Source organism: Spermophilus citellus, assembly GCF_964194105.1.
Source record: "Spermophilus citellus genome assembly, chromosome: 8".
Lineage (NCBI taxonomy): Eukaryota > Metazoa > Chordata > Mammalia > Rodentia > Sciuridae > Spermophilus > Spermophilus citellus.
Window position 1 is genome coordinate 70,711,901 of NC_138189.1, and position 288,358 is coordinate 71,000,258.

At 37.1% G+C, this 288,358-nt stretch overlaps 6 protein-coding genes and 1 pseudogene across 12 annotated transcripts; 2 read left to right on the top strand and 5 right to left on the bottom strand.

Annotated features, from left to right (window-relative positions):
- Positions 1 to 13,490: 13,490 nt before the first annotated feature.
- On the bottom strand, positions 13,491 to 27,537 carry LOC308655041 (17-beta-hydroxysteroid dehydrogenase 13; the record flags this gene model as incomplete). Of its 2 annotated transcripts, XM_081304815.1 has the most annotated exons (7): positions 13,491 to 13,581; positions 18,739 to 18,855; positions 19,721 to 19,858; positions 21,554 to 21,660; positions 23,778 to 23,909; positions 24,880 to 24,987; positions 27,328 to 27,537. In XM_081304815.1, the coding sequence occupies 7 exons, from the start codon at positions 27,535 to 27,537 to the stop codon at positions 13,491 to 13,493; spliced, it is 903 nt and encodes a 300-aa protein (XP_081160941.1). The 2 variants fall into 2 exon arrangements, with proteins under 2 accessions (XP_081160941.1, XP_081160942.1); XM_081304816.1 differs by lacking the exon at positions 24,880 to 24,987.
- Positions 27,538 to 34,817: 7,280 nt separating this feature from the next.
- HSD17B11 (hydroxysteroid 17-beta dehydrogenase 11) lies at positions 34,818 to 70,541 on the bottom strand. Its single transcript, XM_081304268.1, has 7 exons — positions 70,174 to 70,541; positions 67,765 to 67,872; positions 62,692 to 62,823; positions 61,344 to 61,450; positions 57,166 to 57,303; positions 45,572 to 45,688; positions 34,818 to 35,305 (listed from the first exon to the last, which is right to left on the bottom strand). Exons 1-7 carry the CDS (start codon positions 70,381 to 70,383, stop codon positions 35,215 to 35,217), a joined length of 903 nt encoding a protein of 300 aa, XP_081160394.1. The 5' UTR covers positions 70,384 to 70,541; the 3' UTR covers positions 34,818 to 35,214.
- A 35,202-nt stretch (positions 70,542 to 105,743) lies between these two features.
- NUDT9 (nudix hydrolase 9) lies at positions 105,744 to 139,958 on the top strand. Of its 2 annotated transcripts, none has more exons than XM_081303396.1 (8): positions 105,744 to 106,132; positions 113,899 to 114,138; positions 117,377 to 117,472; positions 126,938 to 127,024; positions 133,114 to 133,225; positions 134,682 to 134,828; positions 136,121 to 136,205; positions 139,232 to 139,958. In XM_081303396.1, exons 1-8 carry the CDS (start codon positions 106,026 to 106,028, stop codon positions 139,408 to 139,410), a joined length of 1,053 nt encoding a protein of 350 aa, XP_081159522.1. In that variant the 5' UTR covers positions 105,744 to 106,025; the 3' UTR covers positions 139,411 to 139,958. The 2 variants fall into 2 exon arrangements, with proteins under 2 accessions (XP_081159522.1, XP_081159523.1); XM_081303397.1 differs by lacking the exon at positions 139,232 to 139,958 and adding an exon at positions 138,566 to 139,191.
- A 3,135-nt stretch (positions 139,959 to 143,093) lies between these two features.
- Positions 143,094 to 151,937, bottom strand: SCPPPQ1 (secretory calcium-binding phosphoprotein proline-glutamine rich 1). 2 transcript variants are annotated; one of them, XM_081303399.1, is made up of 6 exons: positions 150,601 to 151,937; positions 150,124 to 150,194; positions 147,549 to 147,581; positions 147,385 to 147,462; positions 143,790 to 143,816; positions 143,094 to 143,148 (listed from the first exon to the last, which is right to left on the bottom strand). In XM_081303399.1, the coding sequence occupies exons 2-6, from the start codon at positions 150,178 to 150,180 to the stop codon at positions 143,116 to 143,118; spliced, it is 228 nt and encodes a 75-aa protein (XP_081159525.1). In that variant the 5' UTR covers positions 150,181 to 150,194; positions 150,601 to 151,937; the 3' UTR covers positions 143,094 to 143,115. The 2 variants fall into 2 exon arrangements, with proteins under 2 accessions (XP_081159525.1, XP_081159524.1); XM_081303398.1 differs by having other exon boundaries at positions 150,124 to 151,937.
- A 762-nt stretch (positions 151,938 to 152,699) lies between these two features.
- Positions 152,700 to 189,707, bottom strand: SPARCL1 (SPARC like 1). Of its 3 annotated transcripts, none has more exons than XM_081304124.1 (12): positions 189,289 to 189,707; positions 171,099 to 171,207; positions 169,366 to 169,429; positions 166,101 to 166,247; positions 164,736 to 165,719; positions 163,169 to 163,241; positions 162,345 to 162,463; positions 161,736 to 161,856; positions 160,357 to 160,493; positions 157,661 to 157,809; positions 156,776 to 156,924; positions 152,700 to 153,158 (listed from the first exon to the last, which is right to left on the bottom strand). In XM_081304124.1, the coding sequence occupies exons 3-12, from the start codon at positions 169,417 to 169,419 to the stop codon at positions 153,130 to 153,132; spliced, it is 1,962 nt and encodes a 653-aa protein (XP_081160250.1). In that variant the 5' UTR covers positions 169,420 to 169,429; positions 171,099 to 171,207; positions 189,289 to 189,707; the 3' UTR covers positions 152,700 to 153,129. The 3 variants fall into 3 exon arrangements, with proteins under 3 accessions (XP_081160250.1, XP_081160249.1, XP_081160248.1); XM_081304123.1 differs by lacking the exon at positions 171,099 to 171,207 and adding an exon at positions 178,142 to 178,255; XM_081304122.1 differs by lacking the exon at positions 171,099 to 171,207.
- A 67,563-nt stretch (positions 189,708 to 257,270) lies between these two features.
- LOC308654690 (high mobility group protein B3-like) lies at positions 257,271 to 257,898 on the bottom strand (annotated as a pseudogene). Its single transcript has one exon. The product of its transcript is annotated as a high mobility group protein B3-like (transcript).
- Positions 257,899 to 262,300: 4,402 nt separating this feature from the next.
- DSPP (dentin sialophosphoprotein) lies at positions 262,301 to 267,382 on the top strand (the record flags this gene model as incomplete). Its single annotated transcript, XM_081304543.1, is given in 6 exon segments — positions 262,301 to 262,351; positions 263,601 to 263,687; positions 263,836 to 264,801; positions 265,217 to 265,825; positions 265,828 to 265,829; positions 266,257 to 267,382. Coding segments are annotated over 6 exon segments (2,841 nt in total).
- Between the last annotated feature and the right edge of the window lie 20,976 nt (positions 267,383 to 288,358).

Below are 288,358 nucleotides of genomic sequence, written 5' to 3' on the forward strand. Positions count from 1 at the left end.
TGAGACTATGAGCTCAAATAAACTTTTCCCCCTCTAAGTTTTTCCTCTTGGGTATTTGATCACAGCATGAAAAGCTGACCAACACAACCATTAATAAGCACACAGTATTTTTAACCCAAAATGAAAGTAGCTTTTCTCTTATGAAAGTATTCTAGTTTAAATATTAACTTTCAAAATGAAATATATATATATATATATATATATATATATATATATATATATATATATATTTTAAAGATACCTACCACCACCACCACTACCATTACCACTACCCCCATCCCCAGAAAAATTAAAAAATTCTGGAACTACCTTGTCAGCAAAATGAAATTAAAAATCAGCTTGAATTCTACTATGTACTAGAAACCTTTTAGTATATGTTCTTCCAGATTTTTTAATATTTGTATTAGTGCATTATATTTATACATAATAGTTGGTTTCATTTTGACATGATCAAATATGTATGATGTTTAATTTGTTCTATTTCAGTCCCCAATACCCCCTCTTTTCTTCTCCTCCTCCCTCTCACTATTCCTCTTTCTCTATTGTAATGGTCTTCCTTTTATTATTTATTTATTTTGGATTGGTGCTTTATAGATAAACATAAAGGTGTGGTTCACTGTGATATTATTTATACATGTGCATAGCATAATTTTGTCAAATCCATTTTGTATTTCCTTCTCTTTCCTATCCCTCCGCTCTCTCCTCTGTCTCCTCCTATCCCACTAATCTTTCCTGTATTGTTATATCTATCCTCCCCCACTATATCCCCCTTACTTTGCTCTATCTTTGCCTATGAGAGAAAGTATTCAACCCTTGATTTTCTTAATATGGCTTATTTCATTTTAGGGTGATATTTTCCACTCCCATCCATTTACCGGGAAATGCCATAATTTTATTCTTTTTTTAATTTATTTTTTATTTTTTAGTTCTCGGTGGACACAACATCCTTGTTGGTATGTGGTGCTGAGGATCGAACCCGGGCCGCACGCATGCCAGGTGAGCGCGCTACCGCTTGAGCCACATCCCCAGCCCCATAATTTTATTCTTTATGGCTAAGTAAACTCCATTGTGTGTGTGTGTATATATATATATATATATATATATATATATATATATATATATATATATATATATGGCATTTTCTTAATCCATTCATCTATTGAAGAGCACCTGGGCTGATTCCATAACTTGGCTATTGTGAATTATGCTGTTATAAATATTGATGTGTCTGTATCACTATGGCATGCTGATTTTAATTCTTTTTGGATGCATGCCAGAGAGTAAGATAGCTAGGTCATACGGTAGTTGCATTCCTGGTTTTATTGTTGTTGTTTGTCTTTGTTTTGTCATACCATACACATTTTAATTTTAACCCTTTATCTTTTTAAACTCTATATTTCTTCAGAGTTAGAGCTTCAAGTGAATATATTTGACTTAACCATTTCTAGTTTTTTGTTTTTTCTTTGAGGAATCTCCATACTGCTTTTCAGAGTGGTTGTACTAATTTGAAGCCCCACCAACAATGTATGAGTGTACTTTTCCCCCCACATCCTTGCCAGCATTTAATATTATTTATATTCTTGAAAACTGTCATTCCGATAAGTGAGATGGAATCTCAATTTAGTTTTGATTTGCATTTCCCTGATTTCTAGGGAAGTTGAACATTTTTTGTTGGTTATTTGTATTTCTTCTTTTGAAGAATGTCTGCCTAGTTATTTTGCCCATTAATTAATTGGGTTATTTGGTTTGGTTTGTTGTTTGTTTATTTGGTTTTTTTTTGGTGTTAATCTTTTTACATTATTTATATTTTCTGGATATTAATCCTTTATCAGAGGAGTATCTGGTAAAGATTTTCTCCCATTCCATAGGCTTCACACTTTTAATAATTTCTTTTGCTGTTTAGAAGCTTTTTAATCTGATGTTATCCCACTTGTTGAAGCTTGGTTTTATTTCTTGAGTTTTAGCAGTCTTGTTAAGGAAGTTTGTACCTGCACCAATATGTTGGAGTGTGGAGCTGATGTTTTTCCTTCTGGCAGTTGCAAAGTTTCAGGTCTATTTCCTAAGTCTTTAATCCACTTTGATTTGATTTTTGTGCAGGATGAAGGATAGAAATATAATTTCATTTTATTTTTATTTTTAAAATTTCATTATTTTTAAATTTCATTTTTCTACATATGAGGTATGTAGTTTTCCCAGCACCATTAGTTTAAAGGACTATCTTTTTTCTAACATATATATATATATATATATATATTTTTTTTTTTTTTAAGAGAGAGTGAGAGAGGTGAGAGAGAGAGAGAGAGAGAGAGAGAGAGAGAGAGAGAGAGAGAGAATTTTTTTTTAATATTTATTTTTTAGTTCTCGGCGGACACAACATCTTTGTTGGTATGTGGTGCTGAGGATCGAACCCAGGCCGCACGCATGCCAGGCGAGCGCGCTACCTCTTGAGCCACATCCCCAGCCCCTCTAACATATATTTTTGGCACCTTTGTCAAGTATCAAATAACTGTAACTATGTGGGTTTGTCTCTGTGTCTTCTATTCTATTCCATTGTTCTTTATGTTCATTTTGATGCCAAAACCATACTATTTTTATTACTATGGCTCTGTAGTACAATTTGAGTTTAGGTATTGTGATACTTCTTGCATTACTCTTCTTGCTCAGGATTGTTTTAGATATTCTGGGTCTCTTATTCTTCCAAAGAATTTTAGGACTGTTTTTATAGTTCTGTGAATAATATCATCGGTATTTTGATAGGGATTTCACTGAATTGTGTAAAACTTTTAGTAGTATGGCCATTTTCAGAATACTATTTCTGCCTCCCCAAGAAATGGGAGGTCTTCCCATCTTGCTGTGTTGTCTTCAATTTCTTTCATCAATGTTCTATAATGTAAATTGTAAAGATCTCTCACCTCCTTAGTTAAATTAATTCCCAAGTGCTTTATTTTATTGATCTTATTGTAAATGATATAGGTTTTCTGATTTCTTTCTCAGAAAACTCACTATCAAAGTATAGAAAAGCTGTTGATTTTTGAATGTTGATCTATGGATAATGATCTTGTATCCCGCTACTCTGCTGAACTTATTTATGAGCTCTAGAAGTCTTCTGGTGGAGATTTTTGAGTTTTCTAGATATACGATCATGTCATCAGCAAACAGAGATAATTTAACTTTTTCTTTTCCTCCTTGTATCCCTTTAATTTCCTTCTCTTGCCTGATTGCTCTGGCTAGAGTTTCAAGAAGTATACTGAACAGAGGTGGCGAGAGTGAGTATCCTTGTCTTGTTCCTGATTTTTAAAGTAAATGCTTTCAGTTTTTTGTATCATATTGGCTTTGGGTTTTTCATATATAAACTTTATAATATGTTATAACCTTTAAAATATAAAACATGAATGGGTGCTGAATTTTATCAAAAGCCCTTTCTGCATCTATTGAGATGATCATATGATTTCTTGTCTTTAGTTCTATTTATGTGGTGAATTACATTTATTGACTTGCATATGTTGAACTAACCTTGTATCCCTGGGATTAGACCCACTTGGTTATGGTGCACTTTCTTCTTGGTGTGTTTTTTAAATGCAATTTGCTAATATTTTATTAAGGATTTTTGCATTTTTTTTGTACCAGAGATGGAATTCAGGAAGCACTCAACCACAGAGCCATATCCCCAGCCCTATTTTGCATTTTATTTAGAGACAGGTCTTCATTGAGTTGCTTAGGGCCTCACTAAGTTGCTGAGACTGGCTTTGAACTTGTGATTCTCCTGCCTTAGCCTCCTGAGCCATTGGGATTACAGATATGCACCACCACTCCTGGCCTGCATCTTTGCTCATCAGAGATATTGGTCTGTAATTTTCTTTCCTTGATTTGTCTTTCCAGACAGTTATAGGTGAAATTCTTTTTGTGACCAACTGAGCTATATTCCCGGCCCTTCCAGACATTTTAAAATGAACTATATTTTTAAAATGCCAACTTGTTACTGTCATAAAAACAACCTATATTTACAACTTTTGGAAAATGAATCCTTGTTTATCAATTTGTGCATTTATTCAAAACAAATGCATAAATTATCAATTACACATTATGTATGTAAAATTATTATAATTTATATATATTACATATATATTTTTCTACAATACTTTCATCAGCATTTGAAGTTTACTATTTTTATCAGTTTTCTGCTATAATACAGAATTCCACAGATTGGATAATTTATAAAGAAAAGACATTTATTTATATCTCGAAGTTCTGGAAGATGAGGAGTCCAATGTCAAGAGGACAGCATCTAGCTAGGGCCTTCCTGCGGTGCCATCCCACAGAAGGAGGAAGGACAAGCGAATTCTTGAGAAAGGGAGAGAATGGGGTCAATCTTAACTTTTTATTGGGAGGCAACTCCCATAATAATTAACCCTCTCTGAAGATAAGTTATTCAAGATTAAACTACCTTTAAAAAGTTCCCTTCTTAGTATGGTCATGATAGCAATTAAATTTCATCATGAGATTTGAAGGGAACATTGAAACCATGGCAGATGCTGTGACTTAAATGGGTTGAGAACCACTACTTTAGGTTACATATTCTACTTGAACAATTCTCTGTAATCAACCAGTTCTTCATTAAGGAAAAACTTGAAGGAGTTTTATTATTATTGTAATTCAATTTGAAATTTATAATGCATATCTTTATAGGAAAACAGATTTTATTTGTTTTCCTATCAAAAGTATCCTCTTTCCAATCAAATAAAGTGTGGTTAAAATTTTTATTAACATTGGTGTATATTTTATATAAACTTGGTTTTGTATTTTTTAAGTAACTAAAGTTTTATTATTTTTTTTACTTGTTTGATTTTAGTGATTACCTTAATACTTTCATAAAATATTCCTTTAGGTGGTATTGAGTAAAATAAGCTGAATTAAAAACCATCTTTTTCTGGAATCACTTTCAAGCATTAAATTTCAGATTAAAATGTTTTTTAATAAACATAATGTAATTTCGCTAATAGAATAATTTATTAGTACATGGGATTTTAATAATGACACATGATGATTTATTTGCAATTATTACATAATAATTAATAATTCTTTCATTTATTTAATCATTTATTCATCATATAAGAGATGGCAAAACAGGCAATGAAATTTTTATTAGTAACTGAGGCTTTGCATTGTTATGGTTTTAATGTGAGGCGCCTCCCGAAAGCCCTTGGATGAGACAATGCAAGAAGATTCAGAGGATCTGAGAGCCTTAACTCAATCAGTGAATTCATCCTCTGATGGAATAAATTGAGTGGTAACTGAAGGTGGATAGGTTGTGGCTGCAGGAGATGGGTCATTGGGGGTGTGCTTTTAGTATATATTTTCTATCTGATAAGTGGAGTCTCTTTCTCTGCCTCCTGATCATCATGTGAATTTCTTCCCTCCACCACACTCCTCCGCCATGATGTTCAGCCTCACCTTGAGCCCCCAGGAATGAAGTCAACCTTTGAAACCATGAGCCCTCAAATAAACTTTTTCTCCTCTACAATTGTTCTGGTCAGGTCTTTTAGTCACAGCAGCAGGAAAGCTGACTTTTTCCTTAGAAGGATAATAAACAAGCACTAATGTTAAAATGCCAATAGGCTAAGAGTCTTTGGAAAGAATTGTTTTTCCAAAGCTAATAAAGTCTAAAACCTCAAAGCATAATAACTTAAGTGGCCTACTTTGACCATTTCTCTATGTCTTAGTTCATTTTCTGTTGTTATAACAAAATGCCTTGTGGTAAAGGAAAAAGGCTTGGTGAGCTTACAGTTTTGGACATTCAAGAGCATGGCATCACCCTTGATAAGCTCTGGTGACATTCTATGGCAGATAGTGTCACATGGTGGAAGTGTGTATAAAAAGAGATCACATGGTAAAGCTAGAAGCCAGAGGGATTCAGAGGTCAGGTTGGTCATTTTATAACAACTCACTCTTGAGAGAACTAACTGGGGTCCCACAAGGACTACATTAATCCCTGCAGAGGGCAGTGTCCCTAAGGACCTAAACCTTGCACTGGGCTCCACCTCTTAACGGTTCTACTACCTCTCAGCATTGGTTCACTGAGGACCAATGTTAGGGTCTGTAAACAAGTCAAGATGGCGCCTGGCATTTTGCAGAGGGAGTGGTTTGTGAAGTAACGCCAGAGAGCCATTAAGTGTGGAGATTCCTTATTGGTTGACTGCTGTATCGAGTTTATGTTAATTAAGATAAGCTGTGTGGAATGTATATACAGCTTCTGTCCTGCAATAAACGGCTCCCACTCCTGCTGTATCAATGTACACAAGTTGTTCGTCACCCCCCCCCCCCCGCCCCCCGTTATTTTGCTGCAGCCGGACTGCGGCAGACCAAGCTTCTAGTATGTGAGACTTTGAAGGATACACACAAGCCATATTCAAAGTCATAACATTCTGTAATCTATTCCAAAATCCATTACTCTGATTCATTACTTTAAAATCAACTGTCATCACCAGAAGGAAAGGAACCAGAGAGCATCAGCAACCAGGACTTAAAAACAAGTGACTCTCAAAGTTAACATTTCAAATGAAAAGGTTTAAGGTTTTATTTTATTCCCAGTAAAAGTATACCTTCAAGCCCTCAAGAGAGGAAAAGGAAGAAAAGTCAAAACCAATAAACCTAGCAGTGCTGAGACCTCTACCTCAACAAGGGCCAAGATGGTCTGGCAGTGGCCTTTCTCAGATCTTGTCTCTGAGGGGTGGCAGAGAAACAAATGGCACTCGGAATATGCTTCTTGGTTTCTCTGTTCACTCTCTACCTGTTCTTTCCTGAATGAAAAGAAAAGTGTTGGCTTTAGATAATTTTTCAGAGTTATCTGAGATAAGTTAAAAACAAAATCAAAGAGAAATATATTTCAAGTCACCCAGAATCTTGTCTTTTAGATTTCATCTATAGGATCAGTCAATAATATGTTATAACATTTTCCTACTAAAAAAATAAGAATATCTGGAAATATTAATATTTCCCTAAGCAACTTAAATACACATAAAAACATTTTTCCCATAGGAAAAGGGCACAACTATGTCATATATTTTATGTTTACAAAATAAAAACATGATTTTATATCTTAAATATTTATTCATTCTAAAAAAAGAGAGTGAAAGTTACATGGTGTTAGTTCAATCAGGAAAATATATTTCACCATTATGACATCCTTTATCAATGTTTATTACTGTGCAGAAAAATATCATGCATTGAGTGACTTAAAGCAGCCACATTATGGTTTCATAATTCCATGGATTAAATATAAGCACTGCATGGCTGAACTCCCACTCAGAATTACACAACAGAAATCAAGGTGTCAGCCAGGGCTATGATCTTATCTGGTTTCCTAATCTTCTTTCAAGCTCCCCGCCAATTGGCAGGATTAATTTCCTTGCAATTGTAGGACTGACCTCCTGTTTCCCTGTTAGCTGTGGGTGGAGGACTGTTTTCAAGTCTTTGAGATCACCTCTTGCCATATGCCATCTATAAAATGAATGAATGTTGCTTTCTTCCAAGCCACTAGAACATGTCTCTATGACTTCTCCTGGGAAAAGAGAAAAGTTTTCAGACTGAGAAAAATTCTTTGCTTTAAAAAATTTCAGACAGCCATATGTGGTGATGCAACCCTGTAATCCCAGCACCTCCAGAGGATGAAGCAGGAGGATAACAAGTTCGAGGCTCTAAGCAACTTAGGAAGATCTTGTTTCAAGATAAAAAATAAAAAGGGCTGGGGATGTAGCTCAGTAATAACTTTGGGTTCAGTCTTCAGTACTGCAAACAACAACAAACTCGTGATTTGATTAGGATCATAAAGATAATCTCCTTTTCTTGAAGCAAATTGTGTAACACGACTTAACCTCATCAGGGTAAAATCTATCATATTTATAATCACAGGGATTATGCAGGGCATGTACAATAGGGAAGGGAATCTTGGACGCTATCTTGGAATTCTGCTGCTCACATGTTCTTTTACTATAATGATTACTAGAGGAACAGCAGTTTCTAAGGAGTAGGTTAAAAAAAAAAAGAAAAAAAGAAAAGAAAGACAGTCCTAAAGAAGAGATGGTCCCAATGAAGATGAAAAGAAGTCAGGGTAAAAAAAAAACTTTTTATTGTTGTGTGATGAGACAGAAGTCTTGACTATAGTGATTCCATTTTGTTTAGTGACTCCATTTTGTGAAACAACCACGCCAACTAGAAAGGTCATGACTGGGGCAAGTTGTTTTTCCTTTTGTTGTGGATACCCTCAAGAACATGGAACTATCTAACTGGGCTTTGTTTCTGTAACTGGGGTAACTGGGCTTATTTTGATTGGCTAACCCTCCCACTTCTGTTAACTTGCTTGCTTGCATTAGCTAAACCCCCTAACATCTCTTTTGTGGGTTTTTTTTTTTTTTTTTGGCTTAAATATGAAGCCAAATTGAACGGGGTACATCACTCTGACTATCTCACTTTTAGAGAGTAGAGTTTCCACTGCTGGCCAGCAATAAAGGCTTAATTGGAATGGCAATGTGTGGTCCGAGAGTTATTTGAGGGTCTTGGTTTGATCCTCAGCACCACATAAATAAAATAAAGGTGGGCTGGGGTTGTGCCTCAGCCTAGGTCATGCAAAGCCCTGGGTTTGAACATCAGCATCACATAAAATAAGTAAATAAAATAAAGGTATTGTGTCCACCTAGAACTAAAAATATTTGAAAAAAACGAAAAAGACAAGGAAGATCAGTTGAGTAGACAAGGAGGAATAAAGGGAAGGGAGGTGGGATAGAATAGAGAAAGATGGTAATGTAACCTTCCTATGTGCTAGGAGCCACAAGCAAATATACGATGCATGGCACCTTTGGTTGTAAAGTGACGCCAGCTAGCCACTGAGATGATTATGTTAAGATTTACATTCATATGGAAATTGGACTCCCGCTGTTCACCTTGGCCTGCTACCGGACTCACGTTACCAGACTCTTGGAGAGTTCCCATTGGTTGGGGAAGGATAGTAGGAGGAAATTCCGGGGGAGGTCCGGGGACCCCGGGGGTTCCGAGAGACGCGCGGTTCCGGTGGAGGCCCGCGTGGGAGGACCGGGTTTGGCTTGCCAGCGCCTACAGAGTATTGGCGGCTTTTTCAAAATAAAGTTTTGTTCCTGCTTGAGTGGCTCGTGATTCTGTGCCCAGCCAAGACTGCGGCACCTATGTACCTATATGAATAAACCAGAATGAATCTCACAATCACATACATTCCCAAGATACTAATTTAAAAAATAGATTCTAAGTTAAAAAAAGAAAGGGGAGTTTGAAAAGAGAAAGGGTGTAATAGAAGAGAGGTGGAAGATAAAATGCACCAAATAATTGGACAAAGTATTGAATAGTGAGTACAGAGCCATCAAAGGGTAAGAGATCTTGGGAAACAAAAAGGAAAAAAAATCCAAGTTATTGAAATTAGATGTGGTAACAAGCAATTTAGATTTTGAGTTGTTTGAGAATATTTAAGTCTTAAATATTTCCAAGTTGGCCTCATATTGAAAAATCACAAAATCTCTTGAGATAATAGAGTCCAATAGCTAAATAATTTTGCGTTTTATAGGTGTTTTGGTGTGAATTTATGAATATCATCTAACTGTATATGGATTGTGAAAATAATTTGAATGGGAAATGGTTATATATTAGGCAAGTCAGAATGTGTTTTCTCATAATTTGTGATTTCTGTTACTATAAAAGATTGCCATCAAGTTCATGCCATTTAAGTTTCCTATAATCTCAAACTTGTTTTAAGCAGCTGGTAAGAATTGATCATATATAATATATCCAATCAAAGAAGAGGGTTTCAGCAAAACACCTGGCATATGTGAAGAAGTGAATTGAAAAAGAAATCATAGTTTATCTAACAACCTTTAGATATAAGAGGAACAAAAAACAGAGAAGTCTGAGAGAACCCTTAGGGCAGGGTTAGAATTCCCATCTTGTGGTTTCTCACATAGTTTGTGAAGATATGAACACAAATGTAATTGGATTTGATGCAGTTATCACATATTTAGAACAGCTTTTGGTCACACGATGCTGCATTAAATTCAAAACTAATGTCACAAAAAAGCAATGCCTCTCAAGCTTTAGTGCACATTATGTAGGGATCTTTTGAAAATGAGGATTCTGACTTAAAAATCTGGGGTGAGTCCCAAGAATTTGCATTTCCAGCACACTTTCTGTGATGGCTACAAGGGCAGAGGGCAGTCCTAGGATGAGTCTTCTGGGCTTCCCTCCTTGTGAAAGTGGAGAACTTTAATGTTAGATGTTAATATCATCTTTGGAAACATTATCATATATGTAATATAAGATGTAGAGGCTAACTCAACATTGTCTCTTCAGTCCTGTATTCACCTGGGTTCCTTTAAGCTCTGCGTAAATCTGGAGGTGCTCGGCAATATCACTATTAGACCTGGCAAGTGGGAACCTTGTCCTAGTCCTGCAGCTCAGAGAGCCTTGTTCTTTGGAGTGACCTTTTTGAAAGTTTTAAATCCTCTTTTGGTGGCACTTCTGTTTCTCCCCTTTGGGGTACTCTCTCTCCTCCTGCATATATGGATTACAAGATATCCTGGAAAGCTCTGGGACTTGTATCTATGGGGCCCTGTTTCCTGGCTATGCTCCAGGAGGGTCACCCAGAGAGCAGATTGATATTTCTTTTGCAGGATCATGTGAGATTGGGCTTCCAGAACGATGCTGGCATATTTATTTTGAGTGATGTTCACTTACATCAGACATAGTTCTAATTCAGGCCTTTGAGTGCTTATTATCCGTGTTCTGAACATGGTTTTATCCCTGATATGTAACATCCAAGGGCTGCAGGGATGGGATCAAATATCCTTGCCATTAACTTGCCAGTAATTTGCCACTGTCACTCAGGACAGTCACCCCATCTCCTCTATGTCATGGGTCAGGGAGTCTTTTGGTGGGACACTGTATCTAATTCTTGTGAGGGATCTCTAGATTATTGCTTCTCCATACCAATAGATCATTTTGATTGATGTAGTGATGCTATGTTCTCCATGACTGGTGTTAAGCTCTCCCAGAGGAGGGTCAGACATTCCTTGTATAAAGGGAACTGCTGATTTTGTTCTCCTGGGACAAAACAATTCTCTCCTGCTGGAAGTGATGAATGGGAAGCAGGGTGCAGTCAACATGAAATGTATCAATTCTGGGAATGCAGTGTTTAAGGCTGAAAGAGTTCAAGACAAGTCATAGTTGGAAGATGTGTGGTTCTTTTATGCTGTAACATTCTATATAATAAATTGAATCTATCTAGAATTCAAATTTATCATTTGTGTTTTCCTGTATAGCCTGGATCAATCTTGAGTTCATGGTTATTACCAAAGAAATGCAATACTCATCTGTCACAGTGGATGATACAATGCGCAAAGTAATGGTGAAATACTAAATAAATAGTAATACAATATTGTTTTAGTCAGCTTTTTCACTGCTGCAACTGAAAGAATCAATCAGAACAATTGTACAGGAAGAAAAGTTTATTAGAGGGCTCACGGTTTCAGAGGTCTTAGTCCATGGACAGCAGAATGTATTCCTTGGGGCTCCTGGTGAGGCAGGACATTATGGAGGAAGAGTGTGGCAGAGGAAAGCAGCTCACATGGTGATCAGAAAGCAGAGAGAGGTCTCTATTTGCCAGATACGAATATATACCCCAAAGCCACGCTTCCAATTCCCACCTCCTCTAGCCACACCCTACGGCTTCAGTTACCACTGTCAGGCTTGATCTTTCTTGCATTGCCTCACATGTGAGCTTTTGGGGAACACCTCTCATCCAAACCATAACAGACATTTCAGAGGGTAGAAAATTCATATTATTCCAATATAAACATGTTACAAAGAGCCATAGTATTATAAGTAATAACAGTATTGTTACCCTCTCTTTGTGGTGAAAGGTATGAAGTTGACAAGGAATGGCTTATTTGATAATAAAGGAAATAAAGAAATAACTCCTGGACCAAACAAGAAGAGATGATACCTGGGTATCAAGAAGGATTTTACTGGGCTGGGGCTGGGGCTCAGGAGTAGCGCACTTGCCTGGCATGTGTGAGGCACTGGGTTTGATTCTGAGCACCACATATAAATAAATAAAGGTCTATCAGCAACTAAAAAAATATTTTAAAAAAGAAGGATTTTACATGCTCTGACTGGACAATAAACCAATAGCCCATTATTCCAAATCTTCAGTAAACCACAATACCACTTGCACATGAACTATGAATTTTATGATACATCTTTATTTAAGTAGTTTATATAGACAAGATCATTTTAAAAAGTATTTGCCTATAGATCTGCACTCTAGTGGCAGTCCTGGGACTGGTGGGAGTGAGGAGATGGAGATTATCATAGTAAAACATTTAGAAACTCAGCTGGAATTTATAGGAAAGAAGTCTACATTCACAATATTCAAGAAAAAATGGGCAAAAATAGTTCATTTGTGCTTCCAGGCATTTCTGTGAGCTTTATTTAGAAAGGATTAAAACCAAAAGTGGAATTAAAACAGAAAATTTTGGGCCAAGGGCATACCTCAGTGGTAGAGCTCTAGCTTAGCATACACAAGGCCCTGGGTTCAATCACCAGCACTAAAAAGTAAATAAAAATAAAACAAAAACAAAAACAGAAAATCAAAACCAAAAACAACCCCCAAAATAGGAAGTTTTATTTTTTGTGGGGATTTATTTGGGTATATTATGATGTTAATATGTGTATAACTGAATATTTTTTAATTGGCTGGTGTGTTTAGTGGTTGCTCAATAATGTACAACAAAAACCAAATATGTACAAGAACTTCCATCAAGTAAAAGACTAAGGTGTTGAGATTTCACAATTGCAAATCTGTGTAAATATTTAGCTCACCAAGTTAGATAAACAATATAGCTCATTATTTACTCCCAGGCTGTGAGAAAAACTGAACATTAAAGACATATTATTAGTAAAATAAATTCTTTTGTAATTCATATAATCAAAGAAATGAGACAAAATTTTCATTGTTTACAAAGTGCCAACTCAAAGCAATATTAAAATCCTTCATCAAAATAGAAATCATTACAAATAATTTTTGGAAGGCAACCTGGCAGTATTTTATGAAATTTTAATGGTTTACCCTATTGTTTACTTATGTAGTAATTTAGTTTATAAAATATTTGCACAGCACTGCAAATATCTATGTAAAAACATACTTACTGTCTTTTTCCTTGGTTGCCTAATGAACACTGTCTTAATCCTTTCCTGCTGCTGTAACAAAATACCACAGACAGGGTTATTTGTAAACAGTAGAAATTTATTTCTCACAGTTCTCTAGTTTTGAGACATAGAAAGGCAATTAGTTTTGCTGCTAGTGCCAAATCAATGTTTTTAATATAAACATCACTGGAAAATGTGAAAGAACGCTTTGAAGCATTGACTCTGTGCTTAGATTCACATCATAAATGTGCATACATCTTTGTCATACATCATTTCATTCTGGTTTTGTGACCAACCACTGCTTCAAATTGTATATTCTGTATGCGACTTAAAGCTGCCAAGGCACGTTCAGGAAGAAACCTATATTAAAAAAAAAAAGAAAAGAAAGAAAAGAAAAAATTTAGTTTAAAAATCTCTGACTCCAAAGTCATTTGTTTGTTGTTAGTTAAAATGGTCTGACCATTGAGTTATCTAGCTTGTATTTAATTTTCTTCTCTTCCTTAGTGCCCCTCTCTTTTGTGTGTCTTTTAGCATTAGTAGTCCATATTGCAGGCAAACATAAAGAAAACACCGAACATAAAAAACACTCTTCTCACCCTCTCATCTTACCTAAAATTGTATGAGACCTTATATCTTTAATGATCTAAAACTGAAGGTCTGAACTCACTGCTGAAATTGTTGCTTAATCTTGATGTCAAGACCATATAGAGAGACAGCACAAGAACACACTCCATCCATTTCTCCACCTCTCCTTAAGTAGAAACTATATAAGTAATACTCTATAAAAAGATAAACTAAAGAACTTAAAAAACATCCAGTGCCTTAGGAATTTATTGTTTAGTGGGGAGGCTAATATAGCAAACTTGAAACAATCAATGAAAAATATCAGCCACATACAATTAAGGACTGGAACCACGAGGAGGGTTACATGGGCTGGAATGTCAGAAAAAGCTTCGAAAGACAATTGTATATTCAAGGATGGGAAAAATTTCGATAGACTAAAGAAAGAAGAGAGTATGACTGAATGGAAAGAGACAGAAATAACGTGTTCTGCAAAGAAAGTCATACTGATATTTTGGTATTGTTCTCTGATTAAAGAACCTTGGGATGGGATCAAAGGGACAAGGGAGGTGAGGGTGGGAGAAGGACAAGGAGAAGAAAAGAGCTGGAGCAGGCCTTTCAACTACTCATGAAAAGAAACCTTCATATTAGTAGTTGTATCTGCTCACAAAAATGTGTCTCTCTGAAGAGGAAGTAAGCGTAAAGAAGACTAACAAGATGGCCCTGTTACTAAAATAAACAAATTCATAATTATAGTTGGAGATTTCAAGGGTCTTCTCTCATTTATTTATTTATTTGGTAGACACTAGTTAGTTTGTTCTTTATTCACATTGAAGAGTTATGGGTTACTTTTCAACAAAATAACTGTTCAGGGCAGGGAAACCCAGTGGCTTTTATGTACAGGTCCATCCCTGGGGACCATACTTTCTGAGGGGCCTCATCTAGCCCCTTTCTGGGTCTCTGGAAACCTACTATAAAGAAGCAGGAAACAAAAGCCAGTTTGACTTTGGCACTTGCTTTCACCCCAAGGGAAAGTGGCAGCTGGTGGTATCCGAGTCTCTCCCTAGTGGTTGTGGGTTCTCTCAATTATTGGGAGATCAAGTAGACAAAAAAAAAAAAAAAAAAAAAAAAAAATCAGTAGCCTATAGAAACTGAATAACTCTATCAACCACTTTGACCTAATTGACATTTGTAGAACCCTCATTGAGAGCAGAATACTTATTCTTTTCAGGTGTACTTGGAACACTTTCCAAGATATACCAGTGTACATTCATCTATACTATATATTAATCTCTGGTATGAAACATATCAGAGATATGGAACATATCTCAACAAATTTAGAATATTTGGCTAATACAATAGAATTAAATTAGAAATGAACAGCAGAAAAATATATAGAAAGTTTTCCCAAATATTTAGAGACTAAAAAAACATTTCTAAAGAGTCCATAATATAAATTAGAAAATATTTTGAACAGAATGTAAATAAAAACAAAAAGTATCAAATTTTGAGGGACAGAACAAAAGCACTACATTTGGGGAAATTAATAGCAATAAATGATTTAAAAAATGATATATATGCACAATAGAATACTATTCAGTTTCACAAAAGAAGGAAATGTGTAACATGCAACAACATGGATGAATCCTGAGAACCTTGTTCTAAGACATAAACCAATCACAGAAATGCAACTACTGCATAGTTCCACTATATGAGGTATCTAAAATTGTCAAATTCAGAGATCCAAACAGTACAATGGTGGTTTCTAGGTACTGATGGATAGAGAAATGGGGAGTTAATAATAATAGAATTTTAGCCAAACAAGATATTTGAAAAACTAGGTGGGTGTGGTGGTGCACACCTGTAATCCCAGCAAATGGGAAGGCTAAGATAGGATCACAAGTTTGAGACCAAATTCAGTACTTTAGGGAGATTCTCAGCAATGTAGTAAGACTCTGTATCAAATCTCAAAAACAAAGAAAGAAAGAAAGGAAGGATGAAATAAATAAAAAGAAAAAGACTGGGGATATAGCTCAGTGGTAAAACACCCCTGGATTCAATCCCTAGTATAAAAAAAATAGCATAAGCTCTAGAGATCTGAAGTGCAACATTGTATCTATAATCAATACCAGTGTAATGTACATTTATAAATCTATTTAGCACTGGTTGTCAGAGTGAGGGAGTCACTATTGTGCCAATTCTTCCCACTTAGGGGGGGCCCACTCTGGGTGATTGTACTAGTATTATCCAAAAATGTAGCTTTTGAGTTTGCTCCAGTTGTTGATAAATTGAGTCTTACTGAAGAGGACTAAAATCCTGATGTAGGTATTCAGTGTCTTAGCACAGTATCTTTTCATCTAGAGGTAGCTTGAAGCGAAGGGCTGAAGGCCAGGAATCCTGAGAAGTGGGAAAAGCCTTCTAGCGTGGGTGATGAGGCCTGATTTCAACTTGAATTTCACTTTTTCCCCTCATCAGGTCTGAGCCTGGGACCACTTATGTGACCTTTCTGAGCCCCAATTTCTGAGCCTGTAAGAGGAATAATAATTATTTTGCCCTGAAGGATTATTGTGAAGTTTATATTAGATAATATGTCCTATTCACAGGTGTTTGGCACACACAGAAAGAACTGACTTTTCCTAGATGGTTTAGGGTTCATCTTCCCCAAAAATCAATTGTCTGAATCTAACTGACCTTTCTTATGAGATATTAATAATTAAATGGTGTGATTTTATCATCATTATGACACATCAGAGAAATATTAACCAATTAAAGTAATATGGCTTTCATCATCTCATTTGAGTGGGTAGACTCATAGTTTTCCTCTATTGCTTATAACACTGATATTGTCACATTTACACTTTTTAAAAACCATGGCTTATGTTTTATATTTTTATGTATTTTGTTTTATGTATTGTATTTTAAAATATAAATATCATTAATATAAAATTTTCTTTTTCCTTTGAATTCCAGTCCTAGAGAAATATTTCTAGTTTTAATATTTCTATTAAAAGGTCACTCCATCCCCCCAAAATAAAAAAAAAAACAAACTAACAGTTTAGATATAGATTTCATGTTGTGTTCCTAGCACAATAAAATAAAAAGGATAAAGTATCAAGTCTTTACTTCCTTCACATTAAGAAATTAGAAAAGAGAAAATTAAATGAAAAGTAAGTAGAAGCAAATTATATATATATTAAAGGAGAAATTAATTAGAACGTAAAAAATGGGAAAAATTAATTAAACCAATCACAAGTTTTTTGAAGAGATCAACAAAGTGGACTTCTAACTAGATTATGAGAAGAGAAGAAACAGAAATTATAGGTACCAGGAATAAGAAATTCTAAAGAGTTAAAGGACAATAAAGTAATATAATATACACATTTATGTCAGTATTCTCGACAACTTAGATGAAATGGAAAAAAATTCCATGAAGGACACATTACCAAGAATAAATAAGTAGCTCCCAAATCCCTATGGTATTAAAGAAATTAGAATTGTAATTACAAACTATTCCCTCTATGAAAATTATAGGCCCAGTACCTTTGCTGGTGAATTCTACCAAATGTTTACAGAGGAAATAATACCAATACCACAAAAACTATTCCAGAAAATAGAGATGGGAATGCTCTCCAGTTCACTCTATGAGGTCAGTATTACCCTGGTATAAAATCAAACACAGTACAAGATAGAATTGGTTTATCTTTTAGAATGAATCAATGTAAATCATAATATTAAACTAAAATGGCAGAAAAATCATTTGACAAAATTTTTGTCAAAGTAGTAAAAGAAGGGAAATCCCTCAATCTGAAACCAGGGCATCTGTGATGAAAAATAATTTATAGCTAACATCATACACAATAGTGAAAGGCTGAATATTTCCTCTTAAAATCAGGAAGAACACTTAGATGCATGCTGTCTCTAGTTCTATTCAACACTGAATAGAACTGGAGATTCTAGTCAGTATAACAAGGCAAGAGGGGCTGGGGTAATGGCTCAGTAGTAGTGCTCGCCTTGCACGTGCAAGGCCCTGGGTTTGATCCCCAGTCCCACATATAAATAAATAAAATAAAGTTATAAAAAAAAGGCAAGAAAAAGAAATAAAATCATGTAAAGGGAGAAATAAAAATTTCTTTTTCAATGATTGTGTAAAAAATATGATAGAATCTACAAAAGATCAGTGAGTTTAACAAGTTAGTTTAGCAAGGTTATAGAGTACAAGAATGAAATGCAAAAATAAAATATGTGCTAGCAACAAACAATGGAGAAAGAAAAAAATTTAAACATGCCATTTGCAATAGCATTAAAACCATGCAATACTTGGGATAAATCTGAGGAAAGATGTGTAAAACCTGAAACTGCAAAATTCTGCCTAAGGATTTTTAAAAAATACTTATTTTTTAGTTTTAGGTGGACATAATATCTTTATTTTACATTTATGTGGTGCTGAGGATCGAACCCAGTGCCTCATGCATGCTAAGTGAGCGCTCTACTACTGAGCCACAACCCCAGCCCCCTGTCTAAGGATTTGAAGAAAACAAAACAAAACAAGAAAGATAGATTGTGTTCTTGGATTGGATGAATCAATAGTGTTATTATGTCATTTCTCCTCCAGTTAGTCTATAGTTGAAGATCAATGCAATCTCCAACAACATCTCAGCAGATTTTTAAAACATAGAGCTTTTATTAACTACTTCACTATATTATGTGCTTTTAAAACTGTCCTTCCTTCTGTTTGAATAGTCTTTAGCAAAGATTGGCCAGAGATGGTAGAGAAAAGGAATCATTTTCTATTTTTGAAATGAGTGAGAAAAAAAGAGGGAAAACTTAAATGTTCATACCAGGAGTGGAGAGTCTCCATAACAACTTTTACAACTGAAAGACTGTCAATAGTATAGTCCTATGGACAAAGAGTACAAATAGTCCATTTGTGTTTTAGGTGTTCTGTGCTGTACTTACTTTTCCAGTATTAGAGAAATACCAATATATGATGGAACAAAAATCATTTTCTTATTAGTAAGTATTCCATCTATCAGACTTCTTGCAACTTCATCTGTCTCTAATACAGGCCATAATCTGTGATTAAAAAGAAAAAGTTTATTTTCATTTTTAAAAAGGTTTATTTATTTAAGTGCTAGGGATTGAGTCCAAGGCCTCACGAGTGGCTAAGCAAGTGCTTTACCACTGAGCTAAACCTCAGGCCCCTAGTTTCAATGTTTTTCATTAATGAAGATAGACAAATTAATAGATCTTTTCACCAAAATTAGAATTAGGTTTTAAAATGTTCCAGGTTCTACCACACAAATGTCACTTCCCTCTTTCCCACACATCTCATGTTGATATTTTGTTAATACAATCTTATATTTTTTCATATCTAGTAGGTGTATTTCTTAGCTCACACAGTAAAAATACCAAAATGACAGAGAAGTCTTAGATGGTAAGGAATAGTGGAGCCAGAGAACAAAGAAGAATATGTTAGTTAGTTCTATGGCCACTGCTGTGGACAGTATAAAACTGGCACATAGCCTTACCTTTCCATACTGTATTTGTGGAGGATGACCCACTATTGGGAAAGGGGATATGAGGTATAATTCAATGTGGAGGTGTGGTTTCCAGGAGAGAAGTCTTTCTCCATTACCTTAAGTGTGCCTCCCACTCCTCCCCACTCCTGCTCTCTCTTGGCACCCAGGTGTGTATTGACCTTTTTTCTGGACACAAATAAATACCAGTTGCCTAATTAATTGGAATCTGATCACGCCTGCTAGTCCCTAATTTGTTTTACCCCCCTTTATTTAACTTCAAAGCAAAACTTAAAGGTAATAAAACAATATTTAAAAGGAACCTCCCATTTTCTTAATTACCCAACTTAAAAAGTTTCTCAGATAGTTTTCATATCAATTTCTCATGCCATATTCCCATCCTAACTTGATTTTGACTTTACCTTGTGCTTGGGTTTTTGGTGAACCCAGTATCCACAAAAACTGGGCAGAGACATGAGGTTTTGATACCAGTTTTCCCCAAGGTTTCAAGTTCTGCTGTCAGAGCCCTGTGAAAGCCAACAGCCGCAAATTTGCTGGAACTGTAAGAGAATTACCAACCACATCAGCTAAAAGAGAGCAAGACAGTCAGCTATCTGTAAGAAAGCAGAATCATTTGATTTGAGAACAAGAAATCAAATCCCCCAAATCATCTCCTTGTGATTTTTCTGAGAGGATGAACGGTCATTAAGTTTCATTTACATTTTCATATATGATTAAACAGAATTCTGAATGTACCAAGTTGCCTTTTTCTTTTTTGTTGCTGGGGATTGAACCCAAAGCCTTGCTCAATTTACGTGTGTGCTCTATCCCTGGTCCCTGTGCCCAGTTTCTTAACTAGCAACCATAATAAAAGAACAATTATAACTTTATTGGCTGGCCTGATGCTCACTTTTCCACCCTACATATAGCATTTTTCCATTCAATCTTCAAAATGTTTTCTAATCAGTTATTATTTTTTTATTTAGGAAAAATACCAATCATGAAAAACATATTTAGAAATACTGCAAAACTAATATCTGTTTCAAACTTCTGTAGGACTTCAAATATTTTTCTGCTTTTGATGACTGACCTGATAGTTTCCTTCTTGACACTGGTGCCACTTTGTCATCTTAGCACATGTCTTTATCTTTTTTTTTTCTTTTTCTGATTTTTAAAATGAAGATATTAAAATACAGGTTGTCTTAAAGATTCAATAAAGTACCTTTTGTATAATCACTTTATCTATGTAGATTTATTTAAGTATTAATTATATAAATGCTTTTGACCAAGGTGACACATAAAAACAATAATGTTAGATAGTGGTTGTTTTCTCCAAGGAGAATGAAAGAAAAACTATTATTACATCGAGTTTCTACATTTCTAAATATTAAAACAACAGAAATATTTAATCTGTGAAATTCTTATTTGCATTTTAAGATGATAAAGGAAGATTGGAACAGCCACATGTGTGTATAATAGCAATCTACCCTATGTTGAAATTTAACTGTATCTGTGACTGCATTCAGTGTCAGAGAGAATTTCGTTCTTGACTCATTTAACCTTGAATGTGTATATATAAAGTATATAATAGATCAACTAACTGACAACCCACACACCTATCCATTGATATTCATGTGTTGGTAGAGATTTTTCTGAGGTTAATGTAAAGCTGAAGTAAGAAAGGGAGATACCATTACATAGTATACAAGGAAAGATATTTTGCAAACAGTATATGCTGAAGGCCTCCTACTTCCTTTTTTTTATGTCCTTAATAGAGCCTGGGGGTGTGGTGTTTGCATTGTTTTTACTCAGGTGGAGGCCTCTCTACCACATGTGAGCACACACACATGCACAAATGAACTTTCACTATTCAAACACCCACTGGAAAATGTTTTGATGCAGAATCCACTGTGGTTGGCTTATCTTGGACAGACATGCCATGCCATAGATTTGCATTCGTTTTAACTTCTGTATATTTTGTTTCTTATGCTATGTGTTTCTGATTTCTTCTATCAATATCTCTTTATTCCAGGAAGTTATGGAAATATACTTGGTATTTCTGCTTTCTTACATTACTCTATAGAGGAATTTTCAAAGATATTTAAAATAAAATTACAATCATTAAAAAAAATTATTCTAACTTACTTTTCAAATTCTACAACTCCAAATTACTGTGCTGTGAGCATTGAAATTCAAAGACTAATAATCACTCAAAAGTACAGAAATACATAGCACTGCTGGCAAGTAATACTTACCAATATGGGATAAGATAGGGAATTACTCCATGGCCGCACACTGAAGCCACTGTGACAATGTGGCCGTAATTTCTCTTTATCATTGAAGGAAGAAGTGCTTTTATGATCTTAATGTCAATGTACAAAGAAGAGAAACAATGACAGAGGCATTAGGTTTCTAAAACAGGTCATCTTATTTTTGTTAAGACATAAGGGCAGACTGGGGATGTGGCTCAGGGGTAGAGTGCATACCCAGCATGTGTGAGGCCCTGGATTCCATGCCCAGACCACAAAAGAGGTTTTTGAGAGAACTTTCCAATGAAATAAAATAATTGCAACATTTTATTACAACTTCTACAAATTGAGAAAAATGAAAAAGATAAGCATGTATTGGTTTTTAGCTGGCATTAAACACTGTACCTTGTCTATGATCTGCTAGGAACACATCTCAATATTCCCCTTTCTTCTCTTCAGAATACATATATGCATGTGTGTGTGTGTGTGTGTGTGTGAAACACACACACACACACAAACACACTAGCTCCTTTTTGGATATGTCATCTAAACAATGTTATTATTATTATCATTATTTTTCCAGTGGAGATAGAACTCAAGGCCTCATGAATGGTAGGTAAGCAGTGTGCCATTGACTTATACCTCCAGCCTCTTGATTAAGGGAGAAATTCAGTCTCCAGAATCGAAAGAAATCCCTATGGTAATCTGGTATTTTGTAATTTTGATTGGGGATTCATCATTCTAATTACAAGAGTTGAAATCTTTTGTACCTGTCAAACAGTTGAGAAGAATGAACTAAGAGTCATATGGAGACCCAAACTATTATAAGGTATGAGTAGATTCAGCATCTTCCTATTTGTAATATTATAGAGATTATATATAGTAATATATATATATATATATATATACATATATATATATATACTACAATATACTAAATCTGTAATACATATATATAGTATTATACGTCCATGTTATAGGAAACAAAAAGCCTTTCTTTTTCCCTCCAAACCTTACTGTTTTGTGAAAAATATCAATAATATTTTATAATCCTACCCCATAGACCCTATGCAAATTTATTAGGCTAAAACTACCAAACCAAGCCACTTAGAAATTGTGGACCCATAGAAAGTATGAGGAGGTAATGAATGCTTATTGCTGCTCAAACTTCTGAGTTTTGTTATGCAGCTATAGATAGCTAATGTATGGGTCTCTGGGTAGTTTTGTGGGCATGATCATCAATTCATATTGGCATGTGTGAGGGGCTGGGAAAGGTAAAGGGAGGCATCTCTTTGCTGTCTTCAAGAATCCAGATTTGCCCCAGGTTCTACACTAATAGTAGGCCTGGAAGATTGATTCATATAAATGCTTTCTACAAAGGCAGTTGAAATTTATATTTTAGTTTCCCACAAACCTAACGAATTATAAGAGGTTTCTTGAGCTTCTTTCTCTCCTTCCCATTCTTTCTTTTTTTTCTTTCCTTTCTTTCCTTCTTTTTGTCTGGGGATTTAACCCAGGGCCTTGACACATTCTAGACAAGTGCTATGACATTGAGCTGCATATCCACCCCCTTTGAAAACACATTTTATTTTATTTTTCTTGTTGGAAAACACATCTTATTTTGAAACAGGATCTCACTAGGTAGTGCAGGCTGGCCTTGAACTTTTGATTCTCTTGCCTAAGCTTCCTGAATAGCAGGGATTATAGGCATGTACCACCTCACCCAGCAAGCTGTATTTCTAAATTTTAGCTTTCCATGGGTCTGGAACTTATCTCAGAGTCCTACCTAGAAGTGTCCAAAACTGCTGTATTCATTTAAGTACTTTCTTTGATGTCTTTTTAGTTATAAAATTTCATGAAAGGAGGTCACAAATGAATGTACATTGTGTATATTTTCTCTAGAGGATCGAAAAGACATCTACTGATGACTGACCCTCAACAAAGCTCCACAAATATTTGATGAGGACCTGGTACTTGCCAACTGTGTATTCAATACTGGTGGATAAGACAGATCAAGTGGCTTATATTCTGGTGTGTTGTGCCCACTTGAACTCTAACCTTCCGTCAGAGACTGTGGCTCTTCCCAAGCAAACTTGATAATTCCTGGTTTAAGAAAAAGATTTGGTGTGTTTCCCATACCCAGGTGTGTGAACTCAATTATGAACTCCATGTGTCTTCAATGAAAGCATACAGATGTGCACAGATCAGAAATATTTCTGATTATACTCACCCAAAAATGTCCCAGGATGTTGACTTCAAATGTTTTGGTAATTTCCTCATCCTTGGTACTAAGAAGATCCGCTGGATATATTGCTCCAGCATTATTCACCACGATGGTTACATCACCCACTTCTTTCTTTATCTTTTACAATGGAAAGGACACATCAGTTGAGTTATACAAACTCAAAAGTTTTGGGGCCAATATCATCCATATTTTTTATTCTACTAAGTGATGTCTCAGAGTTTAGGCATGAAAAAGCTTCTAGTTCAAATAATAGATGCAAAGGCAAAACTTTCATAAATGTGGGTTAAAATTCTTTTAAACATCTAAATTTTAGTACCAATACATAATGGGATTTTGAAATCTTATCAATAAGGTAAATTTAATATTTGTGTTGATAAATTGATATATAAGTTCTGATTACATATTTTTCAAGTGCTGATTGAGTTATCACAGTTCCACCACCTACAACTACATGATCTTTGTCTGGATTAACCTCCTTGAGCCTTAATTAGCTTATCTACAAAATGAGATTAATAGAACCACTGAACTAAACTAACTTAAAGAATACAGTAGTTTATGAAGTGTTAGGTTCATTGTGTGTACTTGATATTTGTTCTTTTAAAATTTGTTATAACTTCTTTTTTTTTTTTCAAGCTGGGGATTGAACTCAAGGCTCTACCACTGAGCTGCAACTCCAGTCCTAGAATTATTATAATTATTACATTTTCCTTACTAGAGTAAATGATAACTAAAATTTTAAAATCTTACAAAGGAAATATTAAAGGAAGAAAAATTACTGCAAAAATACCAGGACTGAAAACTAGCAAGTAATCCATTTTTCTTACTGATAAACCTTTTGTCAGTTACTCTGTGCCACTGCTCAAACTTCTGATCAGAATGAAATCGAACCACAATATGAAACCATCATAATGAGCAGAGTTGAGTGGCTTCTCTAGAACAAAAAAAGTGTACATATCCTTCTTTTGTCACATTACTTCATTTGGCAGTAAAGTCTAATTTAAATCAGTCATGAAGTACCTTTTTATTTTGCATGTCAGGGGCCATCGATAACAAAATGTGTGACCTGAAGTCACAGGAGCTGTCTCACCTGATTCACGGAGCTGTAAATCTCCTCTCGGCTACTGCAGTCGACCACAAATGCATGCACCGTGGCCCCTAATTTTTGACATTCAGTTGCAGTTTCCTCAACACCATGCTGTAATTGGGGGAAAAATATTCAGGAAAGAGTGGAAGAAAAAAGCACTGGACAAGAAAATTTTAAAAAATATTAAAATTCACATCCAGAGTACCTCCTTATTTTTAAGAAACCTCTTGAGAGAGATTGTTTGCTTGCATTTCTGAAAAATTAGAATTCTCCTCAAGATTTAACATCTGCTGACTTTTATAGAGACGGTTATATGTTTTTAAAAATTATACTTTTCCCCTCACAATGTATAAACTATTCTCTGTGGTAAAGAGGTGAGGACATGTCAAAGTCCTTTCCTCCATTATTTGGGTTCATCCCTGAGGGAATGGTGGCTGGTTTTCCTTTACCAGCACTGCCTCCCCTGCATTCCCTGTATTTCATGATTTGGGGTAAACCCTGGAGCAGCAGCCTGAAATCCCAAAGAACAGTCTTTAAAGAGCCCAGGAATATTGTAGCAAAGCCAGTGTCCTTTCAATTAGCCTTTTGAGGGGCTGCAGAAGAGTAAAAGGGGGATGGGTCAGGAGAGTCACTGACTTCAGCTTCAGCAGGTAGCTTGCTCACTGCCAGAGTGCATGGAGGACTATGTAATTCTCCATTCTGTCTCTAGATTCAAGGTCATAAGCAGCATTAGTAACCAGAGCTTTCATCCGATACTTTGATGAAGAAAAAATTCTTGAGTTATATCATTGAGCTAGAGCACTGCAAGATGTGGTGCCTTGTCTTTTTATAAATGAAATGCATGCTTCATTTGCAGTTTCAGTGTGCATTGTGAGCTCCTCTTTTCACTGTGTTCCTAAAGCAGCAGTTTCGATGGAACAAGGGCCAAACTTGCCTCTCGGAAGGCAAAAGAAACCAGCTATGACAAAAACCCAGTTGGTCCTTGACTAAAGGAAAACTGAATTACACCGATAGCCTTAGAGCAAGTCATTTAATATTTTAATATTTAACCATAAAATTCAAGGATTTGCAGAGAATTTTACAAGGTTGGGTTACCCATCGTTCAGGCAGAACCTTAAGTCCTTTTTAAATAACTTCTTTCTAATTTTATGTTTGCCTTGTCACTGGAAATGTTAAAATTGAAAAAAAAAGTAATAAATATAGTCCTCTCTCCAAAAAGACATATCTGGAAAGAGATCCAAAGGTTAAATTTTCATGGATTTATGAAATAAATGCCTGAGAAAAGCAGACAACAATTTTGTCAATTTGTAAATTCTTGTCCTAATCTAGAAAGTTTATTGGAATTTCTTCAATGATCAAATTCATGCCAAGTCATTTTCATATGCCAAATTGTTTTCATCTAATATACAAATGCTCCTATCTGTTAAGTAAGGAAATACCAACTTTTTCTTGAAAGTTATTCTTCACTATCCAGAAAGAACCAGAGAAGAATTAGTTCCTAAAGTTCAGGAGATATTTTCAAAGTCCCTAGGAAAATAGGTGTCAACTAGACATGATGGCAAGGAACATGAGAGTAATAATTTAATGGCAATTTAAATCTCATTGTAATTGGTGGAAGATCTGGTTTTCAAAAAAATTTTGCAAGTTTTCCAATCTTAAAATATTTTTGGTACATATATTCATGATTTTATGAGAATTTATGAGTTTAGGGAAAACCATATACAACCTCAGTTATTTCAGATTTTGGGGAGGTAGTTAAGATAGCATTTACAAACAAGAGTACAAGAGAAATATGAATGTCCAAGAGAAAGCTTGACTCCCTGCACTTAGATTTTATTTAACATAACTAATGCTAACCATGTGCTAGGCATTATTCTAGGCACTTAAAATACATACTTAATGCTCTTGTCCAGGAGTTGGCAACATTTTTCCTCAACGGGCCTAAGAGTGAATATTTTAAGAGTGTGTGTGTGAGACAGGAGGCACTAAGGGTTTCAGTAGCATGTTCTTCTTTGTTTCTTTGGGTTTTGTTTTGATAACCCTTTAGAAGTGTTAATATTATTCTTAGCCTAGGCTGTCACAGGATAGATTTGGCCCTTAGCAATAATTTGCTATGGTTCTTGATACCCCTAAGGTATTATCCCCATTTCAGATATAAGAAGGCTGAGGCAGAGAGAACTTGTGACTTGGCTAATTTAAGCAGCTTGGAATGATCCTGGCTCTATGTTTTTTTGTTATACTGTGCATAATGACCTTACTTTCAAAAAAATCATTGCTCGGGTCTTAATTATGTTCCCTTCATATAATCAACCTGATGCAAATGTATAATAAACTCCAGAAAATTTAACCAACTCTCATAAGAGAAATATGAAGATAAGCAGATGCTAAATCAAGAAATAAAATATGAGTCCTACTTTGTGAGTTTAAAAGATTTGGCATTACATCCATTACCTTATTAATATCCCAAAGAACCAGTCTGCTTTTCCGCTTTGCAAATTCATAGGCAGTCAGCCTGCCTATTCCATGCCCAGCTCCGGTAATGAGAACAATCTCCCCAGCCACAGATTTTCTCCTTCGGGGAAGGAAAAACTTCACCAGTGACTCCAAGTAGGAGTAGATGATGGTGACCAGAAGCAGGAGGATATCCAAGACAATGTTCATGGCTCAGCTCTACCCTCTTCCTCTGGCTATCTTTGTGTAGTCCTCAGAAGGAGATGGCCTCTGCACAGAGCACCAGTGAAGACCTGTGTGCCCAGGTGTTGACAGCAAAGCTAGATGAGGAAGGCTTTTGTGTTCTGATGAGTCAGAGCCACCTCTTGAGTTTTTGCAGTGATGCCTGTTGCTAGCAAAAGCTTAGCACAGATCAAGGGAAAATGCTCTTTGGTCATGTTTGTCTTAGAGCTGTTGTGTACCATGTTTCAACATGAAATTTAACCTCTAGAAGTAATTTTAGAGGTGAAAGATAATATCCTGGTATCTCTCTGTAAATTGAGTGTGTGTGTGTGTGTGTGTGTGTGTTTATTTATTTTTTCAGAAGAGAAAATGAGAAAGTAAGATCATTATCTTAGAAATTAAAACATGGGTCAGTGAAATGTAGTGGTTTGATGTTATTCACAAAATTTCAGCATTAATACTATATTTCAGCTAGCTAATCATCTTATATATGATTTTCATTTCTCAGAAAAACTTCTGAGGTTGAGGGAGATTTTAGGTTATGTAAGACAATCAGTTCCCTTTATGATGATATTTGAAAGATCATTTGACCAGGTGTTAGAAGTCTTGACATCTTGGGCTGGGGATGTGGCTCAAGCGGTAGCGCGCTCGCCTGGCATGCGTGCGGCCCGGGTTCGATCCTCAGCACCACATACCAACAAAGATGTTGTGTCCGCCGAGAACTAAAAAATAAATATTAAAAATTCTCTCTCTCTCTCCTCTCTCACTCTCTCTTTAAAAAAAAAAAAAAGAAGTCTTGACATCTGACATCTGTCTTAGTTCAGGTAACTTTAACAAATTACATAAACTTATGTTGGCTTATAAGCAGTAAAAATTTATTTCTCACTGTTTTGGAGGCTCTGAAGTCCAAGATTGAGGAAATGTTAGGTGCCAGAAGAGTCTATGTCTAGTGAGGACTGGCTTTCTGGTTTATAGACTGCTTTCTTTTCACTATGATCTCACAAGGCAGAAAGAGGAAAGGAACTCTCTATGTTCACTTTCTAAGGGCCTCATCCCACTGGCCAAGTCCTCATGATCTAATCACCTGCAAAAGGCCCTATTCATAATACCATCACATGGGGGTTATGCTTTCAACATATGAATTTGAGGGGAACACATTCAGTCTTTAGCAACTTCCTAGCCTAGTGAAAGAACTCTTGTGCATCAATAGATGAATGGTATGAGATATATATATATATATATACACACACACACACACACACACCATATATGTACATATATATGTATATATATACGGTATGCACAATGGAATATTATTCAGCTTTTAAAATGATAAAGGACTTTTTCTTTTCTGGAGGCTAAGACAACAGATTGGCTCCTGGACAAGTTAGCAAGCCCCTGTCTCAAAAAATTTCTAGAGATGATGTAGCTGAGTAGATTGAACTTCTAGGTTCAATCTTGGATCTAATTCCCAGTAATGAGAGAAAAAAAAGGAAGGAAAAACACATGCTACAACATGAAGGAAGCTCAAAGACAATATGCCAAGTCACATAAGCTAGACACAAAATTACAAACATGGTATGATTTCACTTATAAAAAGCGTCTAGAGTAATCAAGTATATAGAGATAGAAAGCAGAATGGTGGTGGCTAAGGGATGCAAGTAGGGAGCATGGGGTGTTACAGTTTCAGTTTGGGATGATGGAAGTTCTGAAGGTGGGTGGTGGCAATGGTTGTACAGCAACAGGGATGCATTTCATGCCATTGAACTGTGCGTTTAGAAATGGTTAGAATGGTACACTTTGTGTTGTGTATGTGTGACTTTAAGTAATCCCTTTTATTTTTTCTCTGTTTTAGTTTCCTTTTCTGGAAAATATAGATAAAGCTCGCTTTACCCAATACAGACCTTTTCCCCACATCACAATGTCAACCTTCCTTTACACAAGGCAGTTATAAGGATCAAAGAGAGAGCATACATATGAAATAGCTTTACAAGTAGCTTGCTAAGTTGCCCAGGCTGGCCTTGGGCACTTGGGCACTTGTAAGTGTCATTCTCTTACAATCCTCTTGTCTTAGCCTCCAGAGTAGAAAGATTCGTTCATTTTAAAAGTTGAATAATATTCCACTATTTATGTACTGTACCATTCATCTATTGATGGACAGGAGTTCTTTCCACTCTTTGGGATGGTTACAGAAATGAAATAATAGTAATCGTGTTACTATTACTATTGAGCTCATGTGTTAGTGCAAGAAGGTTTAGAGGAGAAATATTAACCCAATCAGTGCTTTAATTCCCTGATAGGGATTAACTGAGTGGTAACTGAGGTGGTAGGGTATGGCTGGAGGAAGTGGGAATTGAGGCATGGCTTTGGGTATATTTTTATCTGGCAAGTGGACTCTCTTTGCTTCCAGATCACCATGTGAGCTGCTTCCCTCTGCAGCACTCTTCTGCCACGATGTTCTGCATCATCTTGAACCCCAAGAAATGGAGCCAGACATCTTTGGATAGAGACCTCTGAAACTGTGAACCCTCAAATAAACTTTTCCTCCTCTACAGTTGTTCTGTTGGGTCTTTTAGTCACAGCAGCAAAAAAGCTGACTAAAACACATAGTAATGGGCTGAATTTATTAAGCACATACCATATGCCAGAGACTATGAATATTTAATCCTCACAATATATAATTGAGGTGGAAACCATTAAAATCTGTGTTGTATAGATGAGGAACTGATATTAGGGCAAATAAGTAACTTGTTGACAGTTATATGACTGGTAAGAAGTGGAATGAAAATTTAAGCCCAGAAAGTCTGATTCTGAAGCCCCAACTTGTAACTTAACAATGTTTCTGAATTAGCACTGCTTTTGTACTACAGGGTACATGAGTGCATATCTGAGAGATTTTTTTGATTGCCACAAATCAATCATGCTACTGTCATCTAGTGGGTAGAGGCCAGGGATGCTGCAACATCTTACAATGCATGGGACAGTCCTGTGCATTGTTTTGTTTTGTGTTTTTGTGGGGTTGGGGATTGAACCCAGGGTCTCATGCATGCTATGCAAGTGCTGTACTGTTGAGCCACATCTTTAGCCCCGTCCTGTGCATTAAAACAGAGAATTATCCAGCCCCAAATTTCAGTAGTGGTGAGTCTGAGACCCTCTGACCTATGCTATACCATTTTGCATCGGAGAGAGTATAATTGGTTAAGTTTGAAACTCGAGTATGTGTACACACAGACACACACACAGATATGTGTATATATGTATATATAAGTGCTTGACTATTCGGCATGCAGTTTTGCAGTGTTATTTATATAAACTCTTAAATATTAACATGGGTAGGTTAGATTAATTCTCCTGCTGGGCTGCAATGCAGAAATCTGTTTTCAGTTTGAATGTCTCTAAAGGCAACAGTCAGTTTGCTCAGAGGGAGCTAGACTAGAGGACAACACCATCTAAATCCGTATGCTACTGATATATATCTGAAAAGCTGTTTAAAAATTTATAGAGTCTAGATTATTTTGTTTCTGGGGTATTTGTGTTATCCAAGAAATAAGAAACACCAAGAAAGTGAAAAACAATATTTTTCTCAAATAGTTTGGATGCTTAAAACTTTTTGTCCATGAGATTACCTAATGAAACTTGGGAGGCTGAGGCAGAGGGATCATTAGTTCAAAGCCAATCTCAGCAACCTACTGATACCCTGTCTAAAAATAAAAAGGGCTGGAGATGTGACTCAGGGCAAAGCAATCCTGGGTTTAATCCCCAGTACCACAAAGGTGGGAAGAGAGAGATATTACCTGGTGAACTACCATTTTTGTTTTCTGTTCCTCAAATATATAGGTTCCTATATACTTCCTTCAATAATGCTAGGAATATACAATCTACTCCCTGTTCCCTGCCCTCCCTACCTAATTTTTGGAGACATTTTGTTTGTATGTCTTTATGACACCATTATCTTCATTTTAACATATTTTAATAATAAAAATGTTTAGTTTACTTTAATCATGTTTTTAGGTCAGTTGTTTTCTTCTGATATCAGTGAAGGTAACTTGAATTTGTCATTAATTTTCTTCATATCACATTTTAGGATGTTATTCTCATCTATAGTATTTAGAATTTTATTAAACTCAAATACTTTCTGAACTCTGCCTTTTCCTTTTCCCATTGAAATGTCTGTTGGTGGTACAGGTGGAGATATTTTAGGAACTTAGCTATGCGTCTGGAGTTCAGAGGGAGGATCTAGGCTGGAAAAAGAAATGTGGGGATGGTGACTGATATGTGTATGTGTGTGGTGGGGATTTTGGTGAGGTAGGGATAACTCCAGGCTTTTGGCTTGGGCACTTGTAAGTGTCATTCTCTATTAGGTAACACAGATGAGGTACAGGAGATGTTAAACTTCGCATATGTTGAGTTGAAGACATTTACTTAACTGGAACTGGAGATGATATAGATTATGTAGTCTAATTTAATTCTTTTATGGATGAGGAAATGGAAGTTCAGGAACAGCTAGCTTACGTGAGATTTCCCAGGGCATGTTCTGCAGTTTGAGGCCACCTGAAATTGTAGGGAAGACTATGTAAGTAAAAAAAACCTCTAGGTCACTGAATCTGGGCTGGACTTAGTCATCCTAGATATCAAAACAACAACAAAAAAAAAAACCCACAACTTTTTGTAGTCATATTGGTGCTCAAGCCAAGTGAAAATTCCTGCCTACTTTGGGGAAGAATTTAGTGTCCAGAGTAGGTTAACACTCTCCCAATATTGACCTATATTTATTTTGATTTCAGGAAACTTTAGACTGTGACGATAATAGGAATAGGCTAGGCTGGGCCTTTTTCAGGTGGAATAATTGGGCATCTGCATTGTAGCATTTATTGCATCTTAAAATGGTTGAATAGTTTGTTACCGTTGTAGATTCCTACTTGTGATTTTAAAATATTGTTTGAATTCCAAGGAAAGTTTGGGTACATGGAAGTAGGGTAAATGGAAGGGTGCTTAGAACAATAATTCAACTCTCTGAGAATCCCAGTGAGGCTCTATGATAGGTCAGCAAGTCTGTGATCTATCCGGAGTTTGATTTCTAATTAGCTACAGAATTTTAGGTAGATTGTTTCAACTTCTCTGGGATATAATTATCCATAAAATGAGGATAAGGGGGTCTACCACACAGAATTGTCAAAGGAAGTACATTTGGTTCTTGATCATTGTTTCCCTTCTTCATAATAACATTGAACCATTTAGCCAGCAGCCAAGTTGGTGTTGAAGATGTACTAAGGGTCAGTTTTAGATTTTCCACTATTTTAATCTCAGTTCCCAATAAAAAGACTACTTTCTGTCAAGTGAGAATGGTGGCCTGGAGTTGGGAGTGGGTGGTGGGAAAGCCTGGGAATGTTCTCAAAGGAAGAAGAAAGAAGCCAGTAAGTGTAGCAGTCCTGTGGTAGGGTTCCAGAATGATGTCAAGGATTCAAAGGAAGGTCTTGGGGTTTGTCCGAGGGATGCTGGGTTTCTGACTGCAGGCAGAAGTCTGTACCTCCCAAAAGGGAGCTGTGACTGTCAAAGGAGTCTTTCTCAATTTAACTAATGACAACATAAGCCTCTTTGGGTGTGACCCTTAGAAGTACTGATGACTCAGATGGATTTTCTCATCTAACTATTGAGAGGTAGATTTCAAGTTAGGCTTAACTTCATTCAAATAACATTTAAATGTTTTCAGACTTTGAGCCTCAGGAGTAATTGCTTAATGTTGGTAAATTAGAACACGCTTTTAAAAAATGCAGAGAACAAAATCAAGAACCTCCATCAACAAATCTGTTTCTTTCCTGCAGAGTGGGGCTCCAGACTCAAAGGCTCCTTTTCTGGGTTTCTACATCCACTGCCACATCCACAGCTAGTTCAAGTCCTTCTAACAATCCTACTGCACAGGATTGCCATGGGGTTAAATGGCAAACTGTGCCTGGCATATGGTTAACATTCAATAAATGGGATAGATTACCATTCTGTCATATAATATCCAAAGAAGAATGCTTATTTCTCATCATGGTTAATGTTAAAGTTCATCCAAGTAATTTCTGATGAGTGTTTTAGGAGCCAAGACATATTTACTGGGAAAAGGGGAATGCTATCAGTATACTTTGGTGAATGCTAAATGATCTTACTGAAGTTACCTAAAGGCTTTCTCTTAGCTTACTTCATTGGCAGGCAAGCTGACACAGGTATTAACTTAAGAAATCTATTTCTAAGTGAGTTAGAAGCTTACTGTAGTTACTGTATAAGGTAATTTATGGAAAAGAGGGAGAAACATAAGGTGGAACAATGCCTTCTGAGAAATCTTGTAGAATCCATAGCACAACTTGCCTTAAACAGATTACCATGATTCTCATAATTTGCATTGACACTGATGAGATGACTTGTCCAATAAGTGAAGCTTTTAGCATTTGACATATTATATAAACATTATTAATATGGATAAAAATCTATTACCTTGACATTTCTGAGCTTAAAATTTGCTCATTTGCTACATTCCACGGGGATCAGTGGTTCTTTCATGTTTTCTGAATATAACCGTCTGATATAAAGATCAACAATAGGGGCTGGGGACGTGGCTCAAGCGGTAGCGCGCTTGCCTGGCATGCTTGCGGCCCGGGTTCGATCCTCAGTACCACATACCAACAAAGATGTTGTGTCCGCCGAGAACTAAAAAATAAATATTAAAAATTCTCTCTCTCTCCCCTCTCTCTCCTCTCTCACTCTCTCTTTAAAAAAATAAAGATCAACAATATTTATTTCATGTACATGTGACCAAGGCAGTCAGAAAATATTTTTCTTTAGTAGTACCCCAACAATCATACTTATTTTTTCCATTTAAAGGTCTAAACTCACAGTCTGAACTCATTGAGCTTCATACTTAAGAAATTTCTAGACACTTTAAAAAGAGACCTTTTATCATGATTGATTTTCCTTTAATTTGAAGGTTAAACTATGTGGTGTTTAAGACAAAAAGATGGAAACAACAAAAGTTGATATTTGGCCCAATTTATTATTGTTGCATTTATAAGTACATTCTCCCAATTCTCTGCCTTAAATCCCGGTGATGCTTTTAAATTTGTAACACGTATCCATCTCTAGTTTCTTTATGCTGAAATGTTTGACTTCAAAATGTGAAGCATCTCTCAGGAAATAGTGGTAACATGTAGAATGAAACACTTGAAAGATGACAAAATTCACTGTGAAATGCTACTAGACATGTAACCCTTCATTATATCTGGAGTTCGAAATTTATGACTTTATACAGAATAGAAAAGGATATATGCCAGTTATATAAAATGTTATGCAATTAAAAATATGATATCTTAAACATTTATAGTACAAATTTTGAAAACCTGTAGATGAGTCACAAAATCTGAGAAATTATTGTGATGAAAATAATTGCTTTTGTTCTTTTCCCCTCATTTTCCATAAGGTCAACTTTTAAGATCTATGTCTGTATTACATGAAGTTAGCTTTTACCTACAGAACAAGTGGTAATAAGCCAATATGGCATGGCCCCCAAAGGTGATATTGAGGAAAATAGGATAATAAGAGAAAATTATTTAAAATATTAAAGTTTTTATTATTATTAGATGAAATCAACTGAAACCTGGTAAATAAGTTTTTAAGAAAATCAGGTTCTTATTGTTCTTTTACTTTATATCCAATAACTGCATCAAACTTAATGTTTACTCTTTTTTTTAAAATTTCCCGGAAACGTTGAGGTAAGAACCTAGAAGAAAGATACATAAAAATAATTAGGAAATAAACATTAAGTGCATTTGCAAAATATCTTCTTTTAAAATACTTTAATTTCTCCTGAATCAGGTCATTTTCCTCTTAGATAAGATTAAGAACTTTAACTCTGAGTTTGTATTATATATTTTTTCCTATTAAATTCATTTCCTTTTCAAAAGGGTAGGAGTGACCTGAATATTTTTTGTAAATATACATATACATGTATATACACACATACACACACACACACACACACACACACACACACACACACACACATATATACACATGTATATACACATATGTACTTATTTTTGAAGTTTATATTTATTTTTGAAATAAATATACTCCTATGTTTTTCAGAATATCTAAGGGAAGAGGCATGAAAAACAGAATAATTGAGATACTAAAGGGTTAAAAATAGGGCTGGGGATGTGGCTCAAGCGGTAGCAGGCTCTCCTGGCATGCTTGCGGCCTGGGTTCGATCCTCAGCACCACATACAAGCAAAGGTGTTGTGTCCGCCGAAGACTGAAAAAAATAAATGTTAAAAATTCCAAAAATAGGGACCCAACATGGCGGCCGGGGAGGAAACAGTATTTTCAGGATCTCCACAGTAACGCGATCAGAAAGACCCATTAATACACCTAGAATCTACCTACGGAGGAACCTCTAGCAAAATTCCGTGGAAAGGAGACCTGCCGGGAATCAGTAAGTTTATGAGAGGTGACAGTTTGTCCCAGATGAGTGAATCTTGGCCACGCGGTGCAGAGGTTCAGTCTCCCTGCCAGCCGCCGCTAAACGGCCGCCAGCGCCTGCCCGGTTCTGCAAACGGCCCCCGGCGGCCGGCCCGGCGTGGCGATAAGGGTCCCCACCTGCACAGCAAACAGCCCCCCCCCGCCCACCCAGCTCAGGAGGCGACGTGAAGGGAATCTAACCAAGCCTTTATGAAATAGCGAACTGGGCTGCGTACGGGGGTTGCTGAACTGCTGAAACTGGTGCTCAGAGTAGCGGCTTTAATAGAGACTTTGCACAGCTTGTTAGAGCTCCTTTCACCATTAGTCTGTAGTGGACCACCCGGCCAAGCAGCAGAAAAAAAAACAAAAAGATTGAAAAAGAGATGCTTGGCTCCCAGACGCTTTCCTGTTCAGAGCCGCGGGCGCTTTGCGCCCATATGCTTCCTCTTTCACTTTGCTCCCTGCAGAGAAGCTGAATGGGTAATCAGCAGTGGATCTTAAGTACCTGAGGCAAAGAAAGCTCAGTACACCCTGCCCTTTTTTTTTTTTTTGAATATTGTATATACAGGGAGAGTTAGTGGACTGAAATTGTTGGCTGGGCTGGGGTTTCGGGCCGAAAATCCACTCCGCGGGAGCCGCCATTTGCTTTCGGCATGCTGCCTTGATGGCCCTGTCTACACTGTCCAGCAGCCACATCTAGAGACTGGAACTGGGCTGCGTGCCGAGCCCTGTCCTCTGAAGGCTGGACCACGGCCTCAAGCGCCTCGGTCGCCTGTTCCCTACTGCACCTTGGGGCAGAGCCTGCTCTGGGGTCGTTGGGCACCCCCCTGCGAGGGGACCCGTGCTCTGGAGGAGGGGGTTGGAGAGCCGCGGCGGCAGCCGCTTGGGCCCTGGGAGCTAGGCACCAGGCCGAGGAGCAGCGGAGGCCGCGGCGGCGCTGCTAAGGTCGTGAACAAGCGTGGCGCCCAAGAGCGCGGTTATCGCTCCCACCAGGGCTGACAACAGAGGTCCCTTGCACCAGCTACCAGGGGAGTTGCTACCTGAGGGCAAACAAATTCGCTGGGGGTCCTCAGCCCCAAGCCCTACAAACGTAGGGTCCGAGGGAGGAAAACAGAAAGGGTGTGCCCAGGCATCCTTGAAAACAGGGCTCCCAGGAGCAGCAGACCCGGCGTGTAGCCAGTAATGTGGTAAGCATCACAGGCGAGTGGGGCCTGGATTGAGGAACCACAAGAGAAGGACCTAGGCACTCAGGACTGGAGACTCGCACAGTCTGGGAAGAAGAGCTGAGGCACAGTGATTGGTTCCCACCCATCAAGAGGAGAAGCCTGGCCCAGTGGGCATAGCTCCACCTACTGGAAGAGAAGTTAATCGAGCTCTATGACTGCATTTATTATTATTATTATTTTTTTTAATGATTATTATTAGTTTTTTTTTTATTTTCACTTTTTGTAGTTGACGTTGTTGTTGTTCTTTAACTTTCTTATCAATGGTTTCATTTTTTTTAATTCTTTTTATTCTATTATTATTACTATTTTTTTTAAACTTTAATTTCCATTTTTTAATACCATTATAATTTTTTTTGTTTGTTTTAAATTTTTATTTTTTCGTTTTTTCTCTCTTTCTTCTCACTTTTTTCTTTTGTCTATTCATTTCTTTTCAACTTTCTTATTCCCCCTCTCTTGAACCCCACCTGCATACACTCACTCTCTTTAGTGACTTCTTCCCTTCCCCTCTAATACCTCTCCTCCCAAGCATCAAATAAATTTATAAGAGTAAACAGTAACTCAGCAGTCAAACAGAATAAGAAGTATCATGAGCATAAAAAAGCAAGGAAGAAAAGGAGTACAAACAATGCAGGACAGCCTAAATATTCAGGAGGACCTGGAGTCATCAGAAAAATGGCCATATAAAGAACTCAAGGAACACCTTAGACAGATGGAAAGGAACCTTAAAGATCACATTGAAAAGGAATTACAAAAACAGATAAAAGAAGAAGTTAAACATCTTTATCAGGAGATAGAGATTATTAAAAAAAATCAAACAATAATTCTAGAAATGAAGGAAACGATAAACCAAATTAAAAACTCAATCGAGAGTATCACTAACAGAGTGGAGCAAGTAGAAGCCAGAACGTCAGATAATGAAGACAAAATATATCAACTTGAAAAGAGTCTAGCCAACTCAGATAGGCTGGTAAAAAATCACGAGAAAAACATCCAAGAGATTTTGGATAACTTAAAAAAACCAAACTTACGAGTCATCGGGATAGAGGAAGGCACAGAGATTCATGCCAAGGGAATGAATAACCTGCTGAATGAGATAATTACAGAAAACTTTCCAGAAATAAAAAAGGAAACAGATATACAAATTGTAGATGCATACAGGACACCGAGCACACAAAATCACAGTAGACCAACGCCAAGACACATTGTTATGAAGCTATCCAATATACAGAACAAGGAGAAAATATTAAAAGCTACAAGAGAAAAGAGACAGATTATATTTAGGGGTAAACCAATAAGGCTGACAACGGATTTTTCATCACAGACGCTGAAAGCGAGAAGATCCTGGAACAACGTATTTCAAACACTGAAAGACAATGGATGCCAACCAAGAATTCTGTATCCAGCAAAATTAAGCTTCAGATACGACAACGAAATAAAAATCTTTCATGATAAACAAAAGCTAAAAGAATTTGTAGCCAGAAAACCAGCATTGCAAAGCGTCTTGAGCAAAACTCTACACGAGGAAGAAATGGAAAACAATAACCAAAACCATCAGCGGGAAGTGCCTCGGTAAAGACAGAGGAAGGGGGGAAAGCTAACCATGGAGAAATAAACTAAATTAGGGGGAAAAAAAAAAGATAAATAATCAAACATGGCAGGAAGTACAAACCATATATCAATAGTAACTCTAAACGTTAATGGCTTAAACTCTCCAATAAAGCGACATAGGCTGGTAACATGGATTAAAAAAACAAATCCAACAATATGTTGCATCCAGGAGACTCATCTGATTGGAAAAGACATACACAGACTCAAGGTAAAAGGTTGGGAAAAAATATACCAAGCACACGGTCCTCATAAGCAAGCAGGCGTGGCCATTCTCATATCGAATAAAATCGACTTCAAGACTAAGCTAATCAAAAGGGATAAGGAAGGACATTATATACTGTTAAAAGGAACCATTCACCAACAAGACATAACAATTATCAATATTTATGCACCAAATAATGGCGCTGCGACGTTCATAAAACAAACTCTCCTCAAGTTCAAGAATCAAATAGACCACAACACAATAATCATGGGTGACTTCAACACACCTCTCTCACCATTGGACAGATCCTCCAAACAAAAGTTGAATAAAGAAACTATTGACCTCAATATCACTATCAATAACCTAGACTTAACTGACATATATAGAATATATCAACCATCATCAAGTGGATATACTTTTTTCTCAGCAGCACATGGAACCTTCTCAAAAATAGATCATATATTATGCCATAGGGCAACCCTCAGTAAATATAAAGGGGTTGAGATAATACCATGCACTTTATCAGATCATAATGGAATGAAACTGGAAATCAATGATAAAAGAAGGAAGGAAAAATCCTACATCACATGGACAATGAACAATACGTTACTGAATGATCAATGGGTTACAGAAGACATAAAGGAGGAAATCAAAAAATTCTTAGAGATAAATGAAAATACAGACACAACATATCGGAATCTATGGGACACAATGAAAGCAGTTTTAAGAGGGAAATTCATTGCCTGGAGGTCATTCCTCAAAAAAAGGAAAAACCAACAAATAAATGAGCTCACACTTCATCTCAAAGCCCTAGAAAAGGAAGAGCAAAACAATAGCAAATGTACCAGAAGGCAAGAACTAATCAAAATCAGAGCAGAAATCAATGAAATTGAAACAAAAGAAACTATTGAAAAAATTAACAAAACAAAAAGTTGGTTCTTTGAAAAAATAAATAAGATCGACAGACCCCTAGCCATACTAACGAAGAGAAGAAGAGAGAGAACACAAATCACTAACATACGGGATGAAAAAGGCAATATTACAACAGACGCTTCAGAAATACAGAAAACAATTAGAAATTATTTTGAAAACCTATATTCCAATAAGATAGAAGAAAATGAAGACATCGATAAATTCCTTAAGTCATATGATTTGCCCAGACTGAGTCAGGAGGAAACTCACAACTTAAACAGACCAATATCGATAGATGAAATAGAAGAAGCAATCAAAAAACTTCCAACCAAGAAAAGCCCAGGACCGGATGGGTATACAGCGGAGTTCTACAAAACCTTTAAAGAAGAATTAATACCAATACTTTTCAAGTTATTTCAGGAAATAGAAAAAGAGGGAACTCTTCCAAATTCATTCTATGAGGCCAACATCACCCTGATTCCGAAACCAGACAAAGACACCTCAAAGAAAGAAAACTACAGACCAATATCTCTAATGAACCTAGATGCAAAAATCCTCAATAAAATTCTGGCAAATCGGATACAAAGACATATCAAAAAAATTGTGCACCATGATCAAGTAGGATTCATCCCTGGGATGCAAGGATGGTTCAATATACGGAAATCAATAAATGTTATCCACCACATCAATAGGCTTAAAGATAAGAACCATATGATCATCTCGATAGACGCAGAAAAAGCATTTGACAAAGTACAGCATCCCTTTATGTTCAAAACATTAGAAAAAATAGGGATAACAGGAACTTACCTCGACATTGTAAAAGCTATCTATGCTAAGCCTCAGGCTAGCATCATTCTGAATGGAGAAAAATTGAAGGCATTCCCTCTAAAATCTGGAACAAGACAGGGATGCCCCCTATCACCACTTCTATTCAATATAGTTCTCGAAACACTGGCCAGAGCAATTAGACAGACGAAAGAAATTAAAGGCATAAAAATAGGAAAAGAAGAACTTAAATTATCACTATTTGCGGATGACATGATTCTATACCTAGAAGACCCAAAACGGTCTACAAAAAAACGACTAGAACTAATAAATGAATTCAGCAAAGTGGCAGGATATAAAATCAACACACATAAATCAAAGGCATTTCTGTATATCAGTGACAAAACTTCTGAAATGGAAATGAGGAAAAACACTCCATTCACAATAACCTCAAAAAAAATAAAATACTTGGGAATCAACCTAACAAAAGAGGTGAAAGACCTATACAATGAAAACTACAGATCCCTAAAGAAAGAAATTGAAGAGGAGCTTAGAAGATGGAAAAATATACCCTGTTCATGGATAGGCAGAACTAACATCATCAAAATGGCGATATTACCAAAAGTTCTCTATAGGTTCAATGCAATGCCAATCAAAATCCCAATGGCATTTCTTGTAGAAATAGATAAAGCAATCATGAAATTCATATGGAAAAATAAAAGACCCAGAATAGCAAAAACAATTCTAAGCAGGAAGTGTGAATCAGGTGGTATAGCGATACCAGATTTCAAACTATATTACAGAGCAATAGTAATAAAAACAGCATGGTACTGGTACCAGAACAGGCGGGTGGACCAATGGTACAGAATAGAGGACACAGAGACTAAACCACAAAGCTACAACTATCTTATATTTGATAAAGGAGCTAAAAACATGCAATGGAGAAAGGATAGCATCTTCAACAAATGGTGTTGGGAAAACTGGAAATCCATATGCAACAAAATGAAACTGAATCCCCTCCTCTCGCCATGCACAAAAGTCAACTCAAAGTGGATAAAGGAGCTAGATATCAAATCAGAGACTCTCCGTCTGATAGAAGAAAAAGTTGGCTCCGATCTACAGATTGTGGGGACGGGCTCAAAATTCCTTAATAGGACACCCATAGCACAAGAGTTAGTAACAAGAATCAACAAATGGGACTTTCTTAAACTGAAAAGTTTTTTCTCAGCAAGAGAAACAATAAGAGAGGTAAATAGGGAGCCTACATCCTGGGAACAAATTTTTACTCCTCACACTTCAGATAGAGCCCTAATATCCAGAGTATACAAAGAACTCAAAAAATTAGACAATAAGAAAACAAATAACCCAATTAACAAATGGGCCAAGGACCTGAACAGACACTTCTCAGAGGAGGACATACAATCAATCAACACGTACATGAAAAAATGCTCACCATCTCTAGCAGTCAAGGAAATGCAAATCAAAACCACCCTAAGATACCACCTCACCCCAGTAAGATTGGCAGCCATGATGAAGTCAAACAACAACAAGTGTTGGCGAGGATGTGGGGAAAAGGGTACTCTTGTACACTGCTGGTGGGACTGCAAACGGGTGCGGCCAATTTGGAAAGCAGTATGGAGATTCCTGGGAAAGCTGGGAATGGAACCACCATTTGACCCAGCTATTGCCCTACTCGGACTATTTCCTGAAGACCTTAAAAGAGCACACTACAGGGATACTGCCACATCGATGTTCATAGCAGCACAATACACAATTTCTAGACTGTGGAATCAACCCAGATGCCCTTCAATAGATGAATGGATAAAAAAAATGTGGCATTTATACACCATGGAGTATTACGCAGCACTAAAAAATGACAAAATCACGGAATTTGCAGGGAAATGGATGGCACTAGAGCAGATTATGCTTAGTGAAGCTAGCCAATCCCTAAAAAACAAATACCAAATGTCTTCCTTGATATAATGAGAGCAACTAAGAACAGAACAGGGAGGATGAGCAGGAAGAAAAGATTAGCATTAAACAGAGACATGAGGCGGGAGGGAAAGGGAAAAAAAAAGGGAAATCACATGGAAATGGAGGGAGACCCTCATTGTTATACAAAATTACATTTAAGAGTTTATGAGGGGAATGGGATAACAAACATGGAGGGAAATGAATTACAGTAGATGGGGTAGAGAGAGAAGATGGGAGGGGAGGGGAGGGGGGATAGTAGAGGATAGGAAAAGTAGCAGAATACAACAGTCACTATTATGGCAGTATGTAAAAATGTGATGTGTAACCGATGTGATTCTGCAATCTGTATTTGGGAAAAAATGGGAGTTCATAACCCAACTGATTCTAATTTATGAAATATGATTTGTCATGAGCTTTGTAAAGTTGTGAACATCCAATAAAAAAAAAATTAAAAAAAATTAAAAAAAAATTCCATAAATAAATAAATAAATAAATAAAGGGTTAAAAATAGAAACATGACAATGAAAAATAAGAGAATAGAAGCTAATTTTATACTTTATAATTCAGAATGTTACCTAAATGTTCCACTAATGATTGGGGAAATAGAACTGCTAAACAGAAAGGCAGCCATGCACTTAGTTTTGAGAATACTGATGAACAAATTAATTGATCTTTGAGTTTAAATTCCCCACATGTAAATGGAAAAATTAATCTCTCTCTCCCAAGTGTTCCATGAGGAATCTTTTGTTTTAATTGTTTTTAGTTGTGGATGGACACATAACCTTTATTTATTTATTTAGTTAGTTAGTTAGTTATTTGTTTATTTATTTTTATGTCGTGTTGAGGATCGAACACGGTGCCTCACACATGCTAGGCAAGCACTCTACCATGGAGCTACAACTCCAGCCCTCCTATGAGGAATCTAGTGTTGATAAAAAATGTCTTGAACAGTGATAGATATGTAGTATGTCTCATTTCCCAACATATAGTTAAAAGAATATTCAGGAGCTTGTAATATTCCAATGTGCTTGAGAGAAAAAGAATTTTAAGTCAGTGTAATATACAGAGATCTGACAGACAGCATTAAAATAGGGTTTGGAAATTGAACAGCCAGCCCTCATGGGGGGGAATTAAGGCAATGACAGTAATTGTAGTTGTAATAATAATAGTAAATAGCAGCACATAACATTCATTGAGTACTCATAGTATAAATACAGAGTACTTTACATGTTTTATTTACTCGTCTCAGCCTCAAAAAGTCCTACTGTTGTTTCCATTTCACAGAGGAAGAAACTGAACTTCAAAGAAGTTCAGTAACTGATCTGTGTTTCTGTTGACAGCAAGTCCCAAACACATCTTCATTCAACTCCAAAGTAAAAACTTTGAGTTAAAGTTCTAGGAATCAGAATGACTTTAGTGCTTTCTATGTGCCAGTCACTCTCCAAAGTACAGGGGTATAGTAATGAAAAATCGGCAAATTTTTCTCTCCCAGAGAATTACATTCTAAAGAGCCATAACACTGAGTGCTCACCTATGCAATGAGACACACACAATGCTAAAAACAAGTTCTCACTCATTTCTCATCAAGGACACCTGGAGCCTTATACCTAAATGTCTAGGGCATATTCAACCATGGCTTCTAGCAGAAAGGGCTAGAAAGATTGACACATGTCATCCGTTAAATATGGAATTCTTTTGGTATTCTAGATCATTAATTCTCAAAGTATAATCTTTAGACCCAACAGGTAACTTCTGGTGGCAGTTACCTGTTAAAATACATATTTCTGAGTCCCAACTCAATTATCCCATATTAAAATTTTTAGAAGTGAGATCCAGGAATCTATTTTTTAAATTTCCCTCGTGATCCTGATCTCCACCAACTTGGAGAAGCCTGAAGTTAGGCACCAGCAGCAAGAGGTTTCTTCTTCCAGTCAACTCAAGGCTCCTCTGCAGTTTCCCCTACTTACCTGAACAGCCTCCCTGCCACACTGCTTTCTCAGGTGAGCGAGTCATGACAGGGCGTGTGTCATGATGAGGGAGTCTTTAAGCCAGAGGTTTCCAACATGGGCGACATTAGTATCTTCCAGAGAGTTGCTACATCTCTGAAAGCTAGGCCCATAATGGATCTTAAGGAGCAGGTCTCAGGCATCAGCATTGTTTAAACCCCCCAAGTGAATTCCAATGTACTCCAAAGTTGAGTGCTACTGCTCCAAAGGAGGGCTTCTGGAATTTTAATATGTGTACAAATCATCTGGTATCATAGAAAGTTCTCATTCAGGAGATCAGGAGATTCTGTATTTTTAACAAACTTCCCAACACACTGATGGAGGTAGTCCATGGACCCCACTGGAAGTAGTAAAGCTCAAGGATCTCCAAAATGATAAAAGATCATTTATCAATTCCTATGCTTCACTATGATTTCCCACAAAATAAAAGGTAAATGATATCTGAGAATCAATATCTAAAACCTAACTAGGGTCTTCTTTAATCTCATTGCCCTATGATTTTGCTATGTGAAAATGCTTTAAAATATCCTTCATAGTCATTCATTTGTAAGACAAGACTTCCAGAAATAAACACTTTTTAAAAAACAAAATGAATGTAAAAACATGTGGACATGATTCAGTTAGTTTACTCAATAGTTATACCAATCTCACCTACCTGATTAACCTGTGGGGTTTTAAGAAAAAAAATTGATAGAATCTTTGAGTCTATTGTTTTTTCTTAATTTAACTCTATTTAATTACACTTTATCAACTGTCTGGTTTAAAATATGAATTAAAAACATGTAAGAGATAAATGTTCACTTCTAATGCTGACAAACTTAACTGTTACTTACTTTTCCAAGATAAGTAAAAAGTTTAGAGAGGAGGGAACCAAAACCATCCTTTTCTCAGTCAGGATCCCATTCATTAGCTTGTCTACCACTTCCTCAGGTTCCAAGATGGGTCCTAAACTGAAATCAGAGGCAGACTTTAGAAACAAAATATTCACTAAGGTTTCAGTTTTGGCTTAGTGTTAAGTAAATGAAATTACCAGATGACTCAACGTAACTATTCTGTATCAGCTAGTTAATCAAAGGTGCTCAGAAATTGTAGCTACTTTATCATTAATAAGAACAACCATTTATTTAGTACTTATTAGGTAGGATACATTGTGCTAGACCTTTACATTTGTTATTTAAGTTTTATAACACCTTAGTCATACTGTAAACTTTATTTTATGAATGATAATTATAGAAGCAACTAGGACTCAAAAATAAGTTAGCTATATTAGGATTAACAAGTTCACTTCTAAATCTTCACAGTCTTGGGGAAGAAGTCGGATACTATTGTACAAGTTTTGTTATTATACTAAGTATCTTTATTGAATGAAGTCTAAAGTTTCAGAGGAATTAAAATATAGTTATTCCCCTGGCTCTACTTTCTTGATAATCCCATGGAACTTTTACATTTATTAGGTCTTGATTCACTTTCAGCCTTGTTACTTAGTTCCATGTCACACACCATCACTGTGTAACCACCCTGCATCACAGACTAGCAAGTTGTCCCTAAAATGTGGCTTTTCACCAATCCCCAAAAACCAAAGCCTGAATGTTCTCCCTGATACCTGATGCTAACACGCAATAAGGGGAGTGTAGGGAAGAATAGAAATGCTTTGGATTAGACAAATGGGAATGAAGGGAATGGAGAGGGGATGGGAATAGGAGATAGCAGAATGAAGCAGACATAAGTTTCCTATGTTCATATATGAATACATGGCCAGGGTAACTCCAGATCATGTACAATGACAAGAATACTCCATGAATATTCCATGTATGTAGAATATGTCAAAATATACTCTACTGTCAGTATAACTAAAAAACCACAAATTTTTAAAAGTGGCTTTCAAGTCTGGGTGTTAGGGTTAAGATCACTTAGGGAGGATTGTTGTCATAAGAATTTGTCAGTTTTTAATGTTTTGTTAATCACTTAGAAAAAAGAGACACATAATTAAATGTACTCATGAAACTTGCCAATGTCACCAAACTGAGAGGCTAACATTTTGGGGAAGCAGATTCTGAATGTGTATAATTAGTTAAAAGAAGTATGACAAAAAGTATTATATGAAATAAATATATAATAGTGTATTCAAGAGGGAAAAAATAAGTTGTAAAGTAAAATTTGGACTACTGAGAAGTGTAGCTTTGTACATGGTAACTGGATCACAAAGGAGAAGACAATTTAAAAACCCATGATACAATCTTTCATTCTCAGTCATTTATTAGAAGACCATGTTTACCATGGGACCCTGAAACAATAATATTATTTATGAAAAGTTTGGAAACTAAACAGGAGAGGAAATATAAAAATTAGATGGATGTTTTTTGGCCCAGTGAAGGCAAATGTCAAAGGCAAATGGAAGCTTGAACAAATCAGTCCTTTAGCTAGTGGTGTAGGCCAGTATGTGTGCCATGGAGGATAAATCCAGAAACTGAAGCTTATTTTGCCCTGAAAAGCAAATTCTTTGTAGCATATTGCTACCAGCCTTCCACATTCGCAAGTTCCCTGAAAGCTCATAAACACCTGTGTCCACAGCATAGCTGTGGCCTTGCTAACCCCCCAATCATGTGGTGTTGCACTGACTGATCTTTTCTTAGTGACCTGCTCTCTTAAAGTTCTTAGTGTCTTTTTTTTGAAATGTAATGACTGTCTAATACCATTTTTATTAATTAATTAATTAGATACTGGGATTGAACTCAGGGATGCTTTACCACTGAATTACACTCCTGTCCTATTTATTTATTTAAAATTATTTATTTATTTGAATTTGTTTATTTAAATAATCTCACTAAGTAGCCCAGGCTGTCCTTGAACTTGTGATCTGCCTGCCTTAGCCTCCCTGAGTTGCTGGGATTATAGGCATGCAACACTACACCCAATATCTTGACTTTAAAAGAACTAAAAGACAATAAATATATGAAAAATTTTCAATGTCTCTAGCAATCAGGGAAATGCAACTTGAAACTACATTAAGATTGCATCTCACTCTAGTCAGAATACAAATAGTAAATGCTGATGAGGATGTCGGGGGAAAGGTACATCCATACATAATTGGTGGAACTGTAGGACAGTACAACCACTCTGGAAAGCAGTATGGAGATTCCTCAGAAAACTAGGAAGGAACTGCCATATAATTCAACTATCCAACTCCTCACTATTTATTCAAAAGAACTAAAATCAGCACACCATAGTGATACAGTCACTTCAATGTTCATAACAGCACAATTCATAATAGCCAAATTATGGAACCAGCCCAGATACCTGTCAATAGATCAGTCAATTAAGAAAATGTGGTTTGCATACATGATGGTTTTATTCAGACATAAAAAAGAATGAAATTATGGCATTTGCTGGTAAATAGATCAAAATGAAGAACATCATGTCAAGTAAAAATAAGCCAGACTCAGAAATCAAGGGTTGAATGTTTTCACTCATATGTGGAAGCTAGAGCAACACAAAGAAAAGAAGGTGGGTTGGGTTGGGGTCAGGTATGGTAAAGATATAGGAAAGATCAATATAGTAGAAGGAGATCAGGAGGGATGGGAAAGGGGAGGAAATTATGAAATGAATCTAACACATTCCTGCTGTGTGTACTTATAAATATGCCACAAGGAATTTCATCTTTTGTATATGCAGAAATAACAATAAAAAATAAATCAATAATGAGCAAAAGGAAGACAAGCAGAGTAGAGGAAGAATGGGGGGAGGAGGAAGGGAGGGAAAGCGAGGGAATGGGGATAAAATAAAATTCCATGCATGTTTGCAAAATTATAATGCTCTAATTTTTTTTAAAAAGGGCCAAAAGAAAAGGCTTTTAGAAAAAATTCTAAATTTTTTTTGGTAGAATAAGATCTTTGTTTGGTAGAACAAAATTTGTTGGTAGAATAAAATCTTAATCACTTAAATGTCAGAACTTGGAAACATTTTCCCCCAACATTATAATGTCAATCAGAATTGCAAATCCTATTAAACAAATGTTCATAATGGATTTTGTAGAAACTATACAAAACCACTTTGGGCCAATTTGTTTGGGTGGGGGAAAAGGGCATGTGTAGGGGAGGAGGAATATTTAGGCAGGAGAGAGTTACAAGGTCTGTTTGATTATCTACTTTATCAGCTAAGTAGCTGAGTAATCTGGGGGAAACATTTCAACTCAGGTTTTTGTTTTTGTTATTTCTTTATTTGAAAAACAGGGATAAGGCAGTGGAATGGTGGTAAATGTTTAAAAACTGATACTGGCAAAAATCCCAGTTTTGTAGTACTTTCTGATTTCCACAGTATACCTACTCACTATGGCTGACTCTAAGCTACCACCATGACATTACTGAATGAAAACAGGCCAGCATGGAAATACACATATTAGCACTTGATATAGCTATATAAATGCCACTTAATTTTTTTTTCTTTTTGGGCACAGGACACTGAACCCAGGGCTTCACATACTAGGTGAACGATTTCCCACTGAGCACATTCCCAGCCCCCCAAAATGTCTTCTTATACACTATCTTCTTTTGATGATACTATTCAGTAAAAACTAATGCCTTCCTGTGATACACACACACACACACACACACACACACACACACACACAAACACTTAAATATCTAAAGAAAAAACAATTCGAGTATATATATTACAGGTAGAAGAGTAGGTGTTTTAAAACTTGTAGCTATCAAAAATAATCAGAACACTCTATTATACCTAATCTAACAAATTCAGATTATACTACATTGTTTAAACCATTAATTGAAAAGCAAGAAATAATTTAATTCAGCAAAAAATTAAATCACAATTGCTTGTTCCCCTAACAACAGAGTCCCAATGTATACGAAGAAAATCTTTTAGAATTAAAGTAAGACACAGTTTTGACAATGACAGTTGGAAAATCTCTGCTTTCAACAATGTATGCAATAAGCAAACAGAAGATTAGCAGGAAACAGAAGACTTCAGCAATATCATAAATCAAGTAATGCAACCAGACAGATATAAAATACTCCACCTAGCAACACAGAGAACACTTTCTTCTCAAGAGCATATGAACAGATCAGACAGATGATATTTCAAATTGTAACTTGGCTTTTTTTTTTTTGTAACTTGGCTTCTTATTAGCAGTATGACTTGAGAACAATTATTTGGTATCTTTGAATTTCATACAAAAATGTGGATAATAATGTTCCTTTTTATCTAACCTGTAAGAATTAGTACATGTTGTAAATAAATAAAATAAATATTAAGAACTTAAAAAAATAATAAAAAAACATATGAACAATCCTTTCCAGAATAGATCACATGTCAGACCACAAGGCAAATTTCAATATGTTTAAAATGACTGAAATTATTCAAAGTGTGATCTCTGGGTACAATAGTGAAATCAATACAAAAGGAAAACTGGAGTCAGGTGCAGTGGTTCAGGCCTATAATCACAGTGGCTCGGGAAGCTGATGCAGGAGGATCCTGAGTTCGAAGCCAGCCTCAGCAACTTAGTGAAGCCTTAAGCAATTTAGCAAGACCCTGTCTCTAAAGAAAAAATTAAAAAGGAGCTGGGGATGTGGCTTAGTGGTTGAACACCCCTGGGTTTAATACCTGGAAACAAAACAAAACACAAAAATCAACCCATCAAATGGATTGATCCACTGATACAGTCAGAGCTCTCCTAATCCAGCGATTTCACATCTGAACATTACTGCATTGCCTTACACATTAGCTTTGGGGGGGGGGGCATTCCAGATCCAAAGTGCAACATTGTTTAAGGAAGAATTAATACCAATCCTTCTCAAATTCTTCCAAAAAAGTAGAAGATGAGGAAACTCTTCTTAATCCATTTTTTGAGATCAGAATTATCCTGGATTAAAGTTGACCTAAAACATCACAAGAAAACTACAGACTAATACCTCTTTGAATACAGATGGAAAAATCTTCAACAAAATACTAGCAAATTAAGTCTAGTATTATATTAAAAGCACTGTACCAAATGAGATTTATTCCAGCAATGCAAAGTGGCTCACCATACAAAAATTAATATTTGAAACTGTTGTAACTTAGTGAGGCCCTACCACTATGATGAGAGAATAAATTTGGACAATCTTTTCAAAGGACAAATCTATAAAAAAGTAAACATGTAAGAACATGTTTTTTTTTTTTTTGTTTTTTTGTTTTTTTTTTTTTGCACCAGGAATTAAACCCAGGGGCACCTTAACCACTGAGCTACAGTTTGAAACAGGTTCCCCAAGTTCTCATTAAATTGCCAAGGGTCTTGCTAAATTGCTGAGTCTGGCCTGGCCCTGGACTTGTGATCCTCCTGCCTCAGCCTCCCTAGTTGCTGAGATTTCAAGTGTGCACCACCATGCCTGGCAAAACACATTTTGAGTCAGTCATTCCATTCCAAAAAACTGGATGGATAAGTTAGCAAAGATACACACACATCAATCTATATAATACATAGACACAACACACATCTATGTAGACATACACACACATACAAAGATATAGATTTATGGGCTGGGGATGTGGCTCAAGCGGTAGCGTGCTCGTCTGGCATGCGTGCGGCCCGGGTTCGATCCTCAGCACCACATACCAACAAAGATGTTGTGTCCGCCGAGAACTAAAATAAATAAATAAATATTAAAAATTCTCTCTCTCTCTCTCCTCTCTCACTCTCTCTTTGAAAAAAAAAAAAAGATATACATTTATTATCTAAGTATCCATCAAACATTGGCATGCCAACATTATAAGAAATAAAGCAAGGTAATTATGTAACAATACAGAAGTCAAAGAGACCATTTATAGAACAGCATATTTCCAGTTACAGGAAAAAAGTGATGCATTAAAATAAGGAAATCATTAAGTTGGAAAACTGTAACTGGAAATTGAATTTTTTAATAAAGTAGTTATCTCTGGGAGAGGAGTATTTATAAAAGGGCCTTTTTCCTATAGTATTTAAATTTTGTTTACTATCATGATACATTATCAGAAAAACAATAAGGATGTTTCCAATAAACATTTAACATGCATATTAAAATGATGAGTCTCAGGGGGAATTTTTCAATTAAAATTTATGTGAAAAATAAAGCTATTAGTAGGGCATTTGGAGTCAGAGAGACCTATGTAGGAATTCCAGTCAGTGTGACCTTCAGCAGTTTTCTCAAATTTTCCAAGCTTCAGTCTCTGTCTAAAAAAAAAGTATGAAAAGAACACTATAGTTTGGATCTTAAGTATCCCTCAAAGGTTTGTCTATTAAAGGTTGGTCCCAAGCTTGCTGCCACTTGATGGAACCTGAAGAAGTGGGCTTGGTGGGAGGTCATTGGGAGTGTGCCCTTGGAAGAAAGAGCAGGCCTCAGCACCTTCCTCTTTTTCTCTTTTGCTTCCTGGCCATGAGGTGAACAGCTTTGCTCCACCAGGGGGCTCCCACACTGATGAGCCACCTCTCCAGAGGCTCAAAAGCAATGGGGCCAATTGGTCAGAGATGCTGGAATCTCCAAAACTGTGAGCCAAATATTTCTTTTCTCTTCATAATTGATTATCTCAAAATTAAATAAATCTTTTCTCTTTATAAGTGGATTATCTTGGTATTCCATTACAGTGATAGAAAGCCAAAAGGCCTTACCTTTCAGAATTATTATGAGAACCAGAGCAAGAATAGGCAGACTGTGATCAGGAGATCCAATCTAATTCTCCAGCATTAGAGATCAGAGGTACCTAGTAATGTTTCTATATTTATGTAAGGTACTTAGGAATGCTTCAAATATTTAGCAGGTCTTCAATAAATGTTCTAAAGAAAACTATTGATGGCTAAGTTTATGTAACAGAAATAATTCTTAGCTTTCAAAAAATTCATCAGAATACCCTGCTATATTTAATTTCCATAAACTCAGATTATACCTTTATAGCAAACCAGTTTCTTGGCAGTGTATTAGAAGTATATTACAAAACCCAATAAACTTCATCTGGGTGTTTTTAAAGATATCATGAAAGTTCTAATATTAATATAAAACCAATTATTTCAAATTCAGCCATTTAAAGGCTGGTTCAATTTTCTCTACTCAGAAGTTGAATCTCAGTTCTGGTATTTATGGGGAAATTACTTAATATCTCTAATTCTTAGATAATTCTCTTTCATTGAAGACAACTAACAAAGTAGTACTGTGAGATTTAATAAAATAACAGATTTTATTTACTTAGTGGTCAATTAGGGTACTTGCTCTCCTTCTTCTTAGAAGGATCAAATTTCTATATTAAAACCAACTCAGGACTGGGGCTGTGGCTCAGGGATAGAGTGCTTGCCTAATGAGCGTGAGGCACCAGGTTCGATCTCCATAAGCACATTAAAAAAAAAAAACTAAATAAACAAAATAAAGGTATCGTGTCCATCTACAACTAAAAATATTTTTTAAAAACCCATCTTTTTTGCACTAAAATAGGACCGGGTTTAATTAATATATAAAAGCAAAACATCATACTGTTAAAGTATAAAAGGTACAACCTTAGGGCACATACCACATTACAAATCATTGATAGGCAAGATTTAATGGCTGACCAACATCTGAAATTCTTTTAGTCTTTTCTTCAGGAGAAAGAAAATATTAAAACACCCTTAAAATTTCAAGTTATTCCAAACCGACAGAGTATGAATGATTCTACTCCTAACCTCAGACATAAAGGATCTTTCTGTATGAAGTGGCCCAGAAAGTCAGTGACTCTGATAAGAGTTCACAAATTAAAAACCCATCTTTAGGAAACACACTATTACCAGTTTACCGTAGGAAAGAACCATGAGCCAGGCCCTTACTACCCAGTTTTATATGCATATGACTATCAGGCTAGAATCATGTTAGCGTCTAGTCATGTTTTTAGTGAATTTTGTTGTAGTTGTGTTAACACAGTTTTGTCAAAAGAGGGCACTATTGCCCTGCGCAGACTTGTCCTGGGGGTAAGGTTAAAAATTCAGTTATGACTTAAAAAAAAAAAAAAAAGGGTATGTTTTTTAACTAATGAAATACAGTCTGGGGAAAAAAAACAACAACACCAAAAACAAAAAAAGCTTCAAGTGTGTTATTTTAGTATCTAAATCCTGAAAATAACAGGAAATTGGCAAGGTACCGCTTGCCAATTTCCATCTGCTCAGTTTTAGCGAACTCTTAACCCTTCTACTCCTCTTCTTCAACTTCTTTCCCTGACCCAAAAAACATTTCTTTCCTTCTCTTTTCAGGTTATAGTTAGAGTTTTCTGGTTAATAAAGATGAGCTTTAGCACTAGTCTTCTGAAGTATGTATACTTATTTTGTGTTGAGATGGGATCTCACTATGTTGCCCAGGCTGGTCTCAAAATTGAAGGCTCAAGTGATCCCCTCCTGCTCAGCCTCCTGAGGGTTGGGACAAGTGTGCACAGTCATGGCAAACTTTACTCTTATTTTCTAACAAAACTGTGCCTTAAAAATAGATATTAAGGACTACAGATGGATAGAATGACTTAAAAATTTTTCAACTTTGTGATATCTATCATAATAAACATTTGTCATATGCATCAGTGGAAACTATACTTTGAATTTTGGTCTTTCCCTGAGCTAGTGAGCAATATGCTGTATGATCCTCTTTCCTGAAGCTGGGTTAAATCTCCCTTTCAGTCATGTAGTCAGTCACAATCTTGAGCGGAAACAGTGGGTACTCTATGGTGTACCATGTTTCTGAAATATGATGTTTGGTAGGTGAGGTATATTATATGCTTTTTGATTTATGATATTTTCTACTTACAGTGGGTTTATTGGAACATAATACCATCATATGCTGGGTAGCACATGCACTTCATAAATTCTTGGGAACTTGAGAGTTTTGGAGAGCTCCCAAATTTTTTCTTAATATAGGCTTTTCACTCTGCCTACCTGTGGAGGGACTTAAGCTAAGGTGTTAGTCAACTTTTTGTTGCTATGACAAAATACCTGGGAAAATCAACTTAGAAGAGGAAAGATCTATTTTGACTCGTGGCTCAGAGGATTAGTCCATGGTTGTTGGTTCCCTTGTCTCTGGGCCTGAGGTAAGGTGCAATATCATGGCAGAGGAAAGATGCTTAGCTCATGGCAGCTAGGAAGCAGAGAGAGGTTGAGGGGAAGGAGCCAGGGACAAGATAAATCCTGAAAGGCATGTTACCCCAGTTCCTAGGACTCACCTACTATAGTTTCTACCACCACCTCTCAATAATGCCATCAAATAAATCTAAAGGATTAATCCACTGATAAGGTCAGAACCCTTATGGTTTAATCACTTCAGGCTCCATCTTTGAACATTGTTGCATTGAGGGAATATTACTGATCCAAACCACAAAGGTGTATTTAAAATAGAAACTTCTGTCTCCCTAAGTGTCCATATTGAATATTTCTCATTAATTTTAAGTTTGTTTTCAGTAAGAACAGCTAAGTTGGAGAAAAGAAGCACAAAGTTTGAGGGGGCAGAATAGAACTTAAAAATTAAATCTCACCAATGCAATGGAATAGAGAATCAAAAAGTATATCCAAGTAAATATGTGAATTTCTTCAATATAAATTTTAAATCAGTGAGGGAAATAATGCATTATTTAACAAATAGTACAGAACAACTCATTAACTATTTGGGAAAAGCACACTGTGCCATAACCTTATTTCTCAAATAAAATAAATTTGGGTGGAGTAATGACTCAAATGTGAAAAATGAAACCATAAAATATTTCCTAGAAGGGCTTAGAGAGTAATTCAGTGGTAACGCATTTGGTTAGAATGTGCAAGGCACTGGATTCAATCCTCAGTACTGCTAACAAAAAAAACAAAACAAAAAACCCATGACTGGATATTTTCATATTTTCACCTCATAGAACCTAAAGGCCATGAAGAGGAAAAAACAAACCTTAGAAATTTTAAGGTGAAAATAGACTTAAAGGCAATAATAGCATTTGGTAAAAATACATATGTGACAGAAAAGGCCATTTCAAATGTATCAAGGACTCTATGTATTCATTTAAAAACTCTGTTGTTTGATAGAAAAGTGAGCAGAGATCATGAAACAGGTCATTCATATAAGATGTCAATTATCTGGATAAAATTTAAATGATTCTTCATATATTGAACTGGCAATGATTAAAAAATAAGCAGAAGGCAGACTCATGAAAAAGTAGGGTCTGAGGTGCTCCAATTGCACTGTGGGTAGGAGTGCAAACTGCTGCGACATTTTGAAGGGGAGCAATAGGCATGAATATTTACAATCTGTATAACCTTTGATGCAGCAATGCTCATTCATGGATCTACTTGAAGGAGATAATTACCAAGTATGAAAATATTTGTGCTCAAGGATGTTCTTTACAGCTTTGCTTTGTTAAAAATCCAGAAAATTAAAAACCACACTAAAATTAACACTAGTGGCCCTTTTGTTCAATACAATTTTTGATAAAGGTCTGTATTCTATCAACATGAAAAGATGCCTAGAATGCATAATCAATATATTCATAAGTTCTATATATATTGATATGAATAGATGCCCATGACATAACGCTGAGGGAAGTAGGCAGTTATTGCTTCCGAAACCTCATATGTAATATATGTCAGTTATTTAAAGTTTAGAAACTTATTCTATACATACTGAGATGCCTAGGAAGATGTTAATCATATATTGAGTGGTTTCTATGCATTAAGAAAATTTGAGAAGAAACTTTCTGATTTGTATTTTTCTGTAATGTTGAAAAAAATTTTTAAAAAGTATGCATTATGATTACAAAGACATTAAAGCTAGTTTTAAAGAAAGGAAACGTTAAAAATTATACTCAGAGGGCTGGGGATGTAGCTCAGTGGGAAAGCACTAGCCTAGGATGTGCAAGGCCCTGGATTAAATCCCTACCATTGAAAAAAAATTAAAAATTATACTCAGAGCTTATCCTTTACTTTATTTTTCAATCAAGCAAAGAGTTTGGAAATTCAGTTTGGAAGATAATTTATAAACTACCATAGGGAAGAGTTTTTCACATTGTAATCCTGGTTATCTCTATCAGAATCACCTATGATGCTTTTGAAAAACAAAATTTTAAGGCCCTTTCCCCAATCAAATCCCAAAAATCATCATGCCTGGGTGTGGGGCTTACATGATTCCAAAACACTCCTCTGACATTTAAGCATATCTGAGTTTGAGAATCACTGGTTAAGGGAAGGGGAAAAAAGAAGGATTACCAAGTTCACTTGTGTCATTCATATTCATATTTACAGTCTTCCTTCCCTCTTTTTTTTTTAATCTCTCTACCTGTTCCCCACAATCTATAGAAGCTGAAAGCAAGATGAATTAAGTGCATTAAATATCAGGTGTTTTAGGGATTAAAATATTTAGAAATACCCACAAAACGCTTGATATTCATAGTAACCACCAATCCTTTTGTCTCAACTTACTTGCTGCTTGGATTTTTGATGAAGCCAGTGTTTATGAAATTAGGACAAAGACAGGTTGTTTTGATTCCATTTTTTTCGAAGGCATTCAGTTCTTCAGTCAAAGCTCCATGAAATCCAACAGCAGCAAATTTACTCGAACTGAAAATAAACAGAGAGTGTTTGCAAGCTAATTCATCAATACTGACATGTCCTCTTACTTGAGACACCTGTTTTCCTTAATTGAGTATGGTCCTGCATCTCAGGCCCAGTGCAGACCTAAGGAATCAGCATCTGCATTTTATAAGATGCTCAGGTAAATCTGAAGGTAATATTGAAGCCAAAGAAACACTGATATCACAGCATCACTCATCAGAGTCAGAATTCAGTGTGTTAAATGGGTTGACAGGAAAATTGGTACAATGTTTATTTGTGGTGTTGCTGTTTCATAGAATCCAAAGTCACTATAAGCTGCTTCTTATTATAAAATGTTCATGAAATTCACTAGAAACTTTCCCTGGATAAACCCTCTTCTTCTTTTTTTTTTTTTTTAATCTTATTTTTTTTGGTGGGATTCTTTTTTTTTTTTTGTCTTTTTTGGAACTGGGGGTCGAACCCAGGGCTTTTCGAATGCAAGGCAGACGCTTTGCCGCTGAGCTACATCCCAGCCCCCTATTCTTTTTTTAAGTCGTCACCTGACTTCATTAAAGAGGCCTTTCCTGACCCCTAAACTGTTTGTTAATGACAGTGTAGTCTTCCGTTTTCCATGATAGTCTCAGATTTGTAACTAAACATTCATTTGGGACTGAGTGTTTTAACATTTGCCTCCCACAACTTTATTATAAGCTCTGTGACTGTGTTGGTCATCAATGAATCTCCAACAAAGCACAGTGCTTTGCTCTTAGTAGGTACTTAAATAAATGAATCTCAGGGCAAAGAAATCTTATAATAGTGCTTTCATTTGGAAATAGTAGTGAAATTATTGTAAATGAACATTATTTTTCCAAATAGGTTTTTAAAATAGCTTTACTGAAGCTGGGTATGGTGATGCACATCTGTAATCCCAGCAACTTGGGAAGCTGAGGCAGGAGGATCACGAGTTCAAAGCCAGCCTCAGCCATTTAGCCAGGCCTTGAGCAACTCAGTGAGATCCTGTATCTAATAAAATATATATTTTTAAAAAAGGGGCTGGGGATGTGGCTCAAGCGGTAGCGTGCTCGCCTGGTATGCATGCGGCCCGGGTTTGATCCTCAGCACCACATACAAACAAAGATGTTGTGTCCGCCGAAAACTAAAAAATAAATAATAAAAATTCTCTCTCTCTCTCTCTCTCTCTCTCTCTCTCTCTCTCTCTCTCTCTTTCTCAAAAAAAAAAAAAAAAGGCTGGGGGATGTGGCTCAGTGTTTAACACCTCTGGGTTCAATCCCTGGTTTAAAAAAAAAATAGCTTTATAGAAATATAAATTCATTTACCATGAAATTAATTCACTTAATGGGTACAAAGTTCAATGGTATTTGTATATAATATTAGCAATTTAAAAAATTATGATATAGATAACATAAAAAAGAATATAGTTCAGTGATAATAATTTCCCATTTTTTTTTTTAAACTTGGGGCATTCAACCACTAAGCCATGCCTCTAGGCCTATTTTGTATTTTATTTAGAGACAGGGTCTCGGGGCAGGGGATGTGGCTCAAGCGGTAGTGCGCTCGCCTGGCATGCGTGCGACCCGGGTTCGATCCTCAGCACCACATACCAACAAAGATGTTGTGTCCACCGAGAACTAAAAAATAAATATTAAAAATTCTCTCTCTCTCCTCTCTCACTCTCTCTAAAAAAAAAAAAAATTTAGAGACAGGGTCTCACTGAGTTGCTAGGTGCCTCGCCATTGCTAAAACTGGCATTTTTTTTTTTTTTTTTTTTTTGTAGATGGACATGATACCTTTTGTTTTATTTATTTATTTATTTTTATTTTTAAAATATTTATTTTTTTAGGTGTAGACGGACACAACACAATATCTTTATTTTTAGGTGGTGCTGAGGATTAAACCCAGCGCCTCAACACGTGCTAGGCAATTGCTCTACCACTGAGCTATAACTGCAGCCCAGTTGAGGCTGGCTTTGAACCTGCTATCCTCCTGCCTCAGCCTTCCTAGTTGCTGAGATAACAGGTGTGCACCACCCACAGGACTCAGTTTTGCTGAGTTTTCTTGCACTGGTAACTTTCATATGTCCCACACTGGGTAATTGGCTATTTGAGTTAACAAAATACATAGCCAGTTAATTGTTTTCTTCTGAAAATCAAAGTTACCTGAGAACAAAATACTTAGCAAGCATTAAAAATACATTTTTGCACATCTGCCATGAGAAGTAGAGAACAGAGAGTTCAGTTCAAAGACAACTCTTTACTTTTACTTGGGAAATTTCTGTAAACATGTAACTATACCTTGGTAACCAAGATCTTCCTGTATATTCAAATAGATTCTACTGCTGTGGCAACTCGGGACAGTAATAGATGAGGGCTATACTATATGAGAAAAAAATCAGGTAAATCTGTTTTTCCTCATTTCATTCTAATAACCAGGAACCAGAGCATACATACTTAGTTCCATGGGAGCAAATTATTCTGGAACCTAAATTGAGAGGTGAGACCTCACTGTTTTGTGTGTAAAAAAGAAAATGGAATTTAAACATGATACCAACAGACACCCTTCTGTGACTGAACACTTGCAGGAGTCCAGATTCTATACTAAGTGCACTGAATTATATGATTTAACTGTAATCATCCTGATGATTAGATGCTGTTTATATCCTGTTAATGGGTGAAGAAAATGAAGCTCAGAAAAACTAAGCAATTTGCTTAAGACTGCACAGCTAGTAACTGATTGAGTCAATAATCAAAATATCATCATTCTTAATAACTCTATTCTGGAAACAATCCAAATGTACATAACATAAGACTATACAGCCATAAAAGTGATCAAACAATAGTTAACAATAGCAACAGAGAGAAATCTCCCAAATACAGTGTGATTCCACGTATATAAAAATTTAAGAATAAGCAAAATCAATCTGTGGTGCTACAAGTCAATATAGCAGTCACTTTAAAGAAGGCAAGAAGCATTGTGATTGGGAAGAGTTCCTAGAGAAGCTTCTGGGGTGTGGTATATTCTGCTTTTTGATTTGCATGCTGGCTAAGTGGATGTATACACTTTGCAATATATACTGCTGTATACTTGGGATTTCTTCATTTCTTACAACTATGTTCTACGTTTAAATAAAAAAGTTTTATGTTTAAAATCAGTGTCTCTGTTTAATTACCCAGTTGTTAAAAACAACATCTGATAAATATTGACTTCTGGCTGGCAGAAATCTTCAGTATCTATGCAAAACTTCTATCATCTATCAGATGCTTATCCAAAAAAACAGAGCCAAATCAATGCTGACCTGTTAGCTCAAATGACACCCTTGTGTGAATTTTAAAAAGCCATTTCTCTTCTCAAGTTATTTCATTGTCATCTGCTTGAGAAATCATTCATTTGACAGTATTAAAAGTTCCTACTTGCTAAAATATAAAAACAGTCAAAAACTAGCAGGCTCACCCGGCTACTATAGTGGCCTCAATGATCGAGTCTTTACAGTCCATTTGGGCCCACAATTACTATGACTGACCTGCTATAGAAAATTCTTCAGTTATTACAATGATTTTGTTTTAATGAATGATCATTCAATTGTTAAACTCCATTGTTAGAAGACTTTCAATATTTAGAATCCCCAATACACACACACACACACACACACACACACACACACACACACACACATTCTCTGTTATACTGTTTTGCATCTACAAAATTTTACCCATTTTTATTCATATTAAAGTTATTAATATTAATTTTGTTCTTGGTACAGAAATATTATTGTTTTGTATAATGCCTTGCTGCTAAGAGGGATGAAAAATGCTTTAAGTGGTTTGTTTATAACTGGATAAATTCCGTACAGCCATTTCTAGAATAGTTCTCTAGTTGAAATACAGAAAGCAATTAATAGTTGATAATGCTGTTACACAAGACACCATCCAACTCTTTCTATTTTAGCAATTTCAAGTCCATTTTGATAAAGGCGGTCCTCATTAAACAGGGTAAAATATCTCACACAAGTTAAGTATAGGAACCAATGAAGAAAACACGTGCTAACATACCAATAAGCCAGTAAGAAGGGAACCCCAACTAGCCCAGCTGCTGAAGCCACAGTGACAATGTGACCATGATTATTCTTCATCATCGATGGGAGAAATGCCTTTGTAGTCTAGAAAGAGTTTTTATTAAGAGAGGAAAAAAAAATTGTATTTTTGATTTGCAGACTCATTAGAAATATTTTGAAACAAAGGTATATATTTTAAACATTGTTCCTAATATGAATAAAAAACCTAAACTGTCAAATGCGGTGACATAAGGCAAGTGGATGGGATACCCACATTAGAAAAACTAAGCAAAACAAAGATAGGAAAGCTCTAAGAATCCACCTCATCTAAATGGTTAACTTTTTATATCCATGACCCTCCACCTCTTATCATTGATGTCTTCTACTCATATATTAAATGGGGACAATAATCTAAAATTATCAAAAGAATTTACACTTAATGTGAAATTGTTAGAAAACAAGTAAGTTATATCAGCAAAATATTGAAGTAAAGAGCAATCATCCAGTGATAACTAAACAATTCATGTACTAAACATTTATTGAGTACCTACTATATGCAGGAAATGCAGAAACAAGACAATATTCTACATTTTAACAAACATAAAAATACAAATGTAAACATTAGTAATCTGGGAATAATAATATAAAATAATACTGCAATTTCACTAACCCCAATATTCTTTTGCTATGCATCATCCTGAACTCACACCCAAGAAATCTTTCAGGAAACTTTTTATGAACTAGCTAATCAGGAACCATTTGGAGATTTTAGAAACATGAAGTATATATAAGATTTAAGACCTTATGAACAGTGAGGTTTAGGATAAAGTTTGCAATTTTTAGTCCAGGAAATAATATGAGAATCTGGAAGCAATGGATTCATCTTTACCGAACCACAAAGGTAACTCAGATGGTCTCTATTCTTTCTTTATTTCTCAACAATTGCATGAAAATGTAAAAACCTAGCTGAGAATTAGAATATACACAACATCTGAAGTTTATAATTATTTAATTTATTATTATTATTATTATTATTATTATTATTATTATTATTATTATTTGAGGGAGAATGATAGGTAGAATTTATTCATAGCAGGAAAAATGAACTCTCTGTATAATGTTATCCCTAGTACCTAAACAAAATTTTAACATGAACTTAATACTTTTTTTCCCCAGTGGTGGGGACTGAACCCATGTCCTTGAGCATGCTAGGTAAGAGCTCTACCACTGACTTACACCATCAGTTCTTGATTTAACACTTTCTTATATTTGCTAAAAGCTCCACTTTAAACTTAGTCTTTGGAGTTTTCAAAATGGAATGCTTTTGTAAAACAAATCATACTCACCCAAAAATGTGCAAGTGTATTAACTGCAAAGGTCTTTTCAATTTGAGGGTCTTGTGTAGAAAACAAATCTGATGTGTAGACTATACCAGCATTATTTACTAAAATACTAATATCTCCAATTTCTGTCTTCACCTTTAAAAATAAAATAAGAAAAATACATCCATTGAGAGGTAAGTGTATAAGTCTGCATGTAATCACTATTCAAGGAGTATATTTTTTCACTGAATGTGGAAAAAAGGTTTGTCATCCATGTGCAAACATGAAAACAAAAAGAAAAAAACTTTTTATTTTAGACACCTATACTCAAAACAGCTCTGCCAACCAGTCTAGTAGGTAGAAATTTTCTTTTGCAACTTAGTCTTTTGACTTTGTACTATTGATTAGAGCTCAAGAAGCAATTGGCTAAGCAGTATTTATTTTTTAAACATGGTTGCAAATGGTAAGCCCCCAAAAGTTAAATTTATTGGCAAATTCTGAGACTTCTATGGAGAATTATGTAAAATTGACTATACTATTAAGCTGGCCACATAGTTATTTCTTTCTTTGTATTTATGTTCAGGGTCACTCTATTCTATTGCTTATCAGCTTAAGTGGCAGTAGGCTTAGGGGTGAAGTGTGGGGTAACTTTGGTCAGCCTTGAGTTGAGTCCTGGCTTTTCTACTATCTGAACTTTGATCATGTTATTTAATCTCTCAAAACTTCAATTGATTCTCCTAAAATAGAGATAATAATATGGTTTGCTTGTGAGTTATTTTTTGTTTTTTTGTTTTGTTTTGTTTTGTTTTTGTGGTGCTGGGGATTGAACCCATGGCCTTGTGCATGCAAGGCAAATACTCTACCAATTGAGCTATATTCCCAGCCCTTGCTTGTGAGTTATTTATGGGAAAAATGAAATAATGCATGTAAAGGCACTAGTACTCTCTGATATACATAGAGAATTGCTATTGTTATCACTATTATTATTGTTATTTTGGTACTGAGGATTGAACCCGAGGGTGCTTAACCACTAAGCCACATGCCAGTCCTTTTTATATTTTATTTAAAGTTGCTTAGGGCCTTGCTAAGTTGCTGACGCTGGTTTCCAATTCACAATCCTCTTGCCTTAGCCTCCCAAGCAGCTGGAATTACAAGCATGCGCCAGCAAGCCTGGAATTAATATTATATATCATTATTACAGACTTATTTATACCTATGTGCATGGAACATGTTTGAAGATTCTTACCCATCTGAGGTATCTATGAGAGTACTTTATATGAAAATACAAATATGATGTAAATAATATAAGAACTATGCACGCTTTTCTAGCATGCATGTGTGGTACAGGTATGTGTTTTCTTTTGATAATTAAATCTCTACTTTGGTATTTATTCAGAAGGAGAAACACTTGAGAGATTAAAGTGATCATGTGCAAGTCCAGAAAATAATATGAGAATCTGAAAGCAATGGATTCATCTTTACAGAACCACAGAGGTGACTCAGATGGTTTTCACAGTTATCTAGGTAAAATGATTTCAGATGAGGAAACATAAGCAAAAGAACAGAGCTAGCTGCAAAGAACAACAGAAGGGATCCTTTGAACTATAAAGATATTTGTATTCAATAGGGAAGAATTACAGATAATGCAATTTTTTCTTCAAAATAATAGGTATATATTCTGGACTTTAATATCATCAGTAACAGTTCCTTTAAATAAGAAAGATTATAGAATCTTTTTCTTTAAGAGAGAGAGAAAAAAAAGAGAGAGAAATTTTTAATATTTATTTTTCAGTTTTCGGTGGACACAGCATCTTTATTTTATTTTTTATGTGGTGCTGAGGATCGAACCCAGCAACCCGCATGTGCCAGGTGAGCGCGTTTACCGCTTGAGCCACATCCCCAGCCCAAGAAAGATTATAGAATCTTAATGCTTAAGTTCTACTTTTTATAAGACCAGGATGCCAAGGGCTATCAATGCAAGGTTATCTTATATGATATTTTTTACATTTCTTTGAGTAACTAAGATTTTTGGTTGAATAGACTCTAGAGTCATAATGAGTTTTGCTATATAACATGTTTCAAATAAAAGCTAGCTTCTATGAATGGTTAGAGAAAATGCTATGATGTGTTTGGGTCTGAGGAAAAGGTGGTAGCAAAACACCTATTAGAAGTTTTCACTTTGTTATGCATTTAACATGATTTCATTATTTATCTCATGTGATTCTCATAATAATTCTATGAGGCAGCAACTCTTGTATGTACACTTTAAAGATAAGAAACAAGAAACATAGAAGGACTGGACTGGGGATGTGGCTCAAGTGGTAGTGCGCTCGCCGGGCATGCGTGCAGCCCGGGTTTGATCCTCAGCACCGATACAAACAAAGATGTTGTGTCCGCCGAAAACTAAAAAATAAATAAATATTAAAATTCTCTCTCTCTCTCTCTCTCTCAAAAAAAAAAAAAAAAAAAAAAAAGAAAGAAAGAAAGAAAGAAAGAAAAAGAAACATAGAAGGACTGAATTTCTTACTCAAGGTTCCATGACTATTAAAGGGTGGGGTTGGGACGCTCCCAAATCTGTCTAATCTCAGAGACCAAGATAAGACACCTCAAACAGAGAGAAAGCATGGAGGCAAAGATCCATCAATGCAGAAGGCTCACCCCACATCACTAAATCTCATCAGGTTTTATTTAAATTAGTTAAGTGTCAAGATAAGTTATTTGGGCCTTGATCAGCACCAATTGTACCTATGTCCACATCTCTAGAACAATATAAAAACTGTTCAGAATGATGCCCCCAAATTATCAAGAAAGCCAGATGTTTTATGTTGTTGAACTGATGAAACTGTTATAATGTTATAAGATATTAATTCCTATTTCATATTATCAAACATTATCGTATTTCCCCGATACTCCTGACTCTTTTCATCATTACTATTAACTCTTCTGGATAGGACTGTCTTGTTTGCACATTTCATAATAAAGAAAGCAAGTCCAGAGTTTATTTAGTTATTTCAAATTACCTAATACCCAGATTGCTATATTAATTAGCTACTTCAAAACGTCTGATCATATGTCCTTTGTATACTCTGTTTAAGCACACAGGCTTAGAACAATTCCAATAAAAACACCATAGTTAAAATAGTTGGAATGGGCTAAAGTAATAAAATTATTTTTTTCCCAGAACAGCCTAGTCCAAGATGAATATGGAAACAAATGTTTTCCATTTAGGTAACTAAAGATGTTGGGCTAGTAGATTCTTCTAGAAATATCTAACAATAAAATTATATAGATCATGTCCTGGGACAGCTACTGTAAGTACTCCAAGTACTCTGAATTGTTAATGCATTTAATTTTCATTAATAACAAATGAAGTAGGCCTGCGGTAATCCCCATTTTATAGTCAGTAAACTCAGATCAGATATAGAAATTAAGAAATGTGTGCACAATCATAGAGTTGGCATTAACTGGAAAAGCAGAATTTGAACCTGCCAGTCTAGCTCCAGAGGCTATGGTCTTGACTATGCAAAATGTCCTTCTGTGGGAAGGATAATCATTATTTATTCCAGATTTTTAATCCAATTTTTTAGGGTTAAAAAAGAGCTTCAGGAGACATCCAAGGATACTTCCTTGATAAGAATCATGGACTAGGTGGGTGTGTAGGGTACACAATATGTACTCTCCTGGGTCCTGCCCCAGACCTAGTGGAAGAAAACCTCTGGGGCTCGGTCCCAAGGATGTAGATATATTTTTAAAATTTACTTATTTATTTATTCTGATTAGGTATATATGATAGCAGAATGCATTTTGATTCATTATACACAAATGGAGCACAACTTTTCATTTCTCTGGTTATATACAATGTAGTGTCACACCATATGTGCAGTCATACATGTACCTAGGGTAATGATGTCCATCTCATTCTATCCTCTGTCCTGCCCACATCCCCCCTCTCTGCCCCCTCTTTGCCTAATCAAAGTTCCTCCATTCTTACCACCACCACCACCCCCATTATGAGTCAGCATTCACTTATCAGAGAGAACATTCGGCCTCTGGTTTTTTGGGGACTGGCTTACTTCGCTTACCATAATATTCTCCAACTCTATCCATTTACCTGCAAATGCCATAATTTTCTTCTCTTTTAATGCTGAGTAATATTCCATTGTGTATATATACCATCATTTCTTTATTCATTCATCTATTGAAGGGCATATAGGTTGGTTCCACAGTTTAGCTCTTGTGAATTGAGCTGCTATAAGCATTGATGAGGCTGCATCACTATGGTATGTTGATTTTAAGTCCTTTCGGTATAGACTGAGGAGTGGGATAGCTAGGTCAAATGGTGGTTCCACTCTGAGTTTTCTAAGGAATCTCCATACTGCTTTCCATATTGGTTACACCAATTTGCAGTGCCACCAGTAATGTATGAGTGTACCTTTTCCCTCACATCCTCACCAACACTTGTTGTTGTTTGTATTCTTGATAACTACCATTCTGACTGGAGTGAGATGAAATCTAAGAGTAGTTTTTGCAATTAATATGCACTAATTATAATAAAAATAGGTTTTAAGAGTGTAAAAAAAGAGTAGTTTTGATTTGTATTTCTCTAATTACTAGATACATTGAACATTTTTTCTTGTATTTGTTGATCAATTGTATTTCTTCTTCTGAGAAGTATCTGTTCAGTTCCTTAGCCCATATATTGACTTGGTTATTTATTTTTTTGGTGTTAAGTTTTTTGAGTTCTTTATATATCCTCGAAATTAGTACTCTATCTGATATGCATGTAGTAAAGATGTTCTCCCACTCTGTGGGCTCTCTCTTCACGTTATTGATTGTTTCCTTTGCTGAGAAGCAGCTTTTTAGTTTGAATCCATCCCATTTATTAATTATAAGGATGTATATTTTTAACAAGCTCCCTGGAAGGCTCTGCAACATACTAACATCTGTGAATATCAGGTCTAGAGACTAATTCTGGGTCTAGCCAGCTGCATAGCATTGGAAAAATTATAGTATTTCTCAGTTACCTTGTCAGTATCATCTCCAAAAATACCTCCTAGCTCTAACATGGTGTGCTTCTAACTAAATATAAAATTTTACCTTGTTTGCAGAGTTATAAACATCTTCTCGGTTACTGCAGTCTACTACAAAGGAATAAGCCTGGGCACCCAGTTTTCTGCATTCAGCTGCCGTTTCCTCTATGCCATACTAGAAAAAGCAACAAAAAGGCAAGAGAACAAAATAACAAATGACATGAACATTTATGTCAGCAGATGAAAAAAAAAGGGGGGGGGGCAAGAAAATCTCAAAATAAAAGATTAATTATTTAAACTAACTTCACCTTAAAAAAAAGCAAAAAACAAACAAACAAAAAAACCCTCATTACATTGTCCCTAGTTTTTCTGACCACTTGTCACAAATTCTGCTACTATTAGCCAGATCTGACAAGCCTCCATTATATTGGATTGTCAAAATACTGTCTTAGCTACTTTCCTGCTTCACTTGCTCTTTTTATTTCTTTTCCTCCTCATTCTTTTAATCCTGTGGCTGGAGAATCCTCTTCAACAGAAATTGGCTCAACACCTTCTACTGCCTTCCCAGAGTAAAACCAAAATGTACACAGTAGTTTCCAGGAAACTTTATGACCTGAAGCTTCTGTCCTTCCATCCCTAGAACAGCATGTCCCATAGATATAATGGGAGCCATGAATGTGATTTTAATATTTCAACAAGCATGATACAAAAATAAAATTTAACTTACCAGTATATTTATTTGGATCAATTGAACAATTTGTCTCTCAGATGCCTTCTGTTGAAGAATTGTCCCTGAATAGTTGTACTAAAGCATACTAAAGCCAAAAGTCAACATCATACTAATTAACAGAAAATTGTTCTAATAAATTCAGTGAAAGAAAACATCAGATCAGTTAACAAGGAATTGCTCTGATACATACAGTAAAGGAGAATTAAAGGCATTATTTCCAAATGGATTGCCTCATATAATTTAGCCAAATATGAGTCAAACACTTCATGATAAACTCCTCTTGTGGTCTTATACTTTGTTTTACTTTTGTTCCAGTGGGACTTAATGTTTTGGGTATGCATCCCAAGAAATGACACAAAATAAAAGTTGGTATCATTGTGCTTAATCTGAACATGCAGGAAGTTAAGGAGAGGCTGAATGTGGAATTCAAACTCAGGTCATGAATCAGTAAGGGTCAAACCAGGCAGAACTATGCATTACAAAACAGGCAGCAAAGTTTGGTCAGAACCAGTTCCAACAATATCTAAAAGCCCAAGAGCTTGTTGATAAGTAGTTTCTGTAACTCACAAGGTTGTGGGATTTGACCCAGGGACAAATTGTTCAACTGATCTTTCATTTAGCCCAATATATCCATATTATTATCATTTCAACATATAAAAATGACTATATTGTTTTTCACACCAAATCCTTAAAATCAAATGGGTTACTTCCATCCACAGCACATTTCAATTCAGAAATAGCCATATTTCAAATGCTCAACAGCCACAAGGGGCTGGTAGCTATGACCTATTCTCCTACTTGACAGATGAGATTTACATCTTTTACTTTGCTTCCCTCACTCTGTCCCAGGCTTTGCATTTGCTGATCTCCCTTTACAGAGAGAGCAGAGGGTTGACTGTTTTCTCAGCATCTTCTGGTCTTAATTGTCTCCATTTTTTTCTTTCTGTTTTTTTTTTTCTTTTTTTGGGGGGTGGGGTACCAGAAATGAGCCTGGGCACTCAGGGCACTAGAACACAGAGCCACATCCCCAGCCCTATTTTGTATTTAATTTAGAGACAGGGTGTCACTGAGTTGCTTGGTGCCTCACTGTTGCTGAGGCTGGCTTTGAACCTGCTATCCTTCTGCCTTAGTCTCCTGAGGATGGTGTTTCTGACCACCAGTTGCCTTCTAGAAAGACTTTTGGGTCCTCTTTTCTTCCCTAAGCTCATGCTTACACTTGTCCTGGGTAAAAAAAAAAAAAAAAAAAAAATACTTTGGAATACTTTTTTTTCCTTTTTATTGTTTTGGTTAAAGATTATTCTAAACATTACTCTTGTCAATAACTATAGTAATGTTGCTTTATGGTGGATATAATCTTTTAATTCATTTACCTCAGTAACTGCAAATAGGATGCAATAGGTACAAGCTTCTTAATCGTTTAATACCCTAATACTTTTTCTATATGACTAAGATTTAAGATCAGTGAAATCAAGTTCAAAAGAAGATCACAAATGATTTTCAGGGCAAAAAGTGAAGATCCATTTACAACACTCATTTAGCCATGGGAGGTAACTGAAAATCATATCCTCTAGGTATTCATCCTGGGATCGTAAACATATTAATTTATGCCCTCCCGTCTGTAAAATGGCAATGTTAAGTTTTTCTCCATCTTCTTTACAGAGATGTTGTAAAGGTGTTTGCCAGCAATATGTAGCCATGTCCACAGATTAAAGGTACCAGAAAGGAAAACATAGTAAGCACTATTACCTTATTGATATCCCAGAGAACCAGTTTGCTTTTAAGTTTGGCAAATTCATAGGCAGTCAGCCTCCCAATTCCATGTCCAGCTCCGGTAATCAGGACGATTTCTCCGGTGACTGATTTTCTTTTTTTAGGAATAAAAAGCTTGACAAAAGATTCTAAATAGAAAATGAACAGTAAGGGCAGAAGCAGGACTACCTCCACAAGGAAATTCATCTTTTTCTGTTGCTGTGAGCTTTGGTTATGTTTTTTTTTTTTTTTTTTTTTTAACCAAACAGTCTAAATGGCTTTGGAGAGCTGAGTGGTCAAAGATCGGAGTAAAAGCTAGAACAAGGAAGAGCTCCTTTACCAAAGAAAACAACCCTGAAACCGTTCCTTCCGCTGGGCTGGGCTTTGTTAGGTTTTTTGCAATTGGCTCGGGCTGCAGTGCGGAGCGACAGCTCGCTGGCTCAGAAATCTGGGAGGGACCTGGTCCACATCAAGCAGAGCTTCCTAGTTCTCAGCCGCAGGGCACCAACCAACTATCCAGCCTGCGGCGGCCGCAGCCTTTTATCCACTTCCTCCCCGTGTCCTGCGCCGACCTTCCACCGCGGAGGGTTAGTTGCCTCCGTGTTTTCCTAAATTTGATTAAGTTTGGTAAATCTAGGCTGTTAAAAATATAAATAAATAAATGTGTTTGCCGGCGATGCTTCTTTGGAAGTTGACAGTTGTTTAACACTAGATAAGGGATGTAAATGTAGAATTACAGGTTAAAGGACAGGGTCCTGCTTCTGACATAGAAGTGACTCTACAACACATTTAGTTTGAATTAAGACAGAGGAAACTGTCCTTTCAAGGACAGCCATAATCAAGTTTTAGGAAAGTGTTTTATCATAATAAAGGGGACCATTTCCCTAAGAAAAAAACAATATATTTATTTGACTAACCATTTTCCACTTGACCCATTATTTGGAAACAACAACAAAATATTTACTTGGCAGTAGTAATTGTATCTTTACCTAGATTAATTGTTGTGTCCAAAATGCATAATAAAATAGGAAGAATATAATTATAATTTTAGCTGAAGATTGCCTACGTAATTTTGGGATATATATATATATATATATATATATATATATATATGACTATTCCATATGTTAACTGGTGATTTTGAGAAACTGATCCACATATATATATATATATATATATATATATATAACTATTCCATATGTTAACTGGTGATTTTGAGAAACTGATCCATTTTTGAAAATAAATAAATAACAGCAGCTTCTACCTCAAGGCCTGTTCTAAGGAAGGGGGTGACCCTGGTCCTGGAAAAAACCCACAGAGCACTCCTAGGCACATACCCACCCTGCTGAGTTGTTTGTCTGTAAACAACAGGAGAGATCTGTATCACCAGGTGTCCCTGACTCATTTAAGGTAGGTGAGGACCCATAGCAACCCCCTACCAACCTCCAATCAGCATGAGACAGGGAAAATACCTGGGATGTCAGATGACCCCCCCCCCAGTAGTTTATGGTGGTTGATAACATGTTGGGAAACCATGTAGTTTAGCACTTACACCCCTTATGGCCTAAACCAATCAGTTCAAAGGAATCCCCCTCTTTGTATTAATCAATCACCCCTACCCAACTTGTTCCCGTCATTGAATGTGCTAATCAATGTTAAGAGTTGTTGTTTGATTTTCCCTTGGTATGGAATGATTTGCTGTGTGATGTTGTGACCAGTAGAGTATCCCCCCCAAAAACTATAAAATCTCACTGAACAAACTGCCAGGACTCACTCCCTGGGACTGCTGTGTCGGAAACGGTTGTGAGTCCAGGCTCGAGCTTGCAATAAAGACTTGTGTGATTGCATCGGATTCGGCTCCTGGAGGTCTATTGGGGTCCCACGAATCTGGTATAACATGACAAAGAGTCAGCAAAAAAATTTGGAAGTTATTATTCTACTCTAATCTGAATTAACCCCAATACTTTAAACTTTAAGAACTGCTTGAGGGCTGGGGTTGTAGCTCAGTGGTGGAACGCTTGCCTAGCATGTGTGAGGCACTGGGTTTGACTCTTAGTACTTCATAAAAATGTCCATCTACAACTAAAACACAACAATTTATCAATAATAGTCTTAAATTGAAGGCAAAAATCTGTAATATATCCTTCACTTTTTTTCCTTTTTGAGAGGGATAATATGTGCAAATATTGACTATACAAGAAAAGAAAAACATTCCTGGAGGACGGAAAATAAAATACCCAATTTCCAAAGGAAGGACAGTTCAGGGAAGGAGAATAACTTGCACAAGGAGGTGCTATACACATGGTAGGGCTGGAATTTAGGTCTATGACATTTTTTAAAAGTTTTATTCAGATATAATTTACGTACTATAAAATTGACCTGTGTAGAGTATATAATTTAGTGGTTTTTCAGAACATTCTCAGAGTGGTATAATCATTACCACAAATGGATATTAGAACATTTTCATCACCTCAAATAGAAAGCTCATATCCATTAGCAATGATTCCCCTCACTTTCCCAACCCCTCATTCCCAGCCCAAGACAACCACCAGTTTACTTTCTTTGTATATTTGCTTATTCTGAACACATCATACTATGCCATCACATAGTATATTCACTTTTGTGACTGGCTGCTTTCTTTCAGCACAATGTTTTTGAGAACTTGGATACATGCTTCCACATTGCAGGATGTACAGTTCCTTTTTTGTCACCAAATAATATTCTAGGATTTGGATACATTATATTTGTCTATCTAGTCATTGAAGGATGTTTGTGCTGTTTCTATTTTTTGGCTGTTATTAATAATGTTACTATAGCATTTGTGGGACTTGGGATATAGCTCTGTGGCAGAGTGCTTGCCTGGCATGCATAAGGACCTGGGTTTAATCCCCACACTATAAAAATAAATAATAACACTTGGTATACAAGTGAAATTGAAGTTTGAGAGAAAACTAGTTTAGCACTTCTGCTGGTGGGTTGAGTTTGTATAAACATAGGCCTCTGCAGCCAAGAAAGCCCATTTTAGTGTTAGCAGCTAATCACAGCAGGGGACGCCTGCCCTTGTCAACTCTGAGGGTCACAGCTGACAAAGCCAAATTCATCTCCAATACTATCAAGTGGCTTGTTGCAGGTTTTAATGGATGACTGTGCTCTCCAGTGTTGCAACAGACTCCAGCAGCTCACTGCTGATTTCTTCTTTCTGTATTCTTGTATTGCGAATTCAAAGAATGAAATCCACAGATAAGGAAGAATGGGTGTAAGAGAGTAGGATTTATTAAAGTGTGAAGAAAAGAAACAACTCTCATAGGGTGAGAGGGGATGTTATAGGGGTTGCTTCTTGAATGTGCTAAGTCTAGGGGTTTATATAGCACTTGGTCAATGCTACTGGTCCAAATTTATGATAATCTGGTTTGGGAAAGTATCAATGCTATTGTTTAGCCCTGCACTGTCCATTTGAGTCTGCCCCCACTTCCGTTTTCTCACTGCTCATTGGCCTGCAACTGGGTCACCAGGTGACAGATCAGCATGTTCTGACTTGTTTTGGCTCTGGCTCATCTTGCCTCAGGCCAGAGCCTCCTGTGCTCCAACAAACCCAGACCACTGTTCCACCACTCCACCACTGATTTTAGGAGGGGGATTAGTGGTCTGTGTCTGTGGCTCTGTAGCCCAGCTAGGGAGTCAAGTCACAAAGTTTTTTGTGTGAACATGTAATTTCAGTTTTCTTACTTATATTCCTAGATGTTAAAGGGCAGGTCATATGATACCTCTATGTTTAATTCTGAGGAATTGACAAACTGTATACACAATGAGTGCACTATTTTGTATTCTCATCAGCCAATGTATGATGGTTTCAATTTTTCCATATCCTCACCAATGCTTGTTATTTTCTGTTTTAAAAATAGTATTATGTTCATCTTAGAGAGTATGAAGTGGTATATCATTGTGTGTGTGTGTGTGTGTATGTGTGTGTTGGTACCAGGAATTGAATTCAGGGGTGCTTAACCACGGAGCCACATCCCCAGTCTATTTTGTATTTATCTAGAGACAAGTCTCACTGAATTGCTTAGTGCCTTGATTTTGCTGAGGCTGGCTTTGAATCCTCCTGTCTCAGCCTCCTGAGCCACTAGAATTACAGGTGTGCACCACTATGCCTGGCTCATTGTTGTTTTGATTTACATCTTCCTAATGACAAATGATGTTGAACATCTTTTCATGTGCTTATTGGTTATTTGTATATTTTTTGAGAAGTGTTGATTCAAGTCCTTTGCCCACTTAAAAAAAAAATGGACTGTCTTTTAGTTGTTGAGTTTTCAGAGTTCTTTATATTCTCTGGATACTATACCTACTATACCCTTATGGATATTTATTTAGTGAATAGTTCCTTTCATTTTGTAGGCTAAATTCTTTTTACTTTGTTTATGATTTCTGTTTTAGTCAGTTTTTTTTTTTTTTCTGCTGGGACTAAAGGATCTGACCAGAATAACTTTTCTCCTACAGAGGAGAAAAAGTTTACTTGAGTGCTCATGGTTTCAGAGGTCTTAATCCAGAGAAGGCCGGCTGCATTCCTTGGGGCTCCGGGTGAGATAGAACATCATGGCCAAGTGTGTGGAGGAGGGAAGCAGTTCACCTCATGGTGGTCAAGAAGCAGAGAGAGAAACTATGGCTCCAGATACAAAGCCATGCCCCCAATAGCCATGCCCCCAATTAATGACACACCCCACCTGCCTCTAGTTACCACTCAGTTAATCTCATCAGGGATCAACCCACTGATTGGGTTAAGATTCTCACAATCCAATCATTTCTCCTCGAAACTTCTTGCATTGTCTCACATGTGGCCTTTTGGGGGATACCTCATATCCAAACTATAATAATGTCCTTGGTGCACAAAAGTTTTTAATTTTGCTGAAGTCTAATTTATCTATGTTTTTCTTTTGATGCTCTGCATTTGGTATCACAGTGGCCTAAAAAGGAAGTTCCATCTGCTTTAACCTTTACAAGAAAAGAAATTTTGAAGTAACCAATCTTTTTGTTCAGTTTCTGTTTTCCTTGGGTGTGTGTGTGGGGGTGCACGTACACACTTACATCCTGAGGATTAAATCCAGGGACTCGCACATAAAAAAGTACACATCTTACCATTTGCTATATCCCTATGCCCCTGTTTTTCATCAACAAAGCCAAATTCTTCTGCTCAGCTCATCATAGTACTTGTTATGTTTTATAGAATAGGTGTTGCCCGATCCGATTCTATAATCACAAATAAAAGCCAATTAAGATCTTTAAATTTGTTGTAATTTTGTATTATAATACTGTCTTCATAGATTAGACATCGAACGTAAAATCTGAAGAAAACATTAATAACAAACAGCCTCTCATCCAACTAACCAATGGAAAAAAGCAGAGGTGATCAATAGGTAAATATCCAATAAATGTTTGAGGTGCTGGTCAGTTTCTTCAGGACTTTTCTACTCCCCTTCTAATCTCTCTGCACTCTAAATAACATCAATCCAAGCAGGTAGACTGACCCAGCTTTTGCTATTCTTAATGTCAATGCTACTCTTAGTGTCAGTGTTGGCAGGTAGTCAATAAGACACACACAGTAGAGGTGTTTACTTTGGACCTTTATTTTGCATCTAAGAAATGATGAGAAAGCCTTTGTTGAAACATAGGCTTGGATGTAAGTTTTCCAAATCACATGCATGTGCTTAAAGGATAACTTCCTAGAAAATTGATATAATTTTTTTCTTTTTTGTGGTGCTAGAGATTGAACTTAGGGGCATTGTATCACTGAGCTATATCTGCATCTCTTTTTTTTTTTTTAAAGTTGGAAATCAGCCATGGTCACATATTTATTTTTATTTTTTATTTTTGAGAGAGAGAGAGAGAGAGAGAGAGAGAGAGAGAGAGAGAGAGAATTTTAATATCTATTGTTTAGTTTTCGGTGGACACAACATCTTTGTTTGTATGTGGTGCTGAGGATCGAACCCAGGCCGCACGCATGCCAGGCGAGCACACTACCGCTTGAGCCACACTCCAGCCCTCTGCATCTCTTTTTATTTTTAATTTTGAGACAGGTTCTCACTAAGTTTCCCAGAGAGGCCTCAAACTTGTGATCCTTCTGCCTCGGCCTGCTGAGTACCTGGGATTATAGGCATGCAAAGTGCTGTGTTTGGCAAGATTTATTAGCATATGATATCACTTCAATAAAATATTAAAGCCTCTGATGAAGAATTTTGCTTAAGTGGTAATGTACTGAGAGCTCTAATAATGAGGTTATCAAATAAATATCAGTATAAATTCTCACATATCACTAATTGGCAACCACAGTTTCAGTGTTGTCTATCTCAAAGTGTTTAAAAGATATATATTTTTGCTAAAGCAATCTGATTTATAATACTAAGTTATTGTTATTAAATATCTCAACAAGATATATAATGCATTATTAAATAGTATGTTTATTAGCATACACCACTTGGGAAAAATAAGTTTAGAAAATTTAGGCAGAGAATTGCCATTTAACTATTTCAATGAGTCAGACTGAATGACAGAAAGCAAATATCAAAGGATGACTTCTTGAATTCAGAAAGCCAGTATTGGACACATAGAAACAAAAAAACAACTTGGCAGAAAGTAAACATTATGTCCTATGATGCAACAAAAATATGCTATTATTGAATCTGTTGTTTTTTCTAATTGGAGACAAAACTACTACTATTTATAGATTCAAATCAAGTAGTTATAAATGTTATTCATTTGAATTAGAAATTATGGGGAAAATATCATTCCAGTGTATTTTTCTTTCATATTTTTGCATAAATTCTAAAATTTGTAATAGACTAAATAAAGCAACAATGACAACATATAAGCTATAAAAGAAAATAGAGAAATAATTTATCTAGTTTAATAAACTATGCTTTATCAAAAGGTTAATTCATTAAAGTACCTGTAGTAAATTATAGTAAACATTTCTGTTCCTAGGAAGCCTCCACTAAGAGACAGTGGAAGAGTGGAGGCAGCTCACTGTAGTTTATGATATTTTATATCAGCATCCACATAAAGAAATATGCTTTATGCTTCACGAAAGCCAATGCTTATCTGCAACTGCAAAGGCCCTGAAGCAGTTTATGCCTGGCACTGAGTAAAATGCATGATTCACCTAAAATCAGAATGACCTGGGCTTCCTGATCCTGCTCTTAACAGCCATTAGACCTAAGACAAAGAACTAATTATTTGTTTCTAGGCTTTAAAAAAATTTTAAACTCGTGACCTTTTTGATTAAGAATAAATTTGTTTAAACATTAGGCTTTCCTTTAACATTATTGGAAATAAACCAACAAAAATTAATTACAATTAATGTTTAAGTATGTCTAGGGCTATTAATAATAATAATTAAGCATATTAACACTATAAGCTTATGTTTAAAATTATACAAAAGAGATCCTGGTAAACCCTCCTTAGGGGAACTCTGGTTTGCCCTCTATTCCATGTTTACCTTCATTTGAGAATCACTTGGACAACCTCACTGAATCTCAGAAGTTTCCTCTTTTGTGGTCTGAGCAACCTAACTAATGTATACAACCATCTCCTTTCTGGAGAAATATTTGAAAGAAGCATATCCTTTCTGAGAAGTATGTTGAAAACTCATCTTATTTTGTGATCATCTAATCATACCTCAACAGTAAGTATGATTACAAAATAAAGAGAATCATGCCTTTCCTTTAGTCTTTGACTTTTTCATCATAAGTCTTTTGTAGTATAAATTATTGGAATTATACATAAAATGTATTTCTTTTAAAAATATATTTTTAGTTGTAGATGGACATAATACCTTTATTTTATTTATTTATGTGTGGTGCCAAGACTCAAACCTAGTGCCTCACACATGCTGGGCAAGTGCTCTACCACTGAGCTACAATCCCAGCCCTTAAATGTCTTCCTTCCTTCCTTCCTTCCTTCCTTCCTTCCTTCCTTCCTTCCTTCCTTCCTTCCTTTTCTTTTTTTGTACTGGGGATTGAACTTGAGGGCACTCAACCACTGAGCCACATCCTCAGCCCTATTTTGTATTTTATTTACAGACAGTGTCTCACTGAGTTGCTTAGGACCTTGCAAAGTTGCTGAGGCTGGCTTTGAACTCCTCCTGCCTCAGCTTCCCAAGCCACTGGGACTACAGGCATGCGCCACAGCATCTGGCAAATGTATTTCTTAATAAAGGGTCAGTGAATAACATCCAAATGGTATATTGGACTGTAACTAAAATTTTATTCTCTAGATTCTTTAAAAATGCAGTACATTTTTTATTGACCTCAAATATTTAATGTAACCCAGTGCCTTGGGTTAAAGTTGATGAGACTATATTAACTGAATCAATCAAAGGGTACCAATTAGCCACAAAGGTTACTAACTTTGAAGAATTCAGCTATAGTTGTGGAGTTTTTCAGAAAACTATGATCTATAAATTTATAAGTAAGAAAACACCTTATAAGGAAATTATCTAAGGATATACTCCAAGAAAAAATATTTTCCTGAATGAGATCATGTCATTAAATAAGAATTGACCAGATATATAGAGATGAAGATTTTATTTTTTTCTTCCTCAAAGGTAAGACTGGAATTTAGATATGGATGTCTTTTCTAAGAAATGCACTATATAGAATGTTCAAAGTATACAATTTGTTTTATTTATTTTTTTGCAGTGCTAAGGATTGAACCCAGGGCTTGGAGAATTCCAGGGAAGTATTATATCACTGAGCTACACCCCTGGCCCCAAAGACCCAATTTTTAATCCAGGATTTGAAGGAGATTGGTTTTCACTCTGTACCAGAACTTAATACTGTTTCCACATTATGTATTTACAATTTTCTGGTTTTTAGTGAATCAAGCTCAGAGAGAAAGAGGTTCAAAACCTTCCCTATAATCTCCACCTTTGTTTTTTGTCTTTGTTTTCCTTTTCAAGTCTTCAGTGGGTATACAGATCACTTAATTTACATGAAGATATTCCTCTGCCGGTAGAGGAGGCAGTACATAAAAATGCCCCTAGGGTTAATTCTCCCTAGTTTGTGACCCTAGGAATTAGAGTGAATTTGCTTAATCCAGTTCCTCTTTCCTAATGTTGACTTTATCTCCACTTATCTGAAATAATCCAACACTCTTTTCTCTTTACTACCTTTGTTGTCTGTAGCCTTCCAAGTCCCACAGGGGTTTTTGTCCCCTTAATTTTCCTGACACTTTAGAGAGCTGCCTGATCCCTTTGTCTTCTGACCTCTACTGTGTGAATTATGAGTCTGTTTACTATTCGATATCTACTTACCAGCAATAACCTTTGAGAGTTCACAGTTTTTCATACACAGTGAAGCTCTACTGCTGTTGTGCAATGGTAATGACAGTCACAGGTTAGAGAGAGACCAGCATGCAGGCTGACATTTCACTCAGTTTTCTTTAACACCCATTCCTGGGGCTATCTTCATGACCTTGACACCCCCAACCCCTAAACCCTAATCTGAATTTGAAGTCTCTCCCTCTCTCACGATCAGCCCTAACTCTTCAAGTCACACACGAGTGAGTGAGCCTATCAGAGCCACTGCTTGACCATCATCATCCATTAATGGACTCTACCACTTCCTATACCAATCGACTGACTGTTCTTCCCTTCTCTTCTCAGCTTAGATCCTATGGGTCTTCATTATAATCATTCTAATGTTTGCTCCTTCCACTGGACTCATGGCAAAGATCCAACTGTACTTGAACTCCAGCATTTTCTACGTTGTGCTGTAGGAGAAGCCAAGCATTCATGCTGTAAACAAACCACCTCAACCCTGGTGACTGAATTCACATGGTCAAATTTCTTATTAGTGTTCAATATTCCCTGGGAGAAAATTTCCCATGATATCTGGTTTTCTACTTTCTGAAAGAAGATTGTCCTCTTTTGTGGAACTGCCTGGACTCTCTTTCATCCTCACTCTCAGCTGATGGCCTCATGTCCACTGACAAAAGCAGAAGCAATCATGAGGGATGTCCTCAATGTCTAACCACAACCCTCAAACTCCTGGTACCTAATCCCAGACTCTTGTGTCCTTGATTGTTCCTATGAAGGACACGTTTCTGCTCCTCCCTCAGGTCAACTCTCCCACTGGGCTCTGGATCTCAAGCCTTCCTATCCCCTAGCCTTTGACAATTAATGTCTCTTCTTTGTGATGGAGTTGATGTTTTCAACAGCAAGTAATTGTCTTCCCTGGAAGACAAGTCCTCCTGTAGAGCCCAAGGGATTGGGTCTGTGACATTTACTGAACCATAAACTATCTGTAGATGAAGAAACACATTTTTCTCTAACCCCTTAAATCCAGTTTTGGGTCAGGGGCTGTGAATTAAACCAATAAAGATTATTAAGGGGGCTGGGGACGTGGCTCAAGCGGTAGTGTGCTCTCCTGACATGCGTGCGGCCCGGGTTCGATCCTCAGCACCACATACAAACAAAGATGTTGTGTCCGCTGAAAACTAAAAAAAAAAAAAAAAAAAAAAAAAGATTATTAAGGGAAAAAAAAGGCAGATTTTTATGGGATCGCACAGAAAAATGTGACTCAAAGAGGGGGTTATTTATCATTTTTATAAGGAAAAGGGAGGAAGAGTTGGGCATTTATGGAAAAACAAATGATTTTTAGGAAAGATAAATGCTCCCTTAGGAAAATGAATGGGTGATATGATAGTTTTGTAACAATCTGTTTAAATGTTGCTGTGGTTTGAATACGTTCCCTCAAAATTCATGTGTTAGAAACTTAATCCCCAAATTCATGTTGATGACATTTGAAGATCAAGACTAACGGAGGTAATTAGGGTTAGAAGAGGTCATGAAGTTGGGGCCCCAGATGGAATCAGTGGCTATTCAAGCAAAGAAAGAGAAGTCTGAGGTAACTCACTTCCTGTCTTGCCACATGATGTCTTCTGCCTTGGAATGAAGCATCAAGAAGGCTCTCAGCAGATGCCAGCACCACATGCTTGGAATTCTCAGCCTCTACAACTATACTATAAGCAATTTCTTCTCTTTAGAAATACGCACTCTGTGGGTATTCTGTTGTAGCAGCAGAAAATGGACTAACCACAGTTGTGGTGTTGACCTCTCTCCAGTGGTAAGAATCAATCTTCCTTGGTTGTACAGCTCCCTGGGAGAGGACTTATTTCACTTGAGTTCATTTGAGAGAGTCTCCTTTTAGGCAGATAATAGAAAAAATCCTATTCTTAAATGCCTTCTGCTCAAAAATAATTTTTCTGCCTCAATATCTACTTGGAACCCTTTGTAGTACCTCACCACATCATTCTAGTTGGCGCATACTCTTATCCTCTATCTTTTTTTGGGGGGGAGTGGATATTGAACTCAGGGACACTGGACCACTGAGCCACATCCCCAGCCCTATTTTGTATTTTATTTAGCAATAGGGTCTCACTGAGTTGCTTTTGCTGAGGCTGGCTTTAAACTCTTGATTCTCCTGCCTCAGCCTCCGGAGCTGCTGAGATTACAGGCATGCATCACCAAGCCTGGTTTATCTCCCTATCCTAAACATGAACTTTGCCTTACTTACACTCTTCTTCACCTACCACTCTTAGTTTATTCCAGGCTTCTCATTATATGTAAAATAAAACACAAACTCCTTGCCCTCTTTCAGAGAGTTCTACATAATGTGATCTTTTCTTCTTTGCATTTAACCTCATCAGCACATCTATGCTGGAAGTTCAAGATTCTTAGGTTCTCTATCAAATATTCCAATTCCAGCTCTGAGTCCTGATCTTTTCCTATTAGGGGTCAAACTTTGTCCTCAGATACCTAGAGAGCTGTGCATTCAGTCTTCTTTGAATTTCTCCTAGCCCTACAATTAAATCCTTTAGTTCATTTACCATATGGTTTGCATGATGTAAGGTTTTCTTTAAATAGTGCAATGGAATATTTCCAAATTTAATATCATACTTCAAGAAGATAATTGATCTGATTCTGTAATTTTCATTTTTAAGACATCTAAAGTCATTTAAAGTCAATCACCTCTATTTCTCAGCAGAATAATTTCTCCCATGCTGTTCAAAAGCCAATGCCACCAGCATAAGCCAATGCTTTACTTAACACCTGTACTTCATCGCCACAAGTGAGGTCTTACTTGTTTTATCACTGCTGCATACCAGTAGTTATCACCACTCAACCAGTTGCAGTGAGATCCAGAATCCTATCCTGAATGTCTCATTCTTCCCTCACCAACAGTCTTAGCCTAGGTTACCTCAGGAAAATAGAGCAGGGAGCTGATGAAGTGATCCCAGGGAAGTGAGTAGGAGAACTATATAAAGTGTACAAAAGGGAAAAAATAAAAATCAGTACAAGGATTGTGGTATGGATATAGTCACTGCAGTGGGCAATTGAGACTCATGATTCTGAAGAATCATGTAGTATTCAGAATTTTTCATCTGAAGGATGGAAGAGAAACACCTATATCTACAAGCTTTTGGTCTCCATTGTTCAATTGGTGGCCCCGTAGAGTGTTAACTCCTTCGAACCTCTGGGTAGTACAAGTAGCCTCTGGAACCAGATTGAGTCCTTGTTGATGTATCTTGCAGCCTTGGCATCTGAAAGGCACCAGAGCAAAAAGAGAGAGATGTGTTGTTAGGTGGAGGTGCTATAAGTTTACTCCTTGAAAAAACTGGTTGTGGCAGCAATGACTGGGGTAAAATATGGACAAGAGAATGTGGGGTGGAGCACAGTGGATGTCTGATGCAGTATACAAGGAGGAAAGAATTGTAAAATGAAGTTCCAAAAGATGCGAGACTATGCTGGATCTTGTCAGTTATGATGAAATATTTGAATGTTATTCTAAACTTACGAGGAAACCATTGAAAAGGGTTTAAACAATGGAATACTGTAATTGGATTAGTATTTTTTAAAAAAATGTTCTATTAGCCATGTGGAAAAGAGGAAGTACAGAGGCGAATTAGAAAGCTATTTCAGGAGCACAAGAAAAAGATTCTGGTAGACAGGCAGAGGATGATGGTAGTAGAGGGAATATGGAGAGATCATTCTGGTTTAAACCAGATAGGCTTTACTAATGGCTTAGAAATTAATAAAACCAAGGACTCGGGGATGATTATTGAAGTTTTTTTTTTAAATAGGAAATATGATATTCATATTCATGATCCAGCAATTCCATTTCTGAGCATATACTAAAAAAAATTGAGCTAGGCATGGTTGTATGTGCCTGTAGTACCAGCTACTCATTAGGATGAGGCAGGAGGATCACATGAATCCAGGAGATCTAGGCTAGCCTGAGAAATATAGCAAGATCCAATTTCAAGGACATTTTTTTAAAAAAACAAGAATTGAATGCAGGGACTCCCACTGACATTTGTATACCAATATTTATAGCAGCCTTATTCAAAAGAGTCCCAAAGAGGAAACAACTCAGATGCCCATTGATGGATTTACGGATAAACAAAATGTGTCTACATATACAACAAAACATTACTGAGGTATAAAAGGAAATAACATACTGATACATACTACAGAATGGATGAAGCATGTTATTTTTTTAAGTGAAATAAGCCATAAAAAGACAAATATTGATTTGACTTATATGAGATATCTAGAATAGTCAAATTCAGAGAGATAGGTGAGTTTTGTTGGATATGGGAATAGTACAGAGTTTCAGTGAGAAAATGAAAAATTTCCAAAGATGGAGTGGTGATGATTGCACAACAATGTGAATATACTTAATGTCATTGAAATATACACTAAAATGGTTAAAATGGTAATTTTTAAATGTATAATTTACTAAAATAAAAGGAATGTAGTATTGCTTCAATATGGAAGATGCTATACCCAAACTGTTAACCATGAAAAGCACATATACTCTGTTAGATAGGAGAAATATAAGGTGCAATGCAGGGATGGGAACTCATAACTACGGAAGTTTGCTCAGGTAGCTCTTGTGTTATGCCTTCTACTATACACAGTAGTTTTTATCTGTTGTAAACCCATAGTTCTCAGTTCTTTCTCTAGCTATGAATTCTGTTAAGAGGTCACTAATGGAGACTGCAGCGGAGGAGATAACTTCATTGAAACCTGCGGCTACAGCATCAAATAAATTTATGGGAGTAAACAGTAACTCAGCAGTCAAACAGAACAAGAAGTAACATGAGCAGCTTCAAAAAGCAAGGAAGAAAAGGAGTACAAACAATGCAGGACAGCCTAAATATTCAGGAGGACCTAGAGTCATCAGAAAAATGGTCATATAAAGAACTCAAGGAACACCTCAGACAGATGGAATGGAACCTTAAAGAGGATACAAGACAGCAAATTCAAGCAGCGAAAGAACACATTGAGAATGAATTACATAAACAGATAAAAGAAGAAGTTAAGCATCTTTATCAGGAGATAGAGATTATAAAAAATAATCAAACAATAATTCTAGAAATGAAGGAAACGATAAACCAAATTAAAAACTCAATTGAGAGTATCACTAACAGAGTGGAGCAAGTAGAAGCCAGAACGTCAGATAATGAAGACAAAATATATCATCTTGAAAAGAGTCTAGCCAACTCAGAAAGGCTGGTAAAAAATCACGAGAAAAACATCCAAGAGTTATGGGATAACATAAAAAAACCAAACTTATGAGTCATCGGGATAGAAGAAGGTACAGAGATTCAAACCAAGGGAATGAGTAACCTGCTGAATGAAATAATTACAGAAAACTTTCCAGAAATAAAAAAGGAAACAGATATACAAATTGAAGATGCATACAGGACACCGAGCACACAAAATCACAGTAGACCAACGCCAGGACACATTGTTATGAAGATATCCAATATACAGAACAAAGAGAAAATATTAAAAGCTACAAGAGAAAGGAGACAGATTACATTCAGGGGTAAACCAATAAGGTTAACAATGGATTTTTCATCACAGACACTGAAAGCAAGAAGGTCATGGAATAATGTATTTCAAACACTGAAAGACAATGGATGCCAACCAAGAATTCTGTATCCAGAAAAATTAAGCTTCAGGTATGACAACGAAATAAAAATCTTTCATGATAAACAAAAGTTAAAAGAATTTGCAGCCAGAAAACCAGCATTGCAAAGCATTTTGAGCAAAACACTACACGAGGAAGAAATGAAAAACAATAACCAAAACCATCAGTGGGAAGTGCCTCAGTAAAGACAGAGGGCGAGAGGAAAGATAATCATGGAGAAACAAACTAAATTTTTTAAAAAAATGATAAATAATCAAACATGGATGGAAGTACAAACCATATATCAATAGTAACTCTGAATGTTAATGGCTTAAACTCTCCAATAAAGCGACATAGGCTGGTATCATGGATTAAAAAACAAATCCAACAATATGCTGCCTCCAGGAGACACATCTGATTGGAAAAGACATACACAGGCTGAAGGTGAAAGGATGGGAAAAAATATACCACACACATGGTCCTCGTAAGCAAGCAGGGGTGGCCATCCTCATATCGAATAAAATCGACTTCAAGACTAAGTTAATCAAAAGGGATAAAGAAGGTCATTATATACTGTTAAAAGGAACCATTCACCAACAAGACATAACAATTATCAATATTTATGCACCAAATAATGGTGCTGCGACATTCATAAAACAAATTCTCCTCAAGTTCAAGAATCAAATAGACCACAACACAATAATTATGGGTGACTTCAACACACCTCTCTCACCATTGGACAGATCCTCCAAACAAAAGTTGAATAAAGAAACTATAGAACTCAATATCACAATCAATAACCTAGACTTAACTGACATATATAGAATATATCAACCATCATCAAATGGATATACTTTTTTCTCAGCAGCACATGGATCCTTCTCAAAAATAGACCATATATTATGCCATAGGGCAACCCTCAGTAAATATAAAGGGGTGGAGATAATACCTTGCATTTTATCTGATCATAATGGAATGAAACTGGAAATCAATGATAAAATAAGGAAGGAAAAATCCTACATCACATGGAAAATGAACAATATGTTACTGAATGATCAATGGGTTACAGAAGACATAAAGGAGGAAATCAAAAAATTCTTAGAGATAAATGAAAATACAGACACAACATATCGGAATCTATGGGACACAATGACAGCAGTTTTAAGAGGAAAATTCATTGCCTGGTGGTCATTCCTCAAAAAAAGAAAAAACCAACAAATAAATGAGCTCACACTCCAACTCAAAGCCCTAGAAAAGGAAGAGCAAAACAACAGCAAATGTAGCAGAACACAAGAAATAATTAAAATCAGAGCAGAAATCAATGAAATTGAAACAAAAGAAACTATTGAAAAAATTAACAAAACTAAAAGTTGGTTCTTCGAAAAAATAAATAAGATCGACAGACCTTTAGCCATGCTAACGAAGAGAAGAAGAGAGAGAACTCAAATTACTAACATACGGGACGAAAAAGGCAATATCACAACAGATGCTACAGAAATAGAGAAGACAATTAGAAATTATTTTGAAAACCTATATTCCAATAAAATAGAAGATAGTGAAGACATCGATAAATTTCTTAAGTCATATGATTTGCCCAGACTGAGTCAGGAGGATACACACAATTTGAACAGACCAATATCAATGGATGAAATTGAAGAAGCCATCAAAAGACTACCAACCAAGAAAAGCCCAGGACCGGATGGGTATACAGCGGAGTTTTACAAAACCTTTAAAGAAGAATTAATACCAATACTTTTCAAGTTATTTCAGGAAATAGAAAAAGAGGAAGCTCTTCCAAATTCATTCTATGAGGCCAACATCACCCTGATTCCGAAACCAGACAAAGACACCTCAAAGAAAGAAAACTACAGACCAATATCGCTAATGAACCTAGATGCAAAAATCCTCAATAAAATTCTGGCGAATCAAATACAAAAACACATCAAAAAAATAGTGCACCATGATCAAGTAGGATTCATCCCTGGGATGCAAGGATGGTTCAATATACGGAAATCAATAAATGTTATTCACCACATCAATAGACTTAAAGATAAGAACCATATGATCATCTCGATAGACGCAGAAAAAGCATTCGACAAAGTACGGCATCCCTTTATGGTCAAAACATTAGAAAAACTAGGGATAACAGGAACTTACCTTGACATTGTAAAAGCTATCTATGCTAAGCCTCAGGCTAGCATCATTCTGAATGGACAAAAGTTAAAGGCATTCCCTCTAAAATCCGGAACAAGACAGGGATGCCCTCTATCACCACTTCTATTCAATATAGTTCTCGAAACACTGGCCAGAGCAATTAGACAGACAAAAGAAATTAAAGGCATAAAAATTGGAAAAGAAGAACTTAAATTATCACTATTTGCAGATGACATGATTCTATACCTAGAAGACCCAAAAGGGTCTACAAAGAAACTACTAGAACTAATAAATGAATTCAGCAAAGTGGCAGGATATAAAATCAACACGCATAAATCAAAGGCATTTCTGTATATCAGCGACAAAACTTTTGAAACGGAAATGAGGAAAAACACTCCATTCACAATATCCTCAAAAAAAAAATATAAAATACTTGGGAATCAACCTAACAAAAGAGGTGAAAGATTTATACAATGAAAACTACAGAACCCTAAAGAGAGAAGTAGAAGAAGATCTTAGAAGATGGAAAAATATACCCTGTTCATGGATAGGCAGAACTAACATTATCAAAATGGCGATATTACCAAAAGTTCTCTATAGGTTTAATGCAATGCCAATCAAAATCCCAACAGCATTTCTTGTAGAAATAGATAAAGCAATCATGAAATTCATATGGAAAAATAAAAGACCCAGAATAGCAAAAGCAATTCTAAGCAGGAAGTGTGAATCAGGCGGTATAGCGATACCAGATTTCAAACTATATTACAGAGCAATAGTGATAAAAACAGCATGGTACTGGTACCAAAACAGGCAGGTGGACCAATGGTATAGAATAGAGGACACAGAGACTAATCCACAAAGTTACAACTATCTTATATTTGATAAAGGGGCTAAAAGCATGCAATGGAGGAAGGATAGCATCTTCAACAAATGGTGTTGGGAAAACTGGAAATCCATATGCAACAAAATGAAACTGAATCCCTTTCTCTCGCCATGCACAAAAGTTAACTCAAAATGGATCAAGGAGCTTGATATCAAATCAGAGACTCTGCGTCTGATAGAAGAAAAAGTTGGCTCCGATCTACAGATTGTGGGGTCGGGCTCCAAATTCCTTAATAGGACACCCATAGCACAAGAGTTAACAACTAGAATCAACAAATGGGACTTAATTAAACTTAAAAGTTTTTTCTTAGCAAAAGAAACAATAAGAGAGGTAAATAGGGAGCCTACATCCTGGGAACAAATTTTTACTCCTTACACTTCAGATAGAGCCCTAATATCCAGAGTATACAAAGAACTCAAAAAATTAGACAATAAGATAACAAATAACCCAATCAACAAATGGGCCAAGTACCTGAACAGACACTTCTCAGAGGAGGATATACAATCAATCAACAAGTACATGAAAAAATGCTCTCCATCTCTAGCAGTCAGAGAAATGCAAATCAAAATCACCCTAAGATACCATCTCACTCCAGTTAGATTGGCAGCCACTATGAAGTCAAACAACAACAAGTGCTGGCGAGGATGTGGAGAAAAGGGTACACTTGTACATTGCTGGTGGGACTGCAAATTGGTGCGGCCAATTTGGAAAGCAGTTTGGAGATTCCTGGGAAAGCTGGCAATGGAACCACCATTTGACCCTGCTATTGCCCTTCTCGGACTATTCCCTGAAGACCTTAAAAGAGCATGCTACAGGGACACTGCCACATCGATGTTCATAGCAGCACAATTCACAATAGTGAGACTGTGGAACCAACCCAGATGCCCTTCAATAGATGAATAGATAAAAAAAAAATGTGGCATCTATACACAATGGAGTACTATGCAGCAATAAAAAATGACAAAATCATAGAATTTGCAGAGAAATGGATGGCACTAGAGCAGATTATGCTTAGTGAAGCTAGTCAATCCCTAAAAAACAAATACCAAATGTCTTCTTTGATATAATGAGAGCAACTATGAACAGAGCAGGGAGGAAGAGTAGGAAGAAAAGGTTAACATTAAACAGAGACATGAGATGGGAGGGAAAGGGAGAGAAGAGGGAAATTGCATGGAAATGGAGGGAGACCCTCATTGCTATACAAAATTACATATAAGAGGTTGTGAGGGTAATGGGAAAATAAACAAGGAGAGAAATGAATTACAGTAGATGGGGTAGAGAGAGAAAATGGGAGGGGAGGGGAGGGGGGATAGTAGGGGATAGGAAAGGTAGCAGAATACAACAATTACTAATAGGGCATTATGTAAAATTGTGGATGTGTAACCGACGTGATTCTGCAATCTGCCTTTGGGGTAATATTGGGGGTTCATAACCCACTTCAATCTAATATATGAAATATGATATGTCAAGAGCTTTGTAATGTTGTGAACAACCAATAAAAAAAGAGGTCACTAATGAAATTTTATGGAACTTGCTAAAAAGAACAAAAATTACTTACTTAAAATATGAAAGCCATTTCATATTTTGTTTTTCATTGGCTGTTAAACAAAATAAACTTTGTTTTATTTTATTAACAAATTTCAGTGAAAACTTTGAAGTTTATTTTCAATTGCAAAAACAAATTTCCTGAAATCCCTTTCATGTAACACATAATAACAGTTGCAAAGATTGTCCTTGAAAGAGTTTATCTTGCACAATAACTATCTGAGATAGAGTCAACAAGACCTTCTTTTTTTTTTTTTTTAAAAAAAGTCCTGATACTGGATTATCTTTTGGTCTCTGGGAATGTCCTTGATCATGTCTCAGTCCCATCTTAGAGCACTAACAGCATTGATAAAATGCTTGTCACTATACTCAGCACACTGAGTTTATTTTTTAGTTCCTGTCTTGCTGAAGCAAGACACATGAAAGATTAGTTAAAATTTACACTGATAACTATTACTTCCAAAGTCTACAGAATGTTGCATAGAGTGTGAATTAAAAAGACTCTCAAAGAACCTGAATATTTTACAGCCCCACTGTAGTCATAACCCTGCAGCTGCACTGACAGATTTCCTAAAGAAGGGAGGGGAAGGAAGGAGGGAACTTGATTTTCTGAGCACTTAAATGTGCCAGAAGTGCTCCTAGCAGAACTACATAAGGGCTTTTGCTTCTTTTCATTTTATGTCTGAGGACTCCCATTCTTCCTTCAGATCTCATCTTAAGTGTTAGTTCTCATGTGGAACATTGCCACACAAGGCCAAATTTCCCCAACACATATTCTCAGAGCACCATGAACCTCTCAAAACAACATGTATCATATTTGCAACTTGGTATTTACTTAGGTGATTTTTACCCATGTTTATCTCCCCAGTTAACCTGCAGGCTGATGGGGGCTGCCTCAATCCACCAATGGTGGTGGGTTTTGCTCACCATTACAGCTCAGTACCTACCACAGTGCTTGCACATATCAGGTGATTAATAAATAGTGAACAAATACATGGTTAGGAAATTGGGCTTAGAACATATAGACCTAAATTTGAATCTTGGCATAGTACACAGAGTGATGACACCAAAAGATGTGAGGTCCAAATCTCTGGAACCTGTAGTATTATCTAACCTGTAATAGTATTATTGAGATGGTGATATTATCATGAATTAGCTGGGAAGCCACATGTCCTTATAAAACAGTAAGAAACACAAAAGGAGGAAGTCAATATGGCCACAAAAACAGAAATTGGAGTGATGTGACTATAAGCCATGAATGCTGGCTGGCCTCAGAAGATGGAAGACAAAGAACAGAGCAGATTTTTGCACTGTGGAATCGATTTCAGATTTCCAATCTTCTGAACTGTGAGAGAATGAAGGTATGGTGTTTTAAATTGCAAATTTGTAAGGTGTTGAAGATTTAACTCAGTGGTAGAGTGCTTGCCTGGCATGTGCAAGGCTCTAGATTTGATCCCCAGTAGTGGGGGTAAAAAATCAGCTAAACTACAAATCTGTGATAACTTGTTACAGTAGTCAAAGAAAATTAATATATCTGGTCCTACAAATTATTAGGTAGGTTGCATAACTTTGGCAAGTTATATATATTTTTAAGTTCTTTGAGTCTTTATTCTCATCTCTAAAGTAAGGGCCAGCATACCAGATGTCCTGCTAAATGTGGTAATATGTGTAAAGTACAGAGCAAATAGTAGAGACTGTATTGTAAATGCTTGAAAAGAATAATTACAATTTTTTTGTTGGATATTTTACAAATCATCATCTCTAATAATTCTCATAGTTCTATGATGTCAAGGACCATATCTCCTCATTTTATAGGTGTGGAGAAGTTAAATAATTTGCTCAAATTACAATTTGCTCAAAATGCAAAATAGCTTAAGTTTAATGTTTTTGAAATGTTTTTTATGTATTTTTTAATATTCCGAATATCTTATTTGCCTGAGGCACCCCATCCATTGCAATAATGGTTTCAGTGTTTCAGAGGGAAGGTCAGATATGAATTAGAACAAAGATGTGTCTGTCAAATGGGAGTGTTTGAGTCTCTACCACAGGATTAATCTTGAAAGTGAGGCTTTGTCAATTGAGAAAAGGTTTCAAAATTCTTTCAGCATGCACTAACAAGAAGCAGGACCAATATATTCGAAGTTTTCCCTGATTGCATGAACATAGACCATATGAAGAAAATCCTTGCCACAAGAAAGAAAGAGGGGGAAGAAAACTGCCTCTGACCCAGTAGATGATGGAAAGAAGGAAGAGATGATAGCAGTGGAAGCAAGTATTAAGAATCCAATAATCGGACTGTCTGTTCTACTATAGTTTGAATTTTGGATATCCCACAGAGCTCTTGTATTAAAGGCTTGGTCCCCAGCCTGAGGGGTTATGGGAGGGAATACAACCTTTAGGAGGTGCAGCCTCATGAAAGGAAGTTAGGCCATAAGGCATATGCCCTCAAAGAGGATACTGAGATCCTGGTTTTTTCCTTTTCCTCTCGCTCTTTTGCATCTGGCCTTTAGGTGAACAGGTTGCTTCACCGTGTGCTCCCTGCCATGACGGGCTGCCTCCCTACAGGACCCAAAGCGGTGGGGACCACCCAAATATGGACTGAAAGTTTTGAAACCATGAGCCAAAATAAATCTTTCCTCCTTATAACTTGATTTATCCCAGTTATTTGTTATACTAGCAGAAAATTGAGTAACACATCCCATCCTGATGATGCTGTTTATACTTTTATAATACTTACTTCTCTATGTTGTGAAGAATAAAGTGGAGTTTTAATGGCTTCTCATTGCTCTTGGATAACTCTTTGTTACCATGATCTGTAAGGCCTTGTATGGTCAGCTCTTATATCAGGACTTTTCTATAAAACAAACACAATCTTATTCACTTAGTCAAGTTGGAGTTTATTTTCTTCAGTTCGGCAGCAGGATGTTCAGGGACAGTGCTCCTACTTGTGGAAATCATCAAAGACTCAGGTTCCTTCTTGGATACTGCCATCCCACACTGTGTGACTTTTGTCATTATGGTCTTTAGGCAGTTGCTCCTTCTCTAGGATATCTGCCCTCCTTTCAAGCAGGAATAAAAGATGGAAAGGGCAAATGGTGCTTGCAAAAGGAGTCAGTGCCTCTTCATGAGGAAAACAGTATCCTTCCCAAAAGAACCACACAGCAGACTTTCACTCTGATCTCATTGAACAGAAAGGGTCATATGGTCCCTTGAGCTACAGGGAACATATGGAAGTTAAATTTTGAAATAAACCATTTTCTACATGTAACTTAGAAAAAAGAAAACGTGTTGGAAAGCATCCAGCAGTGTCTATACACTGGCCCACTCTCCAGCTGCCTTGCAGATTATCATTCCCCTAGATTATATGCTTTACTATGCTGGCCTTTCTGTTTCCTGATTATGGTCAAACTTTTGTACCTCAGGGATGTATTCAATCTATAATCCTCTCTTCCTGGAATGCTCTTTTGCCAGCATTTCCAAGGTTGGCACCCTCATGTCCTTAGGTCTCTGTTCAACTGTGACCTTTTCAGAAAAGTCTTTGATACCTCTACCCTGAAATTGAAAATGGTCACCTCTGCCTTGCTAATTATCTTCCATAATAAGTTATCTATTTCCTTTTTAGTATTTTTATAGTACTTTCATGATCCTGGAATTGGAATTTCCAATTCATTTACTTGTTTATTATTTTCCTCTCTCAGAAAGTAAACTTCTTGGAATAGGACCTCATCTAACTGTTGGGTTCAGCACTAATCAGTGCTTAGGAAAGCTTGCACTAAGACAAGAATTCCAAAGACTGTGATAATAAAGGAAATAGGGGAAGCTGGCCATTGGGAAGTGCCCTTATCTCCAATCTTTAGGTGGGCATCAAAGCAGAGTGACCTTGGTTGGAAAATAAAGGAATGTGCTCATAAAACATCTGAGGAACTCTACCTGCACAGCGGGCATGCAGCCTATCCTACATATTCCCCCTGCTTGTAGGCATAGTTCAGCCCTTTATATTATCTTAGCCTGCTGCCCCCAGAATTGCATGAGTAATAAAATGTCTAAAACTTCCCAGCTTCCCTGTTGAGTCCTCCTAGTTCTTTCATCCTCCTGCCCCCCTACCTCCCTCCCTCTCCTTCTCTCTCTTTCTGCCCGCCCCCACTCCTGCCTTTCTTTCTGTACCAGGCACTTAACCACTGAACCACATCCCCAGCTCTTCCAGCCCTTTTTATCTTTTATTTTGAGACAGGGCCTTGCTAAGTTGCTTAAGGACTCGCTAAGTTGCTGAGACTCTCTTTGAATCTGGAATCTTCCTGCCTTAGCCTCCCAAGTTGCTAGGACTACAAGTGTGAACCACTGCACCCAGCTCCAAGTTCTTTCTTTGGGATTAGTAAAACTACTAATGCTGGGACATTTTCAGCTCTGGGACTGAACAATTGGCAGAGTCAGTGGGGTCCCAAAAGAGAATGTGTTTCCCAGAGTTGGGAAAGGGCATGGGTCTGTGGGGGAAATCTCTGACTGGCCATAAGCCTCCATGTAGTTTGAGGTGGCTTCCCATTGGAGGGGTGGGGACTACCATGTGAGTATAGGGATGCTCTGAAAACACAAAGAGAGGTGCCACAAATGTGGGAAGCAGCACCTAAAGTAGTCACAGAAAAGCAAAAGAAATTCAAGGTAATCATGGGAAAGTGAAAGGAATCCAACAGTGCTACTCCCTTGGTGGCAAAGTCCCTGCTGTGTGAATTAAAGTGAGACACAGACTGGGAGTCAGTCACACAGGTTTAACTCTGTAGAGTAGAAAGAGAGGCCTGTTTAGCACAGGTTGACAGCAAAGATAAGTTGTTGCAGTCATAGAATCTGCAGGTAAGTGTCTATAGGTCATAACTTGCCTTTATGCCATAGGAAGGCATGGGTGACTAGAGAAAACTGGGACCCCAGATGTAGGACCCACTCAGGGAGTCCACTAGTGCCAGAGACTCAGAAATTGAAGTGGAGGATGAAGATATAATAGCAGGAAGCAGTGATGGTCCAAAACTTAAAGAACCACCAGGAGTGGCCTGAGATGGCTGATCCAGTCTGCTCCCCATTCCAGAAAGAGATTTACCTACCGCCATGAAACTGTACACTCAGGCAGAGCCAGCAGAACTGGGGTCCAAGTTCAGGCAGAAAACAAAAGCAAGTACCGGCATGGCTACTCCACTTGTGCAACAGAGAAGCAGATGGGATTATAGTGAATGGTATGTAGTTGTCTAAAATGGCTTACGCTGCTTTATGTCAGCAGCTTTACACCAATGCCACTGATAAAAGTGTAGGGTCATTACTAGCTCAGCTGCCTCTTGCCACTTGCAATACATGTTTAAATTTTGGAGATATCCCTATGCCTAGAGGCATCTGGGCCTCTATGGAGGAGATACAGAGCTATCTGTGGGAATTGGGAGTGAAACATGTTATTTATGTGCAGTCTTTTCCAGGACCAGCAGTATGACTTTTATTGTCAGGATGAGGGATACAGTGTTACACATAGCCCCTCCATCCATTTGGGGTGTTCTAGTAGCAGTATTATCCCCATTAGTAGGGTAACTCCTCCAGAAAGTAACACAACTGATAACAGATCTAAGGAAAAAAGGAAGTTGCAGCAGAAAATAGGAGTCTAGAAGAATCTCTTTAAGTCTATAGTAAACAGATATGGGTGGACTTAATAGTAGCAAGAGTAGATGAAAGGAAAATAGATAAACAATCTAAGGCAACCCTGGTATGCTTGTGGAAGCAATGACCAAAGGACAAGAGATTTCAGTCATTATCTCTCAACGAGAAAAATGAAGATGTCAGAAAGTCAGAATGGACTTCAACTCCAAAAAGAGAAAAAGAGAAGCCTCTTCTATTAAGAGATGTAATGAAAGCAGAGACCACAACTTTCCCTGGGGAGTCTTTGAGTCCTTGGGTATGGGAGAACTAAGGGAAAAGTGAAGGTTCTTGGGTCTGAGCCATGTCTCTGGATGGGAGGCCATATGTAGAGTTGGCAGTACATTGGTCTTCAAAGAATATTCAGAGAGTAACAGCACTGGTGGACACAGGATCTGAATGTGTATTGATATATAGTAATCCTGACAAAGTCTCAGGCAGGTAAACTGCTCTTGACCGATATGTTGGAAAACAGTGAGAGCTGAGCTATAACATTGACACCAAGGCTTAGATGCCTGCCTTCCACTGCAGCATGGAGCATGATGGGGTTGGGTTCTTTATCTCATGAATTTGAAGAATAGAATTCATGGACACAAGGGTGAGAGCAAAGTACAGGATTTATTGGGAGTAATAGAAAGAAAGCAGAGCTCTCAAAGAGGGAGGGATCCCAAGAGAGGGATATCGAAGAGTAGCTATTGTCTTGGAGTGTATATAGAACTACAGGGTTAAGGAAGTCAGCCCCCTGCCAATCCTGGGTAAGCCATTCAGTGTCCAAGAGGTATTCATGCAGCCTTTAGTCCAATCAAAATATCAACTGGGCATTTTTCCTTTTTGGAGAGGCATGAATCCTAGTCACATATGTCCTGATTTTTAAATAAACTTTTTGTACATTTCTTAGCAAATATTTGCAGGTACTGTTTGTGCTCTATTGCCCAGGAAGTTAACCAGTAGCCGATTTCCCTATCTGCCCAGCCTTAACTCTTTCTCCTGATGTCATCACCCTACCCTTTGTTCATAGATTGCATTGGTGAATATTTAATAGGTATTGATATATTGTGGGGTAAATGCCTACAAACTATCATAGGGGAATTCTGTTTGCATTGTGAGGTGATTAAGCATGCATCCACTATAAAGCCAACATTAAGAGGGCTTGCTAAACACCCTCCCCCCGTTTTTGCCTGTACCCTGCTGAATTGTTGCCCCCCAAACTATGTCTTCATGTTGGCCCCAAAGAGATAATGGACACTATATGTAAATTGGCTAAAGTAAACACAATTTTTCCAAACCACAGTCCTTTCAAATTTCCTTCATAAACAGTAAGAAACCCCAATAGAACTTAGTACATGACAGTGGAGTACAGGGAATTAAATAATGTGATCCACTCACATCATGCAGCCATTGCCAATGTAGCCACCATTCTAGAAGGGAATTTATCATTGTGTATTAGACCTTGCTAATGCCTTCTTTGGAATAGATGAAGTGTCTGAGGGTCAAGACTCATTTATCTTCATGGGAGAGGATGGGTAATGGATGTTTACAATCTTACCTGGAGTATGTCTCCATCACATCATCTTATGTCATGATATGGTAAAAAACCTGCTGCCGACATGAATTGGTAAAAATGTTTATATAATTATCACATCAGATTTTCTTTCAGTGCTCACCAAGGATACTCACGTGATTTTGCCTCATTTGCAAAGAAGAGAGTAGACTGTGAACTCTGACAAAGTGCAGGGTCATGGATTATCAGTGAAATTCTTGGGCTTTGTTTGGTCAGGTAAGACAAAGGTTATATCTCAGGTTGTGATAGATAAAATTTAGGTGTTTCCACTTTTCAAATACAGTAAAGCAAATGCAAAAATTTGTGGGGTTACTAGGTTATTGGAGGAGTTTCATCCTTCATCTGGCTCAGTTATTACTACAATTCTATAATTTGTTTAGAAGGGGTACAGGAACTGTTCTGACTGGCATACTGAGGCATTTGTTTAATCAAGCCAAACCAATAGTCAAGCAGGCACAAGCCCTTGGACACTAGACATGGAAACCTGCTGTGCTTATCACCCATGTCACTCCAGATGGCTTTTGATGAGGTGTATGGCAGTGGATTAAGGGACATACGACACCCATTGGATGTTGGTCACAATATGGAAGTAGGTAGAGGAATGCTAAAATTGTTAGAAAAACAACAGTGTGCTACTTGTGCTGCCTTCTTAGCTATGGAGCCCATCACTAGCCATGGTTGTGACTGCCTATCTAGGTGTAACAGGAGTTCACTTGCTGCTTTGCCACTGTGGCTTATTTTAAAACTGATGTTTTCCCCCCTTTTCTCCCTCTCCACCTTCCTAACCTTTGGGGAAACAAGGCCATCTTAGGTCATGCTACCTGTCTTTGAATACACATGCCAGAGGAATAAAGTTATTCAGGCCTTGGGACTGACCTAAGAAACTGCTCTCTCTCAGGGTCATAAGTGAATTATGGTCCCTGACAAGGTTGAACTGGAATTTTTGGTCTTTGAATCACCTTTATAAAAGCCTTCTGTTCCCCCTGACAAGCAGATACACAACTTCTAGGACAGGAGTCCCCTGTGTTTCTCCTTTGCTAGCAAATAAATGAATCTTGTTTTTCCTTTTTTTCTCAAATGCTTAAGTCTTGATTTAGCCTCCCACACGGCTCAGGTTCTTTTTTTTTTTTTTTGTACTGGAGATGGAACCCTGCGGTACTCAACCACTGAGACACACATCCTCAGCCATTTTTTTAATATTTTATTTCGAGACAGGGTCTCACTGAGTTAGAGCCTTGCTTCATCAGTGATTGTCTTCATCACTGGATTGGCATTGAGGACAAGCTAAGCTTTCGGTAACAAGTGAATGGCTACATCAAATGGCCAAGGTTCCATAATTGGGGGTAGCTTAGACGGCAACCACTAGGAAATATTGCAAATACCTTTGACAGCAAGAATAGACAACACTTTGCCTCTCAGCTTAGAACTTCAACAGTTCCTGGGACCCATCACATATGTAGAATAACAGGATGAAACATTATAAGACACACCTTGAATCCCTTCATCCATACAAGAAGGCCATTCTCCAACAACAGAGCAAGCCTAGTATACTGATGGATCAACAAAAGGAAACCCCCAGAGTGGACAGCTGTAGCCTCTCATCCAGTGACTGATATTGTGGATTGATGAGGAAATTGATTGATTGATGACAAGGAAACAGCAACTAGTGGGCTGAATTGTAAGTGATATGGATTGTCTATTGTTCACCAAAGTGGGCCATTAGCTATCTTTACAGATAGTAGGGACATATTCAGAGGACTTAACAATGTGACTGCCTCAGTGGCAACAATAGTGGATGATAAATGGCAGATATGAGAAGATATTTGGTGTTGTGCCCAAACCAAAATTGTTACAATGTACCGTGTAATTGCCATTGTTCTCTCTGATTTACAGGAAATGATGAGGCTGACTAACTGGCAAAGATAAAATGACTAGAGCAAACCCCAGAAGGAGAAATTGCCCCTTGGCTAAATCATAGATTAAAGAATGCAGGTTGGAAGATTATGTGGGTAGCTGTGACATACCCATAAAAATGTATGATGTTGTTGCTGCAGCTAGAAACTGTCTTCCTGTGGTCTGTTATCACTATCCACAACAACTGAATGCTACCAAGTGGTATATCAAGTGAGGTGATGTCCCTCTTAAGCAATGGCAGATAGACTACATTGGCCCTCTCCCATTATCAGAAAGGGCCAAATATGCATCAACTTGTGTGGCCACTGTAACAGACTTGGTGCAGTCTTCCACAGCAAAAAAAGCCAATCAAAAGGCAATTATTAAGGGATTGACCTGGTTGACTGCCATGTGTAGCATACCACAGGAATTAACAATGACCAAGGAACTCATTTCACAGGTCAAGACATAGAGCAATGGGTTCAAGATTGGGACATACTATGAATTTTCCATCTGCCATGCAATCCAACAGGAGCTGTATTAACTGAAACAATGAATGGCCTGCTAAAACAAGCCATAAGGACTGAGAATGACTCTATGCAGGGTTGGGTTTTCCTAATGAGAAACCCAGACATCAGCTGCCTGCAGCTGATTCTATGTTATCTTGCCAATGGCTGCCAGGGTTGGGGTTACAGATAAAGTGCACATCCACTGAACATTTTCTTAAACTGGCCTGGACACAAGTAACAATTTACCAATGCTGGCTCTTCAAGATATTACCTGGGAGACAAGGAGCATTAGTTGGCCATGAACTGTACAAGTAACCACCTCCAGTGATTTGCCTTCTGGTTCCTTATAGGGAGGAAGAATGGCTAAATGTAAAAGTAAAACCTACAATATTGGGACCCTGGCACTCACAAGTACAGGCGATGATACTCTTGGCATTATCACCTGAGGAAAAAAAATTTTTGCGGGGGGAGAGGTACTGGGGATTGAACTAAGGAGCACTTGACCACTGAGCTACATCCCAAGTCCTGTTCAGTATTTTATTTAGAGACAGGGTCTCACTGAGTTGCCTAGTACCTCACTGTTGCTGAGGCTGGCTTTGAACTTGCGATTCTCCTGTCTCAGCCTCCCTAGCCGCTGAGGTTACAGGCTTGCACCACCATGCCTGGCCTGAGGAAAATTTTGTATCAGTTTATGGCAGTTATATATTCCAGAGTTGTCTTGTTCCTTCTATACCCTTCTGTTGGGGTTTAAGTGTGCAGAGTTTAGCTCCCTCAGCCTGACACTTTGCAAAGAGCTGTGGCTGTGATTTAGGTCAGCTGAGGCAAGCCTCAGCTAGGAGGAGGAAAAGTTCTCTTCCCCTTATCGCAATTCACAAGCTCTGCATGGTTTGGCCTAGAGGAAGAAGCTTCCTGCATACTGGATCTGGGAACAGTACTTTGGGGGATTAGATAATGTCTACAAGAACTTTGGGAGGGTACTTATCAAATGAACAGGAACAATCTGAATTTAGCTCTGTGTACCCGCTGAGGCATGATTTTTGGGCAATGCGGGTAAAGTGTTACTGAAGAATTGCTTGCTTTGTTAGAAGAAGAATATAAAAGGAACTTACAAATAAACCTCAGCATGCAGTTGTAATTGCTGCCTTGGCTCTGCATCCCCTGTGTCCCGGTGATTTCACGACCCTTACCCAGGGACCCGAACGCACTAGACGTTCACACCCCTCAAGTGCAAACAGGTTGATATGGTACACTTGCCCTGTAGGCTAATTTATGGACAAAGCTGTAAGGACCATACAGTAAAGATCATATAATAGCCTATATATTGCCTCATGGAGCTGCTTTGCTATTATTAGTGTTTATTAAACATTTGTCATATTCTCCACAGGTTAACAACAAGGTTGCTAAACAATAGGTTTAAGCAACTGCTTAACAATAAACCTATAAACAACAGGTTTATTCCGGGACTGAGTAATGGAAGTTGCACATCATGCTAACCAGAATAACTATTGGATCTGCCCAGAACTCTCTCTGACTGCAGCATAAGAACTTCCCTGGATATCTTAACCTGGAAATGAGATGGAATAGACTTGGCTGACACTGACTAGACTGCCTGCAAAAATGGCCTTCATATGATTACACTAAAGGAAAAAAAAGTTTGCTTTGATTGGAGACATTAAATTTCTCTCAAGTACCTGGGTGTACTATATATGGAATGGACTTTTATATGAGGTAGCAATTCAGGTTAGAGTTAAAAAGTAAACTTTCCTTTGCATCACCCAGTAGGGTCATGATAAAAAGACGGCAGGTTTTATGCCTCCATGTCTGTGTGAGAAAACAGTCAACTCACCCATCATCCCTTGTTACTCATGGGGCTTTTCCCCTGCCATGGGATGAACTGTGTATAGGTGGGCTCTATGGATGGCCTTACCTACCTTATCACTGGACAGGACAATGTACATGGGGATGGTTTTGATCTCAGCCCAAGTTTTGCCTCTTTTGCCACACACACCCCTAGTAAATGGAGTAGCATAAAGGCCCTGCCATGCCATCTGGTGGTTTTAATCATTAGATTATCTTTCCCCACAAACTACAGTGATTGATGTAGAAGCTTAAGTCCTCATTTAGCCTCCCACACTGCTCAGGTTTTGTTTTGTTTTTTGTTTTTTTTTTTTGGTACTGGGTATGGAACCCTGGGGCACTCAATCACAGAGCCACATCCCCAGGGCCCCCCCTCCTTTTTTGTATTTTATTTAGAGACAGGGTCTCACTGAGTTAAGGCCTTGCTATGTTGCTGAGGCTGGCTTTGAATTCAAAATCCTCCTGTCTCAGTCTCCTGACCTGCTGGGATTACAGGTGTGTGCCACGGCACCTGGTGCTCTCATTATTTAAAAAAAAAAATTTTAATATTTATTTTTTAGTTATAGGTGGATGCAACATCTTTGTTTTATTTTGATGTGGTGTTGAGGATCGAACCCAATGCTTCACGCATGGTAGGCGAGCACTCTATCTCTGAGCCACAACCTCAGCCTCTCATTCTTACTAACACTAAACATGCCATAATTTGATAACTGAGGAAACTACTAGGATAAGAAAGGAAGTTTTACAAAATAAGATGGTGTTGTTCTTGTGGCTGCCCAAAGTGTTGTATGTGCAGCCTTGGGGACAGAATGTTGCGTGTATACATCTGATAATGGACATAATTACTCACACTTAAACCCATGTGTCTAAACAAATTAAAGCCATCTTAAGTATCTTAGCATGTTTGCTGATAGGTTCTTGTTCTTTGTACTGCTATTTTAAGATATAGATGCAATTTACCTCTGGAACCCTGCCCCAAGGGATTTTTTGAACACATAAAACAATATTAGATTGTGAGAGCTATGAAGGGGCTTCTGAGGCACTGAAGGGGTGGAGTATGGGATTAAATTCTAATCAATGCCTGGGAAAGCTTGTAGTAAGAGAAGACCTCCAAAGAATGTGATGATGAAAGAAATGGAGAGGGGAAGCTGGCCACTTCCTTTATCTTCCATCTTTAGAAGAGGATCTGAACAGAATGACACTTATTGTACGCTAAAGAAATATACTCATAAAACAACTGAGAAATCCACCTGTACAGTGGGCATGCAACTTATCCCATATATTCCCCCTGTTTGTAGGTGTGGTGTGTACAGTCTGTTGCCATGAAAAGTATGAGTAATAAAATGTGCAAAACCTCCCTTTTGAGTCATCCAAGTTCTTTCTTTGGGATCAGTAAACAGTGCACTGGTGTAATTGCATCCCTGGGCTGAATACCATCTTGTTTACAACTGTACTCCCAGCACCCAGGACAGTGCTTGGTAAATAGTAAGTATATACTTAGTAAACATTTGTGGCATAATTTAATAATGGAAAAAGGGGGGGATAAGATTCTTTTGTTTTGAAAATTTTTATTAGTTATTGATGGACCTTTATTAATTTATTAGTTTATATGTGGTGCTGAGAATCAAACCTAGTGCCTCACACATGCTAGGCAAGCACTCTACCACTGAACCACAACCCTAGCCCCTGGGATAAGACTCTTAATCATTCTTTTTTAAACATACATATCAATTCCAATAATCAGATACATGGCTCTTCTACTTAAAAGAATTCATTGCTCAGTGTCTCTTGCCTGTCTTACTATTTTAAGATGCTTCTGTCCTTAAAGCTGATATGGTTTCAAAATTAAGAAGAAAATAAAAGCTCTCATTTTCTTATGTTCTGATAATATCTACTTAATTAGTTTTGGGTGTTGGTAAGTTGATGAGAAGGTGTTTAGGTTCTGCCCAAGAGTAAGCTGCAGCATGTGCACTCACTACACTCTTTCAGGCAGGGAATACACATCTCCAAAGGGAGGAACCCAGGAGACCTGAGGTCTGAGCCCATTGTGGTTCAATTTCAGTGCCACAGAATTGGATTTGTTTGCATATTGTGTGGTTCTTTAAACTAGTTCCACTCCAGCCTCTCCTCAAGGAATGTGGAGTTAGAAGACTAGGGTCTGAGGGGCTTCCTATGAGACCTTCGTTTTGTTGCCCCCTTTGATGAGAGGCATTCTGAGTCACTGCCTTACTCCTTTTCTCCCTAGTGACTAATTTATCAGTAGACTTTTGATGAGCTGAACTTCAGAAACAAAGCCTGCCCAACATGTTTCTGGTTGAAGTAATGAATGATTAATGGCTGCTGAAAACATTGAAAGCAAAGCTTATCTGAGCAAAGAAAGCCAAATACTGGTATTTTATTTATTTAAAACAGGTTTTCCCTATGTTGCCCAGGCTATCCTGGAACTCCTGGGTTCTTGAGTAGCTGGGACTACAGGTACATCACTGCCATAACTGGCTTGATATTTATCTTTGAAGAGCACATTTTAATAAAAGTACTTCACTACATGAAGGAGTTGTCAATAATAAACAAAGCCGGCACTAAAATGTTAAGACAAGATTTTATTAGTATTTTTTCCAAAACAAAGAGAGTACAGTATGAACTGAACTCTATTTCCCTGAAACAAAAGGTGGGAGATGTTTTAAATACTGTAGTGTTATAAAGGAAAGGCACTGCAGGCTCTAAAGTGTGTGTGTGTTCGCGTGTGTGTGCGCGTGCGCGCGCATGACAGAGGGGGAAACAAATTTCTATCATAACCACAGGAGACAGTGGTGCAAATTGAAACAGGGCACTTCTCACAAGTATTCAAGATTAGTGTGAGTTATGTTACATCTCAAAGAGATGGGGCTCAAGTCCACAGGAAACAGGGTTGGGTGGTAGGAAAAAAATTTATAATTAAGCTTTCTAAAGTTATAGCTCTGGTGCCTTCTGGGAAATTGAGGCAGCATAAAGACCCCCTTCAAACCCGATTCTTGAGATTAAGTCAGAGGATTTAGACATGTTGCTCACAGTAACAGGCATGAGTTTCTTGAAGGGATACAAAAAGAGAAAAGTGAAACTCTCAATGGAGAAAGTGGGTCTTTTCAGATGAGAGGGACATGTGCCTCCAGTTTTATTGGGGAGCTAAGAGATGTTTCCAGAGAGTCCCACCCAGGTCCACTTGTTGACTTTTGACTCACAGCAAGATAGCATGGCAATTTCAAATCCCCACTGCCATGGCAACTCTAGGTCACTTTGACCCATGCTGACAGGTTCTAATTGGATTCTTAACCATGAATTCTTACAGATTTTATGGTTAGGAGGAACTACCCTTTCTTTCTGAGTTTTTGGGATCTGGTCTGTAAAAAGGGTCGCAGAAGTCTCCTTCTTCAGGGTAACTTGGGTTCCTCTTGTGGACATTATTTCAGGCCTGCATTTCTCCTGCAGATAACAGGTAGTTTGCTGAGGAATGTAACATATTCTGTCCACTTAAGCTGGGCTTCAAGTAAATTGCTTTTTGGAAAAGACAGCATGTAGGTGGTCAGCACAGTGGGCCCATTTTATAGAATTATTATCCAAACCTCCTGTTACCACCATTCCCAGTTGTCTGTTCCCTGTCAAGAGGAGTTAAGACACCTGTCATATGACTGGGTTTTGTCAGGAACAAAAGTAAAATTCTACTAGCTTTGTGTTCAGGCAGGCATTTCAAGAGGGTCTGAGGTTATCTCAAGGACAAGCCTTTATGCTGCTGGAAACCATGGTCTATAGAGGGTGATCAAATCTTAGTGCATAGGTTTGGTCAGAGTCACTATGTGCCAAGAGCAGCTTTCATGAAAAGTGCTGTTAAAATTTAACTGGCTTTTAAGATAGTCAAAGCTTTACAATATCTGTGTCTGAACTGTACCCCTTAAATAGTGGATTATGTTTTTAAACATTACGAATTGACATATTAATAAGTTGATGAATATAAAAAAATATAAACCAGATCATGAACTGCTTGGACACCTTGGGTTTCCAACTTGGTTAATATCTGCTTTTCGAGTTTATTCTCCAGGCTGTGTGCCAACTTTACATCCAGTTTATTCAGCTGCGGGTTTCCAAGGGCCACACCCAGCAAAGCCGGGTGCAATTTACCAACTGGAGGGAAGGACTTGTTAAAGAAGGAAGAGAAACGCCTCCAGGTGCGTGGGCTCCAGGTTTCTTTCCTACTTCTTACAACCACCGATTGTTCAACATATGACTATGACGCGCGTGGTTCTGCATTTGCTTCCTTAGAAAAAAGGGCAGTAAACTTTTCGCAAACTCCTTTCCTTCTTTCCCCTTTTGTCCCCTTCCAGTTCCTCCTTTCTCTCAAGTCACCTTTCCTCTGGCTGTCTGGGTACTTCCCTCCGCCTCGTCGCGGTGCGCCTGCGCCTGCGCAGATCGGGCCGTCGGCGAAGACAGGCGCTGCCAAGTTTGCACGGCCTTTGCTTTGCGACATGGCCGTAAAGCGCCGCCACGCACTTGGGACGTCACGGGTCCCGGGTGGCTGTTCTCGGCAGCTGACCCTGAGGTAGTCGGCAGTACTTGCTAGTGGGGATTTCTGTATAGCACTGGGGAAAGCGGCGGTTGGTTATTTGGGGAGAACTTCTAGTCTGCGTGTATTTTTAGATAGATGCAGCTGAAGAACCCGCGGGCTGCCGGGTCCTAGTGCCCGCTAGATACCCGGAGCCGGGGATCGGGCAGTGGGGCCGGCGGAGGCTGCGGCCCAAGCTAGGGAACCTAGCTTTCTGGAAGCCGCCCGCGGGGCGCTGATGGCCGGACGCTCCCTGCGAAAGGCTTTAGCCACGGTGTCTCTCTCAGTAGCCTTGGCCTCCGTGACTGTCAGGTCCTCAGGCTGCCGCAATATTCCGGCGTACAGGTATTCACCCCTCCTAGTGCTGACCCCTATCCTGAGACCTTGGGTTGGGGGTGGGAATCAGCTTCCTTTCCGGCGTATTCTGTAGGCTTTACTTATGACCCCGATTTACGCATCCCTATACCCCAAACAAAAACAAAAACAAAACAAAAATCTTCAAAATGTATAATTTTTTTTTGAGAAAATTAGTTCTGGGACCTTTATTAACCCCTGATTTTGAAATTTGCCGTCCTTTATAAATCACCAACATTGTGGTCATCAGAGAGTTAAGCGCTTGTTTGGGTTCTGTTGCCCCGTGTCATTTTCTTTTCTGGCTAATATTTAAAACATCATGGACATTGGCTGTGTTTTACTAATATAAGTAGTCGTTGTTTTCTCTATATGGGAAGATTGACTTTGACTGTTTGTATCTGGCTCCTAGTCTGGAAGTTCAGTGGAGAGTGTGTGAGCTGGTACCAGGTGTACAGACCTGAACCCTTTAACCCTAGAATTTACAGTAGTATAGTTTCCTCAACTTTATTTTCTAGTGTGACTTGTAAAATTATTAAACCTGTTTTTCTTTGTTTTCTAACACCAGTATTAATGGCAGGGGTCCCAGCTACCTCCCCTGTTTTTTTACACTTTTGACTTTATCCTGGGAATAGATAGCTATTGCCAACTTTTAGTCTCCATTTGAATAATTTCCATAGTTATTGTCTCACTGCCCACTTAACAAACTTTGGGCTTACTGACTTCAAATTTGAAATCTCTTGGCTTCTTTTGTGGGGGTGGCATCTCTCACCCTTTTGTATATACTCCTAAATGTAATCTGTTCTACTCTGGCTTTTAGGCCATTATGGTTCTGGCCATTTGCCGTCTTCCTGAAATTGGTTAAAATCTCTTACTAGTGGTGTCCCACTCATTCTGATAGTATGGATTTTATTTCCTTGTATACATCTTTTATCTTCTTCCAGTGGAATTTGAGGAAGGAAGGAACACATGACAGTGGTATCTGGAAGTCACTAATTCTATTTTTGTTAGTTGCCCCTGGAACAATGTAAAGTTGCTTGCAATTATTCTTCATTTTTATAAGGTGGGAACTCTAGAACCAGAGACTGCATACCAGCTTAGAAGAAAAACCCAGAAGTTAAGTCAACAAATATGTGTGGAGTACCTGGTTTCTAATGTTGCAAAGCATTCTGGAGAAGACAAAAGAAATGTATTATTGAGAATATTACCATTCTTGGTCTGGTAGGGTGGCCCATACCTGTAGTCCCAGCAGCTCAGGAGGCTGAGACAGGAGGATCCCGAGTTCAAATCCCACCTCAGCAACTTAGTGAGGCACTAAGCAACACAGTGAGACCCTGTGTGTGAATAAAATACAAAAAGGGTCCGGGGATGTGGCTCAGTGATTGTGTGCCCCTAAGTTCAATCCCTGGTATCTCTCCCCCCCCAAATTTACCATTCTTTAATAATTGGGGAAAATCCAGAAAGTGACAGTTTTTTTAAAAAAATATTTATTTATGTTTTCGGCGGACACAACATCTTTGTTTGTATGTGGTGCTGAGGATCGAACCCGGGCTGCAGCTTGCCAGGCGAGCGCGCTACCGCTTGAGCCACATTCCCAGCCCAGAAAGTGACAGTTTTGCAGTTAGTTTTTTTGAGTTCACCAGTTTCAAATGTCTGTTTTCTACAAAAAGCAATAGTATTTGGATTGTTATGTTTCCAGGTTTCCCAGCAGGATCTACCAGAACATACCTTGGTTGAGAACATTGTATATTTTGTTTCTTTAAAAAAAAAAAAAATATATATATATATATATATATATCTGTCTGAGCTAAAGATTGAAATAGAGATAGTTTTGCATAGTTTTTAGAGCCTGAAACTCTGAGCCAGTTTGCCAGGATTTGGTTCTGATTCTGTTATCAGTTGTGTGACTTTGGTAAACTTGCTTAGCCTCTCGGGCCTTAATGTTCTTTTTTATTTTATTTTATTTTTTTTTGTAGATGAGCCTTAATGATCTTATTTCTAAAAGAAGAAAAGTACCTAAACTCAGAGTTGAGGATCAAATGAGTTAATAATATTACAATATTTGGAACAATGTTTTTCACACACAGCATGCACTTACTATATATATATATATATATATATATATATATATATGTAGTTATAACTATTATGATTATTGAAATTTTTTTGGCTCAAAGCACATGTCACTATTACATTTCTTTTCTTTCTTTCTTTCTTTCTTTCTTTTTTTTTTTTTTTTTTTTTTTTTTTTAGTATTGGGGGATTGAACCCAGGGATACTTAACCAGTGAGCCACATTCCCAGCCTTTTTTGTATTTCACTTAGAGACAGGGTCTCACTGAGTTGCTTAAGGCCTCCGTAAGTGGCTGAGGCTGTCTTTGAACTCATCATCCTACTGCCTCAGCCTCCCAAGCCACTGGGATTATAGGTGTGTGCCACTGTAATAATGCCTGGCAAAATTGCATTTCCTTAAATTTGCCAGTTTTGGTAACCAGTTTTTGCTTTGTAAGATACAAAGGTATTTAATTACCTTTGGTAGGACAAATAAATTTCTTGCATCTATTCAGTAATGCAGTTAAAAGAGGTCTAAGCTGTATATGTATATATGATAAGTATACTTGTTCTGTATCTTTTAGTATGTCACATTACACAGAAGATATAAATGCCATTAGTGCTTCTTTGTAGGGTAAGAGGAATTTTTGATGATGTTCTTGCAAAATTAAAATTATTTAGAAAAGTAACAATCATAAAATTATTTAGAAAAGTAACAATCAGGTGTATTATGTTTTCTCTCGTTTGAGTCCATAGCAGATTTTTGGAATTCCATATGCTTAACCTTGCTAAATCAGGGAACAGAGAACCCAAAATTACTTAGAGAACATTTTTCGTACATGTTGGGGTAGAGTTTAACAAGATTCATGTTTCTTGTGGACATTTTTTCCTTGCCCTGCTATCAAATCATGAAACATAATTGTCATTTATAACAGAATTTATTTAGAGACTAGGGCTTCATATATTATATTATACTTTTAAAATAACATACCTGAAATCTAATTTTGATAAATCTGTGTTTCATATTTATACATTTTTATTGAGTATGAATTTAGAATCAGTGGGAAAGATCTTTTAAGAGTAGTCATCATTTAGATTTCCAAAGTTGTGGCAGCTGAAGCAAGTAAGTTATCATAACATGAAAATAGTGAATGAACTTTTGCTAAAGTTAGTCACAAGTTGAAACTCTCCCACTTTATGCTAATGTTCATTCTCTCTGGGGATATTAATTTCTTTACTAGTCAGGCTTTCCCTGAATTTTGGGTGTTTGACAGTACTTCATGGATGCAAAGGGAATGCAAAATGAAATGGTGCTTGTTTCAAAGTCTTTAAATAGGATGAAAGACATCCTGAATTGCACAAGAGCTATAGACACAAGAATAGGAAAGATTTAAACCAGTAAAAAGTCAAGGAAGAGAAGACAGTGTGGCAGTTTTGTAGAAAACTAAACATAACTGTTATTGTATGACTCAGCTATCTCAATTTTTGTTATTTATTCAAATTAATGAGGTTGTGTTCACACAAAAACCTGCACACAGATATCAGCTTTATTCAAATGTGCCAAGACTTAGATGCAACCAAGACGTCTTTTGGTAGGTGAATGGGTAAATAAACTGTGGTACATCCAGATAATGGAATAATAAGTGCTAAAAAGTGAGTTATTTAAGCCATGGAAAGATATGGAGGAATCTTATATGTCTATTACTGAGGGAAAGAAGCCAATCTGAAAAGGCTATCTGATTCAAACTATATGACAATTCTTGAAGGCAAAACTATGAAAACAGTAACAAGATCAGGAGTTGTGGGGGCAGGATGAATGAATTGGGGGAGCACAGATGATTACTTTTTAATAGCTTATTTTTTAGAGCAAAATTGAATAGAAGTTATATAAATTTCCCATGTATCCCCAACCCTTATGCATGCATAGTTTCCCCCTTATAGTGTATCTCACAGAGTAGTATGTTTGCTGGGTTAATGTGTCATTGTCACTTAGAGTCCCATAGTTTACATTAGAGTCTCTGTTTTATTTATGGATTTGGATAAACAGTATAATCACATGTTTTTATATTGTTCATTGCATATACAATACACTTTGAAGAGGGGTCTGGAGGTGGTGTGATAGGCAGTCCTTGAAGGTCAGGTTAAGAATTTTAATCTTAATTTTAATAAGTTTCTATATAATTTAAATACATAATTTGACTTTAATGCATAAATTTCATCACTTCATTCATACTTCCCTTTCTTTAATATGTTTGGATAGTCCATTCTTGCTTGCTTCCTTTTCTTATCCCTTCTTTTTAACCTCCTGCTCTTTTTCTTCCTTTCTCTCCCCTTCTTTGTCACACTGCCTTCCCATTTTGTATCGCTTCCCTCTTTCCCTTTTTCTCCTCCCAACCTTTCCCTCATATTCTCCTTTCCTTCTGTCTGTACCTCACAGTGGCACTGTATTTTCTAATCCATATTAAGAAACTGAAGATATGCTCTTTCTGTAGTTTCTACCACACACAGGTAATAAATAGTAAAAACATTTGTGGAAAGCAGAATAATGCCCCCCCCCACCCCAAAGATGTCCACCTCCTAATATATGGAGCCTCTAAATATGTTGTTTGGGAAAAGAGACTATAGATTTTTTTAAGTTTAAAGACCTTGAGCTGGGAAATTATCCTGGGTTAGCCAGGTGCATCTGATCTAGTCAAGTCCTCAAAAATGGAGACATTCTGGACTGTGTTCAGAGAAAGGTATGACTACTGAAAAATGGTCACAGATTCATTATCTTTGAAGGTAAAGAAAGAGGGCCACTGTCATAGAACCATGGTGCCCTCTAGAAAAGGTGTTATAGTAGCAATAGAAAACTGATTTATGTACATACTCTTAAAGTCATTATTTTATAAAATTATGATCTTATTATATACACTTTTCTACATCTTGTTTTTCTTTCTTTTTTAACCAATATCTTATGAAGATATAGCCAAGTCATTTGATGATGTTATTTTTTAAGCAATTTTTTTTAGTTGTAAATGGACACAATGTCTTTATTTTGTTTATTTACTTTTATGTGGTGCTGAGGATTGAACCCAGTGCCTCACACATGCTCTACCGCTGAGCCACAACCCTAGCCCCTGATGATGTTATTTTTAACAGTAAATAAATTTCTCCTTGCCAGTACTTGCTGTGTTCTTTTATCATAATGACCACCATAATGGGTATGAGGTAACATCTCTTTGTGGTTTTGTGTTGCATTTTTTTAATGATTAGTGACGTTGACATTGACTTTCTTTTCATGTATTTGTTGACCAGTTATATATCTTTGTAAAAATGTCTGTTCAGGCTCTTTGCTGATTTTGTAATTGGATTATTTTCTTGTTGAGTTATAGGAGTTCTTTACATGTTCTGGGTCTACCCAACACCCTATCAGAGATATGATTTACACTTCCATTTTTATGAGTTCTCTTTTCACTGTGTTGTGTTCTTTTTTGGGCCTATATTTTAAATTTTGATGTCCAGTTTACTTAGTTTTTTCTTTTGCTGCCCATGTTTTTGTTGTCATATATAAGAAATCATTTCAGACCCAGTATTTTGATGCAGTCCTATATGTGTTTTTCTAAGAGTTTTATCATTTTTGGTTTTATGATTAGATTTTTTTTTTTTCGTTATTGCTAGGAGTCAAACCTAGGGCTTAAACATTTTTGACAGGTGCTCTGCCACTGAGCTATATCCCCAGCCCTAATCTAGTTTTAGTTAATGTTTGTATATGGCATAAAGAAAAGGTTCTTTTTGCATATGAATAACCAGTTTTCCCAGTATAATTTGTTGAGAAGATTCTTCTTTCCTGGTTATATGGTCTTAGCACACTGTTGAAACATTTGATCCAAGTTAAGGAACTATATAGATGTCCATGAACAGATGAGTGGATAAAGAAAATGTGATATACATATTATATACATAGTAGAGTTTTATTCAGCCATAAAGAAGAATGAGACAGTCATTTATGGGAAAATGGATGGAACTTGAGAATATTTTGTTAAGTGAAAATAAACTTGACTCAGAAAGTCAAGAGTCATGTGTTTTCTTGTACATGTGGAAGCTAGAGAGAATAAAGGAACAACAAAGGGGATGAGGAATCTAATGAAATGAGAAGGGAGGCCAGCAGAGGAGAGGAAGGGGACTGGGATTGGAGGCTAGAAATGAAAGGGAAAGCACTGGGGAAAACTTTACCAAATATATCACAATAATTATGTATAATTCATCAATAAAGAATAATTAAAAATAAGAAATATTTGGCCATATATATGAAGGTTTATTCCTGGGCTTGCTATTCTGTTCCATTTATCTATAATGTCTCTCTTTATGCCAGTATCACACTCTTGCGATTATTATGGTTTTGTAGTGAATTTTGAAATGAGGAAGAATGAGACATTGAGTTTTATTTTTCTTTTTGAAGATTGTTTTGACTGTTTGGGTCCTCTTGAGATTTCATATGAATTTTAGGATGGAGTTTTTCTATTTTTGGAAAAAAATGGAAACAGGGATTGCAGTAAATCTATAGATTACCTTGGGTAGTTTTAACGTCTTTACAATATTAAGTCCTCCAATCAGTGAACATGGAATGTCTTTTCATTTATTAATATCTTATTTAATGTCTCTCAGCAACCTTATGCAGTATTTAGTGTACAGGAGTTTTACCTCTTTGAAGTTAATCACTAAATAATAATTTTTTTGTCCTATTTTAAGTGGAATTATTTCCTTAATTTTCTTTTTGTATTGTTTATTTTAGTGCTTTGAATGTACCTATTTTGTTGAATTCATTTATTTGTTCCAACAATTTTATTCTTGGAGTCTTTTGCATTTTCTAAATAAAAGATCATGTGATTTGCAAGTAGATCATTTTCCTTCTTTCTTTCCAATTTGAATGTATTTTATTTTGGAGCTTTCATCAGTTTACCATGTTCTCAGATCCCTTTGTCCACTTTAGATGTTCTAATTTAGGGTCATTGGGAATTTTAATTTTTATTGTAAGAATATTAAGAATCTAAGTTTTTAGGCAAGAGGAGACTTGTGTATGCTCTGAGGTTAGTATGTAAGTTTAGTTATTAGTTTTTTTCCTGTGCTCTCCAATTATTTTATATTCTTTAATTTTATTAAATTTTGCTCTAAAGTTATATATTTACACACATATATGCATTTGCATACATATACACACATATATATCAATCACTAACTTCAAATAATATTACATTAATTGCTTCGTTACTTCATTCCATTGTGTAAGAACTTTATAATAGTAAATTTTCATCTTCCTATTTTTCCTTTGTGCTATTTTATCATGTTTTATACATACATGTTAGACTATAGATGGTTTTTAAAAAATATATTCCTTTGAATAGACTTAAACAGTTTTACTTCATATTTATGGTTGAGTTATAACAAATTTCCCTTCTCTAACAAGTAATACAAAAGTAAATTTGTCCTTTTTTCTCAATTAAAATCAGTGAATAACCTCCAATTAATAAAATTTAATATTAAAACATTTTTCATATTTGAAAACCTTTCACAGTTGGACTGTTACATAAGTATATATCAAATTTAATTTTCTGGTTTTTAAAAGCTTTTGAAATTGAAAACTGTGGTTTTTGGCCTTTGAATTATGTTTTTAAATTAACATTTTTTTGGTGTTTCTGTAAAATGTTTCTCCTTTTTTTTCCTTCCCAGAAACTCACTTTTATCCTCTTGGTTTCATCTTAACTCCAACATCATGTCTGGTTCTAATGGTGTCAAAGACAATTCCCACAACAAGGCTCGGACATCTCCTTACCCAGGTTCAAAAGTTGAAAGAAGCCAGGTTCCTAATGAGAAAGTAGGCTGGCTTGTTGAGTGGCAGGACTATAACCCTGTGGAATATACTGCAGTTTCTGTTTTGGCTGGCCCCAGGTGGGCAGATCCTCAAATCAGGTGAGTAAAGAACCTGTAATTACCTGGGTATAGACTTTTGGAAAAGGTAGTGAATATATTTGTAAAATTATTTTTTGACACTTGAAAAATAATTTTTATCTGTGTTTGACTTTTATACAACTCAGTTTTGATATTTGCTTGAATTTTTGCCAAAGCTAAGCAGTTCACCTTTGTTAATTTTTGAGGGGATTTTATGAGTACACTTTCTAATAGGTAAATCCATTTTGATTTGAAATAACTGCCATTAGTTATAAAATAACAACTGGTGATATCTATTTTCATGTGTTTTTTTGGGTTATCAGTAGTTCATCTTTCAAAACTAGACTTGTATTTGAAGCAGTGAAAATATTTTTCAGATAGTTTTTCAGATAGTTAAGAATAGGATGATAATAAATTAGACCCCTGTGAAAAAATAGAAAAGGGATAGATAAAGAGTGGGTGGGGCTGGGGATAGAGAGAGGGAGAGGGAAAGAGGAAACATTGAGGCTTGACTCAAAAAAATGTTCTTTTGACTAAATTCATAGAAGTGCGACATTGGTTCACATTTTATGTTTATATTTCTTATTTTTTTTCCAGCTTCATCAAGGTATAATAGACAAAAGTGTATATTTAAAGTGTAAAACTTGCATTTTGATACACATATACATTGTGAAATGAGTACCACAATAAAGCCAACTAACATTTCTGTCACTTCACATGTTTACCTCTTCTTTTTTTGTGGTGCCAACATATGAGATCTACACTCAGCAATTTTTGGGGATACATTATTATATATTATTAGCATGCACTGTTTTCTGAGTTATATCCCCAGGCTAACTTTATTTTTAAACATATACATTAAAGCTATTCATATTAATGAGGTACTATGTGATATTTTTTTTAAAGAGTGAGAGAGGAGAGAGAGAGAAAGAGAGAGAGAGAGAGAGAGAGAGAGAGAGAGAGAGAGAGAGAGAGAGAGAGAGAATTTTTAATATTTATTTTTTAGTTCTCGGCGGACACAACATCTTTGTTGGTATGTGGTGCTGAGGATCTAACCCAGGCCGCACGCATGCCAGGCGAGCGCGCTACCGCTTGAGCCACATCCCCAGCCCCCTATGTGATATTTTGATGAATGTATATATTTTGTAATGTTTAAATGAGGTTAAACATATCTGTCTCCTCAAATATTTGCCTTTTCTTTATGGTAAAAATGTTCAAAATCCATTCTTCTAGCTTTTATGTACAGTACATGCTGCTCTCTATAGTCATCCTCCTTTGCAACAATACACCAGAACTTCCTACCATAAAAAAATGATAAATGTTTAAGGAGATAGAAATGCTAATTACTCAAATTCAGTCATGACAATTCTATATATGGACCAAATTATCACACTACCCATAAATATGTTAATTAAAAACAACCAGAAAAAATTGGAAGCACAAAAAGTTTATCCTTTGTCTATGGTTACAGAGATACTAGATGGTATAGTTTGTACTTAGATTCAGTCTGATTGCAGACTGAATCTTAACCATTTTGTTACATTGTCACATTACTTTTAGAACATTTTATTTAAAAAGTTTGATTCATTAAGTTTATTATAAATGACAGTTTTCTCACAATAATTATTGTAAACTACCCAGTGCTAAATAAAGACATTTGCTAATTGAATAGGTCTAGTAATAGTTTATTAGATTGTTAAACTTCACCATGGATTTATTTCTGTGATTTGATTTTGACTCATGGTTTTCTTATTGTACTCACAGGTAATGTTTGTAACTTTATGATAGTCTTAGGATATTAGTCATGATGACATCTGTGGAGAAATTATTAGCTTTAAATGAGTTCCATTTCCCCCATTTTAGAGATTGTACATAATTATACATCTATTACATATAGACATTAAGCACAATTAAATATTAATAATATTGGCAGGGTGCTATATAATGTAAATAGATGAAGATGGAATACATTTTTTTGTTCTTTCAATTTATTTTTTGAGTTAACTTTGTATCACTGTCTGAGTCAAGCCTTATTACTAATATTAATGCTTCATTTATAACTAGATTCACATTTTTTAAAAAATGATGAATTTCTAGAATCTCAAAAACATTATAATTTTGGTTTTATAATTTCATGGTTTTTAATCATTTAATTTTTCAATATTTGTGTGTGGCATATTGGTTAAAAATTTTGAGAGAATGTCTGGATCATTCAAATTGGATATTATTCCCCAAACAGATCACAAGTATTTCTTTATTCATTTATTGGAATTGTTATAGCAAGAAAAAGTAAAACATATGTCAAAACTGTCCAGGAACTAACCAGTGCCACACAACTCTTTATCCACTATTGGTATAGTTACATCAATGATGTCCTAATGGTGCAGTTATATAGTTTAAGTGGTTAAAATATTTTTGTTGAGGGGTGGGTGATATAAATGCAGTTAAGTCCACATTTTCTTGTAAGTGTGCAGGTGAAGCTCAGCAAAATTGTGTTTGTATAGCTCTGTAACTACAACCAAGACCAAGATTTAGAATATTTCTAGCATATATATGTTTTTAATAATCACAATCTACATATGTGTTTTTTAATCTGTGGGGTAAATTTACTGTTTTAAGAGTGTACTTTGATAATACTAATCAGTATACATTTGAAGAAATTAAGATTTTAAACAATTGAAACATCAAGATTATCAGGTGTGGTAGTGCACACTTGTACTCCCAGCTAATTGGGAAGCTGAAGCTTGAGGATTGCAAGTTTGATGCCAGCCTCAGCAGCTTAGTGAATCCTTGTCTCAATAAAATATAAAAGGGCTAGGGGTGTAGTTCAATGGTAGAGCCTGCCTTGTTTCAATCCCCAGTAGAGAAAAACAAACAAACAAAAGAATATAAAAAGGAATCTTTATTTTTGGAACTACAAAATACTAATCCTATAATGTTCTACAAACAATTTTTTGTTGCTGAAGGTAGTGTAGACTTTTTTTTTAATAGTATGGGGAGGACCTTCAGTTCTTTTGCCAGTAGTTCTTCTAAGAGTGATTTATAAATATAGTAATAATACACATCCTTGTAATGTTTTTTTTCTTCTTAAGTAACTATTCTGAAGAAATTAGATGGATTTGTAAATAAAAGCTAACCTTTAAAAATTTATTCATTCAAGGAAGTCACTTATGAATAATAGATAATAATAGACTTATTATTAAGCTATTGGTAGTATTGAATGATTATGTCTTGATTTGTATTGGTATTCTCATTACAGTGAAAGTAACTTTTCTCCCAAGTTTAATGAAAAGGATGGGCATGTTGAGAGAAAGAGTCAGAATGGCCTGTATGAGATTGAAAATGGAAGACCTCGGTAGGTATTGGGAATGGAGCATCTTACAATAATGGTCTTCAAAATGTAGAAAAGATAACTGAAATTTATTATATGATTGTATGTGCCAAACATTGTGCAAAAATTTTATATATGCAATCTAATTAAATCTTCAAAACTATGGTTATATGTTTTTAGTTTCTGTTTATAGATATGGAAAGAGTATAAGTAGCTGAGTCAGAATTTAAATGCATTTTTTCATAATTTTGTCTTGGAGGTAGAAGTAATTAATTGAATAAATTAACAGAAAGGATTGAAAATTGTAGTTTTAGTTTTTATTGATGCTTTAAAGTAAGAATTTATCCAAAGTAAGAATATAACTAACTCAATAATTTTAGCAGCAATGTTTTTGTATACTTTGAAAAATGATTTTTCTACACAACTCAAAAATTATCCATTTTCCTTAAGAAGACACAGAAATGAGGAGTAAATGTGAAAATTAGCATACCCTATGTAAAATAATAAGAATCACAATTATGGTTATAACCTTATAAAGATGTTACAATCTTTATTTTAGTTTCTTTAGAAAAAGGAGGTGGTAGTGTTTCTTTCACTGCAACCTGCCCCTTCAATGTTGCTAAATTCTTCCCTTGATCATAACTTATTCACTTTCCAATGATCATTGAGTCTTCTTAAGTTAACTCTTAATTTAATTTATTCCTTAGGTTCTTTTCCGAGTAAAATATATGAAAGTATACACACACACACACACACACACACACACACACACACAGAAAATGATAGGCAGCAAAGCCAAGATAGGTTATTATTTTAGTTAGGATTCTAACAGAAGCCAATTTCTATTTCCCTATATGTTGGGTTCATTTTTCTTTCTTTGAAAACAATTTTCTCTGCTTCTCAGGCTATATGATAATTTCTGTATGTCTGTTTCACAGTTTCTAGTTTACAAGTTATAAACTTGGTCCTTATATAAAGTAATATTCTCTTTACATTAGCTTTGGTCATTTGTGTTCAAGAGTGTGTTTTTACATAGAATAGAAAATGTATGTTGACCACCTTGTTCTTTTTCCTGCTATTACTGATTAGATCATTTTATTGGTGTGTAATGAGAGTTGAACATTTAGAGAATGTCGACTAAAGTTACTCAGGCATGAGTGTTGATATATTTATCTGACAGACTTTTAACACTGGGTTATGGTATTATGTTATAAAGCAAATGGAACTCTAATAGATTTCTAGTACACTAAAATCTAATTTTATAAAGATGATATCAATATCTTACTTTGTGTTATATTTATTTATGTGTGTGCAAATGTACATATACACATGTGAATATATATACATGTATACAAAATATTTTTTCCTAAGTGGGTTCAAGACATTGCTATATATATGTGTGTGTGTGTATGTATACATATATGTTTATGTATATATATATATGTGTATATATATATATATAAATAAATGTGTGTTTACATACCAAAATCTCAGTGTGTGTTACAAAATATATATTATTTTTTTTTATTTTATTGTTGGTTGTTCAAAACATTACATAGTTCTTAATATACCATATTTCACAGATTGATTCAAGTGGGTTATGAACTCCCATTTTTACCCCGTATACAGATTGCTGTGTCACATCAGTTACATTTCCATTGATTTACAAATTGCCTTTCTAGTGACTGATGTATTCTGCTGTCTATCCCATTCTCCGCTATCCCCCCTCCCCTCCCCTCCCCTCCCTTCCCCTTCTCTCTCTCCACCCCCTCTACTCTAAATCGTTTCTTCCACTTATATAATTTTTCTCCTACCCCTCCTTTCCTCTTATATGTAATTGTGTATAACCCTGAGGCTCACCTTCCAATTCCATGCAATTTCCCTTCTCTCTCCCTTTCCCTCCCGCCTATCATCCCTGTTTAATGTTAATCTTCTTCTCAAGCTCTTCGTCTCTACCCTGTCCTTGGCTACTCCCCTTATATCAAAGAAGACATTTGGCATTTGTTTTTTAAGGATTGGCTAGCTTCGCTTAGCATAATCTGCTCTAATGCCATCCATTTCCTTCCAAATTCTATGATTTTGTCATTTCTTATTGCAGAGTAATACTCCATTGTGTATAAATGCCACATTTTTTAATCCATTCATCTATTGAAGGGCTTCTAGGTTGGTTCCACAATCTTGCTATCGTGAATTGTGCTGCTATGAACATCGATGTAGCAGTGTCCCTGTAGCATGCTCTTGTTAGGTCTTTAGGGAATAGACCGAGAAGGGGAATAGCTGGGTCAAATGGTGGTTCCATTCCCAGCTTTCCAAGAAATCTCCATACTGCTTTCCAAATTGGCTGCACCATTTTGCAGTCCCACCAACAATGAACAAGTGTACCCATTTCCCCGCATCCTCGCCAGCACTTGTTGTCGTTGGACTTCTTAATGGCTGCCAATCTTACTGGAGTGAGATGGTATCTTAGGGTGGTTTTGATTTGCATTTCTCTGACTGCTAGCGATGTTGAGCATGTTTTCATGTACTTGTTAATTGATTGTATGTCCTCCTCTGAGAAGTGTCTGTTCAGGTCCTTGGCCCATTTGTTGATTGGGTTATTTGTTATCTTATTATCTAATTTTTTGAGTTCTTTGTATACTCTGGATATTAGGGCTCTATCTGAAGTGTGTGGAGTAAAGATTTGTTCCCAGGATGTAGGCTCCCTGTTTATCTCTCTTATTGTTTCTTTTGTTGAGAGAAAACTTTTTAGTTCGAGTAAGTCCCATTTGTTGATTCTAGTTGTTAACTCTTGCGCTATGGGTGTCCTATTGAGGAATTTGGAGCCCGACCCCACAGTATGTAGATCATAGCCGACTTTTTCTTCTATCAGACGCCGTGTCTCTGATTTAATATCGAGCTCCTTGATCCATTTTGAGTTAACTTTTGTGCATGGCGAGAGAAAGGGATTCAGTTTCATTTTGATGCAAATGGATTTCCAGTTTTCCCAGCACCATTTGTTGAAGATGCTATCCTTCCTCCATTGCATGCTTTTAGCCCCTTTAGCAAATATAAGATAGTTGTAGTTTTGTGGATTGGTTACTGTGTCTTCTATTCTGTACCATTGGTCCACTCGCCTGTTTTGGTACCAGTACCATGCTGTTTTTGTTACTATTGCTCTGTAGTATAGTTTGAAGTCTGGTATCGCTATACCGCCTGATTCACACTTCCTGTTTAGCATTGTTTTTGCTATTCTGGGTCTTTTATTATTCCATATGAATTTCCTGATTGTTTTATCTATTTCTACAAGAAATGCTGTTGGGATTTTGATTGGGATAGCATTGAACTTATAGAGAACTTTTGGTAATATCGCTATTTTGATGATGTTAGTTCTGCCTATCCATGAACAGGGTATATTTTTCCATCTTCTGAGGTCTTCTTCTGTATCTCTCTTTAGGGTTCTGTAGTTTTCATTGTATAGGTCTTTCACCTCTTTTGTTAGGTTGATTCCCAAGTATTTTATTTTTTTGGGGGATATTGTGAATGGAGTAGTTGTCCTCATTTCCGTTTCAGAGGATTTGTCGCTGATATACAGGAATGCATTTGATTTATGCGTGTTGATTTTATATCCTGCCACTTTGCTGAATTCATTTAGTAGCTCTAATAGTTTCTTTGTAGACCCTTTTGGGTCTGTTAGGTATAGAATCGTATCATCTGCAAATAGTGATAATTTAAGTTCTTCTTTTCCTATTTTTATGCCTTTAATTTCTTTCGTCTGTCTAATTGGTCTGGCCAGTGTTTCGAGGACTATGTTGAACAGAAGTGGTGAGAGAGGGCATCCCTGTCTTGTACCAGATCTTAGAGGGAATGCCTTCAATTTTTCTCCATTCAGAATGATGCTGGCCTGTGGCTTATCATAGATTGCTTTTACAATGTTGAGGTATGATCCTGTTATCCCTAATTTTTCTAGAGTTTTGAACATAAAGGGATGCTGTACTTTGTCGAATGCTTTTTCTGCATCTATCGAGATGATCATATGGTTCTTATTTTTAAGTCTATTGATGTGGTGAATAACGTTTATTTATTTCCGTATATTGAACCAGCCTTGCATCCCAGGGATGAATCCTGCTTGATCATGGTGTATAATTTTTTTGATATGATTTTGAATCCGATTCGCCAGAATTTTATTGAGGATTTTTGCATCTAGGTTCATTAGAGATATTGGTCTGTAGTTTTCTTTCTTTGAAGTGTCTCTGTCTGGTTTAGGTATCAGGGTGATGTTGGCCTCGTAGAATGTCTTTGGAAGTTCTCCCTCTTTTTCTATTTCCTGAAATAGCTTGAAAAGTATTGGTGTTAGTTCCTCTTTAAAGGTTTTGTAAAACTCTGCTGTATACCCGTCCGGTCCTGGGCTTTTCTTAGTTGGTAGTCTTTTGATGGTTTCTTCTATTTCCTCTATTGTTATTGGTCTGTTTAGGCTGTCTATATCTTCCTGACTCAATCTGGGCAGATCATATGACTTAAGAAGTTTATCGATGCCTTCACTATCTTCTATTTTATTGGAGTATAAGGATTCAAAGTAATTTCTGATTATCTTCTGTATTTCTGAAGTGTCTGTTGTGATATTGCCTTTTTCATCCCGTATGCTAGTAATTTGGGTTCTCTCTCTTCTTCTCTTCGTTAGCATGGCTAAGGGTCTGTCGATTTTATTTATTTTTTCAAAGAACCAACTTTTGGTTTTGTCAATTTTTTCAATTGTTTCTTTTGTTTCGATTTCATTAATTTCAGCTCTGATATTAATTATTTCTTGCCTTCTACTTCTTTTGCTGTTGTTTTGCTCTTCTTTTTCTAGGATTTTGAGATGCTATATGAGATCATTTATTTGTTGGTTTTTTCTTTTTTTAAGGAATGCGCTCCAAGCAATGAATTTTCCTCTTAAAACTGCTTTCAGTGTGTCCCATAGATTCCGATATGTTGTGTCTGTGATTTCATTTAACTCTAAGAAGTTTTTAATTTCCTCCTTAATGTCTTCTATAACCCATTGATCATTCAGTAACCTATTGTTCATTCTCCAAGTGATGCATGATTTTTCCTTCCTTCTTTTATCGTTGATTTTCAGTTTCATTCCATTATGATCAGATATGATGCATGGTATTATTTCTACTCCTTTATATTGTCTAAGAGTTGCCCCGTGACATAATATATGATCTATTTTTGTGAAGGATCCATGTGCTGCTGAGAAAAAAGTGTAACTACTTGATATTGGGTGGTATATTCTATATATGTCGATTAAGTCTAGGTTGTTAATTGTGTTGTTGAGTTCTATAGTTTCCTTATTTAACTTTTGTTTGGAAGATCTGTCCAGTGGTGAGAGAGGTGTGTTGAAGTCTCCCATGATTATCGTATGGTGGTCTATTAGACTCTTGTACTTGAGAAGAGTTTGCTTGATGAACGTAGCTGCACCATTGTTTGGGGCATATATATTTATGATTGTTATGTCTTGTTGGTGTATGGTTCCCTTGAGCAGTATGCAGTGTCCCTCTTTATCCTTTTTGATTAACTTTGGCTTGAAATCTATTTTGTTTGATATGAGTATGGACACTCCTGCTTGTTTCCGCAGTCCATATGAGTGGAATGATTTTTCCCAGCCTTTCACCTTCAGTGTATGTATATCTTTTCCTATCAAATGCGTCTCCTGTATCAACATATTGTTGGATCTTGTTTCGTGATCCATTCGACTAGCCTGTGTCTCTTAATTGGTGAGTTTAAGCCATTAACATTTAGGGTTATTATTGAGATTTTGTTTGTTCCTCCAGTCATATTTGTTTATTTATGTTACTAAACCTGATTAGTTTTCCTCTTTGATTACTTTCCCCCCTTTACTGTCCTACCTCCCACTGATGGTTTTCAATGTTATTTTCAGTTTCCTCTTCCTGTAATGTTTTGCCAAGGATTTTTTGAAGAGATGGTTTTCTAGCTGCGAATTCTTTTAACTTTTGTTTATCGTGAAAGGTTTTAATTTCATCTTCCATCCTGAAGCTTAATTTCGCCGGATACACGATTCTTGGTTGGAACCCATTTTCTTTCAGTGTTTGAAAAATGTTATTCCAGGATCTTCTAGCTTTCAGAGTCTGTGTTGAGAGATCAGCTGTTATCCTGATTGGTTTGCCCCTAAATGTAATCTGCTTTCTTTCTCTTGTAGCTTTTAAAATTCTCTCCTTATTCTGTATGTTGGGCATCTTCATTATAATGTGTCTAGGTGTGGATTTCTTATGATTTTGCACTTTCGGCGTCCTGTAGGCTTCTAGGATATGGGATTCTGTTTCATTCTTCAAGTCTGGGAAGTTTTCTCGTATTATTTCATTGAATAGATTGTTTATTCCTTTGGTTTGGAGCTCTGTGCCTTCCTGTATCCCAATGACTCTTAAGTTTGGTCTTTTAATGTTATCCCATAATTCTTGAATGTTCTGTTCATGGTTTCTTAGCAGTCTTGTTGAGCTGTCTATGTTCTTTTCAAGTTGAAATACTTTGTCTTCATTGTCTGATGTTCTATCTTCTAAGTGTTCTACTCTGCTGGTAGTATTCTCAATTGAGTTTTTAAGTTGGTTTATTGCTTCCTGCATTTCTAGGATTTCTGTTTGTTTGTTTTTTATAGCCTCTATCTCCCTGTATAGTTGATCTTTTGCTTCCTGGATTTATTTATGTAATTCATTGTTGAAGTGATCTTTCATTGTCTGATTTTGCTGTCTCATGTCTTCTTTGAGACTCCAGATCATCTGAAGCATGTATATCCTGAACTTTTTATCTGACATTCCGTCTGTTGCAGCTATTACCTCTTCTAGAGTTGAGTTGACCTGCATTGCTTGTGGACCTTTCTTTCCTTGTCTTTTCATATTGCTTGCGTTTCTTTCTGCTTGGTGAAACTGTTGTGTTTTTGAAATTTTCCCCCTATTTATTTATATTGCTCTTGTATAGTTGGGATATCTCTCTTGTAGGGCGGGTAGTGGCTGTGCTCCTCCTCTAATTAGAGTGATCTATCTACCACGCTGGTTGGTCGTAGGTCTGCCCACCCTGCGGGCACGGGTGGCTGCTCTACTCTGCCCCCACTCCAGTTGTGGTGACGTTCCTACCACGTCTTCGGATCGTTGGTCCTGATCCGGATGTGGGCGGCAGCTCTGCTCCACCCCTACTCCAATTGGTGTGACGTGTCTACCACGCTGGTTGGCCTCTAAGCCTGTTCCGCTGGTGGGTCTCAGATCTGCCTACCTTGCAGGCTTGGGCGGCAGTTCTGCTCAGCCCCCACTCCCAGTGGGGGTACCTAACTGCCTCTCCAACGGGTCGATGGGCCTTTTCCGGACACTGGCGGCGGCTCTGTTCAACCCCCACTCCAGCCAGTGTGACGTGACTGCCTCGATGCTACTTGTCCACCACACTGGCAGGCTGCCGAGCCTGTCCTGCCAGTGGGATGCAGGTCTGCCTACCTTGCAGCATCAGACGGCGGCTCTTCACGGCCTCCACTTCAAGTGGGGTGACTTGGCTACCCTGCCGTCGGGTCGCTGGTCCTGTTCCAGGCGTGGGCGGCTACTCTCCTCGGCCCCAGCTGCAGTTGGGGTGTCGTGATACCACAACGGCAGGTCCCTTAGCCTGCTCTGGGCGCAGGTGGCAGCTCCACTCTGCCCCCCAGGTCCCCGCAGCACCCAGCAGGACCCGGACCAAGAAGCAGTCCCTGTAGGATCCCCAACCCTGAGCCAGAGCAGCTTCGGGAGTCAGGAGCCGGCCTCTCCGGTCCCCGCCACGTTCTGCTAGGAGCAGGCTCCACAGAGCAACCGCCGCGGGTTCTCCAACCCCAGGCCAAAGCAGCCCCGGGAGCCCAAGCCTGGCCGCACCAGACTGTCCCTGCTCGGTGCACGCTCCGCTGGGAGCAGAGTCAAAGACGCAGTTCCCGCGGGCTCCCCAGCCCCGGGCCAAAACTGTTCCGGGAGTCAGAGTCCCGCTGCAAGTTTCACTTGTAGCTGGCCTCAGCTCGCGGTCCCCGCAGGTTCCCCGGCCCTGGGCTCAAGCAGCTACGGGAGCCAGAACCCAGCCTCTCCGATCCCTGCCACACTCTGCTAGGAGCAGGCTCCACAGAGGTACCCCAGCCTCAGGCCCCAGCAGCCCTGGGAGCCCGAGCCTGGCTGCTCCAACCTCTCCCAGCTCAGTGTACGCTCCGCCAGGGGCAGGGTCAAAGACGCAGACCCCGCGGGCTCCCTAGCCCCGGGCCAAAACTGTTCCGGGAGTCCGAGCCACGCCACCCCTCAGCGCACAATCCACTTGTAACTGGCCCTACCCGGAGTCACCGAAGGATCCCCCGCCCTGGGCCAAAGCAACCCGGGGAGCTAGAATCTGGCCGCTCAAAGTCCGGCGCCCGCCTTGCCAGGGGTGAGCCCTGAAGAGTATTCTCCTCAGGTTCTCCAGTCCCGAGCCTGAGCGATCTGTCTGCGAGACGCAGGCAAATACCAGCCTGGAATCACCTGTTCAGTAGTTGAATGAGCTGAGATCAGTAGAAAACAGGGATGATTGCATCAGCTCTCTGAGATGGCGGCTGCTGTCCTCCTCCGTGTTCCGACTGGTGTCGGGAATCGAACTGGACCGGTTCTCTCCTCTGTCTCAAGGCCGGAACTCAGCACTCAGCGCGGCCAGTGCGCCGCTGGCAGGAGCCTCCAGAATCCGCTTCGCTGTAATCCCGCTCTGGTACCTTGCCGCTAACTAACTAGCGCGCGCCCCAGACTCCATCCGCGGGGCGGTCCGCCGACCAGGTACTGCTACCCTCCGTGCGGAGAAATCGCCCGCGACCAAGCCCCTGCAGCCGAATCCTGCGCGCTGGAAATCTGTCCTCTTGATTCTGGAGCACCTCAATTTCACTGGAAATTCCCACCAAGGTAGCCTTCAGCCGTTTTACCTCGTCTTTCTCCCGCACAGTGACGCGGTGCACTGGGGTGCTGCTCTCCCATCGCCGCCATCTTCCAGTCCCAAAATATATATTATTGATACACTGATATAGCAATGTCTTGAACCCACTTAGGAAAAATGACCTTAAAAATGTAGTATAAACTAATGGAAGGGTTGTAGGAGACTAAAATAGGAAAAGAGAATGATGAGAAAGTAAAGAGAAGTTGGCTATCCTGAAAGATAAACTGTTGTAGAGATAGATGTTTGGGTACAGAGCATTTTAAGGGTCCAGTTAGGTTTAGTTTGGATTTAGGTGGGCACATGAAAACTGAAACAAATTTGTATATTGTAGAAACACTTTGGAAATCAGATCATACAGATCAAATCTAAAGCTTAAGACATGTGCAAAAGAAAATTTAAGTAACAGTATGATGTGATATGATTTCAATGGTAGATATGTGACAATATTGCTAGATTTATGAGGAAATACATTTCTCTTCTAGTACACTTTGTGTATGGGGGTTATAGCAAGTTGGGTTAAAAAAGATGTACTCATTCAGTTGATTTTATGTTTTTATTTCCCCCCAGAAATCCTGCAGGGCGAACAGGATTGGTTGGCCGGGGGCTTTTAGGGCGATGGGGCCCAAACCATGCTGCAGATCCTATTATAACCAGGTGAGAACCAAATGAAATATTTTAGTAAAGAGCTAAGTGATTAGAAAAATGCAGACTGTAGCTATATGTGTGTGTTTCCATGTGTGTAGGTACAGTATATCTGTATGCATATATGTAAATCTGCATACTTATAGACAAATATTTATAGATGTATTTATAAATATGTGTAATATGTTCACATACATGTATATGCACATATGTACACACGTAAATATAATCCATATTTTAATGGGACATTTAAAATTATTATGACATAAGTGTAAAGCTGCAGTTTTATGTTGTATGAATAAATTAAGCATTTAAAGTTAAGCTCACTAGATATTTAATGGATTGTCTAGTTGTTTTTGGCATTGAGTAGGCACTGTAGAAGATGTGTATAAGAATCCAAAGTCAATTATTTGATGCAGATTCTCAATGTAATCAAAAATGCAGTAAACACAAGTGTGGTTCAGGCCTTTGGAATTAGCGTATGGGAGAAATTTGGAAAAGTTTGGAGAAACAGGCTAGATAAACCCTAGAATGCTGAAGACAGAGCCTAGTGGGTGATTCTGGTGAAAGCTCAGAGGACCAGAATGCTGTTAGGAATATAAAGAGAAAAGGCCAGGCTCATGAAGTGTAAATGAGGACTCTCTTGGAAATTGGACTAGAGTCCATTTTTATGTGTTACATTTTGTCAAAGAACTTGACTACCTTTTGTGCATGCCCTGAGACTTTGTGGGAGGCAAAGTTTATTTATTTATGTATTTATTTTTTTTGGGGGGGGCTATTGGGGATTGAACTCAGACTCACTTGGCCACTAAGCTACATCCCCAGCCCTATTTTGTACTTTATTTAGATAAAGGATCTCACTGAGTTGCTTAGCACCTCGATTTTGCTGAAGCTGGCTTTGAACTCGAGATCCTCCTGTCCCAGCCTCTGGGATTACAGGCGTGTGCCACCATGCTCAGCTTGAGACTGAGTTTAAAGGTGATGGATTAATTAGTCTTACAGAGGAAATTTCAAGGCAGCACAGAATTCTGTCAGTAGCAAGATATTATTGATTGTTTTAGCTAGATTTGCAGTGAGATTTGGAAGCAAAAAGCAGAGTGGAAATATCTGAAAAACTTACAGTTCAGCCGGAAAAGGGGAGAAGTTAAAGTTGCTTTTAAGGAGGGTACAATTGCTAAAAAGATTAGCACCATAAAAAAGAAACTTTATATTGGGATAATAGGAAAGATGCCTTAAGGGTATTTCAGGTATCAGCTGGACCCCACCCATCACAGATTCAAAGGTATAATAAAGGTACACTTGTTTCCAAGACTCATATTTGAGCAGAGAGCTCTGCTCACTCAGGTCCAACTATAGAACTATTTCCTTGGGATCATTTTCCCTGTGTTCAGGCATTCAGAGTCTCTGCAGATTTGGTTCTATTGGGCCCTGGTATAGCTCCTACAGGCAGCAGACCTTGGTGTCATCTGTGTGATGCTGGTTTTGCAGGTATGCAGAATGCAGCAAGATTGCAAAGGAAATCTTGGAAGGTCAGGCATTGTATGGTAGTATAGGCCTCCTTGCAACATAGCCCCTTACAGAGTGATGTGTAAGGTTGTGAGAATGAAGCCAAGGCTGTGATTGAGATCCCAGCCAGAAAAGTAGGCTTCATCCAACAAGATTGTAGGGATGGGGCTGCCCAGTCCTTTTGGAGGTCCCATCATGTTACTTTGTGCTCCTGATGACACATGGAGTTAACAATATATAATGTTTTCCCTGCTGTGTTTCCATCTTACTTTGGTCCTTTTCTTCCTTTCTATGCTCCTATTCCTTCCTTTTGGAATGGGAATATTTACCCTATTCATTCCCAGCCATTGTGTTTTGAAAGTTTGTAACTTTTTGATTTTTACAGAAGTTCACAGCTAAGAATTGCCTTGAGTCTCAGAGGAAACTTTGGACTTGGACTTTCAGCAATACTGGGAGTTCTTGGAGATGGACTGAATGTATTTTGTGTTGTGAAATGGACATGAGCCTTTGGGGGCCAGAGGCATAATGTTATAGTTTGGGTCTTAAGTGTCCCACAAAGGCTCATATGTTAAAGGTTTGGTTGTCACCCTGTTGTACTTTTGGGAGGTAGTGGAACTTCTAGGATGTGTGGCCTAGAGGAGGAAGCTAGGTTATCAGGGGCATGCCTTTGAAGGGAATATTGAGACCCTGGCCCCCTCTCTCTCTGTTTGCTTTATAGCCTGTATGAGGTGACAGGCCCTCTCTGCCATGAGTTGTTGCCTTGAGTTGTTGCCTTACCACAAGCCCAAAGTGATGGGTCTGTACTTTTAGGTTGATGTTTATTATCTTAATAATGCATGTATTAATTGATAAATTGCTCTAAATAGATGAGTGGCAGGAAAAATGGAGGGATAAGAAGAAGGAAAGATGTTGAAGGAAGAATTAACAAGACTTAAATGGATTATTAAAAATAATGCTCTACTACAGCCATTCTTCTAGGTCCTACTTTGATTTCCCAGAGTAGGTATCAATACATCCATTTTACAGATTTGGAAATGAAGTCTTAACTTGGGTAAGTGATTTATCTAAATCTTTCAGATCTGAAATTTGAATCAGGGATATGTGGCTTTAGATTTTGTACTTTTTCCTTTAGCCATAATGAGTAATCATAAGAATCACATGGGCATGAAGATTCCATCCCCCTTTCTTTCATGTATTTCAAGATTCAAAACAGCATTGTATAGTACAGAGTTTCACAAACTTTCCAGTTCAGAATCTTCAGGGCAAGTATGAAATTTTCAAATTCCCAATAAGTTCCTTCACATTCCTTAAAGTTAAGATGAGATAGGAAGTGTTGTATATTATTGTGAATAAACTTCGTTCAAATAATTAATGGCAATATCATTTTCTTTTCATTTTTGGTTAAGCATAGGAAGGTGTATGCCATCAGAAGTGGTTAGAGAATGTCAATAGTGAAGATGGGAGGGGAGGGGAGGGGGGATAGTAGAGGATAGGAAAGATAGCAGAATACAACAGTCACTAACTAATATGGCATTATGTAAAAATGTGGATGTGTAACCGACGTGATTCTGCAATCTGCATTTGGGGTAAAAATTGGGAGTTCATAACCCACTTGAATCTAATGTATGAAATATGATATGTCAAGAGCTTTGTAATGTTGTGAACAACCAATAAAAAAAATTAAATAAAATAAGAAAAAAAAATTAACTATAACCACAATTGCCCTACTCAGTGTGAAATGGCATTTATCTGAAATTATCTTTGATGTGCTGATTCCTAACTAATATTAAAAAATAATTCAGATATTATTCATTACAGTAATTCATTTTAAATTTATTTCCTTATAAGAATGACTCATCATGAATCATCCATTCTAAGGGCATTTTAGTTATTGTGCACAAATGAATAGTGATACAAAAGAAAATGAAATGTTACCTTGTTTGTTCCACAAATGTAAATTTAAAATCCGGGTTTGTTTGAAATTATAGCCTGGCTATTACAATTCTGTTTTTGAACATAAAATATGAAATATTTTTGTTTATGAAAAAAGGTTATTCAATAGCTTCAAATTTCATTTATACAATACTCTTTATAACATAGGAATTAATAATTGTGTTTTTTTCATAACATAATTTTTCATTTTCTTTCATAATTTTCAAAAGCAAACTTCTCATTTAGACCTGTGACATGGGATATTGTGAATATAATACTGCTATATATATTAAAAGTAACTGATGATGCTTATTAAAAAGAGTAGTTAAATTTGAAAAAAAAGTCAGTAGTGCATATATTATCATATATCATCGTTACATATCACATGTTAATGATGTCAGTAAAAAGTAATGAAGTTTGTTAATTAAAATGAAACATTACTTCTTTTGTATCAAGAAATATTTTTACTTTGATGTTATGTATCTAGTACTAATAAAGAACATAGCAAAGGGGCTGAGGCTATAGCTCAGTGGTAAAGTGCTTGCCTCGCATGTGTGAGGCACTGGGTCAATCCCCAGCACCACATAAAAATAAATAAAGATGCTGTGTGTTCATCTACAACTAAATAAATATTAAAAAAAGAACACAGCAAATAACTTCTGCTTAAAATCCTTAAAAAAGGGTTAAAATAAAATCTAAGAATACAAACATAGTAGGCAGACAGCTCTTCATCATTCTGGCCCTGCCTTCTTACCTGGCAGCATCTCTTTCTTTTGCTTTTCATTGATCCTTTCTGGCCATGGCTGTCAGACTGTCTGGATATGAAGCAGCGGCTCTGTGTTAAGTCTGTTTTCCTATCTCCTTGTAATAGGTGCCAGTAAATATTTATGAGTGAACAGAGCTGTCATTTGTCTTATTACCTCTCATCTGATTAATACATTCATTCTGCTTTTTTGAGTTAAATAGATAGCAATAATAAGAGCTCAGATTTTAGAACCAGATTGCCTGGGTTCAAATCTTGGTGTATACCCTTATTAACACTGTTATCTTAGATAAGTTATCTGACTTCTCTCTGCCTCATTTCCATGTCTGTGAAATAAGATAATACAACTACTTTATGGTGTTGTTTTGAAGCTTAAATAAATAAATATCTTAAAGCATTTAAATATATATAATAAGTGTTATATAAACAGATTTATATCTGTTTATCAGATAAATAATAAGTGTTATATAAACAGATTTCAGTAAAATAAAAAACTCTGTTCTCTCTCCATTTCACTGTCTGCCTTCCTTCCCATTCTCATTATCTTTTACATGGATTGTGGTAACCTTTTAGCTTGTCTTCTTGCCCCTAGTCTTGATTCCCTCCCAACCAACCACTATTCTTGTCAAAATGAGGGAGCTTTCTAATTCTAAATTTTAATTGCTTTATCCTGCTTAAAATATTTTCTGGCTCTCTAATCAGAGGAATTTTATGACTCCTGTCATGTAAACACTTTGCCTGCTTCCTCAGCCTCATCCCCCATCTTTTCCCTCAATGATACCCACAGTACTAGACCCCATACAGATGTTCAGTTTCTTGAACACATTATTTATTTTATTGCTTTGCTTCTTGCTTATGTTATTCTTCTGTCTGGTATCTTAAAAATAGATGTTGTCTTATAATAGTTATTCTTTCATTTCTGTTTACCCTATACAAATTATTACCATCTTATAACTTATTCATGTACACACATTTAACTCTACTGACTTAACTCTTACTGACTGTAAGTTATTTCTGGGGAGAATTTTAGGTTGGATATGATAGTCAGCTGTTATATAAAAAGCCACCTGGAAACTCATATCCAAGCTAGAATATTTTATTGAGTCTTATCCAGATAAATGATCAGATCATAGATTTTCTTTTTGAGTTCGTATTGGAAGTTTAAAATCTTTACCTTCGCCTAAGAGACCATTAGAACAGTTCTTAAAAAGTGTGATGGAAGTTAGGAAGGGGGAGGTACATTTGTCATCTCTGGGAAAGGTGATCATAGTTAGAAAAAGTATGTTCTGAAATTAACATGCCTTGATACTTTTTATGAGACCAGTAATTCAATTCAAAACAAAATTGGATTAAAGAATGGAGTGAGTTTTTGTTTTTTTTTTAATCAAAAGAGGGCATAAAGATTGAAAAACACTGCTTTAGACACTGAGTAAAACTGTATCAGGTAATCTGCTTTTCTTATAACTCAGGGTGAACTTTTAAATGCAAATGTTACCAGGTCTTTTTTTTTTTCAACCTATAATTTTTTTTAAAAAAACTTTGTATTTAAAAAGAAATGTTTACAACCCTTTCTTTCAATTCTGTTTGCTTTTAAACTATTTTTTTTGGATAGTACTTTAAATAGTAAAAACTGAAAACTGTTAATATCCTGAATTTTCATTACAGTGAGAGCACAGTATCTTTTATGTGTAGTAGACTTTTGTCCTTGCTTGTAACAATGCTTAATGCAGAATATTTCAAATGAAAAAAAGAATAGTTTTTCTTGTATAAAACTTATTTGAGGTAAATTTAAATATATTCTGTTAGAAAGAAAAATATATCTTTATAATTTTGTCTTGGCTTGAGATAGAACCTTGGTCTTTGTTCTAAATGAGCTACGATCTTTCATTACTGTTCACAGGTGGAAAAGGGATAGCAGTGGAAATAAAATCACCCACCCTGTTTCTGGGAAACACATCTTACAGTTTGTTGCAATAAAAAGGAAAGACTGTGGAGAATGGGCAATTCCAGGGGTAAGCATTGCAATTAAATCAAATTAATGTTTTAAGTCCTTTTTAGTTACTTTATTTCCTACAGGGTTTTTGTGTGTGGATCTTTACTACTCCATTTCTCCTGAGTTTCTGCCTATTTCCATCATCTTTCATCACTGCAATGAAGTGGCATTTTTAATAACAAGTGTAGAATCTGAGTTTAATTTTAACATTTTTGTAAAAACACGTGGACTTTAGAGGTAGATCTCAGGTTGTGTTCTGGCCTTTTTACTTGCAACTGGATGACATGCAGTTTAGGCCTCATCTTTAAAATAAAAGTAATCATATCTACCTTACAAAATAGCATAGGCACTTACTAATGTGGGGTCCCATCTTAACCACTATTCCAAATCGAAGGTAATATTTTTAGCATTATTTATTAAATTCTGATACTTTATACATAGTAAAAAATATATCTTTTTTACTTATTATTTCTTTTAGTTTTAAAATTTCCATAGTATTAGGAAAAATATACTTTTGTCAACTAAGTATACCTTAGTTTGAATTTATGCCAGTATGATATTTGAAGTGACTTTTAATATATGTATCATATGTGTGTAGAAGGTTTTCTATTTTGTTCTGTATTGTGAAATGGAGATGATTTAATATAATAAATATTCTATAAATGTACTGTTATCTGAAATAATTTTTTTGTAGGATAAGAGTAGAATGGAATTAAAGATCTAAGCTGATTCTGATGAAAGCTTAGACTAATTATTATGAACCAAATCATCAGACTTCACTCGTGCTCAGTGCAACATGTCATAATGTTTTCATCATAGGAGCTTATATTTTAATTATCATTTGACATTCTGATGAGGTAACTGTGGTTACTGATAAAATTTTGAGTTATTCATCTACTCAATATAATTTGAGTATTTTCTCTTTGTTGACTAGTATCTTAGACACTGAGGTACAACACAGCAACATAAACAAACATCCTTGTTTTATAGTGCTCACATTCCAGAGAGGGAAATAATAGAAGTTAAACATATTTTACCTTAGGAAATGCTAAGTATTAAGAAAGAAATTAAAGCAAAGTAGGAGACTTAAGAAGTGTATGAGAATTCACAGTTTTAGATAGTGATGTTTGTAATCTGAAGGAAGCGAATGAGTGAACCATATAGGCATCCATGAAAAAACATCTTGGACAAAGATTATAGCAGGTGTAAAGGCCTTCAGGTGGGAGTAGGTCTGGTGTGTCCTGTGAACAAACACCAAGGAGATGAGATAAGGTACATTTATTGGCTACTTCTACTAGAAACAAATGGTTTAGAGAAGAGCATATTACAGAGGAATGAGGACCATTATTATAGGCTGATTGAATAATGGTCTGTTGTACTTCAGTAAATATTTCATGAATAAATCAAAGCTTATTACTCCTTCTTCTTCTTCTTCTTCTTTTTTTTTTTTTTTTTTTTAATAATATGATTCTTAGGGGATGGTAGATCCAGGAGAGAAGATTAGTGCTACACTGAAAAGAGAATTTGGTGAGGAAGCTCTTAATTCCTTACAGAAATCTAGTGCTGAAAAGAGAGAAATAGAGGAACAGTTGCATAAACTCTTCAGCCAGGAACATCTAGTGGTAAGAACTGATGGTTTCCAGAAGGGATTTAGTCCTGTGAATTAATAAAAAATGACTTAAAATATATCTGCAACCTAAAAGAACCTTCTCTAAGAAAATAAAACTTCTTGTATATTTGAAAAATATATACATAAAAAATTTAGGCTGTAGATCTTCACTTTAAAATACATTTCTATTTAAACTTTTATAGCTTTAGGTAAATTTAATCATAATTTCTTTTAGTTTTTTTCTGTAGACCAAATGTGACAGATAACTCTTTTTTTTATCTGCTTAGTATACATCCAACAGCCCTCTTTCCTCTTTTTTGTTTGTTTGCATGAATCCTCCTTTCTCTGAAAGGACATTCACATTTTAAATTTTATAAGAGTTTTTAAAAAAATTAAAAAATTAAAAAAAAACCTTATAAGGTATATGTGCACTAATAATAAGGAAAGGAATAAATTTTCTTTTCTTTTCATTGACTTTCATTTGGATTAATTTGTTTTCTTTCCGGAATTAGAATTTCTTAATCTTTTGTCTATGTTATCCAGTTTTATGTATTTATTTTTTTGTATCACATTTGTGTTAGATGACTAGAACCAAATCTTTTCATGTATTAACAGCTTAAATGTGTTAGTTTTATTTATAGATCTCCTTTTTTAAAGTAGAAAATCTACCTTTCTATTTATGAACTTATAATCACAAAAATTATTAAAATAGAAAAATGCCTAAATTGTGGAGCTTTTTAAAAAAATCTTATGGGTCAAAAGGACTATTTTCTTTCTTTCTTTCTTTCTTTCTTTCTTTTTTTTTTTTTTTGTGGTGCTGAGGATTGAACCCAGTGCCTTGTGCATGTGAGGCAAGCACTCTAGCACTTGAGCTATGTCCCCAGCCCCCAAAAGGACTATTTTCAGTTTTTTCCCCTGATGTTAGTGATTAAATCCAGGCTCTCCCACATGCTTTTTAAAAGCACTTGCACTACCATTTAGCTATGTCCCCAACCCCTTTCACGTTTTGAAATTAGAAATCTAAGATATGGAGGGTTTTTTGAATCTTAAAGTTGCCTCTAAAGAAAATATTGTCTCCTGAGAAATTTAAAAGAAGTGTTTGAAAGCTACAGTAAAGAATCTATGATATTTACATTTCTTCTTTTTAAAAAATTTTGGTAAAATACATGCAACAAAATTTAACCATTGTTGTACAACAGCATGTTTACATTTCTGAATCAAGTGAATCTTCTGAACATTTTTTTTGTTCTACCCATTCCCGTTTCACCCTAGAATTTTTTTTTATCTGCCTCCTTTTAAAAATAGATATATAAGGGATATGTTGATGATCCTCGAAACACTGACAATGCATGGATGGAGACAGAAGCTGTGAACTACCATGATGAAACAGGTAATTTTATACTCATGTTTATTGGATTGATTGGAATTGAGGATCAATGTAAGTCAAGCAGCCTACTGGGGCAGTTGTAGCTGGACTATCTTAGCATTTTAGGTAATTAACTATTTTTTAAAAAAATTTTTTAGTTGTAGATGGACACAATTCCTTTATTTTATTTGTTTATTTTTATGTGGTGCTGGGGATCGAATCCAATGCCTCATGCATGCTAGGCAAGTGCTCTAAAACTGAGTCACAACCCTAGCCCCAGGACAATGAACTATTGATTTTAGGACTATATTTATATGAAAGCAAAGTTGTTGGCATTAAAAGACTACATAGAACAAAACTTCAAAAGTGTTATTCACCAGTAACTATTGGTAGCATATGAAATTAAGGTTGAATTTATGGGCTAAAACGATGTATTTTTAAAGGTTGTCCTATTATTTGTATAATATATTTCCATTTGTGTATAAGATAAAAATAAAGCAACTAGGAATTTGGGTGGGAGAGTAGGGCAATAATAAAGGAGTTGGGATTTATATTTGTCTTAGTGTTTGAAATATTTTAATAATAAGCATGCATTTTTAAAGCACAAAACAATATCAGAAAGGTTACAAATACTGAAAAAATTTAAAATGAATGCTTTTTTGTAGTCTGTGGATTTTAGAATTTATTTGGGAGAATCAAATGTGTTATAAAAAGAGATGAAATTTGCTATCTTAAAAATTAATTATTATTTTTAATTCACACATTGAATATCTTCTCTTGAAACACATTTGATTGCCAAACTGGATGATTTGCTAAGTATTTGATATTTATCTGTAGCATAATGGATTGAGGACACTGTATCAGAGAACTGAATGTTTTACTCATGGCTCTTCTCTGAGCTGTGTAGTCATGTGCAAATCAATTTTCCCCTTGGACTCAGTTTATTCATTTATAAAACAGACTAGAATTAGAAGATCTGTGACTTCTCTGTGCTTTTGCTTGTTGAACTTGGGGGAAACTCCTGGCACTATTTCTATTCTACTTTAAGATAGTAAAAAGAATTCATCCTTCTGGTATTAAGAACTTAGAAGAAATATACAAATATAACTTAGAGGCAGGTTTATACAGTGGAAATACAGACAAATTTGTTATTTTGTTTTGGTGGGGGTTGTTAAAAATAGTAACTAATCCTCCAAAAAGGTTGATTACATAGTTTATATGTTGTTCATTGTTTTCACTTCACTTCCTTTTCTCCATTAAAAAAAAAAAAAAGAATTTTTCCAAAATAGATATCTGAAAGTCCTGTTGCTTACTTTGTCTCTTCAGAATGTGTTTTTGACTTTTTAGCATACCTACAGTGTATTTTAAAAGCTGGACACAATTTATCTGGTAAAACAAATTAAGACAAATAGGACTTTAGTGTGAAGTTTTGTTTTTATCTGGCCAGGATAGCTGTATTTATTGCTAAAACTATAATAAGAGTCAGAGACTAAAATTTCCTCTAGTGTCCCTGTTTTTTGTTTTTTTAAAAAAATTTGTTTTTAACCTACTCTGTTGTTTTAGGGTTGCCTTAGAGACTTCTTAATAAGGTCTGAGATATGCTCTTCAGTCTCAGCCTTTTAGTGAGCTTGTGCCCTTAACCTATGACCTTTACAAGTGCTTCTAGGCTTCTCTTCCTCCTTCTCCCATCCTTAGGTCAGACAAGGAGACAGAGAGCTCTGGAATTGGGTATTTCCCTTCTCCAAGGTTGGTTAAGCCTTGGTAAAATAATTTTCTATAAGGGCCATATACTGTGGGAGTATTTCAAAATGGTTACTTTCATTTCCCCTTTCTGGAAACTAGAGGGGATTTTCCTCTAAAGAGGGGGAAGGACTCTGCCCTCTGTTGGATATAAGAAGAATTGTTAATTTTCAGTTCAGCTTTTTTTCTTGTTAAGGTAGGAATTATGACTCCTGAAGTCTAAATGTCAGATCATCTCCCTTTAAATTTTTAAAAATTTGTTTTATATAATTTATTAAGTGACCATAGGAGTGAGTAAAAGAACCTTTCAGACATTATTAATTCTAATAAGAAACTTGAAGTATGAGTTGTTGTTTAGATAATTTGATACTTTAACTTTTGGATTCAGGTTTACTTTTTATTTCTCTTTCTCTGTGGATGGTTGGATGTTGCAGTTATAATGAAGATGCACATAGAGCTATCATTTCAGCATTGGTATTTAGGAATCTGTGCTAAAATATAATAATAGTTCTTTCTTTTAAACATTAGCTTTATTATTTTATTACAAGTACTTATTATATAGGTAAAGTTAATTGAAAGTTATTTAAAAATAAATGACGTAAAGAGGAAATGCTTTAACAGGCTGTTTTTTTTTTTTCTTTTAGATAAGTTCTTCATAGAGGAATTGCTGGATTGTTATTGTACATTCAGTGCCTAGTTTAGTGTTTGGTACACAGACACTCTGATATTTATTAGTTGAATGCTTATAAAGAAGCATTTGCTTTCTAAAAATACCTGATAAACATTGCCAAATTGTTCTATAGAAATATGCCATTTATATTCCTAACAATGACCGAGAATGTTTATTTTAATTTTTTAATAATTATAGTTGGAGATATTTTAATAAATATATTTATACTTGTATAAATATAAATATTTTCTGTTGTAGTTTTTTGTCATGCTTAGAAAAGTCTACTTAAGCCTGTATTTATTTATTTGTTTATTTATTTTTGTGTGTGTGTCTAATCCCTCAGGAATTTTTTTTTTTATGTAAGGTTTTGTACTCATTTGATATGTTCTCTTTGATAATTATACTGTTCTTACTTTTTTAAAGAGAAAATCTTTCTTTTTGGTGCTCAATCTGAAATTTAGTAACTTAATTAAAATTTAGGCAACTTGGAATATTTTAATTTTTAAATTTCTTGGCCACTGATACAGTAATGATTTATGATTATTTTTACTAAGAATACTTGGAGATGTAGTTATGCTGGGAAAAATAAATAAATAAATGAATTCCTTTTTTTTGGTGATGGTTTTTCTTTGGTAACCAGGTGAGATAATGGACAATCTTGCCCTAGAAGCTGGAGATGATGCTGGAAAAGTGAAATGGGTGGACATCAGTGATAAACTCAAGCTTTATGCCAGCCACTCCCAATTCATCAAACTTGTGACAGAGAAACGAGACGCACACTGGAGTGAGGACTCTGAAGCTGACTGCAATGGGTCATAGCTTGTGGTCTCCGTGTAAGCCAGAGGCCAGCAAAGGAACATGCACTGAAAAGAAGGCAGTGACAGAACTCATGCTGTAAAAAGGCAGCGTAGCTCACTAGGAAGTAATTTTATTCACTTTCAAAATGTTTGTATTTAGAAGGTTTTTGCATCAGAATAATATGAGTAAATATCATAAAATAGAATTTCCACCTTTCTGATCAAAAAGATTAGAAATAGTTTTATTTTGTATGCATTCCATAAACATGGCTTAAACCAAGTTTAATACCTGATGCTCTTGAAGAGTTGTAGTTAGAACAAAGATAAATTCCCTATCAGCTGTAACTTCTGCTTTTTCCATCTAGTTCTTGTTCGTTAGTTCTTTTCCTCCCTCTAAACTGAGGTTTGAAGGATGTTTGTGCCACATCCAACTTCTTTTGGAGGAGTACTGCCATTGGTTGTATAGTTTAATGTCTAATCTGATTTTTATTTAAATTATTTTGCTTCACATGATTTTGTTGAAGCTGACTTCAAAAGTGGAAACTGTATTTTTGTCTTTGAGTCATCCATTTTATAAGGAAATTTCAGTTATTTTGTCAATAAAGATCAAGATTAATGAATAAGAGCTCATATTCTTATTTTTCAGAAATTCTGAATTTTAAAAATATGCCTAGGGTATTAGAAATTTATGGAGATTTCACTCTACTATAACTATTGTATGTCACAAATGAATTAGAGATGGATGTAAAAAGGCAGGGACAGAGAGAGGTTGTTATAAGTTAGAGTACTTTTTATGAGGAAGGGAATGTTAAGGATTGAACTTAATTTTTGAGAGACGTGATCAGTGTAAATCATAGAGGAAGGATAGGGTTGGTGTATTAGGGTCTTTTGGAAGCAGGGAAGAGGAAAGAAAAAGAACACTGCTTGTCCCAGTAGACATATCTGTCACACTCAGGCTAAGGATTTCTATTGGAAAGTCCTGTGATATTGACTCCTGACAACCTGCAATATGGACTGTCAGAATTCTTTCTTCCTTCCAGTTAGATTATAGATGGGACACCTAAAGAAAAGGAAGTTTGTGGAAAGAGACATGCTATTTTTCTACAGATATTTGAAAAGGGTAACCAGGCTTACTCTCATAGCTAGAGAGCAAGATTAGGGCTAAGATAAAACAAAATGGTGGTTTTTTTTTTTTTTTTTTTTGGTCTTGATTGTTGTTGATTTGATGTCATGACTTTTTTGGTGATAAACCTGAACTTATCTGGAAAGAGACATTTCTCTTCTTAGTGTAACTGTAAGTTTTGCAAAGAAATGTTGCAGTGTTTGATTTCAGGATACCTTGGTCTCCTCTGGAAGAGTTATATTATGAGGCTTATTATGATATTATTCTTTTAAAATCCATGAAGTCCTGGTCCATAGGATCCTGTGCATTGATCACCCTCATTTGAATGACTTTCTCTCAGCATGAAAGAGCTGGCTTCTACTTTTACTGTTTGACAGAAGAAATTGCTTCTTCCTGGCAATAAATAGAATTCTTTGAAATTGAAATGACTAATGAAAGCTCTCAAGAAAGTTTGAGAAATTTTGTGAAAATAAAATTTACTTATTTTTTAATAATTTTGGTATATTTGAACTGAAATAGTAAAGATATTAGTTTGTGTTGAAGTTTTATTTGAAGTATGACTGAAGCAGATAGTCTATAGATAACATTTGTTGTGGTATTTTAGAGTTTTCATTAGAACATTGATAGAATATGAAAAATGATTAAACCACCACCAACTATAGATAAGATAAATGCAGATAGTCTTCTGATAATTGTAAATATCCAGCACCATCTATAATTAAGAAAAACCAGATTAAAATGTTAGTTTAAGACCTTCCTGGAGGAACATCTGCATCTCTATTGATAGATAATGTCCCCTTCATATTTACTTTCCTAATGTCTTAGAGATAATTAATATTTTTTTCTTTTAGAGACTGAATAAAGTAAGTAGCAATAATAGATCCCATTTACCGAATATCTATGTCATTATCACTTAATCCTCACAACAGTCCTGTGAAATCCCAGGACTGTTCCATTCCATTTTACAGATGAAGAAATTGAGATTTTGAAAGATTGCCTAAGGTTTTATTCAGTGAGGGATAGAGCTTGAATTCTGGTCTACCTAGTTCCAGTATCTGTTCTCGTTTCTATTACATATTAACCCTACTCAGGTTACGAGTCTTGTGATTTGTTACTTTAAGGATGCAGATAGGAAAAGTATGTTACATAAATGATACTCATGTTAGCCAAAATAATGCATAGTTTATGACTTGAAATTTAAGGGCCACACCTGATTAAACCAGCATTGTTAAAATTGTTTGTATAATTTTGGACCAAAGACAGTTTATTTGGTGATATCTTAATCTAAGATATCAGTATTTGTCTTGCCAGCAGACATTCTTGAGCTTTTGAAAGAATTTCCAACTCAAATAGAAGTGTATGCTAAGTTTACTTAAGGTTGTAATTATCTTAAAAGCTAGACACTGGGTAGCTATGGAGAGAATTTGAAAATTCTAGCAGTTTTAGAGGCTACTTTTGTTTAGAAGTATAAATTATTTTATGCTTAGGACTTCTGGTGGCTATTGTTTTCTCAAATATTTCAGGAGTTTTAATAAATAAACTAATTTAAAAATATATCCTTTGAAGAAATCCTTTGTCATTAGGTTGGTCTTGTTTATGGTTGATTTTATCATACTATGAATTTACCAACATGGACACAATCTCAAGGTGATAAAACACTTACAAAAATATTTAGAAATATATAACGGTGGTCTGCAAATAGAAAAATATTTGGAGATTTTACTAACCATGTATAACTTCTGGCATAATGGTGACAGGATTATTTCTGTTGAAATAGAAAATACAGGTTATAGTTATATGAAAATATTGTCACCACCTGTCTCCCATTTTATGGTTATTTTATTGCTTATGTATTAATATTGAAGTGACTCTGTGGGTTGGGAGTGGAAAATAACATGATTCTACTGTACTTTAATGCTGATAAATTGAACTCTGAACTGTCTTGTCTACAACATTAAACTTTATTTTTCCCATTTGGCCTCTGATGACCTTAAAGAAGTACTTGAAGTGGTAAAAACATACTAAATTAATACTTAAGGGCATTGAAACTGATTAGGAAGGGAAACTGTTGGGTGAAAATCCAATTTCTTTCTCAATATTGAAGTTGAAAACATTTTGATTCATCAGCTTCTTCAAGGTAGATTAAAAAATACATATGTATATAATTTTAATTATATTCAATTATTTTAAAAAGTTATATATTTTTTTGTTCCTACTTTTTTTTTTGTACTGTATGTTTTAAATGAAAGCAAACTTGCTTGAGAGAGAGTCAAAGCAGATGTCCTAAAGTTTGTAGCCTTTTCATCCAGCAAGCTGATGGCTTTTGCATTAAAGAGATGTGACATGCAGAAATTTTGATCTAAAAGTCTTGGAGGACACTGAGTTTATAACTAAAAAAATCTAATTGGGTAGATGAAGTGGGTTGATTCTGCATGTGTTTTTATAGTTCAGAGGCATTATTCTTACCTTTCTTGACATTGCCACTTATTTTATAAGTAGAAATAAAATCTTACCCCAAGGAAGCCCTAAAAATAAGAAAAAAAAATTAAGCTATTATCTTTAGTCCATTCAGTAAATTTGTAGTTTATAGTAGCCTAAAAATACTTACCCCAGTTGGTTCAAAATGGAGGTGATCAACTGAGAAAGAAGAAAAATCAATGTCAGGACTATCAGTAGGTTTATTTTTAACTTTAATTTAGCACATGTATAAATTAGACTAATTTGTATATGAAAATGGTTTTATTGAAAATTCCACTTTGTTACTTATGATTTTATTTACATAATGTAAGATTTTAAAATGAAGAATCAATACCAAGATTTACATTTCTTTAATTTACAGAAATATTTTCTTCTGTCTTGTAACTCTATTCATTATGTTTGACTCTCACTCTTGGCAATCACAGAAGAAATTGTTTCATTGATGTATAGTTGGGTTGAATTGAATAAGTGAATATATAATTGTTCTCAGGCATTAAGATTGTTTTGTTGGGTTTGAATTTAACAGCTGCTCTTTATTTTGTATCTACATGAATTGGACTAATAAGAGTAATTTTCAGTGGGGCTGGGGATGTGGCTCAAGCCTGGCATGCGTGCGACCCGGGTTCGATCCTCAGCACCACATACCAACAAAGATGTTGTGTCTGCCGAGAACTAAAAAAAAATTAAATAAATATTTTTTAAAAAAGAGTAATTTTCAGGATGAATTGGCTCATTTTATGCAGGATATTGAATATAATACATTTATAGACTTATAGGTTAACAAAGCAAAATATATTTACCATTATGAATTCATTAGGTGTCAGGACCTAGAATAAAGGAAATACGAAATAATCTAGGAGTTATAATTCAGCATTTTAACTTTTTTCTGTTATAATTTTATATTAGCTTGGTAAATGAAAACATGCTTTTTAGAATGCATTGAAGAATTATATCATTAAGATTCATATTTACTAATATTTTTAAAGTATCTCCCCCTTGGTACCTCTTTCTCAAACCTATTTCTGGATATATGTAGTCCATATTTTCTTTTGTGGATTCCAAACATATAATATTTATTTTTTAGTTATAGGTATACACAATATTTTTATTTTTATTTTTATGTGGTGCTGAGGATCAAATCCAGTGCCCCACGCATGCTAAGCAAGGACTCTTCCTCTGAGCCACAGTTTCCCAGTTTCCTTTTTTCTAAGTTTTTTTAAAAATGCTTTTTAGTTGTCAATGAATCTTTTTTAAATTTTTTTTGTAGTTGTAGATGGACAGAATGCCTTTATTTTATTTATTTTTATGTGGTGCTGAGGATCCAACCCAGTGCTTCACGCATGTTAGGCAAGCACTCTGCCACTAAGCTACAGCCCCAGTCCAGTGGGTCTTTTATTTATTTATATGCCATGCTGAGGATGGATCCCAGGGCCTCACATATGCTAGGCAAGCATTCTACCACAGAGCCACGACTCTAGCCTGGAACTTCTTTTTTGAAGATCATTAAACCTATGCTTACTAGGTTGAGAAAAAATACTACACTTTTTCATTAACATTATGAAAGAAACTATAATGATGTTATTTTCTGTAATTTTAAGAAGAGTATAATTTTAAAAATTGGAATTAATATACTATAAAATATATAACTTTTTTTTCTAAATCAGTCATATAATTATCAGTACTTCAGTGAAGTCCCATTAAAGTAAAATTTAAATACACCTTATATACCATGAACATAACCCTAAATATAGTTCAAAGACTTCAAGGACAGAGTATCCTCCCTCCCCATTAATGTCAAATGTAAGCATAACTTTAGAGGCACAATGTATTTCATAAAAGATCTATTTTTACTCTCTTGTCTTTGAGAATAAGGTAAGGCTGAGAGGAGCCTGATTATTCCAAAGTGTTAAAGAGCAGACCTAGAGCTGGCATCTCTAGAACAATTTGCCTTCAAGTTTTTCTACTGGTCCCCAGGTTTATTCCATACAATCACTGAATGTATCAGGTTTTAGGTTTGAGACTTATATATTAAATTGTTCAAAATTTAACAATTGGTATTTTGTTAAGACAGAATATCAATAACTAGTAGTCCCCAAAGAGAATGCTAATCATTAAATCTTGGTATAAAATTCCTTTGTAATTAAAATTCTAGAGAATTTTCAAGTTTGTATTTTGTATTCATTTAAATATTTTCTTAAAGTTTTAAGTATAATTACCTGGTTTGGATTATAAGGAAAAAGAATTGGAATCTGAAGAAGGGGAAGAAATGAATTATGAACAAAACAAACCACAAACATTTCCTTAGGGCTTTTTTTCTCACAACTCATTCATTTAACCTTCCAACCATCTGTCCATCTATCCATGCTTGACATGTGTACTGAGCAGTTAACTTTGTGTCTAGGACTGGGCATATCAGTATACACGACACTTTCCTTAGGAAGCACAGGATTCTCTATGATTTATTTTTCTTTCAAGAGGTATGGTCATTTTGCTTTATCAGTCAAAACTAAAGCCTGGCAATCTGTCTTTTGAATCAGTGTTGATAGTTCTTGCAAATTACAGTGGGATTTCTTTACTTGCTTACTTTTAAATACTGTTCTGCCCTCTGGTGGTAGGAAGAGTTTCTATTTCAGATACTATTGATTCCTTTTTGTTGCCACACATAATTACATAATTTAAAATATAAGATGTTAATGGGCCAGGAAAGGAAACCATAGTGAATTTATCATTGCATTTTAAGTAATATTGATAGTAATTTTAATTTTTTGATATCCTGAATAATACTATTGTTTAACAGTGAATTATATAGGAATAAATCCAATTTGACTAAACACAGACACACCAAAAAAGGTGTTAAGCCATGTGTGGTAGCATGCCTGTAAACCCAGAAGCTTGAGAGGCTTGAGATTGAGAGTTCAAAGCCAGCCACAGCAACAGGGAGGTACTAGGCAACTCAGTGAGACCCTGTCTTTAAATAAAATACAAAATAGGTCTGGGGATGTGGCTCAGTGGTTGAATGCCCCTGAGTTCAATCCCCAGTACCAAAAAAAAAAAAAAAAAAAAAAAGAAAGAAAAAAAAGATGTTAATGGTGGCTACTAAATTATAATAAAAAACTAATACTTTAGGCTTTTATACCAACTTAAAAACAAATTTACTGAATTTCAGCCAGAAAAAGGAAACAATGTATTAAGCTCCTATTAGAGACAAAATAATTAGAATAATTAGCAATTAATAATAAATACAAGTATCTAGAAATTAAGCAGGTAGAATTCAATATGTGAAAACGTTAAAGGGAAAGAAATGTTCCATTGAGGACAGTTGTAGCCACAAATTTCCAAAGCCTATTTATAGTTGAAACCATTTGAAATTAAATATAAGGGGAAGTGTTTTTTTACACTTAAATATAAAACTAAATTAAGAAAGCTATATATTTAAAAAATATTTAGAGGATCAGACAATAAATTAGACAAGATGCTATTTTAAAATGTATTTGAATTTTCTGAACATCATTTCTTAAATACTGTCCAACTTTAACATGGTCACAACTTGTGTTGCAGCCTCACTGTATTAATCATTCCTCCCCCAAATTGCCTTGTGCTTTTCAGGTCCGTGGCCCTGCACTTACTGTTCTTCTACTCAAAATGCAGCACCCACTCCTTATCCTTTGAGCCCTGGCCCAGATGCTAACTCCTTTGTAAAGTCTGACTTGTGGCCTGATTTAGCTTTTTATTTGTGTAGGAGCACTTATCAAATGGTGTTGTAGTTTTCATTTCATTTCATTTTTCATATCTCTTCCTCATCAGATTACGAACTTATCTAATGCTTTTTGTGTTTCTAGCATTCACTTGACCCTATTATGTAGTAGACACTTAGTATTAGTTGATGAATGTTGTCTGTCTATAAAAGTTATATGTAGACTAAAGGAAACTATGTTTAGTGTTCTTCCAGCCTTTATTGAAAAGATGTTATAAAATATATTAGGAGAGATTGGAGAAACCCCAACAAGAATAGAATTAGTTTTATTGTTTGACCTTTGATAAAGAGTTGTAGAAAGCTGGGGTAAACTTTAGAGAAAAGAAAGCAGCAAAGGTGATTTAGTAAAAACAAAAGAATGAATGTCATAGACGTTAGTGTTCTCTTCCTCAAGACTAGCTACACGTGTCATAAAGTAATCAGTTCAGATAATATCTTTTTGATGGTAGGCGTAGAGGGACTCTGGAGGAGGTTGTTGATTTGGGGGAAATTTGTTTATCCCTCGTCACACCCCACCACAGATATTCAGGGAGAGAAGTATGAATAGCCGATGCCTGGCGACCTCATCCCATATGAAAATTCAGAAAGTTTCATAACCAGGATCCAACTAATCAATTTGAGATTCCCAAACCCATGCTTACCAGGGGCAGTTGTGGAGGTTGTGGAAATAGGATCTGAGGGAAAAACGGTGATACTTGTAGTGGGAAAAAGTTAAATCTCTATGAAAAGAAATATAATGTGAGTGATTCTGACAGTTGAAAACATTTAAAATGATGAATGTGTCATTTGAAAATACAAAGTTTACCTGTGCACTGGAACTTCCTCCAGATTGTTCAAGCTTGTAAAACAACAAGAGCAATAAGGTAAGGCAGCAAAAGGCAGTAAATGATCCATTAAAAAGAGATTTGATTTTAAAAGAGAACAGGTAACAACCCACCATTGAGCATTATACCTGTCAGTGATGTAGCTTTACCTTGAAATAGAAGTAATTGAATGTCTAATAGGGAAAATTTGAATTAATTTTATCCAGTGATTTAGAACACTGGAATACTTTTTACCTTTAAACTTATATCCAATGTTTTTATTTACATTTTTTAAGATTAAGTTGCACATTATGTGCCTTAAAAAAATCTTTGAAATAAAAATAGTGTACTCTAGTTTTCAGCTTTTTTTTTTTTTTTTTTTTTTTTGGTGGTGCTGGGGATTGAGCCCAGGGCCTTGTTCAACTGAGCTATGTCTCTAGCCCAGTTTTCAGCATTTTTAAGTTCAAAGCAAAGAGAGTATGAGAAGGTAAACTTAAATCTTGTATCTCAAAAACAAATTTTGAAAGATCTTTTACTCTTTTTGAAAACTCCTTTGTTATAAAATGTGCAAGGGAGAGGGTTTCATGCTTAGGTAGTACCTTGCATAGTCAGGCTACAATAGACACGGATTGAATTTATAGATCTCATTTATACAAATGTGGAAGGCATGGTTATAGTCAGCATTAGAAGGTTTATAAAGATGGAGTTAATGGTGTTCTAGAATTACTGTATTTCATGTATTCTAAGATGCCATCATTCTAAAATGCATCATTATTTCATATATCACCACCTCAGCTGTTATATCACCACCCCAGCTGTTAAGCTGCCATAATGCTTTATTACATCATGTTTGTAAGATACATTTCAATTTCAGAGATGCAAAAATATGAAAAGTATATGTTAGAATAAACAAAATATGCATAATGTAACATTTCCAGGAGTATAATAATCTTAAACAGACGATATAAATGGTTTGTCACTTTGACAGTTAATACTTGTTAGGGCTAAAGATGTAGCTCAGTGGTAGAGTATTTCTCTAACATGTGCTGAAGCCCTGGGTTCATTCTCTAGCACTGCAACAAAACAAAAAATACTTGTCAACTTTGGCAAAAATAATGTAGCCTGGATTAGGCTTTTATCCAGGGCACTATATATGAATATAGCTTTTGATCCAGATCTGGTTTCAAAATTTGAACTTTTACAGAATGTCAGTTATCAAGAATACAAGTAACAATAAATGTTGGCAAGGATGTAGGGGGAAAGGCTCACTTATACATCGCTGGTGGGACTGAAAATTGATGCAACCAATTTGGAAAGCAGTATGGAGATTCCTTAGAACACTTGGAATGGAACTGCCATTTGATCCAGCTATCCCACTCTTCAGGTCCTATGCAAAAGTCTTAAAATCAGCATATTACAGTGATGCAGCCACTCAATGTTTATAGCAACTCACTTAACAATAGTTAAACTATGGAATCAACCTAGTTCCCTATAACAGATGAATGGATAAAGGAAATGTGGTATATATACATACACAATGAAATATTATTCAGCCATAAAAAAGAATGAAATTATGGCATTTGTCAGTAAATGGATGAAACTGGAGACTATCATACCAAGTGAAGTAAGCCAATACCCCCAAACCAAAGGCTGAATGTTCCCTGTGATATGTGGATGCTAACCCACAAAAAGGAAGGGTAAGGAGGGAAAAAATAAAATTTCATTGGATTAGACAAAGGTAAATGAAGTTGGCAGAAGGAGTATAGGAATTGGAAAGACAGTAGAATGAATGGGACATAACTTTCCCATTCTTATGTATGAATCTGCAACCAGTATAATTCCGCATCATATACAACCACAAGAATGGGATACTAATTAGAATAAGTTATATTCCATGTATGTATAATATGTCATAATACACTCTAATGTATATCTAGAAAGAACAAAAAGAAATTTGGACTTAAAGATTTCTGTATGTTATCCTTTTTGGACTTATCTCTATACTGGACTCTTATAAGTCAAGTATAAGTTTTTACATTTGTAACTTAGGAACTGGTACAGGTAGTCTTAAATATTCCTTTCTATAAAACAAGATCTAAAAGAAGGAAAAGATGGTTGGTATCAGAAAATTTTTATAGATCAGCCTTTTAAGAAAACCTAAGATGGCTTAGGGCAGGAGTATTATAAATGAAGATCAATTCAAAGTGTTTAGACCTGAATCACTGTAGAAACTTGTTCTCTATTGCAAAGTTTGCTGATAGCTTCCTATGATTTGAGTTAGGACTTTTAAGTACTTGAAATATATTTTTACCATCTCCACAGTACTCTGAGATTGTTCTTTTAATTAATCTTGTAGCCAGGGAAACCATATGTTAATGGCCCCTGGAGCTGGGATTTGTACTAGGCTACTCATTGAACTGAGGAAGAGTGGGAATCCCTGAGCCCCTGACTTTCCTGGATTCCACCTTCCCTTTTATTGAGATGAAAAGAGATAGGAAATGCTTTCTAGCCCAGAAATACAAAGACTTGAAGACCCCAAATCTGAAATTGAGTCAACAAGTGAGGAGAAGTACTCACAGGAATGGGGAGAGCAATGGCAGTGCTCAAAAGGCCAGCCAAGATGAGAAATTTCATTCTGAAGGTAGAGCCTGGAATTGAAGATTAGGAGATCATTTCCAGTTTCTGTTCCTATTTCCATTGTAAATAGAGGGTTGAGGTAGAGGTGTTGAAATAGTAGTCAAGCTAAATCCTGCCTCCAGATACAGATTCAGGTTGTGTAAATCCAGAGGAGCATTTAAAAAACTTGGAATGCCTTTCAATAAGACATGCAGTCTTTGACTCCTAATATTGCCTGCCATCTCCTACTCTTCCTTATAACCTACAGCTCAGCCTATATCTGTTTGGTTGTTCAAATTTGTGGTTTCTATACACAAATATTTAATGTAGCATAATGTTTACTATTGGCAATTTATCATCACTGGCTAAAATGAGAGGACAATATTTATGTAATACACAAATAAATATGCTTGGAGCTTATGCCTCCAGGAGACTTACCAGGCCTTTACATAGTCTGGATGCTGTTGTTGATGTATACAGTTTCTCAGGAAGAAATTATACAGGAAAAAATTCATAAAGTATAGTGGGTTGGTAGAAAATAAGTACAAGATGAATAAATTTAATAAAGCAACTCAACATAATCTTTACTGACCTGCTGTTCCTGCAAGTAAACATTTAAATGTTTTAAAAATACACTTAATTCAAATTACCTTACTGTGTGAGTTTCAAACCAAATCACTGTACCCTGGAATTTGATTTTGGAAGAAAAAAATTAATCATATTCTGATTAATACTTCTCTCCTGTACGTGAGACAAGTTATAACTACTTATAGATAAATAATTATTCAGCTTTTTATATATCTTTAAAGCTTAATTCTAAGTTATTTTTGTGCTACTTTACCTGAATTTAGGCAACTTATTTCCTTTCCTTTTTTCATGTCTTTGTATTTTTCTTTCTCATGGATTAAAACTTTTGAAGTTCTTTCTTGCTTTGTTAAGTGAATCTTATTAAATTAGCCAACACAAGAATATCTTACATTCTTTTATCTAGTGCAATAGAATCATCCAAATTATATCTCTTTAATTACCTTTGCTTCAAATGGCCCTCGGAGCAACAAATTCAGGAAGCAGTGTGATCTCCTAGAGCCTCTCTACCCATCAAGTGTTTAAGCCATATTACTAATGCCTTTATAGTCATGGGCAATATGAGTCACACAATTCAAAGCTAAACTGAGCAGTTGGTTTCAGATCGGGAATTCCAACTTTAGTATCTCAATTACACAGAGACTTAAAGACTGATTACTAAGAAAATAACTTCACCTCTTTGGTTGGGGTTAGATTAAATCTTTATCAAAACAAACCAATAATTAAAAATGATATCCACTAAGAATATTCAAGTGTTTCTATAATGTGTCATTTAGGTATACATACGGAAGCCTTAATTGCTGGAGAAATTTAAGGTTTGAAATGTTCTATGTTAAATGACATTTGCATTTCAAAATGAAAATTAGTTTCAAATAAAAAAGTTTAGTAAATATTTAGGCAGTGTCCTTAGCATTAAGACTAATTCAATTTAATTATTTGGAAAGGACCTGGTTTAATGTGACTCTGGTTGAAAGCAAGTGACTTATTGAGTGAAGAAAAAAGATAAAAATAAAGTTAACTTAGTGATATCTTTCAAGTCATATAGAAAAAATGTTTTTTAAAAACCCTCTTTTAGGGCTGGGGATGTGGCCCAAGCAGTAGCGTGCTCGCCTGGCATGCGTGTGGCCTGGGTTCGATCCTCAGCACCACATACAAACAAAGATGTTGTGTCCGCCGAGAACTAAAAAATAAATATTAAAATTCTCTCTCTCTCTCTCTCTCTCTCTCTCTCTCTCTCACTCTCTCTCTCTCTCTCTCTCTCTCTCTCTCTCTCTCAATAAAAAAAGAAAAACCCTCTTTTAAATATTGTAAGTGGAATGAAGTGGGTGACAGGATCTTTTATTGTTGTGTTTCAGACCTTGGAAAACTGTATGGTCTCATTTATATTTTTGTGATTCAGCTTTAACTATAATTGTTACTAAAGAAGAGCACAAATAAAATCACATTTTGTATAACTTTTTTTTCTATCAATTTATGGTAGTAATGTTCACCTCTCACCACACTGACCATCAGGACACTTCATGGCTCTCCACTGGCTTGTTTCATCTTTCATTATCTTTATTTTGAAAAAATGGAATGTAGAAATTTTGCAGATCCTCCTCCCCCATGCACACAAACAACTGTATAAAAGCTTCAATTAGTTGGATCAAGATGTGCATAATAATCCAAATTGAATTTGGCTAAATAGCACTTTTCCTGTTGAACTTATATGACAAAGGGTTTTCGTGAGCAAGTACTATTTTTACACACTGATTATTTGTTTTCCATAGGAAATGTCTCACACTTTTCAAGTCACACTAGCTTCTTTTTTTTTCTTCCTCCAATAGTAAGAACTAGGAAACGTCTTTATAATTTGATTTGAATTGTGAGTCCTGGGTTGATAATTCACTGAGGGATTACTTATATAAATTTGTTTATTTAAATAAATGACTAGAAATAAACTTGAATAGGCATTTGAATTTTTATGGACACTTTATTAGGATATTAAGATATTAACAATACATGTTAAGCACAAATATTCCATTTTCTTGAAATGCACATGATGTTATGGACAGTATGAACACATTATTTTTTTAAGTTTTATAATTAGTAATTATAAGTTGATTCAGAGAGTGAAATCACTATGAGTTAAGCTCCTATTTATATAAATGGTTTACAGTCTTTTGTATATAGTGACATTACTTCATTTTAAAATTCTATTTCCTAAGTCAATGTTGAATGCTTGGTGTGTACATATTATTATCAAGCAGTTATTCTCATTGTCTTCTCATTCATGCAGATATTTTACTAAGTATATATCTACCGGTATCATGGCTACATATATTTCAGAAGTGGTTAGAACAGAGGAGAATGCTGGAAAGTTTGACTTCTTCAAATCTTAATTCAAAACAGGAGGTTTTCATCTATGTCTTCTGTAAAAACAAAAACAAAACAAATATACTTTTAGAAAGGTACCAGAGTAGTAGCATAAACTAGTATGTTAGAGCTGGGAGATTAGACAGGCCATCTAATAAAGCAGCACAGTGGTGGTTCTGAACCCTGGTAGGGCATCAACGTCATCCATGAAATTTAAACAATATAAATTCTTTGATCTCATTCCTGGCCTCTGGAATCAGAATTCTCTAGGGGTGGACTGATGGCAGGTGGACCAATGGCAGGTGGACATATAGACAACTCTGCAGATAGTTCTCAATCACTGATAGAGGAAGGGTAGGTTAAGAGGAGGCCCAGCCAAGAAGTGTCAAATATAATAATCTATAAGGGCAGCTAAATTTTAATAGGAAGAGGCAGAAGTATAGTACCAGTTCAATCAAACTTCAATTGAATAATCTGAAGAACTTATTACCATACCACTAGGAGAAGACATAAGATATCATGGATATATAAGATATAAGATATGAAAGATACACCAGCCTGGCCTACCTGCCTGCACTTGGGTGTGTTTTGTCAATAATTGTTAAACAGATATTTACAGCAGATTAATTTGAACCACACTAAACTATGACCCTATCTGGGGTACCAGGTAATTTTCCTTTCCAATGTAAGTTTTTAGCCCAGAGAGTTGAAAGAATATAAACTTTAACATATTTTCTTTTGAGTACTGACTTTATTATTAAAATGGAGATACTAACTTTATTACCTGTAAATTTATATTTGCACACGCCCACATAGTACTCTGTACTCTTTTGGTTGTTCAGATGAGAGATATCTTTTTTTTCTTCCCTTTTCTTCCCCTCCTTCTCTTTCTTTCTGTGTACTAGGTATTGAATCCAGAGCCCCATACATGCTAAGCAAGTTTCTACCACTGAGCTGTATACTCCCAGTCCTTTTTGTTTTGATATAGGGTCTCTCACTAAGTTGTTCAGGCTGCACTTGAATCTGCCTCAGCTTACCAAGTAGTTGCAATTATAGATATGTACCATTGCACCCTATGAGAGATGTCCTTTCTGTTGATCTTAAGGCCAGTACTTCTACCTGTGCTCAAGATCTCTTCTGATCTGAGGTTTCTCCTAATTTCCTGTTTTCCCTCCTTATATTCAAAACCTTTCCCCCACCTTTCTATTTATTATACAAACTCTGAAAGTCACTCCTTGCTTAGTGATACCCCCGGTGCTCTTAAAATAATGTTTTAAAATGACTTAGTAGGATCTTCATGATCTGACTTGTTTACCCTATTAGTTTCACTTGGAGAGTTTTTCTAAACATTAACATGCATAGTTGCATATATGAAGACTCCTCCACCAGTTACTTGAACCCCATGTTTACAGGTTAAAAAAAATGAGACTGGGGACAAATGGCATGCCCTATTGAACAACGCTAGTTAATGACAGAACTGAAATATTTGAACACATTTAGCTAGTTCATTTCACAGGCAATTAAAATTCAGGAATACACTAGCTAAAATCTATCTTCTCCCATGGCTTTCCAGGCTCTGAGGGAAGGAAGGGTATACTTACAAAGAGATTTTTTTTTTCCCTTTCCCTAGCTGTATCCCAAAGCAATAACTTGTTTACTCATTCTGACTGAATATTTAATATTTGTTTTATTAGTTTATTATGTGATAATTCTTTCTCTTTTTCAAAATAACATAATGACAGCCAAACCACACTACACAAACAAGATCATTAGTGGCTTTGCAAGTCACTGGACTTTAAGCACTTCCTGCTCTCCCAGGCAACCCCACAGCACTGAGCCTGGATGAGCTCACATTTTGAAGAGCTGCCAGAAGCTTGGCAAAAGAACAGTGAAATACAACTGTTTTCCTTAAATAAACAGCATCTGTCCAAATTTGCCTTTTTATCAGGGCTTTAAAATCACATGTCCTATAAAAGGGCACACCTAAATATATCTTATCCAGTTAAGTTCTCCCCTCTTGATACTGGTGGGGAGATGCAGCTGTACTTGGGTATGTTTTGTTTTTTTAATAGAGGAGTTATAAAAGACTGTTTAATACATTTTTAGAAGTAGATTTGAATTTTTGTAAGTACTCATAGAATAAATGTGAGGAAGGAAACTGACATTATCTGTGCGGGTATGAGTCTTATTAACATTAATTTCACATAAGTACTAACAGGGTCCAGCCTTCAGATAACTGCCGTTAATTCCCCACCTCATGTCATTTTCTCCCATGTGATAGCAGGGTTGCCCAGTGTGAACAACAGAACATGTCACAAGTAATGATATGAGCTTTAGTCGTGGGCTCATATTCTTTTTGGTCACTCACTCTGGGGGCAATCATATCCCATGCTGTAAGTATGGGATAAGAGGCCCACATGGTGAGGCAGTCAAATCTGCAGATCGCCAAATGAGTGAGCTTAGAAGTAGAGCTGTCAGTTCTATTCAAGCCATCAGATGACTGCCACACTACTGACAGCTTGATTTCATCCCCAGAGAAACTAAGAACATCCAGGTAAGCTACTCCCAGATTCCTGACCCTTGAAAACTGTGAGAGATTTTACATGGCTAAGTTTGGGGTAATTTGTTATGTAGCAAGGATAGCTAATACACAGAACTAAGTGCTTGCATAAATAGACATTTTTCATTATGATTGTGTTAATTTCACAGAATAATATTAAAGGAGAAAAGAACTAATCTTTCTGCCAAGCTATTAATCAATAAACAAATCCTCATGCTCCGAGTTCTTTTCAATGTCAAGCATTTATACATCAGCATGAAGAATATTTTTTAAGCAATGGTTTACCTCTTTTTGGAAATTCTGACTTTTGATGAACTTGCTTTTCTTTACTGCTTGATTGCATATTCATCCTACATCTGTGTAATAATCATATGCCTAAAATCTCTGCTTTAGAGTTTTTGTGTTTAATGTTGATTTACATTCTGTGAGCAGTTTCAGTGCTATTTTTTGGTTATGCTTCATAACTTGATTATTGAAAACATGCTTACTTATAAAAGTCAACTCTAACTTTGGAAAATAAAAGGAAGTAGATTAAGACATAACCCAGTATAACAAATGTCTTAATTTAAATTCTTCCACTGCAAGAGTAAAGAAAGAACCATCTGATTCCCCCTGCTCCCTGGCCCACCGATCACTGAAGATGCAGGCATGAGCTAGTTTTGGATTAAAGCAATACTATCTGGTTACAATTTGTGATATAAGATCTAATCTTTAATTAATAATGAATTCTAACATGTCTTCTGACATACCCCCTTGTCAGAAGCAGCCTTGCTGTGCAGGTATGAGTTTTAAAGCTTTGCCCTATAGTTAGGTTAAGGAATGAGATAAAATTAAGTATAAAGCCCTCTGAGATTTGGCACGGCTCTCTGGATTCACATAGTTTCTTAGGCTTATCCAGTTGCTGAGAATACAGGGCATATTCACTCTCGTTCTGAAAAGTAGTGAGAAATGACCTTGCAATGACAGCTTGTGCATGAGGGAGTCCTGTCTGGGATATGTCACCTCATTGCCTTTAAGTTTCTTTTAGAACCTACAGCAGGACTTCTCTGTTAGGCCTTCAGGGTTTATTTAGGGAAGGGGTCAACATCCTCCTTTGGCTAATGATGAATTTACCTTCTTTAATTCCAAAGCAGTGGCCCCACTCCTTCAAGGTGATGTGCTTATCCTTGTTGGGGTCACACTCCTCAAAGAAGCGGGTTATGCAGTGCTCCATGGGTACCAGAGATGCTCGTAGAGGAGCAAGCTCGGAGTGTGTCAAGACTCTGCAGGGAAATAAATGGAAGCCTATTAATTGAGTAACTTGTATATAAATATTTAAATCTTAGGATCACCGGGGATAGTTTTCTTCCACAAGTTAGCTGCGTGTGCCAAATAAATAGTACACAAATAAAATGCTGAAAGTGAGGGCTGGGATTGTGGCTTAGAAGGAGAGCCCTTGCCTAGCATATGTAAGGCACTGAGTTAGATTCTCAGCACCACATATAAATACATAAAAAATAAAGGTCCATTGACAACAAAAAATATTTTTAAAAAGACCCTGAAAGTGAAATAAACAATATGTGGGTGAGGTGGAGAGTTTTGGGAATGTCAATAACCAAGGTTTCTCTCCACTGGAAATTGTCCTCCATCCACCCTAAATCTAGTTTACCTAGAGTCACACTTATAAAATGTGGTTCCAACCCACTGGTCATACTTGATTATTCCAGATGTAGGCATTTGAACCAAGTTGGGTCAGATTATCTACAGAATTTAGAATCAAGAATGAAAAAGTTGGAGGAGTTTCTGTGGGAAGGTGGATTGTAGCATGTAAACTTGAGAGCTGTATGTAGCCATATTCTGTTATTTTCAAAGCAATTTTGTGTTTAGACTCCCAACCACCATTATTTGGCATTTCATCATTCTAACATGGAGATTTTCCTAATTCTATTTCACTTTTCATTTTGCATAAATACTTGTATATCAGAGAGTGACATAGTAATGGAAAGGTAGAATTTTTACCTGTCTGTAGGATGTTGGTCAAGTTCATTAAACTGCCAATGCACAGGATAAACATACATGTGGTAGTTTTTTTTAAAGTCCCTTAAGAGAAGTTCAATGGGATGGTCTCCAGCCAAGAGTCTCTTTTCATCCAGATAAATTTTCTTGACCTGGAATTAAAAAGTTGAGAAGATTGTCAGAGCATCAGTCAACAGTAATGGAATCGACACTAGTTCAGCTTTGCTTGAAGAGTAACAATAATAATGTGACAGAGGAAAATACACTCAGGCATCATGTGCATCAAATTAAATGCCTTCTAGTCAGTACTCTAGCCTTCCCTACATCTAGATAGAATAACAGCCAATGTAAGAAATTTGGGGTTTTCAAAAGAAAGTCTTTTTTTGATCTTTTCTTTTAACTAGTAATGTTCTTTACATTTCTTAAAACTATGAGAAGGTTTTAATGAAAAGAACTGAACTGACTTGAGCAAAATTTTTGATTACTTAGTGAAAAATCCTGTTCTTTCTGCAATTGGTATATTCAATTCTTCATCCCCTATTCCTGCTCAGTCTGCTTATCTCTGATCTGTTGCTCCTGGCTACCTCCATTGAAATTCCCATTTTCATACCTTATACTTGAAAGTCTTTTTGTGACAATGTATTAAAGAGGAAGGACAGAAATTATCCATGAGCAATGCACATAAGACTCAATTTGTGATGTTACCTATTATTTCACTAAGCAATTGGAAGCAAACAGAACTTCCACCTGTTCCCATGCCCACATCTACTGGCTTCCCTCGGTGTTACCAGTGATGAAATTCCTGTGTTCCTACTCAGAGCCTCACCCTTCTCATCTGCCTGAAACAACTACTCAAGAACACCCTGTAGAAGTTGGGTACATTTCTCTGGTCTTCATTAAATTTTACTTCATTGCTAGGTTATTTGTAGAAACTTACAAGTATCCTCTATCATCTCTAACTGGTAGAAAGGACTTCTTGAATTCACTTTCCCCTCCTGTTACCACTTAACTTCTCTTTAACCTTCAAGAGTATTGTGTATACTTGTTGCTTCTACATCCTTCCTCATATTCTCTCTTGAACTCTGTCAGTTCAGTCTTCCCTTGCCTGGATCCACCTTACAGCTAGTGTCAAGGTCAACAATGACCACTACATGCTAAATCAGTGACACAGTTAATGCACACCCTCCTTCTTTGATCTTTCTTCATAACATGTTTTAAAGAACCTGACATATCTTATACATATGTTTGCTGATTTGATTATATTTGCATAGGTTTATATTTACATATATATGTTCATAAACTAACTCTCTCTCTCTCTCTCTCTCTCTCTCTCTCTCTCACTATCTTGCAGGTGGGAGATTTGTTCTGTTCATTGTTGTATCTCCAGTAGTTACATCAATTCCTGAAATGTAGGTTATTCTCAATAACTATATGGTGAATGAATTTTTTCCTGGAAATATCTGGAATTAATATTCTTCACTTTTTAATCTTAATATATTGTTATGTTTTAGATCTTTGGCATCCCCCAAAAACTCATGTGTGAAACAATGCAAGAAGGTTTAGAGGTGAAATGATTGGGTAATGAGAGCCTTAACTTATTCAGTGCATTAATTCCCTGATAGGGATTAACTGGGTGGTAACTATAAGTAGATAAGGTGTGGCTGGAGGAAGTGGGTCATTGGTGGTATGCCTTTGGGTTTTTATATTGTTCCTGGAGAGTGCAGCTCTCTCTCTCTTTCTTGGCTTCCTGTGTCCATGTCCTGAGCTACTTTCCTCTGTCACACCTTTATGCCATGACGTGCTGCTTCACCTTGGGCCCAGAGTAATGGAATTGGATATTTATGGACTGTGACCTCTGAAACTGTGAGCCCCAAATAAACTTTCCTTCTCTAAAATTGTTCTTATCAGGTCTTTTGGCCATAGCAGTGAAAAAGCTAACTTAAACATATATCATTGACATTGTGAATAATAGATTTTCCTTATATATCTGTATCAGATCTATGAGGGCAAACAAAAGTTCAGATTTAAATACATTTGGGTCTATTCTAATTTGGATCTGCAATGTCACCCAAAGCCCATATGTTAAAGATTGGTTAGCCCATGGCACTATTGGGAGGTGGTAGAAGTTTAAAAGGTTGGTAATCTTCTTGTCATATGGGAGAATATTGGGATCCTGGCCCTTCCTTTCTTTGTTTCCTAGCCCAACATGAGATAGGCAGCTTGCTCTACCACATGTTCTATGCCATGATGTGCAGTCTCACACAGAACTAAAAAACAATGGGACCAATTAATCATGGACTGGAATCTCTGAAATGGCAAGGCAAAATTAATCTTTGCTTTTAAAGTGGCATTATCTCAGGTATTTGTTATAGTACAGAAAGCTGACTAACATGTGGCCTGGTTATACAAATACTAAATATATGTTAACTTTGCCCCACCATTGCTGGCTCTAGGTATGAATTAAAGAGCCCTTATTCAAAGGACATTGCTCTTTCAGTAGGAATAGGGCAATTTGACAGTGTCTCAAACCCTGTGGCATGAATGGTGATGACTACAAGAATGTTAATCCCTGTGGGGTAATCAGATGCAGGGAGGCAGAATGGGCTTCTGCAGCTGTGCAGAGGTAGGTAGCCATCACATCTTTTTTTCCTCAGGTCCTCTAGACAGACCCTTAGGTAGAAGACCTGTGAATAACTTACTTTACTTCTCTGCTTCTCATTTAGATATCCAGCATGTTTAGGGTTAGGTTCATAAAGCTGCATGAGGATATTCTTGAGCCAGTCTCTCATCCGCAGAGGAAACTGAGCCACTTCAAAGTCTGTACAAGCAGGAATAGCTGTTTTAAGCAGAAAATACATGACCATTAGTTCTGCCTCTGGAGTCTTCATAACAGGAAGCTTAATAACTTCTGGGGACCCAGAGAGCATCCTCACTGCCCCTTCATACTTCAGAGGTCTTTAATCGTGGTGGCACCACAGATTTGCCTGGTGTGTTTTAAAAAACATATCAAATACCAGACTCCATTTGAAGAAATTCTAATTTGATTGGTCTGGGGTAGAAACTGGACATCAGGAGTTTTAAACGCTACAAAAGTAATTTTGATGGGCAGCTAGGGCTAAGAATCTGTGCTGTAGAACCAGAGAGCTGGAATTTAGAAAAGGAGGAGACAGGAGCTATTTACTAGAGGATGAGAGGAAAAAGGAGGACTTAGCTTACACTATCATTACAAAGAATGCTAATTCTCAGTGGCTTAAAGAGACAAAAACTTATTTCTCCATTCTGCTACAATTCCAATACAAGTTGGCAGCAGGGTTTTGCTGCTGTCTCCCTGGGGCTCATCTTTTGTTGCTACCATCTCAACACAAGACCTCTGGGTTTGTGGTGGCAAAGGGAGCAAAAGTGGAGAACCACACCAGCTCTGAAGTGCTTCTGCCCAGAACGTACATGGGTGATTGTGCTTTATTCCAGTGAACAAAGCAAGTCATATGACCACATCTAACATCAAGGAGTCTGGCAAGTTTAATCTTCTTGGGTGTCTGCAAGGAGGCAAGAACCAGAAACATGGGTGAGCACTGCCAATGTGGAGAATCATTTATCAGCAAGGGGAGCTAAACACAATTGAGAGTATCCTGGGGAAGGAAGACAACTTTAAACAAAACAAAACAAAACAAAACAAAAAAACTTCTGGAAGAATATGTTGTTATAAAACCTTTTGGTAAAGGCTTAACTTAAATTGGGAAGAGGGCAAATAGTTTGGCAAAATTTCATTTCTCATTGCTATTATTAAGTAGATAACATTATTATAGTGGTTCTGAGGCCTGGCTGCACATTAGAATTGTCTAGGTTACTTGAAAAACAAATGAAAAAGCAAAGCCAGGGTTCCAACCCAGTTCAATTAAGTCCGAATCGCCTATGGTTAAGGCCTGTGAATCCTTATTTTTTCTGTTTCTCCAATTGATTTAAATTTGCAGCTTAAGTTCTTAGCCTTTTCTTATTTGCATATATAGGATTTAGGCATGTATAGATTCACCCAAAACCCTCCCAGAAATGGTGGTTGGCAGAAGTGATGAAATCTTACATTTGCAGGCTCCAAAATAATCCAGCTGCAGTTGGTGTCCCTTTTTGGTTCCCTCCAGTCTGCACTTTGTAGCAAACAGATGACAGGAGCTTGCATAGGTCTGGTTGTCAGTGCCACAAGCCTATGGAAGACAAGCAAGAGAAAAAGTTGATAGATCCTGATGCTTTTTGGATAGTACTCTGCTCCCGAAAGCTCAAAGAGTGTCTGGTAAATGGTGCTGTGCTGTAACTCTCCAGTTTGTCAACAAACTATATAGCCCAAATGCCACTGTTATCTTTTTATGGACCCACTGAAATACTCTGATTTGGCTGGCATTTATTTTTGTTCAATATCACTTCAAATATTAGATTATAAACTGAGCATCTACTTAAAAAAAAAATTTCAGTGCAAACTGTCTTTATTCAAATCCCTGGCCCTTTTTTTTTAAATATTTTTTTTTTTTAGTTGTAGATGGACACAATATCTTTATTTCATTTGTTTTTATGTGGTGCGAGGGATCAAACCCAGTGCCTCATGCATGCTAGGCAAATGCTCTACCACTGAGCCACAACCCCAGCCCCTCCTTGGCCTTTCTGATGTGTCTGAAGGACTACTTTGTTGAGTGCTTACTTGGTCAAGGGGTTTTGCTGGAGGACAAGTCACTGGATCTTGGCAAACGCAGTGGGGTTTTCCCTGTTGGTCTGCTTTACAGATGTGTCCTCTCTTACACTGGAAGTTCATACAAGGATCTAACAGAAAAGTTTGGATAGGAAACATGGACTCAGCAAAATTGAGTATGTAAATGAAAATGTATGATTCGTTTCATTTTTGTTAATAAGGCAGAAATTTTGAAACCCTGAAATTTGAAGATTTCAAAGTGAGAAAACATTACAAACTGCTTTAACTGATGTGCTGATTTCCAGATGGAACCGTCTGGCATCAGACTTTTATATGATTGTTTAGCTTTCTTGCAGCCGTTTGGTTTGGTGATGTAAAAAGAACAAGCAGTTCTTCTTGGCATCCCTGAGATGAACATAATCTGAAATATGTAGTGCAGTGTTGCGTGAAAGTTACAAGTTAAATAAGCCATAAGAATTTTATTGTTTTGAAATTACAAATGTTTGTGATTAAGGTAGGAATTAGTCCCTTAGTTAAGTATGGAATCTAAATTTAATAGTAAGTTGTGGATTGGAGAATAAATAAGGAAGAATTAATGCTTTCTCAGAAGTAAAAAGAATTCTAGCTGTGTACTATATCTCAACGGGACTTTCAGTTTGTAAACACATTGATCTGTAGTTTATCAAATATCACAAGATAATATCAACAATTTATAGGAACATTTCCTTCAAGAGAAAGGAGAAGGAAATTTCTGGTCATGAAGGGAGGGACAAACCCAAGATGGCAGATCCCATCTCTTCCTTGAGACAGTCACAAACAGCTCGCTCAGCACGTACCCACACTGTGCACCTCCACATTGCCTTCAGTTGAAGTGTCATCTTCGTTTGATGAGCTGCCTGCTTTCTTGGCCTTTAAAATAACAAGAGCAGAAAAGTTAAACTTACTTAACTTGTATTCCAACTGTGTTTGCCTTCACAGAGTTTTTTTTTTTTTTCAGCCAAATAATGTCAGATCTCAAAAGGGGAAACCATTCACAACTACAGAGGTAGAGAATAATCTTTGGAGACCAAAACCCTTCTCTAGCTTCAACTGAATTCAGTGCTGTATTTGGGGGGAGTATGCAATATGAGTTAGGATCTTCTCTTTGGATTTGGGAAAACGCCAGCAATGTATTATTATCTTGTAATTCTGTAGTTAAGACAGGGTTACATCAGTGATCTCTATGAAGTTGGTAAGGCTTTCCTCACAGGATTCTAAAATGTAAGAAAACACCTATCTTAGAATGGTGGCAGAGTTCTCAGTAATTGAGATTAGTTTTGACTTTGCTCACCAAAAGCTGTGCCTGATGGGTGGCTGCAAAGTTTTGCACAAAAGCTCCAAATGATTAAACAGCCAAATAGCAATATACTCCCCCCATGCTATATTTCTGGATTCTCATTTTGGTATATGTTTGCTTAATAAAGTAGTACCTTAATTTTTACATCTGACTCAACTGACATTGCTGGCTCTCATGTCAGAGGTAGTTTGTTTGCCACTGATGCTTCAGTTGCAACACAACATGGCACCTGCCTTCAAGACATCAGAAGCGTGACCATCAACGTCTCCTATTTTTCAGGTCTGTCAGAACCAATTCCAGCTAGCTCCAGGCATTTTCAACTGCCATCACCTGCATTCCTGGTCCCAGAAACCATGGAAATCTACTTGGTCTACTCAGTTGACTGGATGTGCTTTCTAGCATCTCCCAGCCAAAATAAATGCCCTAATTACTTCCCGAATGGAAAAATTATGAGAAATTTTCTTTAGAGGAATAATGATGCTGCTTTCATTAGCTTACTCTCCTTGCCTGAATTATTTCTCCACTCCTCTGTTGTTCCCTGTGTCTCTCCAATAACTTTAGGGGAAACCTGAATAAAACAGGTGCTCTCAGTCTAATGATGGAGATGGACAGAAAAATAAATAATTGTACAGGCTGAGCATCCTTAATCTGAAAATTTGAAACCCAAAATACTCAAAATCCAAAACTTTTTGATTGCTGACATGATGCTAAAGTGGAAAATTACATACCTAACTTCATGAGTTGGAATGCAGTCAAAATGCAAACATACTAAAAATATTATATAAAATTACTATCAGGCCATGCATATGAAGTGTATATGAAACATAAATTAGTTTGAGACATGGGTTTCATCTCTAGGATTTAAATTATGTATATGCACATATTCTGAAATAATAAAAAGAAATTGGAAACACTTAGGATCTCAATCATTTCAGATAAGGGATGCTCAACATATAATTTATTTTAATAGTGTACTGATAGAAATACAGGAGATTGTGAAATCACAAAGAAAGGCCATGGCTCCTTATTGATAACTAATGGACAAGAATTATTGTAAATAGTCTCACCCCTTGGTAGTCTCCGTGCTCACTGGTATCTTCATGTTCATTCTCATGTGTTCTTTCTTTTTGCTCCTCATATTTGAGATGGTAGGAAATGGACTGAGCTCTTTCAGCCTCTAGAAAGTCCTGGCTTGGGGTGAAGTCGACATCAGTTGCACTTTGCCTGGGGCCATCATGACTGGCATCATCAGCCCCATGATTTCTGGGCATGATGTTTCTATCATCAGTAGGTTCCATGAGCAAAGCCTCAGAAACAGTCTTTTTATCCATGTCCTCATGCTTGCCAGTAGCTTCAGAGCCCATTTTTCCTTCTTGGCTCTGCCATTCAGTATCTTGAATGTGCTTATTTATGTTTGATACGTTGTCCTCTTCTGCTTCTGCATTGGAGTTATCCTCTTCTTGTTCTTGGTTATTCTGCTCAAGTTCATCCTGCATTTTGCTTATTTGAGTTGGTTGATTGGACTCTTCCAAAATATCACCAGATTTCTTACTGTCTTCTTCTTCCTTACTGTTAAAATTCTCCTTAGGAAATTCTTTCTCCCATTCTTGGTTATCACTGGGGCTACCAATTTCCCCTGGCTCTTTTCCCTCTTCCTCATCTTCGTTGGGAGTATTGGGATCCTGCTCTTGCTTTCTCTGATCCCTTAGGTTTTGGCTGTGTGTATCATTCTTGTTCAAATGATGATATGGATAATTTGTGGGTTGTTCTTGGTTTTCCTCTCCCTCTGTGATGTTTTCTTGTTGGTTAGAATCCACAGAATCAGGAGGAGGAAAATCAGTGCTCTCAGGGAGTTTTTTCTCTTGAGGCCCACTTACATCTTGTCTTAGATCCAAGCTACCATCAGTTGGTGAATACTCCAAATTCACGCTTAAGTCACCATCACTATCCTCCTCATCCTTCAGTCCTAGCTCTTGGCTGTAAGCTTTGTCCTGTTCTTCTGACTGTTCCTGGTTTTCCTCTTCTGACTTTAATATTGAAGATTTTTCATCCTTAAAAGAAAAATTTTAATGTTTGTTTTTGAAACAAGCTATCTTATTTACAATTCCTAAGCTAACCTTTAATATTCATCCTTCTTTTTCTTCACACATATCATGTAAATGTATTAATGATGTTCTTCACATTCTATGGGCCACAGATTCAACCTGAACTTGAATTTTGTAAAGTGAAACAATTAAATAGAATGTTAGCCCAAGGAGTAAAACTCATTAATTTTCATATCATCTAGTGATTGGAGGAAGTTGATATGATCATTATATTAAAAGAAATTAAACTGAGGACATGAATAATGTAATCTCTTTGACTATGGTTTAATACTGAGTTGTTCTTTGGAGAAATAAACAATTATATTAATATAACACTGCTATTTTTACCTTATGGTTGGAAAGGTTTTCTCTGGATACTGCAGCTTCCTTTTCATTTTCTTCAGCTTCAACCTTTGCACTGGGAATTGTAGTATTGTCTTGTATTATTGATATTTCAGTTGGTTTGGAATGATCAGATAAAAACCTTGCATTTGTCTGAAAAAATTAAGAACTTGTTTGTGTCATTTATCTCTAGGTGCCAATTTAAAATTTTTCTGCTGCTCTTTAGTTATCATCATTATTAGTAGCAGTTTTCCTCATTCAGCGCATCAGCTAAATAGTATTTTGTAAAATATTCGAGAATACAAGCAAATGCCCAGAATAATGTTAAGTGAAAACAAAATTCCCACCTGAAAAAAAGTTACGTGTAAAGAAACTAGGCAAAAATCAATCAAATAAACAAAAACCTTCAATAATTATATAATGATTTGATAATTCAATAATGATTACCTTTGATTTTGGAAATATATTTTGTTTTCAAATTTTTGCAATGCATTAGTGCTTAATAATTTTGAAAAGTGTTGTTTTGTATAAAGTTGAAGTCAATAAAATTGGCCATAAGATATAGTATTGTACATTTCCTTAACATTTAAGGATTCACTGATAATTAATAGAAAAAATTATAAAACTTTTTACTATTTATCAAGTTTTTAACACTGTTAGCCTTAATATCCATTAGGAAGTTTTTAAATAAAAAAATTTAATCTAGAACTAATTCAAGGATTATGTGAAGCAGGGCACTCAGCCTAATAGAGAAAGGCAGCTATGGAACATTTTCATGACAGAGACAGCTGTGTCTGTTTCTAGAAAGACTGGGGACTAAGATGGAGAGCTAGGCAGTGAGGCATGATGGGAAGTTAAACAACTGGACTTGGATGGTGAGAAGCCTCCCTTTAAGTCTTAACTCTGCCATTTACTTCCCACCTGTGGTTTGAGGAGTTGCTAACCCTACCCTGCAATCTCAAAGTGAAGTGGGCATAAATATCAAGTAAAAGTTGTTTATATAAACCATTTTGCAAATTTTGAGGAGCTACCCAAGTTAAAATTCCTAATTATAACATCATATGGTGGTAATAATATGAACTGTTCAAATATCTGAGGCAGGTATTTGCCATAGATTTTTGTTATAGAGATGCTGTTGATACTTAGCAGCTATATCCAGATGTAAGGATAAAACTCAGACTATTTGGATTGACTCAGTTTTACTCCACAAGCAGGTCCAGTAGTGCTGTGCACTGTAAAACAATACATGAGGTATAAATCTATTTTAGATTTGGTTTGTTCTTTTGCTTCTTGTCCTTTTTTCAACTAAGAGGATTAGTAGTCTTCAAAAAAGTTTTGAAAGAAGTCATAAAGAAAGGGGAAAAGCCGGACTCAGTGGCACATGCCTGGAATCGCAGCAGCTCAGGAGGCTGAGGCAGGAGGATCACAAGTTCAAAGCCAGCCTCAGCAATGATGAGGCGCTAAGCAACTCAGTGGGACCCTGTCTCTAAAGGGCTGGGGGTGTGGCTCAGTAGTCAAGTTCCCTTGAGTTCAATCCCTGGCACCCCCCACACCCCCTGCAAAAAAAAAAAAAAAAAAAAAAAGGAGAAAGGAAGGGCCAGAAAAGTAGCTTTGTAGAGTAGTGCTTGCCCAGTGTGCATAAGGCCCTGGGTTCACTCCCCAGCAATTAACAGATTTAAAAAAAAAAAAATTGTGAGAGCAAGGAGAAAGAAAGGTGGCTATTTTGATGAGTTGTTAACAAAGGCCTTCATGGAAAACAACAGATGGGTGAGATTTTAGTTTTTATAGTGAATGGCTTTTCTCCCTCAGTGCTTACCTCCTCTTTCATATGACCATACCTTCCCCTAGCAGGAAGAAAAGCATAAAAACCATGGCAGGTCATTTTCTTTCAGAAATGTCTGGTAATTAAAAGTCTATTATATTATTAGGCCCATATCTATATTTAACATGCCCTCTGAAAGTGCATTTGGAATATCCCAACCACTCATAGTTCACTTCTCTGGAGAATTCGTGCAGGTAAGAAAAATGATACAAGATTTTTAATAGGTCAATACTATGAAAAAATATTTAGCTTTTTGATATTTGCCTGGGTCTGCATAAAACAAATTACCCTGGAAAAGAAACATCTGGCATGTGTTTTTAGGCAGATATGTCATTCAAACATTTGGTTCAAAGACAGTTTTTAATGCCTATTTACAATGCCACAGTCCTTGCAAAGGCAAAACACATTTTCAGGAGAAAACAATGACTCTCTGGGATCTCCTTTCTTTATTAATTTGTCCCAGTTTTGTAATTTTAAAGTACATTATGTAATTCCAGCTGGAGTAGCTCCCTACTATTTAAGCACGATTCTTAGTGGTGGTCAGAAATTCTGTTTTCTTTGGACTGCTTGATCTGGGTGGGTGGCATGTAGCTTGTTTTTGCTGACACAGCTATTAACCTGAAGCAGCCACCAGTTATCTGAAAAGCAAGGACAGAACTTTAAATCTAGAGAGGAAGGGAGGGAAGGGACAATAGAGAAATCACATTGTTCATTGATAAAAAAGAAAACATGATATAAATTAAAGATGCTATGGATCATTTGTAGAGCATCTAAAATGATCATATAAATTATTGTATTTTTTGAACTTTTGGGTTGTTTTGAGATTGCTGACCTGGTCTGATTTGTGTATGGCTCCTTGATTGCTTGTGAATGCTGAAGCCAGTATATCTCATCATGACTTAGAGAATGCTCTAGTCCTATCCACTTTCAGTGTACTTGTTTGGACAGTGCCTCAAAATGAGATAAGAACCCATTTATGATCACCACAGTGCTTCTGTTCCCATTGGTTCCTGTTTTTATCACAAGACTGTCAGGATTTCTCATCTGGCATGTGTTCGATCTTGAATAAAATGCTGTCGATGTGGATATATTTATGCGCTCCAAGTTAAATGCATAGATATCTCATACCAATATGATGAGATCCATAGGGAATTTATTTTTCCTGTACTTTTGGTTTTTGGCCATATTCTATGGTTAATAAAAGGACTGTCAACACTTTCAGCTGTATTTATTGTATCTTATAAAACCAGATAGACCTGAGAAAATATTTTTGAAAAGCACCTTATCTTGATTTTTAGTCATGCATTTACAGTTTGCATAAGAAAGAATATAATTGAAATAAAAACCAGAACTTCAAGCCACTATATAAGAATATTTCCTTTTAAATAGTAGGTTTCTGAATTAAATGTCAGGAGGGAGAGATGTAATGACAGAAGAAAGGAAATTTACTGGAATTGCAGCTGCAGTTCCCAAGATGTATATGAAAAATAGCAGAGTCTTCATGCTTCTGGACCTGTGAACCAAGAAGATAATTTCAGTGATGAGAAAAAGTTTCCTTCAGAAAGATTAAAAGATAATCTTAGCAAACATTGAGTTTGATATTGTCTTTTGTATTTGGAGGAGATTATTGTCTTTGTGGAATAGTATGTCTAAAAAGTCGGATAATTACAGTTTTTTACCAGTTTTGTCCCTCTGAAAATTAGTTCTTATTTTATTTTATTTTTCCTTTACAATAAAAGAAGCTTCAAACTATCAGGAGAACTGGACTCTGGCTCTGGCACTGTCCCTAACTGGCCAAGAATCTTAGACAGTTTACTTATCCTTTTTTAGACATAGCTTTCTATTGTGATGAACTGTGAAGAGGCAGCCTAGATGATCCTTTGCTCTAATATTTTAGAACTCTAAAATTGAAAATCTATGAATTTCATGAGCTCCTAAATGCTGCTATCTTTTAGCTTTAAATTGTTAAACCTAAAATATATTCTATGATTATTATATCAAAAATAAAATATTTTACTTATAGACTTTAATTTTCACAGCAAATATGTAAGATCTACTTATATCTTTATTATTGACAATCACTTAAAATATTTTATTCTTTAGTAAATGCTAATTGTAAACAATCACTGAAAAACGAAGTTTTTTTTCTCTATTCCAAAATTTAGCATTCATCATTCATTCCACAAGTATTTATTAAATTTATGGAAGTTTAGTTACTTATAGGTCAGTATATTATTGTTCTATTTGTAAAAACTATACAAATCTGAAACAATTCAGCTTAGTGTATAGTTTAATAACATTTTGGGCTGGAATATTCTTTGTTGTGGAGATCCATCCTATGCATTGTAGTATGTTTAGCAGCATTCCTGGCCTCAACCCACTAGATGTCAGTGTCAGTCCGCCAGCCCTCCCTAGTATGACAGCCAAAACTGTCTACAGGCATTGCCAAATATCCTATGGGGAGTGACATTGCCATTACCAAGGAACACTGGTTTATCAGAGGGGGACTAGTGCCCTTGGTGTAGGTCTGTGTTTGAACCCCGGACCAACACTTGCCATCCATGTGATATTTGGCAAGTTACTTAATACCCTGAGTCTCAGATTCCCCATCTTAAAATGGGGATAACATTTTTGATGGTTAATTTTATATGTCAACTTATTATGTCACTAGATGCTCAAATATATGGTTAAACATCACTTCTGGGTATCTTTTAAGGGTTTGTTTGGAAGATACTAGCATTTGAATTATTAGATTGAATAAATCAGATTTCCCTAAGCCTTGTGAGTGGATATCTTTTAATCTGTTGAGGGTCTAAATAGAACAAAAAACAGAGGAAGGGAGAATTCTTTTTGCTAATCTGCTTGAGCTGGGACATTGGCCTTCTCATACTCTCAGGCTAGGACTATGCCATCAGTCTTCCAGTTCTTAGGCCTTGGACTTGGACTAGAACTGGGACCTTCAGTTCTTCTCGTTCTCTGAGTGTTAGAACTAAACTGGAACTATACTATGGGCCTCTCTGGGTTTCCAGAGAGTACAGATATGGGAATTTCTTGGCATCATAATCATGCAAGCCAAATATTCATAATAAATCTCTCTTTCTCAGTTCAATTTTTGCTGGGAAACCCTAATATGATATTTGACTCAGTTTTGTAAAGATTATTAGAGCTATTCATAACAATACCTGACATGCAGCAATTGCTCAATAAACTTTAATTCTTTCCACTCATCTTCAAGAGAATTTGTGATTCTTAAATAAACAGCTTCAAGTCCAAGAAAATAATAAAAAATTGCTGTAAGGTCAAAAAAAATTTCCAATGGAACATTTAAAGTCCACTTTGGCCACAAATTTACCTAATTTTCCTTTAACTTCAAGATCCTTTCTTACATTCATCATAAATAACAATGAAATTAGACTAAGAGAATCTTACCACTTTTTTTTTTTAACAAATGGGCAGTAGGAATAATCAAAAGTGTTGGGGTTAAAGGCTTATTTCTTTTTTGAGTTTGGTTTTTATAGCAATCTAAATGGCTAATTACATTTGGAAAAGGATTCCCTTTTAATTTGACCACAGGAGGGTAGGAGTTTCCTCCACATTCCTAAATCTATTTGTAGCTGAATGTGTCAAAAAGAAATGTGTCTAGTTGGCCAGAACTTGCATCACTTATTCACTCTTCCATTCATTTTTTGACCGCTTCCTAGACACTATCAAAGTACAAGAATATAGTTTCTGCCTTAAGAGTTACAAAGGCTAATAATACCTGATTCATTCTACTATCCTTCCTACTCCCATATCCCCTCCCCTCCCTTCACTCCCCTCTACCTAAAGTATACCACCTTTTTTTAATCCATTCATCTGTTGAAGGGCACCTAAGTTGGTTCTACAGTTTAGCTATTTTGAGTTGAGCTTCTATTAACATTGATGTGGCTGCATCACTTGGAATATGCTGATTTAAAGTCCTTTGGGTGTAAATTGAGGTGTGGGATAACTGGGACAGTTGGTGGTTTCATTCCAAGTTTTCTGAGGAATTTCCATACTATTTTCCATAATTGTTGCACCAATTTGCATTCCCACCAGCAATGTGTGTACCTTTCCCCCCACATTTATTGTTGTTTGTATTTTTGATAATTGCCATTCTGACTGGGATGAGATGAAATCTTAGAGTACTTCTGATTTTCATTTCTCTAGTTGCTAAAGATGTTGAATATGTACACATATAGCTATATAACTGGTGGGATTCTACATCATGTACAACCAGAGGAATGAGAAATTATACTCCATCCATGTATGATGTATCAAAGTGCATTTTACTGTCATGTAAAACTAATTAGAACAAATAAAAAGACATTTTAAGAAAAAGAGTTACAAAGGAGGGCTGGGCATAATCCCAGTGGCTCAGGAAGCTGAAGCAGGAGGTTTCTGAGTTCAAAGCCAGCCTCATTAACTTAGTAAGGCCCTAAGCAACTCAGCAAGACCCTGTCTCTAAATAAAATATAAAAAAGGTCTGGGGATGTGGCTCAGTGGTTAATTGCCCCTAGATTCAATACGCAGTAATCCCCCAGCCTCCCAGCATTACAAAATTACAAAGGAGGAAGTCAAATAAATCAATGGGTTTATTATAATGTGATGATTATAAATATAGTGTAAATGACAGAGATTAGCATTTAAAATTAGGTAATTAACAATAGCTAACATTTCTACGTCCTAAGTACTTAGGCACTATTTTTACAATTACCCACATACTAACAATCTTCCCTACATTCCTATGAGGTGGGCACTCTGGTATAATCATTTCATTAGTAAGGAAACTAAGGCATAGAGGTTAAATAACTTGTCCATGATCCACAGCTGAGAAGTAACAAAGAGTAAATATTTGAGAACTGGCTGTTTGATTTCAGGTCTGTCTTCTTAATTATTGTGCTATATTGCCCCTGTATACGGAAGACTTCCAGAGAAGGTAATCCTTGAACTGGAATTTGAAAACTAATAAATAGTTGTGCCATAGTCTGTTTTAAATTACAATAGAATACCTGAAACCAGATAATTTATAAAGAATACAGATTTATTTGGCTTAGGGATGTAGGAACTGAGAATTCCACGGGCATAGTACCAGACTGTTGGGGGCCTGAATGAATTTTGAACTATCTCATGGCAGCAGGGTTGCATTTCCGTGAATTCTTGATGAAATTCCACCAATCTGACTGCTCAGATCATGTGGACACCCTGTGCATTGGCTCAGACAACCCTAGGTTCAAACGCAGCAGCCTGGAGTAGTGGAGATGGGGGTAACCTGCTTAGCCTCAGCCAAGTTGCCTTTGCCATCTTCTCCCTGTTTTCCTCAGGAAGTTCTGCACACTGAATCCCATTGGTGTTCCTACCATTTAAATAAAGTGCGTGGGCTCCATTTTGTCATTAGATCGTCTCCATCAGAGCTGGTCCCCATTGGATCCTGCAGTTTCACGTATTAATATGTCTTTATTTCTTAAATTTCTTATACCTTTAATATTTCTAATCTGTCTCACTGCCTTCTTTTGGGGAAACTGAGTAAATATCACAATGGTCCTGACACCAGACTCTGCTCAGCATCTGATGAGAGTTTTCTTACCATATCATAAAAGGAGGAGGATATCGCATGGCAATTCAGGGCAAGAATGCCAGAGAGAGCTCACTTTTATAACGAAGTCACTCCTTCAATAACCCATTAATCCATTAGTGGACTCATTCATTCGTGACAGCAGAACTTTCAGGACCCAATCATCTCCCAAAGGCCCCAATTCCAAATACCATAACATATGTGTTTGAAGATGAAGTTTCCAACATGTGAAATTTGGGGACACCAAATTTCAAAGTAGTCAGCTCTATGAAGGATGGGAAGGTCAAGGTGGAAACAGCATGTGTGAAGATTCCGAGGCAAAAATCCTAAAAATTTTGGGGGGAAGTAGAGGAAGATAAAACTAAAAATCAAGGCAGGTATCCAGCTTGTGAAAGCCCTTGTGCATTTGATTAAGAATTTAAAATCCCAACTGAAAAACTATGGGAACCCAGTGAATGGCTATAAATGTGGAAGTGATCTGCATTTGAGAAAGGGATTTTGGGACAGCTGTGTGGAGGAAAGACCAGTAGAAATGCCTTTAAAAGCCAATTGCAATATCAAAGTGAGATGTGTTCAGAGCTTTGAATTTTTGCTGTAGTTTTAGAAATGGTGAACGAAAGGGATACATCCAATCAGTACTGCTTCATGAGAGTCAACTGTTAAATTTCAGGAATTTTGTAAGCCAGGAATTTGTCAATGCCAGCAATAAAAATTAAATTATATACACTTATAAATTATTATATTAAAACCAATGGAAAAAATAACTCAAAGCACATCATTTTATAATTATTTTACTACATTTTTCTATTATCTACTATCAAGGTATTTATATTTTTATTTTTAGGTGCAAATACTACATAATGTGTGCTACTACTAAACGTCCCTTCCCAGTTCTGTTCCAGGATATCATATAGGAGCTTAAAGTCAGTCATGGTGGGAAGATTCCATCATGGTAACCATGAAATGTTACCTTTGCCCACTCAGAGTGCTGGCTGTTGAAAATTTGCCAGCACACCTCTGGATAGTTGTGAGACATACTTAAAGAAGAGCAGATGAGACTTCATGACTAATTAGATACTGTAAAGAGATGAGAAGGAAGAATCTTGGGTTAGCATATTTCTACTTTGGACATCTGGGTAAATGGTGGTGTTAACCACAAAGATGAGGGATTCGTAGGAGGAAAATCTCATTTTAGAAAAAATATGAATTAATTATAAACTTGTTGAATTTGAGTAGAGCTATCTAATAGACACTTGGATAAATTGGTATGTAGATAAGCATAGAGTTTGGAGCTAAAAATATGGTTTGGATGCTATTTGCATGAGAAGATATATAGTGAACAAAGAAGAGACCAAATCTAGGTAAATAAAGGCCAGTAGATGTCTTCAGAGGATGGGAAGAGCCAAAGATACAAAGGATGAAAGAAGGGTCACCTAAGAAAACGAAAATGTTAAATGTCATAGAGAGGTCAGAGCAAAATAAGGCCAAGAATTTATCCTTTGCCTTTGGAAATACAGAGGTTATGGAGTACTTAGAGCAAGTTTTTATTTTTATTTTTTTCCATAGGGTTGGTGAAAGCTAGTCTGAATTGAAAAGTGTATAAACAGACAGTGATGAAGTGAAGACAGTGAGTGTGGACCACTTTTTTCAAAAGTTTGGACTTTAAAAGGAAGGAGAGTAAAATGCTAGCCAAAACTGAATGTGCAGTCTTGGGAAATTTTTGTGAATAAAAATGGTCATTCAAATATTGTCTATGCTGGGGGGAAAGCATAAGTAAAGAATTGAAGGGGTAGAAGGAAAGAAAGAAGATGCAGTAAACACTGATGGCCTTCAGTAAACCATAGCTCACGGCTTCATACCCCTGTAACTTTGAGGCTTGACCTTGTGTGGCTTGCTTGGGCCTATGTAACATTAACAAGCATGATGCCAGCAGAGGCTTGTTAAACACTTGTACATTGGGGTTTGTGCTTCTGTGGAAGCCTCCAACATGCTCTTCAAATGCTTGGACTAGATTATTAAATGCTGAGAGGTGGTGTGGAGAGAACCCGGGAAGATGAGGACATCTTGGATTGTTCAGCCTCAACTGTGCTTCCAGTTCACTTGGGCCACAAATGATAGACAAAATTAGCAGAAGAACCGCTCAGCTGAGTTCAGTTCAGATTTCAGAACCAGGAGCAAATAAGAGGATATAATTTAAAGTCATTTAATTTTGGAGTGGATTATTAAGCATCAACTGAATCAGGAAAAAATAGACAAGTTACGGGAGCCACGGCAGGACAGTATTGCATAGAGTTCAAAGACACAGCCTCTGAAATAGAACTTTCTGGGCTTTAATTTTTAATTTTCAGATTCTTTGGAAAGTGTTTTAGTTTTGGGAGGTCTTAACTCATTATGTGTAAAATGATGTGAACATTAAGTAGGGTAATACAACCCCGGTAAGCCCTTGATAAATATTTGCTGGTCTGATATTAATGAATAGGGAGAAGGTTTAACATTGCAGAGAATGAGGGGTTCTTTATTCTTTAACAAAAAGGGAGGAAACCATAACTTTAAAGATGAATTGAGGCAGGGCCCCAGAAACATCAGTTCATTAAGATGGATTTAATTATGGCTTCCTTACATTTGTACAGCATTTCAGTGTATAAAGTATCTTCCTATGTACACTCTCATTTGATTCAATGAGGAAAGAAAGATACATAATGTTTAAATATAAAGAAAAATAAGATTGAAGAATCTAAATTATTTGGCCAAATGTACAAGGCCTAACAGGTGGTCAAGAATAAGAATGGGGAATTTTGGACCTAGTGTCCAGTGTTCTCACATCACAATCTAGTGGGACAGGTTACAGGCTAGAAGTCACAAGTTGTAGCTTTGGGGCCTGGGTCTGCCAAATACTAAAGGCCAACATGAACAAATTATTTAAATCTCTGCAGCCTTTATCTACGAAGTGGGAATAATAATTTCTTTCAGTGTCAAAAGAGCCATTGAAATGGAGAGGCACTTTACAAACTCTGAAGTACCAGACCTATGTGATTATTATTTCTGCCTGCTGCCTCTCAACAATATTATCATTATAGTCACTTATGTCTTGTAGTAAGTTTGATGTAAGAGTAATGAATATGCCTTAAGTGTGATATAAAGGAAAAGAACTTTCTTTGTCTCCATCCTCCTTTCAAACCTTCCTCCCCTAGGTGATTTTAAGATGTCCAGGATCCTTAGGTCCAGAACATATTTATATTTAATTCACTCATTAAAAACAAATTTACTTGTCTGATAATCTTTAAATTTTACCTTTTTACATGGATCTAATCCACACTTAGGATATAAGAAAATTCCTGAATGAATGTCTATTCTCAGCTGAGAGGTATTTTCATATTATCTTTAAATCAGAGGTGCAGCTAGGATGCTGAAAATCCCTTCTGTAGCTGTAGGGAGTTGTCTAAGGTATAGAACAAGTATAGAGTTTGTGGTGTAACTTTGGGTGGCTGGTTGTGCAGGCATTTTGAGAAGCTCTGCATGGGCCCTGATTGCTTCCAGCACTGTCCCAGGATGGAACTGTTTTTTAGGAGTCTTGTGTTTATTTCCATTCTGAAATTGAAAACACAATTTGAAGACAAAAGATGGCTGTGCCATTTAGAACAATTCAAGCAGGAAACCACCTCATGTTTCAATTATAAAGAAGATGCCTGAGTTGAATTTCTAATATCTGGACAGTGTGGAACAATCCAATGTTTAGAATTTAGAAGACTTTGACTTCTTCTATTGTTTTCTGCTTTGTCCTTCAGACCAGTCATGGGACATTTTGGGCTCATTGAGCTAATTGTATTTGCCACACATTGATGAAATAATTTCATGGCCTTTAGAGTCTTACTTGAAGAACTGAACAAATGCTCTGACTTGTATAAATAAGAGAGTAGAACTTACTGGGAAATGAACAATATTTTGAAAACAAGTGAGTGTCATATTGAAGACTCAGGGAGACTTAATTTGCTGATGTTTGCAAAGTACTTTGAAAATGAAAACCATGATGTCCTTGCTCAATATGATGAATACCATTTATTCTTGGATATGTAAAAAGTCACTTATTTTAGATATTCAAATTTGGTGTGCTGTGTCTACAAAATGCAGGTTGTTATTTTGCAGAAAGAGAAAATAAAATTCTAGATGAAAAATGCACAAATGAGATGAATTTTTGAATATGCATCATTATTATTCTGGAAGATTCAAATATGTAACATCCATGTGAAATTAGATAAATGTTATTTCCCCAAATAAACAAGCTTATTCAACAATGGCAGCATAGTATGAAATTGGAATATTTAAGTTCCAGGCCTGAGATGCCTTTTATCAGCCAGTAGATTTTGGTCAAGTCACTGGTTTCTTTTTCTACAAAAACAGGAGAAATCATAATATATTTTCCATTTGTCTTCTAGAGTTGTTTTGAGACTGAAATGTAATCATATAGTCATTTGGCAATTTTAACAACTATAAAAACAAGGCAAAAAATATCATTTCTTGGTATACTTTAAGGCAGAAAATGGCTTAACACCAATAATTAATAATGCACAGAGACTAATTTTCTTGTTACTTAGTGTCCTTCAGTAATTTCTTCCTTTTTTCCCCCCTTCATACCTCTATGTATTTTCCTGAATCTTGAGAGGTTGAAGATGAGAAATGGTGCGAAACTTCAAGAAGGATCTTGTCCTGTTAGGAACAGGATCTCTTCAACTACCAGACTTCCCAGTGCTGGAAATTGAAATGTTAAAAGATGACAGCTAGACTGCATTTTGTAGACCAGGCCATTTTGGGGAAACCGAGATTTCAAATGCCTAGAATTTGGAATTTCCAATGTCCAGACTACCCAGTATACCATTAAAACAAATAACTAGATGAAACATTTGGCATAACAGAAATAGGTCTCCCTATTTCCCTGAGAAATAAGCATTCATAATTTTCTGCTCTGACGCACATTGTATAACTGTCTTGAGACAATTTCTTACATTTTCATTTAATACCCATAAACATTGTGGTACAGGGAAGATGGCTGTAAATTCCTTATAACTCATCTCATGGAGAGGTGGTCTGATTCTTCTCTCCTTGAATCTGGACTGTCCTTGGTGACTTGCTTGACATAGTGACTGAGATGGAAGTGATGCATATTTTGGGACTTTTGAGGCTAGGATGTAAGAACTCTGGAGTTTTTATCTGGATCTCTTGGAACAGTTGTTTAGGAGCCCTGAGCCACTTGAAGAGACTTTCATGCCACAGAAAACCATTTAGCCACTCCTACTGACCCCTGCCTTCTATTTGTCCTTGCAAAGTACAGGACATGTGAGTGGAGCCAAGTGGGAGACTCTAGATCAGCCCATCTGCCAACTGAGTAACCCTGAGTGACCTGCCCAATTTTGTGACCCACAAAATTTTGAGACATTACAAAATAGTTATTGTTTTAAGTCATTAAATTTGTAACTATTATATGTGAAAGAGAACTCAAGTATATTCATTAAGATATCTCAAGGCTAGAAACACTTATGTTCATCAAGTTTTATTGAAAAATCTATGTTTTTTTTCATACCCTAGTGTAAGCTAATACTATAAGTTGGGTACTGTGGTAAGGAACTCACCTATGTACCACTGGTGCATTCCTGTGACCTCATGTCAACTTCATAGCAATATCCATCCAATGGGAACTTTCTGAGCATCCTACTTTGCTAGGGTTCATAGTCTTTTCAATTGTGCACATTCCAGTCATGGAAATCAAAGGACATCCCAAAAGGATGGGTTTTCAGGGACATTCTCAATGATCTCACTGTTTCTTTTTTGCTTAGAAGAAATTAGTACATCTCTTCTATAATGTGTAATTGAGGAATTTCTTTAATTACATTTAGATGAGTCCTACAGTCTTCTCATAGGCAAGATGGTGCCATGACCACCTTCCCACACCTCTTCATCATTCCTTTCAGAGCTCCTCATCATATTGCTCACTAATCTCACTGTGTCTCATTCTAGAACTCCATGAGGCATGGATCCATGAGGCTGTTTTTTGTTTTCTCCTCATTTGCCTTCAGAAGCCCCTGTCCCTCCCTGCTTCATAGTGTACTGGGGGGAATTATTTTGGCCATATTTATTTTTCTTTGCTATCCTTCTATTTCCTCTTTCTCTGTGATTGCAGTGTTTCCTCACATTTATATTAATTTATACCCCACACTATGTTTTGTGTATTCTTTGGGGTATAGATATTTGCATACAGAGTGGATGTACCATAAAACTAAGAAGTTTGAGTTTTAGGATCTTTACAAAAGGCTCTACACAAAGTTCTATACATGATTTTGAGTCTTCTATTTTTTAAAAATAAGATCCCACACATTGTATGAACTCCTGGTTTCACAAACCCTGTGCCACTCCTGAGTATGGCACACCTGAAGGCCATACTTCAGCCTTCATGTAATGTCATAGGATTTAATAATGTCTAAATCATTTGCTTCAAAATATTAATAGCGTGACAACTCTTTTTTAAAGCCTATGCCCCAAAATGATCAAATAGATTAACCCTATTCTTTTTCTGCCTTTAGCTGTACTTTCTACCCCTTAGTTTATTTTATTTTCTACCTCCTTGGAATTTCCTTCCTCTGAATGTCTCATTGTTGGCTTTCTCTTTTGCCTGATTTATTTGAATTTCCTTCATTAGTTAAACTCCACCAGTACAATATAAAACCTCTTTGGATTCAGTGGAAATTGTCTCCCTTTTGTTAATAAGTAAGTCAGTTGTTAAATTCTGCTACTTGGGAGAGGAATTTCAAGTGCTTTCAGCTCTGTGAATTGACCAAGAATTATTCACTGGGAGAAATCTCTTCCAGGATTAAAAAAAAAACAGCAAATAATACCTAAGAACAGTTCTCGGTAGCCTCATTCTCATGGTATTTGGACCTTCTGGGGAATAATGGTGTGCTTTGAGGAGTTTGTAGTTCTGATGTGAACCACGACTGAAGCACTCACTGCAAGCTGAAGGCCCTTCAGGATGCAGCCTGTGGAGGAAGCTCCTCATGTTCCTTGATTGGGCCCAGTGCATTTAATAAGGGAAACAAATGCTTGCCCAGTGGGGCAACGTTATTCTTTGCCCACCTTCCTGAAAGAAGCAGATATGATAAATCCTAACTGATTTTGGGTCTGGAGTTGGAGAAGTTCTTTGAAAATAGGGTAAAAAGCTGTGGCTTATTTATGCCTTCAGAGGGAAAGCTCTAGGAAGCTCCTTCAGGCAAGGAAAAGACAGCTGGTCCAAGGCTATTCTTTCTTCTTGTCCCACCCTGGGAGGAGATGATCCCTGTGACTATCTAGTCATAGCCTCTCATAGGTGACTCACCACAGGTTTAGAAAGTGTTCTCTCATCTATTCCTAGGATCCCTGTGGCCTCTGCTTAATCTGTCCATACTTTTGGAAAATAACTACTTAATTACGCTCTTGTCAAGTTCCTAAATTTGAGTTTCCTGACCCAATCCATCACTTTCTCATTGGGTTCTTGTCTGATTTAAAATTTAGTTTTCATTTGAATATCTGCTGCCAATGAAGCTGCCTCCCTACTGTCAAAAGTGCTCTGTTTTAAGTCATTGTAGAGCCATCTTAACTGTTGCACTTGGTTTTTAAAATTTTTATTAATTCTTATTTATTTATTTACTCGGTCCCCAGGGCACCATGCATGCTGAGCACATGCTCTAGCACTGAGCAACAATCCTAGCCACTAATTTCATTTTTTTAATGAAGTGTAGCAGTCTTCATCTTTGAAGACAATCAGAAGCTACAGGATATTCAAGTGTGATAAGCCCCCCAAAACATGATTTTGCTGATATCATCACAAAATTTGAAAATGCTGTGGAATGAGGAACTTTAGAAAGAAACATGAGCAACTAGACCTAGAAAATATTGTGTTGGAAATAACATTTTTTACTTTATTAATACTTTCCTTTTCTCTTTTCATGGAGTCTCCAGCATGTTGACACCAGGGTAGGTATGGGACCTTGGGAAGTAATTAGTAATTTTATTATTTCAGAAATTATGGATTTGTGGTAGGTACATATATAATATGTATTTTCATAAATTAATAAATAAATTGAGAATGGTACCTGTTTACCTCAGGTTTTAGGAATTTAGGGGCGACCCTTCCCCAAGATGCACTGTTACTTCTCACTAATCTCAAGTGACAAGTTTGGCTAAAAGGGCAGCTTACAGCATTAAGGGTATCAGAAAGAGTATAGGAGAATGTTGCCCTTCTTTCTTTTTAGCTCCCTTCTTTTTCTTTTTTCATATTTATCGTGACATTCCACGTTCGATAAGAAAAGTCATCTTATTGAACAGGAAATATGTGTGTGGAGGGAGTAGATGCTGGTTCAAGATTTACTTTGCCCATTAATGGATCACTAGAAAACCCCCAAACTTTTCGCATCAGATATAAAAATAGTTTTCCTTTTTATGGGAGCATGGGATAGATTTAGAACCATTGTTCTTAAGCAAGGTAAACCAAGGTCACTGTCACCTTTCTGCATAGTCTCCTAAGAAAGAAGGCAGAGCAGGCATATCCCCTGCTTGAAGCCCTTTTATTTAGCTTCTCTTTGTATTAAAAGGATTGGCTTTCACCACAGGAGAGGTTGTAATTAGATTTCACCATGAAAGGAAGTAGTAATTAGATTTCTCAGCAGCTCCACCAGCCTGTTTCCCTGGAAAAACAAGGAAAAGGGCCTGAATATCCTTTCAACTAGCTGGAAATGTAGCTCAGCCCAGCCTGCAGACTCTGGCCTGAAAGGCTCAGTGGAGTAGGCCATGTACATAGCAGCTACTCCCAATCTCTGATAAAGAAATTCCCACTTTGGCCACTAAGACCAAGTGCTTGGTCCTTCAGGTGGAAGCTGGAAGAGTCTGTGTGTAATTGCTTGGGAAATGTGTTAGGTAGGAAACATAGGACATTCCTCCAAATGAAACCCTCCGACTAATCTCTCTTTGTCCTGAAATTTGTATGTTCTGGAGAAGAAAAGGATGTCCAAAGTCTGGTATACCCTAAAACATCATTCTCCACCTAGATAGGGTAGTGAATTTACACAAACAACCAGAATCTATTTGGGGTCCTGTGATTAATATTGTGCTCTTTCTTATAATTGGATTCACTTCAGATTTATAGTATTTTTCCAGAAATTTAAACTAGAGTAAGATTAGGTGAGAGCAATTTTTTTTCCAATTTCTTTTCAGTTTCTTAGTTTTTAGAACATTAATTGGAACATACATTTAAATATAAAGACAAACATCTTATTTTTGAAGTTCTGTGTATTGCCCTGTCATTTAAACTTACTGAGCATAAACATGTCTTCACTGGGCAGCTTGCCTCATTGTTCCTCTTCTCTTGTTTTCTCTCTCTTATTCTTTTTCTCCTAAGAATTAACAAGCTGGGAGAACACTGAGCTAGGGTTGGAACAGTCAACCACACCTCTGAAAGAATTGCTCCTTTCTATTGGCCATATCAATGGTTCTTTGGCAATTTTAGTGCTGGTAGTTTTGCATCAGATCTTCCTTCCTTCCTTCCTTCCTTCCTTCCTTCCTTCCTTTAATGTTTATTTATTTTAGTTATAGGTGGACACAATATCTTTATTTTATTTTTATGTGGTGCTGAGGATCAAACCCAGTGCCTCACACATGCTAGGCAAGCACTCTACCTTTGAGCCACAACCCCTGACCTTGCATCAGATCTTTCTAGCTGAATTTTTCTCTTGTTGCCTTGATTTCCAGTTGCTGACTCCTTTACTGGCAGCCTCAGCAAAACTCTAATGTCTTTCTTCCCTTCTAGAATATGGGGACCTGCTTCAGTGTTTTTGGTTTTCAAGGCAGATTATTATGGCTTAGTATATTTTTCTCATTTCTTCTAAAGTCAAATGACCTAAGAAAGACATATCATGTATCCTAGAGAAAGGAGACATTTGCTTTGACTCTTCTCCCTGCTATTTTCTTTTTCTTCTTCATTTCCTGTAGGATGTACATCCACACATCCAAATAAGGTCAGGTATCCTCTGTTGAATTCGTTTATATCAGAGGAAGCCTGTAGGCTACTATTTTTAGTAGTTATTATAACTATGGAAAAATTTCCTTTCTGGGAAAGGTAGCAAACAAAATGATTATTATGGGTACTTCATAATCAGACTCAGACAGAACATGCTCCTTCACCTTGTCTTTACATGAGAGTCAAAGGCTTTGTTATCAGAGACTAAATCCCTTAGTCATATTTTGGCTACTAAATACTTGCTGTTACCTGATCCAGAGTTAACACTGATACTTTGGGTGCTTTTAAAGTATTAATGAGTCTCTGGGGAGAGCTCAATGGCTTGGCATTCAAGTCTTCTTAAGGATGAAAACAAAGCTCTTCTATTTTGAGTTCTCTGCTGAATCACCACCTGACATCAAGCTGTCCCTGCTCTGGGAATGTATATGACATGCCCTGACTCAATGATAAGCTTTTCTGGATCTCTGACATTCATCTGCCCACCATTCTTCCTAAATGAACCTACCACCACGTGGGTCTCAGCTAAGGACAGACATAGCTCCTGCCTGTTGGGGCTTTTGAATCAGGAATCAGTCTGAAATAGTCTCAAGCAATGCTTGTTTTGTTCTTAGGAAGGTCACCTTGGCAGAATGGATGATAAAGGAGCTAAAAGATATTTGAAGAAGACTCAGTCACTATTCTTGAGGCATGACTTAATTACTGTGAGTGTTGAAATTACACACTTTCAAAAAACCACACTTATAGATTCAAGTGGTTTTACATAAGCCTTTTAAAGAGTAGTGGAAAAAGCAATATGGGAAGTAATTAAAATGTGGAGAGCATCACCACAGAACGAGGACTTATGCCTGGGGATTACATCTGCAGCATCAGCAGGTTTTTAAAAGGTGTGTTATAAACAACCTGCACCAAGATTGATGATGTGCTTAGTGTTAGATAATTACAGAGTGGATCTGGTGCATACTGATGACACTGATGTAAATGTGGATGTGTATGAAAAGTTTTCACAAAATTGTCTCAGGATGTGTGAGACACTTTTTAAAGTATAAAAACATTTGAGATGAAATAAGATTTTAAATATGTATGTGTAAAAATAGATCAAGTATTCTAACTATACATTATAATACATTATCCATTTGAACATTCAGGTTGGACAGAATTTTTCACTAGAAAACTGAAGATAGCCTTGGATTCAAGGTCATCTTATATTGGGCATATGTAATTTTCCTTAATGTGATGATTTGATTAATGATCCTTTCCCTAAGGACATTGAAAGCTCCTGAAGGACACGGCCCTCTCTGGCTTGGTTCCCTGTGCATCTGGCATTTCACAGCATGTGAAATACTGGGTAAACACTGGGTATGTTTGTTGTTTGAGACACCAGATAAAAAATATTATTTACACAGTTGCATGACCTAGAAAACACTTGAGACTCAAAAAACAAAACAAAACAAAAAAAACCAAACAACTTTAATACAAAGCATTCTCTTTTTTTTTTTAAAGAGAGAGCGAGAGAGGGGGGGGGAGAGAGAGAGAGAGAGAGAGAGAGAGAGAGAGAGAAAGAGAATTTTTAATATTTATTTTTTAGTTCTCGGCGGACACAACATCTTTGTTGGTATGTGGTGCTGAGGATCGAACCTGGGCCACACGCATGCCAGGTGAGCGCGCTACTGCTTGAGCCACATCCCCAGCCCAATACAAAGCATTCTCATGAATAATGCTTTAATACCTCTTGCTTTGGTGTTAATCAAGATGAGAAGAATATTCTTTACTTTTTAATAGAGTAGAAAATTCATAATTACTTCTTTTTTTCTCTTTAGAAGTCAATGCTTCACATTTATGTGATGATATTTCAAGGCCACTATAACAATGTGTTCACTGGGAAATTCCAAGTTGTAAAAGAACTATCAGAGTTAGACCCAACCGTGAAAAGAACTGTAACAACTACTACTTACTGAGCATTCACAGCCATCATTTCAGTTAATCCTACAATGATTTTATGAATTAGCTGTTATCCCCATATAACAAGGAGGGGAAATTGAGGCTCTTGGGCTTAGCGACCAGCCTTTACCACAGGTTAGATACTGTCATAAGTTTCATATGCACACTAGCTCATTCAACTCCCATGACAATTTTATGACTGTTATTATCTCTATTTTACAGATGAGAAGACAGAGGCCCAGAGGGGATAAGATTAAAAAAACTAGAGAGGGTGAGTGCCAGGATTTGAGCAGAGGCTGTCCAAGCATTCCCCTGAATAGCACGGGCGATGAGAAGAGGCAGTGGGAACTTGGAAAGTGGACTGATTGTGGTGTGCAGTATGTATTATTAAGTGAGGCCATTTCTATTTCTCCTTATTTGCCTTCCCAGTTGTTTTTTTCCTTGCACCCCATAGTAGGCTGGCCTCGGTTTTAGTTGCTTTCTTGTTCATTTTCTAAATACCTATTCACTGAATCTTTAAAGGAAACACTTAGCTACTGCTACTGGTATACATAAGTTGGTTGCCTAATAGGAAAGGAACAAGCCAGGACTGGAGACTTCATTTCTAAAGAAGGATTTTGAAGCCGACTAAGCTATTTCACAGAGCCGGTCATGACTCGGGGAGTCTCTTTATGCTCTTTCATCGCTATGACGACAGGCTGCTCCTGCTTCACAGAGCCAGAAAAAGCAGCTGACATCTCAATGCTAGGAACATAGCGGGGAGGTTAACAAAAAAAACAAGAAACAAAATAAAAAAATCCCTTTCTTTTGAATTTCAGTGAGAGAGGAAAAAAATACCCTCTAGAGTAAGTCAAAACCCCTATTCTTGTCTCCAGAAAAGATGTGAAAGGAGAAAAGTTAGGGGACTTCTCCCTTGTCCAAGTGGGCCAATAAAGCAGGACTGACTGCAGAGCAGCAGGTCTTCTCTCTGCCTCATGGTAGTTGCGGCAGAAAACACTCCCTGGTGACTTGGATGTTAAGAAGCTGCTAATTGATGAAGTAATGGAGACCCACAGTAACAAACATCTCATGTTAGAGCCCCCCAGGGGAATCCAGTAGCCCCAAATTTACTTTTACATTTCTTTGGATTAAAAAAAGGACAACTCACAGAATATTTCCTTCTTGATCTCTAGTTTTACTCTTGAAACTGTCATTTCAAGTGTATAACATGTATCTCACTGGTATATGAGATTTCTTATGAATAATAGGTAAAAATTTTCCGTGTGTCAAGTATTCTGCTAGATACTGTACTTTGTGTTAAAGAAATATCTCGTTTGACTCTTACAATGACCTCCTCTGTGGACATTATTATTATCACTTTGCTTAACAGGCAAGTAAACTGAGTTCTGGAGGTGTGAAGGGACTGCCTAAGCTCACACAGCTTGTGAGAGGCAGAGTGAGGATTCCCAGGTCAATAAGACTCAAGGCCATGCTCTGTCCAGTGGGCTGTGCTGATTCAGAGGCACAGACCTGGCATCAACGTATTCTTATGGAGCAACATATACAAGTCCAAGGAATAAGCCCTAAGGGAAAGCTAGAGAAAGCTCCCTTCCTAAAGTTTTGACACAGACACATAGCTAGGCCAGTACTTTTGTGTTAGCTTTGATTGATTAGTTCCTATGTACCAGGCACAGCTACCTTCTTCTCTTAATTCTCATATAACAAATGTCTAAGGTTGCTACTCATTTAAGATACTGAGTCCCAAAGATTTTAAGTCATTTGCTTAAAGTCACAGAGCTATTTAGTGGTAAAGTCTGAATATAAATCAAATCTATATGTTCTTAAATAAAACAGACCTCTATGGTCATGTATAAATAATATTCCACAGTCTTATTTGCTTTATTAGACCAGCCCCCTACCTTTGGAACAATTGGTCAAGACCACACCCTCTGTTTTCTGGAGTTGTGTCCATGTGTTGATGCCCAAGACAAAAACCAGGCCAATGATAGTTGGGACCATCATTGTGAGCTCAGCTTTTGGCAGAAGATGCCCTGTGAGACCTATATAAACAAGACTCTGGCCTGGCTGGGCGTCTTTCAGAAAGCCAGATCCATCAAGGAAGTTCTCCCGGATTTATGGGGTTCCATTTTCCTCCACTGAAGATCGTTTCAGAGTGATATATGAAAATAAAGTGCACCTCAAGTCTTTTAACAAGTTGTTTATATTTTTGATGGAAAATGTTCCCAACATGTTCTGGACATTGTATTTAACTAAAATAGCAATGTCCACATACTGCTACAAGTCAACTGAGTAAAAATAACACTCAAGAGGAAATGAAATGAATAATGTTTTGGAGTTGTTCAGATATATCACTTATGCATTTTATTTCTGTCATCACTGTTTATTACTTTTACTTAGTTGATACATGAAACTGAGCCATGAGAAGAAATTGGGGATTAAATCCCTAAGGACCAGGAAAAGAAAATCCTCAAGTATTCTAATTGCTCAATGGCTGTACAAAAATTCTCTAAAAGAAAAAGGCAAGGTTCATGAATGACATGTATATAATCTTTTCCAAACTATGGAAAGCAGCATTAGTTAATTGAATAATAAGCAGATGAGATAGATTGCTCTACTTTGCTAGATCTTGTGGGATGATCTGAAATATAAACATAAATCTTTCCCAGGAAGGGTTCCTTTTAAAAAAAAATGTCATAGTTAACAATAGTCATAACCACAAATGTTTAACTGAGTGAGATGTGAACAAAAAAAGCTGTTATATATGAGAAAAGGGGGAGAATAAAAAAAAAAAGATTTTGCTGAGTTGGACTGAGTGAACATTTCTACTCAGTGTGCTTAGGCCCCAGACCAGAGGAGAGTGCAGATACATTGCCAAGGTGACATATTTAACCTCTGCAGATGAAAGGCAATGCAAATGAGATACTCCTTCTGCAGTACCTTCGGTGTACAGTTTCAGCAGTATTGATCTGCAGTTGAAAGCAGAGTTTTCTCCTGCAGGGTAACCTTTAATGCCTAGAGGAATGAATAAGCCCTCCTTGCAGTATTGCTATATTTTAAAAGACAGAACCAGAAATGATAAAACTTTATAAGAACTGTTGTATGCCTTTAGCTTTTAAATTCTCTTTCCCCCTTTTTGCTTTTCTAAATAAGACTTCATCAGGAATCAGAGAAATTTTATGTCCCTGTGTGTGCATCTTAACAAATGATAAAAGGGGACAAGAAACAGTTATAAACCTATAAAAGGAAATGAGGAAGGAGATAACCTAAAATAACTTAAAAATAACAAATAAAAATAAAATATGAGAGGGATTTTCTTACCTCAGCAAAATGTTCCAATTCTATATTGCTGTTAGATACAGACCGGAGCTATGGAGTCATTCTAGTGATTGAATGACTAGATGATTTAAATATCGAAGACATACACCTTAAAAAAACTATTTAATTAACTTCCCCTATGGTTGATCTCACATTTTAGTGAAGTATTTCTACAAAACACATTTCAGGATTCAGACTTCATCAAGATCTGAATGCTACTCCAGCTAACAATAGTTCTGTTTCTCTTCTTGGTCTTTACTAAAACTATAATTCATTAGTACTTGCTACTTAATCTTGTAGGAAAAAAGGAAACATGAATAACAAATGGCAAAATTCTCTGTTCAGTAGCTTTTCTGTAAATTAGGTAAAAAGCCTTTTTTAAAAAAAATAAATAACTTCATATTATTTAGGCAAAACTATTAAACAGCGTTATCAGATTCATGTAAATCAGCTTAACAAATGCAAATAGACAATAAATTATAAAATTTACCTTCAGTTAGGTGGCTGGATGCAGAGCGTTGATAGAAAATTGAACTTGAATCCCCTCTTTGCGCACAGCCAGGAAATAAAAGTTTGACAAATACCCAAGAGAAACTCTTTAAATCCCTTCCATCGTTAGCTGTGCTTCTTTGCCCAGAAGCACATTCAAGTCTATTGGACTTGAAATTCTGCTGCTCTGTCAACTAGTCAGGGTCTGAAGTGACAGACGAGAATTTGGAGGTTGGCACCAGGGAGTATTTCAGACTGTCATCGTTTTTGTTGCAGATTCCTGGATTTCTCTAGCAGGCTGGCCTCTCACTCTGAGGGCAGGGTGAGCTTTGCAGGCAGTGCAAGCCCGAAGGGAAAGAGCTAATTCTGCTGGCATGCATGGAGTTAACAGTCCTCTCCTCAAGCTCTTGTTCTCACAGGCTCATAACTTGGCCAGAATATAAGCACTTGGCTCTTTATGCATTTTTCCTTAAAAAAAAAAAAAAAGAAACAGCTCTGAAGGTTTCATAGGCAGGATGGCTTTATGGGGATTTTGATTTTTCAGACTGTGAAAAGAAACTTCATGCTGTTGTTTCTTCCAAAAGGCAGTTGGGCAGCAGGAGTTACAGAGGGGAATAATTGCAACAGATGCATTTTTACATTGCTTGATTGGAAATTGTTCTCGAAAATGCAGTCTGAATTTTAATCGAGGGGGGTGCTTCAGCTACTTTAGCAGTTCTCCAAGGGAGCTTTGGAAATTTAGATATGCATGAACCATTGCTCCTTATGGTAGAGATGATTCAGAGATGTTGCAGTTTGTAGACTGCTCTCCCCACATGCAGCTCCCTCCTATAACTCCATGGTTATAATGTTTGGTTTATAAGAGGGATTTTCCTGAGAAATAAACTGGGAGTGGTTGCTTGCTTTTGACATGACATTCTGATTATTTATGATGTGTCTGATTTTTCCGACTGCTGCATTTATTTATTATGTGCCAGACATCGCACTAGCAGCTTTTTATGCATTATATCAGTTAATCCTCCTAACCCTATCAGAGGTAAGTTTCACTGTTCCCACTGGAGGGTAGTGTAGTTCAGTGGTTAGGTCTTCAGAAGTTGAGACCAGTAGCTTGGATTTGCAATTTGGCCTTACCAGATCCTAATGGTATGACCTGGAACAACTTTACAGCCCTTCTAAGCTTCAGAATCCTTAGCTGTAAAACGAGACTATGAATATGGAAACCATAATAGTAATCTGTCTCAGGCAATTGTTCTGAGTTGAAAGTACTTTAACACAAGTACACTGCATAGAACATCCACTGCCACCTAGTAGGCACTTGAAATGTTAGTTATTATGGTTTGGATAAGAAACCAATGCTGGGTAAAGTTAAGTGGTTACTCCAGGGGACCAGAACTAGGAGAGTGGAATTCCAGACATGTCACCTTGACCACAGTTGTGCTATTCAACTGCAAACCTGCTAAATTCCTTGAAGGTGGGGGGATGTGCCTCCTCTCTTCTCCAGGTGCCTAGAACAGGTGCTTTGCATATTGTAAATGATCTATTAATATTAGAGGGATGGTTCTAACTGAATTTAGATTTTCTAAAAGTATGCCAAAATCTGACAAAAGCAAAACAACCCAACAAAAGCAAAAAAATAAAAATAAAAATAAAGCAAAGAAAAAAAAATAACAAAGATCCTGGCAATAATTCTAGGCAAATATCTCCTCAGTCAAATCTCTCAAAGAGTTTAAGAAACATTTACCTTTTAAAAAAATAGAGGTGGCAAGAATTATCTCTGTTTTGCAGTTGGGGAAATTTGGGAGCAGAGGAAACTGGGCAATTTGCCTAGGAACCAAAAGCATGTCGCAGTGCAGCTGGGAGCTGTCTCTCTTCTCTAGAATCAAGATTACTTGCTCCAAATTGCCTTTCCAGGGACAGGATGAAAGGATGTGACGTCTTTTTGACTCAGACAATGGGATGTTTTTCCTTATTCAAGGTCTGGGGTGTGAGCAGACTTTTGGGAGGAAGGATAAAGTAGTGGGCTGTGTTTGTCTTCGCTTCTCCCAGGCCTCTGTGCACATCTGGTCTTTGAGGTATGGAAGACACAGGCTGCTTTTCTCTTAATCTCCCAAGGGGCCTGGGAATGGTAAGACCGGTGCAGGATATGTAGGAAAAGCATTTCTGAGGATTTTGTCCTAATTAGTTAAAAGACATTTTCTCAGGGAACCAAATGCTAACTTCTTGTTCTGACAATTCCCATTTATTTGAAATGGCTTTATGAGGTGATTTTAATTGATCACATCAATTCAATGAAAATGTAGATAAAATTTTAGCTAAATAGCTATGGAAAAATATTTGACAAACTAATGTTTTTTTTTTCCTCACACTAAAATGGACATATTTCTATGAAATGATCAAAATAAAATTTCTCCTAAAAATCTGTTAACAAAAAAGGAACTTGGTTAAAGCAAACTGTATTCATATCATAAAAGTACATATGTATGTAGAGAGTTCATTTGTAGGTTGCCAAGCTTGAGAATTTTGATTTTCAGTTTTACAGGATGTTTTAGTAATCTATAACATGATTAAAAAGGTCCATTGTATTTCTTACAGATAAGAGAGAAAAATGAATTAAAAAATAAATAAGAGGGCTTTGAATTCATAATGTCTTTGAAGTATGGCTTTATTTTGGGAATGTTCATTGGCACATATCCAAACTCTTATTGTTTCTGAATGTGTCATTTCTAAAACAGTTTACAGCTCATAGCCAAGGACAATCAAAGTACAACAATAGCCACCTAATAGAGCTGTAGCTCAGATTTAGAAAACTTACACAATCTATATAGGATGAGGGAATTTTGACCAAAAGCTTATTCCATTACAGCATATGAACTGACCCACATAGTGTCAACATTGGTCAGAGATCTGAAAATGTCAACATCTAAGTTGGAGTATTCTTTTTTAATTGTTTAGTGTTAAGATTCTGAGAAACTGATGAAAGCTATAGGTCAACATCTGAAGCCTCTCTGTATACCCATCTCCTGCTCCACTCAGGGGTTCTATGGAGTTAAGAACTTTCAGTAGCAGGACCAGAGAACCCATTTTAGTCAGTCCTTCATGGGTTCTGCATCCGTGGATTCAATCAAGCATGGATCAAAAATATTTGGAAAACAATTACATTGCTACTGGACATATGCAAAATTTTCCCTTGTCATTATTCCCTTAACTATACATTATAATAACTGTTTATCAAGCATTTGCACTGAACTAGGTTTATTTATTTATTTTTTTGGAGAGGTACCTGGGATTGAACCCAGGGGTGCTTAATTACAACTGAACCACGTCCCCAGCCCTTTTAATTAATTGGTTAATTTTAAAATTTTGAGACAGGTTCTCACTAAGTTGTTTAGGGCCTTGTTAAAGGCAGAGGCTGGCTTTGAACTTGTGATCCTCCTGTCTCAGCCTCCCAAATGGCTGGGATCACAGGTGTGCACCACTGAATTAGATATTATAGGTAATCTAGACATGAGTTAAAGTATACAGTAAGATATTTGTAGGTTATATGCAACTATATCATTTTATATAAGAGACATAGCTAGCATCCTCTATTTTGATGTCCATAAGGTTCTTTTGATTCTTCTAGAAAACTTAGGTAAATCCTCAACATATAATGATCATCTTTGTTGTGGATAGAACAAGTCTCTGAATTATGTGAAAGATATATCATAGCTCCTGCCTCTTAAGAATCTAAGACTCAAGGCATATCATCATTGTCAAAAGGTGGCATAATTGCCAGCCACAGTGGCACATGCCTGTAATCTCAGTGACTTGGGAGGCTGAGGCAGGAGGATCACAAGTTTGAGTTCAGCTTCAGCAACTTAGTGACACCCTAAGCAACTTAGTGACCCCATCTCAAAATAAGAAATAATAATAAAAAAGAAATAAAAAGGCACAGGGATGTGGTTAAGTGGTAAAGCATTCCTGGGTTCAATCCCTGGTGGTATCAAAAAAAAAAAAAAAAAAAAAAAAAGGTGGCACAATTCCTTGGAGTAGTTGAGTGTCCTGGGTAAGAAGAGATAATAGATGAAGGAAAGTTGCAGGGAAAACAGAATGTCTATAGCAATCTTGGCTGGGACTCTTCCTTACTTCCAATGCATTAGTTTGCTTGTTATAACAAAATACCACAAACTGGGTGGCTTAAACTTCAGTTCTGGAAGCTGGAATTCTAAGATCAAGGTGTTGGCAGGTTTCTCCTGCTTAGCTTGTAGACGGCTGTGTCCTCATATGGTCTTTCCCAGTGCATGTGTGTCTGGTGTCTCTTTCTCTTCTTATAAGAACACCAGTCTTATTAGGTTAGGGCCTCGACCTCATGACCTCATTTAACCTTAATTAGCTCTTCAAAGTTTCCGTCTTCAAATACAGTTACAGTGGAGATTAGAGCTTCAATTTATGATTTTTTTTCTGGTGTGTGTGTGTGTGTGTGTGTGTGTGTGTGGAAATTTAGTCTATAATTTTCAATTATGTCTTTTAGACCTTGATATTTAGTTCTCTGTGGGCCTTTTTCCTGAAACCCACACTCAAGTCTTCATTCTGGCTTACTGATCTATGCCTGCCTGTACAATTTCCCCCAGTCCCCAAAACTGCCATCCTATCCTGACACCACACCAGTTCAGGTCCCTCATCTTGGTCTTGGTTATCAACCTTCTAGGTCAATTTCTGGCTATGGGTTCTTGAAGGAGATTACTCTAGCCATTGTTTCCCAGCTCAACCCTTCAATGGGATCAGTCATACCCTCCGTTAGATCTTAAGCAGAGGCTTAACATATAGGAGACAACTAACAAACCAGAGAGTAGCAAAATGTGTACAGTATTCCTATAAATATAATGTGGCTAATGGAATTGACTGCTAGTTTTCTAATAATAACCTTTGAAGCAAAAGAAAAAAAGAAAGATAGGTTTGAACTAGATGTATTTTAGATGTCAGACCAAGATGTTTGACCTTTGTAAGTTAGGTAGATGTATCTTTGGAAAGTTTTTCCATTGAGAGTTAGGAAACATAGGAAATATCTGTCTATATTATACCTATCTATACCTTATGTTGCAATAACAAATAACCACAAAATATTAGGGACTCACAATAACGAAGGGATTGTTGTTTTGTTTTATTCATGCTATCTGTTTATTACAAATCTACTACAATTCTGTTACATGTCTTCACTCTGAGATCCAGGCTGATGGAGTAGTTCACTTGGAAGAAAAAAAAAAAGAAAATCTTTGGAAAACTATACTTAATTTTTTAAAGCTTCTGCTTGGTAATGTATTCACTTGGTTGTGATATACTTTAGTTCTACCTGCATTTCGTTGACTGAAGCAAGCTGTATGACAACACTTGACTTTGATGGGATGAAGAGTATGTTCTTCCTGCCCAGAAGAGTATGTTCTTCCTGCCCAAAGGAGGAATCATAGGAAACAAAAAACAAAACCAAACAAACAAACAAACAAACAAACAAAAAAACAGAAAATAGGCAAAAGGCAAAAGGCTGAATAGACATTTCTCAAAATAAGACATACAAATGGCCAAAAGGCTTATTAAAAAATGCTCAGTTATCACTAATCATCAGGGAAATGCAAATCAAAACCACAACGAGAGCTCTCACCCTAGTTAGAATAGCAATTATCAAGAAGACAAAGGATAACATGTACTGGTGAGGATGAGGAGAAAAGGAAACCCCTACTTGTTGTTGGTAGGAATGCAAATTAGTATAGCTATTCTAAAAAACAGTAAGGAGGTTCCTAAAAATTGAAAATAGACTACCATACCATCTAGCAATCCCACTACTGGGGATTTATCCAAAGGAAATAAAATATGTATATTGAAGCGACATCTGCACTCCCACATTTATCACAACACTATCTATAATAGCTAAATTATGGAATCAACCTAAATATCCAACGATTGATGAATAGATATGTGAATAGATAAAGATTGGCATTTGCACAATGGAATATCTTTCAGTTATTAAAAAAGAATGAAATTCTGCTATTTGCTACACCTGGGTGGACCTGGAGGACATATTTAAATGAATAAACCAAGCACAGAAAGGCAAATACCACACGACCTCACTCATATGTAGAATCTAAAACAGTTGATCTCATAAAGGTAGAAAATATCATGGTGGTTACCCAAAGCTGAAGTGGTTATAGGTGAAGTGATAACAGGTGAAGGAAAGTTGCAAGAAAAATAGGGAAGATGAGATGTTGGTCAAAGGTTATATAATTATAGTCAGGTATAAGGAACATATTGTAAGATACTTATTGTACGACAAGGCTTTTATAGTTAATAATAACATTGGATTCTTTAAAAATATAAAGATAGAGGATGCTATGTGTTCTTACCACAAAAATGATAACAATATGGGATGTGCATTTGTTAATTATCCAGGTTTAACCACTCTACAATGTATACAGTCATGCACCACATAACGATGTTTGGTCAGCAATGGACCACTCTTACAATATTTTCTCCACAAGAGCATATGGCCTAGTGATGTTATAGTCATCTTAATTTACGTAAGGACCTACTATGATGTTTGTACAATGATAGAATCACCTAACAATACACTTCTTAGAATGTGTCCTTTCCATTAAGTGACACATACTATACTTAAAAACATCATGTTGTACACAATAAAACATGAGCTATTTGTCAATTAAAATTATAAAAAATACAAAGATGGGGTTAGACTAGCTAGATAAAGAGCGATATCAATTATAAGGTTCTATATCATTTTAAGAGGTATGCATCATTTTTCTAGAGCTTCTATAACAAGCCACCATGAACTGGGCAGGTTAAAACAATAGTAATAAATATTCTTGAAGTTCCGAAGGCTAAAAAGTCTGAAATCAAAGGTGTCAGCAGCACATGCTCCTTCCAAATGCTCTAGGACGGATGTTTTCTAGTGTCTTTCTGGCTCCTAATGGATCCTGGAAATCCTTGCTACTTGCTTACAGCTGCATCATACTAGCCTCTGCCTCTCTTCACACAACCTTGTTTCCTTGTGTGTCTTTTCTCTCTCTCTCTCTCTCTCTCTCTCTCTCTCTCTTTTGCAGGGGGGAGAACTGGAAATTGAACCCAGGGATGCTTAACCACTGAGTCACATCCCCAGCCCTTTTTTTTTTTTTTTTTTTTTTAAAGAGAGAGTGAAAGAGGAGAGAGAGAGAGAGAGAGAGAGAGAGAGAGAGAATTTTTTAATATTTATTATTTTTTAGTTCTCGGCGGACACAACATCTTTGTTGGTATGTGGTGCTGAGGATCGAACTCGGGCCGCACGCATGCCAGGCGAGCGCGCTACCGCTTGAGCCACATCCCCAGCCCCCCCAGCCCTTTTTTATATTTTATTTAGACAGGGTCTCACTGAGTTACAAGTGCCTCGATAAGTTGCTGAGGCTGGCTTTGAACTCGTGATCCTCCTACCTCAGCCTCCTGAGTTGCTGGGATTACAGACGTGTGCCACCATGCCCAGCTTATGTGTTTTCTCTTAATCCCTTTGGGTCTTCTTTTCTTCCTATAAGAATACTAGTCTTTGGATTTAGAGCCTACCATAATCCAGTATGACTTCATCTTAACTTGGTTACATCTGCAAAGATCAGTTTTCAAATAATGCCACATTCACAGAAACCAGGTGTTGACACTTGTACTTATCTTTTTTAGGGTCACAATTTAACTACAGTTCATTCTCTGGCCTCCCAAATTCATGTTTTTCCTACATGAACAATACATTTATGCCATCTCAATATTCTTAACCCAAACTTTTTAACTCAGTCAATTCTGAGCTCAAATCTAAATATTATCAACTAAGTTCCAAAGGTAAATATTATCAAAAATTCTAAATCTCATCTTCTAAATTAGATATGTAGAAAATTTATAATGGGAAAAAAATTTCTCTCCATCTGTGAAACTAGAAAACACATTATCTGAGCTGGGCACAAGAGGATCCCAAGTCTGAGGGCAGTCTGCAACTTAGCAAAACCCTCTCTCAAAATAAAGTAAAATAAAATAAAATAAAAATTATCTGCTCCCCAAATACAATGGCATAGTTGAGATATTTTCATTCTGAAAGGAAGAAAATGGAAGGAAAAAAGGAAATAAAGAGGTCTTTTGTTCCAAGCCAATTTAAAACTCAGCTGGGTAAATTTCACTACAACTTGGGCCTGATAATGATCCTCTGTGGCTCAGTTCTCTGACCTCTGGCCTATAGAGGTGCTGTTCTGGGCCTGCTGAGGTCCCCCTACAAGAGGCCCTTTGGAGTTATATTACTTTTCTAGAGCTGCCATAACAAAATACCACAGACTTGGTGGCTTAAAGCACCAAAGAAAAAAAAATTTCCCCCCTCACAGTTTTAGAGACTCTAACTCTAAGATCCAGGTGTTGGGAGGGTTTCTTCTTTAGTTTGCAGGTGACTGTCCACTTCAGATGTCCTCACATGGTCTTTGTTCTTTGTGTTTTTGTCCTGATCTCCTCTTTCTATAAGGACATGAGTCATTTGGATTCAGTCACACTGACAAGACTTATTTTTGCCTTCGTTATTTTAAAGGCCCCATTTCCAAATACAGTCATATTCTGAGGTATTTCAATATGAACTTTGGGGGACATGAATTCAGTTCAAAGCAGGAGTCACTGCCTTTTCTCAAAGTATAATCCATACAGAATTTTGGAAGTCTGACTGCCTTCCTTTTGTCTTGTCTCTGTCTCTTTCATATCAGACCACCAGTGTTTCCACTGATGGATGTAAAAGTCTTAAAAACCTTGTTGATCTTTTCACAGGGGTTAAGCTATCAGACCAGAGGAGCCTCTATGGATCTGTCCTAGGTAAACCCATATTTACTTCTGGCTTGTGCCGAGAAGTAGAATGTATTTCAGTCAAGTTCCTGACACTCTGTAGTAAGGATCACCTTTCCTCCAGGGTGAAATAACTTGCTCATCATTTATTTCCTCCTTATTATTCACCAGAGGCACCTTGAATATTTCTATTTCTATTGATACTCTGGTCATGATAATATATTCTCATGATATATTGTTAGAGTTTATAAACAGGTCAGGATGGCACCTGGGATTTTGCTAGAGAAATGTTAGGGTCTGTAAACAAGTCTGGATGGCGCCTGGCAAAATGCCAGAGGGAGTGGTTTGTAAAGTAACGCCAGCGAGCCATTAAGTGTGGAGATTCCTTATTGGTTGACTGCTGTATCTAGTTTATGTTAATTAGATAAGCTGTGTGGAATGTATAAATACCCCTCCTGTCCTACAATAAACAGCTCCCTCTCCTGCTGTTATCAACGTACACAAGTTGTTTGTCACCCCCTGGTTATTTTGCTGCAGCCGGACAGCGGCAATATATATTCTCTAAGATGATAGAAGAAACATCTACAGTTCTCCTCACTTCTTTATGAACCCTTAACAGAATCTTCTTTAATGTCCATATATCTACTAATAACTCTTTTTTTTTTGGTGGGAGGGGGTACTGAGGATTGAACCCAGGGGCACATTACCACTGAGCTACATCCCAGTCCTTTTTATTTTTATATTTTTAAATTTTGAGACAGGGTCTCACTGAGTTGCTGAGGATCTTGTTAAATTGCTGAGGCTGGCCTCAAATTTTCAATCCTCTTGCCTCAGATGCCTGAGTAGCTGAGATTACAGGTGTGTGCCACCATGCCTGGTTTACCAAAAATTCTTCAAGGCAGTCCAGGCTTTTTCTAGCATGTATTCAAAATTCTTCCTACCACTACCATTATCCAATTCTAAAGACACATTAATATTTTTTCAGAATTTATTAAAATAGTACCCTACTCTTGGTACCAAAATGTGTCTTTGTTTCCAAGGGCTACCATAACAAATTACCACAAAATGGATGGCTTTAAAAAAATAGTTTTTTAAAGTTCTGGGGCCTAAAAGTCAAAGATCAAGGTACAGAAAAGGCCATGTTCTCTCCTAAGGCTCTAGGAGTCTTTCCTTGACTCTCCTAAAATCCTGGTGACTCCCAGCAATCTTTGCTTATGGCTATATCACTCCAATCTCCTCCTCTATCTTCACCTAGCCTTTTCCCTCTGTGTGTTTCCTCTGAATCTCTGTGTATTCTTATCCAAGGATACAGTCCTTGGGTTAAGGGCCCACCCTGATCCAGTGTGACCTTATCTTAGCTTTAGCATATCTACAAAGACTATTTCTAACAAGGTCAGACCCACAGGTACCAGGCATTGAGACATGAATGTATTTTTGTGAGGGATACAATTTAACCCACTGAATGGTAGGTTGCAATTTAACTCTAAACTTTCCATTGACCAAAGGAATAAAAAACCTATTATTAGAGGGAGAATTCATAATGTCCTATAATATACATGAATTTCAGGAAAAAAAACATATAAAGGCACTGTGTAAAGCAGCAGAAAGCTTGCAAATTCTTACCATTCTAAGTTTTGTTTTGCTGTTTCCTACATCCCCATATGAATAGGTAATCAATAAGTCTAAGGTCCAATTAAGTGAAAGAATAGCAAGAAATGATCTGTGATAGTTTACTTTTTATTACACAATGTTGATATTAGCAAAACTCCAAATGTAATTTCTATCTGTGATTAGATTCTGATCTCTGCTCTTTGGGTTTGGTTTGAGTTGAGTGTTCTGTACTGTTGCATCAATTTGGACTGGTCCGAAGAATGAGTGGGATGGGTCCTTTAGGAGGATCCAAGGAAAGACTCATTCTAAGTGAACAGGAAGCGAGGCAGACAGGATTAGCTCAATCACAGTTGCTGGAGGGGTGGAATTGTTTATTTCTCTTGGATTTGACCCCAGCCCAGCTTTCAACAGACCAATTTGCATGCTTGTAAGAGGGGGACTTTATTTAAAAAGAACAAGCCATTTTCTTTTAAACCTTGGGGCGTATGCAGCTCAGCTTTGATACCTATGTGATTTAGTGTAAAGAAAAGCACCACAAACTTTGGTGGCATGGATACTTGGTGAATATACAGAACCTCAGTGGCATCTCAGCCTCTGAATGTTGGCAAGAGGGCGCAGAGGACACACTCAAGTGCAGGTGGTTCCTGGGTTGACTGGCAGTGGCAAGGCTCAACAGAGGCAGAGTGCCTGGTGAAGTTGGTGGTATGTTGAAGTGTTAATGGCGCCCACTGGAGAAGGCAGGAGTGAGCAATGCCTGGTGAGAGGTGACCAAACTGTGTGCCTCAGAGCAGTGCTGACCTTATCTCCTTCCCAGGCAGAGGATACGCCAAAGAGGCCTATAGCAAGAGATCATGAAACTAGAGACCGGTGATCCCTGGAAAACTGGGGAAGATGCATGACACATTTCTGAGGTTGGCCAGGAAATAATCACTGAATATAACTTTGAGGTCAATTTGTCTAAATTTAATGAGATCTGGAACTGAAGTTCAATGCCTGCTACTTTTTTGTCCCTTCAATCCTTCCTGCATCCATATCAGGTACCAGAATATCAAAGGACATCAAATTTCCTGATGGGATCTTGCTAATTTCTGATGACACTGAACATGATCAGAAGTAAATTCTACTACCATTCTAGCTAAATTACACCAGTCAACTTCTCTGAGGATGGAGTGTATGTTTAAAATCATTGGTCTTGCTGGAGGAAGTATAGCAGAGAGTTGATGGGTGACAACTGAATTCAAGTCCCAGCTCTGATGTTTTCTGGCTGTGTGACTTTGAGTATATTATTTAACCTTCCTGTGTCCAGGTGCTTTTATCTGTAAAACAAGGATGCTAATATCTACCTTATAGGATAATTGAAAGGAACAGATAATATTTGCATAGTGTTTTGCTCAATAAATACTAGGACTCAATAAATAATGATAATGATGATGATGGCCACCAAGAAGGAGTGTAAACTTTGCTGGAGATTGTGTCATGGAGCCTTCCATAATAGGATATAGAACACCTCCACTTTTCCCATGGATTGCTCTATATTTGATGAGGAATGATTTTTAGGCAGAAGTTGAAACCTATCCTTAGTCAAGCTCTGCAAACACAGCAGCTGCTCTCAACAATCTTGAAGCCTTAAGTAGTTTCTTTCTCAGACAGAGCTCTCATTGAATTTAGGGGGAATTGGGTTGGCTATGTACTAGCAGCATGAGCTACGCAGCTACCCTTTTGTTCTGACCTCACCTTGGGATAGACACAGAGTCCAATTTATGAAAGCTCCTGGCATTTGGCCCTCTTGTCCAAGTGAGACGCAGCTGGACTTCTTTATATTTCTATGCATTTGACTAGCACCATGTGTCTTGTTCACCAGAATGGAAGGTCATCCCTTCAGGCCTTCTCACGGGTGAGGTCACTTTGCTGTTATTAGCCAAAAGCCGCCTTCTTCCCAATCTGTTTTTTTCCCCCTCTAGTGCTGAGTTCCCAGAGGAAGATATTTTAGACTACGAAGAGCTGCTGGTGTAATGAACTGATTCTGTTCTGGAAATTTGTTCTGGTGGGTGTGTTTTCTTCCTTGTTTTGAGCAAGGATTTGCATATTTTGGTTGGTATTTTAGTTGTGAAAGAGCAACAGGTTTGGTAGAGAGATTTTGCGTGGTCTGGTTGTATACATTAATACTACAGAGGAGACAGTCTCTAGCAAAGACAGGAGAGCTAAGTTATGACTGTTTGGAGTCTACATTGGCATTAACTTATGAGTAACTTCAAAGGAGACAAATAGAATTATTTATACAATGCCTCTCCCTGCTAGTCTAGTATTAAAAAAAAAATCCTTTTCAATATTACTCCCCCAAGAGGCTTTTTTTGATCATTTCCTTCAAGTGTCTCCAACCCCCATGAAATTGTAATACCACAGATGGACAATGTATCTATTCAAGCTTACCTACATCTGTATTGTATATTCAAAAGAATAGGATTTCAGCCGTGTTTCCTCCCAATGAATTTTGTCCCCTTGACTAATGAGCCTCATCAGTTGACTAAAACATGTGTCATGCTTAAAAATACTCAATGTGCTGTGGTGGAATCAGCTGGCTATTATAATTTATGGCTAGAGAAACGGAGTCATGCATGTTTTCCCATGGAACTCTAGAAAACTTCAAAAGCCCTTATTACTCTATTAATTTTTATGAAAGAATAAGGCAGAATAACTATTTTAAAAACATTGTGGTTGCTTTTCTGAGGAAATGCAATTGAAATTTTCCCAATTATATTTTTTTCCCATTTTATTGGCACTGCTCATGTTGGATGCTTAAGTTGTTTGAAATTTGGCAAAAACACAGCACAAACAGCTCTTGCACATGGCCTTCTTCATTCCTGTGATCACCATCCTGATGAAAGCCCCAATCAGCTCATCTGACTCTTTTTCCTACTCTAGATTCACGTTCACAAATGTAATTACCCTCAAGGGTCAGGGAGGTCCATGAATTAGTGAAGAGTGTCAGAAGTCAGAAAAGGACACACATATATACTGGCAGTGAAGACTGGCAGATGGCACTTGGCCTTTGGCAATGCATGGGACTTGGGACTGGAAAATATGCAGCCCCCCATCTAAAGGCTGCAGGTCCTGCACACTCCTGTAGTCTTATTATCATGAATAAATCACAGTCTGGTGTTGCTAGAGAATTTTACTGTTTTAAAAAGAAACCAGAATTTAAAAGTTTGTATGCTTATTAAATATTGACCAAACATTTTTGGATAAAATAAAAAGCATTTATGATCTGGGTTGGGCCACAGCACTAACTTTTAACCACAGTTCCAGCTATACTCCTCTACCTCTGAGTCCCATTCATCTTAAACATTATTTTGCCCCTCTCACCCCATGTCTCTCTTCTGCTTCAAAGCTTTCCATAGCTGTCCCTTGCCCACCAAGTCACTTCTGTACTCAGGAGCCATGCACTTAAACCCATCTGGCACTTTATGTAATGTCTTTCCTTCCCTTATCTGAATACCAGTGTCTTCTCTTTTTTTTTTTTCCTTAGTAATTTTCTGCCTCTATGCTCTAACCTGGCATTAAGTAAAACATTAAAACCTTGACCAATGTTTTCTCTATCTGAAAACTTCATGCTTAAATCCTACCAATTTGTCAAGGCCAGCTTAGACGCCCCCTTTCCAGGAAGCTTTCCTTGCTGTGTCTGGTAGGAAGTTATTCTTTTTCTAAACTTCAGTAGTATATTATTTTTGATAAAGTACTTGGACCACCCAGTACACAGTCAGTGCTGCATCCATATTTAACCTGTGTTACATTGTGTTGGCTCATAGGAAGTGGCTCCTCCACTGTCCCCATTTACTTCCCCCCTTCACTTTCCATCTCAGGACTTGTCCTGTGTCATTGGGGAATAGCATCTTAATTTAGTTTTTTTTTTCTTTTTTGGTTATCCCTTTGGCATTTTCACTTTTTAATCACGTATTATATTACAGTTATTCATATAGGGGTTCTCTGTTGCCTACCAGGTAACATTTTCAAGCGGAGATAATTTCTTATACAATCTTGATTTCTCATAGTGGCAAGTACTTAGTATTTGTAAAATGATTATTGCAACTTTATTGATTGTTTCATTTCCCAGCTCACTCCTTCCCACACTCCCCGAATGTTCCTAATCTGCTAATGTTATTGGAAGAGGACCAAACTGAGAAGGAAATTGTAGCTACAGAAGGGCAACATACAAGGAACCATCAGGCTTCCTGTGGCTTTATATCAATCCCTCCACATGCTTTATCTCAAAAGTTAAGCTTTTTAAATATTTTAAAACATTGACCAATGAATACTTAATACAAAGTCAATAGACCTTTGTTTTAACATGGTGTTAAACAACTACCAGGGGATTTTTTTTTTAATGGCCTGAAATAGGACTGAGCGATTCCCAAGTCACCTGACTTGAACAAAGGCCCTTGATTTCTCATTCCTTGCAAAGTGTGCAGGCCAGTATACTTGGAAGTGGCCACAAGAGGGGAGTATGGACCACAGTCATCTTTTACAGATGAAAGGGATCAAGGAGTCTTTTCTCCAGAATGGAGAAAGTTTTATCCTGAACTAAGGTCAAAGGAATAATCATACTCTTTCCAGTCAGTTGTCAAAGAATAAAAGTGGACTTGCTCTTTCTGTGTTCACAGAGACTCCAACCCTCGGTGAGCAGTTGTCTAGCCATACCATGATCCTGACTGCAAAAAAGATGTTTATGGAGAATAACCTCAAGGACCTGCAGTCGCCCACCCCTTGTTATTTGACCTGTGCATTAGAACGCTGAGAAAATTGTGTTCTTGGATCCCATTGTTTTGGCTCTTACAATTATTCATATTAAATTGTGACTTGCCATCTCTCCGTCCCTGTATTGAAGAATGCCTTAAGAAATAGCTGTTTAAAATGTATTATGTCAATGTATGGTTGCTGTCTATAATTTCATTAAATCAACTCTTTTTCAGTACCCACAGAGATATTTCACTCAAAATCTGGAACGTCCTGTCTTTCTGGAAACGCTCGTTTGTTTTTACTTATTGACTTTGCCAATATTTTAATCTGTCTTGCTTTTCTCTTTTGACTGAGGGGAGGCTTCTTTTTGTCTAACCAATATGTACAAAGTGTCCATCTATGTCAGGCACAGCTGGCTCCTGGAGATAGGATGAGGAATGAAAGGAGAGGGATTTTGGTCCTCATGAGGCTTCCAGTTCAGAGACAGATACTCACTTATCACTCAGACGGATGTACAGACTACAAGCCAAAACATGCTAGGAGTGTGGAGCCTTCCTCTGTGAGTGTAACAGGAAGGCTGGTCTTCCTTGAAAAGTGCCCCTAGAGCCCCAGGATGTGTAGATGTCATCTAAGGGAAGGGAGATGGGGCCCTGGCATTCCTGACAAAGGTGACTACCTGGTGGGGAGATCCAATGTACATTCTGGTAACTGGGAGAATTCCAGGTGGACTGAGGTGGGAAAGTATGGGTCAAAATTTGAGAGGGAGGGAGGTTTTGGTGTCTCGTATATATGTTTCTGCTTGCTTTTTTTTTTTTTTTTAAACCCAGGCTTTTATTTTCCCCTAAATCCCTTGTTCTATGTTGTCTTTTCATCAGAAATATTTCTGTAGAAAAAGATGGGGTATAAATGAAAATTTATGATTCCAAATTGCAGTATAAGCAGACTCCATCTGGAATTAAATGTAACCAGTTTTGCACATGGGTACCACCACTAAGGTGACACATGTCCTTGGTTGTCACTCTTGGAAGCAATGTACTGTCCCACCCTCGGTGTGCCTCTGGTCTGCAGCGTGACCTGGCTCTGCTCTGATGGCATGTGAAGGCTCAAGCTCTTCTTCCTTCCCAGCACATCAGGATATGGAGCCCTTCTTAGAAGATGGGTTTATTGACATTTAGAAATAAGATTCCTGCCTCTGGTTCTGTGAAACGTTACAGTCAGTTGTCCTGAAAAACACCCCAGGAATTAACAGGTCAAGTGAATAATAAGGGTGTATTTCATAATTGCATTCGTAAATATTCATTCTGCCAGCTTTACCAAGACTTAGAAGGTATTGGTGAGGACTCCTCAAGGACACCTCTGTGGCTAGGTGTTCTTGTCCTCATCTGCCATCTCTGTTCTTAGTACTGAGTTGAACCAAGGCCCTAATGGAGAAAAAACAAAACATAGCAATGCTTCTCACCTTTCTTATACCAGGAAAACCCCAATTCTGAGCTCTAATCCATTGTAGTAGCCCTTGTTTCTTTTAAAAGAAGAGGACAAAAAGAAAAAAAGGAAAATTAACTGGGGGCAGCAATTGGAAGTAGTTACACAGAGGGCTAATCACTCATTCTGCCGCAGCCAGCCAGGGCTCCTCCCTAGGTTTCAAAGCATACCAAGCACATCACTGCCACAGGACTCTTGCACCAATCGCTCCCTCTATCTGGAATGTTCTTTCTCTATATAACCACAAATCCAACTTGTTACCATCTTCTAGTTTTTGATTGAACAGTATTTTCTCCATGAGGCTTACCATGATAAACAAACTCAAAATTGGTTCTCTTGAACTCCTGATTCCTTTTACCTTATCTTAGGGGTCAGAAAGTTATGGTTTCTAAGAATCTGTTTTTGCAAATAAATGTCTTGAATATGGCTGGTCTTGTCCAACTTGGCAGAGATGAGACCATATTGCTATGGTCAACAAAGTCTAAAATATTTTTTACCTGGAGCTTTACAGAAAATTTTCTGACATTGCCTGAGTTAGTCTACTTTTCATCTTTATGACAAAATACCTGAGAAAATCAACTAAAAGAAGGAAAAAATGTTTTTTAACTCACAGTTTCAAAAGTTTCAGTCCATGGCTGGCAGGCTCCATTGTTTCTGAGCCCATGGTGAGGCAGAATATCATGACTGAAGGGCAGAGTAGAGGAAATCTGCTCATCTTGTGATGACCAGGAAAGAAAGAGGTGGGAAGGAAGGGACCAGGGATAAGACAAACTCTTCCAGGCACATAACTAAAGACCTACTTCCTCCAAGTAGGCTCTGCTTGCTGAAGTTTCTACCACCTTCTAATATTGCCATCAGGTATAAACTCATTAATGGTTTCAGAGTCCTCATGATCCAATCATTTCCCCAAAGCCTCACCTCTGAACCTTCTTGCACTGGGGACCAAACCTTCAACACATGAACCTCTGGAGGATATTCCAGATCCCAACTACCACATTGACCTGTTCAATTTTTTTCTTGTTTTATTTATGACTTTTTACAGTATAGAAGTATCTATCTACCTACCTACCTACCTACCTTCTGTTTTTTTTTTTTAAACTTCCACAAAGGCAGAGATTTTTGTTGGTTTACTAATACATTCCAAGAGTCAACTGTGCATGGCAGATATTCAGTAATTATTTGTAGAATGATCAGATGACGAATAATAAATACAAAGTGCTCCCCAAAGATTAGGAATAAGTTATGACTGCTATGACTATTTCAATATTGCCACCCTTTCAAAAGGGAAGATGTGCCTGGTACCAGCATATATTCTTGACACATGTGTAGGAATTTGTAAATGTCACAGGCTCCCTCGGCAGGAAGTGTGCTCTTACAGGTTTGTCTCTGAGCCTTATATACCTGCTTACCTCTACTAGAACACCTACACAATCCCAAAATAAACACAAGAGGAAAAGTCTCTTTTATAAAAGTAAACATCTTTTGCTGTTCTAAAACTTTTGGCTTTGCTTGGGGAAGTGCTATTTTCACGTTCAGACAGAAGAATACCTATTTTTACACTAAAGCCAGACAAGACTTAATTATTGAGCTGAATGGGGCAGGTGTGTTTTCAAGCCATGTCTTTATTTCACTTAAAAGAAGAAAGGAAAGGATAAGCTTACCTTTTGACTAAAGAAATAAAAGCTTTGGCTTTCCAGGCCCTTTCAGCCATTGATAATTTTTTTTTTTTTCCCGTGGGTTACATTTTTTTTGATCACATCCACAAACCTCAGTTTACAACACAAGTTGCCTCTGGACTATGTGAAATAGCCATGTAGCCACTGCAAAGGCATTAAAGAGGACAGCATTTAAATAGAATTGTGAAACTCACTTTTTGATCATCACTCCAGTTGTAGCTTTCAAAAGCACAAGTAGTCAACCTCCAAATTGTTTTTGGATTGTTTTAGAGGTTGAGTGTGAGCTAAGTTGTACAGGGCATAGCTGGGACACCTCCTAACTGCTGGTCTCAGCTAGGGTGATTTGACATTGAGCAAAATATGGGGACAGATTTTTATGGCCATGACTGGGAAGGTGTTGCTGTCCTCATGGTGGGAGAGACCAGAAGGGTTTAGACATTCCATAGTGCCCTGGGGTGAACCCCAACATATTCCTCAGACCAACCTCCCCACAAAGAATTGTGCCATCCAAGATGTCAGCAGAACCATGGCTGAGAAATGGTGCTCTATGATACAATTAACACTTTTATTCCTTTTCCTTTTGAAGCCATTTGCTTTCTTGTTGCCTTGGTGATGTCATCACTTGCAATCCAGGGTTCTTATAATAGGAGGAGCCCGTTGCTTCTTCACAGGAGGAGATAGTGCTCATAAAGCCCCAGGAGCCATGTGAGCACGGACCAGACCCAGAGAAGAACCTCATTACTCTTGATGAGAGAGAATTATGTGTCTCCAGATTTTAGAGGTGTATTTATTCAGGGCTGATTTTTTTTTTTTTTTTTTTTTTGTGGTGCTGGGGATTAAACCCAGGGCCTTGTGCATGCAAGGCAAGCAATCTGCCAATGGAGTTATATCCCCAGCCCTCAGGGCTGATTTGTAAGTTTAAATAGCACAAGGAAGCCTAGAATCCATAGGTCAGAGTCCCCTAGTGGGATCACAGAATATAGGCTGCAGGAATCCACTTTAAACTCCAATCTGACATGTTCGTTCTTCTCAGTCTCTCCTAGCTTGTCCTGTTCCAGAGCATCCCCTGCCTCTTCTTTCCATCCTTATCCCCTTGGTGACCTCCTGGCTTTCTTCGTGTCTTCCTTTTCCTAAGGGCTCCCTCTGTTCCGTCCTCTAACTCCTTTCCCCCTGATTCACTGGATTCAGTATCTCATCAACTCTCTTTTGCTACTTGAAACTTCCCCTGGGGTTTTGCATTTCACTGAAGCATCTTTCCAGCGACTGTTTTTTTTTTTTTTTTCTTAAAGAGAGAGAGAGAGAGAGAGAGAATTTTTTTAAATATTTATTTTTTTAGTTTTCGGTGGACACAACATCTTTATTTTATTTTTTATGTGGTGCTGAGGATCGAACCCAGTGCCCCCCATATGCCAGGCAAGCGTGCTACCTCTTGAGCCACATCTCCAGCCTGCGATTTTTACCCTTACTAGGAGAATTTTGATGAATAAAATGTCCATCTTAATGTCAATGTTTTCCCTCAAATATTTAATCATTTTATTCTACTCTTTCCAGCTCAATTAATTAACAACCAGATAATAATTAGTACAAAAAAAAAAGAGAACCAAAGAAAAGAATCAGTTCACTTAAATATTTGTTTGGGACAGAAAAGAGACTATTGTGACTCTAAACCAGATTTCTGATGCCTTAGATACTTAAATCCCCAAGTTTTCAGTGGAATAAACCACATTTGTGTTTAATTTCATAGAGGTCTCAGGTTCTTGAGGACAGAATGTGGCAGTGACTGCTACATAAATGGAGGCTGTGGCTGATGATCCTGAAGTGTTGAAAGCACCTATCGTTGACATAGAGTATCATCTCACTAAAAGAATACATCTTAAGGCAGGATTATGTGCATTTCTACAAAGATCTCTAATAGTTGCTAAGGGGAGGTTAGTGATTATGATAGAGCTTCAGGGTGTGAGGGAGATCTTAGGGAAGGCTCTCCCACCCCATAAGTGGGAAACACTTAGATGTAGAATTAAGTTGGGTAGCCATTGGTCCTCTCCATTGTAGTATTACTTACATTTTTTATATGGGTTCTTAAAAGAGGAGAAGTATGCTATCTATATTCATTAAATTCAAGGGATAATGGGATATACCTTTCATTTGTACCTAACCTCACTTTGGGTAACATCCAAAGTCCCTATGTTGGTTTTTAAGATCCAGAGGCTGTGGCACCATGATATTGCTGACCCCTCTGCTACTGCTCTCCACCTACTCACTTCCTATTTACTTCCTCTACTCTACAACACTAGCCTCCTTGCAGCTGCTCAGACCCTCTGGACACTCTGTCCCAAGGCCTTTGTACTGGCTCTTAACTCTGCCTGGAATGTTCTTCCCTAGTTTATCCACTTGGCTCACTCTCTCATCATCCTCAAGTCTTTGCTCCAATTCTCCTCAATGAGACCTCTTCTGGCCATACTATTTAACATTGCAAACCACTCCTTTTCCTTCTCTCCTTAGCTGTTTGGATCCTTTTCCCTGCCTAACTTCTTTTAAACCCTTTTTCATATTAATGATTTTCTAAGAAACTAAATAACTTAACCATTTATAATATGTTGTGTTTATTTCCTACCTGATCCTGTCGGGATTTTTGGCTGCTTTGTTTACAAACGTATCTTAAGAGCCTAGAGAAACAGTGCCTGGCTCCTGGCTCTTGGTGACCTCTGGGGACATCACTGCTGAAAAAGCAAAGGAGTTTGCTAAGCACCACAGGATCAAGAGGTACACAGGACAACAGGGTTTTATAAAGAATTCCTGCTGTGTGTAGGTGAGTTTGAAGATACCATGAAGGAAAACAAAATGGATATGGGCACCATGTATTGCACTTTACAATTTTTCCTAGGATTTACTTTTCTGGCAGGTATCCAGGGATGGAAAAATGCTTAGCTGTAGGTGCTCAGAGGAAGCTATTCTGATGGACATTAAGTGTGTCTGCATGGCTGACAGAGTCCAAAGGGAGAAGGATGTAGACATTGACTAGTATGGCTAAGACATTTCTGGTTGCTCACATGACTTCTTCTTTGTTTCTTTTATTAGCTGTTGGTGGACCTTTATTTATTTTTATGTGGTGCTGAGAATCGAACCCAGTGCCTCACATATGCTAGGTAAGCGCTCTACCACTGAGCCCCAGCCCCAGCCCCTCACGTGACTTCTTATACCTGCCACCTCCCTATACTCAAGCCTTGTGCCTGTACCTGTGGCATGCCAGTCGGTTTTATTTTTATACTCAGACAAAGATGACAAACTCAAGATATCTCTGGATATAACAACCTTAAATACCTCTCAGGGCCAGAATGAGACAAAACAACTTCATTTCTACCAGACACAAGATGAAGATGACTCATCAGACAAAACAAATCTAGTTTTACAAACCCACCTGTTCACCCTTATGGAGCTGTTTTAATTCAACACTTCAGTGGGCTCTTGCTGAATTAGAAGGAAGATGGAAAGGTTAAGAAAAGATGAGAAAAATCATATTGGTGTATGCTTTACCTCCCCTGCCCCAGTCTACAGATGCTGCCAGTAAGTTCCTTTTATGTATGGAGCTCTGAGTCTGAGCTCTGCGTCAGTGTAAGCAATGGGATCCCGACTGCCTGGGCTAGCATCTTGTTTCCAGCATTTATTAGTTGTGTGACTTTAGGAAAGATATCTAACTTTTAAAATCCCATCTGTAAATATATCAGATTATTGTGAGGACAAAGTGAACTAACACGTGTACTGAGTCTGCTACAGTATCTTAGTAAAGCATTATCTATGAAGCATATATATTACATCAGACTGCCCATATTACACTTCTGGCTTTACTTCTTACTTTCTGGTCAACCTGGGGCAAGATACTTTACCTCACTTTGCTTCAGCTCCCCTGTTTTCAAGAGAGGCAAATTACTTACTGCATGGGATTTGTTAAGAGAATCCAATCAAATGGTTTAGATTAACAACTCAGGAAAAGACGTGGCATATAGTAAGTGTGCAGTAAAAGGCCACTTCCAATACTCTTTGTTTCTCCTAACCTTTTTAAATTGTGGTAAAATATCTATTATATAAAATTCACCATGGTAACCATTTTTAAGTGTACAGTTTAGTGATGTATGTTTGTAATGTTCAACAATTACCAACATCCATCTTGGAACTCTTTATCTTGTAAAACTGAGACTCTGAACACATGAAACAGTAACATCTCATCCAGGCCACAGCCAGTGGTGAACACCATGCCACTTTCAGTGTCTATGACTGACTCCTCTTAAGTGATTAACTTATCTAACTTAGCATAATGTCCTCAAGGTTTATCGGTGCATCAGAATTTCCTTTCCTTTTAAGGTTGCATAAGCATTTCCTTACTTTTTAAAGGCTGAATAATGCTCCAGCCACCCCCCCTTTTTTTTGGTCCATTCATCTGTTGGTGGATACTTGGGTTGTTTCCAAGTCCTGGCTATTTCCAACAATACTGCTAAAACAGAGGTGTGTGAATATGTCTTAAGAAACAACTATCAACTATTTTGATTATGTATCTAGAAATGTAATCAGCAGATATGTGGTAATTTTCCTTTTAATATTTTGAGATACCACCGTACAATTTTGTGCTGTGACTGTACCTTTTTAGATTCATACCAAAAATATACGAGAGTTCTCGTTACTCTACGTCCTCTCCACCACTTGTTATTGTCTATTTTTTATAGCATTCACCTTAATGAATGTGAGGTGGTAACTTTTATACTCTTATCACTGCTATTACTATTACTATAATAATTTCTGTTGCAAAAACATTTGCTAGTTTCTAACTTCAGAGCATTTTCTAAGACATTTTCTCTTACTTTGTGCCATGATGAAGGCCAATCTCTAAAGACCCAAAGTAACTCACACTCATATTTGCAATGTTCTCAGTTACCAGAACTCTTTTAGATTTGTGATTAGATGCTATTTTGTATGATTGGAATTCTGGCATGTACCAGTGTGATTGTCTACATAGCCTATGTTTAGAATTTTAGCATATTTAGTCTATGGATAGACTGATGTTGAATCAAAGTATTATAGACTCTAAAATTTGCAGTAAAGATAACTATATTAAAATGCCAATAAGAGGTCAATATAATCACATCAGGAAATGGCATCCTCAAGACTACTAAATCTGATTTACTCTGGACATGTATTGCTTTTATATTTAAAACAAACTTTAAAAAATTACAGACAAAGTGTATGGTTAGTTATTTACAAGTTGAGAATTATCCTATAATTTATAGGTAGTATTCCTCTCCATAAGAGTGCATCCAAAACATTCTTAGGGAGTTGGCATTTTAAAATATAATGGAAATTAATATGCTTGAGAATTAACATATTAATGAAAATTGAAAGAAGAGTGTTAGTGTTGTGATATTAAGCTCAAAAGAAAGTAAGTGACCCTTTTATAGAAGGGGAATTAAAAGTGAGTCTTTTTCTGCAACACAGATGTGGCCCAAGAATTTAACCCTATTGACTGATTGCGATTCATCCAGGAATATCTAAAATACAGTGAGGCTCTCATGGGCAGAACGGCTTCATAATGTTTCTGTAAGAACATCCCACATCCTGTACTTTCCTTCTGTAAACATTTGCTCTGAGGTTTGGGCTGTTGCATGGACCCATCAAGCTAGAGGAAATGGGTACCCTTTGGCTTTGTCTTATATTATTATTCGGGACATGCTTGCTTGCAGATATAGCTCTTGGGAGTTTTTTCTGGCATAGTTCAATGCCTGCATATCCCTCCTGTCTCTAGGTCAATGAATAAGATCAAGTTTCTGAATCTCTAAAGTTTGGATTAGATTGTTGACCTTGGTGTAAGCCATTGATTGAAATTCCATCTGAAATACTATCCTTGAGTTCATATTATCACAGGTATTTATTCTAATTTTGTGTTTAAGAAGTATATTGTTAATATTTAATTTTTTTTTCAATTTTAAATTGGACATACAAAGGAAGGAAAAGTAATGAAAAGCACTGATAGTAGTAGATGCTGACAAGAATGCAGAGAAACTTGGATGGCTCCTATAATGCTGGTAGGAAGGTAAATTGGGACATCTACTCTGGAAGACAGTTTAACATTTTCCTTTTTTTTTTTTTTGAGAGAGAGAGAGAGAGAATTTTTTTTAATATTTATTTTTTAGTTTTCGGCGGACACAACATCTTTGTTTGTATATGGTGCTGAGGATTGAACCCAGGCCGCACGCGTGCCAAGCGCGCTACCACTTGAGTCACATCCCCAGCCCAGTTTAACATTTTCTTATAAAACATCAAACATCTACTTACCACTCTTGGGCATTTATCCTAGAGAAATGAAAACTTATGTTCACACAAAATCCTTTACATAAATGCTCTTGGCAGTTTTATTTGTAATAACCCTAGTTGGACACAACCCCATTCTTCCAAAAGATGAATGGATAAAGAAACTGGTAAATCTATGCTATGTAATATTACTTTGAAAAACAAAGGAGTGAATTACTGATGCACACACCAGATTGGATGGATGTCAAGAGCACTTCAAACTCAGTGAGAAATGACATACTGCATGATTCCATGTATGTCATATTCTTGAAATGCTCCAATCCTGGACATCAGGTCAGTGGAGACAGATCAGTGGTTGCCAGGTGTTATAGATAGAGATGGAAGGAGGCTATAACTCTAAAAGGGTATCACAGTGGAGTTCCTTTGGGGTGATGGAATCCATAAACATGATAAAATTTTATAGAACCATATGAAGCCATGAGTGCATGAAAATCAGCCAAATTTGAATAAAATTTATAGTACAGTTTATAGTCTTCCTTTTTTCTGGGTGATGATAGGGATTGAACCCAGGGCTAAATATATGCTGTATATCTGAGTCATACTTCTGCCCCTTTTCCTGGTTTTGATAATGTGCTGCAGTTATTTAAGATGTTACCTTTGGAGAAAGTTGGGGGAAGCAACCAAAGTAATTTGTGTGCTATTTTTAGAGCTTCTTGTGAGTCTCTAAATATTTCAAAATAAGTTAAAATAATGATTACATTAACTCATCAACTATGACAGATTTAGTTATTTCTTTAGTGGAAGGTAATGCAGGAAGGAGGGAGAGAATGAAAACTAAACTGCTAATCAGAACAGCCTTACTTCTAACTGTTTATTCTTCTGGGAATATTTCTTATGAAGGAAAAAATCCCTGGGATAAAGTTTGAAAACTACTTCTAAAAAGGCTGTAGAAATTTCTTGAGACAATGAAAAACAAGTAAATAAGTAATTTAATTTTTAATCAACAAAAGTCTTCATATTTGAAGTGATCTGTTATTTATTTTAACTAAGGGTTATAGCTTCCAAGAAAAATAATTACAAATAGCCTCATATTAGACAGAATAACAGAATTGGATTCTTTGTTATGAAATTACCAATGCCAATCTAACCAGAGCTAAAATACTATTTATTCTATTTCAGGGAAATGATATTGTTGATGGGCTCTCCTTAGAACTCATTTAAAAGCAGCAGTTAGCTGGTAGAGCGGTGGTTGTTTGATCTGAGATCCTGATAGGTAAGATAAGACTGTTGCAGAACTATTTAGCTTGGCCAAACACAGGATTGGTTGTCAATATAAACTGCATCTCAAAATATTCAAGAAGTCTTTGCTTCCATGAAAATTTCCTTCCATTTTGGTTTTTGAACTGCAGAGTGTGTAGAAATGTTTGCAGCAGCATTGGGACAATGCTTTCCTGATCGGATGTGAACAAACATGGTTTGGACCCCTCACTCTCCACACCCAGCCCATTTACCCAGGGTCCCAATATGTCTCTTCTTCCGGTGACTGAGGCCTGATTACTGCTGTGGGACAGAGGAGTAATTACAGAGTCAGCCCTGTGGTCGTCTTCCAGGAAATGGCAAGTAGCACTTGCCCTGGAGTGTCCCGGCGGACTTCACTCAGGGGACAACAGGAAACGCATGCCTTATAAGGACATCCTGCAGCATCTGCTGCTGTTTCTTGTAGGACTGGAAGGTAGACATGTTCTCTTTCACCATTTGCACCACCCTTTTCTAAATCCATTGGAAGTTTTTCATTAACAGGGGAGGTAGAGAGGGAAGATGGGAGGGGAGGGGAGGGGAGGGGGGATAGTAGGGGATAGGAAAGGTAGCAGAATACAACAGTCACTAATATGGCATTTTGTAAAAATGTGAATATGTAACAGATGTGATTCTGCAATCTGTATTTGGGGTGAAAATGGGAGTTCAAAACACAATTTGAGTCAAATGTATGAAAGATGATATATCATGAGCTATGTAATGCTTTAAATAATCAATAAAAAAAAAAGATTCGTGCATATATGGTGAGCCCCCAAAGAACCTAAATGTCCTTTCACATGAGAATTTTTGATACTTGCTTTTGACTTTCCGCTGACTTCCAGTGACTTCCAGAATGTTTTTGCAGTCCTTTCAACACTGTTATCCTAGTGCCAAGTCTCCTGGAAAGTTCTTCAAAGAGCTTCTCTGCTTTTATAATTTATTTGGAAGAATAGTAACTTCATTAGTTTGTGGCCAGAAATGGATTACAGAAATATAGCTCAATTCTCAGAATTAAGCTTACTGGTTGCAGAAATTCAGCTGTTCTCTGAGGTGTTAAATTTCGACGTGTGATATGAAATTAGAGCAAGAGGAGAGGAAGTAGGTTGTTTGTGGGGAGACAAGTCAGACAGGATCTTCTCAGGTGTCCTCACTGTCTATTGCCCTTGGCAACTTGTCCCATTTTCCTCCCACAAGGGGGATTTTATAAGATTGTAATGTGAAAGGAGGCCATGGCGGAAAAAGCCTTGGGATAATACTATGGGATATTACATGGCCATTAAAAATAATAAATTCGGGCTTATCTAAATAATTTGCTGATTTCTACAAATTAATGTCGAATGAGAAAGGAAAAAAGAAAAGAATGTGATGATGTGTGGACACTCAGCATTGATCTCTCTCCCTTGTGGCTTGCACCTTCGGCAGGGACAGCAGTGGTAATTTGGAGCCGGTGTTGGATACACACAGACCCTCTCCCTGTCCCAGTGGCTATTTCATCTACCCAGCCAGGGTGACCAGTGGGTTGCTGATGGCAGAGGCTGACTGATGTCAACCAATCAGGACTTTTTTTTTTTTTTTTTTAACCTGGTTGCTTGGTAGCCCTTCCATGTAGGTGCATTTAGTGGTGCTAACCTGTGTTTGGAAACACTTCATGCTTCAGCCTTGTCTTCTAATGTCCAATTACATGACTGTTTTCAAAATTTATTTTTATCATATGTTCCAATATTTTCTCTTTTAGGCCCCTATAGTGGCTTGAACAGCGTCACCCTACCCACAAATTCTGGTCTACCTGAAGCCTCAGAACATGACCTTGTTTGGAAATAGTCTTTGCAGTTATCATTGTTTTAAAATCATGAGATGAAATCATCCTGAATTTAGGGTGAATCTGACATTCAATGACTAGTGTTCTTATAGGATGAGGAGAGGACACAGAGGTGCACACAGAAGAATGAAGTGCAACGACTGAAGAAGAGTGTGGAATGATGAGTCTACGCAAGGCAAGGATTGCTGAAGGATTGCTGGCAATCACTGGAAGCCAAGAAAGAGGCGTGGTATGCTTTCTTCATCAGAGCTTCCAGACAAACCACCTTGCTGGCATTACCACTGCTGTCCCTGCCGAAGGTGCAAGCCACAAGGGAGAGAGATCAATGCTGAGCCTCCTGAACTGGGAGGGAACAAATTGAAGCCACCCAATGTCTGGCCATCTGTATGTCAGTTGTAGGAAACTGGTATAGTTCCTGAATAGCTGGCCAAGCATTTGCTACTGTCCATAAGTCTGTGTATTCTGTGACTCATGCCCATTTTGGCCAAACTGGATGATCAGGAATACAGTCTGAAACTTTACCCATGGGATGGAATTCATCATTTAAGGCCACCCCTGAACTTCCATGAAAGCGATGGATGTCATACAATAAATGCTGAAGAGAATGTAGATCAATAGATTAGCTTATGCCTTATTGGTGGGAGTACAAATTGGTTCAACCATTTTGAAAAAAGTTGTCATTGTCTGTTGAACTTGAAATTTGATATACTCTATGGTAAGTAATGCTACTTTTACACATATACTATACTAAAAAAAGTTCATGCACATGGAAGTTAGGAGATACAGACAAGAATTTCCATAGAAGCATTCGTGTTTGAAATTGTAACAACTTAAAAATGTCCAAAGTCACAGTAACAAAACAGAAAAAATATGGCACATTCACACAATAAAATATTGCAAAGAAAATAAATAAATTTATATAAATGAATTCTAGAAATATAATTTGAGGAGAAAGCAAGCCCTTACATATATATCACAATATCCTTTTAAAAATGTTATGTTATGGCTCAGGCTGGGGATGTGGCTCAAGCGGTAGCGCACTCACCTGGCATGCCTCGCTGGGTTCGATCCTTAGCACCACATAAAAATAAAACAAAGATGTGACCACCGAAAAATAAAAAATAAAAATCTCTCTCTCTCTCTCTCTCTCTCTCTTAAAAAAAAACCCAAAAAACAAAAAAAACATGTTATGGCTCAAATGCCCCTGAGTTTAATCCCTGGTACTCAAAAAAAAAAAAAAAAAAAAAAAAAGGATAGAAGAAAAAAGTTATAAGCAACTAATACTATCCAAAATACTTTTAATGAAATACTTATATTGTGGTCAAACTAGTTCTAAAAAGCAAAGAGAAGAACAATACAAGTTGCAAAGTAGTGGTTACTTTCAGTGGAAGGAGGCAGGGCGCAAGATAGAACAATTTAGGTAAAAGTTAGAAATTCCGAACATTCTAATTTTCATGATGGTTGGTGTGAACACAGATATTTATTTTTTAAAGAACAGATCAGTATATGAATGAACAACAGATTAGAGAAGGCCATGGCTGAACCAAGAATGAGAGGGTGTCCAGGACCAAGCAACAAAATTAATCAAACGTTAAGCACCTGACAGGAGAGAAACAACCACTTGATTTTTTATTGTACAAAAGAGTTTCTAGTTGAATCAGCCTTGGGGGCAAGAAAAGGCCGTGATCTGGGATAGGAGGAGAGACAGGATAAGGACTGAAAGACAAAGGGAAAGAAACCTTGAGAAAATCACAAAAGTGGCCTAGGGAGAAAGGCTTGTGAGAAATTCCCTGTGGGGTGTTCCAGGGTGTTCATTATAAATTGTTTCCTGTTCTTAGCTCGGATGTCAGCAACCTCCATTATCCAAAGCCCACAGCAGCATTTTGCCACATAGATCAAAAAAATAATAATAAGTAATAAAAGCCTTTTCATTCACCACTTAGCCATTCTGCACTAATTTTTTGAGTTCCTATTGCTTGGGATATAGCACAAAGGATAGAGTTGCAGACAAAACAAAGTGTCTTTTCTCATGGAGCTAGTATATAATTTTCCAGATGATGCTAAATGCTATAGCAAAAACCAAAGCAGAGAACAGGAGATGCGGAGAGCCAGAAGTAGCAGTGATTACATTAGTGGTACAGACTGTTTCAGACTTGGAGATTTTTCACCTTGTATACCACATTCTCACATGGTAAACATGGTAAACATGGTGAGAATGTGGTATACTTTCAATAGAACCTATGCTTCCAATTTTGAATTTCGATCCTTTTCCAGATAGTAATATATGGTCCAACACTCTTAGTGATTTTGGGCCCTGTCCGCAAGCTTAGCTTCCAGTCAGCCAGTTGATCATGAGGCAAACAGCAGAGGCTTTACAGTGTACTATGTTGCTACCATTTTTTTTTGATCCAAGTATTCAAAATAAATTGCATGAAGTATTCAACAGTTTATTATATAATAAACTTTGTGTTGATTTTGCCTAATTGTAAGCATTCTGAGCTAGCTAAGCCATGATGTTCATTGGGTTAGATGTATTAAAAGATTTAAGATGATTTCAGTTTACCATGAGTTGTTTCATCAGCATCTTCACATACAAATTGGAAAACAACTAAGGCACATATTTATACAGCTAATAAATTTGATACTGTGATTGCCGTTCAGGAAGTCTGACTCCTGAGTCTGTGGCTTTTATCCCTTTATAATACCATCTCCATTAAATACCAGTGAGATTAACAGAACAGTAGTACAACTTCCCTCAACAGCAATGGAATAAACTGCCTCAAAGAAAAGTACAAAAGCTCTTACTGACCCACCATTTTAAAGTATCCTGTTAAGATGCTTTGGAAAAACTTGCTACCTTGACTTTTTTAGGTCTTTCAAGTTTATGATTATCGGCTCAAGAATGCTAGAAGAAAAGATGATTCATGGGTGCCCAAATTAAGGTGCAGCATGTTCTAAGGGAAAATGGTCCAGGGTTAGTTTATGACTAAATCTAAGTGCCACATATGTTATGTCCTTTTATTTTTAGGTGCTCCAGGAAACAAAGATAATCCAGGTAGAAGCACATAACAAACTCTTAGTAGACTTACCAGACAGCATAACCTAAGCATTTATTTTGAGTAAAAAGAACTTAGTATTTTTCCTCTACAAAGCTCACGTAATTTGCTTTCATACCACATCTTTTGTCTGCAGTAATCACTTCCTTCTAAAATACACAGAAACTTTTGCTTGCATGAAGGAGACTTTTCTGAAGTTCTTTCTCCATGCCATTCCATAGTGAAATGTATTCTTAAGTTGCCTTTCCGTTTTCTACATCTATTTTAGTATTTCCAGGATTTGAAACACATACGTGAACACACACACACACACACACACACACACACACACCCGATAAACACCATCTCTTAAAAAAAAAAAAACAACAAAAAACACAAGTTTGTGAGCTCATGAGTTCTTTATTTGGAAGTTTTCTCTTCAAATCCCATAATAAATTTGTCCTTAGGAGCACAAGCAAGGTAGGCTGTTTACAATGAAACACCAGGCCATTATTTTTTGATTTAGAAAAAAAGTATCAGGGTATCTAGTAACCCTGACATTGATGCTTAGAAACCACTCATGACTGCTGGATTAACCCTGGCATGCACACATGCTAACCTATCTCATTCTGTTAAAATAATGCAGACGGGACCCACTGAATTGATTTCATAATTCTTTATGAGTGATGGCCAACTCTTTGAAAAGCATGTGCCCTCAAGTGAGATAGCCCTGGCTTCACAAGTGATGGCTTTCAACTTCGTCTGAACATCAGAATTACTTGTAGAACTTTTCAATAGCATGAATGCCCAGTCTCACATAGGACCTATCGAATCAGAACATCCAGGAGTTAAAGGAAAGTTTCTAAAATTTCTCACTTGACAAATTTGGGAAAACTGTTGGGTTGGGGGAGTGGTAAGAACAGTAGGTTCATTTGTCACTGAGAAGTGAAATAAGTGAAATGCAGGGGTGGATCTAGGTTTTGTGAGGCCTAAAGCATTTACAGTTTTATTCTTTTAAAGAAAAACAGTACAAAATTAGGTAAGAAAACAAATGCTTTTGTATAGAATGAGAAAATAAACTCCAACAAATTACAAATTAAAAAATCGATAAATCCCATAGATATAAAAATAATACTTTTACTAATTAAATTTATCACAGAGGTCTTTGAAACTTTCTATTTTATATTTATTAGACTGATAATCTCTGACTAGAGAACAGACCAACTCTTTGGTTTAGCATGGTTGATCAAAGTTTATTTTTTACTGATGATAATTGAGAAGGTTCTTCCAGCCTCCTGGCTTATTATTGGAAATGTCATATAAATTATTTTTGTTGTTACACTAGTTTTCTGGGATGGTCATAACAAAATACCAAAGATTGGGAGACTTAAGCAACAGAAATATATATTTTCACAATTCTGGAGTTCAAAAACCAAGAGTAAGGTGTTAGCAGGTTTGGTTTCTTACTAGGCCTTCCTCTTGGCTCACAGATGGCCCCTCTCAGAGTCCTTTTGATGGTTCCTGTTACTGCCTTGTTTGTGTCCTGATCTGCTCCTAGAAGCACACAGGTCATACTAGGCAAGTGCTCTACCACTGAGCTACATCCCAGTCCCAACATATGAATATTGAAGGGGTACAATTCAGCCCATAAATTGTCAGATTTGGAAAAACACCTTCCAAATTTCTTTCATTTATGAACTAAAAAATTTTAGTACATTAAAATATTACCTATGCAATGATTGCTTTTAAATACTTGGAGTCATTAATATTTTATGAGTTTTGTGTTGGTTATTGCAATATCTTTGTAGATGAAAAAACAAGAAAGAAAAAAGTAGAAAATAAAAAGAAAAATCGAAAACATTTTTCTAGTAATTCATTTTTCCTCATTATTTAGATTTTCAAACAATCCAGGTATATACTGGTTACATTTAGAATTTGTCATATTTTCTTAATAAATTATTGCTTTGGGTATGATCTGAAAAATATCTTATAGTCCTTTTCTCAACATTAGATTAATTTCAATTAATTTCATTTTTTATATTTATTGCTTCTTGTTTTAGTTAGCTTTTTCAGTGCTGTGACTAAAAGACCTGACCAGAACAATTGTAGAGGAAGAAAAGTTTATTGGGGATGGGGTGGGGTGGGGGACGGTGCTCAGGGTTTCAGAGGTCTCAGTCCATAGACAGCCAGCTCCATTCCCCCGGCTCGAGGTGAGGCTGAACATCATGGAGGAAGAATGTGGTAGAGAGAAGCAGCTCACATGATGATCAGAAGCCGAGAGACTCCACTCACCAAACACAAAGTATATATCCCAAAGTCTTGCCCCCAGGGACTCACCTCCTCCAGCCATATCCCACCTGCCTTCAGGTAATTCCATCAAGGAATTAATTTACTGATTGGGTTAAGACTCTTATAACCTGATTATTTCTCCTCTAAACCTTCTTGCAATGTCTCACACATGAGCTTTTGGGGGACACCTCCCATTCAAACCATAACACTTCTGTTTTATATTCAATTAATTTTTATTTTAACTTGTTCTTGGGTATTTAATTTAATTTTAAATTAAGAAGTAGCTATGCCTTATATAAGATTAAGTAATTCATTTGTAATTTCTCATTATTTAAAAATAATTCCCAAACTCGTCAAATTACAGTTGAGTTTTATTGTCATTTTCATGACAAAAGAAATCATGATGTCTGGTGTTTTTACAATTATGTATCATGCATCACTGAGTAAATAATCACTAGGAGAGAACTTCAGTTTTGACAAGGCATAGAGAGGAACTGAGTGCTCTACTGCTATTTTGCATATCAGTTACTGGAACCATCTTTACAGACTACCTCCTGTCTGCATCCAGTGCATATACCTTGTTTCTCATTGACTACCTGCATTCCTGGTGCTGATTGCTATACAAGGTGTTCATTTCTTGAACTGCCTCTGTCCCTGCCATTTCACAGTGCCAGGTGAGTTGGCATACATGGTCAGGGATTCTTGGAAGCTGTTTCTACACGGGGACAGTTAACATGGAAATAGCTAAACCACAAAAATATATTCTACTCATCTCAAACTGAGTATGTCCCCATTTCACCTTCCATGTTGACCAGATTCCAAAAGACCCTGTGGCTACTCCAGCATCTGTGGGGATAAGGAAAAGTGATAGAGGTCCTTACCAATTGTGGTTAAAATATCTCATTTTGTAGATTTCACGAAAACAAACAATGTCTGAATATATTGCTAGGGCCCCCCCAGACTTCTGAAAGGAAGGTTCTATATCTTAACCTTCATTATTTTTATGAAACTCTGACGCTGACAGATACCCAGAAGCCCTGTCCCGATAGTATAAGTGGTCATTTGAAGTGTCTACCTACAACCATGGTTCTTCAAAGCATGTCTATAAATTTGTGCCAGTCCATGATAAATGTATCAGTAATATGGAATGAAATGAAAAAGATAAGGGCACTTTGATGCAAATGTATCACACAGGGTTGCCGGCTATTTTTTCTTGAGAGGAAATATATATATATATTTTAAATGAGAAATACCTTTCCTATTAGTTTAATGCTAACATATCCTGACTTATTTGAAATATTGCTAACAATGGTGAGCAAAATATCTAGTTTGCAAGCTTATGATTGTCCCTCCACCTTCTGGTTTTGCTGTCATTGACTCCTCTCAGCATGCTAATCTGTTTGGTGTGCTATGACAAAGTACCATAGACTGGGTGGCTTGTAAATGGCAGAGATTAATTTGCCTCAGTACGGGAGGCTGAAAGTTTGAAAACAAAATGCCAAACAAGGTGGGGGTTCTGTGAGAGTCTTCCCGGGTTAAAGATAGTTAACTGGGGGTGGGGAAGAGGCTGAACTAATCACTCCCAAATTCTCCACCTTCTCATACCTTCACTTTGGGGTTGGGATTTCCATATATGAATTTTTGGGGGGCAGTCTACATAAGATTACAACTTCAGTACCTAAAGTGTTAACTTTCTATTAGTGTACAACAAGTTAAGTGACTTAAAGTACTACCCAATAATTATTGCACAATTCTGTAAGTCAGAAGTCTGACATAGTGCCAGGGTCCTTGGCCCATGGTGGGGGGTCCCCTCCCTCCTGTTGGGAGGTGGTGAAGCCTTTGAGAGGTGGAGCTCAGTCAGAGTAAATTAGGTCACTGGGAGCATGAACTTGAAGGGGAATATTGGGACCCTAGTCCCTTTCTCTTCCACTTGTGCTTCCCAGCCATTATGAAGAGAGAAGCCTCTGCCATTTGCTTCCACTGTGATGCACTGCCTTGCTTCAGGCCCAAGAGCTCAGGGCCAAGTGACCATGTGCTGAGAGCTCTAAAATTATGAGCCAAAGTAAAACTTTCCTTCATACAACTTGATTATCTCAGGTTTTTGTTACAGTAATAGAAAGCTGACTAATTCACATAGTATGACTATGTTCTCTTCTCAAAGTCTTATAAGCCCAAATCAAGGTGTCAGCAGGTATGTATGCTTTTCTGCAAGCTCAGGGGAAGAATTAATTTCTAACGTCATTTAGCTTGTTGGTAGGCTTCAGTTTCTCAGTCTTAGAACTGAGGTTCCCAATTCTTTGATTTGTGCTCTCTCCATCTTCAAGCCAGCAATGGTGCATCAAATCCTTCTCATGCTTCAAATCTATTTTTAAGGCTCTGCTGTTTTTAAGATTCAAATGGTTACCTTGGGTCTCCATGTATGCCACAATAATTTCCTCATTTTAAAGTCAGTGGGTTAATAATCTTAATAATATCTGCAAGTCCTTTTTTGCTATGTTAGGTAACATATTCTTGGGTGAAATTCAGGAAGACAAATGTCACTGGGGCCAAAATTCTGTCTAATATAGAAATATCCCACAGGGATAGCTTTCTGTTTTATTCTTTTTGTTGTTGTTGGTTGTTTGTTTCTCCAATAGAGTACATGAGGCAGGATAATTTTTCAAGAAATAAAGTTTATTTTGGCTGATGGTTCTGGAGTCTGGAAGTCCAAGATGAGGCAGCTACATGATATTATCATGGGGCTTAAATATAGGGAAGAAAGTAGAAGGGCAAGTGGGCACATGTGGAAGAGAAAGGATATGTGAGCTGGACTTGCTTTATAACAATCTATTTTCATGATTCCTAAGTCATTCCTGTAAGAATAAGAACTCACTTACTTGAGAAAGGCATTGACCCATTCATGAGGGCTCCACCTCCATGACCCAGACAGCTCTCATTAGCCCCACCTCCAAACACTACCATAAAGACAATCAAATTTCCAATGTGAGTTTTGGAGGGGGCGAACATATTTTAACCATAGCATCTTCCTTCTCTTTTGACTCATACTCTAAATATGAGTGAAATATATGTACTGCTCCCAAGAGGTCTGTAGGATATTGCAACTCTTGCAACTGGAAATATCAAATGTCATCAGTTTTTATCCTCTAATTATAAGTGTATGATATAGAGGAGTCTCCTAATCACTGGCTGCATGGGTGTAGAGGGGAATTGAGGATTGTGGAAGGGTTTGGTGCAGTTGATTCTTCTCTATTTTAAAAATTGAGTACATCATTCTATGGAGCTGATGCAACCTCTTTGATTTCCCTTTCACTTTTATCCTAACCCATGGGACTGTGAAATTAAGCAAAAATGAAAACATTTAAAAACAAAAGTGCGGGCTGAGGTTGTGGCTCAGCTGTAGAGCGCTCACCCAGCAAATGCGAGGCCCTGGGTTCGATCCTCAGCACCACAGAAACATAAATAAAGATATTGAGTTCAACTACAACTAAAAAATAAACATTTCAAAAAAAAAAAAAAGAAAAAAGAAAAAAACAAGCAAACAAAAGAAAGCTTTTGCTAATACTTTACAAGAACTATTTCAGAATTTTATTTTAAAAACTTCACTTTTCATATACTATTAGATAACCTAAAATTCTCCAAGAACTTGCAAACCTTACATTCTAAGGTATTGAAACCACTGGCTTTTCTCCTCTACCCAGGCATAGGTATACAAGAAGGTAGGCTGCAAAAATGTATGTGGCATATTTTGTGGTAAGCTGACTAACAAATTTACAGTACTCTTGGGCAAGAACGAGGTGTTATATGCTTCTTTTTACTTCTCAAGGAGCTTTTAAAGTTGTATAAATGGGAAGCAAAACTCCACCTCCATCCTCTCAGGGTCTCAGCTGGACTTGATAATTAAATTTATATAAAATTATCAGGAGAAAAGCATACAGATTTATTTAACACAAGTGTTATATTGCAGGAGAGCTGTTGTAAATAAATGAAGACCCAAAGACACAGAGTTGGACACATATACTGTTATGGTTTGGATCTGGAACATTCCCTAAAGGCTCATGTCACCAAAACAGCATGTTCAGAGGTGGGGGTTTGGAGAAGGGATTGATCATGAGGGCTTTGACCTTATCAGTGTAATAATCCATTGATAGCTGAAGGGACTACTGAGAGGTGGTAGAAATTGTAGGTGGTGGGACATGGTTGGAGGAAGTAGGTAACAGGGAGTACATCCTGGAAAAGTATTTTTGGTCCTTGGTGCCTTCCTTTCTCTTTCTTTCTGCTTCCCAGTTGCAATGAGCTGAGAAGCTTTACTCTTCCATACCGTTCTGCCATGATGTTCTGTTTCTTCTCAGGCTCAAAGCAATGGAGCTGGCCTACCATGGAATGAAACTTCTGAAACTGGGAGTGAAAATAAACCTTTCCTCTTTTAAGTATTTATGTCAGGTATTTTGGTCACAGGTATGAAAACTTGATTTACATGTATACTGAATTGAACAAAGAGCAGTACGTATAAAAATGTGACAAGACAAAGGGGCTGAGGTGGGGGCAGTTCATTGGGTGAAGAAGTGGCTAGGAAATAAGGTTAGAGTAACAGTTTTTTTGTACAGATTTTCTTTGGCCCCAACTTTCCATTCTTGATAAGAATGCCATTTTCCTTCCAGTATGGGGGGTGGCTTCTTTCACTTGAGAATTTCATCTCTTGCTTTTAAGGAACAGCACAAATGTAAAGTGATTTTATCATCCTGCTGTTTTTAGGGCTGGAGGTATAGCTCAGTTGATAGCAGTGCTTGCCTTGCATGTCCAAAGCCCTGGATTCAATCCACAGTAACACACACACACACACACACACACACACACACACAACTATGAATAAAACAGCTATTCTAATTTGCTTGGATTGCCATGACAAAATACCATAGGTGAGTGGCATATATCTGCTGTTTTAAAAATGCCTTATTTTAAAAGTCACTGTGCCAGAGCAGCATATTTTTGGGTGGTATAGTTTTAATTCCTTCAGAACATATTAGCAATTTGCTAAATTCTTGTTGAAAAAGGATGAATTGAATAAACAAAATTAATTCAACTAAAATAAGTTGTCATTCAACTATTACAACATTGTAAGTACATAAAAGAGAAAAAGATCATCTAATGAAGCCAGTGTATATAAGCAAAGCTATCACTGTTAAAAGAAGAAGCAGAATTACACAGTATATTTTGACAGTGTTTTCACTTGTTATGTGAATTATTGTGAAAAGTTATTTTTTTGTGTGTTCTATGCCACTAGTTTATATGTTTTAAGATGGAATCACATAAACTTCTTCCTATAAAAATAGTGTTTTTCATAGAAGAAAAGCATTTCCCAAGACAGATAATTATAATTTTGCACTAGACACACCATTCGACTCAAAGTTGGAGATTTATGTCAAGAGGTAAACACAGAGAATTGACTGTAACCTTCTGCTGTTTCTGTGGAGAGAGTTCCTCTTCACCACAGATCACCATAATAGTAAAGCATATGTTCAAATAGTGTTGAGTGGTAGTTTGACTATCCTAGTTTTTTTTTCTCTCTATCAAACTATTTCAAGTATATCAACACAAGTAAATGATTATTTTTTGAATTTTAAGTAATTAATTTTGAGATAAATTCAGACTTACAAAACAGTTGCTGGATAGATAGAAGAAGTGCTTTGTATCTCTCAACTAGATCCCTCATTTTAAGATTTCAAAGCATTTGCTTCTTCATCTACACTCCATTATCATTAGTCTGTTTTAGAACCTTTGGAGAGTGTTATGATTTAGATTTTAAATGTTTCCTGAAGACCTGCATGCTAATGGCTGGGTTCCAAGCTGATGGTACTATGGGGAAGTGGTGGAAAAATTAGGAGGTGAGGCTTAGTGGAAGAAAGTTGGGATCATTAGGGTTCATTATGCCACTGAAGGAGACCCTGTCCTTTCCCCTCTCTCTCTCTTTGCTTCCTGGCCACTATGAGGTAAACAGCTTTGTTCCATGATGCGCTCCCTACTCTGATGTTCTGCCTCACCACAGACTCAGCCAGCCATAGACTGAAACCTTTGAAACCATGAACTAAAATAAAACTTACCTTTTTGTTGATTTATCTCAGGAATGTTGTCACAGCAATGGGAAGCTGATAAACAGAGAATGGTAGAAATGATGTTCTATTACTCTTAAATATGCCCTACATATACTAGTGTGTATTTCCTAAGACTAATTGTATTCTGACATGAAAGCAGTTTATAGTCCTCTAAATATATATGTCAGTATTGGTACAACTCAATCATCCAATCCAGAGACTCCATTTAAATCTCACTAAATGTCCCCATGATGTCTTATTTTCTTGTGGTCCAGGATCCTACCCAGAAAAATGTGTTACATTTAGCTGTTTCGTCTGTTGAGAGTATCAATTTTAAACAATTCCTGACCTTTATCCGTCTTTCATGTGATTGACAGTCTTAGAGAGTGAAAACCTTACATTCTGAAGGTTGATCTCCAACTCTGCTCCGTTTGAGTTATTCTTATGACACGTACTGTCAACAGAAATACCATCAAAATGATGCTGTGCTCATCTCAGTGCATTATACAGGAAGCAGATGATGTTAACCACCCTTCTGTTGGTACTGTCAACCTTGATCACCAGCTCATGTTGCTCTCTGCTATATGTCTCCTTCTTTGAGTTACCATTTTCCCCTGTAAATTGATTAGTATTTTAGGTGTGTATGGGGGAGTTATTTTGACACTGTGCAGATAATCTGTACCTCAGCCAATCTCTGTCCACTGGCTTTGGTATCCATTGACAGCTTCTATCCTGACCAATCTCCTCTACAACAGCTTGCAGAATGGTGGTTCTTTATTTTCTATTTTTAAAATTTACTAGCTAACATTATTTTATATTCCATTTATTTATTTCCTCCTTTATTTATTTGTATTATTAGGATTCATGGATTCCTATTGTATTATGAGTAGCAATTGGTTACTGTCATTGTTTATTTTGATGCTGATTCCTAAATCCTTTTAATATCTCCCCATAATTATGTGCTTAAATAATTTCTGATATAAAACATTACTCTAGGCTCAATTTTAGTTTTATTTACCTTGCTCCCAGAATTAGTCATTTTCCCAAGGACTCCAATTCCTTGTAGAGGAGAATGATATTTGGAAACCTTGACCACATGCTTGGTGTACTCATAACTACAGGGGTGTCGTTGTTTCTAGGCTTTATTAGTAAACAGAGCTAAGATATATAAGCATGCATACAACTATATACATACACACTTATTACTGTTTCTATCTGTATATGTGTAGTATAAAATGATGAGTTCATGCTTTTACCTTCAATTCCAATCCACTATCTCAGCATTCTTTCTCATCTTCCCTTTTTCTATGTTTTGGACCTGGCTAAATCTCATTCCATTTCATTTAAATGAATTATGATATTTTTCAGTTACAATCAAAGATACTATGAAAAAATATTGTTTCCTATTACTGGTGATGACCTTGATGATGACAATGATGATGGCTAGTCCTTGATAGCAGTGTTTTGGGAAAAAATTTCCAATTAGTATTTTATTTATTTATGAATTGTCTTAAGAAGAAAGAAATGAAGAGGGCATATAAAAAACACAGTCAAGAGATTGAAATAATTGATAAAAGGGAGGGAGATATAGGAATATAAAGTGGAGCCAATAAATAGGACTAAGAAAAATTCATTTCAGCAAGGTGTAGTGGTGTACACTCATAATCCCAGTGACTCAAGAGGCTGAGGAAGGAGGATCACAAGTTCAATGCCAGCCTCAGCAAATTAGAGAGATTCTCAGCAAACTTAGTGAGACCCTGTCTTAAAATAAAAAGGCCTGAAGGTCCTCTGATCCCCTGCTGTGTCCCCCCCACCCCACATACAGGTAGCAGATGATCGCCCACCCTTTCACAGAAAACTAAAAAGGGCTGGAGATTAGGCTGGTGATAAAGTACCCTCAGTTCAATTCCCAGAAACAAAACAAGCAAAAAAAAAAAAAGTTTATTTTATAGATTTCTTTGGACTTAGACAGAAATGCATCTGTAAAATTTCTAATCCTTTTGACCTGGGTTTGAATCTTAATTCTGGTACCAACTAGATGAGGTCCTACCTGGACAAGGCACTTAAACTCCAAGTGCCTCAGTTTTCTAATTTGTGAAACAGAAATATAAGTAACAATTATCTTGTTATGGGAATTAAATAAGTCAATCCACGTAAAGCTGTTAGTGCTTAGCACTTGTGGAATTCTCAATAAGTTCTAGATATTATTAGCTATTATTTTTATTAGTTGAGGGAGGGTTATTTTAGTTTACACAAGAATAAAGCAACCAAAAGTTCTGAAAATTTAACACCCTCCTTAGACTTACTCCATATTATTTTTTTAACCAGACATTTATTTAGCATGTAAGGTGCCAGTCATTTCTGAAATAAGACCTCTGTTCAAGGTTAGAAGTATAGCTACTGTGTGTAAATTCATTAAATATGTATCCTTTAGTTATCAACTAAGGGGAGTAAAAGTAGAAAAAAGAAACTTGGGGACCAGGAAAGTCTTCTTGTCTGTGTCAGTAGAAGTAGCAGCAAGCTGATTTCTGTAGAAGAGAGCCTATGGATTTGCCAATGGTCCAACAAAAACCTGATGGAGACCCCAGGGTCCAGCTTCTTAATGCAACAAATCCACAAGGCAGCATCTGGGCAATAGTTGCATTTGCTGTCTATCTCATTCATGAGGAAACAATGGCTGAGAGTCTGAGAAGTGTCTGAAGGAAGGCCAGCTTGGGTTTCCAGAAAAATGAAGCCCAACTATTTGAATGAAGTAACCTATTGGGTAGGGTCCCTTGTTATTATTTCCTTTTTGTTATAGAGCTGGGACTTTCCAGGAAACTGAGGCAACATGAAGACAACCCCCGCCTTCAAACCCCGATTCTTGCAATCAAGTCAGAGAGATTTCAAACACTCAGAGTAACAGGCATGAGTTAATTGAAGGGTTTGGAAAAGGGAAACGGGAAACTCTCAAGGGAGAGAGTAAGTCCCCTCAGAGAGGAAAGGGACAGTGTGCTTCTCCTGCACTCCAATTTTATTGAGGATCTCAGAGAGGTTTCCAGAAAGTCCTGCCCAGGACTGACAGGACTTTCAAATGCACAGCAGGATGACATCAGACTTTCAAGTCCCCACTGCTATGACAACTCTAGGTCATTTTGGCTCATATTGATAAGTTCTAGTTGGATTTTTAACCATAAATTCTTATAGATTTTATGGTTAGGAAGAATATCCTTATCTCCTTGTATTTCAGAATCTGGTCTATGAAATTCTCCCCCTTCAGGGTAACAGGGTAACATGGACATTATTTCAGGCCTGCATTTCTCAGTTAGGTAACAGGTAGTTTGCTGAGGGATGTGACATAGCCTGTCCACATAAACCAGGGAGAGCTGAAGGTAAATTGCTTCTTGGAATAAAAAGCATCTGGGGATTAGCACAGTGCACCCATTTTATAAATTTATTCCCTTAACCTCATGTTCCCAACATCTGCATCTCTCTGTCCCTTATCACTTTTGCATTGGTTGGTCGTTGATCAACATTCTTTTAACTTTTTCTCCTTAATCAAGAAATCTGGTCACAACTTCAAACTGCTCCCATTCCATTAGAGAACAGAGAAGCTTGTTTTCCTACTTTTTTGAGACTATCTCTTGTCATTTCAATACAGAATTCAAACACAAAGATTTAACCTTGTTTATAAAGAACATTTTCCAGCTACTTTCTGTGTGCCTGTTTAAAACTCTCCTTTATAAATTCGCCAACATCAGTGCAGAGTGGGATCATTTTAGAAATGCCATTTTATATTGTGCTGATTAAGTCAAAATTTGTACTCTTATCTGTGTCCTCTTACTATTTTTATCTGCTGACATGATTTCAGATAATGATGAAAGATAGCCCTGCTGAAAACAACAAGAACATTTCTGAATAATGAATCAATCCTTTCCTGATTTGCAACTTGGACATGTTGGTGACATTAATTATAACATATCTTCAAAACTTTGAAGATGAATGTGGTATAGCTTCCTGCCCCCTCAACTACAGCTGTCATCAATTTAGACAAAATACAGACATAATTATGCCCCTGACAAACCAGATTGGATGGTAAATGTCCCTTAAGCCTGAGTGCTTTGGCAGTCCTCCACGTGAAGACCCAGGCCTCCCAAATTTAGCCAGCTTTCTCTCAGAGGGGCTGATCCTTGCCCCATCTGTCTCTCCCACAGAGAACACATCCTGTGACATCAGTGAGAAGGTACTCTGGAAAAGAGAGGTCCATGGATTAACTTCCTTTGTGTTAAATAGTACCTATTGACTACATGCATCATTGAGCTACTGATTTATGTGTTCTAACTTTGACAGTCTTAATTTTAGATAGAAATCATTAACTTGCAGGGGATGTTCCTTTGGTTTGGTATCTCTTCTGTGTGTGTGTGTGTGTGCTCATGGGTGTGATTTGCTGTGGTTTCCCTGTTCATTGGTTGGGGATCTACGTCCACTCTCCGCCAGCCTGCTGCTGGCATCACCCACACAAGAGCAAAGGGCTGTAGTCTCGGTAGTGGTGGGCAATTCACTGAAGCTCTGGAGGTGGCAGTAAAGATGGGGGTTGAAGGAGGATACATGGAGTCAGGTAATTGAAAATAGCACTTTGGGCATTCACCCTGCTCTGTCAACCTTGTGACCCACATCAACCTGGACTCCAGGACATTTTTGCCTGTTCTGTAGGAAAAGGGAAAACATCATCATTGTCATTGTCATCATCATCATCAACATTATCATCCCAGTTAACATTGACCTAAAACTTAATATGTGCCCGAACAATGCCAAGTGCTGAGGTGTTCTCTTAATTTTAAATAGTGAGTTGCAAAGAATAAACTAGCCAAAGTTCAATGCCATTTCTATTATATCAAACTGTTCTTCAACAATAAATCTGAGACCTTCAAAAGCAACTGTGTAGCCTATTTGTTGTGAGACGGTCCAATATAAAATTTCTATTCCCAAAAGTCAATAACTCCTAGAACCAGTACCTTATAGTTAAGCCTATATCAAAAAGGCTTTTGAAGCAAAATTCATTTAAATCAAGTTTTCTGCCCAAATTCTTCAATTAAATTGAGGAATCTTATGATTTCATATAGAGTGGGTATAAAAATGATACCATCAGTCAGTCCTATTTAAGGCTACCTTCTTAGTCTTTTAGCATGAACCAATAATTCAGGCACTCAGAATGAAAATAATACAATTAAAGATGTTAAAAATAATACTGTGGTTATAGGAAGGTTTGTCCCCTCTGCAGGGAATAGATTATCTACCTATGTATACATTTGAACTTGTTAGTTTTCCAACACAGAGATAGACAACTTTGTGCCCTTTCTTTGGATCTTTGTATGTTAAAACACTTATCATATACGGTCATCCCTCAATCTCCATGGGGGGATTGGTTCTAGGACGTCCCATGGATATAAAGATCTATGGATGCTTAAGCTCTTTATATAAATGGCAGGGCATTCATAGACAGCCTATGCACATCTTACTGCATACTTTAGACATCTCTAGATTACTTGTGGTACCTGGTACGATATAAATGCTAGGCAAATATTTGTTTTACCATATTGCTGAGGAAATAATGAGAAGAAATGAAGTCTGTATGTATTTATTATAAATGAAAAATTTCAAATATTGTTTGAATTATTGGTTGAATTCATGGATATGGAACTTACAGATATGGAGAGCCAACTGTATTAAACAGAAAAAGAGAAATGACACATTGTTATGAATTAGCTCTAAATTTTAATTTAAATCTGAGAGTATTTTGTTCACTGACTTCAGAGTCAGCACATTGGTAGCAAATGTGTCTCTATGCTTCCAATCATGGGCCAGTGGAAAATATTGCTAATTGCTTGAAACATTTGTTTTCTCTAAAGCAAAACTCAAAGCAGCCTGGGAACTTGCAGTCTGGTGAGCGCTTACTAATGAATCACAGTTGGCAACTACAAAGAAACCTAAATCTGAATAAGATTGGTGGATTGTAGCAAAGTCAATATCCTGTTTGAGATACTATATCATAGTTTTACAGGATGTTACCCTGGGGGGGGCTGAGTAAAAGGTACACAGGATCTCTCTGTATTCTTTCTCTTTTTTTCTTTTTAAAGAGAGTGAGAGAGGAGAGAGAGAATTTTTTTTAATATTTATTTTTTAGTTCTCAGCGGACACAACATCTTTGTTGGTATGTGGTGCTGAGGATCAAACCCGGGCCGCACGCATGCCAGGCGAGCGCGCTACCGCTTGAGCCACATCCCCAGCCCGATTCTTTCTCTCTTTATTTCCTTCTTTCTTTCTCACAGGAGATTGAACCCAGGGGTGTTTAACCGGCTCTTTTTAAAATATTTAATTTAGAGACAGGGTCTCACCAAGTTTCTTAGGGCCTTGCTATGTTGCTGAGGCTGGCTTTGAGCTTGCAATTCTCCTGCTTCAGCCTTCCTAGCCACTTGGATTAAAGGTGTGCACCACCACACCCGGCCTCTGTATTTTCTTAAAACTGCATATGATTCTATAATTATCTCAAAACAAAAAGTTTAATTAAAAAAGGAAAATATCACTGAGGTTTGTAGTGCATTTTAATGAGAATTTCTCTGATGTATTTGTGGAATGATCATTTTATTAAATCAGACAGTTTCGGAGTGGGCAAAGTTATTTCTTTATTTCAAAATGAAACAAGATCAGGAAACTTCTATTTATATACATAACATTCTAAGTGGAATGGAGAAGAAAATGCATTTATTAGGTGACTATTTTGTGGCAGAGAGTATATTTAAAGGGGTTTGCAAATATGAATTCAGCTTATTTCCTAAGAATTCTTGTAGGTATTATTCCCAGTTTAAATTTGAAGAAATTGAAGCTTGCCATAAGTCTCAAAATAACCAGTGATACAGCCTACGTTCAAATTCTCAGTGCTTCTATATTAGTGAACTCTCTGCTACTACACCAGTTTTCAAACTTTTTTTCACTACACTTCACTATTTAAAAAGTTACATTGTGACCCCAATACATATTCAAACTTAGACAAGCCTTTAAAAAGTATCCATACTATGTCTGAGGCTCTGTTCTATTCTTTAGTTCCATCACATTCCGAAAAATGAGCTAAAATTGATCATCATGATCCATTAATGGATTATGATCCATAGTTTAAAAAACAGAACGATATTTTCATTTACCATGTTTCTTCCACAAATACTTGGGAGGAAACTTTCTTTTCAATGCCATCCAATCAGTGCCATCTAATAGTCCTCTTTTTTGCTGCACTCAAATTTTGCATACCAAAATTAAAGGGGTGTTGTCCTTGTTTGCCTTGCCTTGCTTATTTAAATTCATCACAGCACATGCAAAACATTGTAGCCTGATTCTTTCTGTGGCCTTAAGGCATTTGAGGTCTTTTCTCCCTTCTTTTTTTTTTTCTTCTCTCTCTTCCTGACCACATCCCTGTGAGGGGGCAGATAGACCCTTTAAAATTGAACACTGTCATTTTCTGAACTAATGGGTGGTTTGTTTCAGAAAACTCTAAGGCCATGTCTATAAGAGGTAAATATAGGCAAATTATCTGCTGATTTACATTAGGCTTAAAACCTCTGAGTGGGCATCTTGGGTGGTAGTAATGGTGGAGTTGGGCTATGTCTCATTTACCTTGGCAGTCCTCCGTGGGACAGGGTAAACTTGGGTGGCCTGGCATTCCTAACTCACTTCCTGTTGGATGTCATGATGTATCCATCAGGACTACCTGTGTCATCCATGCATGATCTTCTTTGGGTAATGGTCTATCAGGGTGTCAATTTCTGGACCTTCTGTGGGATTGTTTTAGAGCCCATACTATGGGTCTGTCAGTGGGGATGTCAGTTTCTGATAATTGTTGGCATTGATTTAGTCATATTGGTGTCAGGAACTGGGTTAATTACTTCACCTGTATTATCTTACTGAATCCTCACAGGAGAGGATGTTATTATATCATTAGCATAAAGGCCAGTTGGGAGGTGGGTTTTGTTTAATAGATTCTTAGAAGATATCATGGGAGGGTTAAATTAGACATTGTGATGAGAAAGGAAGTGGTAGAGATGAGTATGCACGTGCGCGCGCGCGCACACACACACACACACACAAAGAATAAAGTTTTGCATAGTTTCAGTGTCTAAGTGAAGTCTATCCTGATTTCTTCTTTTTCTGGCCTTGATCATCTTGGCTCTGTCTTCATTGGTTTCAGTCAGCGTCATGACAATTTACAAGCCTAGAATTTTCTATGCTTGCCTGTCCTCATTTGAAAAAGATGGTTGAAATTGGCTCTTAGATCTGAGATTCTTTTGTAATCACAAACAGACTCAGCTTCCAAGTGAAAGGTATTTCAGTTCTTCTTGGTGGGCAGTGGTTCAAAAATTTGTACGCACAAGAATAACCTATGAAATGTTTTAAAATGCAGATCCCTGGGCTCCACCATGATAAATTCTGATTTAATAGTCAGCAGTAGTTTCCTTGAGTCTGCATTTTAATGCATTTAGATTTAGCAGTTAGAATCAAGGTGATTAAGATACAAATTATCACTGGGCACGGTGGCTCACACCTGTAATCCCTGAAGCTTGGGAGGCCGAGACAGGAGGATTGCAAGTTCAAAGCCAGCCTCAGCAACATCAAGGTGCTAATTAACTCAGTGAGGCCCTGTATCTAATAAAATACAAAATTGGGCTGGGACTGTGGGTCAGTGGTTGAGTGCCTCTGAGTTCAATCCCTGGTAAACACCCTCCCTCCATAAAATGATGCAAATTATTTAAAAGTAACAATATTAAAAATGCAAATTCAGGTTAATATAAACTATATGGAATAGTGATTTCGGGCCTGTTCCCTATCTTCAACCTAATCTCCATATTTAAGGTAGTTTTAAAAAGGATATCCAATACTTGTATAAAGACAAGAACAATAACATTTATAATAAACCTGGATGAAGAATTCAATAATGCTAACAGAGCTACGTAGAGGTGGTCCTGGGTCTCATCTACTCAATCAAGATGCAGGGCTTCTTCTGCATAAACTGATGATCACTATATAAGTTGGGGAGGCTTTTCTGCCCGTGGCTTCTAGAGCTTTCCCATATCTGAGTGCTCTTCATGTTTCCCAACTTCCCTTGGTGTTGGGTTGACTCCATGACTGGGTTCAGACCAGTGGAATGTGATGAAAGTAATGAATTACTTCCAGATCAGATTCCTAAGAGATCCTGCATTTTATTAATTGTATCTTTCCCTCCTTATTTTCTAGTCAAGTGATGCCAGAGTGACTATGGACCTGTAAGATGGTTAAAGAACAAGATGGAAATGGCCTGGGTCCCTGTTCAGAGGAGAGATCCTTGGTGTGCATGGAATTGTGACATGGGCAGTAAGAAGCCTTCACTGTACTTAGCCACTAAAACTTGTGAGATTATTTATTTTGGCAGTATAGGATGGCTATCCTAGCTTATACCCTGCTGTCTTATTAACAAAAAAATTATAACCATGATGGAAATTCTTCTTTACTATAGCAGAACTGATGAATTGTAACCGAATGCCCCCAATAGCTCAATACTTTTTTTTTTTTTTAAGAGAGAGTGAGAGAGGAGAGAGAGAGAGAGAGAGAATTTTTTTAATATTTATTTCTTAGTTCTCGGCGGACACAACATCTCTGTTGGTATGTGGTGCTGAGGATCGAACCCGGGCCGCACGCATGCCAGGCGAGCGCGCTACCGCTTGAGCCACATCCCCAGCCCAATAGCTCAATACTTAAGAGGATGAAGGCTGGGAAATACTGTCATTATTGCTTCAAATCAATAGCCTACACAGAGACATTTCAACCAAATATTTGCTGAAATGTAAACTAGTTAATTTGGGTTAGCTTGCAATGAACAAATACCCATTTTTTTTTCTTTTATGAAAGTTTTCTGACCCTATTGACTCAAAGTTGGTTGCAAATCAAATGTCTCTTCTTCTTTTATAGATTATGAACTCTTTCAAATATCAGAAAGAGAAATACTGTTCGTGAATTAAATGGCTTTATAGTTATAGTTGCTACATATTCCACAGGAAAATAGAAAGTAATAAGACATCTAAGAGGATGAAAAACAAAAGGACCTAAGAATCTATGCAGAAAATCACTCTTCATATTTTTAACAAAGGCAATCATTAAACTTGGTTCATTATTTTTCCATTAAGCTTCTAATTCTGACTTTATTTGCTCATATGAGAAAAACTGTTTTTTCTTCTATGTGTGCTGGAGTATCTCAATGTTTTCAAATTGCCCATCATGCTCTTTTAGTGGGTCATAAAACCAATTTAAGGAACATGATAATTGGCATTAAAAAAGAGACATAACAGAGATTATTAAAGTTTGTCACGTACAGTATAGTTTCATAAATACTGTTTCTGATATAAATATACACAGAGTCTATTCTTTTTTTATTTTTGGTACTGGGGATTGAACTCAGGGGCACTCAGCCACTGAGCTACATTCCCAACCCTATCCTGTATTTTATTTAGAGACAGGTGATGAACCCAGCCTAATTTCATTTTAAGATTGGGAGCCATCTCATCACAAAGTCATGAAAAGTTAATTTCTGTTTTACTATAAATTACTGCGATTTCTAAACTTACTTGGAATGCCTGCCTGTGCCTTGAACTCACCCATGCCTGGCTTTCCCTGACCAGATAACAACCCCCTCTAAAACTTTAGTGGCGCTTCATAAACTCTGGCTTTCCTTGACCAGAAAACAACCCTCTCTGAAACCTCAGCAGCGCTTCATAAATTCTGATTTTGGGATCTAAATTTACTCCCTAACTTGAAATGTTGAACCATTTAGATCATTAACCTACTATCTGCATTTGTACTATGCTTGTCAAAATCCTGTTATTTGTAAGTTCTCAAGACACTCCCTTTTGCAACTTTTTGTGCTATAAAACCATGCTCGGATTTCAGGAGAGACAGTCCTGGCCAGTCGGAATTACAAACTTGCTTTAATTTAATTTAAAATTGGAGTTGGTGGTCTTTTCTTTGCATCATGGTTTAACAAAGGGTCTCACTGAGTTGCTAAGCACCTTGCTTTTGCGGAGGCTGGCTTTGAACTGGCAATCCTTCTGCCTCAGTTTCCCAAGCCACCATGCCCAGCTGAGTCTGTTCTTCTTGTTGAGGTAACTGTATTTTATAAAGGTGCTTTGAACACTGATTTAGTGAATACTGAATAATTGCTCCTAGAGGAAATATAAGGTTAGGTTACTGCCAGCCTCTGGTCCTGAAATTTTCATCACCAGATCAATACATATCTGTGCTCCATGTGTGTTTTTGTTTAAAGGACTTCTATTTAATATATATATATATATACTTAATTCATTAACATTGAACTCATACCAACTCAATGATTATGACAAAGTGGAGCTAACACAACACACCCATTTCTCTATAAGGCTCATCACAGTCTTCCTATGCTTTGGAACACTGGAAAGAAGTCCTTCAGCACTAGCTTTGGGGTCCCTTTTTAGTTCATAAAATCTCCAAGAAAAGCACAGAATACACAAAATGTGACATTATATAGACCTCATGTTATGGTTTAGATATGAGGTGTCCAAAACACTCATATGTGAGAAAATTAAAGAATATTCAAAAGTAAAATGATTAGATGAGGAGAGTTATAATCCAATCAATGGATTAACCAACTGATAGGATTAACTGAAGATGGGTAAGATGTGGCTGGAAGAGATAGATTGTTGGGGGTGTGCCTTAGGGGGTTATGTTTTGTCCCTGGTGAGAAGAGGTTTCTCTGCTCTGCTTCCTGGTGCTATGTCTTGAGTTGCTTTTCTCTGCTACACCCTTCCGCCATGATGTTGTGCCTCTCCTCAGGCCCAGAGCAATGGAGTTGGCCATCTGGGCACTGAGACCTCTGAAACGGGGAACCCTAAATAAACTTCTCCTCCTGTATGTTATTCTTGATTCTGTGAATAATGAGGATTGCCTGAATGAATATATGTGTGTGTGTAATATAATATCAGATTGTTATATAAAATACATTTGTTACTGTGGCTTATGATTAAAGAAAGGAAGTTGGAAAACAATTATAATGCTTCTGTTTTTATCCTATTTTTCTAAGTCATTTTCTTTTTCTAAAATTTTCTTTCTTTGTCTAAAATCCATTCTGCATTATGCTTTTCTGTGTGTGTGTGTGTGTGTGTGTGTGTGTGTGTGTGTAATAATAAACTCTTCTAGATTTGGGAAAAGTATGAGAAATGATTGTTCTAATTGCTTCAGAAACCCTCATTTCATATTTTAGACTGACATATTAATGCCAGTAGAAAGTCAGTGAGAAAATATTTGATATTAATTTATTTTCTATTAATGTCTTTCTTGTCAAAGTTGTTGACAGCTATTAGTCACCATAGTTAAGAGCAGAATGTCTTATGCTTTTAGCATGTACATACATCAATGTTTATAAACAGATATGCAAATAGAATAAAAAGATATTTTAAGCTATGAAAAGTTTATCACATATTAGGTAATCAACAGAAATGTCACTAATGATTCACAGAATGGTTTTCTTAACAGCAAGGGCAAGGAACAAAAATGATAATTTCTGTGTTTGACCTGCATCTTGCATGGAACCTAGTACTAATTTTTCCTTATATACTCGCTGTCTAAATGAAGATTTGCAAAGTGTAATGGAGTGGGCTTAGAAGAGTTCTATTACAACATGGAATTGTTGCTCAGATTTAATGAAAGTTTGTTGTGACAATCCTATCTACAGTTATGGTCTAATCCCACTTTGTTTTTCTCCTCAGACTTGGCCTAGGAGGTGGTGGGATATAAGATCTGGGATTCCCTACAGCCCAGTGAAGCCAACTGATACTTGTACTAGTGTGAAACCATTGGCTTTCTTCAGATATTTAATTGTCTTTCCTGAAAAGAAAAATCATATAATGACCCCCTGGAAAGCAGCCTTATATCTGCTGATAGAACCCAGGTCAGGTCACCGAGTTTAGACCAAACAAACAACTCATACAGAATGCCCAATAAAATTTGAGAGGTGTTTAATTATCTGTACTTATGTATATTGAGATAAAATAAAACCACATGGGACATACATATACTAAAATAAATGCTGTTTGTCTGAAATAAATTATAAATAATAAGTTATATAACTCTGTTTCCTTACTCATATTTCCCTGATGATTTGACTCTTTTTATAGTTATTTGTTTTGCAAAATTCACTTATAAAATGTCTTGCAGTTACAGTCTATGTTTAATTTGCATTGAAACATAACTTCCATATTGGTCACATATAACTCTTTAAATATCCTCTTTTGTTCATTAGGCATGCTTTAATTAAACACACACACACACACACACACACACACACACACACTCAACACCAGTGTTATAAACCAGCACTCTGAACTTGTATTGGCAAAAAGTTAACAACTAAGAATAGCTCTTCAAATTTGATTTGTTGTAGCACATAATCCTATGTTTCATGACATAAATTAATTTACTACCCTTTAGGTTAACATTGCATCTCTTGATAAATGACTTTTTAAAAATATTTTCCCTGGCAAGAGGATTGTTGTCAATGTTATTCCCTTTTTCATAACACATGACAGTTCCCTTTGTTCCCATGCTGAAAGTGTTCAGTAACATCCACATGAAAGAATCAAATCCTTCAAAGGGAAAAGATTCAAATTCTTCATTTCATGAGATAGTCATGACAAGAACTGCAATGATTATTCATTTCAAATTGAGATTTCTTTTCCTTTCTTGAGTAATGTTTTCCTAAGCTTGACACTTAAAGGGAATTTTTTTCTGTCATTCTTTTTGTAATGTATTCAACAATTTTCTTAAGAATTGGATTGCTAACTGACAACCTTTGATCTTTTTTCAATTTATACAATACTATTGTTAAGGAAACATTGAAACTCATGATCAAGAAATAAAAAGATCTCATTCAATGGATTATTTAAAAAGTCAATAAAAATTTCCAGAGACTTTTCTTTAGAATTAAATATAACTTAAGTACTTAAAATAAATGGAGGATCCTCTCAAATGCTTTTGTTGAAGAGAAACAATTGGTTTCTGAATGCAAGAGAATTAAAGAGTGATGAATGCCACAAAATTACAAAAATATTTAGTGGCTCATTTTGAACAGTATAAATGCTGAAGTAGAAGAACAATTTAATAGCAATGACTTTCATGTCAATAGAAAGAACATTAGATGGTTTTTGGCAGCATTGTCAGAATATGGCTGAATAGCCAACATTTCCCATTCGTGTTTTGCCTCAATTTTGAATCAACGTTGTTTGCATTTTCATGCAAACATCAAACAATATTTCTATTTATATTATTTCCACCAAAAGGGCAATTTTTCTGTTTCTAACTTGAAAATAGGAGTCTCTGCAAAAACATTTTGCTTTTATTTCTCAACTTTCATCTGATAGAGATTCTACTTGCATAGTCTAGTGTTTCTTATTCATAAGAAAAATATTACAAAGTCAATAAAATTACTTAAATCTTTAGTTATGTCATGAAAAACTAAGGTATTAGATTTTTAAAAAAATTTTTTAGTTGTTAATTTAATAATTTATTTCCAGAGGACTTTCTTTTATTTAATTATTCATTTTATTTATTCATATGCAGTGCTTAGAATCAAATCCAGTGCCTCACACATGTCAGGCAAGTGTGCGCTACTGCTGAGGCACAGCCCCAGCCTGGCATTAGATCTTTGATAGGTTCTGGGTTAGCAAATTGAACTATTAATTTTTTTTTGGTGGTATTAGGGATTGAACCCAGGGCTTTGTGCATTCAAGGCAAGCACTTTACCAACTGAGCTATATCCTCAGTCCTATTTTTAAAATTATTATATTTCTTTTCTTTTCTTTCTTTCTTTTTGTACTGGGGATTGAACCCAGGGGTGCTGAGTCATATCTCCAGCCCTTTTTATTTTATTTTTTAAATTTTGTGGGACAAATTTTCATTGAGTTGTTTAGGACCTTTCTAAATTGCTGAGGATGACCTTGAATTTGTGATCTTCCTGCTTCAGCCTCCAGAGTCCCTGATTACAGGAGCACACAATGTCTGGCTTAAATTATTATGATTACTACTATAGTAAGTTTAATTCTGGCACTTGAAAATTTCTTGCAATTTTGAAACCAGAAATACTTCTGCTATTGCATATTCAAATAGTCATTTGAACTAAAAGACTGATGAAATCCTTTGTGGAAGGTTGCTGTGGTCTGAATGTTTGCCTCATCATCTGCAGTTCATATGCAGGAAAATAATGATCAGCAATAACATTAAGAAATGGAAGTCCTTAGGTCATATGCACTCTGTCCTGAATGAATTTAGTGATTTTTTAAAAAAGAGGTCCATCTTTCAGTGATCTTTTTAAAAGAACTTTCTACCACGGGAGAAGATACCACTAAGATACAGCAAGAATTCATTAATTTCAGCTCTTATTTTAATTATTTCTTAGGAAAACTACTTCACTCACAATAGCCTCAAAAAAAAAAAAAAAACCAAACCTAGGAATCAATCTTACAAAAGAGGCGAAAGACCTCTACAATAAAAACTATAGAACACTAAAGAAAGAAATTGAAGAAAACCTCAGAAGGTGGAAAGATCTCCCATTCTCCTGGTTTTGTGGGACTGAAATATTTAACTTAGCATGATATTCCCCAGCTCCAACCATTTACTGGCAAATTCCATAATTTTACTCTTCTTTAAAGCTGAGTAAATATTCCATTGAATATATATAGCACATTTTCTTTATCCATTCATCTATTGAGGGATACCTAGGTTGGTTCCATAGTCTAGCTATTGTGAATTGAGCTGCTATCAACATTGATGTGGCTGCATCGCTATAGTATGCTGGATAGGTAGAATTAATATTGTCAAAATGGCCATACTACCAAAAGCACTATACAGATTTAATACAATTCCTATTAAAATCTCAATGACATTCTTCATAGAAATAGAAAAAGCAATCATGAAATTTATTTGGAAAAATAAGAGACCCATAATAGCTAAAGCAATCCTTAGAAAGAAAAGTGAAGCAGGAGGCATCACAATACCAGACCTTAAACTATACTACATAGCTATAGTAACAAAAATGGCATAAATTAATTTACTACCATTTAGGTTAACATTGCATCTCTTGATAAATGCCTTTTTAAAAATGTTTTCCCTGGCAAGAGGATTGTTGTCAATGTTATTCCCTATAGCTATAGTAACAAAAATGGCATGGTATTGACACCAAAATAGACTTGTAGATCAATGGTACAGAATAGAGGACAACCCACATAAATATGGTTATCTCATACTAGACAAGGGTGCCAAAAACATTCACTGGAGAAAAGATAGTCTATTTAACAAAAGGTGCTGGCAAAACTGGAAACCCATATGTAGCAAAATGAAATTAAACCTCTCTCACTCTGCACAAAAACCAACTCAAAGTGGATCAAAGGCTTAGCACTAGAACGAGACCCTGCACCTAATAGAAGAAATAATAGGGGCTGGGGATGTGGCTCAAGCGGTAGTGCGCTCGCCTGGTATGCTCAGGGTGCTGGGTTCCATCCTAAGCGCCACATAAAAATAAAATAAAGATGTGTGTCCACTGAAAACTAATAAATAAATAAATATTAAAAAAATTCTTTCTCTCTCTCTCTCTAAAAAAAACAATAATAATCATAGGCCCAAATCTTCACCATGTCAGCCTAGGATCTGGCTTCCTTAACAAGACTCCTAAAGCACAAGAAGTAAAATCATGAATCAAAAATTTGGGATGGATTCAAGTTAAAAAGCTTTTTCTCAGCAAAGGAAACAATAACGTGAGGAGAGAGCCTACAGATTGGGAGAAAATCTTTACCACATTCACCTTCGATAAAGCATGAATCTCTAGGATATATAAAGAACTCAAAAGACTTAACACCAAAAACCTACAAATAACCCAATCAATAAATGGGCTAAGGAGCTGAATAGACACTTCACAGAAGAAGAAATACAATTGATCAACAAATACACGAAAAAGTGTTCAACATCTCTAGCAATTAGAGAAATGCAAATCAAAATTACTCTTAAGGTTTTATCTCACTCCTGTCAGAATGGCAATCATCAAGAATACAGGCAACAGTAAATGTTGGAGAGGATGTGGGGGAAAAGTACACTTATACATTGCTGGTGTGACTGCAAATTGGTGCAACCACTATGGAAAGTGGTATGGAAATTCCTCAGAAAATTGGGAATGGAACCACAATTTGACCCAACTATCCCATTCCTTGGTTTATACCCAAAGGACTTAAAATCAGCATATTATAGTGATGCAGCCACATTAATGTTTATAGCAGCTCAATTCACAATAGTTAGACTATGAAATCAACCTAGGTGTCCCTCAATAGATGAATGGATAAAGAAAATGTGCTATATATACTCAATGAAATATTACTCAGCTTTAATGAAGAGTGAAATTATGAAATTTGCCAGTAAATGGTTGGAGTTGGAGAATATCTTGCTAAATTAAATAAGCCAATCCCACAAAATCAAAGGCCAAATGTTTTCTGTAATACGTGGATGCTAATTCACAATAAGGTAGGGGGCACTAGGGAAGAATAGCATTACCTTAGATTAGGTAGAGGGAAGTTATGGGAGGAGAGGGGAGGGGATGTGGGGATAGGAAAGATAGTGGAATGAAACAGACATTATTACTGTATCTATACATGTGACTACATGTCCAATATGATTCTGCAATATGTAAACTCAGAAAAATGAAAAATTATATCCCATCTATGTATATCAAAGTGCATAAATGCATTTGTCATGTAAACTAATTAAAATAAAATTTAAAAAAAGATACAGCAAGAAGATACCATCCATGAGGGAGTAGGCCCTCATCAGATGTTGAATCTGCCTGTGCCTTAATCTTGGAAATTTACAACTTCTAGAAATTTGAGAAATAAATTCCCATTGTTTATAAGCCACCTAGTTAATGGTATTTTGTTATAGCAGCCTGAATGGACTAAATAAAGGCCATCACAATTTCTGGCTGTGATTATTTTATCTTCATCGTCTGCATTGTTCTTAAAAGTGTATGATTTTATTGTATTTTTGATACCATGTATCTCTTATGTTTAGTGATCACATGCTACTTTTATCTGACATTCCACCATTTTTTATAATGTGCAAAAAGTTTCCAGAGGAAGTGCATCTTATTCCTTTATTTAATAAATGTCTACTGCTCAGAAACTTTACCAAAAATTTTATTTTTATGATTTAGCACTTTGGGGGTGCAAATATACAAAAATTAAAAGCAATAAAGAGCCACAAATATTAAAAAAGACAAGACTGAATTTGATAATCTCACTGTTTCAATGATTTCTGACACAGGTCAGAAATCACAGCGAATCATAGACAGGGCTGAACTGTTGAAAGAGTTGTAAACCTGTGAACTATTAGTAAATTGAACTCAAGAGCTGATGTAAAAAAAGTAAACTCTCCCCTTGCCCACAAGGCTGACCTGTACTTGTAAAGCAGAAGCTTGCCAAATTAATGGTTTTTGAGGCCTGGTGTTCAGGAGTTGTTAGATTTTCAGAAGAAGAGTGTTCAGGGATGCATGGACTCTCAGATGTTAGTGTGGTCCCTGGAGTGGGGCACTTTCTGATTGGTTGTTGTCTAGAAGCTTGAAATTGTCATGATTTCCTGACTTTCAGAAGCTTGAGCCATTGATTTGTTAACCTCAGAAACATAAATTACTGGAGGTTGTGGATAATTGACTGATTTTCAAAACATATCTGTCACTCCACAAAACTAATTATTGGTGATTACTTTTCATGAGCCAAGAAACAGTCTTTCTTTCTTGAGTATAAAAAATAGGTATTTTAATTCTCAGTCCCTCCTTTTAAAAGGTCTTTCCTTGGTGGAACCTGCAAGAGGTGTAGAACAGCAGAAAAAGATCCGTAAATTCAATAAGCCGAAACAACCATTTACCTGTCTGAGATTTTATTAGAGGGATAGTGGAATCAAAAAGAAGGCATCTTCAAGATCAATAACTGAAAAACAGGTGGAGTTTGCAGGAATGGAGGGAAGGATAGTATAAGGGTTTGGAACCAGGGGATGTATGGGCCTGGTTGAAGAATTTATTAACCTTAAGTCCTACACTAAATGGTGTTTCATTAGGCTTTTTTACTGCTAAAATTGGGGTATTGAATGGAAAGTGTGTGGGACGGAGGCACCCCTTTCTTAATAAGCTCTAAATGATTGGCTTTAGGCCTTTAAGACTGGCCATCGGCAGCAGGTATTGGGCCTGGTTTGGGAAGTGATTGGGGTCTTTAAGATGCACTTCCACGGGAGAGCAATTTGCAGAGGATGAGGGGTTTCAGTGTCCCATACAATTGGATCTACTATTTTACAGGAGAGGGGAAAATGTGTGTTCTGGTGGCGCTGGGGTCTCTTCTTCGTAGGGAAGTAAAGCCATAATGAAGATATGAGTAGGGGAGGACAATAAGGGTAAGGTTATGGAGGCCTTCAAGATGGATAATATATCCCTTCCCAGCAAGGGGACCGGACACTGAGGCATAACCAAAAAATGGTGTGAAAAGGAGAACTCAGATAAGGAGCAAGTGAGGAGAGGAGTTCTGCGTGGGATGATGGTTTGACCTCCTACCCCAACAATAAGAGATTCAGAGGGATAGGAAGTCCCCCAGAACTCTCTCAGAACCAAGAATGTGGCCCCGGTGTCTAACAAAAAGTTTATGGAACGCCCATCCACTCGGATAACCACCATGGGTTCCTGCTTGGTGATTGAATAGGTCAGGACAGAAGACCCAGGGCCCCATCAATCCTCGGCTGCTAGGCCCAGCAAGTCACTGTCAGGGTGGTTGACCTCAGCTCTCCTCTGGGAACTGGGGCAGTCTGATCCCCAGTGGCCAGGATGTCGGCATGGCATCTGGGGCACAGTCTGGGTGGTGCCCTGGGGTTAGGGCAAGCCCTAGCCCAATGTCCTTCATCACCACACTTAAAGCAGGGCCCAGGGGGTCCTCATTGTGGGGGTTCTTGTCTCCCCCTTTCCATAGGTTGGAAGGAGCCCTGTAACACCTGGGCCAACATCTGGCATTTTTGGCATTTTGCTCTTTCATCTCTGTTGTGATAGACCTTTAAGGCCGTTGCCAACACCTTGGTCTGAGGAGCCAAGAGTCCCCTCTCTAATTTTTTAGCTTTGCCTGAATGTCAGGGTAGCTTTGTGAGAAAAAATAGGTCATAAGAAATTGCCTCCCGGATCTAGGGATTAAACCAGAGACTCTGTGTCTAATAGAAGAAAGAGTAGGTCCTAATCTCCATCACAGGGGGCTAGGCCCCAAATTCCTTAATAAGATGCCTATAGCACAAGAATTAAAACCAAGAATTAAGAAATGGGATGGATTCAAACTAAAAAGTTTTTTTCTCAGCAAGAGAAATAATATGTGAGGTGAATAGGGAGCCTATATCCTGGGAACCAAGTTTTACCCCTCACTCATCAGATAGAGCTCTAATCTCTAGGGTATACAAAGAACTCAAAAAGCTAAACACCAAAAAAAAAAAAATACCCCAATCAACAAATGGGCCAAGGACCTGAACAGACACATCTCAGAAGAGGATATACAATCAATCAACAAATATACGAAAAAATGCTCATCATCTCTAGCAATCAGAGAAATGCAAATCAAAACTACTCTAAGATATCATCTCACTCCAGTAAGAATGGCAGCCATGATGAGGACAAACAACAAGTGCTGGCGAGGATGTGGGAAAAGGTATACTCATACACTGCTGGTGGGACTGCAAATTGGTTCAGCCAATTTGGAAAGCAGTATGGAGATGCCCATCCACTCAGAAAGCTGGGAATGGAACCATCATTTGACCCAGCTATTCCTCTTTTTGAACAATACCCAAAGGACCTAAAAACAGCATACCACAGGGAAACAGCCACATCATTGTTTATAGCAGCACAATTCACAATAGCTAGACTGTGGAACCAATCTAGATGCCCTTCAATGGATGAATGGATAAAAAAATGTGGCATATATACACAATGGAGTATTACTCAGCACTAAAAAATAATAAGATCATGGCATTTTCAGGGAAATGGATGGCATTAGAGTAGATCATGCTAAGTTAAGATAGCCAATACCCCAAAAAACAAATGCCAAATGTATTCTCTGATATAAGGGGGGTGACTCAAAATGGGGTAGGGAGGAAGAGCATGGGAAGAAGATTATCTTTACATAGGGAAGAGGGATGAGAAAGAAAGGGAGGGAGAAGGAGAATTTCATGGATGGTGGAAGGAGACCCTCATCGTTATACAAAACACATGTATGAAGATGTGAGGAAAAAAAAAAGAATCGCATTACCTTAGATTAGGTAGAGAGAAGTGATGGAAGGGGAGGGGTTGGGGGGATAGGAAGGATAGTAGAATGAAACAGACATTGTTATTACTGTGTGTATATATGTGACTGCATGACCAATATGATTCTGCAACCTGTACACTCAGAAAAATGAGAAATTATATCCCATCTGATTCAAATGTATGATATGTCAAGGTCATTGTACTGTTATGTGTAACTAATTAAAACAAAATAAAAAAGAAGTTGCCTCCCATATGGGGATTCAGGGTCCAAATTAGTGTACTGAAGGAGGTGCCTTTGTTAGTCGGTCTAAGAAGGCTGAAGGGTTTTCATTCTTCTCTTGATGACTTCCTGGAGTTTATCAAAGTTAATAGACTTTTGTGCTGCCACCTTTAGGCTAGCTATCAAACAGGTAATAAGGTGATCCCTGCATCCAGGTCTTGGGGTCATTATAATCCCAATGGGGGTCTTGGTCTGGAACCCCCTGGGCTCCTAGGGGATGGTGGGCATCAGTCTGACGAATCTGGTCTGCATAGGCCCTAGTCTGGTCCCAGACCCTTCTCCTTTCCTCAGGGAGGAGAGTATTGGACAGAATCATATAGAGATCATGAAAGGTGAGGCTATAGGCTTGAGTTAACTATTGAAACTCTTTAATATAAGAGACAGAGTTTGCAGTGTAAGATCCCAATTTTTTTTCTACTTGAGAAAGGTCAAACATAGAAAAAGGAACATAAACCTTAAAATCTTATCCGGCCCGGTGACCTCTGGAAGGGGGGCCACAACATGTGAAGTTTGAGTCAGGTGATGAGATGTGGTGACTTGTGGGTTAGGTGCTGTATTAGCACGTGAACAGGTGGCTGAATGGGTGGTGGGTGAACTAAATTGAGGTGAAGGGACCGGGGTGGAAGGAACGGAAGCAGGAGAAGGTTGTGGGGAAGTGTCAGGAGGAAGAGGAGGAGGAGTGTCTACAGAAGAAGCTGCAGATGTAGAAGATGGGGAAGTGGGAGGGGGTGAAAGTGGGGAAAGTGGGATTGAGGGTGGGGGAGGCGCTTTATCAGCCAGGTGGAAAGTGGAGGTGGAGAGCAGAGAAGAGGAAGGAGGAGGAGAAGGTGTGGAGACAGAGGGTGGAGAAGAAGAGGAGGAAGGAGGCTTGAGAGCAAGGAGTAGCTGTTGAGGCTTGCATTGCGTGCAGAGATTTGGGTGAGATCATAGCAAAGAAAAAAACTCCACATAAGGAATCTCGTTCCACTTCTTTGATCACTCACTGTAATTAAAAAGATCCTGGAGTAAATTGGGATCCAGAGACCCACACATGGGCCAAACATTTTGGTTGTCTAGGGGGTATGTAGGCCAGTCCTGGGTACAGAATTTTATGAGCCTTTTCAGTTTAATATTAGGGGCCAGGCTCAGGGTTTTCAAATTATCTAAGAGGCACCACAAGGAAGAATCGGCTGGGAGGGACAAGGAAGTTCCCATGCTGGAAGGGCAAGATGGGAGTCAGAGAAATAGTAACAGAGAGGGGGAGAGAGAGAGAGAGAGAGAGAGAGAGAGAGAGAGAGAGAGAGAGAGAGAGAGAGAACCAGGGCCAGAAAGAGCTTCCTGGAAGCTCTGGAGTGGACGGAGGGTCAAGTGGGTGTCCCCAAAATGGCCGACCGCTGCGGGGAAATAGACAGAGGGCCAATTCCCCCGTTCTGGTGAGTTAGGGTTCAGGCACTCACGGGATGGGGAAACTCACCAATCCGCAGGCCAGTAGTGGATGTCAGGCAGGCAATCAGAGGAGTGGACTCTACAGGAACTGTTGGGCTCGGAAATTGGGAATGGGGTTTTGCCTTGAGTGACGGGGATCCCCATCCTGGGTTTCGCCACCAATGTAGGAATGGCTGAAAAAGCTCCATAAACTCAATAAGCCGAAACAACTGTTTACCTATCTGAGATTTTATTATGGGGACCATAGCAACAAGTCGCAGAAGAGAAGAGGGTGGAGAGAGGGAGAGGAAGAGATGTGGGGGGAGACGGGGAGAGGAGGAGAGATAAAGAGAGGAGAGGGAGAGGAGGGAGAGAGAGGGAGGGGAGAGAGAGAGAGAGAGAGAGAGAGAGAGAGAGAGAGAGAGAGAACGAACAGGGTGTTGATATTTATGGGCTCAACGTGGGATGAGGAGGAGCAAGGCGAGTGGGTTGTTACTTTTTCATTGGCTGAGAGTTTGCGCCACTTCAGGGATTGGAGGTGTGCCATTCCAAGTTCACGCCATTCACAGGGATTGGAGGTGATGATTCATGCACCATTCAGTGTATAATGGACCTGAGCTCCCAGAAGAGAAGTGCTCTGGGCACCATCTTTACCAACAAGAGGGACCCTAAGGGATTGTCCGTGTTCTTATTTGTGGAGGTATAATTTTTATCTTAGTGCTGCCATCTAAGAGACTTAAGCAGTAATTATTGTGGTAGAACATTGCCAACTTCTTGTAATGATAGAAAAAGGCTGAATACAGGAAATTTAGGGCATCCTGACAAAGTCAATATAAGATGCCTAGCAAACTGTTTAGTACAGGATGGTCTTGTGCATGTATGATGCCTGGCAACAGTTCCCAGCCACATCTCAATCCTGTGGTTCATGTGGTGCTTCAGGGCCCCAAGTGTTTTCCTGAACTGGCCACTGAAAACTTTGAATCAGAGGAGTGACATGACTAGGTTTATGTTTTAGAAAGATCTTTGTAGCATCTGTGTGGGGTGAGAGAAACAGAGACTGGAGGAAAGTGAGTCTATTAGGAGGCTCCACACCCATTAGGAAGTAAGTGTTGAACCACGATGCAAGAAAAAGACCACCGACTCCAATTTTAAATCAAATTAAAGCAAGCTTATTCTGTGTACACAAGAGAGCTGGTCAGTGACTGTCTCACCCAAAAGCTGGGCCAGAGAATAGCCCCTATCTAAGGGCAGAGGGCTTTTTATAACAAAAATTTACAAAGGCGAGTGTCTTAGGAAACTTACAGCTAACAGGATTCTGGCAAGCGTAAAAGAAGGTCAGATAGCAGGTTAATGATCTACATGCCTTAACATTTCAAGGTAGGGAGTAAATTGAGATTCCAACATCAGAATTTATGAGGAGCTGCTGAGGTCAAGGAGAGCCAGAATTTATGAGGGGCCACTAAGATTTTAGGGAGGTTGTTATCTGATCAAGGAGAGCCAGGCATGGGTGAGTTAAGAGCATGAGCAGGAATTCCAAACAAGTTTAACCATCAGAGTATGGTTAGGCCAAATAGAAATAAAACAGAAATGAATTTTTCATGACTTTGTGACGAGATGGCTCCCAATCTTAAGACGGAATTGGCTTGGGTTCATCAGTAAGAATGAGAGCTATTAAACTTCTGTTTTTTACTGAAGATTAGTAATTTACTTATCATATTGATATCGCTTTTCCGGTACTCATAAGAAAGTTTATGACAAATGAAAGACTTGGACTTGTTGAATATATTAGTCTGGGTTCTCAAGAGAAACAGAACCAACAGGGTGTGTGTGTGTGTTTGCATGTGCATATGTACAGAGAAGTTTATTTAAGGGATTGCCTCACAAGTCCAAAACCTGTGGGCGAATGGTAGGCTGGCAAGCAGGAAAGAGCTGATGCTCTGGTTCAAGCTCAAGGCTTTCTGTTGTAGAAACCCCCATGACCTGGAGAGCTCAGTCTTTTGTTTTATTTAGGCCTTTTAACAGGTTGGGTTAGGCCAACACATGTTATGGAGAGCAGTCTGCTTTATTCAAAATCCACCCATTTAAGTGGTAATTGTATACCCAAAATTAATGTCATATCTATTTTATAAATTGCACTAGCATTAATACAAAATGGGGCAATTGAATTGAAGGTTTTTTCCTTAAATTTCTACCAATCAAAAAATGACTGGCAAGGATGTTGTAAATCTGCCTATGCAGAGAACGCTACTCAAATGTCTCCTGCTGGTTGGTAAACAAGTATTATGCTAACTTCAAATAATTTGAGTTGGACCTTTTCTCTGTGGCTATGCTGTTATTGCTATTCTTGCCTTAGTTTTGACATTTGGCTCAGCTACTGTTTACCCAAATTTAAGAAAACAAGAAGGCAGAGAGTTTAAAGTCATGGCAATAGAATATTTACTAGGTTGAGTTCAAGTGAACAGATTTTCTTTAAAAATAGAGTAAAACTCCTAGTTAAGGGTTGTTATACAAGTAATGCAGTTATTAAATTGATGTAGATTTCTGGATCCCTATCTAAATCTTCAGTAATTGTTTGGTTTCCACAATAAATTGGGGTTTATGTTTCTCTTCAGAAATCCTTTATTAAAGCCTTAGGTTTTATTTACCAACTTATTAGGATTAGAAATGACCCTGTCAAAAATAGGCTAATTCCTTTTTTTAAATAACAGTTTTATTGAGATATAATCTAACACAACAAATTGCATACATTTAAAGTGTGTAGTTTGGTACATTTGACATATGTGTATAGCCATAAAACCATCAACACAATCAGGACTCTGAAAAATAGCCATCCAACTTTTCTTATGGCTCCTTATAATTCCTTTCTACTACCCACCCCCTTTGACCACAGGCAACCACTGACCTATTTTATGTTAATATAGATTAATTAGTGTAATAGGTAGAATTTTAAGAAGACCTTCAGTAACTCTCACCTTTATGTAGTCCCTTCTGTTTTCAACATGAGTGGCACCTGTAAACAGGAAGAAATATTTCCTAGAGTTTTGTTCCATTATATAACAAAGGGGATTTGATAGATATAAGTAAGTTACTGATTACTTACTTTAAAGGATTAACTAGGTGAGCCTAATTTAACCAAATGAACTGTTTTTTTCTTTTAAAAAATTGCCTTCACTATTCTAATTCCTTAGCTATTCTGTATGAATTTTGGAACCAATTTCTAAATTTCTTCATGGATTTTTAACTGGCACTGTATAAATCTATAGATAAATTATGGTAGACTTGACATCTTAACAATATTGAGTTTTCAACCCATTATCTTGGTATATATATCTCCTTTTATTTGAGAAGTATTTAATTTCCTCAGCAACATTCGTAGTTTTTTTTCAATGTTTAGTTCTTGAAATTTGTCACTACATATTTAACTTGTTGCAATTACACATATATTTCTTTTGCATATTTATATATTTTTAAATCAGAAATGGTTGTTAGATTTTTTTCAAATGCTTTATCTGTGCCTGTTGAGGTCATTTGATTTTCTGTTTTAGTTTGTTAATATGATGAATTATGTTGATTGATTTTTAAATGTTAAACTCATCTTTCACACAGAATAAATCACTAGTTCATCATGAATTACCTTTTTTATGTGTTATTTTATGTGATTCACTAAAATTTTACTTAAAATTTTTGCATTGCTATTTATGATGGCTATTGATATAGCAGTATTCTCTTGTAATTGGATTTGGTATCAGAGTAATGTTGTCATCATAGAAAGATGGTGAAGTATTTTCTCCCTTTCCATTTTATGAAAGAGTTTTTGTAGGACTGGTATATAATATCGTCCTGAAATGTGTCATGAATTTGCCAGAGAAACCACTTGAATTGAGTTTTCTTGATGGGAAGTTTTCTAATTATGCATTTAATTTCTTTAATAGATATGGACAATGCAAACTATCTATTTTTCTTGAGGGAGTTTTGGTGTTTTGAGGTATCTATCCTTCTCATTTTAGTTGTTAATTTATTAGCGTAAAGTTGCTCACAGTATTCCCTTATGGAAGTTTATAGACTCTTGATAGAATGTCCACAGAATCTGATGTGTTGTCATCACTCTCATTCCTGATATTGCTAATCTGTGTCTTCCTTTTATTTTCCTGATTAATCTGGATAGTCTTCTCAATTTTATTGAACTTTTAAAAAATCAGCTTTTGGCTTCATGGATTTCTCTACTGTTGTTATATTTTCTACTTAATTAATTTCAGTTCTAAGCTTTTTAATTTCCTTTCTTCTACTTTCTTTTAAGTTTTTCTTCTTCTTTTTCTAGTTTCCTAGGGTGGAAGCTGAAGCCCCTTTCTTTTCACATATAGTTATTTACTGCTCTAAGTATTGCTTTAGTAACATCACACAAATTTTGAGATGCTGTCATTCTATTTTCAATCCATGCAGTGTATTTTGAATTTCCCTTTAGGATTCTCTACTTATTGGCTATTTAGAAGTATGCTATTTATCTTCCAAATACTTGGGGCTTTCTAGAATTCTTTTTGTTACTGATTTCTAACTGAATTAGATTCTGGTTGGTCAATATACTTTGTATTACTTAATTCCTTTTATATTTATTGAGATTTATTTTTAAGCCTAGAATATGGCACATATTGATAAATGTTCCATCAATATTCTTGCAAAGAATTTTAATTTTGCCATTGTTGGTATTCTGTACGTGTTAATTATATCAAGTTGGTTAATACTTCTGTTTAAATCTTGTATGTCTGCACTGATTTTCTGTTTGTCAGTTTTTAAGACAGAGCTATTGAAATCTCTGATTATAACTTGTGTTAATTTAAATCAAGGAAAAGAAAGGCTGGTTCAGTTCACCAATCTCTACCAGTGCTTGCATGTGGGTGACAGTGTTGCTTTCATGAGTAACTTGAGTCTTCTTAAAATTTGGTTCCCTTTCAACCTTTCTTCACCCATATATTGTATATATATAATTTTTAATGTGATACTATTTATTTAACTTTAAAAACATTTCAGCATTCTAAACATACAAAAATAACTTTGAAAACTGTATTTAAGTACAGAAGGTTATTGAACTTTCACTGATGCAGTGGCTCTTTGCTTTGCAGACAATGAAGAGTTCTACAGTTTGTTTGAAAACAAAATTTAAAATCGTACTAAAAAAATTCAAATACTTCTCATGCCAGCTGACTCCCTTTTCCCCACAACTAAGAAAGGCAGCAGAATGCTGTATCACTATATACCAAAATAATACAACCTGAAGCTAAATGGATGCCTACCACAGGGTCAACAGGTCCAGCCTCACAGTGCACGCCCTAAGCTATAGCCCCTCCAAAAGGCATCTTCTCCCACAGCCTCAATACCAAGCAAGGAGCATCAAGAGTTTGTCTTGGTTAGTTTGTTCTTTTTTACAGACTATAGATATGTACAGTTGAAAACTGAGGATTTCTAGCCAATAACCATATAGTTAATAGCACCTTACAAATTAAAAAAGAAATGCCAGAACATCTTCAAATGCCTTGTCACACCAACAGCAAAGTGCACAGAGGGAGAGAACACGAGAGTGCTTTTTGATCTTAAAAATGTTTGCGAATATGTACAACTTTGATATAGTGTCAGGGTGCTCTGGGCACCCAGGCCAATTCATGTAAACCACTGAGAATTTCTAGAGCACTTAGAGAGATTACAATAGGATCATGATCAAATTCTATAACTGAAACTAACACAGACACATCTCAAATAAGATGTGTCAATCGTGGTGTTGTCCTACTCTAAAGTATTCACCAGAAGATGGGGATAAACAGTTTTTAATTCATCCTCCTTCTCCTCCTCTTCTTCCATTTCCTCTTCTTCCTCTTCCTCTTCCACCTTTTTCTGGGCAACTTTAGCAGGACCCTTTTTGCCATCAAACTTCCTTTTAGACTTACAGTTAGCCACATCCTTCTCATATTTTTCTCCTTCAGCTTTGAGCCTTAGGTGCTTTTTGCTGTCACTTAAGTTATTCCACAACTTATCCAGCCTTTTTTTGCCACATCTCCAAAGGAGGAGATACCAGGATTTGTGGACTTGATCTTTGGGCAGAATTCTAAACAGAACAGGAAGAATCCAGACAGTGGTCTTTTGGGAGCTTTATGGTCCTCTTTTTTCTTGCCTCCTTTAGCTGGTCCATAATCCTTAATTTCTCAATCAAAGCATACTTTATCTACCTTTGCCATTTCATCAAATTTAGATTTTTCTTTCCCAGACATTGTCTTCCATTTCTCAGAGCACTTCTTGGAAAATCTTGCAAAACTGACAGGGACCTCTGGATTTTTCTTCTTATGTTCTTCTCTGCCAGTCTGCACAAAGAAGCAGACATCTTGGCCTTTTGTTTCTTGGGGTCACCTTCAGCCATCCTGACTGTATTGTTCAGGAATCTGGGCAGTGCAGGGCATGATACGTGGCTCAGGGCTGCCCAGCCTTGTGCTAGCTGCCTCCACCTATATTTATTTATAATATTACATATGTATGTGTGGATTTATTCCCATGTAAAATTCCATGTAAAATTCTGGAGATAACACTTTTGGGTAGTGGTATAGTATTAGTGGTCAAGCTTTAATTCCATAACATAATGCATTCCTGAAAATTCTGAACAAATACACAGAGAGACATAGATGGTTAAATTTTGAAATCATAAATTGGAGACATGATTTAGGAATCACCTGCATTATAATGTACACCCAGGATCCAAGAGAATGGTAAGTTCAGGTACCAACATTTTTTGATAAAATACATTCTTGTTTTCTGCTTTGTACTGCACAGCTGACAGATAACTAAGAAATTACTGAAAGGTGAGTCTGTTGTTTGTATGCACATTTGTACTTCAAGATCTAAATAAAATACAAAATAGGGCTGGGGATGTGGCTCAGTGGTTGAGTGCCCCTGAGTTCAATCTTCAGTACCCCCCCCCCAAAAGAAAGACATCTAAGTTTTAATCTTTAGAATATTTATTTTAAAAATTTAGTTTGAATACTAAATTGATAGACTTTAAACTTTATGCGTCTTCGTCTGTTTAAATTAGATCAGAGAGGTTTCATGAGTGTTACTGTTTATAGATTGTTAAAGATCCCTTGGGCAAAGTCAAGGCTGTTGCATGTGGACAGTTTTTTGAATTATAGCGCAGAAGCTTTAATGCATACCTCAGGAATGATAGGGGTCTTAAATAGGCAGTCATATTTACTAAAGAAACCTGGAGTTTTCTTAGATTGCCAACCTTAGCAAGACAAGAAATGTCAGGGTGACAGAGTTTAAGTGGCTCTTTTCAGATATATCACGCTGATTCTCTATATTTAAGAAGCGAAACAGCCTTCCAGGAGCTATTTAATTAAGTGAAAGTAAGTCTAGTCCCCATTGGAAGCGAATGGTTCAGTGAACAAATACATATCAGCCATGAGGAAGTAGGGAGTTATTATGTGCTTCATAGACACAGTGACACTTTATAACCCCATATCAGGGATCCTAAACAGTGATTGGTTGAGAAAATTATCAAACTGAGTTTAAATTTCGGCAGATACAAAATTGTCATGAAAAACTCCAGGACATCGTGCCACTCTCAGTCTTCAAAGAGAACGATAAGAAAACCTGGATTTTCAAAGTCCCTTTGAAGGCTCATAAGGTAAGACAGAACGCCCTCTTTACTCAGAACCAACTACATAAATAAAAAGTTCTTTTTTTCTAGAAAGAACTATGAATTTCAGTGAAGAAAACTAGATTGTAAGAAGTGAAAAATCCTTTTTTGATTAGATTTTCCTTCCATTTTTTTTACATGTCATATTGAGTATATATTAAAAGACAATAGAAAATTTTGTGGTAAGGGATGTTAATTCCATCCAATAAGATATCACATCACTGAAAAATAGGACTTTTTTTCTGTACAGTCAGTATGTTGTTAAAATACAAGTTGCTTATCAGAAAAAGTGAACATCAGGTGCAGTACATGTTTAAAGCCCAAAATACTAAAACAAAGTGATTAGAATGTTTTGTGCATATTCCACTAAGGTTCCATTACTGTTATTTTTATCCAAAAAAAGAATCAATTTCAAGAATCTAAGTCTAGTCAGTCATTTTTCATTCTCCGTAATGCAATGTAAGATGTAATAGGATTTCATGAAAAAAGGAACGACGAAATCTCTGCTTCTTTTAAAACACTAACAATAGTAACATTAACACACTGACTTTTACAAAGAAATAAACATGTACTGGAGAATTTGATTTAACACATTATGCTACATGTATTTCTGTCTGGCTGAGCCACACATGAAGGGCTCATCCAGAGCTCAGTATCTGTCCTGTATTGGGTCTTCAGAAGTTTGTTGTCCGACTACATAAGTAAACCCCAGTTTACCTTTAATATCTTGCCCCTGTACAATTGAATTTTGGCCTGGGAAATTATTATTATTATTTTTAAAAATTTGATGTTTGAAAAGCAGGATTGAAGCACTTTGACTTAGGATATCTAGAGATTTGACTTCTGTCACACACATTTTCTATTTCAAGAATTTCTACAGGTTGAGAAAAAAAAGATGTTACTGAAAAATTGGCAAAAACTGAGGTGGAAATTTGATAATTATTGGGTCACCTTGATTGGTTTTAATAAAATATCAGATAACTCAAGTTTTAGAAATCTTCACTAGGCTTTCAAACATTATTTTCTTATTTACTTGACCAAATTAATTGGCTAATTGCTAAATCTCATTTCACATGTAACACTAAACTCAATAATTTGAAGGAGGCTTCATAGTGCTGAAACCTCAGCTTCAGGCAGATGATACTTAGGCTATTTCTATAGCAGACTTTGAAGTCATTTACCTGCTTTGGCAAATAGTGACAAGAATCACTGTGTCATCCTCTGGAGCAGAGCTCAAAGAGAGTTTACGTGGTGGAATTGTTGGATTGCAGTTTAGAAAGGAGGTGCATACAACACCTCCCTTTGTCATAAGTACCTTTCTGGAACACAGTGGCTCCTCCAAGTCCTGGTGTAGACTGGTCTTCTGCAGAGTCTGTGTAATAATTAGGTTTGGGACTGCAAAGGACAGCATAACCCTTGCCAACTAAACAGCTAGCTTCCAGTATTTCCACCCTACAACCCTGTATTTCACTTGTCCTGGGGTCACCTCAGCCTCAGTCCATAGCATTTCTGAAGGAGGTTTAGCTATTCTTGACTCTCTGATGAGCAACTATAAGAATGAAGCATGTGTTATGTCAGTAGGTCTAAAACTTTGTCTTTTCTCCTGTGAGGAAATTACAATAATTCTTCTTATCATATTTGTTGAAGTTTTATTATATTTCCACTACTACCATTAAATTACATTGTTTTTATAACATACAACATTACAATCTTTAAAGCCAGTGAGAGTTCATGAAACAGAAGGAAAAATAAATCCTTTCCTTTTAATAAACATAGTATCATATATCAAGAAATCCAACTTTTCATAAATAGAAACTTACATTTTTGATTCACATGCATTATACAATGTCTGTTTCAATGTATAAAAATTTGTGTTAGTCCATTTCTGAATTTGTTTTTTTTAAAGAGAGAATGAGAGGGGGGGGAGAGAGAGAGAGAGAGAGAATTTTTTTTAATATTTATTTTTTAGTTCTTGGAGGACACAACATCTTTGTTGGTATGTGGTGCTGAGGATCGAACCCGGGCCGCACGCATGCCAGGCAAGAGCGCTACCGCTTGAGCCACATCCCCAGCCCCTCTGAATTTGAATTCTGACTTCTTTTAGAAGTCCCATGTAACAATTCCTATCTTTTATTAGGAGGTTGCAAAATGCCTGGAACAGTGCTAAGTATTGTTAACACTAAGTATTTATTCATTAGCAACACTGGTAAGATGCCTTTCAGTGTACTTTGTATTGGAAGACAACCATCACCAAGACACTCCTTGACCTTAGGTGCTTATAGTAGCACAGAGGAAAATAGAAATAACCTGGCAATTTTAGAATTGTGTAGTGTGTTGTGGGTGAGGTATACGGAAACCACTGGGTGTAAAAAGTTACACAAATTCTCTTTGAAATGGAGTCAGAGAAGTCTTCTCAGAGACAATCCTTTGCTAACCCGGTTATACTCCTGAGGTGTAGTATTATCACTATCCCAGACAGAGGAACTGAAGACTTAATAAAGCTTCTTAACTGCCTCAAGCTCACACAGCCACTAGTAGAGGTAAAATTTGAACTAGGTATCAGAATTCAAACTCCATGTTCTTTCCACTAACTGAGCTCCCTCAAGTCAATCATTTCTTTCTCCTGTCGTCTGGTATAACACAATTCTAGAGATTTAGGGTGGGGATTACAAATGCTTCCTCTTTAAAGCACAATCTTAGCAGAGTTAGTTAACACTTGATTAAATCTATTCAGAAGAGAGAGAGAGAGAGAGAGAGAGAGAGAGAGAGAGAGAGAGAGAGAGAATGAGAGAGAGTGCATGCTCACTACCATTAAGAACAGTGGAAGGGCAAAATTATGGCTATGCCCTCTCTCTATCCACGGATGTTGTCCTTTATTGGCACAGGCAGAAAAAGCCTCAGAAGCTACATCAGTGCTGAGCTGATGACACCTGACATAGGCTCCATAAACATACCAGGTATATTCTGCAATATCATAAATCTCATGTTGGATATGTACTCCTTTCCCAGGGAAAAGGGCAAATGTTGCAGATCAAAATAATATATTACTGTAGCTATTATCTTTTGCTTTATAAGTGATTTTGTGCTGTTCTTTTTTTAAAACAGCCATTGATTATTATTCCTAAGGACAATGAAGATAATTATATTTATTTGCATTTGGGCAGCAGCATGGGCCATTCCAGTAAGTTTTTCTTCCTCAGAAAACTTCCTTGCTTTGCTAAATCTTTTAGTCCAACAAACCATACCTAAAGTTTTGCAGTTAAATGGAGTTCAAACATTGAGATTTGCATTACACATGGAGTTTTACTCAGCTATAAAGAACAATAAAATCATGCATTTGCTGGTAAATGGATGGATATGGAGATCATGAAAGTGAACTAAGCCAGACTCAGAAAGTCAGGGTTGTATGTTTTCTCTCACATACAAAAGCTACAGCAAAATAAGGGTGGGCATATGGGGGAAGAAGGGATCCCATGAAAATAGAAGGGAGATCAGTGGAGTGGAGGAAGATGATTGAGGGGAAGGGAGGGGAGAGGGAAAAGAGAACTGAGGAATGAAATTGACCAAATTATGCTATGCAGATACAAGAATATATACCACAGTGAATTCTGTTTTTATGTATATTCACAAGCACCAATTAAAACAAATAAAAGGAAGGAAAACCAATAGAATAGGGAAATGGGAATAGGGTAAAAGAGAAAGAGAGGGAAAGTGGAAGTACTGGGAATTGAAATGAAACAAATTCTATCCCATAAATGTATGAATATGTAAAAATGAACCCTACTACTATGTACAACTAAAATACTCTAATAAAAATTAAGAACTGTTTTTCTTAGGGTACATTTTATGTTATATATAAAATAAAGCATTTATTAATTTTTTAAAAAAAGTCTTTATATGATAACCCATTTGTAATTGTATTAACCAGATTTCAGGCTTAACATTTTCATATGCTCTAATGAGACCAAGCATTTTTTGGAATTTCTGTAGTTGAGAATTCCCCCAAGTGTTTTAAGTGTATTCTTGAACAGCCCAGAAGTATCAGTTACTTGATTTTGGTTCAGCACTGACTCTGACCACACCCACTATTCTCTTAGGAGATTTGCCCAGGATTATACTTGGGGTGGGTTCTGTGCTACTGCAAGAGGCTTGTTCAGAAACAAAAAGGGTCTACCTCCTTGTTTTTCTACAGTCAAGATAAGTAGTCTGGCTAATAATTTAACAAAATTGGTAATACCATAAAGAAAAATATCCACATGCCAAATTAAAAATTGTGCATAAGCCCAGCAACAAGCTACTTCTTTTTCTTAGATCATTTATTTACCTTTGTATTATATTTTCACTCTTTTCACTGAGGGAAAAATGTTCATGTGTGAGGTACTATACATAAAATAAGATTCTTTAAATATCCCATGTTTTCACTTTGGCAGCTTCCTCAAACCAAGCCATTGGAGAGACACACTGTTGAAAAATCTGTGAATTTACATCTTCTAGCAAAACAAAAAGTGCCAGTACAGGTATGGGATATGAAATGTGTTTCCCGTTATTTCTATTTCTAAGATTTTTTTGAATTCATTAACTTCCTACAATTTTTCACCCTTCTTTTCAGTTGCTTTGCTTCAAGATGAGACCTATAATTTATTTTGAATTTTTTCTCCTTTTCAGCATGAGTTAAATGCCAATGACACCACTAAAGAAAGTGGTGAATCCCTTCATGCAAATGAGTTAGGAAGGCAACAGTACACCAAGGATGGTTATGAAGGAAAAGGGAATGGTTCTGAGTGGAAAGAAGTAGGAGGGAAGAGTTCTACACAGTCTGTTTTAGACAGGCAAGAGGGGAATATTGAGGAAGAAAATGGAGTCACAGGAAAACCAGAAACATATGGTCATGATGCAATTCATGGAGAAGAAGATAACAGTACAGCAAATGGCATCAGGGGACAAGTAGGCATCACCGACAATGCTGAAGCAGCAAATGAGAGTGATATTAATGGCAGTGCTGATCAGAATACAACAAATGAGGATAATGGAGACACAAGCCAAAATGAGGGTGTTACTGTTTTCCAAGAAAATGGACCTCAAGTAGTTGGTAACAATAATAATACAGACCATGACAATAAAATAAATGGGAATGAGGGTGATACAAGTGCAGTAACACCCCAAAGAGAAGGTGAGGGAAATGGGGATAAGGAGGTTGAGGTAACACCAGGCAATGGAGAAGATGCTGGCTTGGATAATTCTGATGGGAGTCCTAGTGGAGATGGTGCAGATGAGGATGATGACATGGGTTCTGGTGACAATGATGGTGGAGAACCAGGGAATGGAAACAAGGGCAGTGATAACAGCAAGGGCCATACGGGTCAGTCTCATGGCAAAGGAGATGACAGTAGCATAGGTCAGAATTCAACTAGTGGTGAAGATGATGACTCTGAAGACAAAGAGGATTCCCATAATGGCACTGGTGGAGACAACACCTCCAATAGTGAAGAAGACTCTGATGGTATTCCAGAAGGCAATGGTAGCCAAGGAATAGAGGACACCCAGAAACCCAGCCACAGAGAAAGCAAAGGTGTGGAAAATGGAATCACCAGACAACCAGAACAAAGTGCTATTGGGAAGAGCCAACTTCAGGTTAGTTTTAATCCAACTTCTTTTGATGTAAGTTTCATTCTTCCCTGGCACCTTCTGAGGGTAGCACAAAAATCATAAGCATCCAGGTAATATTTCACCTACATTATTTGACTAAGAAGAAAGCTGGAGTTCCTATTGGAGTATAATATAGAAAATTTTAAAAGTCAGAATTTCTAGAAAGTTCCTTTTAGGTAGGAATAAAAGGATATAAATGTGGATAGGTTGCTAAGCAATCTGAACACAAGAGTACTTTCAAGTACAAAATAAAGTATGTTTTCACAAATAACTGTTTGGGAAAACTGAAAGTTGGAATCCTATTCCTGTGGTCATTTTTCTCATACAGTCCTCCTCAGACCAATGCAACTTTGCAGCAAATATTCACTAATCAATCATTCTTTTCTTCATTGTTCCACAGGGAATAGAAACCGACAGAACTAATATTACCAAAGAAGCTGGGAAAATCAATGAAAGTAAAGATAGTAAAGGACAACATGGAATGAATGTGAGCTCAGGAAATGCCAAAACACAAGGAGAGGTTGACAACATACAAGGACCTGGCCAGAAATCAGAACCTGGAAATAAAGCCAGGCACAGTAAAACAGGTAGTGGTAGCAATAGTGCTGGATATGACAGTTATGATTTTGATGATGAATCTATGCAAGGAGATGACCCCAACAGCAGTGATGAGTCTAATGGAAGCGAGGATGCTAATTCAGATGGTGACAATGACAGCAGTAATGGAGGAGATGCTTCTTATAACTCTGATGAATCAAATGATAATGGCAATGGCAGTGACTCAAATGGAGAAGACAATGATGAGGGCAGTGATGGTGCATCAGATACTGATGATAGTGACAGTCACCGTGATGATAGTAACAATGAGAGTGAAGACAATGATGAATCAGAAAGCAGTGAAGATAAATCAGAAATCAGTGAAGATAAATCAGAGAGCAAGGACAGTGGTGACAGCAAATCAGAGAGCAGTGACAGCAGTGACAGCAGTGACAGTAGTGATAGCAGCGACAGCAGTGACAGCAGTGATAGTAGCGATAGCAGTGACAGCAGCGATAGCAGTGACAGCAGTGACAGTGACAGTAAATCAGACAGCAGTGACAGCAGTGATAGCAAATCAAACAGTCATAGTAGTGACAGTAGTGGCAGCAGTGATAGCAGTGATAGTGACAGCAGCGACAGTAGTAACAGCAGTGATAGCAGCGATAGTAGTGACAGCAGTGACAGCAGTGACAGCAGAGATAGTAGTGACAGCAGCGACAGCAGTGACAGCAGTGACAGCAGTGATAGTAGTGATAGCAGTGATAGTAGTGATAGCAGCGACAGCAGTGACAGCAGTGATAGTAGTGACAGCAGTGACAGCAGCGACAGCAGTGACAGCAGTGATAGTAGTGACAGCAGTGATAGCAGTGACAGCAGTGACAGTAGTAACAGCAGTGACAGCAGCGACAGCAGTGATAGCAGTGACAGCAGTGATAGCAGTGACAGCAGTGACAGCAGTGATAGCAGTGACAGCAGCGACAGCAGTGATAGCAGTGATAGTAGTGATAGCAGCGACAGCAGTGACAGCAGTGATAGCAGTGACAGCAGTGATAGCAGTGACAGCAGCGACAGCAGTGATAGCAGTGATAGTAGTGATAGCAGCGACAGCAGTGACAGCAGTGATAGCAGTGACAGCAGTGATAGCAGTGACAGCAGTGACAGTAGTAACAGCAGTGACAGCAGCGACAGCAGTGATAGCAGTGACAGCAGTGATAGCAGTGATAGCAGTGACAACAGCGACAGCAGTGACAGCAGTGATAGTAGTGACAGCAGTGACAGCAGTGACAGCAGTGACAGCAGTGATAGCAGTGATAGCAGTGACAACAGCGACAGCAGTGACAGCAGTGATAGTAGTGACAGCAGTGACAGCAGTGACAGCAGCGACAGCAGCGACAGCAGTGATAGCAGTGACAGCAGTGATAGCAGTGACAGCAGTGATAGTAGTGACAGCAGTGACAGCAGTGACAGCAGTGATAGCAGTGACAGCAGTGATAGCAGTGACAGCAGTGACAGTAGTGACAGCAGTGACAGCAGCGACAGCAGTGATAGCAGTGACAGCAGTGATAGCAGTGACAGCAGTGACAGCAGTGACAGCAGTGATAGTAGTGACAGCAGTGACAGCAGTGACAGCAGTGATAGTAGTGACAGCAGTGATAGCAGCGATAGCAGCGACAGCAGTGACAGCAGTGACAGCAGTGATAGTAGTGACAGCAGTGACAGCAGTGACAGCAGTGACAGCAGTGATAGTAGTGACAGCAGTGACAGCAGTGACAGCAGCGACAGCAGCGATAGCAGCGACAGCAGTGACAGCAGTGACAGCAGTGACAGCAGTGACAGTAGTGACAGCAGTGATAGTGACAGCAGTGATAGTGACAGCAGTGACAGTGGGGATAGCAAATCTGACAGCAATGATGAGAGTGACAGCCAGAGCAAGTCTGGTAATGGCAATAATGGAAGTGACAGTGACAGTGACAGTGACAATGACAGTGAAGGCAGTGATAGTAACCACTCAACCAGTGATGATTAGAACAAAGGAAATCCAATGAGTTTTTTTGTGTGTGAAAATTTGATGAGTAATCAATAGCAAATAGATTCCCAATAAAATAAAATAGATAAATAAACAATGTATGTAAACATCCATAGAAACAACTAGGGGAATCAAGTCAAAGTGTTGGATTTGGAATTCAGTCCCAATTCCCTTAGAGAGAGAATCTGAATGTATGACCTTGGGTACATGCATGTTAAAAGATAATCATGTTCTGAAAATATTTTGTTAAAAGTGTAAATGTAAACATACAGGAATAATTAAAATGTTCTTTAATATTTTACACAGACACCTCAAGCAATCACTTAGACATGATATCTTCAATTATAATGCCAGCTGCTTTAGAGGATGTAGTAAGTAAACTCTTCTTACACATAACCTGTGACATTACCTTAATCCTGTAGCAGTCATGGAGAGTCTGCTTACTGTGGAGTAAAAAAAAAAAAATGCTGTTCTGTGACATCCTATGCAAATGCTGATTGATTTGCTTGTTCTATGGAAGATATACATTTGCAACCTGAAGAAAATATCATAGCAACTCTTTAATCTTTCCAGGATTTGGGAACAAACTTTCAATTGTCTTCACATCAGTCTCACCAAGTGAAACCTGGCTCACATTTCCCTTTTAAATTTCAACATGCCAAAACTTCCAGACTAGACCCTGAGACTGCCTTTCCACTGTGAATCTCTTTAATAAAGTTGCTGGTGGGCAATATTTTGGAAAGCTTCTCTTTTTGATTTGAGAGAGTCTCATATGCAGTTAAGACCTGAGCTTAGGTCATTCAGCTTTTGCAAGTATAAAGATAATTAGTTTTGAGATGAAGCCCAAACCCTAGAAAACAAGGATCATAAAGATGAATGAAAATAGAGAGTGATCTTTAACAGGGTGGAGATATAATTATCATCCATACTTAGAGTACTTTTGAAAATGAAAAGGGTGCTTTGAATAATTACATGGGGACAGGAGGTGTAAATGCGGATTGTCCCAGGGAAACTAAAGAACACTATGACTTGAGGGTATTTTTTGAGAATTGGTAATGATGCTTTGTAATTTCTCTTTTTTTCTCCACTTAGGCCATTATTTTAGATTTGTTCTAATTTAAAGGTAAAACTATATTGTGAAGTTATGGTTGCAATTTCTCTAACATCAATTTTTAAACCAGTCTTTAGTTGACAATTTATGTTCTAATGTTAGGCACATTTTACACAAACAGTTTCAGAGCGTTTCTTTTTCCTGCCTCATTCCTCCTTTATGCAAGAGTTTTTAAGAGTTAAAAATTGTAAGGAATATTGCTAAAAGCTTAAAAAATGCTGCTATTTGTAAACTACTTTGTGATTCTTAATATTGTAAAATGTTAGATTTCTATTATATCACAGCCATGTAATGACTCCAAACCTTTTACCTTAAAATATTCTCTAGGTTTTTCATTCTGTTAAACTATAGAATTTTTTGTTTGCTTGTTTTGTTTTTATTTGTAAAGTTCTGCTTCTAGTACCTGTCACACTTATTTCAAATGGTTGTCATGAGCCCTAAATCAACAATGGATGTGGAACTCTTTGTAAACTGTACAAGATATGTAAATGAAAGAGATAATTTCAGTGTTATAATAAACATCTATTTATTCAATTGCTCATAAGGAAAACTCTTTTCACCCTAATGAATTTGCAAATATTTGGCGTCCACATCACAAAATCTGTTTTATAATATCACAGTTTTTAAATAGTTATCTACTTTTGGTTGGAAAAGTAACATATGTATATATACAAAATAACAATTTTAAAATACTATGTAAAATATAAAAATTTGATCTTGATCACTTTAGACTTCTAGTCCTCTATTTCTCTTCCCTAGTGTCAATTTCTGTTACTAATATATTGTAGAACTTTCCACAAATATTGCATTCACATAAAAGCACATATACTTCCCTTTTAAAAACATATGGAAGCCTACTACATACAAAGTACTCATCTTACTCTTTTTAGCTGAGCAACCTACCCTGAATATTGGTTCAGAGTACACAGGTCAACCTCATTTTTCTTCACAGCTATGTTTTATTTCATTTTATGAAATGTCCTAAGATATTTAATTTGTGTTTACTGTTCCATCATTTCCTAAGCCACTTCTGGCCCCAAGAGAGTCTGTGGATATCACCTGAGATAAGAGTCTGAGATAAATTTCTAACCAGTTCCTGTAAAGACTTCACCTTTAGAAGTATTTCCAAGGAGTACATGTTCAGGATTTAGGGCTGATGTCAGAAATCATGAAGGGGCACTGTGATCCTGATTCTCTCATATAATTACATCTGCAATGACTTCTGGACCTTTGAGACAGGAGTGGAGCAAACACTTTCCACAGGAATGTCTCAAAAGTAGATTCTCTAAGCCTAAGAGTTCTGCTATTAGGAAAAATTATTCTTGAGTTATTTTCTGGAATAAAGATTAATAGGCCTTCTCTTAATATCACTCATGACAGCAGAATTTTTTAAACTGCTGGTTGCCAATCCTTTAGTAGCTCATTATACCAACTTAGTGAGTTATGACATTTCATAAAAGGAAAAAAAAAAGAAAATCAGTGCATCATAGGTAGTATGCTATGAAATTTGATTATTTCTATCTCTTTATACATATACAAATATGTCAGAGTATGCAGATACTGGGACATGATGTAAAATGTCTTCCTTGCTTTTGGTTGTAGTTAAATGAGTTTGAAAGCCATTGGTTTAGGAAAGCATTATTGCTAGCAGTAATTTCATGTTTCCACATTCATGTTTGTCCTTAAAAATCTATAAGTTTCTTTTTACCTTTGAAGAGATTTAGGAAGGAAGGAAGGAAATAAGTAAGGAAAGAAAAAAGGGAGGGAAGGATAAAGGAAGGGAGGAAGTGTTTTATATGTGTCGAGGGCAGGGAAGAATGGTGGTGGGATGGGATCCTGGATTCAATTTGGGCCGTAGTAAAACAGCCAAAGTTACATTGCACTCTTGAGCAAAAGGCCCTTGTGATTGTCCTGGTGGACTGTTGGGAATTCAAGCTTGCTTTCTGACTCCATGGATGACTAAAGGTGCCAGATCTTACAACTGGCTCTCAGAGGTTGTCCCTGGGAAGTTCTTTTGCACCTGATAAGACCACAAATCAAGAAACATAATAAGAGGGTTTTGTTGTTGTTGTTGTTGCTGTTGTTATTTTAAAATCTATTTCTGATATAGAAAGATAACCTTTAGGAAGATATACCTCACCACATTAATACATTTTGAATTATTAACTAGAGTGGCATTTCCCAGAAGTCAAACTTGCTTTATGATTTGTAATGGAAGTTTTGAAAAGCCATAGACCAAAATAACCAAGAACAATTTTCCTGTCCCTAAAAGGAGAAGGAACAGAATAGTATTTTATTCAGTCATGGATGAAAATATCATTGTGTTCTCACAGTGATACGTTCACGGCTGCTTGGAATCAAATCCTCTAGAGAATGAAGCAAGTCAACCACACAATGTTCTCAACCTCTATTCTAAACAGGGATCTTGGATTCAAATGCTAAAAAGAGGGTGGGGGATGTGATGAGGGAAATCAATTCCTATGGGACAATCATGTAATTCAGAAAAAAATGGTATAAGTCTAAAGATCACTGATACCTTAGACTTGATGTTTTCCTTTAGTTTGCACAGACTCAGCTCCAGCAAGAAACAGGATTGACATCTTTGGCATAGGACACCTCTCTTGTTTCCAAGGGAATTTGGGGCTTTGCTATTGGATCTTCCCCTCTTTCCTTCATTTTCTCCCTAGTCTTTTTCCTTTTAAATAGTTGAATAAATCTCTATGGGGAAGAGACAGTTGCTTTTAGCAGACCGTAATTCCCAGCATCTCCCTATGTAAGAACCCAGACACACTCTCCTCTGGGAAAAATGTGCTTGGGCTTATATTCCTAGTCCTTCTGCATGCTCTTGGATTTTAGTCTCCACCAACTAGTTCTCAGCTCCCACTTTAATGGTACTTTCCTCACTGAATCTTTTTTTTTTTGACCTCCCAGCTCTATCTCCACATCTTAAGAACACTCTCAATTAAAAGCAAGAGATACTTAGGCTGTGCCAGACTCACATTCAAGGTGCACCAAAGCAAAAAATCTCCTGGGTTTATCCTAATATCCTGATTATGACAAGTGAGTTCTTATCTTGTCCCCAGGTGAAAATTCCCTTTGAGTGAATTTCTGAGCTTCTGCCCTACTTCCTCATTCTGTTCTAGCAAGTATCTTAGAATTTTCCTAACCCAGCACACCTGGGAATGCCAGGAGCAAATCTAGTGTCTGACACAAGTGGGCTTATTACCTAATGCAGTGAAAGAGATTGTTCAACAGAGTGGGGCATCTCAGCAAAGGAAAAGACAAAGGATTGGAGGAGAGGGTAGAAATTAGATGATAATTAAACAAAACAGTATTTGAGAGGGTCAAAGCAAAGCAGGGATGCAGGTAAAGACAGCAACATTGGATATGGACTGTAAGTTGACCCAGGCTCCCATTTCTTTGGAAAGAGCAAAGTTAGGATGAATGAGGACTCTTGAGTCCAGTTACCACTTACCTGAACTTCTTCACCTGGATTTGGAATTGAGGCTGTTTTTTTGTGTCAAAGTGACTTAGAGCCTCCAGGCAAGAGTGGAGGGCTTTATTCTTGCTGACATAATCTTCAACAGCAAAGTCCCCAATAATATTTGATTTTAGAGAATGAAGTGTCTCAGTGATTAATAAAACAAGAATTACTCAAAGATGGGGCTTATTATGACAATTCCAGCTTCAGCATCCTTGAGAGATATGTTGTTTCCTATGAAAATGGCATCTGGCTCAATCTATGTCTATTTTTCCAGTCTGATGAACGGTGGGCAGATTCTTACTCACTTGGTCTCAGCTGGTTCTCGGGAGGCATGTATCTGCTAAAACCAAGACTGCTTATTTTGCTAGTCTTTTTCCCAGATTCAAGCAGAACTCCCAGATGCCTGCCTGTTCTTTTAATATCACCCCTTCTAGATCACTACCTGTAGGACTTTGCATCACTCCCATTATTTCTGTTTCTCTTTTGCTGAATACTGTCTGTGCCCTAATCACATGTTGCCACTTTGTCTACATCCTGTGTTTTGTGCACAGATTGCCCTGGTTAAAATTTGCAGCATGGAATAAGTTCTCTACTTTCCTCCCTCACCTGCTTCCTGTAGACAGGGAGATCATATTCTGTGCCCCTTCTCTCTATCCTGTACATTCACCATAATTGGTCAAGTTCTGAGATTTAATAATTCTCATCCTTATACCAAACTCCAGTCCTTTACTACAACTCAGGTACTGGTGTACCAACTTGGTAGGTATTTTCTCAGGAGTGTCTATGATTCTGGTTTTTGGAGTTCAATTCTTAATTTTGACCTACTTCTCTTTACCTTTTTAATTTATCGAAAAAGGATAGTTGAAAGAGTCTGAGGTTTGACATGTAGACCAACAGAAGACAAGAGACAAACCCCACATAAATACAGCTATCTCATACTAGATAAAGGTGCCAAAAAACTCGCTGGAGAAAAGATAGCCTCTTCAACAATGATGCTGGGAAAAATGAAAATTCATATGTAGCAAAATGAAATTAAACCCCTATCTCTCACCCTACAAAAAAAAATCAACTCAAAGTGGATCAAAGAATTAGGCACTAGAACAGAGACCCTGTGCCTAATAATAACCCAATCAAAAAATGGGCTAAGGAACTGAACAGATACTTCACAGAAGAAGAAATATAAAATTGGTCTCAAGCATTTTGGATAAGGAATATTCAACCTGTACCTACATTGGTGCTAATTAACAAGTCCAGAAGAAGAGAAACAGTATTTCTAACTTTTATAGCAACTTGACATTGCTATGGAATCCAAGTGTGATCATTTTTCTAGTAACTCTTTTTCATTGTATTTTATTTTATTTATTTATTTATTTATTTATTTATTTATTTATTTATTTATTTTTAATTATTTTATTGTTGGTTGTTCAAAACATTACATAGTTCTTATTATACCATATTTCACAGATTGATTCAAGTGGGTTATGAACTCCCATTTTTACCCCGTATACAGATTGCTGTGTCACATCAGTTACATTTCCATTGATTTACAAATTGCCTTTCTAGTGACTGATGTATTCTGCTGTCTATCCCATTCTCCACTGTCCCCTCACCCCTCCCCTCCCCTCCCCTCCCCTACTCTCTCTCCATCCCCTCTACTATAAATCGTTTCTTCCACTTATATAATTTTTCTCCTACTCCTCCTTTCCTCTTATATGTAATTGTGTATAACCCTGAGGCTCACCTTCCAGTTCCATGCAATTTCCCTTAACTCTCACTTTCCCTCCCGCCTATCATCCCTGTTTAATGTTATTCTTCTTCTCCAGCTCTTCGTCTCTACCCCGTCCTTGGTTACTCCCCTTATATCAAAGAAGACATTTGACATTTGTTTTTTAAGGATTGGCTAGCTTCACTTAGCATAATCTGCTCTAATGCCATCCATTTCCCTCCAAATTCTATGATTTTGTCATTTCTTATTGCAGAGTAATACTCCATTGTGTATAAATGCCACATTTTTTTAATCCATTCATCTATTGAAGGGCTTCTAGGTTGGTTCCACAATCTTGCTATCGTGAATTGTGCTGCTATGAACATCGATATAGCAGTGTCCCTGTAGCATGCTCTTGTTAGGTCTTTAGGGAATAGACTGAGGAGGGGAATAGCTGGGTCAAATGGTGGTTCCATTCCCAACTTTCCAAGAAATCTCCATACTGCTTTCCAAATTGGCTGCACCATTTTGCAGTCCCACCAACAATGAACAAGTGTACCCATTTCCCCGCATCCTCGCCAGCACTTGTTGTTGTTGGATTTCTTAATGGCTGCCAATCTTACTGGAGTGAGATGGTATCTTAGGGTGGTTTTGATTTGCATTTCTCTGACTGCTAGCGATGTTGAGCATTTTTTCATGTACTTGTTGATTGATCGTATGTCCTCCTCTGAGAAGTGTCTGTTCAGGTCCTTGGCCCATTTGTTGATTGGGTTATTTGTTATCTTATTATCTAATTTTTTGAGTTCTTTGTATACTCTGGATATTAGGGCTCTATCTGAAGTGTGTGGGGTAAAGATTTGTTCCCAGGATGTAGGTTCCCTGTTTATCTCTCTTATTGTTTCTTTTGTTGAGAGAAAACTTCTTAGTTTGAGTAAGTCCCATTTGTTGATTCTGGTTGTTAACTCTTGCGCTATGGGTGTCCTATTGAGGAATTTGGGGCCTTACCCCACAGTATGTAGATCATAGCCGACTTTTTCTTCTATCAGACGCCGTGTCTCTGATTTAATATCGAGCTCCTTGATCCATTTTGAGTTAACTTTTGTGCATGGCGAGAGAAAGGGATTCAGTTTCATTTTGATGCAAATGGATTTCCAGTTTTCCCAGCACCATTTGTTGAAGATGCTATCCTTCCTCCATTGCATGCTTTTAGCCCCTTTATCAAATATAAGATAGTTGTAGTTTTGCGGATTGGTTACTGTGTCTTCTATTCTGTACCATTGGTCCACTCGCCTGTTTTGGTACCAGTACCATGCTGTTTTTGTTACTATTGCTCTGTAGTATAGTTTGAAGTCTGGTATCGCTATACCGCCTGATTCACACTTCCTGCTTAGCATTGTTTTTGCTATTCTGGGTCTTTTATTATTCCATATGAATTTCCTGATTGTTTTATCTATTTCTACAAGAAATGCTGTTGGGATTTTGATTGGGATAGCATTGAACTTATAGAGAACTTTTGGTAATATCGCCATTTTGATGATGTTAGTTCTGCCTATCCATGAGCAGGGTATATTTTTCCATCTTCTGAGGTCTTCTTCTATGTCTCTTTTTAGGGTTCTGTAGTTTTCATTGTATAGGTCTTTCACCTCTTTTGTTAGATTGATTCCCAGGTATTTTATTTTTTTGGGGGATATTGTGAATGGAGTAGTTGTCCTCATTTCTGTTTCAGAGGATTTGTCGCTGATGTACAGGAATGCATTTGATTTATGCGTGTTGATTTTATATCCCGCCACTTTGCTGAATTCATTTATTAACTCTAATAGTTTCTTTGTAGACCCTTTTGGGTCTGTTAGGTATAGAATCATATCGTCTGCAAATAGTGATAACTTAAGTTCTTCTTTTCCTATTTTTATGCCTTTAATTTCTTTCGTCTGTCTAATTGCTCTGGCCAGTGTTTCGAGGACTATGTTGAACAGAAGTGGTGAGAGAGGGCATCCCTGTCTTGTACCAGATCTTAGAGGGAATGCCTTCAATTTTTCTCCATTCAGGATGATGCTGGCCTGTGGCTTATCATAGATTGCTTTAACAATGTTGAGGAATGATCCTGTTATCCCTAATTTTTCTAGAGTTTTGAACATAAAGGGATGCTGTACTTTGTCGAATGCCTTTTCTGCATCTATCGAGATGATCATATGGTTCTTATTTTTAAGTCTATTGATGTGGTGAATAACATTTATTGATTTCCGTATATTGAACCAGCCTTGCATCCCAGGGATGAATCCTACTTGATCATGGTGTATAATTTTTTTGATATGTTTTTGAATCCGATTCGCCAGAATTTTATTGAGGATTTTTGCATCTAGGTTCATTAGAGATATTGGTCTGTAGTTTTCTTTCTTTGAAGTGTCTTTGTCTGGTTTAGGAATCAGGGTGATGTTGGCCTCGTAGAATGTATTTGGAAGTTCTCCCTCTTTTTCTATTTCCTGAAATAACTTGAAAAGTATTGGTGTTAGTTCCTCTTTAAAGGTTTTGTAAAATTCTGCTGTATACCCATCCGGTCCTGGGCTTTTCTTAGTTGGTAGTCTTTTGATGGTTTCTTCTATTTCCTCTATTGTTATTGGTCTGTTTAGGTTGTCTATATCTTCCTGACTCAATCTGGGCAGATCATATGACTTAAGAAATTTATCGATGCCTTCACTATCTTCTATTTTATTGGAGTATAAGGATTCAAAGTAATTTCTGATTATCTTCTGTATTTCTGAAGTGTCTGTTGTGATATTGCCTTTTTCATCCCGTATGCTAGTAATTTGGGTTCTCTCTCTTCTTCTCTTCGTTAGCATGGCTAAGGGTCTGTCAATTTTATTTATTTTTTCAAAGAACCAACTTTTGGTTTTGTCAATTTTTTCAATTGTTTCTTTTGTTTCAATTTCATTAATTTCAGCTCTGATTTTAATTATTTCTTGCCTTCTACTTCTTTTGCTGTTATTTTGCTCTTCTTTTTCTAGGATTTTGAGATGAAGTATGAGATCATTTATTTGTTGGTTTTTTCTTTTTTTAAGGAATGAACTCCAAGCAATGAATTTTCCTCTTAAAACTGCTTTCAATGTGTCCCATAGATTCCGATATGTTGTGTCAGTGTTTTCATTTATCTCTAAGAATTTTTTAATTTCCTCCTTGATGTCTTCTATGACCCATTGGTTATTCAGTAACCTATTGTTCATTCTCCATGTGGTGCATGATTTTTCCTTCCTTCTTTTATCGTTGATTTTCAGTTTCATTCCATTATGATCAGATAGGATGCATGGTATTATTTCTACTCCTTTATATTGTCTAAGAGTTGCCCTGTGACATAATATATGATCTATTTTTGTGAAGGATCCATGTGCTGCTGAGAAAAATGTGTAACTACTTGATGTTGGGTGGTATATTCTATATATGTCAATTAAGTCTAGGTTGTTAATTGTGTTGTTGAGTTCTATAGTTTCCTTATTTAACTTTTGTTTGGAAGATCTGTCCAGTGGTGAGAGAGGTGTGTTGAAGTCTCCCATGATTATTGTATGGTGGTCTATTAGACTCTTGTACTTGAGAAGAGTTTGCTTGATGAACGTAGGTGCACCATTGTTTGGGGCATATATATTTATGATTGTTATGTCTTGTTGGTGTATGGTTCCCTTGAGCAGTATGCAGTGTCCCTCTTTATCCTTTTTGATTAATTTTGGCTTGAAATCTATTTTGTTTGATATGAGTATGGACACTCCTGCTTGTTTCTGCAGTCCATATGAGTGGAATGATTTTTCCCAGCCTTTCACCTTCAGTCTATGTATATCTTTTCCTATCAAATGCGTCTCCTGTAGGCAACATATTGTTGGATCTTGTTTTGTGATCCATTCGACTAGCCTGTGTCTCTTAATTGGTGAGTTTAAGCCATTAACATTTAGGGTTATTATTGAGATTAGGTTTGTTCCTCCAGTCATATTTGTTTATTTATGTTACTAAACCTGATTAGTTTTCCTCTTTGGTTACTTTCCCCCATTTACTGTCCTATCTCCCACTGATGGTTTTCAATGTTATTTTCAGTTTCCTCTTCCTGTAATGTTTTGCCAAGGATTTTTTGAAGAGCTGGTTTTCTAGCTGCGAATTCTTTTAACTTTTGTTTATCGTGAAAGGTTTTAATTTCATCTTCCATCCTGAAGCTTAATTTCGCCAGATACATGATTCTTGGTTGGAGCCCATTTTCTTTCAGTGTTTGAAATATGTTATTCCAGGATCTTCTAGCTTTCAGAGTCTGTGTTGAGAGATCAGCTGTTATCCTGATTGGTTTGCCCCTAAATGTAATCTGCTTTCTTTCTCTTGTAGCTTTTAAAATTCTCTCCTTATTCTGTATGTTGGGCATCTTCATTATAATGTGTCTAGGTGTGGATCTCTTATGATTTTGCACTTTTGGCGTCCTGTAGGCTTCTAGGATATGGGATTCTGTTTCATTCTTCAAGTCTGGGAAGTTTTCTCGTATTATTTCATTGAATAGATTGTTCATTCCTCTGGTTTGGAGCTCTGTGCCCTCCTGTATCCCAATGACTCTTAAGTTTGGCCTTTTAATGTTATCCCATATTTCTTGGATGTTCTGCTCATGGTTTCTTAGCAGTCTTGCTGAACTGTCTATGTTCTTCTCAAGTTGAAATACTTTGTCTTCATTGTCTGATGTTCTATCTTCTAAGTGATCTATTCTGCTGGTAGTATTGTCAATTGAGGTTTTAAGTTGGTTTATTGCTTCCTGCATTTCTAGGATTTCTATTTGTTTGTTCTTTATTACTTCTAGCTCCCTGTGAAATTGATCTTTTACTTCCTGGATTTGTTTCTGTAGTTCCTTGTCAATGTGATCTTTCATTGTCTGATTTTGCTGTCTCATGTCTTCCTTGAGAGTCCAGATCATCTGAAGCATGTATATCCTGAACTCTTTATCTGACATTCCATCTGTTGCAGCTATTACCTCTTCTAGGGTTGAGTTGACCTGCATTGCTTGTGGTCCTTTCTTTCCTTGTCTTTTCATGTTGCTTGCGTTTCTTTCTGCTTCGTGAAACTGTTGTGTTTTTGAAATTTTTCCCCCTGTTTATTTTTGTTGCTCTTGTATATTTGGGATATCTCTCTTGTAGGGCGGGTAGTGGCTGTGATCCTCCTCTAATCAGGGTGATCTATATACTACGCTGGTTGGTCGTAGGTCTGCCCGCCCTGCGGGCACGGGTGGCTGCTCTACTCTGCCCCCACTCCAATTGCGGTAACATTCCTACCACGTCCTCGGATCGTTGGTCCTGATCCGGACGTGGGCAGCAGCTCTTCTCCACCCCTACTCCAATTGATGTGACGTGTCTACCACGCTGGTCGGCCTCCAAGCCTGTTCCGCCGGTGGGTCTCAGATCTGCCCACCCTGCGGGCCTGGGCTGCAGTTCTGCTCAACCCCCACTCCCAGTGGGGGTACCTAACTGCCTCTCCAACGGGTCTCTGGGCTCCTTCCGGATGCTGGCGGCGGCTCTGTTCAACCCCCACTCCAACCAGTGTGACGTGACTGCCTCGATGCTACTCGTCCACTACACTGGCCGGCTGCCGAGCCTGTCCTGCCAGTGGGACGCAGGACTGCCTACCTTGCAGGGTCAGACGGCAGCTCTTCACGGCCTCTACTCCAAGTGGGTTGACTTGGCTACCCTGCCGTCGGGTCGCTGGTCCTGTTCCAGGCGTGGGCGGCTACTCTCCTTGGCCCCAGCTGCAGTTGGGGTGTCGCGATACCACACCGGCGGGACCCTTAGCCTGCTCTGGGCACAGGAGGCAGCTCCACTCTGCCCTCCAGGCCCCCGCAGTACCCAGCAGGACCCGGACCAAGAAGCAGTCCCTGTAGGATCCCCAACCCTGAGCCAGAGCCGCTTCGGGAGCCAGGAGCCGGTCTCTCCGATCCCCGCCACTTTCTGCTAGGAGCAGGCTCCTCAGGGCAACCGCCGCGGGTTCCCCAAACCCAGGCCAGAGCCGCCCCGGGAGCCCAAGCCTGGCCGCACCAGACTCTCCCTGCTCGGTGCCCAAGCCTGGCCGCACCAGACTCTCCCTGCTAGGTGCCCAAGCCTGGCCACACCAAACTCTCCCTGCTCGGTGTACGCTCCCCTTGGAGCAGAGTCTAAGACGCACTTCCCGCGGGCTCTCCAGCTCCGGGTCAAAACTGTTCCAGGAGACAGAGTCCCGCTGCCCCTCATCGCAAGTTTCACTTGTGGCTGGCCTCAGCTCGCGGTCCCCGCAGGCTCCGCGGCCCTGGGCTCAAACAGCCACGAGGGCCAGAACCCAGCCTCTCCGATCCCTGCCACACTCTGCTCGGAGCAGGGTCCACAGAGGTACCCCAGCCTCAGGCCCAGGCGACCCCCGCCCGGGCCTAGCAGCTCCAACCTCTCCCAGCTCAGTGTACGCTCAGACAGGGGCAGGGTCAAAGATGCAGTCCCCGCAGGTTCCGTAGCCCCGGGCCAAGAAGGATCTCCCGCCCTGGGCCAAAGCAACCCGGGGAACTGGAATCTGGCCGCTCAAAGCCCGGCGCCCGCCTTGCCAGGGGTGAGGCCTGAAGAGTATTCTCCTCAGAGTTTCCAATCCCGAGCCTGAGCGATCTGTCTGCGCGACGCAGGCAAATACCAGCCTGGAATCACCTGTTCTGTAGTTGAATGAGCTGAGATCAGTAGAAAACAGGGATGATTGCGTCAGCTCTCCATGATGGCGGCTGCAGTTCTCCTGCGTGTTCCGACCGGTGTCGGGAAACGAACTGGACCGATTCTCTCCTGTATTTCAAAGCTGGAATTCAGCACTCAGCGCGGCTAGTGTGCCACTGGCAGGAGCCTGCCGAATCCGCTTCGCTGTAATCCCTCTCTGGTAACTCGCGGCTAATTAACTCGGGCACGTCCCAGACTCCATCCACGGGGCGGTCCGCCGACCAAGTACTGCTTCGCTCCGTGCGGAGAAATCGCCCGCTACCAAGCCCCTGCAGCCGAATCCCGCGCGCTGGAATTTTGACCTCTAGATTCTGGAGCACTTCAATTTCACTGGGGATTCCCACCAAGGTAGCCTTCAGCCATTTCACCTCGTGTTTCTCCCACACAGTTTTCATTGTATTTTAGAAAAGTATCAATCCATGATAGATTTTAAATAAGAAAGATACATCTGTTTTTTTCACCATAGGTTATCTGACAATCTTCTAGCTATCAGATAAGTGTCAACAGTCATTTAAATTATCTTCAAATATGTTGGTAAAAGGAATAAAATCTCAAGTACATATCAAAGCCATCTAAATGAGGAGCTAAAATAAATTCATGTCCCATGTGCCAGAAATCTTAGACATTGTTCCCCGTTGAGACTCATGTGACCAACTCACCTGACATCTGCTAAAATGAGATGACTATGCTGCTGGTGGGAAATGAGAGGAATGAAAACCTTAAAAATTAGGGATAGCTTTTCTGAAATCCAGACTCATAACGAATAACTGCAGTCTCCTTTCAAGAAAGAATTAACTAGCATAGTATTTTTCTACCAAGCCCATGCGGCCAATTCTTGGGCAGGAGAAGGAAGGAGACGCAGTCATTAGTCTTTTTTTTTCTTTTCTCTTTTTGATTTATTGGGATATTGACCTACAGCTACTTTTCCTGCTCATCAAATGTGACTAAGCTAACTTCTACCAGTGGAAATAAAGGAAAATAAAAAAAATACCCTATGTATTTTTAGAACTGCTGACATTGTGAAGGTAGAGAGTTTAGTGGGAAGTTTTCACTAAGGAGACTAGTTAAGTCCTACTGATAATCTATACTGAGCACTACTGATAATAGTCTCAGTGGGGCTCTCTTAAAAGTCCCCTAAAATGCTAAGTGAGAATTCCAGTAGATATACTTGTGCTGTGCTCTTACCTGCCTGTCATTCATCACCTCCTGGAATTTCTCCTCTTTTTGAACTTTTGCATCCTTTTATGTTAGAGGACTCTGTTTTGGATCGTTGACCCTGGATTTCATCTTGGACACACTTTGGGACACAATTTCTAGCATTTGATTTATCTGGTAAGAGGTTCTTTGTGTCTAGTCAATGCAGCTCTGCTCCTCTCTCCCCACCATCCTCAGTGACTCATAGGACCTTCCTCACTGGTCCCCATTTCACTGGGAAGGGAACTGAACAACTATTACTAGAGATAATTTAATCAGAATGGGTAAGTTTAACCATAAATTTGTGTATGCAGAGAAATCATTTTAGAAATTGTGATGATTCATTTTATGTGTCAATGTGGCTCAACTATGTTGTCCCATATTTGATCAAACATATTCTACATGGTTTTGTGAAGATTTTTTTTTAAAGATTGATATTAAAATCAGTAAACTTTGAATGAAACAGAATGTCATTTACAATGTAGGTGGGTCTTATCCAATCTGTTGATGGCCTTAGTAGAGAAAAGACTGTTTTCCCTGGAGGAAGGAGATATTGAAGCTCAAAATGCAGCTCTGCCTTAGGTCTCTAGACTGCTGGTCTATCTTGGCCTTGTTGGTCTCTACAACTGAGTGAACCAATTTCTTAAAATAAATCTCTCTCTCCTTTTATACATACAGCATAACACACCCTCTTGGTTCTGTTTCTCTGGAGATGTTGAACTAATACACTAATTGTTATTGTTTGTATATAAAATGTTCCCTGAAAAACTCATGTGATGGAAACATGCTAGCCAAAGTAACAATATTCAGAGGTGAAATGATTAGATAATGAGAGCTGTAACCTCATCAGTGAATTGATAATATACTTGATAGATTAATAATTAGAATGAACTACTGGATGGTAGCTGTAGGCAAGTGGGACATGGCTGGAGGGAGCAGATCACTAGGAACATGACTTTGGGGATTATATTTTTTCCATGGCTCCTCTATATTTCTCTCTCTTCTGCTTCCTGGCTGACATAAGGTGGGATTTTCTTCCACCATGCCCTTCCACTATGATCTTCTACCTTACCTTAGACCTAGAGCAGAAGAGTCAGATGACAATAGACAGAAACTCAGAAATATGATCCCCAAATAAATACCTACTTTAAGTTGTTCCTGTCATGCATATTGGTCACAGCAATAAAAAAAATGACCACCATCGCCCTCAAGATACATGTAGCTTCAACCCATGGAAGTATAAGAGATAATAAAAATCAACATTTTAAACTACTAAGATGTGATAGTCAAGCCAAAGTGACTCCATTTTGTTTTGTAACTCCATTTTGTAAAACAACCATGCCAAGTAGAAGGGTCATGACTGGGGCAAGTTGTTCTTTTCCTTTTGCTATAGAAACCCTTAATTACACGGAACTACCTAATTGGGCATTGTTTCTGTAACTAGGGTAACAGGGCTCTGTTTCTGTAACTGGGGTGACTGGGCTAATTGTGATTGGCTAAGCGCCTGACTGCACTCTTCCATTTCTGTAACCTGGCTTGCTTTCATTGGCTAGACCCCCAAACATCACTTTTGCAGTTTTCAGGCTTATAAGGAGTGCCCTTGCAATTGTTGGGGGCTGATCAGGGGAGCAGCTTTATGTTCTGGTCAGTTGCCACCAGCTTGATTTGATATACATGAGTGGTCTGGTAGTTAATTTATGAAACACAGGGATGATGCTTTAACTATAACAGGATATTCAGTTTTATTGGGTTCAATAAAACTAACCAAACTATCCAATGGAAATGTGTGAATATAACAGACTGAATTTCACTTTTATGTATATCTATAGTGCACTGTTTAAAAAATTTTAAATAAATAGAAAAAGACTGGTAGAATACAGGAAAAGAAACAGAGGGGAAGGAAAGGGGAAGTAGTAAGGACTGAATTGGAGCAAATTATATTCCATGTTTGTGTATTTAAGTTAAAATGAACCCCAAAATTAAGCATAATTATAATTCACTAATAAAAAACTATATGTAGGTTATTAATAGATGGCAAAGACAGCATTTTGAGTAAGATTAACTTCTGCTTAGAGGCAGAATATATTGAGGGGTAGAATTACTAGATTAATATGCCTGGCATATAAAATTCATAGAGAAATTATGAAAAAGAAGATGAGATAGGGAGACAAAAAGGAAATAAAGTAGTTACAATACTTTCCAACTGTTTTATTTTTAGCCTAAAAATCTGCAGTTGCAAATATTTAAAGTAGTAATAAATATGATCTTGGACATATATATTTATTCCTTTAAAAATTTCAAGGAAAGTATTATTTTTGCAAAGTGCCAACAAGAAGTCTGTCTGCTCCTGAAGATATTAATAGGAACCTAGAAAGAGGAGAGAAAGAGGCTAGAGGGTAAAAGAATGAAATGAAAAATGCTGAATAGTTAAAAGCATTCGGTGAGAAGTAGCATTAGATAGAGTATTGAAAACAGGATTAGGAAATACATTAAAATGAGTACATAGATTACAATTAAAATTTATACATGTAATTTTGTGTTTACAGAAAAGGAAACTAGTAGACAGTAAGAAGGAAAAAATTAGTTAAAAGGAAGGAATTTCTGTTTTGGTCTACAATAAATGGGAATATTTAAAGTTTTGAAAACGATTAGCAGTTTACTTCTAATTTGGTTCTTGTGGATCCTTATAGACAAAGATCAAACTAAGGACTAAGCACATGATAGTCTCTGTGAAACCTAATGTGTGTCGAAGTGAAATGTGTACCTGTCTGTGTAATGCTACTGTCCATTATGTCAGAGATTATTATGCTTCTGTTCATCAAATTAAAATACTATAGAAAGGCAAAATACACAGTTGATTTAACTGCTGGACAAGTCAGAAATCCATTTTATCAGCACTTTTCTTAAAATCCTCTGACATGTCGATGGTACATTTGATGACTATTTTGTACATATGTATGTTAGATTTAAGGAAATATAATACATGCTGAATCTGTTTTGCCAAAATTTCATACTTTATCAGAAAAGCGAGTATCCTAATTGGTTAAAAAAAGCCACAAGTAAAAGTAATAATAAAGCATTTGGGAGAAAATATATCCCACCAGGTTTGTGGTGGGTCAACGATTATTTGCTTGGTATTTCATGGAATCTGAGATGCTCCCATGCCATCTCTTTCTATTTTTTTGCACAGTATTGATGGAAGGTTTCACCCATCTCTGTTGTGATTAGACTGTTTTGTCACTGGCAGAAGACTGTTAGGTTTCAATGGAGTTACTCTTTTCTAGGCCAATGCTTTTCCTTTTGTAGAGTAGATTTGGCTTCTAGAATACTTTCATTGACTCTTGGAGGGTTGAAGGGAGGAAGTTTCAAGTAAGAAGTTGGAGAACTGATACTGTAATCTAGTCTAAGCATTATTTAAGGTTGGCAAAGGAAAAAGCAGGACATAGTGTACTTAGTCTTATCCATTTTTATTCCACTAGCAATTTTCTCCAAGATCAGAACATTCTGAGGTCTCCAGATTGGAAAAGAATCAATTTTTTTTTGTAGCAGATTGAAATCAACCTTTTTCAAATAACCAAGTTGTGGCATTGTAAAATCAAATATAGTCTCCAAATAGCTGCAATTTCCAAATGTTTTACAAATAATAAAATTGAAAATGCATTATTTTCACTTACTCTCAAGCCTCAAAACAAGGAATTAATTCAACTCTACCATTATGGAGAAAAGAGAAACAAAAATCTGGAAAATGTTAAAATAAACGTAACAACTGGAAGCCATCCATGAGCCATCCATGAACTGTGCGTGAAGTAAAAAAATGTGGAAGCCATTAGGCAGGAAAATCTGGTATCTGGAGCTCCCAGCAGCAATCCTGCTGGTTTGAGAATGCCCAATTCTTGTGACTTCCTATCTAGCACTGTCACAAGTTCAGCACAGCATCAGAGATTGGGAGACCCACAAGAGCCATATAGCCTTTCTGAGATGGTGTGGCTTGCGAAAACTGCAATCAATCCCTTTACTGCAAGACTCCTGCCATACGAAGAAGCAAGACTTCTCAGGCAGAAACATTATCTCTGCCTTAAATAAAGAATTGGGACCATTTTTCACTTGTTGGGTTCCAGTTCCTATCAGGACTTGAACACCTATCAGGCGCTCTGCTTTTTTTTATCTAGTTTCTAGCTCTGTCTCTATTTCTTATTAATTATTTCAGACTTTCTATTTCATAGGAGGCTTATACCTCTAGAGCAAGAACCTATCCTGGCATTATAGTTACAAATATTGTTTACTCAAAATTAGAAAGATGAACTGAAAATGGTGCCATAAATATGGCGAAATTACATTAGGAGGTCATACAGAGCTGTTCTTAATGATCATATGCAATATTGATTTTTAGCAATTATATACAACAGAAATTTATTTTTCACAGTTATGGAGTTGGAGAGTCCAAAATTAAGGTTTGCTGTCTGGTGAGAGCCTGAGTTCTGGTTCATAGATTGTCCTTTCTAGTTGTGTGGTAGAAAGGGAAACTGTGTTTCTCTGACTTCTTATAAAAGCACTGATCCCACCTAATGACCTAATCGCCTCCAAAAGGTCTACCTCCTAATATCATCACCTTGAGGGTTAGAATTTGAAATGTAGGAGAAGAGGGCACAATTATTCAGACAATAGTAGTATGTCAGCTGAGACATCTTTGAAGATTCACAGCATCTTTATAAAAGAAAAATAGATTTTTGATAATTAGTGAGAAATATGCATCTTCTCACTTTGTTACCAATGAGGATACAAATAACATGTTGAAATTTCTATATGTCAATCTGCACTGAACTTTCATCATATTAAAATAATTGCAGAAATAGTTTTGATTTTGCATAAAGTCAATTTTATGCATCATCATTTTCATAACAAAACATAACTGAGTGGTGAGAAGCAGAGATCTGAGGGTTTTTTTTGTCATTTGAAATATTAAAAAATTTTAATTGACATATAATTATACATTTATAGATATGGTGATATTTTCATATATCTACAAAATGTTTAATGATCATATCAGGATAACCAGCATATCCATCACCTAAGTTATCATTTCTTTGTGTTAGGAACATTTGAAATCTTCTCCACTAGCTATTTCAAAATATATAATTAATAGTGTCAACCATAGTTTCCTAATATTAATTTTCAAAAAAGGAGAATATTTATGTTTAATAATATGAAATAAGTTTTATAAATAAATAAAACTTTAATGCACTTTAAAGGCAAATGCAGTGTAGCCACCTTCTAAGTTAAGAAAAAGAATCCTATAACTCTACAGAAGTCACTCCATGACCCTCTCCCAAAGAGAACATTCAGCCTGACTGTAGGAACCACTTCTGTGCTTACTTACTTTTACCACTACATGTGCATTCTAACTTATTGTTTTAGTTTTTCTAGTTTTTGAATCTTATATAAATGATATTATTCACTATAGATTCTTTTGATTTTTGATTTTAGTTTTGAGAAACATGCTTATCACTATGACTGATATACACTTTCTGTTACACAAAATGTTATGACAATCTGCTTGTCCATCCCACTATTGATGGACATTTTGGTTGTTTTTGCTTTGGGCTTTCATGAACAATATGGCCATGAATATTTTGTACATGTCATCTGAAGCCTCAAAGTGAAATTTCTCCAGGGTGTTCATTTAGGAAGGAAATAGCTGGGATTCAAATATCTTTTGATGTTGTTGTTGGGAGGGCTCTTTTGGATCTTTGTCTTTCTATACCTGAGCTTGGCTAAATGACTCACCTCTGTACTCCCAAGCCACCCTGTGCATACCTATATTACTTCTTTTATTACAGACAATTGAAGAATTTCCCGATCACTCTAAATTTATGCTGTGCAATTTGGTAGCCACTAGGCATGTGGACACTTAAATTTAAATTCAATTAAGTATTCAGTTCTACAGTTTTAGTGACCACATTTTAAGATTCAATAGCTACTAACTCCCACATGGAACCAACTAGGTATAGAATCTTTCTCTCAGAAAGTTCTATTGGACATGTGATTCTAGGATGCTAGTTTCTCCAGGGCCCAGGCTATGACTTTTTCGTCTCATATCTCCATGTCTTCCACAATGCCTGACACTGTAGGATCTTGATAAATATCTATTGGGTTAGTCTTCCTGCAAGGAGGCTTATAGCACAATGATGAAAATAAAACAAAAATAACAAAAATCAACATACTAAACAAGGTTCTAAAGTCTGAGGATACTACATGGGGGTGGGGGGGTGGAGTGCAACACAATAGATCACAAATATCGTGAGGATGTGAGAGGGGCAGCCCATTTATGCAAGGCAGACCTATAGACTGAAATGGGATTAGTGATCATTCATCTCCAGCTTATAAAGGGTGGTAGTAGGGATATGGAGGAGAGGAAAAGTGAATCCTTTGGAGAGAGTTGCAATGTGTTTGCATTACCTCAATTTCCACCCACAATGTAATGGGAAGGGGGAGAGAGTTGCTCTCACTATCATAAACACAGTAAGAATGATATTAAGATGCACACTTGAAGAGATTTTATATATCCTTCAGAGCTTGGGGACTTCAAAAATACAGTTTTGGAAATCCTTGCAACCATTTCTGGCTGTGTAACTTTGGGCAAGCTGTATTAACCATTGGCATTTCAGTTTCCTCCTTTTTAATTTGGATAATGATAATACCTATTTAATAGGGCTAATGCAAGAGTTAAACAAGAAAATCCATTCAAGGCACAAAT

Coding starts and splice junctions, on each gene's coding strand:
- NUDT9 (XM_081303396.1), top strand. CDS start 106,026: ATGGCCGGACGCTCCCTGCGAAAGGCTTTAGCCACGGTGTCTCTCTCA. Junction 106,133..113,898: donor CGCAATATTCCGGCGTACAG/GTATTCACCCCT, acceptor TTTCCTTCCCAG/AAACTCACTTTTATCCTCTT. Junction 133,226..134,681: donor GAGAATGGGCAATTCCAGGG/GTAAGCATTGCA, acceptor TATGATTCTTAG/GGGATGGTAGATCCAGGAGA.
- HSD17B11 (XM_081304268.1), bottom strand. CDS start 70,383: ATGAATTTCCTTGTGGAGGTAGTCCTGCTTCTGCCCTTACTGTTCATT. Junction 62,824..67,764: donor TTTATAACTCTGCAAACAAG/GTAAAATTTTAT, acceptor TTATTTTTAAAG/GTGAAGACAGAAATTGGAGA. Junction 61,451..62,691: donor ATACACTTGCACATTTTTGG/GTGAGTATGATT, acceptor AACTCTTTCTAG/ACTACAAAGGCATTTCTCCC.
- SCPPPQ1 (XM_081303399.1), bottom strand. CDS start 150,180: ATGAAATTTCTCATCTTGGCTGGCCTTTTGAGCACTGCCATTGCTCTC. Junction 147,463..147,548: donor GAGGAAGTTCCAGTGCACAG/GTAAACTTTGTA, acceptor TTCTTTTCATAG/AGATTTAACTTTTTCCCACT. Junction 143,817..147,384: donor AACCTCCACAACTGCCCCTG/GTAAGCATGGGT, acceptor CCTTTATTCTAG/GTCCTGACACCTAATGAATT.
- SPARCL1 (XM_081304122.1), bottom strand. CDS start 169,419: ATGAAGACTCTGCTATTTTTCATATACATCTTGGGAACTGCAGCTGCA. Junction 166,248..169,365: donor GAACTGCAGCTGCAATTCCA/GTAAATTTCCTT, acceptor TAATTTTTTCAG/ACAAATGCAAGGTTTTTATC. Junction 153,159..156,775: donor CTGCTTTGGAATTAAAGAAG/GTAAATTCATCA, acceptor TTGTTTTTACAG/AAGACATAGATGAAAACCTC.